Here is a 288,358-nt window from a genome sequence, read left to right on the forward strand (position 1 = left end):
ATGGGAGACTTCATTTTCTATGTCATATATTCCTGTCTGCTTTAAAAGTTTGCAGCAAGCATCTATTATTTCTATAAACAAAAACATATTCGTGTGTATGTGTATAAAGTTCATCAAGCTTTGGGCATAATGAAATTCAAAAAAAAATGATCCACAGTGATGATGATTAATTTCCTATTAATTATATCTGTAGAACAAACTTATACCTTATATCACTTCATAAGAAATACATGAACCTAGAACTAGAAAACTGAGGTCATTCACAGGAAAACAACTTCTTTTTCTTTCTGACTCAAAAGTCCAATTACCCATTGAAACAAATAAGCAAAAATGAAGCCAAAAATGTAAGATAGTATAAATTTAGGTGAAAACTGAAGTCTGTATATAAATATCCTTTTCCCCTTGGGCTCCCTCTTTTCTTAATCTACCCACCACATACTCCTCCAGACAAGCTCAGGCCTCAGCCTGAAAACCACTTTCACCTTCTTGCTTGTTCCTAAGTGATAGTACAAGTACATTATAAATTTCCCCAAAGAACACACTAAGTAAGATTCTACAGTCTGTTGGTCTCAGATTCCCTAAGATGACTAGTTGGAATGCTGTGATGAAAACACACAGACCAGCATATACTCTGGCATTTAGATGTGACTCTCATACCAAAATATGATAAATGACTATAAGAAAGAGAAAGAAAATAAAACTTTTATTGTATCTTTCATAAAAGACCTGAGAAATCACTCTAAAGCTCTCACTAGCTACTCTTTGTTTAGAAAGGACCAAATTACAATGATTTGTCTATAGTTTATTAAAAAACACTTAAAACAAGCTCTCTGAATGATAAATTTAAATGAACATTTCTCTGCTGCCATCTCGTGGATTGTCTAGATAATGCAGTCAAAGCTCAGGAGCAGGCAAATTTTCCCAGATTATACCAGATATGAAAAGACTTATTGGTTATTTAAATTCATATACTTGACAGACCAAACATAACAGTGTATATAAAATACTATTTCTAATTAAACCTCTTTCTAAGAACCAGGTTAATATTAACTTCTTTTAGGTTTTAAATGTTGTTACCTTGTTACAGAAACAAAATACTTTTTGCCACTGCTTAGATCCCATCACTTCATGGGAAATAGATGGGGAAACAGTGGAAACAGTGTCAGACTTTACTTTTGGGGGGCTCCAAAATCACTGCAGATGGTGATTGCAGCCGTGAAATTAAAATACGCTTACTCCTTGGAAGGAAAGTTATGACCAACCTAGGTAGCATATTGAAAAGCAGAGACATTACTTTGCCAACAAAGGTCCATCTAGTCAAGGCTATGGTTTTTCCAGTAGTCATGTATGGATGTGAGAGTTGGACTGTGAAGAAAGCTGAGCGCCAAAGAATTGATGCTTTTGGTGGTGTTGGAGAAGACTCCTGAGAGTTCCTTGGACTGCAAAGAGATCCAACCAGTCCATTCTGAAGGAGATCAGTCCTGGGTGTTCTTTGGAAGGAATGATGCTAAAGCTGAAATTCCAGTACTTTGGCCACCTCATGTGAAGAGTTGACTCATTGGAAAAGACTCTGATGCTGGGAGGGATTGGGGACAGGAGGAGAAAGGGACGACAGAGGATGAGATGGCTGGATGGCATCACCGACTCGACGGATGTGAGTATGAGTGAACTCCGGGAGTTGGTGATGGACAGGGAGGCCTGGCGTGCTGCAATTCATGGGGTCCCAGTCAGACACGACTGAGTGACTGAACTGAACTGAGGCAATCATTGGAGCTTCCCTGGTGGCTAGACGATAAAGAATACACCTGCAATTTGGGAGACCCAGGTTCAATCCCTGGGTCTAGAAGATTCCCTGGAGAAGGGAATGGCTACTATTCCTGTATTCTTGCCTGGTTGCAAAGAATCCGACATGACTGAGTGACTAACACTTTCACAGGCAGTAATTACTATAAAAAATACATTATAAATATCCTCTGTTAAGGCAATGATCCCTTTAAAAATGAGTTATTAATATACACTGTTAGCATTATTTCTACCACCTAATACTAAAATTTAGAGGGGGGAGTAAAATCTACTGTCTAAAAAGATAATATCCATGGCATTTTAGCCTAAGGTCCAGTTCCAGTTCCTCCAAACATACATGCCATTGGGAAATGACTCCAAGACACAGAGCAGGAATTAACCTGAGGGGACCTCCCTGGCGGCCCAGTGGTTAAGACTTTATCTCCAGTGCAGGGGGTGAGGGTTCGATCCCTGGTGAGGGAGCTAAGATCCCACATGCCTCCTGGCCAAGAAACAAAAAAAACCATAAAACAGAGGCAATATTGTAACATATTCAATCCAGATTATTAAAATGGTCCACATAAAAAAAAATCTTAAAAAAAAAAAAAAAAGAATTGTGGTCTTAGACAGTGGGAATTCAGAGCCTGAGCTCTCTGAGCACCTTCCCCCAACATCTGCAAACACCAGCTATCTCAAAGCCAAGGGCTTGAACCTCCGGGAGGACCTGTGAACTTCCTGGTGGTGTGACAATGCCGTAGAGTTAGGAATACCCACCAGAACTGCCCAAAGCCTGATTTCTACTCTGTGAATGAGGAGTAGGATAACTACAGAAATGTTCCCCCTCCATAAAACCTGGAGGAGGGAAACATGAGTGCAGGAAAGGAGGAAACAGTATTGTGATGTGTCCTTTATAATAACAAATATATATTTGGTCTTCATCTCCTTCCTGGCAAAAGGAAGTCAAAGTGTTAGTCGCTCAGTCATGTCTGACTCTTTGCAACCCCATGGATTGTAATCCTTTCCTTCTCCAGGGGATCTTCCCCACTCAGCAATCAAACCTGAGTCTCCTGCATTGCAGGCAGATTCTTTATCTTCTGAGTTACCAGGAAAGCCCCCTTCCTGGTAAAGAGCTCCTAAAACTCTTGGAATTTCCTGAGTGATCAGTGTGACTTTTGTTACATTAATGAGATGACTTTGGGGCTGCACCTAAGGATGGGGGCTGGTTGCCAAGGGAACCAACCGGGTAAGGGACTGGTGGTTGAATCTGTTGCCAATGGCCAGTGATTTCATCAATGACATATTCAATGACCTATATAGTGAAGCTTCCATAAAAACCCAGAAGGACAGGGTTTGGAGAGCTTCCATGTTGGTGAACACGTGGAGATGCTGGGACAGACACATGAAGGTCGCACCCTCTCCCCACACCTGGAGCTGTGCACCTCTGCCATCTGACTGCTCCTGAGCTGTATATTCTTTTTCACTTATTTATTTATTTGTATTTTTGGCCACACTGGGTCTTTGTTGCTGCACGTGAGCTTTTCTCTGGTTGTAGCCAGTGGAGGCTACTCTAGTTGTGGGTCCTAGGCATCTCACTGCAGTGGCTTGTCTTGTTGTGAAGCAGGGGCTCTAGGGCGTGCAGGCTTCAGTAGCTTCGGCTCTGGAACACAGGCTCAGCAATTGTGGTACACAGGCTTAGTTGCCTCACAGCTTGTGGGATCTTCCCAGACCAGGAATCTGTGTCCCCTGCCTTGGCAGGCAGATTCTTAACCACTGGACCACCTGGGAAGCCCCTGTATATTAATTTATATTAATATTAAATATTTGTATTTCTACACTCACTGCCAGAAGAGCACCTTTCAGCAGGTTGGGGCTCTGTGCACAATAACGACAGTAAAAAGAGGGGAAGTAGGATAGTAATATCTGCTCTTAGTTGGGTATCTGTTTACCTTTGGTAGATGGTTGTGTGAGAAGAAAAGGGTGTTGACTGATAGATCATAGCTTCTGAGTCAGGCCCTGGCCTCTGAAATGCTATTTCTCCTTTAGGTTCTCTAGAATCTTCTTTTGGGCCTTCAAGATATAAACTTAGATTGACCAGAAGGAGAGCCTGGGGTTACTAAATTAAGCAGAGAAAAAAAAGACACCCTATTAAATTAAAATTTCAGATTATCAAAACAAGCAATTGGGGATGAAGTAAGTCAGACAAAGAAGGAGAAATATATGACATCCCTTATATGTGGAATCTAAAAAGCAGTGATACAAATGAACTTACTTACAAAACAGAAAGAGATTCACAAACTTAGAAAATGAACTCATGGTTGCCAGGGGGAAGAGGTAGTTAAGGACTTTGGGAAAGTCATGTACACACTGCTGTATTCAAAATGGAGAACCAAGGCCCTATTGCACAACACATGGAACTCTACCCAGTGTTATGTGCCAGCCCAGATGGGAGGGGGCTTTGGGGGAGAATAGACACAGGTATGTGTATGGCTGAGTCCCTTCGCTGTTCACCTGAAACTACCACAACATTGTTAACTGACTATATTCCAATACAAAATAAAAAGTTGGAAGTTGGAAGAAAAAAAAAAAAACAAGCAATTGGGACATACCAGTATTACAAATATATCCATTGTTTATCTGAAATTCAAATTTCTAATGGGCATCAGGAATTGTATACAGCAACCCTAATCTTTCCCTTCCCCAAGGCGAAAAAAATTTGACATCTCCACTAGAGAGAAAGGAAACTGGTAATTCCTTTTCAACATAAAGCTAATATTTCTAAATTATTAATATAAAATAGCATAGGAAATACACTGAGTAACAAGCTTTCCAAATATTATGGGGAGAAAAAGTAAGGCAAATTACATTACGGTTGTAATTACAGAGAAAATTGAACGTCAGGGAGAATGATTCAGTTCAGTAGTCTGGATACTTAGTAAGCACCACTGCATACAGGCACCACGCCTGCCACCAGGAAGACAGAGAACAGGCTCATCGTCTAGGCCTGGGGCCTCCAACCTCCAAAACCTAACGCCTGATTATCTGAGGTGGAGCTGGTGGAATAATAATAACATGCACAATAAATGTAGTGCATTTGAATCATCCTGAAATCATCTCCCCGCCAAGGTCCATGGAAAATTGTCTTCCACAAAGCCAAAAAGATTGGGGACCGCTGGTGTAGAGGGAGGAGGTGGTACACAGGTGATGTAGGCAGGAATCCAGAGGACGCACAGACCTCATGCCTCTCTTCTGCCTCCCACAGAACCTGGTCTCATCCCTCAGCAGGTGTGTGTATCAGGTGAAGAGATTTATTTTAAACAAACAGACCAGAACTGTCTGCACTAGCTCTTGGTTAACTTTAAAACCTACACAATATCTGTTAAATGTGTTAGTTGCTCAGTCATGTCTGACTCTTTGCAACCCCTCGGACTGTAGCCCGCCAGGCTCCTCTGTCCATGGGATTCTCCAGGCAAGAATACTGGAGTGGATTGCCACACCCTCCTCCAGGGGATCTTCCCTACCCAGGAATTGAACCTGAGACTCTTATGTCTTCTGCATTGGCAGGCAGGTTATTTACCGCTAGAGCCACCTGGGAAGCCACAGATAGAGGGTAGAAATTGAAATAAATTACTGAAGCTAGTTATTTACTGCCAAGAATCCTTCTTTCCTTTACTTGTTACTTTAAAAGAATAAGCAGGGAGAGGGAGAGAGAATCAAGCAGAGATTCAGTCTCTGGGAGAAAAGGGTAAAATTACATCAAAGTAATGGAGTACTTGTTCATGTTCCTCTCACTTCCCTTTCTTCAGATTCTCCTTTACTTAGGACATCCTCCTCTCAAGACGTCCTTGATGTCACGTTGGGAAAATCCTGCCTTGTCTCCCCAGTAACCATCCATGTTCCTCTATATACGTAAGTATGGGCTGATCCCATCTAGAAATAGGAAAACTGGACAATTTATGGATTAGGACAGTAGATTAGGACAATTCCACTAAAATGTAAATGATTAATAGTTTTTAATCTTCTGAACCCACCCAGCAACATTTTTCTGTTTTAACAAAATTGATGACATTTTAGGCATCAATACAGAGATATTTTTTGTCATTAAGAACTTCTTTCTCTGCTCCCCGCCATCAGCTCTAATAACAAATTCTTTATTTTATTTTTTTGACCACAGCATGAGGGATCTTAGACCCCCAACCAGGGATCGCACCCATGCCCCCTGCACTGGGAGCAGGAAGTCTTAACTACTGGACCAGCAGGGAAGTTCCAGGATGGACAATTTTTATAATACATACAGGCCAGTCCCTAATTCATTACTCTTTGTTTTTATAAAATACTCATCTGCCTTTTGCCCCTTCGTATTCAAAACTTCCCAACTTTTCTAAACTATATGATTGCAGAAAATATTTATGTTTTATGCCTAAGACTCCTCATCTTTGGCTTAACTTATTTTGTTCTGTTGAGCTGAATCATATAAGCTCCCATATCAAAATAATCTACATCTAAAGTAAGCCTATCACTGAACTTTCTAGTTTTGTGAGCAGTATGTTATTAATACCTCTATCCTTATTCAGTTTAAATCTATCATTTTCAATAAAAGAACGTGATACAATTAGTATACTTAGGAATATCTGAGACAATAACTGAGGCATGATGCTCTGAAAAGGGGACAGAGAACCAGAAGGATTCTTAAAACTCAAAACTATGATTTAAATAAAAATTTTACAGAGACCTAGAAGAGAAAGTTGAAAAAAATTGCAGTGTAAACCAAAAAGGTGAAGCAGTGGAAAATATGAGAAAAAAGTTGGAGAATGCAAACTAAACTAAGTCCGATGGTAGCCAAAGAGGAATTCAGGGAGCAAGGGATAAAGAGCCAACTAAAGTAAGAAAAATTTTAGAGTTAAAAAGACATAAGTCATGGGAATTCCCTGGGATCCAGTGGTTAGGACACTGCATGGCACCCAGGTTCAATTCCCAGTCAGGGAACTAAGACCCCACACATAGCCAAAAAAAAAAAAAAAGAGAGAGAGAGACATAAGTCTTCAGGCTGAAAGCCATGCTATGATAAATAAAAAGAAATTTATACCAGGATATATCCTTATCGAGTTGCAAAATTCTAAGGAAAAAGTGAAGATCCTAAAGATTCTAGTGGGTAAAAACAGGTTCCCTACAAAAGAATAGAATTCAAAGTAATACTAGATTTCTCAACAGGGTACCTGAATAAGGTAAGACAATATCTTAAAAATTGAAAGGAAAAAATTGGTATGGATCTGTATTATTCAGTACTGGGCATCCAGACCAAGGCAGTAAGATTTTTTAAAGATAAGAAGTGGAAGGAAAAAGATAAGGCTGATTATTCACAGGTGATTTAATCTTCAAATCAGTCAACTCTTAAAAATAATAAGAGAATTGAGCACAGCTCTTAGATAAAAGATAAATTTATCAATAGTGTTATTCTACACTCACCGGGTGACTCAGCGGTAAAGAATCCATCTGCAATACAGGGAAGTCGGGCGAGAGACCCAGGTTTGATCCCTGGGTCAGGAAAATTCCCTGGAGAAAGGAAATAGCAACCAATTCCAGTATTCTTGCCTAGAAAATCCCAATCCATGGGATCAAAAAAGAGTCAGACACGACTGAGGGACTCCAGAACAACAACAACACTCACCAATTAGAAAATATAATTGAAAGTAAGATACCATTCAGAGCAGCAGAATCAAGCATAAGAAAAAATTTAAAGTTTTATATAGAGATGCAATGACTCCTTTGACACACACCCTTATGAAAAAAACAAAAACCAAACCATAGAATCTGAAAACAATGAGACTAGCCCAGAGTACAGTGAAAAGAAATTTCAAACAGGGAGGGAGCTCAGCTCAGTGCTCTGGGACCTAGGGAGGTGGGGTGAGAGGGAGGAGATATAGGTATACTTACTGCTGATTCACACTGTTGTACAGCAAAAGCTAACACAACACTGTACAGCAATTATCTTCCAATTAAAATGTTTAGAAATAGCAGCCATGTGGCTAGACCAAGACATTAAAATGTGTTAAGAAGTTGATCACAAAGAGTCAGACACGAGCGATTGAGCACACCCGCAGATGCAACAGAGAAGCAGAAGCCAAAGCAACAAGACAGAAGCTTTCCCAAGATCAGAGTTGTCTGAAGACCAAAAGGGCAACCTAGGAAGAGCTACACTGATGAACACAGAAGCAACTGGGTGACAGAAGGAACTATATTAAAAGAAAAAAAAAAACAACCTTCAACTCTGAGACTGTAATCAATGTAATGTTTCTCTTTTTTTAGTATCTATTTATTTGGCTGTGCCGGGTCTTTAGTTGCAGCACATGGGATCTGAACTCTTGCAGCATGTGGGATCTAGTTCCCTGACCTGGGATGGAACTTGGACCCCCTTCATTGGGAGCTCAGAGTCTTATGCAGTTGACCACCAAGGAAGTCCCTCAATGAGATGTTACACATTGAGAGGATGTTGCCTCCAAAGTTTATGCTGGGAAAGCAGACACTCAGGGGATGTTTTTGATCCAATATTTGACCCACTGTGGACAGTGGATATGATCCAAGCTGCCACATAGTGTCAGACAAAACAGAAGAGGACTGAGTTAGCCTAGTGAGTCTTTCAGGGCCCTCAGATCAACCTGGTGCCAAGGCCCAAATAGAGTTAACCATCTAGAGAATGATGTTTTTACTCCAGCTTCTTTATGGATTGTAAGCCTGTCACATTTCACTTGTTTCATGAGCACCATCTACAAGCCACACTAAAAATTAATTAGTGAAACAGGATGGTCACTGTGATTACAGGACACAGAATCTAGAATCAGGAATGTAATGTTCACCACAGAACTGTCTGGTGAGGCCACAGAGACAAGAGGAGTGCCTGACCATGAGAGGATGATGAATCAGTTTCCTGAGCCACTCTTCCATGGTGAGCCCACAGGAAGAGAGGACTGTGATGCAAGGCCCCATCACAGTCAGCACAGCTCTAGTCCACGTGATCAAACTGTAGAATCAGGGGTGGAGGCCAAGCTGATACATCAATCAGAAATGAAGCAGCTGCAGCTTCCCTGGCAGTCCAGTGATTAGGACTGTCAATGCCAGGGCCCAGGGTTCAATCCCTGCTCGGGGAACTAAGGGATCATCATTATTAGGTTCTGCTCTAAACTGAATCCCACCACAATAAACTGTACTATATGATGATAACACAAAAGAAAGCTGGTCTCAAATTTAAGGGAAAATTCTCAAGAGAAATTTAGAACACACTCCAACATATTAGACAGAAAAGACACCTTCATCAATTGAAAAACAAATATCTTCTTACTAGAAGTATAAAACTACTTTCTGACTCAACAGAGTACTCACAGTTATTTCAGTGCTCAAATCACTTTACTGTATTGTACAGCAGGGCTACCACCACCAAAAACATCTTCTTGGCATAGTTTTAGGTTTCACCTTAAGGATCTAGATCTTTATATATATATAAAATCTTGCCTGGCCCCATCTCTTTGAGAAAGATAAGCTTCATCTAAATTATTTCATCTGATTGATGATTATCATTTATAACTTTAATGCTACTTCTACCTCGGGTATTCCTTTGGAAAAGGTGTATGGATTCATTACATATTCTAATGTATTATCTATAGATTATAAGATCAAGTCAAGCATTTTATCTGCTGATACTTTTTAAGTTGACCTGTCTTTATACTTAGAAATGTCTCTTAATAGTAGGCTTCCCTGGTGGTTCAGATGGTAAAGAATCTGCCTGTAATGCAGGAGACTCAGGTTCAATCCCTGGACTGGGACGATCCCCCTGGAGAAGGAAAATGGCAACCCACTCCAATATTCTTGCCTGAAGAATTCCATGAACAAAGGAGCCTACCAGGCTACATTCCATGGGGTTGCAGAGTCGAACACGACTGAGGGATTATCACTCACTCACATGTACAATTTTATTTATTTTTGGCTGTGCAGGCTTTCTTAGTTGTGGCGAGCGAGGGCTCCTCTCTAGTTGCCGTGCACAGGCTTCTCATTGCAGTGGCGTCTCTTGTTCTCCATTCTCTAGGTGCACAGGCTTCAGCAGTTGTGGTGCATGGGCTTAGTTGCTTCACAGCACGTGGGAGCTTCCCACACCAGGGATCCAACCTGTGTCCCCCAAGCAGATTGTTAACCACTGGACCACCAGGGAGGTCCCAGGAGTCTAGATCTTTAGAGCTGTGATTCTCAAACTTCAGTGTGCATGTGTCAGACCTCTTGGAGAACTGGTTAAAACCCTCATTACTGGACCTCAGCCTTAGCTTCTAACTCAGTAGCTATGACTGAGGGAGGAGGGGGTCTAAGAATTTGCACTGCTAACAGTTTGCACTGATGTCAGGGCTGCTGATATGGGAATCACATATGAGAAACACTGCCTTGGGCATCATTTTCTAGCTCAGAGAATCCAGTGCACCCAATCCAGCCTGTCATTTCTTTGTAAAAATAGTCTTATGGTGACGCAGCCTCATTCATTTTCTTGTGGTCTGTAGCTGCTTTCTTGGTACAACTGCAGGATCAAGTAGTTGCAACAGACTTTAAGGCCTTCAAAGCCTTTTTTGGTCTTTTACAAAAAATTTACTATTCGGTGCTTTATAGAAAAAAAAAAAAAAAGCTCTGGTGTAATGTATCGTCGTCTAACCCTAGTCAACCACCACATCATGTACTGGACCGGACAGAGGACAATCCTATCAAGATGTTGCCGTGACTGGGACTTATTTCACTAAAGATGCAATTTGATAAAATTGTATAATAATCTCAACTTTGTGTGGGTCATTTACAACTCCATATAAACCAAAGAAAGGGCTTTCCCAGGTGGCTCAGTGGTAAAGAATCCACCTGCCAGTACAAAAGACACAGGGGACCCAGGTTTGAACCCTGGGTTGGGTATATCCCTTAGAGGAGGAAATGGCAACTCACCCCAGTATTCTTGCCTGGGAAATCCCATGGACAGAGGAGCCTGGCAGGCTACAGTCCGTGGGGTTGCAAAAGAGTTGGACACAACTGAGCATGCGTGCACACATAAACTAAAGATATTTGCTCAAAACCCTGCTTTATATTCAGGTCATTATTTTAATTCCTTGAATGAAAAGACTTTTTAAAAAGGTCTCCATATACGTTGGAAGATAAAGAACTGTTGCAAATATGTTATCCAGTAACAGGAAAATTGGAAAGATAACAGCATTTATGATGGAGTTGTATCTCGTGCACAGATATATACACAAGAAAAAAAACCTCATGGAGTCAGAATTATGCTTGGAAATCAAAGTCACCTTTAAAAGATACAGTACACAACATTTACAGACCATGTTGGAGGCAGACTCAATGTGTCCAACACAGCCAATTTTCCCTTCAGTGTTCAAACAGATGGCTCATTCTTTGGGTGAGCACCAGATGAAGTAGTTGGCTTGCATATGAGGCCATCTTGTGTAAAAAATACTTATCTTTAAACACTAGAATCACACTCTGCACCGTGAGAAGCTCACACTACAAGACACAAAGAATCTATGACCAATTTAGGGAGTTGTGGATTACTGTCTCCCTTTGAACCCTTAGTCTCGGGAGTATGAAGAGAAATGGTAGGCACAAGCGACTGCATGACTTCAGTTCTCAACCTGTCTCTCTCTCTGGCCCAGTACATACAGTTGGATGTATAAAACTTGAATGTGCCTCTGATGGGACTCCCCTGTGTTCGTGAAGACACTGATGCTATAATAAAGGGCTCAAAGTGGTGCTTCATATCCCATTCTTGGGACCAGTTTCTGGTATTGCTCTGCTCAGATTACAAGTAAGAAATATGCCCAGGTAAACCTAAAGGAAAATGGATTATTTTTAAGCTCTATCAGCATTACTAATGGTACTAGTATGCTGACACATTGTCACCTGTTATGTCAGGGCTTTTTAGCTTTGAATAACCCAAGCTGAAAGCTGACTGGGTCATTTCATCACCATCAACCACCTCTGATCCCTGAAGTTATTGTTGTTGTTCAGTCACTAAGTCGTGTCTGACTCTTCACGACCCCATGGACTGCAACACGCCAGGCTTCCCTTCCTTTACCATCTTCTGGAGTTTGCTCCAACTCAGGTCCATTGAGTTGGTGATACTATCTAACCATCTCATCTTCTGTCACCCTCTCCTCTTCTTGCCCTCAATCTTTCCCAGCATCAGGGTCTTTTCCAATGAGTTGGCTCTTCGCATCAGGTGGCCAAAGTTTTGGAGCTTCAGCTTCAGCATCAGTCCTTCCAGTGAATACTCAGGGTTGCATTGATGGTTCTCACCTCGGGACTTTGCTGAGCAGTGGAAGATGTTTAGCATCCCTGGCTCCAGCACACTAAGTGCCAGCGTGTGCATGCTTAGTCGTGTCTGACTCTGCAAACCCATGGACTGTAGCCCACCAGTCTCCTCTGTCCATAGGATTCTCCAGGCAAGAATACTGGAGTGGGTTGCCAGGTTCTCCTCCAGGGGATCGTCCCAACCCATGGATCAAACGCCCATCTCCTATGTCTCCTTGCATCGGCAAGCAGATTCTTTACCACTGAGCCACCTGGGAAGCCCCTAAGTGGCAACAGTTCATTCCATTACTAAGACCACAACAAAGTGTGGGCATTAATCACGAACATGCCCCCAAGTATTCTGAAAACCCTAAACCACTCTGCTCTTTCCCTCCCAAGAACCACTATGATGGATGTTACAGCAGCCCTGGACCAAGCTGGCAAAGTAGCCAGTTCTTTGGAAGAGGTTTTTAGAAGACTAGATGTATTCAAGGTAAGATATAGCTAAGAAATTTTTCTATAACTCATAATTTGACTTGCTGACTTCTTCACTATTGAACTGGCTTAATTTTGGAGTAATACATCCCTGTGATACTGAATAGGCATAACGAGTATTTTTTATTCCTGTAGATAATTGTGTTCATTTAAGTTAAAGAAGGGTTCTGAGTCAGAACTCAAAATTCAGGAATTATACCTTTCTCTCTTCCTGTGCCCCCCATACCACCCCCAATCACCACACAAGACTTGGACTTCTTCTTAACTTGAAAGAATAAAAATATAATGGAAAATCAGGGTACCTCTATTTATAAACTTCATGTATCATATGAATTTTTTTTTAAAAAAGAAAATCAGATTTACTAAACCGTTAAATTAATTCCTCATAGCTCAGGTGGTAAAGAAACTGCCTGCAATACAGGAAACCCAGGTTCAATTCCTGGGTTGGGAAGATCCCCTAGAGAAGGAAATGGCCACCCACTCCAGTATTCTTGCCTGGAGAGCCTCATGGACAGAGGAGCCTGGCAGGCTACATTCCATGGGGTCACAAGAGTCGGACACGGTTTAGCGACTAAACCACCACCATTGATTTTATAGAGCACATTTATATGTTAGTTTTAGATGCACTTTTGGAAAATTGTTATGCATGCACATCTCACAAATATATTACACTGCAGAGCCCTGGTACAATTATTAAGAACTACAAACCAGAAAATCTTAACTGAATAAGACTACATGGAGGCAACTATTAAAACACAGGTGAATCTGAAACCTAAAAAGTAGGTGGAGAATCAATCTGCTTTCATCCTTTCTCTTGAATAGTTCATCTGCCAAAAAAGAGGGAGGTAAAAGTTTATAAGAAAACTTTCAAATCTTCAGTTGAAACTGAAACCACCCCTTAGCACACAGGCATAGAATCTTTGTTTTATACAAAACTGTATTGAAAATAATCCAGAATATCCATTACATTTGTGTACTTGATAGTTACAAGTTATAATGTACATTATAGACCCCTGAATCTACAATATGCACATAAACTGGCAATATTTACTTTAATAATGAGATTGCTTCTGTAGAGCAAATGACACAATAAATGTTCAACTATTTCGAATGGGGGCTATTTCTATTTTATAGTCTTCATATGTCTTCATTGTTTTGAAAATGTAGACAACTGAAATTAAACAGTCAATACCATTCCTCTGCAGTAAGTACTAATAGATGTTACACATGAACCCACTTATAAAAACACACTATGCTTTCCTTAGGAACAGGTAAAGAAAAATAACAGCCATAGCTTGCTAAAAAGTCATGTAAAATAGCTGCCTTTATATTGATGACATTTTTGCTTCTAGAGTTGTGAATTAATATTTTTAATTTGCAGAATTTATAAATATACAGGAAGTGTGTGACACCCATTAACCAAGACTCACAAACCAATATAATAGAAGTTTGTATAATTATAGAAGCTGTGATTTATAACATGTACCAAATAACAATTCAAGCTCATTACAACTATCAAAAGCTTTTTTCATCCTAAAACATTTATGCTTTTGAATAGGTGCTAGCTCTAAAATGTTTATGTCCATTTTAAATATTCAACTGATTAATTATAAACCTTCTTCCCAGCAGAACCTTGAGAAAATTTTGAATTATATTCTTACCCTTTTAATATCTTTTTACTTGGATCATGCCCTAGATTTTAGCTATCTGGAGAATCCAAACATTTGAGGGTATATGTGTTGTCGAAATACTTCAAAAGAGGTAATGTTATTGGGGGCTCAAATAAAAAAGAATTTTAAGGTTAAAAAACTTGAAGTCTATAAAGAATATTAAAAAAACATTAAAAATAAGCCCACGGGCAAAATGAGTACACTAAAACCATACAAAACTAATTAATAAAACTGCAAAGATACTCAACAATCAAGTTTTGTATTGGGCTGGCCAAAAAGTTCATTCAGGCTTTTCCATTGCATCTTCCGGAGAAACCCAAACAAAGTTTTTGGCCAAGCCTATATATAAGCTTTTGCTCAGAACTTCAATTTAAGCAGTTTCTAAACCAGTTGGTTGGAGGAAAGGGGTTTTCCTGAACTGAGAAGTAACAGTTCTCACAAGACCTTTAGATCTTGAAAGTACAAGAATTAAGTCATGGTCTTCAATCTTGGCTGTATATTATTAGCATCAGCCTAAAGTTGTTAAAAAACACCCACGCCCTTACCCCATCCCCAGAGACTGGTTCAAGTGTCTCAGGTGGGGACAGACAGGGTTGAGACTCACTAAACTAGATGCAAGGATCAAATGAAAGGATCAGAGAAAGCAGATGGTAATCTGGGAGTCTGATGATCTTCCATGGAAATAAACTCATCCATGCTAACATAAGAAACATGAGTGACTAGAAGATTGAGACTGAGCACAGTCTCATTCTGGTTAATTTTTTACTATTGTATTTTTTATTGGTATATGTGTGTGTGCGTGCACTCAGTTGTGTCTGACTCTTTGCAACCCCGTGGACTGTAGTCTGCCAGGCTCCTCTGTCCATGGGATAACTGGCGTGTAACTGCCTTCATTCTGGTTAATCTTAAATATCTTCAATATCCTTAAGATAAAACTAATTCAACTTGCCACCTTAGTCCACTAGGAATTTAAGCATAGGAATGTACGAAATTTCCTAACGGGCCAACCTAGCAAGTCTCTGTTCAGCCTTAGAGACTTTAGTTCATCTCTCAGAGGCCAGTCCTTCCACTCCACTCTGGATTACTACTCACTTCTCATTCTACATTAAATGTCTCTTTTCTATATCTTCTCTCTCAAATCCATCCCACTAACATTTAAACATCTCAGTTTCTCCTATCCTAAAACACATATCCCTAGATCCTTCATCAACATCTTCACTCACAACCCTATTCTTCCAGCATCTCCTTGCTCAGTGTCCGACAAGCCCATCAGTGCAGCTACTAAGGGTGCTGGAAGTCTCCCCTCAAAAGGAATCACCAAGTCCTTCTGTGATAATGCATTAAAGAACCTCTCTGTGTCACCTCTCTCCATGCCCACTGCTACTTACCCGAGTGCAAGCCACCATCTTCCCTCACTGCAACTGTAATAATACCCTTAAAATCTGGTCTCCTTGGAGCCATTCTTCTCCCAGCCCATTCTCCACATTGTGGCCTAGGTAACCTCACCTTAGGCAAATTATCAAACTTGTGCTTCAGTTCTTTTCACATGTAAAGTCCACTTTTAACAGACCTCATAGAATTGTTAAGATTGAATGAATACCAAACAAAAGCAATTATTAATACCAACGGTGAAGCTTAATAAATGGTAGCTATCTTAAATTTGTGTTTAGTCAGTCATGACTCTTTGCGACCCCATGGACTGTAACCCACCAGGCTCCTCTGTCCATGGGATTTTCCAGGCAAGAAGACTGGAGTAGGTTGCCATTTCCGGCTCCAGGGGATCTTCCCGACCCAAGTATCAAACCCGAGACTCTTCTGTCTCCTGCATTGGCAGGTGGATTCTTTACCACTGTACCATGTGGGAAGCCATTTTTAGTTTATTAATGTACAAATACTTAAAAGCAACTAAACTACTTGCATTATGAGAGGAAAGGATACTCAGAAACTAAATCAAAGGGCCTGCAAAGTCTTGTTTTATCTGGCCTCCACCAATAACATTTCAGTCTCAATTTAAGATTCAACATCTCCACTGAGTTTCACCAACCAGAAACACTACACATAAAGAGGAAAGTATCTTTTTGTCCCCCCTAATATTAAGGTTATATTTCTAACATAACTTATGGAGGTGACAAACCATCTGTTTTGCTCTGACAACACTAGGGAATGGTATGTATGCTTAGTCACTCAGTCGTGTCCAACTCTTTGCAACCCCCTGGACTGTAGCCTGCCAGGCTCCTCTGTCCATAGGGATTCTCCAGGCAAGAATACTGGAGTGGGTTGCCATGCCCTCCTCCAGGGGATCTTGCCCAATCCAGGGATCAAAGCCAGGTCTCCTGCATTTCAAGCAGACTCTTTACTGAGTGAGGGAGCAGTATACTGAAGGGAAAAAGCTGGTCTATCTCTTCCTGTATCATAACTTGGTGATCAGATCTTATTTTGTGAATTAAGGTGAAAACACTACTTTCAAGTACACTTGCTACTTACTACCCAATCACAGAGCAAGAAAAAATTCCTGTGTGTGTGTGTGTGTGTGTATACATGCGCGTGCTTAGTTGCTCAGTCATGTCTGACTCTCTGCAACCCCATGGACTGTAGCCCTCCAGGCTCCTATGCCAGTGGGGATTTTCCAGGCAAGAATATTGATTGGAGTGGGTTGCCATGCCCTCCTCCAAGGGATCTTCCCAACCCATGGATCAAACCCAGGTCTCCCACATTGCAGGCAGATTATTTACCATCTGAGCCACCAGGGAAGACCCCTCCTAAGTACATCTTGCTTTAATTCCATGTGTTAAGAGAATCTAATTTGAAAAATAAACAAACCAACCTATGACTAGAGGAACTTGATACATTAAAAAATAGGAAACTTTGTTTTACAAAGCTTTATTTTTCCATACAAATTTCCTTAAAGCAGTACACTTTTCCTCTGAGTTTCTGTACTGCTGCTGCTTCTGTAGTGAGAGGTAATAATTCTTTTTCCCATAAAATGTATCTCCTAAAAATGAATCCTGCCTTCTAGATCAACTCTTTCAGTCTGCCGTAGGGGTTTCACTCTATTTTTTATTCATTGGTGATGTCAGGATGACTGAGTTTCCATGTATCGCCTCTTCTTCCATCTTCTTTCATTTCCTACTGTCATTTTAAATTCATTATATGCCACTTTCTTACCTACCAGTCTTCTATTGTCTTTATCTTAAGCTAAAATTTTCCTTTTTCCACCAATTACAAGATTCCTTTTTCTACTGAAAGTATAACTGGAATATTAGTTTGCAGACTACACATTGAGAATTATTTTTAATGTGCCCTAATAAACTATCGTCCCACCTGGAATATTGAAACATGAGAAAATGGGTACTTATACCACTTACATTTTCACATTGGAAGTCCTTGTCAGAAGAGAATCAATTAGAAAAGAACCTCAGGAAACAGGCTGGCACAGAAGCCAGTGGTAATGAGGAGGCACAGAGCTAAGCGTCAGTGTGGGCTTGGTTTAAGAAGGCGGCAGAGCAAGAGGAAGCATGAGCTTTGACAGTGATCTGTGCTAAGAGACACTCAAGTCACTGGGCTTGAGGCTGGAGAAGGGTATGGATTCGAACAGCGGGAGAAGAGAGGGCTCAGCAGGGCCCCCAATATACAGACTGCCCATGAGAGGCGGAGCCCGGGAGCCAGGCCACCCGGTCTAGTCCCGGCTTCACTGATTACAAGTTCTGTGACCCGGGACTAATGAGTTATTAGTTTACAACTAAAACTAAGACTCAGTTTCTGTCTCATTTTCACCCATCTATAACATGGAGACATAACTACCTGCCTCATACATGTTAAGGATTAAATGAGCAAATATCTGTAAAGCACCGAGTGCAATGTCTGGCACAGGACTAGTTTCTGTGAAACTGACTGCATGCCTACCGTGAACTCAGTTCTAAGAGGGATAAAAATTCTCAGACTGTACATTAGATAGAGACAGCAAAGGAGAGGGGAGTCTCAGGTGATGATAAAGGGAGATTGAGAAGGTATCCACACAAAGGGACACGGAGACAAGAGGTGAGTTCTTCAAGGGACAACATTTAGACAAAAACAGCTGAGGATTTAGCCTCAAAAAAAAAAAAAAAAAGTCACATAAAGTGTGATCAGAAAGGTATAGTGTTGAGAGGAGAATCAAAAGGAAGGGAATATATGTATACTTATAGCTGATTCACTTTGTTGAAACACAACATTGAAAAGCAATTATCCTCCAATTTTTAAAAAGCTAGAAATGTTTAAAAAATTTTTTAAATGTATGATGTTTCACTTGAGAATCAAGGACAAGAAAAGAATCATGTTAACCTGGTGCCTCAGCAATAAAGAATCTGCCTGCAATGCAGGAGACACAGGTTCAATCCCTGGGTTGGGAAGATCCGCTGGGGAAGGAAATAGCTACCCACTCCAGTTTTTTGTCTGAGAAATCCCACAGACAGAGGAGCCTGGTGGGCTATAGTCCATGGGGTAGCAAAGAGTTGGACATGACTTACTGACTAAACAACAAGAATTTCATCTTATACTTGTATCACTATTATATTTAACATTCTTCTAGAATAATTCTGTAAGAATACAAAAATCAAGATACGTTAATTTTAACTTCATTCAACAAAGCATTATACTCCTCTCCCGATTAAAAATTAAAAACCAAATAACAAAATAAAATGAAGAAATGTGCCTAACATTAATCTGTCAGAAGCAACAGCCAGAAAAGAAAAAAAATACAGCCTGACATTTTTCCTGTTTGCCCAATGAGTTAAACAGTACCTTCCATTTAGTTTTACTGATTTGAAAAGTTCTTTGTTCATTCTTAAATGAATATTTGAGCACTAAATACTAGCCAGGTACCGCTATGGACGTTCTTGGTTCTCAAAGGGGAGAGACACTGGTACACACCATTTTAATCTAATGTGACACACGCTACAATGCATATATGACAGGAGCACTGATCCAAATGCAGGAAAAGGCAGGTGTGCTGCTGAAAAGGAGATGAATGGAAGATGCCCGGGAATTAGTCAGGTAACACACCTGCAGAGTGCTAGGAGAAGGTGCCAGGCATTGTGAATACAAACAGGCTTTGGAGTAATCAGTAATGCTTATACCACACAAATGCAACATCCATTCAATTTTAATTGTATCACCTTTTATTATTTTACAATATATTTCCAAAAAATGCCATTACAGTTGCCTTAACTGCTCTATAAGACCTGGAATCAAAGAACACTGGGAATTAGAACACACACATCAAGCTGTAATACCTACTTGTGCTGAACCATTACTACCGAAGGGATGTTATTTCTTAAATAAGCAGATGTGTGGCAATGCAAAATAAAATACAAACTGGTTAGAACAGTAAACTTTGTTTCAATGGCTATAGAAAGGAGGTGGTTTTGTTGTTTTGTTTTGTTTTGAACACATCTGGTCTGGCAGCAAGATGTAATATGCATTTAGAGCAACACATGCCCTGAAAGCTTATATGTTGTGTGCATCACCTGAACTCAGAACCCAGATGAAAAGAGTAATCACTCTCCACACCCTCAGCACCGCTCCCTCCATAAGGTCACAATATCCCTAAACTCAAGATTCTTGTTGGTGAACTCTTTTACAATTTTTTCTCCAGTGACACTGGATGCTTTTAATTTTTTCTCTGAAAGAGAAGCAATGAAAATGCAAGGACACCCTCCAGGGTCCAATTTTCACATCACATTCTCCAAGTAATAAAATAGCAGCTCTATAACGTGGACGAAAAAAAGTTTCAGTTTCCTCCTATTCCTCCTTCAGTTTTTAATCATTTAGCATTAAAATTTATCTGGAGTCAGTGGGTTTTCCCAAAGAAAATTTTTAGTTGCCAAGTATTTTCAGAAATTTATTAAAGCGTTACATATATGTAATTAGCTCTTATCTACCAAAAATATATATATGTATATATATTTGTATTTATTTATCTTATCTTCACTGAAGTGCTGTTTTTTTTTTTTTCCTGGCTGAACATAAGAACCTAGTGGACAGACAAATGCTGGCTTTATTTCTTTATAAGCAGTAACTGGAGTCTTTGCATTCAATAGAAACTGCGTGTTCATAATAAGCTCACAAAAGGCAATATGAGGAAACACCTACTGAACAGGCATCTGCCAAACAAGTTTTAAGGTTGGACTCTACCAAGGAGCACTATGGCATTATAGGCATTCCATTTTTCTTTTTTCAAGTCTGTCAGTTCTTTGCTAATTTTTTCCCCCTAGGAGGGGATAGTGTGTAACCACAAAGTAAGGCCTAGAAACCATTCATAGTCACTCCCAATATTAGGGTGGACATCATTCTCAAGAGCTGATATAAACCAGACTGAACAGGAAGTACTCAACTAGAACCACATTTGGTCCCAAATAGTCTCCACTAACACTTTGCTGATACACATGTTCCCTTCTTGACTGATTTTGTGTTAACCTTTAAAAACTTCTAACAAGTAAGACTGCAAAGTTTTCAGAGTTGTAGTCTTAGGGGGACTGCTACGTTCCAAAGAATACGTTTTGATTCACAAAATGTCATTGGTAACGTCTTGTCCATAAACATGGTTGGCAAAATTAAAAAAAGGCACAAAAGGGGAGTAACGAGAAATGCTTTCCACTTTCAGTGAAGAGTACCAAAGCAAGTATCTTTCAAGAGAAAAGGCAGAGAAAAGTGTTCAGTACTTCATGCACAACTTGAGCTAAAAAGAAAAAAAAATTCTCTTCTAGGTCCTGAAGCTTGAGAAAACGAGTTTTCCTAATCACGTGCTTCGTGTCAAATAAAATGTAAAGCTGCACAAATACATGTTTGGTTTAACAGTGGACCCTTTTTTTTTTTTTTAAAGAAGTGAGGCAATTAAACAAAAGACAATAAAACCAAAATACCTTCATCAACAAAGCAACTCCACCTGTCGCCTCTGTCCCTTTTACCACTTAGTGGGGTAAAATGTCCGGTAGAATGTAAAATGCAGCATTCTCAATCATGGGATCTAGAAACTTTTCATGATAACTTATTGCAAATTGCACTTGACAGTTCACCACGACAATGGAAAACTGGCCCCTTGTTCGCTTATACAGTCCTTGAGCCCCAAAGGGAAGTCACCAGTAGAATGACCTGGATAAAAAGTTTGCAGCTGTGCTCAGCCAGCTAGCTCCACCCTCCGGGTGGGAGCCCACCCGGGACACCGCCTTGTCCTGCTCTTTCGTGGGACTCTCATCCTCAGGCAGGTAGTCAGGCAGCTCCGTGTTCTGTTCTACCTCCACAGGCGTGTCCTGGAATGGGACCAGCATCTGATACAGAGAACACATGAAGAGTTATTACAAAATTGACCTAACTGATGGAAGTGCATGTCACACACTGTAAGTCAACTTTACTTCTTGCTCTCATCACCATATTCTCAGAGGCTACATTCCTTTAAAAAGTATCTTCTTGTTGTCTGAAGGTAAGTCCAGTTAAAGAGCACTATGTAGGCACAGAAGGAAGAACTGCAAATGATAATTCTCACGCTTTTCTCCTGAGGCTCCAGGAATAAATATTCAACTTCTGTGGTGTCTCAGATGGTAAAGAATCTGCCTGCAGTGCAGGAGATGCAGGAGACTCGGGTTCGATCCCTGGGTTGGGAAAATCCCCTGGAAAAGGGAATGCCTACCCACCCCAGTATTCCTTCCTGGAGAATCCCATGGACAGAGGAGCCTGGGGGGCTATACAGTTCATGGGGTTGCAAAGAGTCAGACACGACTGAGTGATTAACACTTCTGTCAATTTCAAGATGACAAAAACAAGTATCTGGCTGCAGTGGGCCCCTAAAGGGTCAATGACCCTCCTTTTTTTGGGAACTCAAGTGAACTAAACAATCTTTTCCCTTATCACAAAGCTAGTGAAAAGTAGCAAGAGGCAAAGATTTTCACTGTATATACTTGCCCAATGATGGGACTGGATCTTAATTGTTTTAGATTGGCAAAATCAATTAAGTTTAGAAAGTATTTAAAAACCAATGCCAAAAAATAAATACAAAATAAAAACCAATGCAAAGAAACCACACATCCTTTCCTTCCACATACAATCATCAAGACACCTCCACTGACATCAAGAATAGTCCGAAATCTACAAAATATTTCTCCATATTTCTAGAAGTATTAACTGTTAACCAAGAAACACCAAGATAATCTGACTCTGCCACATTCCTACATGCTCAGCAGCTATTTGTCTAGAAATACTAGCCATCTTCCAGCCCCAAGGAATAGTCGAGAAAGAGTCAAGCAGAAAGCAAACTAAACAGCGCTTTTACCTCTTCTCCACTTTCACTCTTCACAACTTGCTGAGCCTTCATAACCTTGGTTGATGCTATTGCTGATGCCAAAGCCTAGGCCAGGATAAAAAGACAACACTTTTGAACATGGATGTGTTTACCATAACCTCAAGCATATTTAGCCATTTGAGATACCAACCTCTGCTTTAAGATCTGAACGGATTCGCACCACACATCTCTGAACAGCCATTTGAAAAGTAAAGCTAATAACGCCTTTAATTTTTAACAAGGCCTCTTCACACAGGTTTCTCCGGGACTGAAAAAGTAAAGGCAAACTGTTATTAAAATGTGCAAAATAATGAATGGCAATAAACCAAACAATGAACTATTAACTCTGGGGGGAAAGGAAGGAACAGGGAAAGTAAACATCCCTATTTCAATTCTACAGTCGCATATTTGAAGGCACATATAGGGTGGTATTTTAGTTAAGTTTAGGAAAACTTGAGGGTCTTTGCAGAAGGGGTAGATATGGGCCTTAACAGAAGGAAATTTGAAAAATTCAGAAATATATGGAAATTAAACTCCTAAATAACCAATGGGTCAAACAAGTAATCACCAAATAAATTAGGAAATACTTTCAGATGAATAATATGAAACACCACATACCAAATCTGACGGGATGCAGAGACAGTAGTAGTGCCTAGAGGGAAATTTATAGCTATAATAATGACATTAAAATAAAATAAAATCGCAAACCAATTACTTAATATTCCATTCTAGGAAACAAGAGAAGAGCAAATTAAACCCAAAGCAAACAGAGGAAAGAAATATAAAGATTAGAGTAGGGGAAAAAAGAGAGAATGGGAGGGGAGAGAGAGAAAAATCAATGAAATCACAAGTTGGTTCTTCAGAAAGAGTAACAAAGCTTGATAAAACTTTAGCTAGACTGACCAAGAAAAGAAAGAAGACTCAAATTACTAAAAACAGGAATAAAAGAGGATAAATTATGACCAACTTTACCAAAAAAAGGATATTAAACACTATGAACAACTGTATGCCTAACACATTAGATAACCTCAACAAAACGATAGATTCCTTAAAAATCTAAAAAAAAAACTGTAAAGTGACAAGAAAATATGAATGGACTACAGAACAATTAAAGAGACTGAATTTATAATCAGAACATTTTCCACAAAGAAAAGCCCAGAACCACATGGCTTTACTGGTGAATTCTACCAAATGTTTAAAGATCAACACCAACCCTTCACAACCAGACATTTCCCAACTCATTTTATGAAGCCAGGATAACACTGGTACCAAAACCAGACAAAGACAGCACATAGGAAAAAAAAAAGACTACAAACCAATATCCTCTATGAATACAGATGCAAAATACCTCAACAAAACACCAGCAAACTGATTCTAGAACCATATTAAAGATTTTGCACCATGACCAATTAGGAACTTCATTCAATTAGGAATGAAGAGTGTTGGTCAATATACAAAAATAAACCTGATATAATAATACATGATATTAACAGAACTCAAAAATAGACAAATTTTTTTTAAAAATTGGGCAGAGAATGAACATTTTTCCAAAAGAGAAAATCTATGATAAAGATGCACACAATAAACACTAAACACTACTTAGTGGTATAGTCAACCACTAAAAACAGCGAATAGGCACACGAAAAGATAGCAGCATTGTTATTAGGGAAATGCAAATCAAAAGCACAATAAAATACCACTTCACACCCTTTGGAATAGCTTTTTTTTAACAATGGAAAATAAATGTTGGCAAGGATGTGGAGAAACTGGATTCCTCATACATTGCTGATGAGAGAGTGTAAAATGGAGCAGCCATCGTGGAAAAGTCTGGCAGTTGCTCAAAAAGCTAAACATAAAGCTCCCATATTATCCAGCAATTCTACCCTTAGGAACATACCCAAGAGAATTGAAAACATTTATTGACACAAAAACTCGTACATGAACGTTCACAGCAGAATTATTCACAAAGACAAAAGGTGGAAATAAGCCAAATTTCCATCAATTGATGAATTAATAAACAAAATGCCATATACCCTTACAATGCAATATTATAAAGAGGAATGATGCACTGACACGATACAACAGGGATGAACCCTGACAACATCACGCTAACAGAAAGCGTGACATGAAAGGCCACATCCTGTATCATTCCACTTACATGAAATGTCCAGGAGAGGAAAATCCATAGACACAGAAGTAGATCAGTGGTTACCAGGGGCCAGGAGGAGTGAGTGCTAACGGCAATAATCAGGCTTCCTAGGTGGCACTAGTGGTAAAGAACCTGCCTGCCAATGCAGGAGACCGAAGAGACATCGGTTCAATCCCTGGGTCGGGAAGATCCCCTGGAGGAGGGCATGGCAACTCACTCCAGTATTCTTGTCTGGAGAATCCCACGGACAGAGGAGCTGGCAGGCTACAGTCCAAAGGGGTGCAAACAGTTGGATACGACTGAGGTGACTGAAGCGATTAACACACACACAAACACACATCAATAATCATATGAATGGTGAATGACCCCAGCACTCCTGATCAAAGGTAGAAATTTTTAGAATTAAAATTTAAAAAGCAAGGTCCAACTACAGAGTGCCTGTCCATGTGAAAAATAGACACAAATAGAAGATACACACTACAATTCAACCTTGAGCACCTAATATTAAAAGCCGACAAGGTAGAAAGAGTTGAGAAAAATCAACAGTGTACAACTACTATACAGTACTTTAAAAAAACTGTATAACTAGTATTACTTTTTCCTTAAACGTCTGGTATTAATAGAATTCACCAATGAAGACATTGAGACCAGAATGTCTTTATAGGAAGGTTTTTAACTGCAAAGTCAATTTCTTTGATAGACACAGAGCTATTCATTTAGGTTATCCATCTCTTTTTAAGTGAGCTTTGGCAATCCATCTTTCAAGAAATCTTCCTGTTTCATCTGTATTATCAAATTTATTGACAAAGTTATTCAAAATATTCACTTATTTTCCTTTCAATGTCTATATTAAAGGATCTATAGCAATGTTCCTTCACTTCTGACATTGATAAATTTGTGACCTCTCTTATTCATGATAAGAAATGAGGTTTATCAATTTAATTGATCATGTCTAAGATCAGCTTTTGGTTTCACCAATTTTTCTCTATGGTTTTCCATTTCACTGATTTCTGCTTTTTTTGTTTCTTCTGCTTACTTTGGATTTACTTTGCTCTTTTTCTAGCTTCTTAAGGTAGAAGCTTCAGTCACTGAGGCCTTTTCCTTTTTGTATATAATATTCATCTGGTGCTAATGATTTCCTTTCTAAACTCTGCTTTAGCTGCTTCCCTCAAATTCTGACACTGCATTTCCATTTTTATTTAGTTCAAAATACTTCCAAGTTTCTCCTTTCATTTATTCACTGATCCATGGATTATTTTAGAAACATGTTAAATTTCTAAAATATTTGGGGGATTTTCCAGATATCTTCCTGTGATTGATTTCTAACTTGCTTTTCATTGTGAGCAAGGAATATACTTTGCTTGGTTCTAATTCTTTTAAGACTTGTTTTAGGGGACACAATATGGACTGTTTTCATCATTGTTTCATGTGCACATGAGAAGAAGAAATACTATCTTGCTGCTGAGTAGGGTTTTCTATAAATATCAATTAGGTTAAGTTGGTTGTTAGAGCTGAGTCTTCTATGTTCCTAAATGCATTCATCTCACACACTAGTAAAGTAATGCTCAAAATTCTCCAAGCCAGGCTCCAGCAATACGTGAACTGTGAACTTCCAGATGTTCAAGCTGGTTTTAGAAAAGGCAGAGGAACCAGAGATAAAATTGCCAACATCCACTGGATCATGGAAAAACCAAGAGTTCCAGAAAAACATCTATTTCTGCTTTATTGACTATGCCAAAGACTTTCACTGTGTGGATCACAATAAACTGTAGAAAATTCTGAAAGAGATGGGAATACCAGACCACCTGACCTGCCTCTTGAGAAACCTATATGCAGGTCAGGAAGCAACAGTTAGAACTGGACATGGAACAGACTGGTTCCAAATAGGAAAAGGAGAACATCAAGGCTGTATACTGTCACCCTGCTTATTTAACTTATATGCAGAGTACATCATGAGAAACACTGGGCTGGATGAAGCACAAGCTGGAATCAAGGTTGCCGGGAGAAATATCAATAACCTCAGATATGCAGATGACACCACCCTTATGGCAGAAAGTGAAGAGGAACTCAAAAGCCTCTTGATGAAAGTGAAAGAGGAGACTGAAAAAGTTGGCTTAAAGCTCAACATTCAGAAAACTAAGATCACGGCATCTGGTCCCATCACTTCATGGCAAATAGATGGGGAAACAGGGCAAACAGTGGAAACAGTGTCAGACTTTATTTTTCGGGGCTCCAAAATCACTGCAGATGGTGACTGCAGCCATGAAATTAAAAGACGTTTACTCCTTGGAAGGAAGGTTATGTCCAACCTAGATAGCATATTGAAAAACAGAAACATTACTTTGCCAACAAAGGTCCGTCTAGTCAAGGCTATGGTTTTTCCAGTGGTCATGTATGGATATGAGAGTTGGACTGTGAAGAAAGCTGAGCGCCGAAGAATTGATGCTTTTGAACTGTGGTGTTGGAGAAGACTCTTGAGAGTCCCTTGGACTGCAAGCAGATCCAACCAGTCCATTCTAAAGGAGATCAGCCCTAGGTGTTATTTGGAAGGAAATGATGCTACAGCTGCAACGCCAGCACTTTGGCCACCTCATGCGAAGAGCTGACTCACTGGAAAAGACTCTGATACTGGGAGGGATTGGGGGCAGGAGGAGAAGGGGACGACAGAGGATGAGATGGCTGGATGGCATCACCGACTCGATGGACATGAGTTTGAGTGAACTCTGCGAGTTGGTGATGGACAGGGAGGCCTGGCATGCTGTCACGGGGTCACAAAGAGTCAGACACGACTGAGCAACTGAACTGAATGTTCCTAATGATTCTCTGTATACTTGTTTTATTCATTGGGGGAGTAGTATTCAAATCTCCAGCTCTAGTTGGAGCTTGGTTATTTCTCCTTGCATTTTTGTCAGTTTTTGCTTCACGTATTTTGAAGTCATATTCTTAGGGTATACATATTTGATTAATTGACCCCTTAAGCATAAAATGCCCCTCATTTTCAGAATAAAATACTGGTATTGGGACTTATTCTTGAAGATTGTTAGCAGGTGATACTGAGGTAACCAGTTAACATGAGTTCTCTCTCCCATGTTATGAATCATGTGTTTATACAATTCTTACCGTATCATCAAGACCATCTATATGCAAAACCACTGTTTTGGCACGTTTGTTTGTAGTTCCCAGAAAAAACTGAGCTTTCCTTCGACGTGAATTCATTTCATTGAAACTATCCCCATCTGCCATATTGGAAGATTGAAGAATGTCATAGATTTCAGAGGCTAGCAGTTTTGTTTCCCCTGGAGTTGTAGACCTTGAAAAGAAACATGTAAATTGGCAAAGTAGTCTTGTCACTTCTACTGATTCTGTAATTTTATTCCTTAACTTTGCAAAACCTTGTTTTCTTCATTCTGATGCTTTGTTCAATCTGAAAGAAATACTGGTGAATCCCAGAATAATCAGTAATGCAGAAAAAGCATCTAGTCTATAATAGTCTTCTAGTTTCAATTTAAACCCATGGTTCATCAATATTTAAAACTCATCACTACAGTGGTATAAAAGCACATTTAAAGAAATCATTAATTAAATAGGAAATCAACTAAAAAAAATCAGGATATAACATGTCCCTGGATTAACACTAACATTCAACACTCAGTTTAACTTCCAAAAAAATATAACACATAAAAATCCAAAAGGAAAAAGCAAAATAGGAGAGGATCATTTATATTAGTTATTTCAATACAGGGATTGTGAGTAAAAACAAACACCATTTCTCAATTTACGTTTTTATGTACCTTTTACAAAGCAAGTACGTATCGTTAAACCACAACTCAGGCAATAGTTTTCATAAAATTTTCAATCCTACTATGGTTCCTCACATAAATGCCTAGTGCCGTTCTGTCCAACAAAACTTTTGACATTGATAGAAATGTCCACTCACCACTTGTGGTTACTGAGGACTTGAAATGTGGCAAGCAAAACTAAACAATTTTATTTACTTTTAATTAAATAGCCACACGTTGCAAGTGGTTACCATAACTGGAAGCACAGGTTTAATGGTTCTTATTAGTTTAATTGAATAAACAATAAGTACACATAACTAAGAAAATAATCCTCATTTCACCTATACCTGGGCAATTACGGGGTCTTCCCTTGTGGCTCAGCTGGTGAAGAATCCACCTGTAATGCAGGAGACCTGGGTTCGATCCCTGGGTTGGGAAGATCCCCTGGAGAAGGGAAAGGCTACCCACTTCAGTATTATGGCTTGGAGAATTCCATGGACTATATATAGACCATGGGGTCACAAAGACTCGGACACAACTGAGCAACTTTCATTTCACTTGACTTCAAACCCTGTAACATGCATCCCAAGGATTTTACAATCTGTCCCCTTTCAGCTTTACCAACATCAGCCAGAAAAGCTTCACCTTGACTGTATCCTTGAAGGCTCAGCTCAACCACAGTCTTCTTTGTGAAGCCTCTTCACCCCAACACCCATATTCATTCCTCTGCATTCAAAGTACTATGCATGTACTTAACACTACTGATCAAAATTTTCCATTTCTCTTCAAGAATAGGGATATATTCTCTCCATCCCTTCCACAGAGCCTAACAAAATTCTGCATAATCTATTTGTTTACTGGATGAGTGGGAATACTTCATCCCTGATATTCAGACTGTACACACTCCAGCTACACAGACCATCAACTCCTGGGGTGCTTCTCTGGCAGTTTTCTGGGCCCCCAACTTACCATACCAAGGGTTTTTCTGGGCTACTGTTGACCACAGAGATCAATTACCTTGAATGATTTTGGCTTTGTATTCCAGGAAACTATCAAAAGGACTATTTTTTTAGGACATGTCTCAGGACTATTTTTTTAGGAGATGTCTCAGCACTTTTCTGATAGCTGTTTCACAGGTCACTGCAGTTGTGAGGTATTTTGAATACCAGCCAACCAGAAGTTGTAAAAAGTACAAGGACATGGGTAAGAAGCACCATGAATTAAAAAAATTTTTTTAAAGTCTTTCCTCTCTACTATGAATACTGTTTTTAACACATTTACATCAAATAAAAGAATCATCATGACATGTAATAGATTATCTAATGATGTTTCTCATAAAACTTTTTAAACACACACTATTCTAGAACTTTTTTATGTGCTTCCTAACCAACCAGTAGTGACCAAACCTTTAAAAGACTAATATCAAATTATTATCTTTCTGTTCTGCAGAACAGGAACTAGAACTAGATAGCACTAGTTCTTAAACAAATGGGTCTACTAACCCCTTTGAGAAGCTGATATAAAATAAATACTCCCACCACCACTATTTTTAACTTCCTTTATTTCACAGTTCCAAGTTTCATCATTTTCATACAGTAATAAATTCCTTTCTGGAAGATTTTTCAATTCCTATCTACTTAAAAGCAAAAGATTTTAAAAGAATAATATAGTAAAATCCACATGATGGTCTCACTTTGTTTCAAAGCATGTTAAAAGTATACCTCATAGGACTAATTTTATTGCTGCGCTTCCTATAAAACAGTTATATAGACTGTTTCTTCAGACACAGTCTCAAGAGACACAGTTTAAGAGACACTCTTAAAACAGAGTAAAATTTTGTCTTAGGCAAAATGAACTCTGCAAAAGTATATAAGCAAAAATGAAGTAAAAATTAAGTTACTTCTTGATCTGGGCAGTATATAAAGTATCACAAATATCTATATGTATGTTGCTGTTCAATAAATTATAAATAATTTCCTTTTTTCCCCTTATTTTTAAAAAATGCTTTTAAAACCAGAAAGAAGTCAAGATCATCTACAGATTTGGAAGTAAGTAATTTAGTCTTTAAAAAAAAAATTACTATTCAAATACTATGATTTAAAACATTCAAGTACAAGAAGTCTAGATTTATGTGGTACATTTGGCCATAAATGTAAGAAAGACTGTATAATTAAACAAGTATTAATTGCCATAATCTTTTAGACAAGTGAAAACTGAAAGAGCTGATTAATGCTCTAAGGTTTAGTTCTTCAGTCTTTAAAATCTGACATCCAAGAAAAAGACCATCTTGAAAAACTCTTCAAATAATTGGAATTCTGCTCTCAGTAATCTACTATTCCATAATGAAATACACTGATCCTTCACCACTTTTTCTAAACAGTTATCTATATTGAAAACACTCAAAATGTTACTCATAAAACACTGAAAGGTGAACTCTGATCTTTATTATATATCAAAAATAATGTTCATTTTGGATATATCTCCTTATTGATCATAAACAGCAATTCAGATGATTTGATGCTGCAAATAACATTTTATATTACCTATAAAAGCCAGATAAGACTTTCATACACTTCATGAAAGCAATGAAAATACTATTTCAGTATTAGAAGGCTTGCTATCATCTTTGGAAAAACTTCACAACTTTTCCTTTAGGAGTTGCTTTTACTGTTTTTTTCCTGTGTTGCTCACTAAGAAAAAGTGTTCTTGTAATATTCATGCAACTCAGAAAACCATCCTCTATCTTATTTCGATGCAGAAACAATCCTAAATTAAGGCTTCTAAGAAGAAAGTCAACAGCTCTGTTTATTAACAATGGAGTCCAAAGGCAGGAAAACTACGACCCTAAGGCAACAGCCCATCATTTATGTATCATCTCTGGCTGTTTTGACTCACAAGGGCAGAGGTGAGTACCTCAACACAGACTGTGAGCCCAACGAAGCCTAAAATAACCACTATCTGGTTTGTTTTTCTTTTTTTAGGAAAAATTTGCCAACCTCTGTTCTATACAAGTAACATAAAAATCAAGGCAAAATGCAGTAGCATTTTCAAAAATCACAAGAAAACAAAAAGTGAACCATGAATCTCGTTCAACTGTCCTGTTCAATTTTTTTTAATTGATTTTTTTAATCATATTAAAAAAAGAAAGAAAACAAAAGAAAAAGCATAAAGAAATGAAGCATATATTTTTCATCCAAGATTTTAGCAAGGACAGTCCACCATTACTATGGCACTGTTTCAAAATCTAGAATTTTAGGAAGTTCTCCAGATGAAATGAGATACTATGAAGTTGAAATGCCACATTTTATTAAAGTGACTTACTTATAGCATATTTCATGTGAGATATTCACACATGCTTTTATAAAATGCATCTTCTATCAGAAGAAGTATTACTCCTGAAATACTAATTAACAAATGTTTTAAACGGAATTTAGATGTTCCCCTAAACTGATATTCTGAAAATTTTCTTCACAGAGATTCAGGGTTAAAAATAAAATGTAAAAATGATTTTTTAATTAAAAAAATAAAAATAAAATGTAAACAAGTTCTAACCACTAACAATTGAGCTTTCATTTATGGAGAATTAAAATTAGAACACAATACCAGATTCATTTTGAGTGACAAAGAACTTAAAATTCTCTTCACAACTGAACAACTGAACACAACAATGACTGAAGTCAATCCAACTGCTGATCTCTAAGCACCAAAGTGACCTAAACACAAGTCAAACCTGCTTTTGAGTAACATGTTAAAATCACAAAATTCTGTAGCAAAATATAATTTGGTGATTAAAGGACAGAAATTATAAGATGCATAATTTTCTCTATTTTATAAAACATTCCTCCCTGATTCTCATGGTAAGAACAACCTCTACTCTCCCCACCTTCTTCTGATTTCTGGTTTTTACTTTGATCACTTAAGAGAGGATTCCTCTTCAGTCAATTATGAAGTAGCAGCTTGCCACAAAAGATCTCTATTCTGCAGGGTCTTACTGGGATATGAGGAGATCCTTCTGCCGCTTCCTGAGTTGCACAGATTCACAGAATCACAGCTCAATCTCCTCCTAACTCAGTATTGCTCAACAGAGAGAAACTGATCTGAATTCCACCCTGACTGCCTGGATGTCACAGAGCAGCCACATCACTGAAAACAATTAGGATATCTATATTATATGTGTTCCTGTGCTATGGCTCACCAAGATGATCTATGTAAGAATGGGAGAGTGAGCTTCCCTGGTGGTCCAGTGGTTAAGAATCCACCTGCCAATGTAAGGGACAGAGTTTCAATCCCTGCTCTGAATAGATTCCACATGCCTCGGAGCAACCAGCCCCACAAGCCCATGACTGCAACTACTGAGGCTCCGATGCCTAGAGCTGGTGCTCCACAGTGAGAAGCCTGCACACACCACAACTAGGGAAAGCCTGGGACAGAAATAATTATGTATATATAAAACTTACCCTGCTCTATATGATAAAACCTTTTCATTTTGATTTCTTAAGAATATTTAACATAAGTACCCAAAAGAAAAAAGTAAATGAGAAAATAAAAAGCCAGAGCAATTCAATTTCTTTAAAAAAAGAGAAAATCATGTCCAAGCCATGAGATAGTTTACAACACAGTGAAACATGCTGAACCAAAACCTGATTCTAATACTTCACAGCCTTACATGCTGACAGGCCAAAACACACAGTTTTATCAGCCTTCTGATAACATTCACTGATAAACTTCTAAAATGATTATTTCAGTAAACAGAGGTGACTTTTAAAAAGCTTTAAAGTGAAGTGAAGTCGCTCAGTCGTGTCCGACTCTTTGCGACTCCATGGACTGTAGCCCACCAGGCTCCTCCATCCATGGAATTTTCTAGGCAAGAGTACTAGAGTGGGTTGCCATTTCCTTCTCCAAAAGGCAACCTTCAAATCTGTGATCTCCACTGGCCAAAGGAGCTGAAAAACATATATAAAAATTATTACATTGTATTTCCACTTTTGAGGGGAAGAGGACCAAATTATAATGGAGTATGCAATGAATGTGCGTTCGTTTTACTACTGAAGGAGCCAGCAAGGATCACCACCCTGTCCAAAAAAGTATACTTTATTTGTATTAAAAATAGAAGCTTTTTGAAAGCTTGTAGCAACCATGAAGACACACCTTGGATCTCCCTTTAAGGAACCTGCCCTTCGGCTGTACGAAGCAGAGTGGTAGAGCCGCCAGTAACAGTGGCCCTGAGATCTGGCACACCACACAATCCAAGGCCTGATCCCTCCTGGGGAGACCCAAGCAATGGGCGCACTAGGGCCTGGCCAGTTCTGCCCAGTGCAAGACTCATCTACAGGGTGACCCTGGCTTTGCACCTCCCTCCAGAGTTTTCTGTCAGATCTGCACTGCAGTCTGACACTCTCCTTGTCCCATTCAGTTTCCTCTTCATTTTCCTTTAACAGAGGTCAGGTCTGTGTTGTAGTCTAAAGAAAACAGTCCGATCCTTCTTCATTCCCTTCTATCTTTACAGACCCTATCTCATAGTAAGCTCTTCCAGTTCTAACTCCATCTCAAGATCTCCCTCCCAGATGATTTGTTGTTGTTTAGTCGCTCAATCATATCTGACTCTGCCACCCCATGGACTGCAGCACACTTCCCTGTCCTTCATCAGCTCCCGAAGTTTGCGCAAACTCACATCCATTCAGTTGATGATGCCATCCAACCATCTCATTCTCTGTCGCCCCCTTCTCCTCCCAGAAGATACTGCAAGGTAACGACCTGAGCTGACACAACTCTTCTCCTATAAAGACACTAGTAGGGACCTCCCTGGTGGTCCAGCGGCTAAGACTCAGCACTCCCAGACACTGATCCCCGGCCAGGGAGCTAGATCCCATTTTTCTGCAAGTAAGAGTTCATTAAAGATCCTGCAGGCCACAAACTAAGTCTCGATGAAGCCAAATAAATGTTTATAAAAAATATATACACTAATAGTCTCCCTACTATGTTACAGATGGATCTCTCATTTACATATACACACATACATATATATGTATCACAACCTTAGCCAACCAAGCTAAGAAACTGTTATAGGTTAAATCTATGGTGCCTCTAAAATTTGCTCTAAAATTCAAATTTGAAGTATATTTTAATAAACAGAAATTTTCATTTCTTACATTTTTAAAATTTGTACCATGTATTTTCAGCTTCAATAAACAAACCTGTTAAAAGAATACACAATCTTAAGTTCATTATGTGAATAAAATAATCGTACAGAAGCATTCATATTACACTTAATCCTTTCACTGTTTCACAAAGAGTATGCCAGTTAAAAATAATTAATTATATGGCATTAAAGCCCACTAGGAACAAGAATAATGCAACCTCGTATTTTATATAACACTTTAGAATTTACAGAGCATTTCTACACAGATATCCCACTGAATCCTCAAGCACTCTGACCTCAAATCAAGGGCAATGATTAATAAAATTAATCCCAGTCAATATTTTCTAATATTTATTCCTAACTGATCACCTGGATTAAAAAAAAAAAAACCCTTCAGGTTCTAACTTGTCATTATCAAAGATCAAGGGGCCTATCAGTGTAGCTCGATTAAAAACAAAACTATTAATAAAATAAAATTTATCTACAAGCCAAGAACACTAAGAAAAAAAATAGTTTCTTGGAAGTCAGTTTGGAAGATTCGCCACAGATATAATTTAATAGTGTTTGGGAATTACAGATATTTTGTGAGCATTACAGAAATTTTGTGAACGCTCAAGCCAAAGAAATTGCAAATTTTCAAAGCCAGTAAATTAAATGGTTACCTACTATATCTTAAAGACAATCATGTCTTAGGTAAGATCAAGATACAAAGTAAACTAAGATAAAGCCTCAGAAAACATAGTTTTTTTGCTTTCAGACACAGTAGAAGTATCAAAACACTTCAATTTCTATCCTTTTACAAGGAAATCGGTGAGGCCTGAGAACCGGACATCCCCAGAGGCAACACAGCTGAAGGCCTACAGATAGAAAACTTGACCTCTCTGTAATTTTCTTACCCATAATATTTATCTAACACACTTCAAATAGCAAAATAAGATGATGAATATGAAAATCTTTTTAAGATGAAAGGTATACTTAAAAAAACACCCATTTGCTAAAATTCAAATTAAATGGCTCTGAGAATTCTCTGGAGGTCCAGTGGCTAAGACTCCACACCCCAGTGCAGGGGGCTGGGGTTCAATCCCTAGTCAGGAAACTAGATCTCATATGCTGCAAACAAGAGCGTTCACATTATCACAACTCAAGAGTTTACATGCTACAACTAAGACCTGGTACAGCTAATTAAGTTAAAAAAAAGATTTAATGGTTCTCAATCTCTAAGAGACCTCTCAATGATGCTAAGGAAAATCTCACCTAAAGCCCCTTCAGTCATGATACAGATCAAGGTTCTTTTGAGTAAGACTTAAATGGAGTAACAGAAGAATTATGTACTATAACACTGCATATTTTCAAATATTTTCAAATGTCACTGTGTTGCTCTACTAGCAAATCAATAAATACTTCACAAAACCTCATACAAGGTAGGATTTTCTCTTCTTAGAAGAAATAACATTCATAAGCACAATGTGTTATCAACATTTTAAATAAAATCTAAGCATTTTCATAAGGACTACTGTTAATATCCATGTTTAAGAATAAACAGAACACTGCCCATCAGAACAGTTTTTGACATATAATCCACATAACCTACAAAGCTATGCCTTCATTTTAGAATACCAATTTCAGTAAAATAACACGATCCACTTCTCTACCCCCCTAGGAGACACTACCTACTGTACTTACTTCTGTATAACATTTTGCAAGCTTAACATCATTCCCAGCTCTCCTTTCATCTTTTCTCGGTTGGCACGGCACTCTGCCAAGTATCGAAGAGCCTACAGCAAAAACAGGAATAAGTTAATTCACATGTCCGGACAATTTAAAGTGAAACCCTGTGCTCACTGACTGCAAAAGGAAAGAAAGTGAAAAATAGGTTTCTGTTTTTAGAAGCAATTGGTTTTGAAGTGTTTGGAAACTCTTCTTTAAATGTGATCATCAGAGCAGTCCTCTAGGGGAAAAAAAATAATTCTGAGCTGACGGAGCTGAATCTGCTCTTAGAAACAAAAGTTCCCAACTTATCTTTAAGGTCAAAATCAGGATGTTCCGGTTTTATTTTCACTTCATCCTAACAAAGATACAAGGAACTAAATTCCATTAATTAATTTCAGAAAGCAGTCCCAGTAGCCATCATTTCTCTAGGTGCTTTTTACATATTAATTAAAAGAAACCACCAAGAGGGACAAAACATACAACCCCCTTTATGGAATGGGTGGTTTCTAGCTTTATAATTCACTTTTAAAATGTCTTTTTTTTTTTCCTGCTTTTAACTGAAAAGCCAAACATGAACTCACTCTCACAGATTTCTATTTTGTGAATTTCACTTTTCTAGGATGCTTCTCTCTTAAGATTTGAAGTACATTTTTGCACATTTCCTTCAAGTGCTGATTCTTGGGGGACTGGGCTGTTCTACAGACCTCCTCCTCTCTCATCATGTGCTGCAGAGTTCAGTACCTGAGTCGCAGGGGAATACCTCTGTGGACTACACCATCCAAAAGGGCCCTGTCACTCCACTGACCTTCACATTTCCTACCGGTCCTCTCCACAACATCTCCAAAGTGCCTGGTCATCACCAGGAATGGTACCATCCGTGAAATCACAAGCCCAGCAACCTGGCTCTGACTGCAATCTCCTACCTTTCCTATAACTCCTTTTACCTGGATTTTTACTTGCACTAGGGGAGGGGAGCCCAGTGAAAGCCGGTGGTCTTGCCCAGTTAGGCAGGCAGAGAGCAGAGTTGGGGAGGTTAGGGTAGAACAATATAATTTAAAAATATACCTTTGGTCTTTATCTAGTTCCTGGCACAGAGCTCCTAAAAGCCTTGGAATTTTCCAACAGGAGTTTGAGGAGATCCTTAGACCACACTTGGTTGAGTTTATGTGGAAGAAGTAAGGGAAGCTGGGGCCCCTTGATGGCCTCAGGCTGGGACTAGTCACTAGAAAGACCAAATGACTAGAGGGTGGCAGCTTTCAGCCCCACCCACCAACCTGGGCTTCCCAGGTGGTACTAGTGGTAAAGAACCTGCCTGCCAATGCAGGAGGCATAAGAGACACGGGATTGATCCCTAGATCAGGAAGATCTCCTGGAGAAGGGCATGGCAACCCATTCCAGTATTCTTGCCTGGAGAATCCCATGGACAGAGGAGCCTGGTGGGCTATAGTCTATAGTTGTGTCACACAACTGAGGCGACTTAGCACACACACAATGATCTGGGAGGTAGGGGGAGGATGGAAATTGAGCTCTATAAAAAGTCCTGAAAAAGGAGATTCAGAGTTTCTGATTTGGTAAATACATCCACCTGGCAAGGTGGTGTGCCCGACTCTACAGGGACAGCAGTTCTGGCACTCCCCTCCAGACCCTGCTACTGGAGAGGAGCCCCCACCTGCTGCAACTAGAGAAAGTCCATGCTCAGCAAAGAAAGACCAGTGCAGCCAAAAGCTGATTTTAAAAAATGGGAAAACTTGAAAAAAAAAAAAAAAAGAATGAAGTATTGACACATAGTACAATGTGGATAAACCCTGAAAACATTATGCTCAGTGAAAGAAACAAGTCACAAAGACCACATATTATATGATTCTATTTATATAGAAAATATATACACACTTTTGCCAGAGACATCTGCAAATAGAAAACAACAGAAAGTCGTGGCTGTTTAGGGAAAGGGCGTAGGGGCTGAGGAACAATAGAGAAAGAGTAGAGCTTCTTTCCAACAAGATGAAAACATTCTAGAATTAATTGTGGGGATGGCTGCAACTATGAATACACTAAAACTCACCACACTGTACACTCTAAGTAGGTAAATTGCAAGGTCTGTGATTTAATCTTAAAGTTGTTACAAAACAAAAACAAAACATAAGTGCCTCTTTGAGTGTCTTTCTGTATTGATACAATCCTTAAGATTTCTTCCTCTTCCTTGAAAAAAGGAAGTTGCAGAACATTCCATGCAGGTACTATGCTACCATTTGTGCCCAGAGTAAAACCAATATTGTATCTTACCATTTGTATAAGAGGACTATACACATTCATGTTTGCACATACAGAAATACAGTCACACTAGTATCTGCTCTACACTTTTAACTTCTTACCATGTCATCTGCTATTTTTCCAAATTTTCTTTAACTGCAAAATTATATACTGAGAGTAAAATTACTGTAGGCAACTTACGAGCAAAGCTGAATGGACAACAGGGGGGTTGGGATGGTCCATAAATAAAATAAGGCCGGGCAGACATCCCTGATCCTGGACAATGGCTCGTCGGTTTAAAGGATCTGCGGCTAGGTCTCGGAGCTGGTTAACTACAGAGAGAGCATCAGGTTCCTCATTCATGGTGGAGGACGACGAATTCATCTTCTATGCCATACACGTGGACAAAAATCTTCTGAAGTTCTGTAGAAATGGTTGGAAAAATCATTTCCAGGCTACTGAGCTGTTTTACAGCATTTATTAAACCATCAGAATCACAACACCTTCAGAAAGAAATAGATGTATCTAAACCATACAAAAAACTTACGAACTAGAAATTCCACAGTCTGGGAACAGTCAAATGAACATAAGACAGGCTAACTTTAAAAAAGTTATTTATATGTGCACAATGTTTGAAGAACATATATCATCTTCATGATTCCAATAAATTCTTTTTTAGCAATATATATTTTAACATCAAAGTCACAATAAAATCTTTACAGTTCAAGTTTATAACCCTTGCTAACTTCTCAAGGAGCACCGAAGAACTGATGCTTTCAAACTCTGGTGCTGGAGAAGACTCTTGAGAGTCCCTTGGCCTGCAAGGAGATCAAACCAGTCAACCCTAAAGAAAATCAACCTGAATATTCACTGCAAGGACAGCTGCTGATGCTAAAGCTCCAATACTTTGGCCACCTGATGTGAAGAGCCGATTCATTGGAAAAGACCCTGATGCTGGCAAAGACTGAGAGCAAGAGGAGAAGGGGACAGCAGATGACCCAGTTGGATGGCATCACCAACTCAATGGACATGAATTTCAGCAAACTCAGAGAGATGGTTGCAGACAGAGGAACCTGCTGCTGCTGCTGCTAAGTCACTTCAGTCGTGTCCGACTCTGTGCAACCCCATAGACGGCAGCCCACCAGGCTCCCCCGTCCCTGGGATTCTCCAGGCAAGAACACTGGAGTGGGTTGCCATTTCCTTCTCCAATGCATGAAAGTGAAAAGTGAAAGTCAAGTCGCTAAGTCATGTCCAACTATTCGGGACCCCACGGACTGCAGCCTACAAGGCTCCTCCGCCCATGGGATTTTCCACGCCCTGGCATGCTGCAGTCCATGGGGTCACAAAGAGTCAGACAAAACAGCAACTGAAAACACTTCGCAAAGTGTAACACTGCCAGTGTTTTCTTCCTCTAGGATACTACTGGAGCCTAAGTGTCTCAGGGAAAAGCTGCTAGCTGACAGCTTGTTTTCTAATTCATCTGTGAACAAAATCAAGCTTACTAAGATTACAGCAGATAAAATCCTCTAAGGAAAGAAGAGAGTCAAAGAAGGTCATAAACACAGAAACCAAGAAGGGTACCTTGCCCTGTGCCTCACAACAGTGCCATTTGGGAGATCAGAGTCAAAGTGAAAGTCGCTCAGTCGTGTCCAACTCTTTTCGACCCCATAGACTGTAGCCTGCCAGGCTCCTCCATCCATGGGATTCTCCAGGCAAGAATACTGGAATGGGTTGCCATTTCCTTCTCCAGGGGATCTTCCCAGCCCAAGTTTTGAACCCTGGGCTCCTGCATTGCAGGCAGATTCTTTACCAGCTGAGCCCCAAGGGAAGCCCTGGGAGATTAGGGTGAATCTGAACCAAATCCAAGCACAACTGTCCATCCCTGGGTGGACCATACTAAGAAAAATGAAACAGAATCTGAGGTGAGGTCATTCATTTGATAGATAAGGAAATAGTCTCCGAGAATTTAAATAATTTGCCCCAGGTGACAAAAGCTACTTACAGAACTGAGCTAAAATCTTATCTCGGCTTGATGAAAACCAAGCTGGAATCAGGACTGCCTGGAGAAATATCAATAACCTCAGATATGCAGATGGTACCATATTAATGGCAGACAGCAAAGAGGAACTAAAAGAGCTTCTTGATGAAGGTGAAAGAAGAGAGTGAAAAAGCTGGCTTAAAACATTCAAAAACTAAGATCATGCCATCCAGTCCCAACATTTCATGGCAAACAGATAGGGAAACAATGGAAACAGAGACACACTTTATTTTCTTGGGCTCCAAATTCACTGTGGACAGTGACTGCAGCCATGAAATTAAGACTCTTGCTCCTTGGGAGAAAATCTATAACAAATCAAGACAGTGTATTAAAAAACAGAGACATCACTTGGTCAACAAAGGCACATCTAGTCAAAGCTATCGTTTTTCCAGTAGTCATGTACGGATGTGAAAACTGAACCATAAAGTAGGCTAAGCGCCAAAGAATTGATGCTTTCGAACTATGGCACTAGAGAAGACTCTCAAGAGTCCCTTGGACAACATGGAGATCAAACCAGTCAATCCTAAAGAAAATCAATCCTGAATGTTCAATGGAAGCACTGTTGCTGAAGCTGAAACTCCTATAGTTTGGCCACCAAGAGCCAAATCACTGCAAAAGTCCCTGATGCTGGGAAAGACTGAAGGCAGGAAGAGAATGGGGTGACAGAGGATGAGATGGTTGGATAGTATCACTGACTCAAAGGACACGAGTTTGAGCAAACTCTGGGAGATAGTGAAGGACAGGCAAGCCTGGTGTGCTGCAGTCCATGGGGTCAGAGTCGGACATGACTGAGCAACTGAACAATAACTATCTCCTAAACTGGTCAGGTCTTTCCACTTCCCATACCTTCCTTTGAAACCCAGCATACCTTTTTTTCCCACAAAAGTAAACAAGATTTCTAGGTAACGTAACACGATAAACATACAAGCCAAAATACAATATATCAAGGAATAATCTTCACAGATCCAGAAAGTTAAAAATAGGAACTTCCATTAACCAAATTACACAGTATATTTCTTATTAGGAGGAATATAAAGGTGTAAATACTTACCACAAATTAATGAGTTAGTTTAATGCTAATTCCAAAAACAATGCCAGTGGAGGAGGTGGGCTGGGAACAAAATTATTCTATAACTCCAGAAAGCCTACTAAAGTTATTTGGGGACCGCCGAGGGTGGGAAGAGGGAAAGTAATAAACAGCCATAGCCTTCGAAAGTATTGAAATACACAAAGATATAGAGTAAAGCCATAGCAGGGGCTGGAGGGGCGGTGGTCAAGAGATATTGCTCCCAAGAAAGCTGTTTATACACCCAATTGAAGGTTCTATGTGAGTCAATACCCAGGCTCCACCCATTGTTAAATGTGATTTTAGGCTGATCACTTAAACTCTTTGTCTCAGTTTCTTCATATGTAAAATGAAAATTAATCACAACAGCTCTTAAATGCTATATTGTCCAAGTGAAATAACAGTACACACTAAAAGGCTCAGAGTACTCAAGCACACTCTAAATGCTCAACAAAAATAATGGTTTTAAGTTACAATGAGTCAAAAATCAATTTTAAAAAATACAGTTATTCAAAAAACAGTACTGGCATAACTTCTAAGCAACTTTAAACCAGTGCTAAGGATCTTTAACTCTTAACATATTTTAAAATATCATACCCCAGAAAAAAATTTGAGAAGGTAAATTTCTGAAGCTTGCAAGCAGATGCAAAATATAAGACTCGGAGAAAACAAGGCCTTAAAGGGATAGTACTTGGCAGATAGTTTTCTCAAAATGAAAATACAGTTGCTTCAACAATTTAAAAAATGATTTTTTTTTTTTTTTAAAGCTATAGACTGAATACACATAAGATTAAAGAGTTTGCCTCTTAGGTGCTTCTATTATCAACAGCATGAACATCCCTGTTTACAAATCAGCTTAGGAATGAGCTTTATGTGCTGTCACCAGCACAAACCGCATCCAAAAACCAAAACTGCAGAACCAACCATTGGACCAAAGGTCCAGGAACCACATTTAAGAACCAAATATGCTGGGTGATGGCCTTTGGTGTACAACACTGGCCTTGGAACCTGAACCCTCCATTCTCATCTAAAGAGTACTTAGAGAACCACTCGGTGGGAATGATTCAGTTTCAGTGAGCCTCCCCTGTTCCTTTGAGATGAACAAAAAAATCAGAAGAGTTAAGACTTTCAACCATATCAGTCCACTGATAAAGAGATGGCAAAAATTAGGATCTGCCCAGGAAAAGGTAGGAAATGGCACAAGGCATACCTTTTCCTTTCTCTCATTTTGTTCAATTAGGACAAACAAATCATCATAAGACAATGAATGCACCCCAAACTTTAACAAGCACTCTGATCCCCATGTTTAAAAAAGCCAATTCAGTAGGTGGGGTGAGGCCTGAGATCCGTATTTCTCCCAGATCAGTTCTATCCTTCTAATCAGGGAACCACAAAAAAAAAAAAAAAAAAAAACAGGAATTAGGTGATAATGTGAAGCACCTGTAGCTAGGCAGCTGCCTGAAAGATTGTCTTTTCTTTCAGCCAAGGTGTACCACTCAACTCGACGATGTATTTGACTCTCATATGCAAAGTTAAATATAAATACACAGAACTGTGGAAGAAACACACCCACACCCTAAATCCACATTCAGCTAAGTTGTTTGTTTTTTAATAACCTAGACATTGACATCAGATCTGGCTTTGCCTGTTACCACCTAACTAACTATTCGAGAGGCTGGGTTACTACCTTTGAGCCTCAGCTTCCTCTCATAATAATCCTGAGTGGTCGTCAGGTTCAAAGAGAATAAGAACTTCGCATGGTGATGAGTACCAGCAATTACCAAACAAGAATAATATTTGATTCTGTGGGGATTCTATAAGGTCAAGTGTTAGGGTACACACACGAAAGGAGCTGCTTGTATGCACAAGTGCCCCCAAGAACAGCTTTTAAAATACAGAGAAATGAACACTGGGCTTGCCTGAATGAAGCCGAACACAACCACTTCCTTCTTTCTGCCCCTAATAGACGAGCGTGGGCACAAAACTAATGCAAAGTTCCCAAAGAATTACCTGGAGAGATGAAGTGACGAAGACACCCATTAATGCTGCTACGGTCAAATAGTCATAATAATTAAACTAGGGTTTGTAAAAATTGGCATGCAAACGGAGAGGAACTGAACAAAGCTATCATTTTCACTGGGAAAGTGTCGTGGGAGCACGACACTTTACAGAACCTGAAGGGACGCACTGCTGGGTCCTGACTGACGTGAAGGTGGGCAGAGCACCCCCGCCCCGGAAGATTCGCCGCCTGGGTGCAGGGGCCCGCATTCTGCGGCCTTCCCGGCCCCACCGCTTTGTCTGCCTTCCCCAGACACTACATACCACTCCAGCGCTCTAGGAATCCACGGCCTGCCGCACCATTAGGGCCACATCGACGATGAGGTAGGGGAACCCAGAGGCGCGTGACAGGGTCAGCGACGACAAACGACCAAGCTGACTTCTGAAGCCTAGAAGCGAGGACGCTGGCGGGGAAAGGCTCTACGGGCTCTCCCTCATGACCCAACCACCTCCGCCAGCTCTGCCTTCCCATTGGCTGAGGCCATTCCAAAGCGAGGATAAAATATCCAATCAGAAACTGTCTTCTTAGACTAAAGCGTTCATTGGTGACCAAGGGAAATACCCAAAGTGTTAAACCGGAGGATCCAATGAGAACCCGGAAAGAGTGAATTGGCCCAAACGACTCTCCGTCTATTAAGCGCTAAGCCAAGAAACATTCCCCAGGAGAAACCCTCGCCGTTTCCTGACTACAATCCCCAGAGTTCCGGCGCTTGAGGAACCTCTCCGCCCCTTCCTTCAGCAATTCAAATTGAGCTTTACTTCTCAAACTATTCATTCATTTCCAATAAAGCAGTTTTGTAATACTTCATTCGCTTCTGTGGGTCTTAATTCGAATCTTTTCAAATGTTTTTGTTTTTGCCTAAGAACATTTGCACTATCTGCTTAGCGCGAGGGTTGCAAAGGACAGGGTTTTTTTGTTTTAAATGGAAGCTTCTTTTTGGAACGATTTTTTTTGGGGGGGGGGGGGTGGGCGGTGGCGGTGGTAAGGAAAAAGAGACAAATGATGAGATAATTTTCTCCAATTCTTGAGGAAGTATTTTTCTAAACTTTTTCCTATTTAGTTTATCAAAGTAACGATTTAAATACTTGTTTAATTCATGGCGATCACTGACATTTTTGTCTAGATATAGATTTTATATTTTTAAATATTTCTCTAAGCATAATTTAAATTCCACAGGCCAGTCTGAATATAATGATTGCATTGCACTCAATAACTTCATTGAATAAATTCTGAATTCTCATTCACAGTTTCATTCTGCCACGTACTAAATATATTAAAGTTCAAAGGAATTTGACAGGCTGCTAATGGAGAAAGGATGAGTGAAAATAAATATCCCAAGCTGTAGTCTCTGCTAACGCCTCCAAAATTTAATTCGTGTATACGTAAATTTAAAAGCAAAATAGATACTTCTGCTCAAATTTTTTTGCCTTCTCTTATCTTTGGTTAGGGCCTCCCAGATGGCACTAGTGGTAAAGAACCTGCCTGCCAATGCAGGAGACATAAAAGATGCAAGTTCGATCCCTGGGTGGGAAAGATCTCCTGGAGGAGGGCATGGCAATCCACCCCAGTAGTCCTGCCTGGAGAATCCAATAGACAAAGGAGCCCGGTGGGCTACAGTCCATAGGATTCCAAAGAGTCAGATACAACTGAAGCAACTAACACACATGCACGTGTCCTTGGTTATTCTTTTCTTCCTCCTAATTAATTTGAGCAAAAGGAGCAAGGTTGAGTAGAAAAGGTCTCTTTCACACCATTTTACCTATATCAAAAATACAAAAACATGTTTGGCTGGTTTCTGCTTCCCAAAGTCACAAGAGGGAGTGGTTGCTGCTGCTGCTGCTGCTGCTAAGTCGCTTCAGTCGTGTCCGACTCTGTGCGACCCCATAGACAGCAGCCCACCAAGCTCCCCCGTCCCTGGGATTCTCCAGGCAAGAACACTGGAGTGGCTTGCCATTTCCTTCTGCAATGCATGAAAGTGAAAAGTGAAAGTGAAGTCGCTCAGTCGTGTCCGACTCTTAGCGACCCCATGGACTGCAGCCTACCAGGCTCCTCCGTCCGTGGGATTTTCCAGGCAAGAGTACTGGAGTGGGATGGTAGTAAGTAAATGTTATGTTGTTGTGCTCAGTGGTGTCTGACTCTTTGCGGCCCCATGGACCGTAATCTGCCAGGCATCTCTACCCACAGAATTTTCCAGGCAAGAATATTGGAATGGGTTGCCATTTCCTAGTCCAGGGGATCTTCCCAACCAGGGATTGAACCCAAGTCTCTTATGTCTCCTGCACTGGCAGCAGGCTCTTTACCACTAGCGCCACCTTGGAAGCCCCAGTAAGTGAATACTGAGTCTAAAATTAAAAGGAAACAAAAAATGATGTATAATGTCAGGTGGTGGAAGCACCAGCCTCATTTGTAACAATCAGCCAGACCAATTAACAGCTAGAACGGAAAAAGAAATAGGGGGGAAAGGAATTGTAAATGTAGAAAGATGTGAGAAACATATGTCCAAACAGCAGTCAGATTAAACATAGCCCACTGATGAGTAGATGAAATTTCATTCGGTATTGTTATTAAAAACAATAACCCATGAAAATAAACTTGCTATTTTTGCTAGATTAATTTGCATATTTGAAAGGGAAAAGACATCTGGGGTATTCCCAATTAGTAATTGATAACAGGTGTTTAGCACCATCCAGAATAAAATGTTTAATAGAGTCTTTAACTGAATTTAAATCATACTTCTGATTTCATAGTATCGAAAAGACCAATTCTTCCTAGCAAACTGCCATTACGGAGAGTAGGTGACTGACGTTAAAAGGCAGGGAATGTATTCACAAAAAACGATTACTAGTTTCATAAGCACCTATAATCCTATAAGCCACAGGAATGTCTTTTGAGATTTTAAGAATTTATGTCCCCATGCTAAAAACGAACTCAACACCAGTGAAGTTATAATACCTGCCATTGTGAGTCATAGCTTGTGTTTAACTTCAGATGTCTTGCCACAGGACACAGCCGGAATGTCAGGTTTCTCAATGGCTGTGTTGCCTAAGACATGAATCACACAATGGCAGTTTTATTCATTCGATTCATTAACAACCATTTTGGAACACATACAACATGCCGGAGACAATCTAAGCAATGGATTCAAAGATGAGGACAATCACTCCTCTCAAAGAGCTCAAGGTCGAATGCAGTGGTTTCCAAAACGTTTTGATCAAGCACTATTTTTTTTTTTAGCACATAGCTCTGATATATGTATATGACTTATTTATAAATTCTATATACACACTATCAAACTACTATATAAGACTTAAAAACATGTCAAAATAGAAAAGTTTAAAGGATGATAAATAAATAGAAGCACTGAAATATAAATTGTATGAACATAAAAGAGTTAGCCATATATTATTTACCAAAGAATTAAATTCCAGATGGATTTAAAACTCAAATGTAAAAAATGAAATATTAAAAATCCTTTAGGAAAATCTTGGAGACTACAATGAACAAGTAGGGGGAGACCTTAAACAAGAATGGAAATCAAGAAGTTTACAAGAAGAATAAAAAATGGACATATTTGACTTGTTTTTAAAAACTTTTTTGTATGGAAAAAAGATATATAAGCAAGGTCAATAGGTAAGAGATTTGGGAGTAACTTGGTGAGCAAATAGAGAGTAATATTCAAAAACTGATTACCAATTGTCAAGAAGGGCATTAACAACCCTACTGAAATTGGGTGTCAGGGAAGGATAAATTGGAAGATTGGGACTGACACATAAACACTACTATATATAAAATAGATAATTAATAATGACATAACGTACAGCACAGGAAACCACTCAATACTCTGTAACGACCTACATGGGCAAAGAATCTGAAAAAGAAGGGATTATGTATAACTGATTTGTTCTGCTGCACACCTAAAACCAACACAACATTGTAAATCAACTATCCTCCAATAAAAAAATGTTTTAAATAAACTGGGTAAAGAATGTAAATTAGTATTTAATCAGAAAATCCATGTGGCCAATAAACATAAAAAGTCATTGAAATCCACTTTTAATAAGGGAAAGGAAATTAATTTAACAATGATAATAATCACTTGATGCTGATCAGACTAGCAAAAATCAAAATGACACAAAGTTGCTGATGGAGATAATGGATAAGAAGAGGACTCTCCGATATTGTTGTGAAAATGTAAGTTATCACAGCCTTTTAGAACTCAATCTAGAAAAATCTGTTATAAAAAATAATACATATTTTCAGAATTCCCTGGCAGTCCAGGGGTAAGGACTCTGCACTTACACTGCAGCGGGGCCTGGTCAGGAAACTTGCGTCCCACAAACCGCATGGTACAGCCAAAAATAATAATATAGTTGGCTTAAAGCTCAACATTCAGAAAACGAAGATCATGGCATCCGGTCCCATCACTTCATGGGAAATAGATGGGGAAACAGTGGAAACAGTGTCAGACTTTATTTTTGGGGGCTCCAAAATCACTGCAGATGGTGACTGCAGCCATGAAATTAAAAGACACCTACTCCTTGGAAGGAAAGTTATGACCAACCTAGATAGCATATTCAAAAGCAGAGACATTACTTTGCCAACAAAGGTCCATCTAGTCAAGGCTATGGTTTTTCCTGTGGTCATGTATGGATGTGAGAGTTGGACTGTGAAGAAGGCTGAGCGCCGAAGAATTGATGCTTTTGAACTGTGGTGTTGGAGAAGACTTTTGAGAGTCCCTTGGACTGCAAGGAGATCCAACCAGTCCATTCTGAAGGAGATCAGCCCTGGGATTTCTTTGGAGGGAATGATGCTGAAGCTGAAACTCCAGTACTTTGGCCACCTCATGGGAAGAGTTGACTCATTGGAAAAGACTCTGATACTGGGAGGGATTGGGGGCAGGAGGAGAAGGGGATGACAGAGGATGAGATGGTTGGATGGCATCACTGACTCGATGGACATGGATTTGGGTGAACTCCGGGGGTTGGTGATGGACAGGAAGGCCTGGCGTGCTGCGATTCATGGGGTCGCAAAGAGTCGGACACGACTGAGTGACTGAACTGAACTGAAATGAACTTTACTGGGGGCAGGTGTTAAGTATAGTTTTATATATAACGTGACAAATTTGCAGTAAGTAAAATCATATTGTAATAAAGTGGAGGAGAAGGGAGCAAAAGAGCATGAGATGGTTGAATGGCATCACCAACTCAATGGACATGAGTTTGAGCAAACTTCAGGAGATGGTGAAGGACAGGGAAGCCTGGCATGCTGCAGTCCTTGGGGTCGTAAAGAGTCAGACACGACCGAGCAACTGAACAACCACAAAGAAAAATCTATGTGTTGGACTGCACATGTGAACATAATACAACATTGTAAATCAACTATACTCCAATAAAAATTTTTAAAAACTAAAAATCAGTTTAAGTTCCTAGAAAAAAAATGTATATGTTTTAGGTTAAAAGGCACAGGGGTATTTAGCAGTTCCAAGGAACTACTTTCTTAAGTATGAGAGCAACAAACTGGAGGTCACCAAACTCTCTGAGGACATATAAGAGGCTGGAGGCTGGTGGGGCAACCAGTGAGCCCCACTGAGTGGCTCAGTGTCTGTACAACCTCATTCAAAAAAGCTACAGGATGCTAAGTGGTTCAGACAAATCTGAGTTTGACCACTTGCTGGCTGTATGATTTTGTACTCCTCACCTTGCTGCTGAGAGCCTCAGTCTCTTCTAAAAAACAGAGGTCATGGCACCTGCTTTCCAAAATTGCTATTGTAATCAGATAAAATAGTGTAAGTGAATGCATCAGTGCATCTAGACCAGTATCTAGAAGACATTCCATAAACGTACATTTAGTCCCATGTCTCTCTTAAAAAATATACTATATAGAAAAGATCTAATAAAAGCTAATTTATGGTCAAAAAATTCAGGAGTGCTTGTTTTGAGGGGGAGGTTGGTTTGTTGTTTTTGTTTTGTTTTGGCTATGGCCTGTGGCATGCAGATTCCCCATTGGATCAAGGATCAAATCCACGTCCCCAGCACTGGAAGCACAGAGTAAGCCACTGTACCACCTGAGAAGTCCCAGGAGTACTCGAATACTGGGGGGAAAAAACAAAAAGAAACATCATCAGTCACTTTTGGAGAATTTGAAAAAACCAAATCATTTTTCTGAAAACTACATTATATAGAGAATTAAAACAAGCATTAAATCAAGCCAAGCATTAAACCTGCCTTTCTGAAACGTGCTACACTTCAGGGTAACAAAATAGCTGAAGCGCGATAATTAGTCTGAAAACTGGTAGATATTAAGAAACAAGCATCAATCTGCCTTTCTTTATAAACATGCCTTAAGGTAACCAATTAGTTAATAAATGAAATGGGATAATAACACATCATCATTGTTGTTTAGTCGCTAAGTTGTGTCCAACTCTTTTACAACCCCGTAGACTCTCACCTCGGAGAAGGCAATGGCACCCCACTCCAGTACTCTTGCCTGGAAAATCCCATGGATGGAGGAGCCTGGTAGGCTGCAGTCCAGGGGGTCCCTAAGAGTCGGACACGACTGAGCGACTTCACTTTCACTTTTCACTTTCATGCATTGCAGAAGGAAATGGCAAGCCACTCCAGTGTTCTTGCCTGGAGAATCCCAGGGACAGGGGAGCCTGGTGGGCTGCCGTCTATGGGGTCGAACAGAGTCGGACACAACTGAAGTGACTTAGCAGTAGCAGTAGCAGCAGACTCTCACCTGTCAGGCTTTTCTGTCCACCGGATTTCCCAGGCAAGAATACTGCAGTGAGTTGACATTTTCTTCTCCAGGTGATCTTCACGACCCGGGAATCAAACCCATGGCTCCTAGGCTCCTATATTACAGGTGGATTCTTTACCACTGAGCCATGTGGGAAGCAGTCATCACCCTTTTGCAAAGAATAATGACATCACGGATCCAGGCAGTGATAATCAATAGCTGTTAATGTTTCAAAAAAGAAGCACATGAACATTATGTAGCTTCTGATGCAAGTGTACATGGCCACAAATGAAGTATTCTGGCCAAAAAAATGAACCTGAATCAAATCAAGCCTTTGTATCTAATCAGCAGTTTACAGAAAATAAAAGGAGATAGATGTGTGTGTTAGTCGCCTAGTCATGTCCAACTCTTTTTGACTGCATGGACTGTAGCTGTCCAGACTCCTCTGCCCACAGGATTTTCCAGGCAAGAATACTAGAGTGGGTTGCCATTTCCTTCTCCAGGGCTTCTTCCTGATCCAGTCATTGAACCCATGTCTTCTCCATTGCAGGCAGATTCTTTACCATTGAGCCACTTGGGAAGCCTCGATAATAGTATAGATATGTTTTTAAAAAGACACTTGCTCAGTGCTTTCAATGCCAGGGGCCTGGCTCTATCCCTTTTCGGGGTACTAAGATTCCATAAGCCACATGGTGTGACCAAAAATATAAATAAATAACAAAAATAAATAAAAATAAAATAAAGACTCCTTATCATTTAGTGATATTCACAGAAATATTTATGGTTAAAATGACATGGCTGAGATTAGCTTCAAAAGAATCAAAGAGTTTGCTTGTATCAGGCCTTGTGATTCATTCTCTGGCATCACCTCCAAAAAAGAAAAAAGAATCAAAGAGGCCAGGAAAGAGTATAAATGAAACCAATAGGAGTGGGAAGCTGTGTGGTAAATATTTGAGGATTCATTGTACTATGCTTTTTACTTTTGTGCACGTTCAACATTTTCCATAATTACAATTTTTAAAACAAAGCATGATTTAAATACATAAAAAAAGAGCTCTGTGGGTCAGTGTCTATCCCAAATCTGGTTTAGAGAAAGGAATATCACAATCACAGTCTCTGGAAGGCAGTGACTTTTTGATCTATTTGGATACACATCTTTTAGAACATACCATATATCAGATGGGTTTGTACACTGATCTGAGAAAAATAAAATAGTTTCAAGGCTCAGAACAACCAAATATATCCAAAAATATATGATTAAATCAGAATAGCTCAGTAATTCTTCCTTGGGCACCATGGTAAAATACATTTGTTTGTACTGAGATTTACATGATGGAAGCTGTTTTAAACATTATTCTCCATTAACAATATCTGCCTTTTATGGTAACCAGAGCCTTGAAGCTAAGAGTACTGAACTATCTGGCATTAATCTGCAACTTTCAACTCTTCCCTCTTGTGAGATAATGCTATCCCATCAATTATCCTTAGGCAGCTGTCCTGTAGCTGCACTTCTCCTAAGCACATCCAGCTGCCCTTTATAAGTGTTCCTATCATGGGTACTTCACTGCCTTACCCAGTGGTCTTTTACCAGCTAGGTTTTCTTCGATTCTAAAGTCAGGAACTCTTGAGGCCCATTTCAATGTGATATATTTTTTATAGACAGGCAATCAGAGCTGTCAAAAAGGAAAACTAGAGAAAGGGTCTTGTTTATTTATGTATGTATTTTTGGCTGCACAGGGTCTTCGTTGCTGCATGAAGGCTTGCTCTAATTGCAGTAAGTGAGGGCTACTCTTTAGCTGCAGCACGTGGGCTTCTCATGTCGGTGGCTTATTTAGTCGCAGAGTGAGGGCTCCAGGCATGCAGGCTCTGTAGTTGTGACACATGGGTTTAGTTGCTCCACGGCAAGTGAGATCTTCCCAGATCAGTGATCCAACTGGTGTTTCTGGCATTGCAAGGTGGATTCTTCATCCCTAGACCACCAGAGAAGCCCTGCCCTTAGTATTTTACAAACGTTACACAATTAGTCCTCAGGACTACCCTTTGAAGGTGACTCTTTTCCCCACTGTCAAGAAATTGAGACCCACTGAGGCTGGCTGGCTTGTCCAACGCTGCATAGCTGGTAGTGGCAGGAGCATATTTGAATATAGGTCTGTCTGACTTAGAAGCCCATAGTCTTTCTATCAATACAACAGAATTCTGCCTTACCATCAACCAATATGAATGCATAGGAACCTAACTTGTTGTTAAATCTCTACATGGAAACTGGCCCACAACTGGCCTTGGTCATCTTTTTATTCCCTAACATACACTTAATAAGGATAAATCTCCTTGCCTTAATAATGGCATTATAATCCTTTAATTTCCTGTTAAGAATCTGGAGGCATGTAAAGGTCAAGGTATTTTTTCAAGGCTGCACATTGGGTAAGAATGAACTCTTTTTTTTTTTTCTCCTCTATTCAATAAATATTTCAACTAGCAGATGAAATTTCAGTTATTCTGGATTCTGCCAAGAAAGCAAAGCCATTTGTTTGAGTCAAGAATTCCAGGATTAGATAGACTAAAAAGAGAAGTCTATTTTCTTCTAAAATCCCCAAATGGATTGCCCTGTAACCTTCTACAGTTTTAAACTTAGTTATACAGAGCAATCACATAAGAATCTGGAAAGGAGCTTGGGTATATGCATTTTTAAACAAATTCCTGGGAATTCCCTGGCAGTCCGGTATTATTAACTGTCCAAACTTCCACAGCGGGTGGCATGGGTTTGATCTCTGGTCTGAGAACTAAAATCCCATGCGCCAAAAAAAAAAAAAAAATTCCACAGTGAAATTTAAGAACCACTGATCTTATGGACTGGAAGAAACACAAGCTGGAATCAAGATTGGCGGGAGAAATATCAATAACCTCAGATATGCAGATGATACCACCCTTATGGCAGAAAGTGAAGAGGAACTCAAAAGCCTCTTGATGAAAGTGAAAGTGGAGAGTGAAAAAGTTGGCTTAAAGCTCAACATTCAGAAAACGAAGATCATGGCATCCGGTCCCATCACTTCATGGGAAATAGATGGGGAAACAGTGGAAACAGTGTCAGACTTTATTTTTCTGGGCTCCAAAATCACTGCAGATGGTGACTGCAGCCATGAAATTAAAAGACGCCTACTCCTTGGAAGGAAAGTTATGACCAACCTAGATAGCATATTGAAAAGCAGAGATATTACTTTGCCAACAAAGGTCCATCTAATCAAGGCTATGGTTTTTCCTGTGGTCATGTATGGATGTGAGAGTTGGACTGTGAAGAAGGCTGAGCACCGAAGAATTGATGCTTTTGAACTGTGGTGTTGGAGATGACTCCTGAGAGTCCCTTGGACTGCAAGGAGATCCAACCAATCCATTCTGAAGGAGACCAGCCCTGGGATTTCTTTGGAGGGAATGATGCTGAAGCTGAAACTCCAGTACTTTGGCCACCTCATGGGAAGAGTTGACTCATTGGAAAAGACTCTGATACTGGGAGGGATTGGGGGCAGGAGGAGAAGGGGATGACAGAGGATGAGATGGTTGGATGGCATCACTGACTCGATGGACATGGATTTGGGTGAACTCCGGGGGTTGGTGATGGACAGGAAGGCCTGGCGTGCTGCGATTCATGGGGTCGCAAAGAGTCAGACACGACTGAGCGACTGAACTGAACTGAACTGATCTTATGAAGAGTCAGAAATTGTATTAGTTATCTATTGCTTTCTAACAAATTACTCAAAACATAGCAACTTAACACAATAATCATTTATCTTGTAGTTTCTATGCATGAAGAACCCATGTGTGGCTGAGCTGGATGTTTCTGGCTCAGGGTTTCTCATGAAGCTGCAATCAAGGTGTCAGTGGGGCTGCAGTCATATCAAGGCTCAAGGTGGAGAGGATCTTTTTCCAAGATCTCTCATGTGGCTGTTAGAGGATTCAGTTTCTTACAGGCTGATGTACAGGTGGTCAGAGGCCTTCCTCAGTTACTTGCCACGTGGACCTCTTCATAGAGCAGCTCACATTATGGCAGCTGGTTTCTCAGAGTGACCAAAGGAGAGATCAAGAGAGAGCAAGCAAGTCACAGTCCTTTTGTAACCTAATCTTGGAAGGGATATCATATCACTCTTGCTATAGTCCATTCATTAGAAGGAAGTCACTAGGTCCAACCCCACACTCAAGGAGAGGAAATGACACAACAGCATGAATACCAGACAGGAATCTATGGGGGCCAACTTAGAGGTTGCCTATCACAGAGAGGTAAACAAAGAATTAAAAAATAAGGCAGTAATATATGTCCACTAAGAGAAGCCAGTATCAGTGATACCTCGGGGCAACAAGTACATCCAGTATCTAGATTTTGGTTCCTAAATACCATTCCAGGACTCCTTGAAGAAAGGGAGAAATGGCAACTCTAATGCTGGGGTGGGAAAAATACAAGATCAGCCTGGAGCTTCTTGTAGTTCAAGAAAAAAGATGATGAAAAAAAAAAAAAAGATGATGATCAAAAAACAAAAAGGACATATGAGCCAACCCCAAAGGTTCCAATGGTCAAGATGGAAAAATTTGAACAACAAAATTTGCCGAGGTCCAGCCCTGGCTGATCCAGGGTATTCGAAGCGGGGACGGCGTCAGCGAGGATCAGGATACGATAGCTTCAATTAGATATTAATTAGAGATGTAAAGAGTAATAGAATGAGGATAGCTCAGTAGGAAAATTCAGTGGAGAAAAGAGGCCGAGTAGCCTGGTTTACGCGGGAAACCAATAAAACTTCAAGACAAGAAGCTTGCACCACTTACGTAGGCTGCAGGCGTCCTTCTGTTCTCCCGAAGGAGAGGAGACACTGAGGCCTCCCCGGTCGGATCTTAGAAGCCCAGGCATAATTAGTAAGCATGGCGGGTTCCGCGCTCCAAATGGAGACTCAGCCAGAGTGAGAGAGCGAGCGACACGGGGAGACCAAGTTTCGGTGAACAAGGCCCGCACTTTATTTTCCAAAGTAGTTTTTATACCTTAAGTTGTGCATAGAGGATAATGGGGGAAGGGGTAGAGTCATGCAAGGACAGCAGTTCCTGATCCTAATCGAAGCCAGACTTTCAAACTTATCATATGCAAAAGTTCAGGTGATTTACATCATCTTCTGGCCAGGAGGCCTGTTAACATTTTAAGAAACTTATTTTTCTCTAAAGGTGATTATTCCAAAGTCAGGAGCCACCCTCCAAAAGCATTAGATAAAGTTGCATTCCTATAGGGCAAAGGTGTGGTGGGCTCAATCAAGAAAAGAATTAACTCAAGGGTCCAAGGTTACAAACATTAAAGCTACTACTTACACCAATTATATTAATCAATACACTGCCAGGGACACAGCAGGTAAGGGATATGGAGACTTAGCAGCAAATATTGGCCCAACAAGTGAAAAACCCTTCACCAATACAATTTCTAATCAATCTTTTAACTGCTCAAAGGAATCTGTATTTAGACAGTTTAGAACATCTCATGCCTCTCACAGTTCGGAGGCTCTGAGCAATCACATGTGGCCAGAAGAACCTATTCAGGCAGGCTAGAGGACTTCCAAAGGAGTTTGTAGGTTGAAACACTGTCACACCCAGGAACTTTATTAACTGGAGCTATAAGTTAACTCTTTTTTCAGAGAGAGGTAGTGGGGGACAGGCCCCCCCCCCCCACGTAAAGTCAGAGGTGTAGGTGAGAGCACAAAGCAGAAAGTAGGCAGACTCTGGTTTTGGGGGTAGATGCTTGAGGATTTCCAGGGGGACTCCTGAGGCTCGATCCCGCCTTTGCATATATCAAGCCTCCTTCCTCATGACCTTTGCCACGGGCGGAGTACCTCACTCTGGCCCCCAACAAAAATTAAAATCATAATATAAAATATAAACTGAAGTATAAAATAAATATATATATGCATATTTATAATAAATGATTGGATATAAATAAGTGGGGGAAGGAGGAAGAGATGAATCTTCTTTACAGAAAAATTTCCGATAACATAATTCCCAATAATATTCTACTCCAGGAGGTGGAGCTTAATCTCCTGCTCTCCTTCAGTGTGGGTTGGATTTTGTGACTTACTTCCAGACAATACGGGAAGGTGGCGGGGGTGGGGGGGGGTGTGGAATGCTACTTTACAGTGTTGACACTAGCAAATACTACTGCGGTCTAGGTGGTCAGGGTTAATTTAACATCAGCATAATTAAGTCATCATGGACCCCTCATATGATATGATGTGAAGAGCATCTAATCCATATGATATTTTTCCCAAAGCTTATAATCCCAGTCTAATCACGAGGTTAAAAAAAAAAAAAAGAAACAATCAACAAATTCAAATTGAGGAACATTTTAAAAAATATCTGACCAGATTCCTCAAAACTGTCATGGTCATAGCAAGGTTATGAAAAACAAGGAAAGATTGAGAAACAGACCGGGGAGCCTAAAAAGACATGACGACTAAATGTAATGTGGCACTTTGGATTGAATTCTGGGACAGAAAAAGAGTTAGTAAAATCTGAAATAAGTCTGGAATTTGTACCAGTGTTGGCTCCTCAGTTTTATAAATATTTTATGATAATGTAAGATGTTAGCCTTAGGAAAAACTGGGTGAGGAGCACACAGAAACTTTTTGTACTATCTTTGTAACCTTTCTGTAAATCTAAAGTTATTCCAAAATAAAGTTGATTAAAAACAAAAAATAAAGCACTCTGCTTATAATTTTGAAAATGTGATGACTGCAGCATTTCCCCCTAGAATTAGCTTCTGGCTGAGCACACTTCAAACCCTCTTTGTCTTCCATCAGCTACATACTTCTAATGGCAGGTCCCACTGGACACATCCATTTATGAGACGGAATAAAGAATGGTTAGGAGCTTTCCTGGAAGCCATTCCAACAAAGTGACTCAAATTCATCTTTTCCCCTCACCCAGATTCCCTAAATGCCCAGAGCCACTGCACTGCATCCAGGATGAAGCCAAGTGTGAATGAAAGGAAATTGGAATGGAAAAAAGTCTTAACCAATCCCCGCTGAGGAGGTCTTTAAGACATCTTCCTTTGAAAGAGTTGAAAGTACATATGATCATGTGAACTCAGTGCTAGATGCCCTCCTTGCGCCTTGGAAAGAGCCAAGTCACGGGGTTTTGGCAGAAGCTTCATTTGTCGTCGTTGTTTAGTCGCTAAGTCATGTCCAACTCTTTTGCAACCCCGTGGACTGTATGTAGCCCGTCAGGCTCCTCTGTCTTTAGGATTTTCCAGGTAAGAATACTGGAGTGGGTTCCCATTCCGATCTCCAGGGGAACTTCCCCACTCAGGAATCAAACCCGCATCTCCTGCATTGGCAGGTGGACGCTTTACAACTAGGCCACCAAGGAAACCCTCAAAATTTATTAGCTTAGCACTAAATTCACCCTGGAAAGATCTTAGAGGAAACAGGTGAACGCTGTCTGAAATGGTGCAAAGCTTGCCCCCTGCCCCTTTAGCTCAGGTGCTCCTGCTCTTTCAAGCATTCAGTCCTCTCTGTTGGTCTCCCCGAGAACCCAGGGCAGGTTTAGGTAGGTCTTCCAGGCCCCCTCCATGCCTCCATTATAACATCTGGTTACATAAGTTAAGTGTGTAGTTAGCCTGTAGGTTCACTGAGGGTGTGGTTCAAAGCTTTTAAAAATCTTTGTACTGTCACAGTGGGCCCCCAACAATCCCTTGTTGAGTAAGTGAATTGATGCTCTTGTTGAAGGAGGGAAGCCCTCGCCAGGGAGAGACTCTGGCACCCGTGATAAGAACATCAAAGCTCTGATGACTGACCTCTGGGGTCAATTACAATGGGAGGGTAAGAGAAACAGCTAATCACCAACAGCCTCTTGAAAGCTCACACAGAAATAGACAGCTTTCTCATTCTACAAATGAATCTTTTATCAGTCCTACACAGGTTACCAAGCTTAATATATTGTTAGCTATAAACATAATGCTATTTTCATAACAATGATTTGAAATCCAGTGTCCTAGGATATTCAACTATTGAAAACACACCTGTCCCAATGAATCAGACTAAGATGCTGGAACTGAAGACAGTAAAATCCTCATCCATCAGGCACTTTGTATAACCCCACACCCTCACTTCCCCTAAAGACAAACACACCCAAGATACGAAGGCACAACATAGGCTGGGTGAGGACACGTCCCCACAGCGCGATAAGAAAGAGCTCAACATCTGTTAGCTTAATATGGGCTTAAGATTCACAGCTTCTTTCAAGGTCATCCACATTTGTGGCCACAATCAGAATGTGGGTCTTCCTACACACCTAGAGCTTGAAGTTTACAAAGCACTTCGCAGCGCAAGAAGTGAAGACAAAAAGCCAGGTTCATGAGAAAGCGCACTCACTGGTCGAGCCCCGCGCGTGCGCACACTGAGAAAGGCCGTCCCAGGCGCGTCCCGCCGTCACCTCGCCTTCCGCTCCGGGCTCTCAGTGCCCGCCTTCGGGTTAGGCGCTGATTGGTCAGGCTGGCCGGTGCTCGGGGCGGAGACTGGGTGATTGTCAGCAACGCCCCGGGACAGCCTAGCTTCAAGCCTGAGTTGCCGGAGCAGGCTCCTGGCTTCCGCGCGGCCGAGGTAAGGTGGGGCTGGCGGCTCTGTAGAGCGGTTGGCTTGGGGATCGAGGAGGTGCCCCCGGGCCCGATGGTGGTGGGGAGCCCTGGTGACAGTCAGCGTGGGAGCTGAAGGAGCGCGGTTCGGAGTTGCCGGGATGAGGGCGGGTTCCGCCGGGCGGTTGGGTGCCTGCGCCGCGGCTGATGGGAGAGGTTCTGGGGCCGCCGGGTGGCTGAGGGCTTGGGTGGGGCTGGGGCTTCGGTGGAGCGGAGGGACTTCGGCCGACTAGCCCCGAGGGCTGGGGCTCCCCCACCCGCCCAGTCACCCCCACGGCTACCCCCTGCCTTCATCCGTCTTCGGTCCGGTGTCCGGAAGGCCCTTGGCGGCGGTTCCCGTGGGTGTTGCGCGTCCCCCGGGATCGGCGGGCGCACCTCCCCACCAGGCCTCGGGCGTCCGGAGAGGGCAGCACACCTCCCGAGCGGCTCGGTGGCTTAACCAACTCAGCTGACCGGCTTTTTACTGTTTTCACTTTTCGCCTCCTTGGACTTTCCCACTGTGTGTTCTTGACCAGGACTTACATTAGTCCCAAAGGTAGGGGTGGAAGGGAAAGAATCGACCTTTTAACATTTAAAAGCACGTTATATTATGGAAACCTGGTCGAGAGACTAGCGTAAAGAACTCGGTGTACCCATCACCCAGTTTCAACAAGTATCAATAAATGGCTAGGCTTGTCCCTCTCCACAGATTATTTTGACGTGTATCTGAGACATATCACTGTATCTCTCTTACTTATTTCTTAGGATCAATAGTCATCCTTTTCCAATCATGTGCTTCCCAGAGAGATTGAGTAAAATAAGGCACGCTTTAAGGCGTAGACGGCGCTAATGCATTTTGCGTTAGGAGAATGTGGGCAATTTTCCAACCGTGCTGTCTCATTACCTGGTGCTCAGGCTTTCGAAATCACTGAAAACAAAAGGTGCCAAATAATCTAGTTTTGTCTGTAGCTTTACTGCATTTGAGTGGTAGTAATATTTGATTTTTATTCAATAAATTTTGTTTTAGTATTGATAATTTTATATTTACCGAGTCCTTGATGTGTATGAAGCATTGTGAAAGTGTTTTCAGCTGTTAGTTCATTAACTTTTACAACAGCTGTATGAAGTATTGATGGGTATTATCCCATTTTACAGGTGAGCAGGAAAAGAGGTTTAGAGAGGTTAAGCAGTTTGCCTGAGGTCAGGCTGATGTAAGAAGCTTGTCGTTGATGTTTAGTCCCTAAGTTGTGTCCAACTCTTTTGCGACCCTATGGACTGTATGTAGCCCGCCAGACTCCTCTGTAAGTTTTCACAGGTAAGGATACTGGAGTGGGTTGCCATTTCCTTCTCCAGGGATGGAACCCAGGAGGATTCTTGATTGCTGAGCCACTTGGGAAGCTCTATGTATGAAGCAGGGGGCTGTAATTTAGCTTGCTGATCCAGGTCACTGCAAAATTCTTGCTCTTTTAACCATAATTGAATGTCCCAAGAAATTGTGGAGTAAACCTAACTGCTGTGGAAATTTCTGTTGGGCTACAAATCCATAATGGGAAAAAAACCACACCTGGATATTTTGAATACAATAGTAAGATAGGTATTTTTTGTCCCTTTGAAACAATAAAAGGTTAACACAATTGGTTTTGAGAGTCCCTTGGACTGCAAGGAGATCCAACCAGTCCATTCTAAAGGAGATCAGTCCTGGGTGTTCATTGGAAGGACTGATGCTGAAGCTGAAACTCCAATACTTTGGCCACCTCATGCGAAGAGTTTACTCATTGGAAAAGACTCTGATGCTGGGAGGGATTGGGGGCAGGAGGAGAAAGGGACAACAGAGGATGAGATGGCTGGATGGCATCACCGACCCGATGGACATGAGTTTGAGTGAACTCCGGGAGTTGGTGATGTACAGGGAGGCCTGGCGTGCTGCGGTTCATGGGGTCGCAAAGAGTCGGACATGACTGAGCGACTGAACTGAACAGTTGGTTTTAAAGTTATGAGCAAAGTATGCAAGTGTAGTTCAATAAATAAAATTAAAAATTTTTTCTCTAGATATGGCCAGTTAAAGGGGAAATGAAAAGGGAAAAAAATATATCAAGGAATAGTCTCTATCTCTTTTGGCAGTTAACATATACTTGCTATATATACTGGCTACTTTAATATGTATCCCTCATCTTCTCAGTTTTACACTGTTTCTTATCTTCATCCAAGTATTGAGTTGGCTGAAAACTTTGTTCTGGGTTTTTCTGTAACAGCCTTTGGAAAAACCCAAACGAACTTTTTGGCCAACCCGATAGTTTTAGAGTAAGGACTAGAGACAGAGAGAGACAGCTGGGCTTATTCAGAGGACAGTAGAGAAGACCTGCTGAGTTGGAGTTTAGGATTCCTACTGTAGGGGAGTAATTCAAAAGTCTAAAAGTAAGGTTAAATTCACACATGAAGGAACTTGAGTGCCAAATTTAAGAAACTTGAATTTTGAGCAAAGAAGTGACATGATCACAGTCTCCTAGGAATATAATGAGCTGGCTCTGTCAAAAATGGCTTCACCTGAGACGTGGAAACAATTAGTGATTTGACCTGGTGAATATAAAAGAAATGGACTTTCCAGATCTCCCTAGCGGCAAAGAATCCACCTGACAATGAAAGAGATGTGGGTTCAATGTCTGGGTTGGGAGGATCCCCTGGAGTAGGAAGTGGTAACCCGCTTCAGTATTCTTGCCTGGAAAACTGAAGGACAAAGGAGATTGGTGGGCTACAGATCCTGGGGCTGCAAAGAGTTGGACACGACTTAAAGCAACTCAACAACAAGAAATATCCATGAGCCCTGTTCAATTTGAGGAAGAAGGAACTCAAGGCAATACAAAATGGCACAGGGAAGGCTGATACACATTCTGTCTAGTGCTGTGCAGGGAGGGGGAGTTCATGCTCTAAGTGAGTCTGGCAATGAAGCAAGACTCACAGTGTATTAATTTTCCGGGGCTGCCGTAATATGCTGAATGACTAAGCACACACATATAAAGGAAATAGATTTTGGTTTAACTGGTGAATTTATGGACATAAGGAAAGAAATGGAGGAAAAAAATAGTCTGTAAAATAGTAAGAGACAGTGTGGTGCAGTAGGTTCCAAAGTCCAGGTAAACTTCAGTTTCTACTCCTTTGTTTTCTTGGGTAATCTTGGTGATGAGTATTATTAGTGTATGGCTACTTTTTGAATCGTTGACAACTCAACTGTTCATCTTTTCTTTTATATGTTTATTGTATACTGTTGATACAAATTTCACCACTTAGTTTAAGCAACAAAATGTGGCACTATAATCTCACTATGTAATGATACAGAAGAAAGATGGAGAACTCCATCACCTCACCTCAGACACAGACAATATTAAGCTTTGGTATCTTTTCAGATCTTTTCTTCTGTATATGCGTGTGCATAAAATATTTCACCACCATTTCTATGCTTTATTTTTTAAAACAGAATCACATATATGTTAGTCATTTAGATGTTTATCAGATATCCTTTCTTTTGTTTTAATGGCCATAAACTTAGAATGGGTATGTTGAATTTAACTATTTCCTTATTGATGGACATTTAGTTTGCTTCTAGAGTTTCTCTTCTACAACTAGTACTTCAGTAACTAGGCTTCCCTCATAGCGCAGTGGTAAAGAACCTGTCTGCAAGGCAGGAGACTTGGGTTTAATCCCTAGATTGGGAAGATCCCCTGGAGAAGGGAATGGCAACCCACTCCAATATTCTTGCCTAGAGATTTCCATAGACAGAGGAGCCTGGTGAGCTACAGTCTATGGGGTCGCAACTACCCTTACTAGCTTTTAAAAATGCAGCGTCTTTTTTGAAACTGACACAACATTGTAAATTAACTATATTTCAATAAAAAGTAAAAAATACTGTTAATTTAAAAAAAACAACTAAACACCTTTAATTTAAAAAGTATGATTTATTGATTTTTTCCATAAGGCAGTTTTATATATACATAATATGTAGAGGACAGTAATTATTACACAGCTTATCAAAATCACCTTTATAATGAATTCTCATCAATTTGCTTGGCCCAAGGAAGCAATTTTAATTAGTGAAAAATAGTATTGACTTCCAAGTAATGTGAGTGTTTGTTTCTACTGGTGTCCAGGACCACTTAAGATACTTGGGCAGTCTTTAAAAAGATTGTTTTAAAACTGATGCCAGAATACTTAATTCGTTTGCATGGGAATGCTTAAAATAACACTTTAAGGAAATTCCTGTGTCATTCACAATAGGGTTATATCTCAGAGTTACATGAAAATGACACATCTTTAATTCAAATGGAAACATACAATTAACCTCTTTTATAACATAAGGAGAGAAAGTCATCCTCTAAAAATGTAGTGAAAATGTCCCTCAAAAGTTTAGTTTCTTATCTAAAGCTCTTTTAATTTGAAAGAACTTTCATCGAGTTTTAATTAGGTAATGTTCTTAGGCTTCTTATCTAAATAGATTGTTGTTGAGAGATGTAGTACAGGTCATGAGATTTATTGTGGACTGAAAAAAGTTACACTTATGTCAGATTCTGTGTTGGGTACTGGGAATGTAGCAGTATATTTAATGTTGTATGACTAGTATAGAATATTAGTTCTAAAATACTGCCAGTAAATTCCATATGCATAGGTCGAATACTATGTCATTACTTAATAGTGTGGTAAAGTGTTCTGATTTAAAGTCTCAGCCCAGACTGATGTGAAATCTATAGCTGTGGTCACTAGACTTGAATTTCAAGTTTAATTTCTAGAAAGTAGGGTAGGTTGTTGACATATGGTAGACAACTTTTTATTATGGTAAATAAACATTGTTTTTTTTGGGGGGGTGGGGCTTCCCAGGTGGCTCTAGTGGTAAAGAACCCTCCTGCAAATGCAGGAGACAAAAGATACAGGTTTGATCCCGAGTTGGGAATATCCCCTGGAAGAGGGCATGGTAACCCACTCCAGTGTTCTTGCCTGGAGAATTCGTGGACAGGGGAGCCTGGTGGGCTGCAGTCCATAGGATTGCAAAGAGTCAGATATGACTGAAGTGAATTAACATGCACACACAAGCATTTTATATATTTTTTAATTTAACAATATTTATTTAATTTTGGCTGTGCTGGGTTGCTGGGCGTGCTTTTCTGTCATTGCAGCAAGTGGAAGAGGGCTCCTCTTCATTGTGGTACTCGGGCTTCTCATTGCAGTGGCTTCTGTCCTTGTGGAGCGCAGGCTCTAGGGCACAGAGGCTTCAGTTGTGGCAAGTGGGCTCAGTAGTTGTGGCTCCTGGGCGCCCAAGTGCTGGCTTAGTAGTTGTGGTGCACAGGCTTAGTTGCTCTGCGGTATGTGGGATCTTCCCAAACCAGGGATCGAACCTTTGTCTCCTGCACTGGCAGGTGATTCTTTACCTCTGAGCCACCAGGGAAGCTCAATACGCATTAAAAAAAAAAAAAAAGCAAATAACATTCATCTACTGTCCCCGTGTCCTAAAAGAAAAAACATTTTCACACTAGAAACATAAGGATATGTTCTCAAAGGACAGTAACTTTTTTGGGGGGCGTGGTGCCCTGCATAACTTGCGGGATCCTAGTTCCCCAACCAGGGATTGAACTGAGGGCACGACAGTGAAAACAGAGTTCTAACCTTTGGACTGCAAGGAATTCCCATCAAAATAAAGGACAGTAATTTTAAGTTGATTAAGTTTTTGTTTTTTACTTCATGGCCCTTGTTTTTCTTTTGCATCATTGTTTGTACCCAGAATGTAGATTGCCCTTTGGGGTACACTGATTTGGTTTACCTGACTTCTTAGTAAGTTTTCTGAAAAAAAGGAAACATTATTCCAGTAATTTGGCCAATCCAGTAACTAAGAATGTTCTGTTAATCTTTTTAGACTCCCAGTATAAAGTGGTCACACTCTTCTGTTACATTGTAAAGATAATTAAGTGGCCATTTCTGTGAATAGTTCACAAAGATCTTATAAAAATAAACTCCATGTACTCTTGTAATTTTTAAAGTTTGTAGCATTTTAAATTTACTGACAACTTTGTTATCCCTGCTAGCAGGTTTCTTGTGAAGCTATTGCTAATAACTTTTTAAAACTATCTCAAAAACATACACTGCATTAGTTGAAACAATTTTATTTGATTTGATTGTGGGCTTCCCTAATAGCTTAGTTGGTAAAGAATTCCCCTGTATTGCAGGAGACCCTGGTTCCATTCCTGGGTCGGGAAGATCCGCTAGAGAAGAGATAGGTTACCCACTCCAGTATTCTTGGGCTTCCCTTGTGGCTCAGCTGGTAAAGAATCTGCCTGCAATGTGGGAGACCTGGGTTTGATCCCTGGGTTGGGAAGATCCCCTGGATAAGGGAAAGGCTACCCACTCCAGTATTCTGGCCTGGAGAATTCCATCACTTCATGGGAAATAGATGGGGAAACAGTGGCTGACTTTATTTTTCCGGGCTCCAAAATCACTGCAGATGGTGATTGCAGCCATGAAATTAAAAGATGCTTACTCCTTGGAAGGAAAGTTATGACCAACCTAGGCAGCATATTAAAAAGAAGAGACATTACTTTGACAACAAAGGTCCGTCTAGTCAAGCCTATGGTTTTTCCAGTGGTCATGTATGGATGTGAGAGTTGGACTATAAAGAAAGCTGAGTGCCGAAGAATTGATGTTTTTAAACTGTGGTGTTGGAGAAGACTTGAGAGTCCCTTGGACTGTGAGGAGATCCAACCCATCCTAAAGGAGATCAGTCCTGGGTGTTCATTGGAAGGACTGATGTTGAAGCTGAAACTCCAATACTTTGGCCACCTGATGTGAAGAGCTGACTCTTTTGAAAAGACCCTGATGCTGGGAAAGATTGAGGGCAGGAGGAGAAGGGGATGACAGAGGATGAGATGGTTGGATGGCATCACCGACTCAATGGACATGGGTTTGGGTGAACTCCAGGAGTTGGTGATGGACAGGGAGGCCAGGCATGCTGCGGTTCATGGGGTCGCAAATAGTTGGACACGACTGAGCAACTAAACTGTACAGTCCATGGGAGTTGCAAAGAGTTGGACAAGACTGAGTGATTTTTCACTTTCACTTCACTTTTAATTGGTCTACCTGTGTGCTACTATATATTTTTGTAGTATTTGTGGAGGGAAAAGAAAGCCTGTTTTCAGTGTTTATCTATTTCTCATTCAGTTTTGATTTTCTCTTCTACTAGCTCTCATCCTCCCCCCAACCCCGCTGTAGTACTGCATTGTATTTCTATGTCTAGTCTAGCCAGAGTAGATTCTAAGCCTATACTATCATCATATAATTCTAGAAGTCAAATTTTACCCACACACACAGAACCAAACGAAACAAACCAATCAAAACAAAGTGCAGCCTGATTCTTAGCCATCTTTTTTAAACCTTTTTTATTGTGAAGTGTAACACACCGTGTAACACAGGAAGATGGATAAACATAAATAATACAGCTCAATATATGATCACAAAGCAAACATCCATGCAGTGACCACCCAGCTTAAGAACTAGAAAGTTGCCCACCCTCTGGAAAACTCCTTTTGCTGCCTTGCTCCTGTTACCCATCCCATGCAAAGGTAACCACCATGGTAACACCCTACACTACGGGTTTGTTTTGCCTTTTATGATTTTCTGCATGCCTTTAAGAGCTATAGTGATGTCCCCTTTTTCATTCCTGTTACTAGTAACATGTGCCTTTTCTCTCCTCAGTAAATCTCATTTAGAGGTCAATTCTTTTTACTACTTTTATCAAAGCACCAACTGTTGGCTTGGTGATATTTCTCTGCCTTGATAGTTCTCTAATGCTTTCAAATAGTTAATTTAAAAAAAAATTTTTTTTTTTTTTTTTTTTGTTCCACTAGTTTACTTGTTCTCAGCAGGAGGAGAATTTGTCTGAAATTAGCCTAGTTCACATATAAATAGAAGTAAAATTCCTCTTAAATCTGTTTACAATTGAGACAGTATAGAAGAGGCACCGGCTTGGGGCTTAGATGCCTTTTGTTTAATATTCAAGTATTAACTGAGCAACTGTTGTATTCCATATAGTTTGCTGAGTGCTGGGGTCTTATGATGAGTAAGCTAGTCTTTGCACTTGAGGTGATTAAAGTGCTGTGGAGGAGATAGGCAGTTTAGATACATTGTTTTAATGTGCTGTGTAGGAGAATACACACAGGAGGGCCCTAATACTGGTTGATCAGGAAAACCCTTTTGGAGGAGGTGAGAGCTAAACTGAAACAAAAGATTGGTAGAAGCTAGCAGTAGTCCAGGAAGCATGTTGAATTTCTAAGATTATCTATGAGACTGGATCAAAGATTAGATTATGAAAAATGCAGAGGATAGGGAAACAGCTCAAGTCATAAGTACTTTGTATTGAGAATGGATAGAAAGGGATAGCAGAATCAGGGGAAAGGGTGACGCACGTAATCTTGTTAGATTTTTTACAGTATACAGACTCAGAAGAGCAGGAGGAGCAGCAGAAATGGAATTTGATATATTTAGAAGGGAAATAGAACTGCTTGTAGGAAATGAAACAGAAAGAACAACTGGGGTGCCATTGTCTGAGGCAGGGGACACATTGAGGAGGAAAATTAACATGTTCAGTTTTTGCTTTCTTTGGTTTGAAAGAAAATGGGAGAAACAGGAAGGTAGCATGTGATTGCCGTTAACAGGGAAAAGAATCCACGTAATACAGGGTATAGCTGATGTCATGAGACCTGTGAGTGGAGGGGTGGGTATGATCTTGAGCACTTGGTTGGAAGGAGGGACAGGAGAGAGTGGGCAAACAGGTTTAGGGGGACAGAACAGGTGTGGATACAGAGATGCTGCGCTTGCGGCATGTGGAGTGTGAGGTCATTGAGGGATTTCCTGTCAGATGACTTTTCTTATTTGAATAGTAAGTTTGGTCATCTGAGAAATGACGGAGCTAGAATTAGATTTGGGGAGCATGGAGAATGCTAGAAATAGCTGCCCTGGAGAATGGAGGAGGGGAAGAGCAGGAAAGTAAGACTGCCCTGACTGCGTCCCTGAGTCATGTCCGACTCTTTGTGACCCCGTGAACTGTAGCCCGCCAGGCTCCTCTGTTCATGGAATTCTCCAGGCAAGATTACTGGCATGTGTAGCCATGCCCTCCTCCAGGGGACCTTCCCGACCCAGGGATCGAACCCAGGTCTCCCACATTGCCGGCGAATTCTTTACTGTCTGAGCCACCAGGGAAGCCTGTGAATACTGGAGTGGATAGCCTATCCCTTCTCCAGGGGATCTTCCTCAACCAGGAATTGAACCAGAGTCTCCTGCATTGCAGGCGGATTCTTTACCAGCCAAGCTACCAGGGAAGGCCTAGTTGAAACTAGAGGTAGTACATTTGTAGCAACTTCAAGATGTGAGATTTAGTCATTTTCCTACAGCCCAATTTCGTAAGTGTAGGCTGGTGTACTTACCAAGTTCTGGCTTGCTGAAGAAACAAAACAGTAGAAAAAGGGACTGAAAATACTAGAAAGCAGTGGTTCAGATGTGGGGCTGCATGAGGCGGAAGATAGTGAAGGTGGGAAGGGATTGACTAGGATGACCACAAGTTCAGGGGAGGGAGACTGAAGGTCTCCATATGGTGCAAGGAGTGTCTGAGTGATATTTGGATTTTGTAACTTCTAGATTTTGTTTTTAAATGAAAAGTAAAACATGCTTTGTAGCATTGTTCTAAGCAGCACAAACCATACAAAGAAAAAATTCTCCCTGCTTTAGCCAATTTTAATAGCCTGATGTAAAGCTGGTTGGGTGGTGCTGAATTCTCTTAACATTTGCTTGTGTGTGAAGCTTTTGATTTCTGCGTCAAATCTGAATGAGTCTTGCTGGATAGAGTATTCTTGGTTGTAGTTTCTTCCCTTTCATCATTTTGAATATACTGTGCCATTCCCTTCCGGCTTGTAGAGTTTTTGTTGACAAATCAGCTGATAACCTTAAGGGAGTTCCCTTGTATTAATATGTTATTTGTCATTTTTTCCTTGTTCCTTCTATCTTTGTCTTTAGTTTTTGTCAGTTTAATTACTGTGTCTTGGTGTGTTCCTCCTTGGTGATTATCCTGCCTGGGACTCTCAATAAAACTTGAATCCAATTGTCGGCTGAGAGGCGGGGCTGCACTCCCTCCCTGTTAGTTTGGCCTGAAGCAACCCAGCCCTAGTCTATAGGCTCTGTGATAGGGCTAATGGCGACCACAAGAGGGCTCATGCCAATGGGCACGTCCCAGAACTGCTCCTGCCAGTGCCTCTGTCCCTGCTGTGGGCCGCTGCCACCTCACATTTCTGCAGGAGACCCTTCAGCACAGTAGGTGGGTCTGGTTCGGTCTCCTGTGGGTCACTGCTCCTTTCCCCTGGGTCCTGGTACACACAAGATTTTGTGTGTGCCCTCCAAGAGTGGAGTCTCTGTTTCCCCCAGTCTTGTAGAAGTCCCACAGTCAAATCCTGCTGGCCTTCAAGGTCAGGTACCCCTGGGATTTCCAATCCCTTTGTCAGATCTCCTGGCAGGGAAGCCTGATGTGAGGCTCAGAACCTTCACGTCAGGGGGAGAACTTCTTTGGTGTTATGGTTCCCTCGTTTTGTGAGTCACTCACCTGGTGGGTATGGGATTTGATTTTATCATGATTGTGCCCCTGCTCCTGTCTTGTTGCAGCTTCTCCTTTGTCTTTGAACGTGGGGTATCCTTTTTTTGGTTGGTTCCAGCTCCTCTGTCGATAGTTGTTCAACAGCTATATCTGTGCTCTTGCAGGAGATGAGGGCACGTCCTTCTACTCTGCCATCTCGAATCAATCTCTCTCAATAGTTTGATGTACATCTTTCTATAAATGAAAAGGTTGAAGATTTTTGTCTTTTACAGAAATTAAATCATAGTATATTACTCTCCTGTATCATACTATCAAGTCATTACATAGACTGTAACTCGCTTTTTATAGATGCATAAAGCTTTGTAATATGCATATACTGTAATTAACAGGTGTTTTATTGATGAACATTTAAAATTGATCCTAGTTTTGTGAATAGAAGAAGCACTGCAGAAAATACCTTTATGTTCTCTATGTGTAATGCTTTTATTTCTGCAAAAAATTCCTGAAAGTTAAGTAATTTAATCAAAAGCTATATGTGTTTTTAAAACTTTTATTTGAGGCGTAACTTACATTATGAAAAGTATGTAAGTGTGCAGCATCTTGATAAGCATTCCCAGAGTAAGCACATCCAACTGTCTGTCTGTCGAGAAACACAGCTTGGCCAGCATCCACTGAAATCCTGCAGTCAGGCCTACTATCAGTCACTACCTCTGTCTCCACAACAGTTAGAAAAAAAACTTTGAAAAAGAATTCACAATGTGTGATTAACTTGCTTTTAGTTTTACCTGTCTTAGATCTTTATGTAAATAGACTCAAACAGTGGTGTATTGGATGCATTATTGTAAATATTATAACCACTCAGCAGTGGCAAGAATATGTGTTTATGATGTACTAGTGCTGATGAGTCCAGAGTGCAGAGTTCCATTTAGGGAAGGGCTTGGAGAAGAGAGGACTCAGGACTCATAGTTGAGTGATGGGGAATGCTCGAGCGCCCTTAAGTCAGTCCTCATGAGGAACAGAGGGTGGTCAAGCAGTGCTTCCTAAGGAGAGCTGCTTTTGCTTGTTTCTTAAATGAAGGCACAATTTGCATACAGCAAAATTCACTCCTTTTGGTAGATTTCTTTGAACACAGTCATGTAACCACCACCACAATCAAGATATAGACTATGTGCATTTTTCCAAAGCTTGCCTTGTGCCCTATTGTAGTTGTTACAGTGGAGTTGTTCCTCCACTGACAGTCCCTGGTGACCCCTGATCTGTTCTGTCGTCTCTTTAGTTTTGCCTTTGAGGGAGAGTTTTGAAAAGAACTTAACAGCAGTAATTCAGAGATGGTTGGATAGCATCACCGACTCAATGGACATAAGTTTGAACAAACTCTGGGAGATGGTGAAGGACAGGGAAGCCTGGCGTGCTGCAGTCCTTGGGGTCGCAAAGAGTTGGACATGACTGAGCAACTAAACCACTACCACCACCACCACAAAGAGCAGTGACTGATTGGAAACAGCCTGGATGTAAAGTGAGCGAGAATAAGCAAGTACTGGACCCTTTGACACAGCATGCTACAGGGAGAGCCGAGTTTCAGTTCGGTGAGGGAGGAAACACTTACCTTCATTCAAACAGGCTTCCAGAGAGCACAGTGGAGGGGTCTGGAGTAAACGGTAGCTGGAGGAGGCCCCCAGCTATGTGACCTCTTTTCCATGTTTTCTGATTAACATCCTTGTTGAACATTCCCCTTATTGAAAATTCCTTTTATTTTTTTGGTGACAATATCTCTTACATTTTTCGTTACCTCTTTTGCATATTTTTTCCCACTGACCTTTGCTTGATCTTCAGGTATTTCCTGAGATTTCTATCCTGGCTTCATTTCTTACTCTGTATGAGTTAGCCCATTCACTCTTAGGTTGCATTTTCTAAGCCATGCTTCTTAATCTTCATCTGTAGTGCAGACTCTCTTCCTCACAAGAATAATTTTTTAAAAACTTTTCACTTAAAAAATGAGCAAAAAAACTTCTCAATGGAAGGTATCAAAATATGCCCCCAAACCTGTGAAGAACCCCCTACTAAAATTAAAAAGACTGACAGTACCAAGTATTGACCATTGACAATACGAGGGATTGTTGAACAGCTAGAGCTCGTTTATTTATCTGCTTTGGAGAGTGTAACTGGTATAACAACCTCAGAAAACTTAGTTTCTATTAAAGATTTAGCTATGTATCTGTATATATTATGAACTAGCAATCTTACTCCTGGGTATAAACTCAAGAGAAATTAGTTCTTATGTGTACCTTGCTATGTTATGTGCATGAATTGTTTCAGCAACTTTATTTGTAACAGCTAAAAATGGAAACAACCCAAATGTTCACAAACAGTAAATCATGTAACACAACATTGTAAATTGACTATATACTTCAAAAAAATAAAACAAACAAAAACCCCTAGTAAATTGGGTAAGTAAATTGTGGTAGAGTATCATAGCAAAATACTGCACATCAGTGAAAAAGAGCTGTGATTCCCAAATCATGGGAATGAATCTCACAGGCAACGTTGAGTGAAAGAAGTCAGACCCAAAAAAGTATGTACAGCCTGCAGATGTGATAGACTGCAAAAGTTAGAGTACTATTTAGATGGATGAAGCGTGGATATTGACTGGGTGGAGGCTCACAGGAGCTCTTGGCATTCTTTAAGTGTTTTATATTTTAGTTTGGATGGAGGTTCTACAGGTTTATACCTGGACACACTGAAAATTTGTGCACTTTTCTGTGTAAGGTATAGCTCAGTTTCTAAAAAAGCGGTAAGGGGAATTCCCTGGCCATCCAGTGGTTAGGACTTGGCGCTTTACTGCTGAGGACTCAAGTTCAATCCCTGGTTAGGGAACTAAGATCCCACAAGCCTTGAGGCATGGCCAAAAAAAAAAAAAAACCAGAAAACGGTGATAGGTTTTCAAATCCTACATAAAACCATCCTTTTTCTCTGATCAGTTTTTTTTTTGGCCAGTCATCTCCATTGTTTTTGGCCCTCTGTACTTTTTATTCCCATTACCTCTCAGAGTATTCATTCTTATAAGCAATTATAGATGCTGGTAATATTAAAATATATTAATATCTCACCACTGTTGTAGTTGTGACCGCTCCTTAGTTACCAGTAAATTGTATGTTCCTGTTAGTGCTTTCTCTTTCATTACATACTTTGATCTGTCATCAGAGCTGGTCTCCTTCTAGTTCATGTTTCACCCAGCGTCTGGCATATTTATGGCATCTTTATTCTACCCCACCCCCCTCCATTCTTTATAATTGTTCATCAAGTTCTTCTCAAAGTGTAGGCCACAAACTTTATTTCTGGTCCACAAGAGGATAAACTTCTATCAGAATGTGAATCAAATATATCACAAAGTACAGTTTTTTTGAAGGCTTCCTTGAGAAGAAAGCAGCACATTGCTTTATAGTCTGGTGTACAGTCCTTGTCACTTTGGAGACCAGCCCTTCCAGTAAACTGGTTTATGCCACATAAGTTCATAATTGTGTCAGTTACACAGTATATTGATGAGGAAGGGAGGAGGAGGTGCAGCGGCAGTGCCTGAAGTCCTGCCTTATATTTATGGAATTCTTTATGATTTTGGTGGAAGGTAGAATCTGCTTCTCACTATAGCCAGGTGCGTGCTCAGTCTCTCAGTCATGTCCGACTCTGTGACCTCATGGATTCTAGCCTGCCAGGCTCCTCTGTCCATGGAAGTTCCCAGGCAAGAAAGAATACTGGAGCGGGTTGCCATTTCTGACTCCAGGGGATCTTCCTGACCCAGGGATCAAACCCACGTCTCCTGCCAGGCAGATTCTTTACCACTGCACCACCTGGGAAACCCTGTAGCCAGGTAGATTTGACCAAATGCCACTAGTAGGAGAGCAACTCAGGAGCCAGTGAGACAGAGAAGGGGGACCTGGGAGCTTCTGTTCCGTCAGTAGTCACAGTAGCAACTGCAGAGGTGTCTCCCAAGACACTTTTGCTGTGATTTTGGATGTCTTTGCTGGTTATGTAGCCTCTCAGTTTCTTCTAAGATTGTTATCTACTGGGTGTCTTTCCATAAATATATTTTCTGCTTAAGTCAGCCACAATAGGTTTTCATCACTTTCAACATAGAATCCTGAATGGAAAAGTTAAAAAACAGTTAGAAAAACAATTGTAATACTAGTTTATATAAAGCTGATCTCAAGCAAAAAATTTTTTTAATTACACACACACACACAAAGATTTAAGATGTTGTAGACTAGACTGACTTTGTGAGACATGTTGTAGACAGTAAAGATTCTAAATAATAATAATTTCACTTTAGTATTTTCATTTTCAAATTTCAGCATGCTTTATGGACCATGTGCTGCTATGTATGCCTGAAGTACTTGAAATGCAAATTTGGAGAGATTTTGCCATCTAAATGCTTGGCTGGATTAAACGCCTAATTAGGATGATTTTTCAACAGGTTGGAAGCATGCAATCGGTGAGTGCTCAAAATTCATTTTTAAAATCCGGATGTTGATAATTTTTTTCTGGGAAAAATGAATCTATGTATGGCCAACATATGTACTGTTTAATTTGCTTGCTATATAGATCATGGAAGTGAATCTTTATCCAGCATCCTATGGGATGGGTTACATCGAAAATTTACCCAATATTCATGTAACTGTTAAAAGCAATGAATTTGTTATTAGTGAGGAAAAGGCTTTAATACATATATATATAAAAATCACTGAATAAAATGTTTGACTAATGCTTGACAACTCAGTGTTGTAGAACTGTTAACATTGAAATATTGAATGCTTTTATAATGTGGTTTATCACACAACTGTTTACAATAAAAGTCATGTCTGCTAAAATACAACTACAGATACAAAGAAAAAATTAGTGTAATATGGTTATTCTATGCCAAAGATGCTCTAATCTTAACATTTAAAAAATATATTCTACTGATACATAATTTTTTTTCAGACCCAGTGTAAAATTATTAGAACAATAGTTGTACCAAGCATATTTTGTGGAATACATATCATTTTCAAATGCAGTGTTATTGGTGACATGGAATTAAGCTGTTTTCTTAAAAGATATAGGCAAGTTACATAATTTGAGTATACTTATAATTGCATTGCTTTTATGTTTTGGTTTTATTTTGTGTCTCTTTATGTTGAGAAGGTTGAACTTTTATTCCCCCAAGCTCCCAAAGTTAAATGTTTTCTATGGAGATAAAAAGCAAAGAACCAAATAAAATTACCCTTTTTTATAGTTGCATAATTTTGAGATTATCATCTTGAGGATAAGCAATGGGAAAATGGTTTGTAAAGTTAATACTTTCATCTTTTTCAGTTACATCTTCTCACATTTCCTATTTCACTTAGGGCCGCTATACCACCTTTCTTGTTTGCCGCTTACCACTATTTGGCTACCTGGGGCAGATGAACATTTCAGTACTGACAGCAAGAGAATTTCTTTTCCATTCGAAAAGTCAGGAAGCTTTTGTTGCTAATGAGTCCCCCAACATGAAGCTTTACAGTTTGTGATTCCTTTTCCTTTGCAGTTTTAGTAAGAAGTGTAGTTTAGTGGAAAGATCATATAGGTCTTGGACGCACACACACCTCAGTCTGAAATGTATTTCTGCCAGTTACTTTCTTCATCTGCAGAGTACAGATGGGAAGAACTGCTGCTGCACAGTGAGCCTGTGGGTTAAATGGCAGGGTATGTACAATGCCTGCCAGTGGCTTGTATGGAGCGTAGGTATAGTCAGTGATAGTGAACTTCCTACCATTTTGCTCTGTCATCCTCCTGCCCCCGCCCAAAGTCGGGCAATGTGACCAGGGCTGATTGAGGCCAAAGTGCAGAATTTTGTTTCAGGAACAGATAACATGCTTTACTTGGTTTAATTTGCTTATTTAGCTTTATTCATTTTGAACTCTAAAACGGGTGCCTTTCATCAAAGAATGGACCAGGTAAGAGAGCATTCATTTGCTCCCAATATTGTAATAAAAACTGACAGCCCTTTTTACTAATGGCAGATGGAAATACCATTTTTTTTTTAATGTAACATATGATCATCACTTTTAACCAGTTAACTGAGTCTATATAAAAATAAATTTTCTCCTAACATGAAGCAGTGTGAACCTTTGGAGTTATTTTCTATCTTTGTTTCCTGGATCTCTCAGCCTGCTACCTAGGAGTAGTCTGAAAAGCAAAAAAAAAAAAAAAAAATCAACCAGTTTTTAGTTCCATTTTTCAATGATAAAATATGTATTTCTCACTGGTTAGATATACAAATGAACTCAGTACTGTGTTTGAATGTATTCAAGAACAAAAACTGCTTTCATCCTTTACGTATTTTTATCTGCCTAAAAAAAAGTGCAAGTGAGATCAGGATTTTATTTTTGGTGATGATAACCTATTTGTATTTTATCACACAAATCAGCGCCATCATAATAGCTATCATTCATTGGCTTAGTATACCCAGTTCTTTTAGGCATATTATCTGTGTTCACTAGGACAATGATTTGTTTTTTAAACAGATGAGGAACCTGAAATTCAAGAGTGTTTAACTGAGTTGTCTAAAGTTACCTGACTAATAAGTGGCCGAGCTATAAAATGAATCCAATTCTGATTCCAAAATCCTTTTTTTAGTGTACTTTACTACCTCTTATAATAGGGGAAATGACAGTATTTATTAAATAATACAAATTTAAATCTTTTATCTCATTTAATGCTCATAGGCATGAGGTCCCCATTTTATAGATGAGGAAAGGGAAATATAGAGGGATCAATGACTTGCCAGCTTTAAACAGACAATAAGTGGTAGTGCCTACTTTTATTTTTTTATTTATTTTAATCTTGGCTTTTAAAGCCAGTCCTACATGTTGCTGAGGCCTCTCTGTTTTCTCTTCATTGCCTTCCATTTGGCCTCAACATTTGTTTGACTTTAAAACTATATACAGCTGACCCTTGAACAATGTGTATTTAAACTGCTCACATCCATTGATATGCAGATGTTTTTCAGTAGTCAGTACTACAGTACTCCAGGATCCATGGTTGGTTGAATCCGGGGATGTGAAACTGTGGATATGGGGGCAACTGTAAAGTTACTTGTGGATTTTGTCGGGAAAGTGGGGCAGTGCTTGGTGCCCCCAACCTCAGTGTTGTTCAGGGGTCTGCTGTACTCACATTTGTCCACACTTTCTTCTCAGTGTATTATTACTATATTTTTGCCCTTAAGTAAAAGTGTTTTTAAACTAGAGAAAGCAAGCTATGAATCTAATGTGATTCTGGTTAATCTCAGTATTTTACGTTGAAAAGTTATAGCAAATATCTAATTTGAATTAGTAATGTATTTCCAGTAATACTTGAGAATTGTACCCTTGTTTTCCTCTTGTGCTTTGGAGGAAGCGTGTGAATGTGGCTAGGAGTTTAGATAAGGAGGAAGAGAACTGAGGCAAAGGTTATCTTCAGTTGGGGAGTTCAAAATTGTTACCGAATTTCATCTTCATATCTTTACTTCTTTCTCCCCAACACACACTCTGGTTCCTGTGGAATTAAGAATTTATACCTTGTTGGGTCCTAGACTCCCTAAAAATTTGATTAATAGTATGGCCCTTCTTCCCAGAAAAATGTTGTGTATGCACACAATTTTGCATATAATTTCAGAGATATGGGAACCTCAGAATAAGAACCTTGGGTTAGTATTACATAGTTTTTCTAGAGAAAAAAAAATTTATTTAGAATTAGGTTTATACTTTCTCTTGCTAAGTGGTGACTCTCAAATAGAAATACAGATTAAACTAGTCTATAACAAACGAGTTAACATATAAAGCTTGAGAGCAGTCGTCATAATGAGATAGATGACAGCTTCGGATTCCAGCCTCACGCTTCAGCACTGTGACAATAGCATGGCACACTGAAAAAAGAACAGATAGCTTTCCTGTTGTCATCCTCCTGCCTTGCTGTCATCACTTTCAAACTCTGTTGCTACATGTTATGGACTGTCATTACTAGACTCAGATACGCAAGCACCCCCCTCCCGATTCATTATTACATTATTTATCAGTAGTTCTTATGAATAAAGCAAAACATTTTATTTAATAATTCCATTCATTTAATTATTCCTTAATGGAATTGAATTCTTGTTTCTTAATGAAATGGAATTGTCTAGTAATGACAGTTTTCTCCCTGACCTCTCTCTAACATCTGAAAATATTAACGACAGTTTATCTTTAGAGGAAGCCTTTCCTTCTGCAAACAAGTATCCTGACAAGCCAGTTCAGCAACCGGTTAGGACAGGAGATGCGCTTGGGCCGTGCAGCCTCCCATCATGCACAGATGGTGACTTTCCATACCATCTGTTCATTATTTCTTCACAGCCATTTACGACTTTGCCCCCTCCATGAGGACTGAATAGAAAAAAATAGTCAGACCTAGTTTTAGAGTTCCTGGAAGTTAGCTGCTCCTTCTTCTAACTTTTTCTTCAATCCAGTAAAGTTTACGGCTCCTCCTCTTTCTGAATATCCCAGTCACTAGCTCATTTAGACCCTTGCTTCATATTTTTTGGTGCTAAATGCTATGCAGTTCACAAGTAACTGAAGAACCACATTATGTTAGTCCACTATGTATACTTAAAGAAATAATCATGTAAAGCAGTCTGTTCTTTTACTTTCCTTAACTTTGTACAAAAATCCTAAATAGTCTACTCATTCCTTACAAGTAAATACTGAGTCTTTGGCCACCTTCTTTTGTGGAAGGCACCTGCTAAGTCTTTCCTTCTGATATTAAGCAAATGGGAAGATAGTAGTTGAAACGTAGTCCTGAAGCATGCATACCAAGGAAAGCTAAAAGCTGGCAGAAATCTTAGTTCCTGACCTTGGCAAGTCCTTTCTGAACTTTTCTTTGTGAGCTTTTTTGTCCTCTCCATCTGCAGGTAAGATCTTTGCTTACTGGAGGGACGAAAGGTTTCACATTAGGCTGTGTAACTGTCACATTATGATGCATAAATAGTGTTCTACTTGTACATCATAGAGTTTTCACTTGTGGCTAAATAGAAGACATCAGAAATGGTTGACTGGTGTAGTTACTATTGCCCTATGGATTTTTTTTTTTCTTTAAAGATCTATGTCTATTAACGTGTATAAGGTAAAGAGTTTGCTTGAATACTGTCCATTTTAGAATTACTTGTCCTTATTTTTTCTTGGCCTCTTATTCTTCCCTTTTTCCTCTGGTCAGGTGATCTTCCTGCTGTTAGTTCTCATGTGTTATTAATACTATTCATGTGATGATCCTCTGTATGATCATTGGTGTGGATAATTTCCTTTCCTCAACTCCACGTAATTCTCTTCTAAGCTTCACATAGCTTCCTCTCTTGTATCCTTTGTTTAATGTTCTTATTTCAGTATTGATGTCTTTCCACTGACCAATTTTCCAATCTATATCATCCTTTTCTATTTCTTAAAAAATATTTGTGTCTCTAAAGCAGGAGTTAATATAATTTTTGTTGGTTGAAGTGTTAGGCTATTAGTACTTTCCAGAACTCTCCCAGGTAAAATCATCAGTGTAACGTTGAACATTGTTTTAATGCATTAAAAAAAACAATTGAAGTATAGTTAATCTGCAGTGTTGTGTGAGCTTCACATGTACAGCAGGGTGTTTCAGTTAAACATATATAGGAAAATATCTGTTCTTTTTCAGATTCTTTTTCATTATAGGTTATTGCAAGATGTTGAATATAGTTCCCTGTGCTGCACACAGGGTCCTTGTTATTTTTCTGAAACTTTGAACATATTGATGATGACAGTTACATGGGCTGGGGCAGAGGTATATATACCCCATGATACTCGCATTGACTCATACTGTTAACCTTAAATTGGATTTGATTGCTAAAATATGAGATCAGACTGCTTCTCTGTTTGTTTTACAAGTTATACATGCTTTTAAAATGGTCTAGAGGTCTGGTTAGGATTATGGGCGGAAGCCATAGCTCTTTACACGAACACTGCTTGATCAAACTAATTCCATTCTTCAGATTAGAATGGGCATGGAGTAACTTTAAAAAGGGGTCAATGTTCATGGCCCAGAATACATTATTTATGCTAGGATATAATTGAATATTTAAGTTGAATGAATTAAGTAAATAGTCACATCATTCTCCCTCTTGTCTTTTAAAATTGCTTTTTAATAGCATACTACCTCTCTTTACCTCTTCTGTCCAGGCTTTCAGGTATAGCACTGAAAACAGATGGATAGTTTTTCTCTTTAAGGAAAGAGCATATACTTGGGGCGAAGTTTCAAGGTACATGTTGTAATGATTTAACATTTAACATGCATTTTTTGTTTGCTTTTTGCTTTGGAGGTTTATGTTTGTTTTTGCTTTAAGCATAGCATAATGTCCTCTGTATTATGATTTCATCTGAAAAGTTCTGCTCATTAGGGTTATCACAACCCATTTAGTACCTTTGTATAAATTAGGAAAAGGTACCTTTCCCCCTAGACAGGGCCTCATGAGAAAATGTAGTACAACTGGATTTTGGCCCCCACTCACCCTTGGCCAGGCCTTCTTGTATAAGCGAACAAAATGAAGCATCGTGCATGGTACAAATTCAGATTCTGAACTTTGTACTGATTTGCATTTGTTTTGAAAGCCTATTGTAACAAAAGCAGCTTGTAGTTTTGAGAGACTTATACATATATAAAATTCTAAAAATAAAGCAGAGGAGATAAAATAGCTTCCTTTGCAGAATAGTATGGAAGCGTAATGAAAATAGATGAGTTTTTATTCCAAATATGATATTTTACAATTACTCGTAGTTCTTTTTTTGGGGTGGGGGCATGCCAGCTTGTGGGATCAGATCTCTGACCAGGGGTTGAACCTCTAAGCAACTCCCACTAATTGTTCTTTACATTTTTATATGATGCCTCACATTAAGCTTTACTGCATTAATAATAGCCTGCTATATATATTATTACATTTTTAATTGAAAAATATCAGCTCATTTCCTGTAACATAGAGCATTCTGATTCCATAATTAATGTGTCAGCTTGTCATGCAATTAATTGTCCAATGCTTTTGTATGAACAGTTCTGTAAGTCTTGTCATTGAACTTTTGGTCTTTCCTTCTTCCTTAGGTTCTTTGGTCTGGGAAGCCATATGGGTCATCTCGGAGTATTGTAAGGAAAATTGGTACCAATTTATCTCTGATCCAGTGTCCAAGAGTTCAGTTTCAGGTACTGTATTTTATATATTTCAGATTTTATATTAATATGTTCATTGGTAATATAAATAGGCAAGGCAGCTTTAAAAGTACTTTTTGAACCTCTCCTCCCATTGATGCCACTATCAATAAAATAAGAGGATAAAAACCACAGTAAAGTCTTTCTAATTTTAGTTCCTCTGTGAAGTGATTATTTAAGCTCTTTAAGACATTTATCCTTAAGAATACATATTTGAAGACTTAGAAGCATATAGTAAGCCAAGCAGTTAATTCCCAGGTGACCTTGAACATTGTCTTCTAGCACCAAATCAGGAACCACTCACCTCTTTGCTTGGATATAAAGGTTATATTTTTTTGATCTGGGCTTTTGTTCCTTACTGTTGTTTTAGTGTTAGACATGTATCACATAGCTTTGTTCTTGTTTTTCAGTAATTCTCTACAACAGTAATAAGACAAAACCTTTCAGTTCAACATTTAAGTATAATATAAAGTTCAGCAGATATTTATACCAATTTTAAATAATAGATTAGCATGTGAAATGTGGAAGATATATATTTAATTCATAATTCAGAAGTGCTCTTGTGAGCTTACTAGATATGATGTCTTACTTAAAAATTACTTCTCCTTGTAGAGACAGTTAACAGTCTGTTCCTCAGTAAGTGGTAGAAATTATCATTTGTTCAGATTGACTAGCAAGGTTGGTCATTATTGTGCCCACTAGCAGATTGACTGGCAAAACCTTTGTGCATCAGTCTAGACATTGACAAGTTGGAACTTCCAGAAGTAATTTTTATCAAATGATACAAAATGATAAATTTTAGCAAGTTAAAAAAAATTAAAATGGAGAAACCTATGGTAGTAATTCTGTCAAGCACAATATCTGAGAATTCAGTTCAGTTAGACACCAATTGTTGATTGCTTTATTTGCCAGTTTCCTTCAAATAACTATTGTGTTAACCAAGACTTACTTTCTTCTGATTGCACTATTCATTTAATTCTATTTATCAATCTGCTTAACCTAGTTGCAGGAGAACTTGATTCAGCATTTGTGTTCGCTGCCATCTATGGGGTCGCACAGAGTCGGACACAACTGAAGCGACTTAGCAGTAGCAGCAGCAGCTAGATGTGAATGAAAGCAATGAAGATAATCTAGCATTTTCTGGTAGCAGCCCAAATCTGCCTTGACAGTCAGTGGACTGAGGTACTAGGGCCAAGTTCATTTTCTTGGAAGGAGCCTCTTTCTCAATGTTATTAGTTACTTAGAAGGGTCTGAGCAGAAAAAGAATTTTAGGTTTAGTACAGGAGCTACATTTGAAAAGAGATTAACATAAGGAGAGAGGAATAAGGTATGAGAAATACTGGTGACCTACTTGAGAGTGTAGTAGAAAACAAGACATTTGTTTAAAGTGAGATTTTTGCTTCTAGGCAGCTTTGTAGCGCTGCTGCTTTTCAGATTCAAAGTCAATCTTAAAGTGTTTTATCTGCTAGTTAGATAATTTGTCTGGTATTTTTCCTCTGTATCCTCTGGTATTTTTGTTTTGTTTTTACTAAGTCTATCAGAAATTTTAAAAAATGGAGAATCTTTGAAAAATATAAGGGATGCAGTTCAGAGTAATAACATTGACAACATTTTTGCTATTCTTCTGGCTAAGTGGGGGTTTGATTGATATGGAATATGTTTGGACTGTCTAGGACTCCAACATGACTATAGGAAGTCTGAAACTGGGAAGCCACCATTAGACCCAAGGAGAGCAGACCCCATTATGGGGCCCTGTTTAGGAGACAAAAGTTGAAATAGATTAAACATGAGAATGAAGCATTCATGGGTCAATTCAGGAGGAGTAGTCAAAGCCAGTTCTTTGTTGTCCTGGGTGATTTCAGTGTCTTTGGAAACACAGTTTCATATTTTCTTTACTTCCTCTGCTCTTGTTGGCTTTCACTTCTATTCCTTCCCTTGTACCCACACTCACAGGCAGCACCTCAACCGTGTCACCCTCACAGCAGTTTTCACCTCTGAACTCTTAGGTCTCAGTATGTTCCTTCTAGATCATACCATCTCTTCACTGTTGTCAGATGACCCATTATCTGGACAAGTAAGACTCTCACATAAACGAGGGGCAAGCCAGGAATGTTACTTTGTGATGTGAGGGTTAGGATATCTAACTCTGAGTATCATAACTGGTACATAATTAGTGCACAGTAAAAGTATGCCAGTGGTGGGATTTTATCGTTATTGCCACCTTACAGCAGAATAGCAAATTAAACTTATTTGGCTCACTAAATGAACTCTGTGATTTTACAAATTTGATTTCTGTATATTTATAGGGTCACAGATCAGAACATAGATCAACATGTTTATTTACACCTGAATCCAGTTAATGGTCACAGGGAATATTGTGCTGGTAATAAAAATGAGATAATGAATGTAAAAAAGCATGTAAAAGCACTCAATATATTTTTGCTATATTGTTTGTTGGAATGGGGTTCAGAGGTTTTGGTTTACAGTGGTTCTCAATACTAGGTGCATATTTAAATCACCAGGAGCTTTAAAAAATAAGCATGCTTGGGCTCCACCCTCAAGGCTCCACCCCCACCCCCAACAAAAACACTTAACAGGGCTTATAAAGAATATAGATGTCATCCAAAGCTTACTAAATCTGAATTTCATATATTTGACTTTCATACATTTGTTTTTTAAAAACCTCTTCAGGAGCTTTTGCAGTGGGGTTGAGGACTTCATTTACAGGTTGTGTTTTCATACTTTGCTGAAGAAAGTTTAAAGCAGTAACATGCCTATCTGTTGGCAAATATGAAAGTAATCACTAAAGCACCTTTAGGGTCATTTTTATAAATTTAAAATTTTCTGAGTTTAACACATGGAATTTAAGTGTGGCTTATTGGGGGTAATAAATAAATACTACACTTAAAAAACCTAAGGCAACAAAAAAGTGATCTTGCATGCTCTCAGATAAAGGGATGGGTGGGAACTTGGCCCTGTGCTATAGGAGTTTGAATCCCTGCTCTGCAACCTGCAGACCTCTGGGTAATTTTACCTGGACTACCTCTTTTTTTTCCTGTGGAAACCCTGCCCCAGGCTAGTTTCTGGGATGGCTAAGAGTGATTGTTGGAATTGGTGGAGAAGGGAATGTTCTGTAACTAAACAAGTGTAAGATTCTCACTACAATTCTCACACTAAGTCTGGAAGGAAAACAACCACCTGCCACATGGCGTTTAGCAGATAAACGTGAGATCCATGTATTATGTTAGGTATTGTTGGTCAGTGATGAACCAAACAGTCATGATCTTCACCCTTACTGGGATATAGTTCAGGGGAGAGATATTAAACAAGGAAGTAAGCTGATAAATGTTCCAAGGAATATAATCAATCTGATTTCAGTATTGACTATCTGGTGATGTCCATGTATAGAGTCATCTCCTGTGTTGTTGGAAGAGGGTGTTCGTTATGACCATTGGATTCTCTTGGCAAAACTCTGTTAGCCTATGCCCTGTTTAATTTTGTATCTAAGGCCAAACTTTCCTGTTACTCCAGGTATCTCTTGATTTCCTACTTTTGCATTCCAATCTCCTGTGATGAAAAGGACATCTTTTTTTGGTGTTTGCTCTAGGAAGCTTTGTAGATCTTCATAGAATCATTCAACTTCAACTTCCTCGTCTTTATTGGTTGGGGCATAGACTTGGATTATTGTGATGTTGAATAGTTTGCCTTGGGAAATGAACCAAGATCATTCTGTCATTTTCAGATTGCACCCAAGTACTACATTTTGGACTCTTGTTGACTTTGAGGGCTATTCCATTGCCTCTAAGGGATTCTTGCCCACAGTAGTACATATAATGGTCATCTGTATTAAATTTGCTGATTTCTGTCCATTTTACCTTGATTCATGAACCTAACAGTCCAGGTTCCTATGCAATGTTGTTCTTTACAGCACTGGACTTTACTTTCAGCACCAGACACATCCACAACTGGGCATCATTCTGCTTTGGCTCAGCCTCTTCATTCTTTCTGGAACTATTTCTCTGTTCTTCCCCAGTAGCATATTGGACACCTGCCGACCTGGGGGGCTCATCTTTCAGTGTCCTATCTTTTGCCTTTTCATACTGTTGATGGGGTTCTCAAGGCAAGAATACTAAAGTGGTTTGCCATTCCCTTCTCCAGTGGACCACTTTTTATCAGGCCATGACTAGCAGGGACCTGCCCTTCAGCATTATCCATTACTTTCTGATAATCCGCAGTATGCTAGCATGAAATGTCATACTGTGTGCGATGTCCATTTCTTGATATTAATATTTTTGCTATAAGATGGCCGTTAAGGATAACCAAATCAAGATTACATGTGTTATGTGTATAAATTTGGTAGCCTGGCATAGTAATTTGGAGCCCAGCTCTGTAAATAACATTTATGATATTTTATTCTTTCTCAGTAATTGACTTCTTAGAGACTTGTTTCTCCACTGGGGATACTGTTACTTACCTTCTTGGGTTATTTTGAGAGATACACATTTCTCTCGCTCTTGACTCTCAGGTCTTTTTTCCTTCTCCCTATTTTCCCTCACCTTCCTCCCTCCCCCATTCTAGGTGTGTCATGAATAGAAAGTGTTAATAAATGCTCAGTTGTTTTTTTTTTAAGTGACCACATCATTCAGCAGTATTAGTGCCTACATTTCAGCTAGAGTATTTGTTGTTCTTTACACAGGCATGCCCTGTGACCTATTGGTGTCACTATATTAAAATGTAGAAATTCTGCTTTTAATATTTTAACTATGACAGGAATTGGTAGAAAAAGAGAAATAATTAAATCTACAAATAAAAAAGCTAGATGTTGTTATCAATATTTTACAGTATTGCTTTGAAGAATACATGTTTTGCATTTAGCTATAAACAACTGGTGGTAAAATAGACTGAGTATATTTACTGTTACACCGTTTTTGGCAAGAAACAGAGAATCCTGGTTCCTGGGACCAGTGTGTTTATTTTATGAAAAGTCCCATGAGGACATGCTGAGTTCTTCTAATATTTTAAGCATTTCAATACTTTATATTTTTCTTTTATGTATTTTATTTAATAAATCAGTTTCTTTAGTATAGTTTTACATTATCAGGATGTTTTAAATCACCTAAAGTTACTTTGGTAAAATTCTTGAAATATAATTGAATCTTGGATAATTTAAATTGTATCAAATGTTGATTTGAATTTCTTAAGATTAGTAAAAAATACAGTGCTACTAAATCTTGCTCTGAATGAAATGCTTTTCATACTTTCTGAAAAGACTTTGGATACTGATAACACTAATTTTAAATTGTATAATTCCCTTGATTTTGAAAAAGAACACTTTTCTATCTCTTCACTGTTGTTGTTTTGTTTTTCCCCCTACTAACAATAGCTGTGATAGGACAGGACCTTGCTGGAACCGTCAGTAAGTTGACCTTTACTTTTCAAACTTCCCATCAGTCATCCATGCATGTCAGTAGTGGCGTCTACATCACACTTGCTAGAAGTCCGTGCCCTCAGACCCGGTGCCTATGCAGACCTCACCTGCACTAGCACTTTACTGAGTGAATTGCCCTCGTCATTTCACGCTTATGCTACTGAATGCACATTTCAGCAACAGTGGAAGAGGCCTTTTAAAAAAAGATTAGTATTACTGTTTTTTCAGTTTTATTTTTTAGTATGAGTTTGGTTTCCCCAGGGACTTTGTTAGGCTTTTTTGGTGGCATAAATCACTGTTATAATCTAGATATGTAACTTAAATACTTAAACTGCTTTATTTTGTGGGGCAGGATGTCAACTAGAAATGATACAGATATTAATTCTGGAGTTGGTGCAAGTATTACAGATGTAAAATTGAGAAGTATTGTATAATCTTTACATTATAAAATGACAAGCTGTCACAAAACTTATATTTTTGAGTATTCTTAGAAAAGTATCATTTTGCTTCCTTTTATGAACAAAACTATCTGAGACGAAAACAGCAATTTTTTTAACCTTTATGGGGAGGGAAGAAGTCTTCAGGTCAAAACTCAATTTATCATAAATATACCTTTCTTCCTACCAACTAGTAACTGTATTAGAACAAAATTTATTTTCTAAACAAAGAATTACGTAACCAAACTGATCTTCATAAACTAGCACCTAAAGGTATTTAAAATTTTTAACCATATTAGTATTATGTGTGTGTATGGTATATTTTACAGTTGAGGAAGAAGTATTAATTCAGTGTAGCTTCCAAAAGCTTCATCTGCAATGATAGTAAGAAGGTTCAAACTAAGAATGGGTTACAGTAGAGACTTTCTGATAAACATGTAAATATGTAAATCTCTCTCTCTGGCTTTTTAAGCTTTTTACTTCAATTAAGTCTGCATATTCTTTTTTATTTAAACCCTATAGGAAGTATCATATTAATCTGATAACTATTTTTAAATTATTCATTGGCCTTTTGGCTTTGAGGCATTATTCCATAACAAAAATTAAATTTAATTCTTTTTCCAGTTTTTTCAAGGTAAATTAAAAAGTCTGCATTTTCTTTCTTTAAAGCCTATAGGAAATACTATGTTAATTTGATAACTATTCTAAAATTATTATTCATTGGCCTTCTGGCTTTGAGGCTATTCATATTACAAAACTTTAAGTTCTTTTTCCATGTTTTGAAGGTAAATTTCAGAACTTGCATGCTTTTTCTTTGTTATATTTATTTCAGAATATTCTGTTCCTTCATCTCTGTGTTTAAGGTTCGGTAGGGAAGTCTACTGCTATTTGTATTTTCAGTTCTTTAGTTAATACTTTTATTTAAAAATCAAGAGATTTAATGACATTTAAAAATGTATTTTCATTGTTATAACAGCAATATCAATTAAAAAATATTGCCAGATTTAGCACAAAGCAAGGTCGCTTGTTTATTCTTGTTGCTATACTTTTTACTACATCTCTTCAGAAAAGAATTGATTCTAAAAATTTTCTTAGTGTTTGAAGATGAACAGAGGTATTTTTTTTTAGTTTCATTTGACCTATAAAATAAAAATTGAATAAGTTAAATTCTAATTCAGAGATTGCATATATTATTAAACAACAGTATGACATAAATAAAGGTCCCTTTTGTGGAGACCTTCAGTGGAAATGTGAGAAACTGCCTGTGTGTTTGTAATGCTAGAGCTGAAGCTTTTCCTTTAGGTAATTAAATGTTTCATGCTACCATTTTGGTGCCAGATGAAGAATTTTCCATATTTGTAACTTACAGCTGACCAGCCCTACGACAGAATGGAGCTCTAGCCCCTCGGGAGAGGATGCAGTGGTGTCTTTTGCTGATGTGGGATGGGTAGCTGAAGAAGAAGGAGAGTGTTCAACAAGACAAAGGTTAGTTTGGGTGGCTAATAAGCCTGAGATGCAGTATTCATTATTTTAAGATGATACGTTTGCAGTATTTCCTTATTTTTAAACTTAAAACTTTTTTAAAACTTGTTTTAGTTGCAGCATACGGATCTTTTATTTGTGGTATTTGAACACTTATTTGCGGCATGTGGAGTCTATTCATAGTTCCCTCTTGTTGTTGTTCAGTCCCTAACTCATGTCCAGCTCTTTGTGACAGAGCACGCCAGGCTCCTCTGTCCTTCACTGTCTCCCAGAGTTTGCTCAGATTCATGTCCGCTGAGTCAGTGATGCTGTCTAACCATCTCATTCTCTGCTGCCCCCTTCTCCTTTTGCCTTTAATCTTTACCAGCATCAGGGTCTTTTCCAGTGAGTCCGCTCTTCGCATCAGGGCAAAGTATTGGAGCTTCAACCTCAGCACCAGTCTTCCCAATGAATATTCAGGGTTGATTTCCTTTAGGATTCACTGGTTTAATCTCCTTGATCTCCAAGGGACTCTGATGAGTCTTCTCCAGCACCACAGTTTGAAAGTATCAGTTCTTCAGTGCTCAGCCATCTTTATGGTCCAATTCTCGCATCCATACATGACTACTGGAAAAACCATAGCTTTGACTAAGACAGACCATTGTCCGCAAAGTGATGTCTCTGCTTTTTAGTGTGCTGTCTAGGTTTGTCATAACTGTCCTCCCAAGGAGCAAAAGTCTTCTAATTTCATGGCTGCAGTCACCATCCATAGTGATTTTGGAGCCCAAGAGGATAAAATCTATGACTTCTTCCACTTTTTCCCCTTTTATTTGCCATGAAGTGATAGAACTGGATCCCATGATCTTAGGTTTTTTAATGTTGAATTTCAAGCCAGCTTTTTCACTCTCCTCTTTCACCCTCAAGAGGTTCTTTAGTTCCTCTTTACTTTCTGCCATTAAGAGTGGTATTATCTGCATTCCTTGCCCAGCGATCAAACCCAGGTCCCCTACAGTGGAAGCACAGAGTCCCAGCCACTGGACCACCGGGGAAGTCCCTGCAGTATTTCCTTTTATTAGCCTAATATGATCTCTAGTAATTCAGTTCTCTTTTTGGTCCTTTTTTTTCGGGGGGTGGAGGGGGCGGTGGGTTGTCATCTTTTCTGTTCAAGGACTCAGCTAGTATTTGTAAAGTTCTTAGAGACATAAAACTGTTCTAGGTCCTTAAGAATTAGAGAATTCCTTGCCCTTCAGAAGTTTACATTCTAAAATGAAACCAGAGAGACCTTATCATAAATGTGTTTAGATAAGTAGAGTAAATATAATGGTCTTATTAGAGCAAAGGCATCACTGTGGATCATATTCGGAGAAGGCAATGGTACCCCACTCCAGTGTTCTTGCCTGGAGAATCCCAGGGACGGGGGAGCCTGGTGGGCTGCCGTCTATGGGGTCGCACAGAGTCAGACACGCTGAAGTGACTTAGCAGGTAGCAGGTAGATCATATTAGAAGATTTGTATGTATAGTCAGGATGAGTTTTGATTCAAAGGAGATAGTGTAAGAGAAATGCTTTCATTGATTTCATAGAGCCTGAATCAATTATTGACTTCTGTTCAATCTAATAAACACTTATTCAACTCTTCATTCTTATTAGATATCAAGGATACAGAGATAAAGTAAGACACAGTCGTGGCTTTCCAGGAATACTTGGAAATATCTGCTAGAGGAGATTACAAAAAGAAATCAATAATGGCAATACTGGAAAGACTACTAAATAAATACAGTAGGCCACTGGGGATGGGAGGTTCAGGGGGACTTCTCAGGGAGGGGATGCCAGAGCTGAGTGCTGAGGTGCAATAGGAGCCATCCAACTGGGAAGGCTGTATTACAGGGAAAGGAAACATGAATAAAGGTACTCATCAGGAGCCCACGTGGCATGTTCAGGAAACTCCAAATGGCTCTGTGAGGCTAGAGAGTAGCAGAGAAGGGTAAGCTGTAGGAGATGAATATGGAAAGTAGGTTGAAGTTTAAAGGTCATACATATTAGGGTAAGAAATTTATACTTTTTCTTGAAAGCAGTGTGGAGGCTTGGAAGAAGTTGAAGCACCATTGTAATATTACCAAATTTGTATTTTAGTTAAAATTTCCTGTAAACAGTATAAACAGTGGAGGGGAGCCAGGCCAGGAAATAGGCTAAATAAGAGATGATAAGTTTGACTAAATAAGAAACTGACAGAACACATGAGAGAAAGGACCAAAAGGATGCTCAGAAGAATTTAAAAGACTCAAACTTTTTAGGTATTGGGGTTGAGAAAGGAAGAGTCTAGGAAAAGTCCTAGGTTTCTGAGTAGGATATTATGAGAATGGAGTAACAGTTAATAAGAATATAAGAAAACAGATTTCTTTTTGGTGGACAGGAATAGGAGGTAGTCCAGTGTGGACGACACTGTGCTTGAGTGTCCTGTGGGACACTTGCTCTGGAGGTTGTTGATATAGTTAGATATTGATAAGGACATGTGGATGGAATGGCTGATACCCAGAATACTCAAGGAGCATATATAAGACAAGAAATGCTTGGAAGTAAATAAGGGAAAAAGAAAGAGGGGACTTCCCTACCCCCTAGAGGCAGCTCAAAAGGCAGGAGGAAAACCAACAGAGAGTGTTGTCATGGAAGGAGAGGTAGGAGAGCTTCAGAGAAGTGGAGTAAGCTGCCATCAGTGTCAAATACTTAGAGGCGAGTAAACCAGAACACTAGCAGGTTTCCATTTTGTTTTGTAGTTGAAAGATGACTTTAGCAAGAGTAATTTTATTTGAATGATATTTGCTGAGTAAAATAAGGACCAAATAATCCAATAGCAAAGAAGGAATTTGATTTGAATGATAGGTAGGGGAGGGGCCACAACATTACATGAACAGACCAGGTTATTACAGGATTAGCAGGTAAAGAGGCTTTCTTTTTTAAGATGTTTGTTTTTTGACTAAACTTTTAATTTTGAGATAATTATAGATTCTTCTGGAGAAGGAAATGGCAACCGACTCCAGTATTCTTGCCTAGAGAATCCCATGGACAGAGGGGTCTGGTGGGCTGCTGTCCATAGGGTCGTACAGAGTTGGACACGACTGAAGCGACTTCGCATCCGTGCATGCATTGGAGAAGGAAATGGCAACCCACTCCGGTATTCTTGCCTGGAGAATCCCATGGACAGAAGAGCCTGGTGGGATGCTGTCTATGGGGTCGCACAGAGTCGGGCACGACTGAAGCAACTTAGCAGCAGCAGCAGCACAGATTCTTCACATGCAGTTATAAGAAGTACAGAAGCACAGACGTTATAAGGGTACAGAAGCATTCTCCATACCCGTTAATCTCCAGTGGTAACGTCCTACAAAACATGGTGCATTATCATAGCCAGGATACTGACACTGCTATAGTCAAGATGCAGAATATTTCTGTAATACAAGAATCCCTCATGTTGGCTCCCTGTTATAGCCACAGTCACTTCCCTCACATCTCCAACCCCTCCTTAATTAATGGCAACCATGTACCTATTTTCCATTTTCACAGTTTTGTCATGTCAAGATAATTGTATAAATCAAGTCATACAATATGCAGTCTTTTGGGACTGGCTTTTCTCACTAAGCATAATCTCTAGTGATGCATCCAGATTGCTGTGTGTAACAGCAGTTCTTTTTTTTTTTTTTTTTTAAGTGCTTAATAGCATTCCTTGGTATGGAGGGACCACAGTTTGTTTAACCATGCACTGGCTGATGGACATCTGGATTGATTCCAGTTCTTGGCTTCTCTAAGTAAAGTTAATATAAATGTACAGGATTTTGAACCAGCATGATTTTTCCTTTTTCTGGGATAAATGCCCGTGAGTGGAGTTGTTGCTTCATGTGAGTCACAAGGTGGTTGCGTGTTTATTTTTTTAAGAAACTGGCTGAATCATTACATTCTCACCAGCCAGTTTCTGTGCTTTCTCACCATTTGATGTTTTCACTTTTTTCCTTTTTTATTTTTTGCCATTCTAATAGGTGTATATTGTGCATCTCAGGATTTTAATTTATATTTCCTTAATGGCTAATGATAAACATTTTTCATGTGTTTGCTCTCTTCATATTCTTTTGAATAGAATGTCTCTTCATGTCTTTTTCCCAGTTTCTAATTGGGTTTTCTTTTGAGAGTTCTTTGTATATGCTAGATATGAGTCATTTTTCAGGTATGTGGTTTATAAACATTTTCTCCCAAATGTAGGGCAAGTAGCACAAGTAAAGTGGGACAGGTTAAAGCTTGTCTTTTCCTCTGTTAACAGTCTTTAACAGAGCAAAACTTTAAAATTTTAATTTGTTCCTTTTTCCTTTTATGGATCATACTTTTGGTGTCAGTATAAGAAATCTGTACCTAGTGTTAAGATCCTTCAGATTTTTCTCCTGTTTTTTGTTTTTTCAAGCTTATAGTTTTATGTTTTACAGTTAAGTCTCTGATCCTTTGGTTTTGGTATCAGGATAATAACAAGCTTCAAAAAATGAAGCTTATCTATTTTCTGAAGAGATTGTGTAGAACTGGCATTAATTCTTTAAGCATTTAGAAGAGTTATTCTGTGAGCCATCTGGATCTGGAGATTTCTTTTTGGTGACATTGATTGATTGATTTTTTTCATGGAAAGGCATTTTAGATTGTGCACATAAGCGATATCTGTGATATATGTCTTTCTCTGACTGACTGAGTCTGATAATCTCCAGGTCCATCTGTGTTGCTGCAGATGGCATTATTTCATTCTTTCTGAGTAATATTCCATTTTATATATTTACCATATCTTCTTTATCCATTCATCTGTGGATGGACATTTAGGTTTTCCATGTCTTGGCTTATTGTAAACAGTGGTGCAGTGAACACTGGGTGGATGTATCCTTTCAAACCATGTTTTTCTCCAGATCAAAAGGGGGACTGCTGGATCATATGGTAGTTCCAGTTTTAGGTTTTAAGGAACCTCCATACTGTTCTCTATAGTGACTGTGCCAGTTTACATTCCCACCAACAGTGTAGGAGGGACCCCTTTTCTCCACACTTTCTCTAGCATTTTATGTTTTGTGTATTTTTTGATGAGGACCATTTTGACTGGTGTGAGGTCTTTATTGTAGTTTGATTTGCATTTCTCTAATAATTAGTGGTGTTGATCATCTTTCATATGTTCCTTGGCTATCTGTATGTCTTCTTTGGAGAAATGTCTTCTGTGCATTTTTAAATTTTTTAATATTGAGCTGTATGAGTTGTATGTAAATTTTGGTGACTAATCCCATGTTGGTTGCATCATTTGCAAATATTTTATACCGTTCTGTGGTTTGTTTTTCTCATTTTGTTTATGGTGTACTTTGTTGTGCAAATGCTTTTGAGTTTAATTTGTTTAGGTCCCATTTGTTTATTTTTGTTTTTATTTCCATTACTCTGGGAGACAAATTGAAAAAGATACTGCTGTGATTTATGTCAAAGGGTCTTCTGCCTATCTGGTCTTAAAGTTAGGTTTTTAATCCATTTTGAGTTTATTTCTGTGTGTATGATGTTAAAGAATGTTTGATTTCATTCTTCTACATGTGGCTGTCCGCTTTCCCAGCAGCATTTACTGAAGAGACTTGTCTTTCCTCCATTTTATAGTCTTGCCTCTTTTGACATCGATTAATTGGCCATAGGTGTAGTTAAGTTTTGGTGAGTTTTAAAATTATGAGTTCAAGTTCCTTAATAAAGTTATGTGACTATTTTATGAATTTCATATTGGAAGAGATATAGTAGATTGTATTTTTACCTCTGAGGTCTCTAGAAATCTGTCCCCTGTTTCATTCCTGATATTAGTAATTTATGTCTTCTCTTTTTAAAATATTTGTCCATGTATTAATCTTTTCAAAGAACAAGACTTCACTTTTATTGATTTTTCTTTTTTTTTCAATTTTACTGATTTCTGCTCCTATCTATTATTTTCTTCCTTCTGCTTGCTTTAAGTTTATTTTGCCTTTTTTCCCTAGGTTTTTTAGGTGAGAGTTGATATTATTGAAACTTTCTTTTTTCTAATTAAGCATTTAGTGCTGTAAACTTCTCAACACTGCTTTTATCTGCATCCCACAAGTTTTGGTATGTTGTAATTATATTGTAATCCAGTTCATTGTATTTTTTGATTTCCCTTGAGACAACCTCTTTTAACTGTTGAAGTTAGAAGTTTGTTGTTCAGTTTCCAACTGTTGGAAATTTTGCTATTTTTCAGTTACTGAGTTCTGGTTTGATTCTGTTGTGATCAGAGGACACAACTGTATTCAGTTGTCCCTTGAATAACACAGGTTTGGACTGTGGGGGGCTATTTGTGTACAGATATTTTCCATTGTAAGTAGTATAGTCCTGTACAATCCAAGGGTGGTTGTCTACAGAATCTGAGGCACTGTGTATGCGACTTTGGTGAGGGTTGGAGCCCCTAAATCCTGTGTTGTTCAAGGGTCATTTGTATTTTCATCCCTTTAAAAATTTGTTGAGATTTTTTTAATGGTCCAAGATATAGGTCATTTTGGTTTATGTTGCATGAGTAATAGAAAAGAATGTGTACTGTTGTTAATGGAATGTGCTATAAATGTCAAATAGATCCTGTTGGTTGATAGTGTTGCTAAATTCTTCTGTATGCTTCTTGATTCCCTGTTTATTCTAACAGTTATTGTGGAGGAGGTGTTGAAGTCTCTAACGGTATTTGTGGATTTCTCCTTTCTGTTCTATCAGCTTTTGGTTTCCATATTTTGGAATTTTATTGTTTGGTGCATACATATTTAGGATTGCTGTGTCTTTTATCTTCTTACTCTTATGTAATGTTACTCTCTGCCCCTGGTAATTTTCTTTGCTCTTAAGTCCATGTAATGAAATATAATTGTCACAACTGGCTTTTTTTGGTTGATGTTTGCATAATCTTTTTCTTTTGACTTTCATCCTGCCTATATAATTACCTTTGAAGTGAGTTTCTTATAGACTATTGTTGGGTCATATTTTTAAATTTATTCTGCCAATCTGTCTTTTAATTTTTGTATATAAACTATTTACATTTATGTAATTATTATTTTGGCGCAGTGGCAAAGAATCCACCTGCAATGCAGGAAACTCAAGAAACACAGGGTCAATCCCTGGGTGAGGAAGATACCATAGAGTGGGAAATGGCAACCTGCTCCAGAATTCTTGCCTGGAAAACTCCATGGACAAAGAAGCCGGGAGGGCTACAGTTCATGGGGTAGCATGACAGAGCGACTGAGCACACATAAAATTATTATGTTAGGTCTTATAATTTCTTAAAAAACTTCTCTGCAGACACATTGAATGACATAGGACAATATAATATAATATTTGAAATTAATAGTTTATTTTCTCAAGAGGAGAATTTAAATTATCATTGTGTTTTTCTTTCTGTCTGATGCAGAGTTCTTTTTTTATTGCTTTGTTTCTGTTTAGAGAATTTCTTTGAGCCATTCTTTTTGGATAGATTCTGCTTGCAATAAATTCTTTGAGTTTTTATTAATTTGAGAATTATTGATTGTCCCAGTCTTGAAGTATATGCTTTTGCTGGATATAAGGTTAGAATTTCATAGAATTTTCTTTTAGTACTTGAAAAATGTGCCATTTTCTTCAAGCCTCCATGGTTTCAGTTGAGAAAACCTCTGTCCTTCAAATAGGACCTCTTTCCTATTAGGGAAAAACTTTCTCTAGTTGCTTTACAATTTTCTTTTATTTATCTTGGTTTAAAAAGTTAACACAAATTAAATTAAAAAAAATTTTGTCTTACACTTTTGAGAATACTTTCTGACAAAGGCCTTAAACAATGTCTGAGGGCATGTTCATGAAACAACCTCCTCTAAAATGGACAGTTTTATTTAACTGATAAACTGATTTTTTTCAAGAGCTCCTAATAGCATTTGGGGAGCTGGCAAACCAAACTGTATCCTAATTTAAATAAAGCATGTAAGTTATCAAGACTGAGAAATAGTTCTAATTTATCTGTGTTTAGTGGTGGGGAAATACTATGTAAAGATATCCTTATTCTTTTTACTAAAGTTGCACAATTCAAATTCACGTATAAAATAGTGAGATGTGCCTTACTATAAGGCATGTCACCTCTCTTCCCCTTCTCCAGAAAAGGAATATTAGGTCATTTACAATTCTTTTGCCATTATTACTTTTAATGGGGCTTCCCTGGTAGCTCAGCTGGTAAAGAATCCGCCTGTAACGCAGGAGACCCTGGTTTTATTCCTGGGTCAGGAAGATCCACTGGAGAAGGGACAGGCTACCCACTCCAGTATTCTTGGGCTTCCCTGGTGTTTCAGTTAGTAAAGAATCCCCCTGCAATGTGGGAAACCTGGATTCGATCCCTGGGTTAGGAAGATCCCTTGAAAAAGGGAATGGTTACCCATTATAGTATTCTGGCTTGGAGAATTCCACGGACTCTACAGTCCATGGGGTCACAAAGAGTCAGACACAACTAAGAAACTTTCACTTTCAGTATATACTTTTTGCTGTGCTTTGTGTTCATTGCTTTGTGTGGTCTTTCTCTAGTTGTGGCCGTGGGGGCTACTCTTCATTGTGGTGCATGGGCTCCTCTCATCGCGGTGGTTTCTCTTGTTGCGGCTCTAGAGCACAGGCTCTGTAGCTGTGGTGTGTGGGCTGTAAACATGCAGGCGTCCGTAGCTGCAGCATACAGGCTCGGTAGTTGCGGCTCACGGGCTCGAGTGAGGGCTCAGTGGTTGTGGTGCACAGGCTTTAGTTGCCCTGCAGCATGTGGAGTCTTCCCAGACCAGGGATCAACCCTGTGTCCCCTGCGTTGGCAGGCAGATTCTTTCCCACTGCACCACCAGGGAAGTCCTGCCATTATTTTTTTGAGTACTTTTTCAGCCTTGCCTTTTTACTCCTCTCCTCTTAGGACAGATGACACAAATGTTAGATCTTCTGTTGTTGCAGGTCACTGAGACTGCTCCATGTTTTTTTCCTAGTTGGTTCATTTTTTGTTTTCCTGATTAGATAATTTCTATTGTTCTGTCTCTAAATTCACTGTCAATTCCCTCTGTCGTCGTCATTCTGCTTTTGATCCTATGCATTGTGGTTTTTAGCTTTAAAATTTTTATTTGCCCCCCCCCCCTTTTTTTGCTGAGACTTTTTTTTTTTTCCATTTGTTTCAAGAGTGGTGGTGAACGCTCACTGAAGCATTTTTATTGTAGCTGCTTTAAAATCAGTCAGATAGTTCTCACATCTCCTGTCATCTCAGAGTTGGCATCTGTCATTTGTCTTTTTTCATTCAATTTGTGTTCTTTCTGGTTATTGTCATGAGAAGTGATTTTATTGAAATCCAGGTATTTTGAGTATCTGAGACCTTGGATCATTTAAACTTTTTCTTTTACTAATAGCTTTCACTAATAGCAAGGGAAGCGTGGGTGCCACTTTGTTACTCCCAAGTGGGAGCAGAATCCAGGTTTCCCACTCAGCCTCCATTCACCCCGAGGGCAGTGGTCCTTATTTTCACCCGGCAAGCAGTGGGTGCTCCAGCTCTTCAGGAAGCCATCTGGAACACAATCCTTGCAGATGGGAGGATGCCTCATTACTGCTGGATGAGGTGTAATTCTGGGCTCCCCAAATTGTCTCCACTACCCTACAGGGCTTCCCAGGTGGCGCTCGCAGTGAAGAATCTGCCTGCCAGTGCAGGAGACCTAAGAGACACGGGTTCAGTCCCTGGGTCGGGAAGATCCTCTGGAGAAGGGCATGGCAACCCACTCCAGTGTTCTTGCCTGGAGAATCCCATAGACAGAGAAGCCTGGAAGGTTATAGCTCATAGGGCTGCACAGAGTTGGACGTGACTGAAGCAACTTAGCACACACCCACACATTGCTTGTTCACCCTTGGAGGTAAATGGAAATGGCCCTCTGGATAATGTGTACACAGAAGGATTGTCTGATAGAGGAAATGCCTTTCACTATACAAAAAGGCTTCCCAGGTGGCACTAGTGGTAAAGAACCTGCCTGCTAGTGCAGGAGACATAAGAGACAAGGGTTTGATCCCTGGTCGGGAAGATCCCCTGGAGAAGGGCATGGCAACCCACTCCAGTGTTCTTGCCTGGAGAATCCCATGGACAGAGGGTCCTGGAGGGCTACAGTCCATGGGGTTGCAAAGAGACTGAAGCGACTTAGTACACATGCACCCACAGGGAGGTGGGGTAAGTCCTGGCTTTCTCCAACACTCCCTTGTAGGGATTCAGGCACCTCATTGCAGCCTGAAAAGGAGGGAAGTTAAGTCTTTGTAGCATGGTGGAGGTAGAGCTACAGTGTTTCCTGTGATGTTTGCCTTGAGCAGAGCCACTGTTTTATTTATAAGTTATCTATCATGGGAGGCTGCCCCTTTCTTGGTGCTTTGGCTAAAGAGTAGGCTTTTGTTGGGGCTTTTTTTTCTTCCCTGCATCTCTTGGCATGTCTGGGTTACTCAAGCACCCAGTCTACCATATATAAGGCAGAAGGAAAACTCAGGGAACTCCTATGATTTTTTTTTTCTTGATTTCAGGTCCCACCCCATATGCCTTCTCTCCACCTGAGAGTCATCTTACATTTGTTGTATATATGATATCCAGAGATTTTAGTTGTAGTGAGGATGAAGAATAGTGAAAGGTTCATTTGCTCCATCTTCCTCAAGATAAGTCTCTAAAGGGCTTTTAACACAAATGTCATGTTTGTACTTGATGTGACATTATAGGGTAGCTATTATGGGGATTGTGGTTGTAGAGTAATTGAGTTGGTATAATGGATCTGGATAATGGATTCTGTCTGTGATGTTGAGAGTAACTGGCTAAAGGATCTTTGAAAAGGTGCCTGGCAGTATTCTAGGCAAAGATCATCTGATTGTGAACAAAGTGAGAAGGAAACAGAGAAGATCCAGTTGGATCTGCCTGGAGGAGGAAGTAGACACATAGGTGGGAAGTGGTCCCAGACTTCCAAGGTTAGCGACGTGGCCCACATGAGTAGGAAAAGTGGGTGGACTTTCTTTTGCAGTGTGGTGCTGTATCACTTTTTGCATCAGTTGTGATTAACTATCGTTGTTACTGTTTTCAGTCTCTCAGTCGTGTCCGACTCTTTGCAACCCCATGGACTGTAGCACGCCAAGTTTCCCTGTCCTTCACCATCTCCCAGAGCTTCTTCAAACTCATGTCCTTTGAGTTGGTGATGCCATCCAACCATCTCATCCTCTGTTGTCCCCTTTTCCTGCCTTCAATCTTTCCTAGCATCAGGGTCTTTTCTAGAGTCAGCTCTTTGTATCAGGTGGCCAAAGTATTGGCGCTTCATGTGTATAAATCTGGATGTCTGGGGGAAGGTACTGTTATTTTCCTGTGGCTGAAAAGAAACTCACTCAGTTGTGTCCAGATCTTTGCAACCCCATGGACTATAGAGTCCATGGAATTCTCCAGGCCAGAATACTGGAGTGGGTAGCTTATCCCGTCTCCAGGGGCTCTTCCTGACCCAGTAATCGAACCAGGGTTTCCTGCATTGCAGGTGGATTCTTTACCAACTGAGCTATCAGGAAGCTGATATCCTAATAAATAGGCTGACAAAGTCTCACCATCTTCCCACAGAAGGGAGCTTTGAGGAAGCTCTATTTGGTCAGTTTCATATACCAGATCAAGTGTTTTTTACAGATTGATGAAATAGCAAATTTACCATAGAATGTATTTTAATCAGTAGGATAAAATAGAAGGATGAGAGCTGATGGAATTTTACTTTGTCTTGACAATTACTTAATGCTGATCCTTTTACCAGGCCGTTTGAGTTTTTTTTCATCTGTCACTTTGATATTAACTGCATTTCTATGGGAGCTTTATAGCTTAAACTTATAACTTAACTTAAAAACATGAAATAGAGTACCTCTAAGATTCATATATAGCCATTTGAGTGTTTCTCTGCCTCTCACATTTATATGAAAGTCAAAGCTGTTCAGTATATAATTATTTCTCCCTTGAAATTTATGTTGATGGCATTTCTTTAACAGTTGGTTACAGTGTTAGGGTATTCTCTCTCTGGGAAAATGGCATAAGCGTGAGTTATTGCATAATTGAATTTTTTTTCCTAAATAATTTGAACTTGAGTCTTTCACCTCTAAATTGAAAGTGCTAATACCTACATTGAGAGAATTTTGAAAGACAACATGAGAAAACTTATAGCACAGTGACACGTACTATGCAAATCTTTTTTCTCTCTTTACACATTTTCATTTCCCTTTGAATTAAAAGACTAGCCTCATAATTGAAAAGAAATCTTCATTTTTATAAGAAGCATTGAGATTCTTAGAAAGAGTCAATATAACTGATCATCTTTCTCAGATAATTAAGTTGTTCTCTTTGATACTAATACTTTCTGGAGACTGTGTGGTCTTTGGACATAGACACACAGCATAACATTTGTTCTCTGTGTGATGAAATTAAAGACTATAATCTCTGTGGCTTCTCGCAGACATCATAGGCATTGTTATCAAGTTTCTGATTGCTTTTGGAGTACAGCAGTTGTAAATTTTATTTTTTAATTGTTGTTCATTCAGAGTCATGTTCAACTCTTTGTAATTGCATTGACTGCAGCACACCAGGCTTCCCTGTCGTGCTCAAACTAAGTCCATTGAGTTGGTGATGCTATCTAACCATCTCATCCTCTGCCACCCTCTTCTCCTTTTGCCTTCAGTGTTTCCCAGCATCAGGGTCTTTTCCAGTGAATCAGCTCTTTCCATCAGGTGGCCAAAGTATTGGAGTTTGAACTTCAGCAGTCAGTCCTTCCAGTGAATATTCAGGGTTGATTTCCTTTAGGATTGACTGGTTTGATCTCTTTGCTGTCCAACTTCTGCTATACAGTGAAGTGATTCAGTTATACATATAAATACATTGTTTTTTATATTCTTTTTCATTATGGTTAGTACCAGGATATTGAATACAGTTCCCTGTGGTATACAGTAGGACCTTGTTGTTTATTCATCCTAGGTATGAAGTGAAGTGAAATCACTGTTGTGTCTGACTCTTAGCGACCCCATGGACTGTAGCCTACCAGGCTCCTCCACCCATGGGATTTTTCCAGGCAAGAGTACTGGAGTGGGTTGCCATCTCCTTCTCCAGGGGATCTTCCTGACCCAGGGATCCAACCCGGGTCTCCCACATTGTAGGCAGACGCTTTTACTGTCTGAGCCACCAGGGAAGTCATCCTATAATGTATAATGGTTGCCATCTGCTAATTCCAAATTCTCACTCCATTCATTCCTTAATCCCTCTCCCACCTGACAACTGCAGGTCTGTTCTCTGTTTCTGTTTCATAGATAAGTTCATTTGTGTTATCTTTCAGATTCAGTGTTTAAGTGGTATCATGTATTTGTCTTTCTCTTTCTGACTTACCTCACTTAGTATGATAATCTCCAGGTCCATTCACATCGCTGCAAGTGGCATTATATCATTTTTTTTGATGGCTGAGTAGGATTCCATTGTATATATGTACCATATGTTCTTTATCCATTTGTCTGTTGGCATTTACATTGTTTTCATGTAGCTATTGTAAATAGTGCTGCTATGAACATTGAGGTGCATGTATCTTTTTGGATTATAGTTTTGTCTGGATATATGCCCGTGAGTAGGATTGCTGGATTATATGGTAACTATTTTTAGTTTTTTAAGGAACCTTCCATATCCTTTTCCATAGTAGCTGCACCAATTGACATTTCCAACAACAGTGCAGGAGGGTTCCCTTTTCTCCACACCCTTGCCAGCATTTGTTATTTGTACTTTTTTTAATGATGGCCATTTTGACCCAAGTGAGATGGTATCTCATTGTAGTTTTGGTTTGCATTTCTCCGATGATAATAAGCAATGTTGAACACTTTCCATGTGCCTGTTTGCCATCTGTCTGTCCTCTTTGAAGAAATGTCTATGTAGGTCTTCTGCTCCCCACCCCCCCTTTTTAAAATTTTATATAATAGCCAGGGATTAGTTGCAGCACGTGGGATTTAGTTCCTTGACCAGGGATCAAACCCAGGTCCCCTGAGTTGGGAGCATGGGGTCTTAGCCAGGGACCACCAGGAAGTCCCTTCTGCCTGTTTTTTAATTGCCTTGTGTTTTTGTTGTTGAGTTGTATGAGCTGTTTGCACATTTTGGAAATTAAGCCCTTGTTGGTCCCATCGTTTGCATGTTTTCTCCCTGGGCTAAATGTTTCAAGGTTAATTTCAGTTTGTTCATTCAATAATTTATTAATATGTTAATTTCCAGTTGTATCTGATTGCCCACATTTGTATCAAACTAAGTATGTATTAAACAAAAAAATTATAGATTCACATGATTTGAAAGTATTTGAGGTAGCTCTTCTTAATACATTACCAGAATGTTTTTAATCCAATGACTGAGAGGAACATATTTACAAAAACCTGACATAAAAATAGTGAATAAAGTGAGACTGAAGACTTTGGCTAATGATATCAAGTATAAAATGGAATGTGCTGTTCTTTTTAAAGCAGTATTGGGGAAGAATCCTGACCTCAGAGGACGATAGTGGGGTAACAAGACTCCAAAGGCAGGCAAGCAGGCTGGCTTGCTCTGAAGCTCCATAGTGAGAATGTAGGCCAGGGGACATAATGGTTCAGAGCAAGGTAGTTTCCCACTCACAGCACAACGGACAGCAGATGTTATTCATTCCCATCTTAATCTTAATTATTTGGTTGGTGTTCGGTTGCTAAGCGTGTCCAACTCTTTGTGACCCCATGAGCTGAGGCAGGGCCAGTCTTCCCTGTCCTTCACTATTCCCCAGCGTTTGCTCAAACTCAGGTTCATCGAGTTGGTGATGCCATCCAACCATCTTGTCCTCTGTCGTCCCCTTCTCCTCCTGCCTTCAATCTTTCCCAGCATTAGAGTCTTTTCTAATGAGTTGGCTCTTTGCATCAGGTGACCAGAGTATTGGAGCTTCAGCATCAGTCTTTCCAGTGAATATTCAAGGTTTATTTTCTTTAGGATTGACTGGTTTGATCTGCTTGCTGTTCAACAGACTCTCTAGAGTGCAGCACCATGATTCGAAAGCATCAATTCTTTGGCGCTCCGCCTTTATGGTCCAACTCTCACATCGGTACATGACTACTGGAAAAACCACAGCTTTGACTAGATGGACCTTTGTTGGCAAAGTGATAGCTCTGCTTTTTTAATATGCTGTCTAGGTTTGTCATAGCTTTTCTTTGAAGGAGCAAGCATCTTTTAATTTTGTGGCTGCAGTCACCATCTGCAGTGATTTTGGAGCCCAAGAAAGTAGTCTGTCACTGTTACCACATTTTCCCCATCTATTTGCCATGAAGTGATGAGATTGGATGCCATGATCTTCATTTTTTGAATGTTGAGTTTTAAGCCAACTTTTTCACTCTCCTCTTTCAACTTCATCAAGAAGCTCTTAGTTACTCTTCACTGAAGCTCTTAGTTTCTCTTCGCTTTCTCCCATTAGAGTGGTGTCATCTGCATATCTGAGGTCGTTATATTTCTCCCGGCAATCTCAATTCCAGCTTGTGCTTCATCCAGCACTGCATTTCACATGATGTACTCTGTATATAAGTTTAAAAAGCAGGGTGACAATATACAGCCTTGACATAGTCCTTTCCTAATTTTGAACCAGTCCGTTGTTTCATGTTGGGTTCTAACTGTTGCTTCTAGACATGCATACAGGTTTCTCAGGAGGCAGGAAAGGTGGTCTCGTATTCCCATCTCTTTAAGAATTTTCCTGTTTGTTGTGGTCTACACAGTCAAAGACTTTAGCATAGTCAATGAAACAGTAGTAGGTCTCTTTTTGGAATTCCGTTGCTTTTTCTACGATACAATGGATGTTGGCAATTTGATCTCTGGTTCCTCTGCCTTTTCTAAAACCAGCTTACACATCTGGAAGTTCTAGGTTCACATACTTTTGGAGCCTGACCAGGAAGATTTTGAGCATTACTTTGCTAGCATGTGAAATGAGTACAGTTGTGCAATAGTTTCAACATTCTTTGGCATTGCCTTTCTTTGGGATTAGAATGAAAACTGACCTTTTCCAGTCCTGTGGCCACTGCTGAATTTCCCAAATTTACTGTATTGAGTGCAGCACTTCAACAGCATCGTTTTATAGAATTTTAAATAGCTCAGCTGAAATTCCATCACCTTTACTAGCTTTGTTTTTAGTAATGCTTCCTCAGGCCCACTTGACTTCACATTCCAGGATATTTGGCTCTAGGTGAGTGACCACACCGTTATGGTTATCTGGGTCATTAAGATATTCATTGTATAGTTCTTCTGTGTATTCTTGCCACCTCTTCTTGATATCTTCTGCTTCTGTTCCATCCATCCCATTTCTGTCCTTTATTGTGCCCATCTTTGCATGAAATGTTCCCTTGGTATCTCTAATTTTCTTGAAGAGATCGCTAGTCTTTCCCATTCTATTGTTTTCCTCTATTTCTTTGCATTGTTAAGAAGAAGGCTTTCTTATCTCCCCTTGCTATTCTCTGGAATTCTGCATTCAGTTGGGTGTATCTTTCCCTTTCTCTTTTGGCTTTTGCTTCTTTTCTCAGCTATTTTTAAGGCCCCCTCAGACAACCACTTGGCCTTTGTGCATTTCTTTCTTGGGAATGGTTTTGGCCACCACCTCCTGTAGAGTGTTACAAACATCCGTCCATAGTTCTTCAGGCACTCTATGAGATCTCATCCCTTGAATCTGTATATCTATAATCTCATCCCTTGAATCTGTAATCTGTATAATCTATACACCTCCATTGTATAATCATAAGGGATTTGATTTAGGTCACACCTGAATAGCCTCGTAGTTTTACTTACTTACTTCAATATAAGCCTGAATTTTTCAATAAGGAGCTGATGATCTGAGTCACAGTCAGCTCCACGTCTTGTTTTTGCTAACTGGATAGTGCTTCTCCATCTTCCACTGCAAAAAATATGATCAGATTTTGGTGTTGACTATCCAGTGATGTCTGTATGTAGAATCATCTCTTGTGTTGTTGGAAAAGGGTGTTTGCTATGACCAGTGCATATCTCTTGGCAAAACTGTTAACCTTTGCACTGCTTAAATTTATACTTTAAGACCAAACTTGCCTGTTACTCCAGGTATTCCTTGACTTACTACTTTTGCATTCCAATCCCCTGTGATGAAAAGGACATCTTTTTTGATGTTCTAGACGGTCTTGTACCAGGGCTTCCCTGGTGGCTCAGATGGTAAAGAATCTGCCTGCAAAGTGGGAGACCCAGGTTTCCCTGGGTTGAGAAAATCTACTGAAGAAGGGAATGGCAAACCACTCCACTATACTTGCCTCAAGAATCCCATGGAGGGGAGCCCGGTGGGCTACAGTCATTGGGTCACAAAGAGTTGAACGTGACTGAGTGACCAACACTTCCATTTTTCTAGAAGGTCTTGTAGATCTTCATAGATCTACATACTTCAACTTCTTCAACATTAGTGGTTGGGGCATAGACTTGGATTACTGTGATGTTGGATGATTTGCCTTGGAAACGAACTGAGATCATTCTATTGTTTTTGAGATTGTGCCTAAGTACTGCATTTCAGACTCTCTTGTTGACTTTAGGGGTACTGTGTTTCTTCTAAGGGATTCTTGCCCCCACAGTAGTAGATACAATGGTCATCTGAATTAAATTCACTCATTCCTGTCCATTTTTGTTCACTGATTCCTAAAAGGTCGATGTTCACTCTTGCTATCTCCTGCTTGACCACGTCCAATTTACCTTGATTCGTGGACCTAACATTCCAGATTTCTATGCAGTATTATTCTTTATAGCATAGGACTTGACTTTTATACCACCAGACACATCCACACCTGAGTGTTGTTTCTGCTTTGGGCCTGCCACTTCCTTCTTTCTGGAACTATTTCTCTGCTCTTTCCCAGTAGAATATTGGCCATCTACCTACCTGGAGGGTTCATCTTCTAGTGTCATCTTTTTGTCTTTTCATACTGTTCATGAACAATATGAAATTATTTGGTACTAGTCATTAACAATTAATTAATATATATCAATAAAGTACTGTGGTCAAGGGTAATTTCTGCTAAATATCACTTATAGGAAGATCTAGCTTTTAAAATACAAAACAAGAGGATTTTGTTGAACAGAATCAAGAATAGGTGTTAAATCCCACTAGTCATCTGTCTAGTGAGAAGTCATCTGTCTAGTAAGAACAGAAGCAAAAAGCAAAAGAGAAAAGGAAAGATATACACATCTGAATGCAGACTTCCAAAGAATAGCAAGGAGAGATAAGGCCTTCCTCAGCAATCAATGCAAAGAAATAGAGGAAAACAATAGAATGGGAAAGACTAGCGATCTCTTCAAGAAAATTAGAGATAGCAAGGGAACTTTTCATGCAAAGATGGGCACAATAAAGGACAGAAATGGTATGGACCGAACAGAAGCAGAAGATAACAAGAAGAGGTGGCAAGAATACACAGAAGAACTGTACAAAAAAGATCTTTATGACCCAGATAATCACGATGGTGTGATCACTCACCTAGAGCCAGATATCCTGGAATGTGAAGTCAAGTGGGCCTTAGGAAGCATCACTATGAACAAAGCTAGTGGAGGTGATGGAATTCCAGTTGAGCTATTTTAGATCCTAAAAGATGATGCTGTGAAAGTGCTGCACTCAGTATGTCAGCAAATTTGGAAAACTCAGCAGTGGCCACAGGACTGGAAAAGGTCAGTTTTCATTCCAATCCCAAAAAAGGCAATGCCAAAGAATGCTCAAACTACCGCACAATTGCATGCATCTCACACGCTAGTAAAGTAATGCTCATAATTCTCCAAGCCAGGCTTCAGCAATATGTGAACCATGAACTTCCAGATGTTTAAGCTGGTTTTAGAAAAGGCAGAGGAACCAGAGATCAAATTGCCAACATCTGCTGGATCATGGAAAAAAGGAAAAGAGTTCCAGAAAAACATCTATTTCTGCTTTATTGACTATGCCAGAGCTTTTGACTGTGTGGATCACCACAAACTATGGAAAATTCTGAATGAGATGGGAATACCAGACCACCTGACCTGCCTTTTGAGAAACCTGTATTCAGGTCAGGAAGCAAGTTAGAACTGGACATGGAACAACAGACTGGTTCCAAATAGGAAAAGGAGTACGTCAGGGCTGTATATTGTCACCCTGCTTATTTAACTTATATGCAGAGTACATCATGAGAAACGCTGGGCTGGAAGAAGCACAAGCGGGAATCAAGATTGCTGGGAGAAACAGTAACCTCAGATATGCAGATGGTACCATCCGTATGGCAGAAAGTGAAGAACTAAAGAGCCTCTTGATGAAAGTGAAAGAGGAAAGTGAAAAAGTTGGCTTAAAGCTCAACATTCAGAAAACCAAGATCATGGTATCTGGTCCCATTACTTCATGGCAAACAGATGGGGAAACAGTGGCTGACTTTATTTTTCTGGGCTCCAAAATCACTGCAGATGGTGATTGCGGTCATGAAATTCAAAGACGCTTACTCCTTGGAAGGAAAGTTGTGACCAACCTAGATAGCATATTGAAAAGCAGAGACATTACTTTGCCAACAAAGGTCCGTCTAGTCAAGGCTATGGTTTTTCCAGTAGTCATGTATGAATGTGAGAGCTGGACTATAAAGCAAGCTGAGAGCTGAAGAATTGATGCTTTTGAACTGTGGTGTTGGAGAAGACTCTTGAGAGTCCCTAGGACTGCAAGGAGATCCAACCAGTCCATCCTAGAGGAGATCAGTCCTGGGTGTTCATAGGAAGGACTGATGTTGAAGCTGAAACTCCAATACTTTGGCCACCTGATGCGAAGAGCTGACTTATTGGAAAAGACCCCAATGCTGGGAAAGATTGAGGGCAGGAGGAGATGGGGACGACAGAGGATGAGATGGTTGGGTGCCATCACCAACTCAATGGACATGGGTTTGGGTGAACTCGGGGAGTTGGTGATGAACAGGGAGGCCTGGAGAGCTGTGGTTCACGGTTTCAAAAAGAGTCAGACACGACTGAGTGACTGAACTAAACTGAGTCATCTGTCTGTAGCCCCACAGTAGTCATGCCTGTCCTCCACTGTAAGTCCTTTCATGGATTACTTCCTTTGAAATAATTTCCCTGGTCCAGTTGCTTTTTTTTTAGATAGATCTAGTTGTCTTCCAACTATATGCTCACTTGGAAAATACTGTTTTCTTTCTACCCAACTGTGTGTTTTCAGTGAACTAAAATGTCAGCTTCCCCACCCTACCCCCTGTATCCTGTTGACAGAAGAGTATGTTTTTGTACTTTTCTATACTGTTCTCTCAAAATAGTGAGGGAGGCTCAGTAAAGTCACCTGGGGAATACCACTGGGTTAATTTGAAAAAATCTCAGATTCTGAGCTTTCACTGCTAGATAAGGGGAAAGGATCCTAGAGGTACATTATATTTAATTGAGAATTTTCTTTGATTAGTAGAGCTTAAAAAACCCTTAGTTTCTTAGTTTGAATTACTTTTTCCTCGGTATTTCTTAATAGCCTTCTCCTCTGAAGGATGGCAAAACAGATTGGTTCTGAGAATGAGTTATTTGTCGACTGTCTTATAAAACATATCTGTAGGAAAAAGGTGTGTGTGTTTATAATTTTAAAGTCAGGGACTTGTCAGAATTTTCATAAAACCTAAGGTTTTTCATACACAAGAATATTACAGAGTAACTTTTTATTTTTTATGTCTTTGGTTTTCAGGCTTCTCTGTATGTCGAATCTTCCTGTGTCTTCAAGAGGATATGATCATTTCAGGATTATTTACTTTTTTTAGCGTCTAAAAATCCACACTTAAACTTCCACATTTCCTAGAATTATTTTGTCTGAATCTATAGCTGTTGACAGTATTTCACAATATAAATGTAGAGAGTATACCAAAGTTATAAAAATAGTATAGACACATAAAATATAGATGATCTGACACTGTTACTTAAATATTCTTCCTAAAGGTCCTAAACTTTTTTTCTTTCAGCCTGCCACACTAGTTTTCAAGATTAATAAGTGCTTACCCTTAGTTCTAGTAGATGGAGAAACAGAAGGATTAAATTCATCTGTAGAAATTTTACTGGGAGAGGTAGATGCTTGTTTTTCTTAAACACTGTCCTTTGCTTTTCAGTATTTAATTCTCTCTGATTGTATCTTGCCCAGAAGACATCGTAAAGGAAACTGTTTTGCCTTGTAGTTGCTCTCTTAATCCAAATTGTCATGTTATCTGGTTCCAGTTCTGGGTATTGAAATGTTCGTGGGATTTGACGATTGGCTTACTTGAATGGTAACATTTTCAAACAAACTGAAAAGCATGTAATACTTTTGGGTCCTGTGATCTAGGAGAGTATATTCACTACTAAAGTGACTACTAGTTCCTGAAAAAAGCTATTACAACATTTTTTTGCTTAATGTAGTACTCAAGATTCTGGCATTCAAAATTTATCTCTGTTTGCTATTATGATACAGACTTTATGAAATCTCTGCACTCATACATAATGTGAAAACAAACCATCATCCTCACTTCCACTCCCAATAAAATGTTCATTCATTTAGGTAAGTTTTAATAAACAAAGCAGAATATAACTTTCATGGGAGATGGTCAAGGGTAGACTTGAGTCTTCCCCTGCAGGCGCGCTCTGTCTCCTGTTCACTTTCATCCACTTGCACCCCTTCGGGTATGCCGCCCCGATGCCTGTGGCAGGGCTGGCTGTCCTCTGTTCTGAGAACACTCTGCTTCTGATTTCCTGCTTTAAACTCACAGTCTCTATTCCTACTAGTCTTCCCTATTTCTCCACTGTTGTTTTGAACAAGTATGATACTTTTGTATTTGAGATTTCCATGTTTTACTCACATCTGTTCTGAAGACTAAAATTATATCTTTGCCAATATCCTATCTATCAATGGTTTCCTTAGTTATTTCAAGAAGTAGTATTTTTAAAATAGTATTTTAAAAGTTTTAAAATGTTTTATTAAAAACATTAACGAGTTGTCAAGAATATAGTTGAAGTATATTAGAGTATTTGACATTGTACTGATTAAATGAAATTACTCTAAGTATCCTCCCCCTAAAAAACTTCACTCAGTAGACAGAATAATTTGTATCTTCTTGTAATTTACTGTATAGAGATGGTTAACAAAATCTGACCTTCTTTATGAAAGGTAGGTAGAAATCAGAATTTTCGGGTCAACAAAAAGCCACAATGATTTTTTAAAAATTTAATGTCAAATTATTTTCTTAATGCAGGTTGATTAGAATGCTTGCATCTAATCTCTATAATCTTTCAAAGAACCTATTAATGTATTTAATCAGAGCATTGGTATTGTTTCTTTTAAATTTTTTATGTTTGTTTATGGCACCCCACTCCAGTACTCTTGCCTGGAGAATCCCATGGACAGAGGAGCCTGGTGGGCTGCGGTCCATGGGGTCGCTAGGAGTTGGACACGACTGAGCGACTTCACTTTCACTTTTCGCTTTCATGCATTGGAGAAGGAAATGGCAACCCACTCCAGTTTTCTTGCCTGGAGAGTCCCGGGGACGGCGGAGCCAGGTGGGCTGCGGTCTCTGGGGTTGCACAGAGTCGGACACGACTGAAGTGACTTAGCAATCATTACTTTTTTAAACATTTTATCACCTGTTTCTTCCCAGTGTAGGGCTTAGAAAGGAAATGGTAATTAAAGCTTTTTGCAAGCCAAATATATTTCCCTACCCCAAAAATATGCCAAATGAAAGTGAACAAGGTTAGTATTATTAAAGTTGATTACCAGGTAAGCTAAAGTAGGGCTAGGTAGTAACTAGGACATTTATTCTCCAAATATTTTTAATAATATTGTAAAAAATACTATAAAAAACAATTTGCAACCATCCTGTATATGTGATAGTTTAACAGGGTATAATCAAGATTAGGTATGAAGAAAACCACCTGAATTTAGTGCAAAATACCAAATGCTAAAGGTCCAAGAATTTACTTATTCAAACACAAGGAAGAATGAATTGTTTCATTTCTCAAGCAAAAAATAGCAATATACAGTTAAAGGAACTATTTTAAAATAGGATATAACGTTGGTGAATGTTACAAGAGGATTTTGACTACATTTAACAGAGAAGTCCAAAATAATGGTGATGGAAGTTTATTTTCCTCTCAAGTCAGAAACCCCCGAGTAGACAGTCTGAAGCTGCCAGTGGCTCCACTGTGTGCCCAGGAACCACCCGCCAGGCTCTTGGGCATCCTCAGCTGTGGCTCTCCCATCAGCATTAGCTTCTGGGCTTGGTGACTCACGGCTCTCAGGAGAGGAGGAATAACGGGTGGGGCTAGAGATGAAAGGCCTTCTTTTCTTGTGGAACCAAGTCATTGCCCTCCAAGCAGCTTTCCCAGGTGGCTTACAGTCCGGTTAGCCAAAACTCACAGTCACATGGCCACATGAGACTGTGAGGGAAATTGGGATGTACTTGGGTGTGGCGATTATTTCAGAGTGTATACACATGATCAGATTATCATGCTGTACAGTATTTATATACATACAGTATTTGTCAGTGATTCCTCAGTAAAGCCAGAGGAAGAAAAAAGAGAAAAGGGCTTAGAGGCCAGAAAAACCTAATTGTAGAAAATAGTAGGAAATGGATAAATACACAAATTGACAGTTGAAAAGAAATCTGAATGTTGTTCTCAACCCCAGAAGACTTCCATATGGAGCTTCAGTGCAGTGCATATTAGAATACCTTTAAGTGAAAATCAGACCATCTATATAATTACTGCATGAGTTCAATTATCCCCCCCCCCACCCCCTACCACTCCTTTTTAGTGTCTAATGCTGTAGTTTGGCTCATATTGTTACAGTATGTCTTATAGTTTGGTATATTTTATCACATATGGAAAACACTGACATGGAAATGTGGAAAAAAAAGACCTTGAGGAAGAGTTAATGGACTACTGCTTTGGTTGTCATTTATAACCAATTAGTTTACCATCTTTAAGAGCATTAAAAGTTGCATCATCTTAGTTCAGGCCACCAAAACAAGAGTTAGCAAAGACACTGCTGGAACCTGTGATGCCTCCTGATAGTATGGGCTTGAATATAAAATGTAGAGATAAAAATTAAGAATGATGGCAACAAGAAAGCTGGCCTGGTGTGGATCTGCTTCAGGTTGACAAGTGCTTTGTTGTCTTGAAACTTACAGCAGGGGTTTTATGTAAGGTCAGCCTGAAAAGTGGCTCTCAGATGTTCTCTTCTGCTATGTTCTGATTAACTTTGAAGTGACAATTTTTCATAGCCCTCTCAAAGCCTGTGACAGCCAACTTCTGTCCTTGCAGGATAGAGGTCCGGTCAAGGCCAACCCTTCAGGATGATCTTCCTTTCTTTGAGAAGCCCCACAGCAGGCAGCCATCCTTACCCACCCTGTCTCCAGAAGAGCCTCCGCTGCAGACCTCGACGCTGGCCAATGAGGAAGCGCTGCAGAAGATCTGTGCCCTTGAAAGTGAGCTTGCTGCCCTCAGAGCTCAGATTGCCAAGATCGTGACCCTCCAGGAACAGCAGAACCTCAGTGCAGGTCTGTGAGTCCTCCAGTTGTCAGCCAGCAAATGCGGGCGGGGGGCGGGGGGCATACCACTCACTTGGGAAAAAAATTATATATATATATAATATATATATTTGTGGGCTCTGTCTCTCTAGTCGTGTCCAACTCTCTGCAACCCCATGGACTGTAGCCCTCTAGGTTCCTCTCTGTCCATGGGATTCTCCAGGCAGGAATACTGGAGTGGGTTACCATGTCCTCTTCCAGGGGATCTTCTCAACCCAGGAATCGAACCTGTGTCTCCTGCACTGCAGGCGGATTCTTTACCTACTGAGCCACCTGCAAAGCCCCAGTATGCATACATATATATAACTCAATCAGTATGCTACACACGTGAAACTAACACATTATAAATAAACTATAGTACAATTAAAAATTTAAAAAGAAGTGAATTAATAACAGCTGTTGGGCTTGCTAGAAAACTAGGGGCCTGTCCCCTGCATGGTCCGGTACAGGACCCAGGCAAGTTTAAGAGGTTTTCGTTTGTTTTGAACAATCTTAATACTGTCAGAGGATGATGAGTGTATTTTTGGAAACACAAAATATACATCCACTGATAAAGGTGAACACTGCTCATGTGTCTGCTGTGGGAGCTTCACTGTCTGTGATAATGGCACCATTCACATCAGACTGGAGGAGGTAACTGCAAAACAGCCCGGAGAGAGTTGAGTGTGTTTAGTTACCTATGTGTCCTGAGGCAAGCATAAAGCTCTGTAACTGGGATAGTAGTTACTTATGTTGTGGAGTTACTGTGGGAGTAAATGTGGAAACTATATATAGTATCTTTAGTGCAAAGTAGCTGTTCAATATTCATTTCTCTCCCTCTTGCCCAGAGTGGAAACTGAATTCAGGGCCTCTGACTCTGGTCTAATAGTGTTGCTTTTATTTTTGTTGCGTTGTCACTGGAGAAAAAACCATAGCCTTGAAATCCTAGTTTATTAATCTGCTGGCAAGCAGTGGTGGTTTTCCTAGTGTTCCTGAGTCTTGACGAGATTCAGTATAAGACAGCTCTGAAGGGTAAAGGATAGTTATTCCACCTCTGAGTCACTTAGCTTGTGGTCCTATAGTTTAATGTAACCTACACGGAAACCTCCTCAAACCTGGGTCAGGCCACGATGGGCAGGGTGAATGTACTCCAGGCACCTGGTGTTACTTCAGTGAAATCTACAGGTGACTTTTGAAAACCCAAAGTCCTGCCCTTTTCTGTTTAACCTATAAGTTACTGATAAATTTCTCTTTGGCTTTACCTCCCTCTTCTGGCAGACTAGGAAAGTCTGTTAGATGTTCTATCTACAACCCAACTCCCTTGAATAAACTAATCAATATAGTTCGCACCCAAACAACTCTCTAATCTCTAGTTATTGCAGAAAGATGGATTTTTAGGTCCTTATTTTAGAACCACTGTAACTCTTAGTTACTTATTCTTTTGGGGAATTAACTGTAATTTTTTTTTTCTCTCAATTTTTTTCAATAAATCTAAAACTTCTTTTAACTCATTCTGGTCAGTTTACATTCTCTAGTTCATGCTTTGGAGAAGGCAATGGCACCCCACTCCAGTACTCTTGCCTGGAAAATCCCATGGACGGAGGAGCCTCTTAGGCTGAAGTCCATGGGGTTGCTAAGAGTCGGACATGACTGAGCGACTTCACTTTCACTTTTCACTTTCATGCACTGGAGAAGGAAATGGCAACCCACTCCAGTGTTCTTGCCTGGAGAATCCCAGGGACAGGGGAGCCTGGTGGGCTGCCGTCTAAGGGGTCGCACAGAGTCGGACACGACTGAAGTGACTTAGCATAGCATAGCATAGTTCATGCTTACCTTCTATGTAAATACACTTAAAATGAACCACAGAGGTATCCGACAGCTATTTACTCTAGTACTAAACTGTCAGACTACCTACTGGAGGCAGTTCTGTGTGCAGTCCAGATGCTGTTTCAGCTAGAAGTAGCTGCACAGCGTGAAGCAGTCAGACCTGAACATTTGATATCACAAAAGCACCCTGTTAAATGGAACATTTCCATCTGGAGACGGATTAAATGATACCGTTGACTGAAATTCAGGCATTTAGATTCCAAGCAAGTAACTGAAACTTCCTTTTTACTTGTGACTGAGATTCTTTTTAAGGTTACTGCTTTCAGGTATAAAGTCCTTAACATAACTCTACTTTTAAAATATTTTATTTGCCTCTTACCACCAGGATTAAACTGATTGCCCCTCATTTCTGTAGGTGACGTAGAATCCACCAGGCCTGCCGCCGCAGCAGCACCCTCCGTCCCGCCAGCGCCCCCACTGCCGCCCCCTCCGCCGCCGCCTCCCCTCCCCTCACCGGGGCTCCAGCAGAGCACTTCTGCTATTGATCTGATAAAAGAGCGAAGACGGAGAAACGCCTCTGCTGGGAAGACCCCGGTCAAGAACAGTCCAAAGAAAACAGACCTGCCCAACATGCTGGAGATCCTGAAAGACATGAACAGCGTGAAACTGCGATCGGTAAAAAGGTGAGGAGACATCTGCCTTCTCGCCCACTTCCCTTGGTTTCCTATGCCTTTTATAAGCAACTGCTAAGCTGCTTTGGAGGAGGAAGTGGCAACCCACTCCAGTATTCTTCCCTGGAGAATCCCATGGACAGAGGAGCCTGGCAGGCTACAGACCATAGGGTCACATAGAGTCAATCAGACACGACTGAGCACACACATACACCAAGCTTCTTGAGAACTTTGTTTTATAGCATGACTACTGGAATAGCTCTTGGGTTTTTAATTTAAAAAAGATAAGCCTCCAGGAGCTCTTGTATGCAGTTAACTGAGAGCAGGACAAACACCCGCAGGCCACTCTCATTTCTCCCCCATTGCCTCTGAAGCCTTGTTACTGTGCAGTCATTCTCCCCTCAGGCTGTGCTGTGTGCCTGCTAGGGTAGGGCCCAGGCTTGTGGAGGAGGGAACCCTGACTGCCCTGAAGGAGCCTGCAGTCTCTGCTCCTTACAGGAGCTATTCCCTGGGTACCTCTGTGCTGTTTTGTGAGGCCATAAATCTAGGGCTCCCACCTCACTGCGTCAGTGTCTCTATTGGGTGTCTTTGCTGCTAGAGCCATGCTGTCAGCACCACAATGCCCCCTTGATTTCTCGTCACTTCTCTAAGGTCAGAACAAGACACAAAGCCCAAGCCGGCAGATGCTGCTGACCCTGCTGCCCTCATAGCAGAGGCGCTGAAAAAGAAGTTTGCTTATCGGTATCGAAGCGATAGTCAAGGTGAAGCTGAGAAAGGAATCCAAAAGTCTGAATCAGAGGCCACCTCCGAGAGAGTGTTGGTGAGTACTGGGCAGACCTCTCTCCTTAGTGCAGCCTGTGGTCCAGGCCACTGCTGCACAAGACACTCAGCTGGTCGTCTGCAAGATGCAAAAGGACGCGCTGTAGGAATTAGTCCTTAACGCCAGCTAGACTGCTTCCCTCTTGATGCTCTTCTGTAAGTAAAAGCTAACCCTGGGTATCTCCTATGTTAAATTTCCCATGCTGTTTGTTTATATTGAAGCACAATGAAGTGAAAATCATGACAATAAAATTTACATCTAAGGATAGTGTAAATGTTGTGATGTAGAAAGGAAAGGTCATTCTCTTAGGGCACCTATGAAATTCTTATAAAGGGGAAATAAATCTGACCAGGGCCTTGCAGGCTGTGGGCCCTGCAGCGGTGGAGACTGAGCAGACTTAATGAAAGCTCTTAAATATTAATTTAGACCTTCCCTTTCCTCAGGTAGCTCAGATGGTAAAGCGCCTGACTGCAATGCGGGAGACCCGGGTTCAGTCCCTGGGTTGGGAAGATCCTCTGGAGAAGGAAATGGCAGCCCACTCCAGTATTCTTGCCTGGAAAATTCCATGGAAGTCGCAAAGAGTCGGACACGACTGAGCGACTTCACTTTAACTTTCCTCAGGTTACTGTCACTGGGGAGATGAGTTTATCTATGCCAGAGAAGTAGATATCCTAGAAATTCTAGCATCTTTGAAACCCTAGACACTGAAGAGGAAACTCTGTATCTTCCTTCTTTTATTAAAAGAAGTAAAATTGGACTAAGCTAGGGTCTTGCAATGATGACTACAGTTTGATAGGGAGTAATTTTGCTATCTTTCTCACTGTTGATGTGAATTGACAGGTTGTTATAAACATAATGATTTTAATACTATCGGGCTGCTTGGCTTTTCATGAACATACCTTGTGGTCCATGGTTGGGAGGGGGCTATCATTGCTGTTACATGAACCTGTATCTTTTTTGTTTCTTTTCTAGTTTGGTCCACACATGTTGAAGTCTACTGGAAAAATGAAGGCTTTAATTGAAAATGCTTCAACTTCCTAATAGACAAAGAGCTGAGAAAGACTATCTGAAGTTCAGCTGTTCGTTTATTAGGGCTGTTCAGCTAGTAGATATCAACACTGTTTGTTTGGTAAATACCTGAATTTAGAACTTAGTGGTCTCCTTTTAGGTCTCATTAGAGGATGATGCTGTAACAAAAGCACTCTAGGTTTGTTTGCTTTTAAGAGAAGGTCAGTTCTGAAGTTTCCATAGCGTATGTACATTCCAGCATGTTTTTAATGTGTAGCCAAGATGTTTAGGTTTCCAGTCTGGAAAACAGTACATAGATTTCAGAACAAAGGAAGGACATTTTATAGATGTGAGTTTTTAATGAACACTAATTTATCTGTACACATTTTATGTGCATGTATTTGGATATACAACAGGATATAAGATTTAGCGATGGCAGTGACAAGGCTGCTGATAATCATTCCTACCCAGCAATGGAGCAGCTGGTATATCCAAATTGTTGGAGTAAAATGTTTGCGTTTGGATTTCTTCTTGCCTTGAACAGAACTTTTAGATTTTCTCTCACGTTTTCTTGGAGGTGGGGTTTGAGTAGAAACCAGATGATGTTCGCTGCTGAAATTCCGTAATACTTTCCTTTAAGGGGAAGTCAAGGATCATGAAAACTGTTTCCACCTCAGTGCCGCCCAGTTCTGAGGAAGAAAATGTAGTTTTCAATAGTGAGCAATCAAACTATTGAATTAAATGTCTTTTAAAGTAAAAGTAGAATGTACCATCTTTTTCTTTCAGTTTAATAAAGATGACTTGTTGCTAAGTTAACACTTATGGAAATGTCAGCATAATGGAGTTAAAAAAATTTTTTTAATAAATACTTGTCTATTAAACACTGAATAGGCGACAGAATTTCCTGTAAGTTGCTTATCATGGGTCAGTCAGACCGCTGTTCTGCTGAGTTCCACCATGTAGCAGCATAACCCGTAGGTGCTGTCAGGAAGTGGAGGCCCTCCTTTCTCATCTAGGACTTCAAAGGAAGTCGTCATTTCTAAATGCTTCATGTATCTTCATGATTTTCTATATTATTTCTGTTAAACTCAGCTATAGTTATCCAGAATCTCCTACCATGAGTAAATAGTTGGACTTATTATTTAAATCTAGTCGGGGAAAAAGTTCCACTTCCCAGGGCGATTAGGAGATATGAAGAAGATACATTCACTTTTAAGTTATTGAAATGATGTGCAATGTTCTAAACGATAGCAGCTAATACTAGTTGAGGTAATTTTCATGGTTTGGCTGTTTAGCTTAAATTTGAACTGTGGCTTAATTTTACACATGTTGTTGACATACATTGTTTCTAATTGTTTTCTATGGTTTAAAAATTCTGCCTTTAAAATAAATTCAGGAAATTCACCTGATATACTTATTTTGACCTAAGAAATATTTATATTTGTATCAGTAATTGAATTTTTAGCCAGTGCTCCAAAATCAGGAATTTACTGTTTTGAAATAAAGCAACTTTTCTTTTCCTTGGACCATCATGCCTATATAAATGCTTTTGCTTTTTCTTCCACAGTAGGTAAACTTCTTCTGTGTTGTACATGCAACTTTAAAATAATTTGCTTTCTGCATTTTCCAAGTGGAAATACACTGCTTAAAATGTCACCTTTTTCATTCATCTTCAGCATTAAAACAGAAAGAGGTGTGTGAGTTTCTTCAGGGTTCTCGAGCCTAGAACCCACCTCTGGGACTCTCTCTCCACCTACCCTAGACCATACTGCTATTTCTGCCTCAACAGCAAAAGAACTGACAACTCACCCAAGCGTGGGTAGGAACCTGGAACAGCTGGGAAAGACTCAAGGCTCAAACCTTTAGTTTCTGAGACCACACTTTGTGACCTCTGGTCAAATGCAAGCTTCCCTCCGTACTTAAAATCTATAAATGTAAATACAGGTACTGTGTTAATACTGAAAGAAGTCCACGTATATGTGGACCCGTGTTCAGGAGTCACCTGTATATATAATGTGAGTCAAAGAGCCCTGGACTTGGGAGTTAAAACACGATATGTATATGTGATCCTGGCCCAGGCACATCTGTTTTTAAAATGGGAATAATGCTCAGTTCAGGAAATTATGAGGATTAAAAGCAGCATTCTGAACACATTCTATGAATAGCAGAGTACTAAGTAAGTTCTTACATTATTTTACACAAGGTTCCCAGCAGACAGTTTTCTCCTAGGAGACAAGGTCCGTGTGTGCGGGCCAGGGTGGAGGGGTAGGTCTCAGTCTTCAGTCCTGGTTGTCTGCCCAGTCGCAGGCCCTTCTGCAGAAGCATCCCATCCTCTTGCTGTGTGAATTCCTGCGAGTCTGCATCTTGGTGGGGAAGGAAGGAAACACGAGGTAACAACTACTGGAAACACACAGCTGGAAAAACCATTGTCTAGTAACTCCTCTGAAAACGTAAGTTCTTTCTGTGGGCTAGATCTGGCAGATAAAAGTTTAAACTTTCAGGCGTGAACCCAGCAGCAACAGCTCTGGGATTGCCAGGCAGGAGGAGGCACTTAGTTTTAGCCAGCATTATTGTCACTGCCTGTTACCGTCAGTCTTCCCCACGATCTTCAGCCTCTCCTGAGTCCTGTCTCCTCTTCTCATCCTGGAGTCAGTATTCTGTGCTACTCCACTGAGCCTGTTTCTTAACATTCGTTTTAGTTTTTCCTTATCAATCTTGTAAGCAGGGTAGTTCTTCATTGATACCAGAGCAATCACTTGAGGATAAGAAATAAAAACAGCATACCTAAGGAAGGATCCAGAAATCTTAGATATTTCCCTGAGACTGCTGTCCTTAGTCTGCTTTGTAAGGACTGAACACCTTACTGTTCCTCTGGCTGGAGCTTCTCAGACTTCTTTTCCCTGGGAGGTTCTCCAGCCTCTTTGACAGGTCAGAGAGCTCCTTCCCGCAAAGCTGAGAGAGTAACATGGGTGGAATTTAGACATGATCAAGAAGGTAATTAAGATGATCCATATAGTGCCTCCCATTCCATCCCAAACAGCTGTGGCTGCTACAGGGCAGTCCCGCGCTTCCCAACTGTTCTCTTCCATGCTGGCAAAAGCCTTAATCTGGGGGAGAAAGACACGCTTCACAACAGCGATTTTACTAGAGGTATGAACAGCTTTCCACTCACGTGGCTTAAGAGCCGTCCCTCTTCATTGGCCAGCCACGCCTGCTATCAGAAGACGAGAGACGGTGAGAAGCAGGTGCAGCGGCAAGCTGCTATGTAACCTGGTGTTCAATGAGGGTGGACAGCACGCGAGACCGTCGCATCTCTAACCTCGACCTAGAGCAGACGGCCCTCTGCAAGGGGAGCCCCTGCTAAGGCAGAGGCTGGTCGGGGGCCCAGGATCAGCCTTCCTGAGTTGGTCCAGGTTGTCCCTCGGGAATTTGAACAAGAAACCTGGAGAGAGAGGGGTGCATTCAGTACTCAGAGCTCAAGTAAGCAGGTCACAAGGAACAGCTGTACCCATGAGCAGTTATACAAAATACGATGAGGAAATGAATAAGGACAATGACTCGGCCTGAACTATGTGTCAGTACATTTTTGAGACACATTTTACAGGTTAGAAAGCCACTCAAAAGATGAGGTGACAGAAGACTAAACCTAGTCTGTCTAGCCATAAAGACAATGCTTTAAAAATGTTTACTGCCTTTCCAAGCAGACACTCCAAGGTAGAGAAGAGGCTGCAAGAGAAGCAGGAGTGGCAAGAAGCAGGTGCAGCAAAAAGCTACACTTAAGTGATTAGTCTGTCTCATGAACACGAATCCTCAATATAAAGCTCCAGTTAACTCGCAGTGACCTGAGACCATTCCCTACTGTGGAAAAAGTTAACCCCTGTACTGTGAGGATTCTTAGATGGAAATTTTAAAACTCTGCAAATGTTCAGCTAGTTATTTTATCATATTCCTTTATGATACTTTCTTCAAAAGATAAAAAGCACCTTGGGATATCATGCACCCTCCTGATTCTTTACAGTAGGGGTCCCCAACCTCCGGGGTCTAATACCTGATGATCTGAGGTGGAGCTGATGTAGTAATAATAAAGTGCATGGTAAATGTTATGCACTTGAATCATCCTGAAACCCCACCACCACCAACCTCAGTCCGTGGAAAAACTGTCTTCCATGAAACAGGTTCCTGGTGCCAAAAAGGTTGGGGACCACTGCTTTATGGCTCAACAATAAAGAAACACTTCAAATTTATGCTAAAAAATCTCAAATAATACACGGCTTAAACATAATAGAAGATGCACTTTCTTCACAAGACTATTGATGGGACTGGTAAAACTTGCAATAGCCTAGTAAGTTTGCTGTGCTTCACTTTTAAATTAGAACTAAAAAAGAATCTAATATTAAAAATGGGTGTTCTCTTTCTCGTACAACCTACCAGACTTTAAAATAGGTTCAGGACAATTTAACACCGCTATGAAAGTAAAAAAAAAAAGATACTGTGATAAAAGCTAGAATTCTACTAAAAGTATCATACTGAACATCTAAAACATATTTTAGAATCAAATTTGAAAACTAATTTTACCAGTCATGGATGTTAATAACATTCAGTAATTACTAGAAATGGTATCATTTTCATTATTACCCAATGAAACCATTCATTTTGTACAAGACAGAAACCCACCATGTCATACAACAGATGCTTTCCACACACTGCCACCCAAACATTCTGAGGTTGGGGGCCATGCTCTGTCAATTTGAACACTGTACCAAATCCAGTGCAGCGCCCAGCACACAGCAGGAGCTCGGGTGCTGTAGGCACAGATGCAGCATAGACTAGTATCAACAAAACTGCATAGTGATAGACTGACAGCTAAAAAGGAAACACGATACCAGGTTATTCATAATAATTTGTTCAACATTCACTGATGGCACAGTTTATGCCAGTCTGTCCTATGCTGAGCACATGACTGACTCATCAGAAAAGGCTGATGCTGGGAAAGACTGAGGGCAGGAGGAGAAGGGGATGATAGAGGATGAGGTGGTTGGATGGCATCACCAATGGACATGAGTTTGAGGAAGCTCTGGGAGTTGGTGAAGGACAGGGAAGCCTGGAGTGCTGCAGTCCATGGGGTTGCAGAGCCAGACACGACTGAGCCACTGCACTAATGCTGAGCACAAGAGACAAGAAGGTGGAGGAGACAGCTGTTTGCACCCGTGGCCACTCCCAGTAGTGGCCACCCCCCACTGGAGACCAGGGACCACCGGGGGGCCTTCCAGAAGACACAGGTTGCCTGCAAATCCTCAGCCAACAAGGAATGGCTCAGGCTAAGTCCTGCACGCATCTGGACAACTATGTGTTTCAAATATATGCTGATAGCATGGTGATTAATATCACGTTTATTTAAAAACAGTACTGAATGCGTATTAGCCATCGGTCACTGGCCCAAGAAGGAGACATTAACTGGGAAAAGATTTAAACAAAATATTTACACGTTAAAAAAACAGTACACGTGAAAACACTGTGAACCTCCGATGTGAAAATTAAAGTTGAAACCTTTAAGAGTTAAGAATGCTTTTTGGAAAGAGAGGCCATTACAGGAATCTTCAGAGTTACTAGCACCTCTAACCTGTACCTAAAGTACAAATATATTCCCCAGGCAACATATGGCAAAGACCACTACAGTGCTGTGATTAGCCTCCAATTAAATAAATTTAAAAACACATTTTTTACTTTTATATTAAGAAGATCATTATAAAGCACCGCATTGACAGAATACAAGTACTGACCAGGAACCAGCTTGTTTGGTTTTGTTAAGCTAAGGCTTACCAAAATGTTCTGAGGACCTTGAGCCTATAGCAGAGGTGCTGCCCCCAGCACTAAAGGTTGCCCCAGGGCCCCGGCAATCTGCTACAGTGCTCGACAATTCCTTTGAAGTCTCCCATTTTATCTTAAAAATTCATATGAACTTTGCATTCCCTTCCATAATACTTATTTAAAAATGTGATCTTCTAAATTCCTATTTCCTCAAGTTTTCTGAATTATTGTACTGTTTCCTCAAATTTTTCTAGAAAAATCAATGTTCAAGAATACACAGGTGCTATGAAGCAGGGCTGTCGACGCTCGTCCCACATATATGTAACAACACATATCTTTGCCGTGGGTTTACTTACCCGTAGGCAGGGAACGGGAGCACACTCAGGTGTCTCTCCCTCGAGAATGGAAATAGGATATTCCTCTGAACATCAAACACAAGTCAGATAAGCAGCAGCAAGCATAGCCTGGCAGGCGGAGCCCAGGCCGCCTGCGGCTGAGGGTCTGACATACCTACTAGACATGCCAGTCAAGCGGACGTGCAGATGCAGCTCCTGGGACTCAGTCTCTAGCCTCGTCCAGGGAACCACGGTCCACCCGAGCACGAGCATCAGTCGGCGCCTCCTTATAGGATGCGTGAGGGACCTTGCTTCCCTGGCTCGGAATCCATGCGCAAGTAACCAGCTGATTGTAATTTAGCTTCCCAAGGAGATCTGCCTAAAATGAAAGAATGATTGATAGTTACCTTTCTCATTGTAAATTAAACTACTAACGGGAAAAAAGCAATTAGTTTCTGTGAGTTTGGTTGCAGTTGAGTTTGCTGTGAGACAGTTCTGCTCTCCACATGCTGTCATACTAGGTCTGTGAGTCGCAAGTTTCCTCACCACACAGAGTGTGTCAGATTCGCCTCCATCAGACTTCAGCACCCAGCAGTCCAGCGTGGTGGCCACGAGCCACACGTGGAGACCGGGCACCTGAGACACAGCTGGCCCAAACTGAGATGTGCTGTAAGCGTCAAGGACACACCAGATTGCAGAGACTTGGTAACAGAGAAAAGAATGCAAAACATCTCAATAGTCGCTTTTTAATAATGGCTACCTATTTTTTTTTCTCTTGTTTTGTGGCTACATATCTAAATGATAGAATATTCTAGACATGCTGGAATAAATTTCATCTTTTTTTAAAACATGTGATTACTCCAGAATCGACAATCACCTACTTGGCTCACGCTGTACTTCTACTGGTCCTCACTCTTCTATGCAAATGATGACAGTAGATGACAGTATGTTTGCGTTCAGAGTTTACACTTACCCCTTCCAATGAAACGGGCTTGGGGAGACCGAGGAGAGGCCCAGTGGTGCCTTTCTTACACTGAAACCAGTCAAGCAGAATCAGGTGGCCATTTCCTATTACTTGACTTTAAAAATGCCAACACAAGTGGTGTTCTGGTACCTGCACGAGGGCCTGAGGTTCCCGCCGTGGGAACAAAGGGCTGTGGAGACCAGAGACCGGGCTCGGAGCCGACTTCTCCAGGCTGTGAGGACTCAGCCATCTATGCCCCGGGCCTCGGCATCTCACCTGTGAGGTGCAGGTGACAGGTGAGACCAAAGACTGGGCTCAGAGCTGACTTCTCCGGGCTGTGAGGACTCAGCCATCTATGCCCCGGGCCTCGGCATCTCACCTGTGAAGTGCAGGTGACAGGTGAGCTCACAGGATGATGCCTGCACCCAGCGACACCTGAGCAAGTCCTGTGAGCCAGGGCTAGAATCAAGAAGTGGACGCTTAGTTCTTGGTAACTTTGCCTTATCCTTTCCCACAGACTGACTTATAAGGTAAATATCAAAGATAAAAATGTGAAAAGATAGGTTTTATTCATCAAAAGTGAACAGCAACAGGCACATATTAAAATGAGTCTGGCAAAGCCTTTTACAAATGGCTTTACACTCAAGCTTTCTCCCAAGAAAATGGCTGTTGCGACAAACTGTAAACATAATTAATAAACAGTCTTTTACAGTAACAAGGGAAATACAATTGAACTAAAAGAAAGCACCGGTTTCTCTTAAAACTAGATTACAGTTGTGCTTACTATACATGAAACAATTTAAAACAAATTACAAAAGTGGAATGTTTGTTAAATTTAAAATTAGTCCTTAGATTTTTTTTTTTGTCCTAGAAAACATCTGTTCACATCAAAAGGCCCGTCGAAGGGGAACGTTTCGTCAAAGGGAGGGACGAGAAAACAATGCACTTTTTTTCAAATCAAAACAAGAAGTTTGGTCACTTAGCTTGGTGCATAGTTAAGGCATCTGGCGTCTGGAGCCATCATCTCTCACGGCCGACCTCCCTTCCCCTCCCACGTGTGGCTGCTCACTACGTCACATTCTACAATAATAAATAAAAGCCGACGTCTCCGATCCTTGCCACGTGGATAAATAGAACACATGCACAGTCACACATGCACGAGCGTGCCCCACACACACATCCACACACACACGACATACCTCTCACTCCCTGCAGCGAGAGGGACTTTAGTACCCTTGCTCTGAAGGACACACTGGCCCATCCCACTTTATTTCAGATTGGCAATACCCTGAGCTGATTATGGTGTTTGAAACATTCCACCTTTTTTTGTTTTCTTGCATGTGCAGGTCAAGTGTACAGTAGTGAAGACAACATGCAATGTCTTCACCGCGGAATCATCACACAGCTAGGACACTGGGGTTCTGCCCCGCCCGCCCCAAATTAAAAACCAAAGTTAAAAAAAAATTGCATTGCCAAACAGCACTGGAGTGAAAGCTCGGCGGCACTCTATGATAAATGCTCAGTCTCCAGTGCACGAAATAAACCAGAGCAAATGGGAGGCTTTGGTGGCATCCAAAGGAAAAAAAGGCAAACCGGGGGAGGGGGAGAAAGAGCTGCAGTTCTAGGTTTGATCTTCAGAATTCTTAGTGGTTCCTTCACAATCATGCTCCAAGGCAAATTGAGAACCAATATTTCAAGAGTTGGTTTGTAAACATTGAGTCCTGCCAGAGGTGCAGACACTGGGCACTTCACATTTCCATTTTCTCCGACAGAATCAGTGGAAGGTACCGATACACACTGTTTGCATCATGCTGGTTAAATTCCGAAGATTTCTGCTGAAGGCTTCAGTTCAAGCTTCACGATGATGCTTCGAAGAGCACACGAGCCACTGCAATCCTTCCTGCAAAAACTTCCTCGCTTATTCCCTCCGTTTCGCTCCTGCCAGGCGCTGCGCCTCTTCAAGGTCTCCCACAAAAAGCCAAATGCATATTGCTGTAGGTTCGGGTCTTGTCCTTAACAAGTGGGTTCAAATGATCCAACAGAGGAAATCTTGGAAATAAATAATGCTGGCATCATTCATTTCCCTTGGCAGTCAAGAGTAAGTTCTCTCACCTCAAGACCCCGTTTCACATTTCTAACAACCTCTAGGAGGCATCTGTCCACTGGTTCTGGGGGTTAGGGTAACCGGTTTTCCTGAGGTAATAACTGTGAGCTCAACTCCTCGAATGCAGCATCAGCGTCCTCGCTGCTGGGCTGCTCTCTCTGCAGTCCCTTCCAGCTGGCTTTGTTCAGCCCCACGTGTCCGAGCATCGTCTGGGACAGCCTGGTATTGGAGAACCGGGCCCATTCCGTGAACAGAGGCTCCACAAGATAGGTCATAAAACCTGAGGAAACAAGGAGAAAAGGCCTCTGTGTGTGTTCTGAAACTTTCAAATGTCAATACAGAGTCTACTCTCTTAAGCCCTATTCCAGTACTATCTAGCTCTTATTTTTCTAGACATGTGTGAAAATTTACATACCTTCTCGAAGAATCTATGTAAGCAACGTAATGAAACTTGAAGTGAAGGTGAGCTGACAAACGCAGCACATCTCTGCTGATGATTCCTCTCAGCTGCACCAACCACATCCTTCTATCAATGTTTCAGCAAAACTGCGGTGGCCCTGCAGCAGAGCTCAGTGGGTCCGAGGGCTGGTTCCCGCAAGACTGCTAGAGCTAAGGGGGTCTCCTGGGCTGCGGGTGACGAGACCGGAACCGAGGTGCAGCAGCTCTGCCATCAGTCGGGGGTGATCATCACCCCTCATCATGAGCATAGGGCAGCTTCTATGTACTGATACCTCAGAATTTATAAAGCCAAAACTCACAACACCATGGCTTCCCTGGTGATAAACAATCTGCCTGCCAATGCAGGAGACCTGGGTTGGGAAGATCCCCTGAAGGAAGAAATGGCAACCCGCTCCAGTATCCTTGCCTGGGAAATCCCACGGACAGAGGAGCCTGGCATGTTACAGCCCATGGGGTGACGAAGAGTCAGACACTACTTAGCAACTACACAACAACATGACACCAAGTACAAGTCTAAGAAGAACAAAGATTAAACCATCACTAAAGTGAAGATGGAAGTGTACTAGGCCTACTTTATGGACAGCTCATACCACCGATCTCCCTTAATTCAGTCAGAAAAGGAAAGGCGATTTCAGGACAGCCTGCATCTCTGGGTTACACAGTACTCGAGCCCACACTGTATCTGACTTAATAATACTACACAGTATCTTACACAGGGTGGAAGAAGCCTCCTAGGAAACACCTTAACAAAAGCAAATATAACATCATCTTCCTAAACTTTTGATCAAGGACACGAAAATATACATTCAAATTCTATCACTGTTAACAGTTTAAAATTTTTTTCATCTCTAAAACTTTCTTCTCAGGGAAAGACTCTATGGACCACAAACTACACACGGTCCACTTAGCCAACAAGAAAGTCTCAGTGGTGGGACTTCCCTGCTGGTCTGTGCTCCCAATGCAGGAGGCCTGGCTTCGTGCCCTGGTCAGGGCAGTAGATCCCACACGCCACAATAAAGAGTTTGCATGGTGCAAGTAAAGATCCCACGTGTTGTAACGAAGACTGAAGATCCTACAATTAAGACCTGTGCAGCCAAATAATATATATATTTTTAAATGTCATGGAAGCAAAGCAGTTAGCGCCCACTACTTTTAATCAGAAAAGTCACATATGGTCTGATGGTTGAATTTTAAGTGTACCAATTCTGGTCTCTGAAGTAGCAGTGCCGATACTGGAAACACAGCTTTCTTCCGGGTCTCCCATCTCCTCCACACGAGTTAACTGAGAACCTACTCTATGCCAAGCACTGCTTTGGGTTGGCCAGGGCTCAGCAGTGAATAGTCGAGATGTGCCTGCCACGAGGAATGTTCTGGTGAGGAGAGACAGGACACGAGAAAAACATCACCACTGTGGTGAGAGAGCATTTCAGCCTCTGGCAGCAGCCACCCTCATACCCCCAGTCTGGCTGATCCTGCGCCCAGAGCCCCATCTTTTTCTAGGTGCCGCAGTCAGATCATGAGCAGCTGGGGTCTTGTACCCAAATGTAGGACTTTATTACCACTGGTTTCACAGGATCCATTTTCTTTTTTAAAAATGGAGTATCATTCAGCCTTTAAAAAAAATTTTTTTAAAAAACAAATTTGTGGCTGTGCTGGGTCTTTGTCGCTGCGCAGGCTTTTCTTTAGTTGTGGTTGGGGCTTCTCATTGCAGTGGCTTCTCCTGTTGCATTGGCAGGCAAATTCTTAACCACTGGAAGGCCTGGATCCCTGTTCTTTGATTCTCCCACCATTCCAACCGGCTCAGAGCATCTGCATCCTGTTTCTCCCATCCAACAGACTAGCTGTCTCTCCACGCTCTCTGTTCCCTGGGATTCTTTGAGGTCTTAAGCACCCAGTAACAGTACTCAGGCCGGGGCCACAGACAGAGTCGGGAGGCACCCTGGACTTATGAGCAGTCCAACCACTTGTTGAATCCACTTAATTGTCCCTGTCCACGTGCCCCTCTCTATTCTTGTCCCAGACACCACAGGGTGCCGGGTCACGTGCCTCACTCTCACCCCGCACACGACAGACCCAGGGCTCCTATCACAGAAGAAAACCTATCGACTCAACATGACTTCTGCTTACTGACCACACGCTGGCTCCGGGTAACTGCTGCTTAGCACTGAGTTTATTCTAACAGTTCCCTGACTTACCCTAGAAGGAGAATCTTTCCAAGCCCCACTTTCCCTTAGGATTTGAGGTCACAAAGACCAACACCTGCTAACTGTATAAACTGGGCGAATGAAGAAGAGGAGCCCAGCAGCGCTTGTCTTGGGTGGCTGTGAGTCAGGAGCTGCCCAACCATTTGTGAGTCTACTTAACTGTCCCAGGACAGTCCACGTGCCTGGGACTCCTGCCTTCACACAGGTGTGGCTGTGCAGAGCCCAGTGGGGTCCCAAGTTGCTGAAGGTAAAAGAGAGGGTGGGTGCTGGGGAGACGACTTGAGGCCAGGTTACAGGGGCCTGTGCGCAGTGCTGCAGAGTCAGCTTCAACCAGCAGGTGGAGCAGAAGAGCCTGAGGTTGCAAGTGTTCACTGGCAATCAGGTCTAGTGGTTCCAGAGTGACAGAGTTTCTTTCTTTTTGGGGTCTGGGGGCTGGGGAGGGGAGTGCCGCACTGGATCTTCATTGCTGTACGTGGGCTTTCCTCTAGTTGCAGAGAGCAGGTGCATGGGCTCTGTTGCCCCACAGCATGTGGGATCTTCCTGGTGAGTGAGTGAGTGAGTGAAGTCGCTCAGTTGTGCCCGACTCATTGCGACCCCATGGACTGTAGCCTACCAGGCTTCTCCGTCCATGGGATTCTCCAGGCAAGAATACTGGAGTGGGTTACCATTTCCTTCTCCAGGGGATCTTCCCGACCCAGGGATCGAACCCGGGTCTCCCGCATTGGAAGCAGATGCTTTAACCTCTGAGCCACCAGGGAAGCCTTCCTGGACATTCCTGGACCAGGGATCAAACCTGTGTCCCTTACATTGGCAGGCAGATTCTTAACCACTGAACCATCAGGGAAGTTCCTATTCTTTCCATCTTAGAACAGAAAGTTACTGCAACCTGCTCTGCTTGCCTTTTTTTTTTTTTTCTGCTTGCTTTTTAACTATTTAATTTCTGGCTGTGCGGGGTCTTCTTTGCTGTGCACGGGCTTTCTCTAGTCATGCGCAGGCTTCTTGTTGCAGTGACTGCCTTCTGTTGTTGCAGAGCACGGGCTCTAGGCACATGGGCTTCAGTGGTTGTGGCACACAGGCCTAGCCACCCCAGTGCATGAGATCTTTCCCAACCAGGGATCAAATCTGTGTCCCCTGCAGTGGAAGGCAGATTCTTAACCACTGGACCTGCTCTGCTTTTTACCAACTAAAATCAAGTGAGAGTAAATTATAAGGGTCAAAAAAAAATCCAGGAATAAGATTATTTAAAAATTAGAAATAAGCATTTTAATATTTATATTTCAGATGTACCTCTCTTCCTGACAAAATTAAAGTGAATGGCATTTTAAAAACCAGTTATATCTGAGTATGTATAGTTACCAATCTGGATGTTGGCAATTGATTCAGTCTGACGATCGCAGAGTGGACTCACACCCAAATGATACTTTTTTTCTATATCTCCTAGAAATTTAAAAAAGAGAAAGAGAATTCTTTATGTGGACTATACCTTATTGGTTAAAAATATAATTAAAGTCTTCATCTTACCTGTAAATTCCTTAGGAAAAATGTAACATACTTAATCCTCATGAGAGGACGCCTTCTAAATTAGTTCTTTTTTAAATTTTAAGTTATTCACACATAGAAAAGGTTGCCAAGCTGATAACCTATTTCAAATGGAGAGGGTGGAAAACTTAACTAGATGTTATCCCAGGATTGTAATTCTGTCACAGCATTTTAGTTTAAAACTTAAGATTTCTAAAAGGAAGACGCATGGAATGAAGATCTTTATCTTTCTGGCTTTAATTCACAAAATATGTCCTATGGCCATACCCTTCACACGGGACAAGGATGGAGCAAGGGCGGGACAATCTTTCTGTACAGCAAAACTCCCAACTTGCTCTATGTCTATTCATAAATGCACACACATCAGATCATTTCAAAAGACAACTGCTGATTTTTTCAAAACAGGTCCCCAAATTGTGCATTACTGGTTCTATATCCATCTATTGTGAACCGCCACTAAAACTATCAGGCACCTACTGCTAGACTCTACAGCTGTCTAGCAGTTATTTTGTCTAAGTTACTTTAATTGTCTAAGTTATTTTATTCATATGATGCCAAAAAATGAAATGGACAGGTGATCACTCAACACTCAACACTGTAACTTGCCTTGATGGAAGAATTCCTCTGTTACTTTTTCACTCCACTGCTTGCTTAATTCCCAGGTCCGACACGGGTTACAAATATCGGCACACTTCAAAGCCATCTAGCAAGCAAAATATTGAAACTATCTTAAGAAAAAAAGTAAAATTTCAAATGTACCAAGTTTAAATATACTCTAATAGCGGGGAAAAGAACACCTTAAAAAAGAAAATGTTGCAACAGGACATCTGTTATCCTTTACACTGAGTTTGGGGCTTTCCTGGTGGCTCAGATGGTAAAGAATCTGCCTCCAATGCAGCAGATGCGAGTCTGCAGCAGACTCGATCCCTGGGTCAGGAAGATCCCCTGGAGAAGGAAATGGCAACCACTCCAGTGTTCTTGCCTGGAGAATCCCATGGACAGAGGAAGTCTGATGGGCTCCTCTGTCCATGGGGATGAAAAAAGTTGGGGTACGACTGAGCGACTTTCATTTTCACACTGAGTTTATGATACTGTTAGTTACAGCAATTATTTTATAGAGGTGCTGAAAGCCTGCTAACCAAACTGAACATGCTTGATAATTCCAGACAGCTAACACAGAACTATATTAATCAGAAAGCTACAAACCAATCAGTCATTTCTCATTTTTCATGTGTGAGAACTTGTTAAAATAAAATGCTGTTTGGGACTTCCCTGGCCATCCAGTGGTTAAGACTCTGTGCATCCAATGCAGGGGGCACAGGTTCAATTCCTGGTCAGGGAACTAAGATCCTGTGTGCTATGTGGCACAGCCAAAAAACGAAACAACAAAAAAAAGCTGCTACTGTTGACTGGTACCGCATCTTGTAAACACTGTTTTACTGTTAGAAATCTCAAGTGTGAAAAAGACAAAAGTGATGGCCCTTTCCTGTGTAGCCTTGTGTGACACTTTGCAGACCACAGCTTGCTCTCAAGATTTAACCACTCAGAGAACTACATGAGAACATTTCATTTTTATTCTAACGATCTGCCCTAGAAATAGAATTTTTCCAGGCCACATTTTACCTGTAAGACCAAGTGCCTATGCCTGGCATCTTCCAGATGTAGATCGCCCTTGTCCAGATGGGCCCGAAACAAGGACAAGTATTCATTCTGGCGGCTGATGTCTGTGGCCAGTATCAGAGCGCCTATCTGAGCCTCCATCTGTTGTCTGGAAGTAGAGAAACAGACAGAGAAACACAAGGATTTCAGTTGAATAGCTACTTCTTAATTATTTTTCCCTTAATCTTAATACGCAGAAAGCTTTACTGAGCTCTAAGATATTCTGCCATTCAACTTTTAACCTACTGAAAAATATGGGTTTTAAGGAATGCATTTTTAAAAACCTACTACAATGGTCAATCCAAGACCTAGAGAGCTTGTAGGAAAATACCACTTGGCAAACACTCCGAAAGGAAGGTCTTAAGGTGGAATTATATGCCTTAAAAAAAATAAGTGATGTACAATTGACATGTTGCTTGAGAAAATTTTTTGCTGTGATGTAGGGAAAAACTCTGGATTCTTTGTTGGGTGCCTGAGATGCAGGATGAGGGTCAGATGGAGGAGGAACGGACTATTTGATGACTGACTCCTGCAGACATGAGAAAATATGTCTGAGTAAACGCTAATGAAGCTCCACCAAGCGATGTAATACAGTTTAGATTCAATTATATTTTCAGAGCCAAATTCAAGAATCAATTATCTGTAAGACTGTTCAAATTTTCTGGAAGGGAAAATGTAATATGTTAATACAGATAACAAATATATCATCTAAAAAGCTTTCTCAAGTCAAATAGGAAGAATGTTCAAAAATTCCTTTTGTTTCAATGGGCCATCGCCAATGTTTTCTTTGTATAATGATCAGTAAAGAGCTGATCATTATAGATTAAAAAGCTCACAATATCGAATATTAAATAAAACCCTAAAGAAAGAAGACATAAAAGGACACAATTGTGTAGTATTCCTGATTTTCAGTTTTTATTTGAAATAAATATGAGAATTCAACAGGATTAACATCAAATGCAACACATGATAAAAAGGGAATAATAAAGCAAACAATTTAATCCATCTTATTCAAGAAAAAGAGCATTTATATATACTAACACCAGTTAGTATATGGTGGTTTAAATAGTTTTTATATATTTGTACGACGACAAGAAACAATTTTACTTACCAGAAGTATTGTCAAACTCCAAATGGTAGCCATGAATACAGACTTAAAAATTTTTTTTAAAGTCCACCTTTTTTCTTATGATCATTACCAAAAACTGTTGTTTTATAAAGTTCTTTTAAATTGAGAAAGGGAAAGAAAAAGGAAAGAGCAGTGACGGTAACTTAAACCTTGTCATCCTAACGCATTTTTATGTTCCCCTTTCTCTAGAATTAGGCAGTTGATACCCACTGACATCGTTTCCCCAGGTCACCTTCTCGGGATGAGACACCATTAAAAGCTTTTGCTGGTGGACCAATGACGAGATTCTGTTGACAATACCCCCGTATCGGGCTCCTTTAAGTTAGTGCTCTTTGTTAGCTTTTCAAATGGTGTGTGTGTGCGCGTGTGCGCGCACGCTTAGTTGTTCAGTCATTCAGTCGTGTCCGACTCTTTGAGAGCCTATGGACTATAGCCCCTGAGGCTCCTCTGTCTGTGGAATTCTTCAGGCAAGAATACTAGAGTGGGTTGCCATTTCCTCCTACAGGGGACCTTCCTGACCCAGGGATCAAACCTGTGTCTCCTGCATTGGCAGGTGGGTTCTTTGCCACTGAGCCACCTGGGAAGTCCCACTCAGATGGTCTGCTTGACATCAAATGACACTGATGTCTAAAAAAAAAATACTAGGTTTTCCATTCTTTCTCTTCATTATTTTTCCTAAAACAGATTTTAATGAATCGATTTATTATACAGATTGTTTACTTTCTATCCAATTTACCTTTACATTAAGGTTTTATTCAAGAGTATAAAATGGAAATATGTAATTCTATTTACATAAATAAGTGGTAAACATGACTGAGCCACTGTGTATCCAGAGTGCATTTTGTAGTATCTGTGGATTGATCCTTCATAAAAATTCACTGAAAAAAAAAATGCTACTATTTCAGAATAGGTGTAAATGACTAAAATTTTGATACAAATTTGTAAAATAAGATAACCTACCCCCCAACTGGGGCCTCCTTGGTGGCTCAGATAGTAAAGAATCCACCTGCAATGTGGGATACCTGGGTTCAATCCCTGGATCAGGAAGATCCCCTAGAGAAGGGAATGGCTACCCACTCCAGTATTCTTGCCTGGACAATCCCATGGACAGAGGAGCCTGGTGGGCTACAGTCCATGGGATTGCAAAGAGTTGGACACAGCTAAGCGACTTTCATTTTCACCCCCAAATTGTGGAATACCTGAATATAACAACATAATCTTAAAAACTTTAAATAATTGTTTTTCCAACTTAATATCCACAGTTCATAAATAATTAATTTTGTCTTAACCTACCTGCTTTCTAATGGCATATGTGAGAATAAACCAGATTCTCTCAATAACCCCACTGCAGATCTCCAGTGGTGATTTTCCAGAACTGAGGTATTCTACCAAAAAAACAAAACAAAACAAAACAAAAAGGGCAGATCTGAATCAGCAAAGGGTAAGTCTTTTTCTGAACATAAAGCAATATTTCTAAGTAATATCAAGCTGGTTAAAATTCTAACATTCACTGAGAACCAATTTACTTTTACTCCTTTAAAACGTGACCCATTTTCTAGAATACAAGAATATTAAACTTTGAGGAAGAGCTTGCACTCACCTTGTATAAAGTTGCCAGGTAATGGTTAGTTTTAATGAGGAAAGGTTGATTAACACCTGGATGATCCAGATCATGAGTGGCAGCTGCAATTAAGCTCAGCAAGACGTCCCAAGGAGTTACAGAGTTGGCAAGCTAGACGGTGGCGAGGAATAACTGATTACAGACGTGTCTGCAACGAACTGTACCATGACAACAGCTGTTCTAAATCAGCCTTGAATGAGACTCTCCACGGTCTCCTCCCCTCGTGTTTCTCTGACCGTTCGTCCAGGCCAAGGCGTGCCTGCCACGTGCTGTCCACTCATGCCCCTGGCGGGAGGCGTGGTATGATGCAGTCCCTTGCCCGTGGGGAGGTCGTGGACCCGGCTCACCCTTACACGGCTTCATTTGAAACAAGCGTAACTAAGATGACAGCTAAAGTATAAACCATCTTTTTGAGTATGTTCATGGTGAAAAGTGTTTAAAATAAGGATGATCAGGGCTACACTGGCAAAAAGTGTTTCACGTCACCACTGCCAGACGTGCACGGGTTAAGACGGCCTCTGCATCCGTATTCGCCCGCACACTCTCCCCTCCTGTGCCCGGCATCGCTCCGCAGCCCTGGCTTCCGGCTGGGCGTGGCCAGTGGGAGGGTGAGGCCCCCACAGCCTGTGGACCAGGTTTACCCCCGCACCGGCTCAGGTCCCCTGGAATGCAGCACTTAGTTCCATCGGTCCACTTCCCTGGCTGTGTGGTGGTGAAGTACCAATTTCTCCCACAAGACTGTCAAAGAGAAACTTTAGGCTTGGCCCAGAGGTTTGTTTTTTTTTCCCCCTGAGTATTTTTTTACAGTTTAATTTAAAAATTGGGGCAGCTGGGTGTACATGCATAAAACGTATCCATTTTTATCACTGTATATGAATGATGCCACAATAAAATTGGTTTTTTAATTGGGGTATTTTCACATATTCCACGATCTCTTGAAAAACCAGAAGAGTGGCACCCACGTGGCTGTATTCTTGGAGTTGGCATCAACTGGCACAAACTGGCCCTGTCAGCCTGCTTCCCTCCCAACATCTAGCTGGAACTAAGACCCCAGAGGAGAGGAGTCTAGAAGCAGGCCTAAGGGAGGGCGGATGTAATTTTACCAGCTCTAGAACAGGAAACGTCCATGAGCAAACATGGCTTCCATTACATCTATGGCTGATGACCCCCAACTCTGACTTCTCTGTTTTACTGCAGACTCCTATCCACCTCTTCACTAGATCCCTCCACTTGGATATGGCAGGGACACGCATAACCACACACATCCACAATGGAGCTCACCATCTCCCCGGGCCTCTCCCCTCTTCTACCTTCTCTCCCTCTCAGCAATTCCCTCAGCTGCTCAGGGCGGTATCCACCCATCCCTCTTCCTACTTCACCCCCAACAAAGGCATCCAGACACCACATCCTCCTCATTCTGATTTCCAAAGACCTCACCAACTGCCCACCTCTCTCCTGCCCCACGGCTACAGAAACGGCCCCTCACGGGCAGCAGCTGGGTTGCTGGTCTTGTCTGCTTTGTTCTCCCTCCACAGCCAGGACAGTTCTGTAATTTCTCCCACTTCAGTCTCACAGCTCCCTATTCATCACTGGACATGACACCAATGCCATCCCTGTCCTCATGGAGCTCAGTGTAATCGCCAGATGACTCGCGTGGAGAAGCTGGATGGCTTGGCCCTCGCTTGGGCTTTTGCAGCCTTGCTCTCGACAATCACCTCGATTCTCTAGCTTAAAGTGTGATTAAAAATACAGCCACATTTGCAAACTTGATCCTGCTACATCTCATTCCTGAGAAGGAAGCTTCTGAGTCTGATTAAATCACCAACTTAGGGCTTCCCAGGTGGCTCAGTGGTTAAAAAAAAAAAATCCGCCTGCCAATGCAGGAGAGGTGGGTTCAATCCCTGGGTGGGAAGATCCCCTGGAGGAAGAACTGGCAACCCACTCCAGTATTCCTGCCTGGAGAATTCCATGGACAGAGGAGCCTGGTGGGCTACAGCTCATGGGGTCACAAAGAGGCAGACATGACTGAGAGAGTAAACAACAACAAAATCACTAACTTAAGGAAGTGCTTGAAATTAAATCAAGAGAGTTTGCTCAGGGCTCTGGCTGACTGTAAACGCCGGCACCTTACCTTAGGTTCTTTTAGGTAACAGTGCATGGCCTGAGTAACGTCGGCAGCGTGGACTGCATTGTGGTAAGGGTTCTGACTGTGGTAATCTTCTTGAATCATCACTGCATCAAAGGAAAAAAGACCCCCAATTTAATTGCAAACAGGAGGCACTTACAAGTGCAAAAATTGCAACAATTATGTATTTCCCACTTACCCTACTCACGTGGCTATCAGCTAACTGTTCAATTCAGAGAGATGATAACCACTCCAGAACTCACATGACCACCACTGTGACTAACTCGTTTGAAACTTTTAAAACGAGAAGGTATTCATGTCAAATTTGTAAAATTATTTTTTTTCTTCTTCTCTTTTAAAATGTCAATCTCATTGTGCCAAACTCCTTTGACTGTTGTTTACTTTAAAAAGAATTTTAGTTAAGTAAAAGGAGTACAATTCATTCAATAAATACGTATTGTGCTAGATGCTGTTACAGGAACGATGAATCCGTTAGAGAACAAACATCTCTGATGCAATACGAGTACAGACATTGGGGAATGTGTGTGGATTCCAGGATGCTTTATCAGTGAGGTGAGTTTTGGATCTGGAATTAGTTTTTTAGGAGTGCGGGAAGGATGACCTGTTCATCTGCCTCCTCTGCTCAGCGTCAGTTACGTTAACCATGAAAAAGCAGACGAGACCGAGGGGTCCAGCCAAACCTGCCACCATCAAACCTGCACCACGGCCCCAGCAGCCCTGCACTCGGCCCAGTGGTGCCCGGTACCGTGAGCCAACCCCAAAGTGGTACACTAGGACACACAGGTGAGGGGCGAAGAGCACTGGAACTTTCCACTGACTCTGATTCCATCCTTTAAAATAGCTTTTTAAATACTCTCGTTAATATCTACGTTTGTATGTGCTTGTATAATTTATGTATTAGTACATATTACAGACATACAATTTATAAATAAATATGCATTAGCAGTCTTTCAAAAAGTCCTCGATATCTTCTCTTAGTTAGCTACTTAAGAGGAAAGAAAATATTCTCTTCTTCCTTAAAAAAATAAGAAAGAATCCTTATGCTAATTTTCTTCTAACACATTTATTTAGTGAATGACCCCAATTTGTTTCCTGGCAGAGTGCTCTTAAATATCACTCTGTACATTAAAACATAGTCAAAATAATCCTTGGAGGTTGCTGTCAAGAGATTTCAGGGATCAGGAAAAGAGAAGATCCAAGTGCCACGTACCTAATCATTTAAGGGTTTAATCTTCAAGAAGTGAGGAAAGGACAGAAGTTGTGTTGTCTTTGTGAGAAAGTTGTGGCTGACATGGGAGACTGTGGGTAAAGGGGCTCCAGCTCACCAGGCCCCTGGTGCCCCCACCCATGGCACTGGGCCCTCACAGCTCCCCACCCAGGGGTGCAGTCCCCCCTGTGACCAGCTCCGGCAATAGGGTTGTGGTGGATGGGAAGGTGCCAGCGTCCAGCCTGAGCTCTGGACACACCAGCGGTCTCCTAAAAACTGGCCACCGCACTTTGAACAAGCTCGGCTCATTGTAAAATAATAATTAAAAAAAAAAAAATTATTTTATTTATCTTGCTGCACTGGATCTTAGCTGCAGCATGCGGGATCTAGTTCCCTGACCAGGGATCAAACCCAGGCTTCCTGCATTGGGCACACTGAGTCTTAGCCACTGGACCCCCAGGGAAGTTCCTGTTTTTTGTTTTTAATGTGACTCTGTGACGGTGCCAAACTCCTCTGCCTCCCTTTAATTTAACAGTAGACCACGTAGAGCTGAGCTGGGTCAGGCCCAGTGCCCCTGGGAAGGGCCCAGCCAAGGCCCGTGAAGCTGCCATGCGGCTCATCCAGTGTCCCGGGCAGGGACACGAACAAGCTCAGCCAGACCAGCAGCAGCCCACAGACTCAGGGCTCCGCACACATGTGTTGCTTCAAAACACTAACTTTGGGGCGGTTAGTTTTAAAGCCATAGCTGATATAACTGAGAGAAAAGGTAACAAGTTCCCGTATAAATATTACTCTTAAATGTAAGGTTAGAATCACTTACCTAAAAATCTACGAAGTTTCATCATATCTAAATGGAAGTACTCAATTAATCCATGGAGACTAAATAAATGAAAGGTTAAACTTACTAGACTATTTCCTAAAAAGAAAGGAGAGGAGACATTAGTAGGAATACAAGATATTAATAACATAACTGCACTGTGCTTCCAAATAAGGGTTTGAATATACAACATAAAGAGTACCAAGTCCTACTTGTTGTCCATCTAAAATTTACATCTTATCTTCCCAGTTTTGAATTTTAAATATCACATCTTTTTTTCCATTCTAAGAAAAAACTTTTTTTTGGTTTTATTTTTCAAAAACCAAACAAATGGATGATAAATAATTAGAATTGATAGAAAACTTCGAAAATTATCCACACTGAGTAAGTTTAATTCAATTTCCCAAAGCACTTAAAACCTCCTTGCAACCATCCCCCTAACTGAGCAGGTGTGTCCCAGAGCAAAGCGTCTTGACTACAAATGCTGTATTATTTAACAATTAAATAGACTCTATATTTAAAGGTGTGTAAGCTCATATATTACTGCCAGCGTTCAGACAATAACATAACACATGATTCTGTATTCTCAAAAGAAATCTATGATTCTTACAAACATATAAAGACACAACTAGTTCTAAATGAAAATGTGTAGTAATAATATTTACAAATAATGATAAAGGACTACTGGGCTAACCTAATCCAAGCTGCCTGAATAGCTGTTGAGAAGCCCATGGCTGAGGAAAAAAAGCAAATTAACTGGAACAATGTTTGCATGAGCAACACGGGAAAGGATGTGGCTGCCAAGAGAGCCCTCTTAAACACCACCTCACTTATCGTCTTCAAACAGAAAGAAAAAAAACCCATTTCAAATCTTCTACCTTTAAGAAGTGAAAACTTAAAAAATGTATTCAAATTTTGGTAACACTCTACTGGTGCAAATATGAGCCCATGTGGTCTAGAATCAGGTGAAGAAGTGGGCTATGGTCCTATTTTTACTGCTGTAACAACCAATTTTTCTTGGGACAGATACATTGATGTTTCAGAACATATAATAAAAAAAAAAAAAATCTGAGTTTTAAAAAATGAGCAAAGGATCTGAATTAATGGTTTTCCAAATAAGACATACAAGTGGCCAATAGGTAAATGAAAAGCTGTTCACTGATCACCAGGGAAACGCAAATTAAAACCACAACAAGGGATTACCTCACACTTGTCAGAATGGCTATGATCAAAAAGATAAGCGATAACAAGTGCTGGCAAGGGTGTGAAGAAAAGGGAACCCTTTGGTGAACTGTTGGTGGGGTTCTTAAGCTGGTGTAGTCACTATGGAAAACAATGGAGGTTCCTTAAAAAATTTAAACTAGAACTACCATATGATTGAGCAATTCTACTTTGGGGTAAATATCTGAAGGAAATGGAATCACTATCTCAAAAAGATATCTGTACCCCATCTTCACTAGCTTATTTACAATAGCCAAGACATGGCATCAACCTAAGGGCCCACAGATGCATGACTGGATAAAGAAACTGTGATATGTATGCAATGGGCTATTACTCAGGCATAAGAAGCAGGAAATCTTGCCTCATGTGACAAACGGAGGGAGTTTGAGGAACTGTGCTAAGTGAAAGAGAAAGATAAATGCCGTATGATCTCACCTCTACATGGAATCTAAACCCAAACGACAAAGTCCTGAGCTCACAGATACAGAGAACAGATCGGTGGTTGCCAGAGGTGAGGGTGTGGGGAGATGGACAAAGTGTACTGCATACTTGAATGCTGCTAAGATACCAGATCTTAAAAATTCTCATCATAATACAAAGATGTAACTTCTATATGTGGTGACTAGACCCATGTGGTGATTATTTTTCAGTGTATACGAACAGTAAATCACTACGTTGTATACTTCAAGCTAATATGTCAGTTACACTTCAATTAAAAAAAAAGGATGTATATTCATTCTCTATATTCAGGTAATCATAGGTTCTCCCCAAAACTGTTTCCCAAACCTAATGAAATAAATGACTGATCTCTAGGGTCTAGAGTGAGTTTTAAGGAAGCTGCAATCCAATGGTAAAATACTCTCATCTGGAATTCAGGCAAACGGCAGTAAGAAAGGTATGCTAACGTCTTCCCTCCAAGAACCTCAGAGGAATCTGACAAGAACCAATCTGTCAAAGTGTACCACCCATACTACAATGAAAACCTGCATCCAACATTTTTTTCTTATTTTCAGTTCACAAGATACCAACTGACTTAATACCAGTGAGTAAGAATACAAGTCAATGAAATTTATTATTTCAAAGCAAGTGATGCTTAGTTGATACGTTACAACAAGAAACAGGCACTGAAGAAATTCTTTTATATGAAAATGGAAACAAACGCTTTCTTGGAAAAGAAAATTTGTAACTTAGAGAAAAGTTACCCTATATAAAGACATACCAAAGGACAGGCCTGCCTACGGCGTTATGGCTCTCAACAGGTTTCCGGACGGGACTCTACATGTAAGGACTGGGCTCCGGCGACAACACGGGTCCAGCAACGAGGGCCCTCGTGTGCCAGGTGACCTTCAGGGGTGACAAGCCCTTTCTTGGCATCTCATGTAACTTAACTCCTTCCTGCAAAAAGCAACATCTAATATCTTCCGTGTGTGTGTCTGTGTGTGTATGTTAGTCGCTCAGTCATGTCAGACTCTTTGCGACCCCATGGACTGTAGCTTGCCAGGCTCCTGTGTCCATGGGACTCTGCAGGCAAGAATAATAGAGTGAGTTGGCATTCCCTTCTCCAGCGGATCTTACTGACACAGGGATCCAACCTGGGTCTCTTGTATTGCTGGCAGATTCTTTATCATCTGAGCCACCAGAGAAGCCAAATATATCCTACTACCTTGCAGTGGACAAGCCAGGAGTAGTGGGACTCAGAGCTTCTTCCCTGTCCTCCTCACAGTATCACTTGAAAAATCACCACAGAAGAAACACAGGGCACACCAGCCCAATGAGCAAGAAGCGAAAACTTAGATACCAAGTACATGCATCATCCAGGATTCATTCCAGGCTAAGCAGCTTTGAAAGGAAAGCAGATCCAACTAAATAATGCAAGTTAAAAAGGAACTTTCTTCTGCCCACTTGTTTCCCAATAATATCTCTTCCTATATAAAATTCCTTAACTTTTGGGTGACTGTAGTGAACTGAATATGCATTAATAGGTCACCATCTGTAAAACAAGTGGGCAGCTAACCACAGATGGTTTCTACTAACCCCTAACAACTCTAAGAAGAAATCATTTGGCCACCTTTTCCACAAAAAAGGGGTGAGATGATTAAAGAAGAGCTGGTGTTAGTTGCTCAGTCGTGTCTGACTCTTTGCGACCCCATGAACTAGAACCCACCGGGCTCCTCTGTCCATGGGATTCTCCAGGCAAGAATACTGGAGTGGGTAGCCATTCCCTTCTCCAGGGGATCTTCCCAACCCAGGAGTCAAACCTGGGTCTCCTGCACTGCAGGTAGATTCTTTACTATCTGAGCTGCCAGGGAAGCCCACAGGCAAGCCAAGTGCTACCTAAGTTAACTCACGTGGACCAGTGACTAGAATTCTGCGCATCGTACACTGCCACCCTCAATCCACTTCCACCGCCACGCCCCTTGGCTGGCAAGATACATTCTTTTTAAAAATAAAATCTAGAGAAAAACAATCAACTATTTCTGTGAGTGACAAAGTGTCCAGGGGACTAAGAATAGGCTATGAGCTGTTAAGTGTTACGTGAGGTTAGACCTTGAAGGTGTTAAGGGGGGCATTGTATTATCTATATTTATCCTGAGATAAGGACTAAAGGAATATTTGTGTTGTGGTAGGAAAGGGGAGTTTCCCAGATCTGGAAGAAGCTGAGGCACCTATATTTTCAAAGAGGGAAGGAAGGCTGCATGGAGGGACAGCTGTGTAGACGCGATCAGAGTCCTTTCTAGGAGGACAGGCCTGAGTGGGGGCCTGGGAGGGGAAGAGACACTGGTCACCAGAGGGCAGAGAGAAAGAGAACAGGAAGAGAGAAGAAGAAAAACAGAAGGCGGGGAAGTGGGAGGGAGGCTCCGCCACTGAGGTGGCCTTTACTGTCCTCACACTTGTGCCTGGGATGGTCTAGTTTTTCTGTCGACAGATACAGACAGCTAGAACGTGATCACAGCGGTGTCCTCACTATGCCTGGCCCACACAGCTCAGAGGAATGACGATGTGATACTAAAAAGCTTCTTCGTTATTGTTCAGTCACTAAGTCGTGTCTGACTCTTTGTGACCCCGTGGACTGCAGCACACCAGGCTTCCCTGTCCTTCCCCATCTGTCCATTGTGTGGACCCAAGCTATTCTCAAGATGACTATAGTGTGGTTTCCATATTTGGCTTCCTTGTAAAAAGGAACTTTATTCCAAAGTAAAATTAGGGGGAAAAAAAGGTAGTTTCAAAGTATAGCAGGGAGCCACATACTTATTTCAACAGTGAGAACTTCCTCTCAGTGAACTTCCCACTCTGCTTCATTTATTTAAAAGGCAAAAGGGACAAAGTCTAGTTGGAATATATAGGTACCACCAACTTTTTACGTCAAAAATTTTATACAAAATGAAAAATGATTCCCAAAGGGAATTTGTTCCTGTGCCCAAAGACAATAAAGAAAAATGAACCTTGGCTCAGTTGGTAAAGAATCTGCCTGCAATGCAGGAGACCTGGCTTCAATCCCTGGGTTGGAATGATCCCCTGGAGGAGGGCATAGCTACCCACCATAGTATTCTGGCCTGGAGAATCCCCTGGACAGAGGAGCCTGGCGGGCTATAGTCCATGGGGCCGCAGAGTCGGACACGACTGAGCAGCTAACACTTTTTTCACTTTCAGCCAAAGCAAAACAGAACTCAGAAAGAGGTAAACAAATCAGAATCATCTTTATTTTTTTCCAACGTACTCAAACTTTCCATAGATAGTGATTAGCTCCAAGCTCTCCCCTACCCACCCCGCCAGAGAGAAGCAGTGTCAGAAGGGCCCGCTCTGCTGATCATAACACACCATCTCTCTAAAGTGTGCAGAGAAAGAGAGCCTGAGAACCAGAGTGAGAAGAAAAGCCATCTCTCAAAAGGGCGTCAATCTACCACACATCTCGGGCTATCAAAACTGGAATATAAGATTGGAGGATGTCACTGTACATGGCTACAGCACAAAAAAACCCAAAAAGGAAACATCAAGAACCATGAGATAATAATGTGTACGTTGGGTTATTAATAGCAAGAGAAAAGAAGAATAGAAGTGCATGCTCAATCGTGTCTGACTCTGCGACCCCATGGACTTGCAGCCCGCCAGGCTCCTCTGTCCATGGGATTCTCCAGGCAAGAATACTGGAGTGGGTTGCCATGCCCTCCTCCAGGGGATCTTCCTGATTCAGGGATTGAAACCACGTCTCTTGCCATCGGCAAGTGAATTCTTTACCAACTGAACCAGCTGAGAAGCCTCTTATTAACAGCAGTAGGTTTAATTAGAGATACCCAAGTGACTATGACAGGGATTACTTTTGATTACTACTAAGAGTGATAATCAAAAGTAAAATTTTAGATGGATGCTCTAGGCTTACAGATCAGTCACTGAAGAAGGAACAATATGATGCTCCCTCAGCCAGCAGAGGGCGCCCACACTCAATAAATGAAAGCAGTGGCAATCCCATCAATGCAGCAATCCTGAGAATACATGAGAGTAAGTCAAAGTCTTCACTTACCATTTGTTAGTCTATCAAATAGAAAGATATCAAAATTCCAATTTCCAACTTTTTCCAGCATACACTGAAATGAAAACCAAACATTCCTACTGTAATTTAATCTCAGTAACTTTCTCTGTCTTTTGTAGATAGTCCATAAGGAAGCTAACAAAAACAGAAAGTGGTCGACTTAAGAAATGCTAATGATCACTCTCCTTAGTCATGACCTTTCCAAACAACTCCAAAATATGTCCAAAGGGATAAACTCCATTTGAAAAACAATTAATGTTTTCTCAATTGATAAATGCAGAGGTAAGGCTGGTGTTCCTTTTGACTTATTCTTATGCTCTCATGAACTGTCAAGAATTCCAATACCCATCAGAGAAGTGTAGTTCACACACTGCACCGTCTAGAAACTAGATTTTAAAAATCTAATAAAAGTTGCAATAGTTGAATACTTGCTACATTCCAGATACTATTAAAAATGCTTTATTTTTGACACATTCTTACTATTCACACCAACACTATCATGTAGGCATTGTTTTCAACCCTCATTTACAGATGGGAAAAGAGGGAAAAAGTCATTAACTTGCTCAGTGAGAGTCACAGAGCTGGGTCTTAAGTTAGGTGATCAGACTCTGGAATCCAGGTACCAGACACCTGTAGTATATACTACACTTAAATTATTTGTTATTTTCTTCTTAAAACACATTCCCAATTTATTTATTAATATTCCTTAAATATCCTAATAGAATAGTCCATTGCATTTACTACATAATTTTTAGGTTGATGGTTATTTCAGCCAAGCAAATAAGCCCCACAACAACCCTAAAAATCAAACAGATACTTTTACACCATGTCTTTGTAACCTGAAAATTTCATGGACTTTATTTTCAAGAAAAAATCTGTATTTTGAACCCAAAGTTCACTGTCATATATTCATATATGGCTAAATCAGCATAAGCAATACTAGGTATTACCAGAAGAAGTGATAATAGTCCTAACAACCAATGACACACAGACCAATATTCTCATTTGAAAAAGCAGAACTTGTGAACTTTCTTAAATTTAAAGAAAGTATGAGTGCTTTTCCATTGATTTGTTTTATCAAACAGGGAAGTAAATGTTTTCACTTTAATGTAATCATAGAGTGGGTACCCTGGCCCCATCTACACAAACCTACATCTAACCCGTAGGTATTAAGTCAAAGAATACTTTTACAAATGTTAGAAATGTGAGATTATTAAAAAATCCTCATTTAGTAAAAAACCACCTCAGCCAATTTCCACCTTCATTAAGATATTTCTTTTAAACTATATGAAAAAAACAATGCTCACAATCACCAAATTTAAAAAAACATTTAAATCTTCCAAATATCTCACTTATACAAGAGATCATGAAAAGTGTGACTGAAAGTCATGAGACTTCCTGTGCTGAGTTTACTTTTAAACAACTGGAAGAGAGCAACCGAGTCCCTTCTTAACTATAGTATAGAGAAATTACATCGGGAAAACCATAATATTCTTTCCAGCCTTAGGATCCTTGTGACCTTACAGTTTAATGTTCCACTGATCTACTTGCTATTACAATAAATGTTGTAATGCTATAATACATGAAAACATTTTCATTATTTTAGTTCCTTGCTCTGTAATAACCTAATCATAAGATGAACAGCTGCTCTAAAGGGAAAACCTATAATAAAAATTGAGTTCAACTGATTTCACATACCAAAAAAAGGCTAGATAAAATCAGTATCATATGGGAGAAACAAGGTTTCATTAAACCTATGTAAGAATCAATGTTTTCTTGAAGAAAGCTATACACACCTTGGCTTGTCCATTATAATCATCATCTAAAATGTTCAGAGAATTTGAAACAGTAGTACCACGAAAAAAGCGTGAAGATCTAAGATACCGCTGGAAACTTAGTAACCGTCTGATATTCCTTGCAGACACAGAAACTTCAATTTCGGATTGAGCTGAAATGAAAGGAGTAAAAAGGTGAGTAGAGTAAGTCAAAACTGCACATAACCTATCAAGAGCACCTTCTAGTTACATACCAATATTTCTTAAAATTCATCAACTGTCATGCCACATTTCTAGGAAAGAAGAGGTACTTTATTTGATTTTCAATTAAACAGCTAAGAATGAAGGGGTAAATGACCAATTTTATCAGCATTTGGAAACATAATCAGGAGTGTGGTTGGATTAATCATCAGTTTTTTCTTTTTTTAAACTTCCAAGAATGATCACCTCTCCCTCTATTGCTTCAATACACTATAGAAACACTACGGAGCAGGAGGACAAAACCTAGTTCCAAATCATCCTTCACACTGAGAAACCAGGGCCCCAGTTACATATGTTATGAGACTTAGAACTCAAGCACCTCAAATCCTAACGAGGTGTCATTTCAAATTCCTTTATGATAACTTTAGAGGAAAAGGAGATAGAATGGAGAATAACGCAGTTTGGATACTGACATGTCTTCTTTCCATGAGTCTAACCATCATGTTTCCCTGCAGTGTGAGACAGAACCAAAGTTTCTGGGGCGCCAGACAAAATAACAGACTTTGGTTAAAAGCTATCTTGTAGGGAATGAAGTCTTCAAAGTCTAGAAACTAACTAAATTCAGCGAAATGTTCACAACATAAAACATGAAAATGAAGGCTAAGGATCAACAAGTCAGCATCTCTCATCTTAACTTCCATTAACTCTCCAAAGGTCGAGTGACAGGCAATCAAAGACTCTCTAGTGTGTGTCCCATCACTAACTCTTCTATCAACCGCTATTACCCAGAGTTATCTCAGCTATAAAATAACGGCAATGATATCTAATTCAAACAGTGTTGGATTAAATGAGATACTATATACACAGGTCAGATATATAACAGGTTTCAAAGAAATGGTGCCAGTGAAGATGGTGATAAAATTGATGTTTGATGCCACTGTTTAAGAGGTAGGTATGCCTCTCGGTAATTATTCCAAGTTCCAAACCTGTTCATGTTGCTCTAAATAAAAGTATTCATTGGCCTATCACCATTTCAAACTAAACTCCATCTCCTTATCCTCGATGAAAAGGCCTCATTTTCCAGGCGGTGGCTCTCTCCAGACTCGACTCCGGCGACACCTGCCCTGGGAAGCACACCTGGACAGCTACACGCACACCTGCCGTCTAGGAGAGATGGGGGCACCTCCTCTGGGTTCTCAAGGCCGCCTGGGCAGACCCCAGTCAGACCACTTCTGATATTGTACAAAATTACTTATTTCTCTGTCTACTTCAACAAATGATGACCTCCCATACAGGCACAAACTACTTTTTCATCTTTGTATTTCAGAGCCTAATAATAGTGCCATGTAGGGATGCATAACATACACTGAATGAATGAATGAATAACTGCATGTGTGTGCATATGCTAAGCTGCTTCAATCATGTCCAACTCTTTATGACCCTATGGACTGTAGCCCACCAAGCTCCTCTGTCCATGGGCTTCTCCAGGCAGCAATACCGGAGTGGGCTGCTATGCCCTCCTTGAGTAAGTGCATACTGTTTGTGAAATAACTGATGAGTTCTGAGGTTCCCATATACTCACGTAAGCCAGAAACAACACACAGTTATGTGGTTTTTTCATCTTCCATCTCAGTGAATCTAAAATAAAGAGTATCTAGAACAACTGTGGCGTTACCTTTTGATCTTTAGCAACATGACTTACATAAAAAGGATTGGAACCAAAGTGGAAACACTATTAAATATCAAGTGATTATGTTTGAACTAGAATTAGTATGTTTGAGGAATGAGGTTAGTTTAAGTTCAGAAAATGTTCCATGTGCTTAAAAAAAAGTATCTCATTTAGCCCTCTACAGTGTCAGAAAATGACTATTATTATCTTCCACTTTATACATGAAAACACTGAATCTACACGAGACTATATATAAGGTCACACAGTCAATACAGGGTGACAACTAGATTTTAAAACACAGATCTGCTTACAAATCCTGTGTCCACAGCATTACTCACAAATCTCTTATTTCAAATCTACCATATGGTTTATTGTTTTACCATATGGTTTAGCGACAGTTTATGATAAAATTCTGCATACACCATCATTCAAAATTGTCCTTATTTAGATGGAAGTATCTACAAAAATAAAGACATAGGGGGAAAAGCTAACATACAGAAATACAAGTATTTAATGTGACCCTTCTAACGTTATTCCTAGAAAAGACTGGGCCTGGAAGGGACAGAGTGGAATGACACGAACACACGGGGACCAGATGAGATCTAGTTAATACTAGTACTACCATCTCTGTATTTACAAGGCACTTTACAGTTTTACAAGAGTACATTCACATCTGTGATCCCGTTTAGTAATTACAGCAATCCTGTGAAGATGGCAAAGATTATCGTCTCCATTGTACAAATATAACCCCAGAAACCAATGTAGAAATGCTATATAATTAACGCATTAGAGCCAATACATTTAAGAAAGCTTCTAAAAAATGCTGTGAAAGACACATTCTATTGATTATGCAACAGTAATCTAAAAGAGTTCAAGATCATAAGCATGACTTCATGAGCATTCCCTTCTATTCAGTATCTTAAATTACACAGAGAAGGTAACAGTTTCATCACTGGCAATCACTTTGCATCCAGACACTGATAGAAGGATCACTGCTCCCAAATTACATGTCCAAACTAACCCATCCTTGAAGTAAACTTGAGAGTCTCTTTGGGAGGATAATTACATAAGGTCCAAACATTGAATGAGCCTCCTGTGAAGGGTTCAACCCACACTGTGCTGAGTGCACACAACAACACGCTAGGATCTGCACCATCAATGTAGACAGCGGCACCATCCAGGAGTCAGGGCTCTGAGACCACGGCTGGGCCTTTCCCTGCCTGTACTCCTATTTCCTAGGTGACTTCTCACAAGTCACAACTTCTTGATGTCTCACTTCCCTTAACTGGGGGGGGAAAAAAACCCAGAAAACTATCCATAATTCATGTCCTTATTTTCCCTACAGAGCCCTGAAGTTGGGACTCATTATCAAGAACTCTGTTTTGACCATATTGAGCATGAATATTAGATATTAGCTCAAGGGGAAAAGCTCACTCATCATAGGAGCCCAACGCCTTCCAGCAAGACTAGCCCCAGAAGTAACATTTACAACAGGGTAAGAAATAAGACCTTCACTTAATGACAGAAACAGCTTTAACAATTATGGATTATTTCACATACAATCTAAGAAAGGCCGGAGTAGCTGTCGAAACGAAATGGCAAATCATCCAGTGAAAAGAATTTTCTTTACCTAGTGGGCAAGGAGCCTATACCTAAGATTACATTCTAGAAAGAATAGAAAATTCCAAGAGACTTTGCAGAGATGGCAATGCAAACTACCTCAAAGCTTTGCCTGAGGCTTAATATAGGACCAGATTGGGAGAAGGAGTGGTATCTTTTCTTCATTACGTTTTTTCAAATATACTGCACTCACGTTTTAAAAATAAAAATCAAGGAGGGAAAGAGGGAGGGAGAAAAGAACACAGCGATAAAACCTTACCCCTACCCCATTCCCGATCCAATCAACTGCCAGACTCTCCCCTAAAATGATCATTTTTTACCTGAAAAGTTTTGTGGGTATGCTTCCTGAGTTTTTGGCTCAAACATATGGAAACACTGTTATATACCATGGTTCTACTTCTTTTACATAAATGGTAGCATATCATACTTGTTTTGTACCTTGTCTTTAAATTTTTCTTAAAACTCTTTCCCTATCAGTACACGGAGACCGTCCTCATTTTGAGGCTGTAAAAGTATTCCACCATATGGATGGACCATAATCTATCCAATCCTCTACTGAAGGACGTTGCTACAACTCCACAAATTAAAAAATACCTCTGTTTTACTAAGTATACTTATGTTTCTATGACTTGTGTTGTCTACTACCTTGGATGTCACCTTTTAATGTTATTACATTCTATATCCCCTCTTCTTTCCCTTTTCCTCTTCCAATGTCTGTTAGTTGTCAGTGCTTTCCCCCGTTCCTTTTCAGTCCAACCCCCATTTTCATTTTAGTTCAGCTCTGGAATTAAATATTCAGGTCCTTTTACCATGGCTTCCCCAGTTATCTTTGTCTTTGGGTTTCAACAATTTGCCTTTTTGTTGTGTTTTCTTATTTTTATCAGATTATAGTTGCTTTACAATGTTTAGTTTCTGCTGTACAGCAAAGTGAATCAGTTATATATACACATATATCCCCTCTTTTTCAGATTTCCTTCCCATTTAGGTCACCACAGAATATTGAGTAGAGTTCCCTGACCTATACAATAGGTTTTCATTAGTTACCTATTTTATACACAGTGTGTTAGTCACTCAATTGTGTCCAACTCTTGGCGGCCTCATGGACTGTAGCCCACCAGGCTCCTCTGTCCATGGAATTCTCCAGGCACAAATACTGGAATGGGGTGCCATTCCCTTCTCCAAGGGTTCTTCCCAACCCAGGAAATAAACCCGGGTCTCTCGCACTGCAGGCAGATTCTTTAGTGAGCCACCAGGGAAGCCCTTTTTATACATAGCATCAATAGTGTGTGTGTGTGTGTATATATATCAATCCCAAACTCCCAATTCATCCCCCCACTTCCACTCTTCCATCCATAACTTTGTTCTCTACATCTGTCTCTATTTCTGCCTTGCAAATAAACTCATCTGTACCATTTTTGTAGATTCCACATCTACGTGATATTATACGGCATTTGTTTTTCTCTTTCTGACTTAATTGCATTCCGTACAGCAGTCTCTAGGTGTCTCCATGCATCTGCAGACGGCACCGGTGCGCCACATGTTCACCCTGCTTTGAGTTCACTGAGCTTCTTGGATGTGTATATCCACATCTCCATCAGCTGCAGGAAGTTGCCCACCATTCAAACAGCTTTTTCTGCCCTCCCTCTTCTTTCTCCTGCTGGGCCTGCTATGAGTCACATGTGGTATACATGGGGATTCCTCAATGGGTTTCTTGTGGAAGGAATTTTTCTTCATTCCTTTTCCTTTCTGCTTCTCAGTCTGGATTATTTCAATGTTCTTATCTTCAAGTTTGCTGATCTATTCTTCTGCTCACTCAAATCTGCTGCTGAATCCCTCTAGTGAATTTCTCATTTCAGTTATCATACTTATCAGCTCCAGAACTTGTTGGGTTCTTTTTTATAATTCCTATTTATTGAGATTCAGATTTTGTTCACACAGCGCCTTCCTGATTTCCTCTCATTCTCTCCCTTGGTTTGCTTTAGCTCATTGAGCATTAAAGACAGTTGAGTTAACCTCTTTGATTAGCAGTTCCCATGTGTGGGCATCCTCGGGGTGGCTGCTGTGATGTTCTTTTGTCATATGTATGGGTCATAGTTTCCAATTTCTTTTTATGTTCTATAGTTTTTCACTGAGAACTGGACATTGTGCGAATTATACTTGGGGAACTGGAAATCTAATCTCTCACTCTTCCAGGACTGTTTATTTTTACTTGTTGTGGGCTGAAGCCAACTGTTTTGTGATTTTTCCAAACTGGCCTTTGCATATCTATTTGACTTTGTTTACTCCTTGTAGTGTGTGGTCACTGAAGCTCCTATTACAGTATTGCTGAAGTCAGTTGGTGACCCAACACAGATTTCCCAAATGTCTGGCTCCAAAGGCCAGGGGGTGAGGGCAGTACCGATTCCTTAACTCTTCTGGTAGATGCTGCTGGCCGAAGCCTCTGCAGCTGAAAAGGGATGAAACCCAGGCAAACATCAGTGCCCATGCCTCGGAATCTGCCAGACTGACTTAAAGACGCAACTCCAAATTTCTGGAGGACTAGATCCCCACTGCCCACCCTGGCCTCACCAAGCCATGACTGGACAGCGTTCCCACAGGCTGAGGGCCGAGGGGTGAGTGACGATCACGGGTCTGTGCCCAACACAACGCCCAATCGCCGAAGAGCAGCAGCCCCTCCCTCAGCAAGCAGTCCTCGTCAGTGTCCAGCCAGCGCCCGGAGTCCTGAAATAGTGAATTCTGCCCATCCCCCCTTTAAAGCGGTTGTTTTGATGGAGAGATCAACCCCTGGAGCTTCCTACCCTGTTATTTTGAGGCACACCGTCACTTTCTTTTAAAAGGTATGTTTTTCCTGGTTCTTTCTGGGAGCAGCTGCCCTATGCCTTCTCCTCTCCTCAACATGGGTTTGAGAATGGGGACAAGCTGCACGGGAAGGCTTAGCGGCCCAGGAACAACAGCTATCAATAGTCTGGCCCGCAAAGTAGTTTTCAATCAACTCTTTCCTATATACATGTATACATAAAGTTTCTCTTTCATCCCACACAGTTCACAGTTTTTTTAACTTACAAATTCATGAATATCTCTTCAAGTCAGTAAATGGAATTTACGTGTCCCATCATTTTTACTAGCCAAATATAAAGTATGGAAATCATCATCATTTACTAAATCTTTTTGCTGTTCCTAACTTTCACATTTCTTACCAACAATTCTGCAATAACCATTCCTGTGACGAAATCTTGGCACCCATCCTGAGTCCCTTAGAACAAACCTTCAGAAGCAGAACAAGCACACAGCAGCACAGTTCAATGGAGAACAGGTTTTCTAAAAGAAAATGATACAGAAATTTCCAGAACTGTCCTAGGATAGCTTCCAAAGGATGATGGAAGAAAAGGGAATCAGTAACTGTAAATCAAGGATGAAGCACGATGAGATCATTTTAAGGTGGAAAATTTTAGTTTCTTCAGGTTTGCTTCGTCCACCCTATCCTTCCTCCACACACAGATACACACTGATGCCCTGTAAGAAGTAAGGATAAAGTTTCTATATTGAAACAAGCAAGTAGAGGCCACTATGGCGAAGATACCATAGTTGAATGAGTTGGTATGAGCAGCATCATTTAGGAATGGAAAAAAGAGGACACATGGGGAACTGCAGACAAGAAAGAGTGATCAGGGATTCCCCTGGTGGTCCAGTGACTAAGACTGCACGCTCCCAAAGCAGGGGTCACGGGGTCAATCCCTGGCCAAGGAGCTAAGATCCTGCTTGCCACATGTGCGGCGTGGGCAAAAACAAATGCAGAAGAAAAAAAAAAAATATATATATATACTATTATATATGTTATATATATATTTTTTTTTAAAAGAAGAGTGATCATGAGAACTTAACTAGTACTTCCATTCAGACAATTACTAAAAGAGCTAACCCCAGACCACATTACATAAAATCTGACCCTATTGCCAATATTCTCATGAACTCATTTTGTGACATGAGACATGCCATTATTTATTTCACAGCATAACAGACAACAGATTAAAGGTGTCTTTATTAAAGCCCAGCTTCCACCAGGCTAGGACTATTTAAGTCCTAGGCTTGTTCTAGTTTACATGGTTACCTACATTCCAGTCCAGCTTAGAAAGCCGACAGGGCTCAGTGACTTAATCAAGTTACTATTAAGAACTGTTGGCACTGCTGGTTCTCTTTTAAAATATCACATTACCTCACTGTGTGACCACAAACAAACTAATCAACCTTCACCCAAACTAAATGAGCCTTGTTACTTAATGATCATGGGAGTTACTTCCAGTCACCCACCCTTGGCTTCTCAGAGCCAGCAATGAAATGTGGGATAGCAGTAAATTTAGAAGCCGTGTTTTTCTCTTGCTTTTTTCCTTCAGACTAGAAAGCGGACTGAAAAAAGAAATCTAGGCAATAGGTTAGGGAAACAGACGGGCTGGAAATCGACATACCTTGAGCAGTATCATGCCCAGGGCTCCCACAGACCCTCTTCTCTATCACGGCAGAGACATCACTGGCATTTAGTCAAAAGACGAAAGAGATTTTTCACAGAAAAAGCTTTTGGATTTTGAGACGTGATCACTACCTGCTTTAATCGTCCACGAGAGGGCGCCCTGCAGTCACTATTATCTGCTACCTTTACACCATGACAATCATTTACATGCATGTTAGCATGAGTTCCCCTTGGAGATTGTTTAAAAAAAAATTTTTTTTTTTTAAATCAGTGCTGCAAGGTTTTAACTCTAGACTAAAGCAAGGTCATACTGAATGATAATTGAGTAAAAAAATTAAGATGTTCTATGTTCTGAAGGAGATCAGCCCTGGGATTTCTTTGGAAGGAATGATGCTAAAGCTGAAACTCCAGTACTTTGGCCACCTCATGGGAAGAGTTGACTCATTGGAAAAGACTCTGATGCTGGGAGGGATTGGGGGCAGGAGGAGAAGGGGACGACAGAGGATGAGATGGCTGGATGGCATCACTGACTTGATGGACGTGAGTCTGAGTGAACTCCGGGAGTTGGTGATGGACAGGGAGGCCTGGTGTGCTGCAATTCATGGGGTCTCAAAGAGTTGGACATGACTGAGTGACTGAACTGAACTGATGTTCTAATCTCTCTTTAATTTTCCTTAAAAAAGAATAGGAGCCATATCAGGAAGCCTACTGTTAAATACTGAATAAATACATTTAGTTACATCTAAATTCAAGTTTTCCTGGAAGAATTTTTACATTCAGCATGCATGGATAAAGGGGGAAAAAGCAGCGAGGTGCTGAAAGCGATGGTCTTTAAGGAGTAGCCTGTACTGATACAAAGCGGCAATGCAGCAAGGCAAATAAACACACGAGCTGTGGAGTCATACACCTGGGTTTGAATCCCAGGTCTGCCACTTCTACTAGTAACATCAGGAATGTTATTTAAGTTACCGAACTGAACCTCAGTTTAATTACAAATGATGGAACAGTCATCTTTGCAGGTCAAACAAATACTGGTTAAAAGAAATAGGAGAAACTATATTTGTAATTTCAAATTTCAAATGTAATTTCAAATTTCCTATTTCCTTGTAAATAGGAAAGTAATGACCAGGCAGTACAGTATGAAAGAGAGTAAGAAAAACAATATAACAACAACAAAGTCCTTGTTTAGTCATTAAGTCGTGTCTGACTCTTTGGAACTCCATGGACTGCAGCAAAGCCAGGCTTCCTTGTCATAGCTGAGGGAAACGCCATGCAACGACTTCCGTTCTTAAAGCGAAGAAGCGGTAAGAAGGGTATGAGTTTGCGTGGGAGTTACTGTATACTAAAGACTTAGATAATCCAAGACAATAAAATCAGTATGACATAAACTTTTAAGCTCAAAATAAACACAGAAACACATGTTCTTTCTGTTCATATCACTAAGTATCAAAAAAGTACCCAAGTCTAACAGGGCCCTGTTAGGAAGATAAAAAACAACCCAAATGCACATGAGGCTCTAAGGCAAAATTTAAGGAGAGTTTTGTCTGTTGTCACTGTAGATCACCACAATAAAGACCACATGAGACATCTGATTCAACGTAAGGGCACTGGCCCGCCTGAATTCCGTTTACGGCTAATACAGATCATACTTAGAGAAATACAAATGGGACCTTATAAAGTCTAACTGGTAGAAGATATCCAGTTTAGTCAACTTGATGCAACAAGAATATATTCAGTCTTTATAATGAACCATAAAGAAGACTGAGCACTGAAGAATTGATGCTTTCAAACTGTGGTGCTGGAGAATACTCTTGAGAGTCCCTTGGACTGCAAGGACATCAAACCAGTCAATCCTAAAGGAAATCAACCCTCAATGTTCATTGGAAGGACTGATGCTGAAGCTGGAGCTCTAATACTTTGGCCACCTGATGCAAACAGCTGATTCATTGGAAAAGACCCTGATGCTGGGAAAGACTGAAGGCAGAAGGAGAAGGGGGTGACAGAGGATGAGACGGTTGGATGGCATCATTGACTCAGTGGACATAAGTTTGAGCAAACTCCGTGAGAAAATGAAGGAAAGTCTGGTATGTTGCGGTCAGTGAGGTCGCAGAGATGGACACGACTGAGCCAATGAACAACCAAAAAAGAGCCATAGGCTGCAAAAAACCAGAAACAAAAAGATGAGTAAGGCTAAAAGCCTTTGAGGCTACGATGTAAATACCTCGAAAGGTTCCCTTGGTATGGGGTGGAATAAAGTGCTGAAGTGAACATAAAGGCTCAAGATAATGGGCAAAACACATTTACATAGAATGGAACATTATCATGCGTCAGAAGTTAAAAGAAAATGGAAAACTGCATTTCTGTGGACATGAAAGAAACATACTGCTTATATTACATCTTGTCCAATGTTGGCAGACAGACCAGGGCTTCCACTCTGGATGACGTCAATGAGCTTTGGTGAATTCCATGAAAAGAGGGAACTGTCAAGCTGACAGCTTCGGTTACTATTTAATAATCACATCAGAATCTTTCAAAGGAAGATCTTAGATTTTCTAAGTGTACATGTGGAACAGAATTATAATAATTATTTTATGTTTAAAGAGATTAGAATTTGTTATTATAGAAGCTAAAGAGAATGTATAACTAAAAGAATATTGAATGTAGGGACATTAAAATTAGAACAAACATGAATTTTGAAAAAACTCAATATGGAACCCATTAAGTCCAACAGTTAGACCTGGACATGGAACAACAGACTGGTTCCAAATAGGAAAAGGAGAACATCAAGGCTGTATATTGTCACCCTGCTTATTTAACTCATGAGAAATGCTGGGCTGGAAAAAGCACAAGCTGGAATCAAGATTGCCCGGAGAAATATCAATAACCTCAGATATGCAGATGACACCACCCTTATGGCAGAAAGTGAAGAGGAACTAAAAAGTCTCTTGATGAAAGTGAAAGAGGAGAGTGAAAAAGTTGGCTTAAAGCTCAACATTCAGAAAACTAAGATCATGGCATCTGGTCCCATCACTTCATGGGAACTAGATGGGGAAACAGTGGAAACAGTGTCAGACTTTATTTTTGGGGGGCTCCAAAATCACCAAAGATGGTGACTGCAGCCACGAAATTAAAAGACGCTTACTCCTTTATGACCAACCTAGACAGCATATTCAAAAGCAGAGACATTACTTGGCCAACAAAGGTCCGTCTAGTCAAGGCTACGGTTTTCCCAGTAGTCATGTATGGATGTGAGAGTTGGACTGTCAAGAAAGCTGAGCGCCGAAGAATTGATGCTTTTGAACTGTGGTGTTGGAGAAGACTGGACTCCAAGGAGATCCAACCAGTCCATCCTAAAGGAGGTCAGTCCTGGGTGTTCATTGGAAGGACTGATGCTAAAGCTGAAACTCCAATACTTTGGCCACCTCATGCAGAGAGCTGACTCATTGGAAAAGACCCTGATGCTAGGAGGGATTGGGGGCAGGAGGAGAACGGGACAACAGAGGATGAGATGGCTGAACAGCATCACCAACTCAATGGACATGAGTTTGAGTAGGCTCCGGGAGCTGGTGATGGACAGGAAGGCCTGGCATGCTGTGATTCATGGGGTTGCAAAGAGTTGGACACGACTGAGTGACTGAACTGAAGTCCAACTAATTTAAGAGTCCAAAGTATTATATTTCAAGAGACCAGGTGTATCAATTGGACACAGAAAAATATTTGTAGGAATATTTGGGGCTCTTAATCCAGCCTACAGAAAGCTGGTCACTAAAGCCAACTTACTGAAAAGAAGGAAACTGACAGGAGGGAGGCTCCTTGAAAGCCTGGTGAGGCACTGTGATGCTCAGGAGCAAAGAAGTTGCATTAGGGAGACCCAGCTCAGGGGCCCTTTTCAGTTCACACCACTCAGCCACCAGCCTAACATCTTTGCCACTCTCTTGCTCTCTCTAATCAATCACTTTCTCTCTCCTCAGCCTTCTTTTCTCCCCCCCATTACTTCTTCCTCCCAATTTTTCTTATTGCACATATTGCTCATTATTATCAGGTGCTTCAAAACCGTCAGTCTTCACAACCATAAGGTAAGGAGACTACACAGTTTACAAATTAGTTGCATGAGGGACATCAAGAATCAGTTTATAAATGCCAGACGACCAGAAGTCTGGACCTAAGTGGAAGTAATTCCTAGACAGAGCAGGTCTGAAGGTTGGGGATCCTGTAAGAATGGGATGAATGTTGAAGTTTTTCAGTAGCTGTCAAAGAAGTGTCAATGCTAACACCCAAGTTGAAATGTTTGCCAGAAACTAATCAACTGCCTATTGAGAAAGTGCACCAAGCCTTTTAAAAAAAGGTGTATGTTATAAAATGATCACACGATTACAAGAGTCAACTGCTTTATCTGCTAATAATCCTACAGATTTCAACATCATTACAGGATTCCATGTATAGCTTTGGGGGACAGACAAGGGACAAAGAGGTTAAGTAAGAAGCACCAATGTTAGCTCTTTGCTATCTAAACAAGTAATTAGTGGTTAGCATACTGTGAATACTCATGGGTTGTTATGACACTTTTAAATAGCATCACCAGAAACTGCTCTCAATCAGTAAGCAATCTTACATCTCTTTTTGGGCTGAATAAAAATTTCTGACTAATGTGAGCATCTGAAAATTTCAGCAGTATCTTTAATAAGTTAAGATCTTCCAAATTTCTTGATAAACACAACCCATCATATAATTCCCACTGATATGTAAGTTCTGTCTAAACTGCAAAAATGGAGGGCTTTCCTTGTAGCTCAGCTGGTAAAGAATCTGCCTGTAATGCTGGAGACCTGGGCTTGATTCCTGGGTCAGGAAGATTCCCTAGAGAAGGAGATGGTAACCCACTCCAGTATTCTTGCCATGGACGGAGGAGCCTGGCGGCTACAGTCCATAGGGTCTTAAGAGTCAGACACGACTTGGTGGCTATATCACCAACATCCAGAGAAGAAAATATTAGTACACAACAGTACCCCAAGGAACATTTCTGAGCATCCTAAAATAATGTCAACAATGACTTCTTTACATGAAAAATTCCTTTCTCAAACTATGCAAATACGTATGATACACATTATCTTTTGCACTGTAAGGTAAGCAATAAGAACACAAACAGAGGTAAAAGAAAGCTTCATAAAATTTCTTTACTGAGCGATGATTCCTGGGAAAATTTTTTGTTTTCTTGTCCCACAGAACCAAGATAATAACACCTGATAAGTTCACCAAGAAGCTAGCATGAACCGTCTACTTAAAGCATTAGAGACCAAGACACAAACAACCAAACAAAACCCCCTGAACAACAACAAAACCTAGTTAAGAGTGAAAGCTTCTGTAGGATACATCCATTAGTTGAGGGAAGATTTAAATTTTAAAGCAGAATCTGCAACAAACTAGCAATGGTTATCTTCAAAAGTTATCACAATCTGCAACAGACCTACCCTTTCTCAAGGTTTATCAGAACAGCGAGAATATTCGCAGGAAGATTTAACTTTTAAAGCAGAATCTGCAACAAACAGATCTTCAACAGATCAGAATCTGCAACAGACCAACCCTGACTGCAGGTTTACAACACACCAGGTGTTTGGGAAAATACTTCTAGCAAAGAGGATGCATGGTCATAAAAATCCCTCCACCCTCTGTAATCACGATTAGAGGGTAGTTTCAAAATGTCCTCCCAAAGTCTGAACTCTCTCCCTTCTTTACAAACAACCACAGATCTGATCTAATATTGGTTAATAAATTTGTACTCTGAGTATAAACCCCTGATTCTTAATAAATGCATAATTTAATTACCATACTTTTAAAGCTTTTTGTTTGGAGATCACAAAAAGTTACAAAGCCAAATAGTACAAGGAATACTTTGTATCACATACCTCTTTATTCAGATTTGCCATTGTTAACGTTTTATTTCACCTGCTTTACCATTTTGTACTGTGTGTGTGCGTGTGTGTGTGTGTGTGTGCACACGTGTGCACGTGCATTGTGTGGTATGTGACCTGATTCTATTTTGAATATCTGAGTGTAGGTTTTAAACATTTTGGTGTTTACCCTCAAATACTTCAGTGAGTAACACCACAACCTAATTAATACATGCTCCTATTATAAATAAGACCAACATGAATGTCTTCCCACCTCCATTCACATGTGTATAATATTATTCCCTTTGCACACATTTCTAGTGTTGAAATCAAAGAGGAAAAAACATGTTTAAATTTCCTGATGCATAGTTTGTAATAATGTGAGCTTCTATCACTAGCACCTCAGTGGCTCATTTGCTTAACTTGCTACATCTGATAGGAATTTGTCTTAAGAGTGAGGCTGAAGACTGCTTCTGTATTTGATGTATTTCCATGTTCAGCTAATTTTCTTCTTCTGCCTCCTTATACCCTTTTAGCGGAGAAGGCAATGGCACCCCACTCCAGTACTCTTGCCTGGAAAATCCCACGGACGGAGGAGCCTGTTAGGCTGCAATCCATGGGGTCGCTAAGAGTCGGACACGACTGAGCAACTTCACTTTCACTTTTCACTTTCATGCATTGGAGAAGGAAATGGCAGCCCACTCCAGTGTTCTTGCCTGGAGAATCCCAGGGACGGGGAGCCTGGTGGGCTGCCGTCTATGGGGTCGCACAGAGTCAGACACGACTGAAGCGACTTAGCATAGCATAGCATAGCATAGCATAGCATACCCTTTTAGAAAGATTCAAAGTCAGAACTCACTGCATGATAACGCTCATGGCAAATCCTTTTGTGAAAATCCATTTATAGGCCTCACGAAAGCAAAAATGATGATTTATGACAAAGGATAATCCAAACCACAGAAACTTAAGGCAGATTATGTGATATCTATGTAATAAAATTATTATTGAGGTTCCACTTGTTAACTTGGAGCCTGTAATTGTTCCCTGAAAGGCTAAATAGCTAGAGGAGAATGCACCTTGATATGGTAAACCCAAACACTGTTTCTTATGTACTAAGAAATCTTTTTAAGATCACACTTCACAAAATACGCCAGATTAAAATTTTTTCTTTTCAGAATTCTGAGTGGTGTAATAAATAGAGCCTACTATACCAGCAGGAAAGAATGACTCACTTTTCTCCATCTTAAAAACCCCTCCAAATTAAATGATCATCTTGGCTTAGAGAGACACTCCTGTTTTGCAATAACTACAGGATCAGTTTCACAGTGACAATTTTCAACTGTGGCCCAGAGTCTAGGACATTTGTCACGATGGGGTCGGGAAGAGAATCCGCAATCCTCGGAAGCTGTGTGGACTCCTCTGAGATGCCAAACCACAGAGGTGCCACATCAGGAGGTCAGCGTGCATGCCCAGGTCCCCACACCCGAGGAGCCTCCTCAAGTCTGGGACTGCCTCACATTGCCTCTGACCACTTCTTGTCACTAGGTTTCATGTTTCACCCAATCTGGGCATCTTTATCTCTGAGAAGGAGTATTTATTTCATCCATTTACCTTTATTGCCATCACTGATATCTTTGGTCATATTTTTGTCTTTAGATTTTATATTCTTTGCTCCTGGTTTCATAGTGACTTAGAAGATAAACATCCTATTTTAATTCCATGAAAGATTATTTCCAACAATGTGACCATTTCTAACTTTCCTCTCCCACCAAAAAGCCCCATTATGTCTATTTAAGATTTCCAACATCTTTTAATAATTGTAATATTCAAATCCTCCATTTCCCTAAATTTAGTTAAAGACAAGGGGTAGCCTAGGGACTCACAATGCAACTGCATTTTTCTTTAGGTCAATATGTGGACTTCACCATTGTACTGATATTCTTACTCAGAGCCAATTTTTGAAATATTACAATATTTACAAAGAATTTTATCTAAACGTTTCAATGGGTATATGTTCACATGAACCAAAATTCAAAAGGGTGTACAACAAAAATTTTCTTTCTCATATCCTCAAGCCACCCTCCTGGAGGCAACCAATGTTACCAAGTTCTAATGTATTGTTACAAAGAACAAGTACTCTCCCTTTCCCAAAAAAAACAGCTAAGCTTGGAGTATTCTTTTATGCTATTCATATTCTTTTTACTAATATTTGTTTCCAAAGATTTTTTATAGATATTTACACAGAGTATTATATGTGCCTCTTGAATACTGTATTTGCTCTACACAGAAATAAGTCTGAATGATTCCTTTTTTTAATCTGAAAGAATTTAAAGAGCTGTGAAACTAATTGTTGTTTAGTCCCTAAGTTGTGTCCAACTCTTTGTGACCACATGGACTGTAGCCCACCAGGCTCCTCTGTCCATGGAATTCTCCAGGCAAGAATACTGGAGTGGGTTGTCAGTTCCTTCTCCAGGGGATCTTCCTGACCCAGGGATCTAATCTGTGTCTCCTGCACTGGCAGGTGGATTCTTTACCGTCTGAGCCACCAGGGAAGCCAATAATCAGTCTTGATCCTGAATAATTTGCTGTAAAACCTCAGGACGTCATGTTTTTATGAGCATAACAATGTTTAATGGTGGCTTTTTTAGGTGAATGCTTGAAAGTATTCAACATTAAATTCAATTTACATGTTTGCAAACACATTATTAGCAATTCTTAAATATTTCAACTCAACTAATTCAAAGCACAGAAGGCTTGTTCTCAAGTAACTCTTCTGAGGTGACGTGAAGACTGAAAGAAGCCTGTAACTCGAGTCCAGGTCTCCAACCAACAATCACCATATCACCACTGGTGAACTCATATGAGGGAACTTCAAGGTTGAGAGGTGCAGGCCCCTTCCTGATCCTGCCAGACGCATCATGGTGTGATCCATGGCAAGGGCAGTAATAATCACCAAAATCTCCTGCATTTGCAACGGGTACACAACCAAGATGCGTACAAACACCTATCAAGATAACCCACTCAGGTTTCTTTACTCGTTCTAAATCATGCTGTGGGTCCCTCAACTGGGACACTTCAACTGCAGCTTCCTGGTCAATTTCCTTTTTGGTTCGATGGCACACGAACAGGGGTTTGCCTCTCCATTGAAAGCCATGTTCTTCCCCTCTGGAATATCGGATAACTTGATTTCAATTTTCGACATGGCCAACACATCGGCAGAAGCACGCATGCTGGAAACAAACTGAGAGACGACATTCTTGGCAGCATATGCGACACCCACAGTAGCTGTTGCAGTTATCAAACAGGAAAAACCTTTCCGAGCCTCACTGCTCTCTTTCGAAGACTTTGTACTATCTAACACTTCAGGGCGACGATAGTCAGAGAAGTCAGGCACTTTGATGTCTGTATGGGAATAACGAACAGAAGCAGGGACATTGAGGCCCACGGAAGCGACCAAAGGCCGGCCCGAGGCCTGGCCTCTGAGCGACTCCCGGCACAGGATGGAGCGCTTCAAGTCCAGCACAGGCGACTCCGAGGTGGCCGGCACCGCGGCCTGTACCAGGGGCCACAGCACACCCGCCACCCCATGGGATGTGGCCAATAGGACGGGCGCAAATGGGCCCGAGCGGGCGGCGACCGATAGGAACTAGAAGAGAAATTCAAAATACTTACTCTATAGTTTCATTAAAAAGTAACATTATAGGATTTCTGGTTTCTAGAACTGCATAGAAGGAGCTGAGAACTTGCCATTCTGTCCTAACAACACACAAGAAGCTGAACAGACTGAAAAGTTAACAACTCCTCCAGGATCCACTGAAGAGGTGGGGACACCAGGCGACTCACTGCCCCAAGGTTGGAGAGACAGGCGAACAGAGACTTATTGGCGCAGAGACTCACAAACAGAAACCTCCTTGAGAGCCAGTGCTGGGGCAGAGGAACCTGAACACAGTTGGTGAGCTTCTGGAGGGTTCCCTGAGAGAGAAAAAGCTTCAGGGAAATCTAGGCATGGGCTGAGTACAGGATGAAGCTTGTGAGATTTACCTCCAGGAGCCTGACCAGCTTAATCCCACAGTAAACTTCTGGCAAAACTCACAGAGGAAGAATTGGCCCATCTGAAAAGGCTTATATCTATTAATACTAAAGAATCTGAATCATTAATCAGGAACCTTCCAAAACAGAAAACACGAGGCCTAGATGGGTTTCACTGGTGAATTATTTAAGGAAAAATTTATACCAATTCTTTACAATCCCTTTCAGAGTCTAGAAGCAGAGGCAACACTTCCTAACTCACTCTAAAGAGACATTATATATAAAAAAGAAAACTACAGACCATTATCTCTCATGCACATAAATGCAAAGATTCTCAAAAAAATCACAGATCACCTTAATCTAATCATTGACTGAGATACTTTAAGGCTGGGATTTATTTCTAACACACAGCTCTTGGAATTTCTAACTTAAGCATAGAGAGTTTACACAGACAATCCCCCAGCCCCGGTGAGCTATAAACATCTGTTTTTGTTTTTCTAGCTTCGGGTGTCCAACAAAAAGCTCTGCTCAGCTTCTCACTCACTTTCCCAGCATCAGCAGATGCCACTAAGGGGAAAAGTCAGCTGAAATGCCAGGCTCATCCCTGCCTCAATGGTACTCTCACACACTCAAATACATAGTCTTTTATATTTTGTCCAGTTTTCTTAATGTTTTTAATTGAAGTGTTACTACAAATGATCTATCCAATGTTACCAAAAGTGGAACTCCTCCAAAAACAAACTGTTTTGAAAATGCAGCTTTTAAAAAGAAAAGAATGTACCAAAGTAATTTCACATTTAAATTAGAAAGAAGAAAAACTATTATCAGCTTTCATATTTTTACAATTTCCAACTCTACTTGCCTCTAAACATTTATGAACATTATTTAGGAATAAAGTGTCATTTATCATGACCTAATGTTTTGAAAACATTTTGAACATGTTTTTTCTTGTATTCCTTTCTCCCCTCTTGGAAAATTACATCATTTTATGAAGACCTGAAGTTTACTGGAAGTCTGAGAGAAATAGTGTATCTGCCAACACTTACCATGAAAAATACGAAAATCAATATATGGATGAGAACCTCGTCTTTCTGATTCAAATCCTGCTCGACTCCTTACACGTACATCTCCTAAACAGAACCAGGGATAAAACGAAAGTTGAGACGGCTGTTATTCAGGAAGAAGCTCCCACACGCAATAGAGGTCTCAGTGGTATCATACTTATAAGGAATGGCCTACTAACAATATAAATGGGGTAGGTAGTTAAGAGCTGATTTATTTGAAGGGGTTTACAAATTTTCAGCACTGAGTTGTAAGGCTAGATGAACAGTTTACTTTTTTTTTTTTTAACCTCCCCTACAGTAATTATAATCTCTATTTTAGAGTCACCTTCTGAAAGATGACTCAAGTATATGATAATCCAAACTCATATCTTATTACTCCCATGGAGTTAAAAAAATCCTGAGCAGGAAACTTAAAAAAGCCACAGTGAGAAGCAAATATTTACCAAGTGTCTACTCTGCCTAGCACTATACTATAGGCTATATGGGATATAAAGAAATAGAAAACATATTACCTATTCTTGAGCAGCTTACATTTTTTGAAAGGTATAGAAAATTAAAACATTAAATATTTCGCCTGAGACGTTTAATTTGATCAACCTCTTTTCTCACTGAGAATGGATATAGTCAAGATCTTCGGTTGTAAACTTTGTTGCTGATAAGCTCAGTATGTGACTCTTGTATCCATGTGACTCTTGGACCCACAGCAACATAACCACCGCAGTCTTGTGCCAGGTACTCTTTCTGCGCTTTGAAGACATCCTTTTATTTAATTCTCCAACCAACTCTGAGAGACAGGAATCTTTTTCTTTTTAATATTTATTTATTTGGCTGCAATAGGTCTCAGTTGCAGCATGTGGGATCTATTAATAATTCCCTGACCAGGGATCAAACCCCCTACACTGAGGGTACAGAGTCTTAGCCACTGGACCAGCAGGCAAGTCCCAAGAGACAGGAATCTTAACCCCCATTTTCAGATCCAGTAACTGAGATTTCTAGATGTTAAAGAGCACGCACAGGCCACAAAGCTGGTATAAAGCAGAGTCAAGATTTAAACCTAAGTCTGTGGACTCCAAAGGTAGGAACTTTCCCATTACACTTCCACAGCCTCCAAGTTCATAACCTTTAAGTCTTCAGTGCCTACACCTGCTTACAGTTCCACTTGCCTGGAACGCCTTCCTGCTTATGCTTCATTTCAAGGGGCCTGTCAGCCACTGTGAGTCTACCCTATAATGATTAATCACTTCTCTCATGTGGCAATGCCTTCACTCTGGATCAAATGTTTACTGAGCGCTCGCTGCATATCAGGAAATACAGCAGTGAGCAAAATACACAGAGTCCCTGTCTTCATGAAGTGCGTCCTTTCATGCAGTGAGACCAATAATAAAGCACATCAATAATGTCACTCTATGGAAGACGGTAACAGTAAAATGAAGAAAGGAAAGCAAGGAAAAATCAAAAGGGAGGGAGGTGAGGGTGGCTGATTGGGAAGCTAGTCATGATGCGGTCAGAGACCTCAGTGAAAAGAGAGTATCCGAGCAGGGACCTAAAGGCAAGGAAGCAGTGAGCCTCGTGGCCACCTGGGCAGAGAGGGTTCCAGACGTAAGGAAGAGAAAGCATGAATACCCTTGAGAGGGGAGCTTGCTTGGCATGTTCAGAATCAAGCAGAGAGGCCAGCATGGCTGGAGTGAGATGAGTGGGGTCAGAGAAGCAGTTGGGCTAGATCACGTTGGACCTTCATGGGCCATTATAACAGCTTTGTCTGTTACTCTAAGGTAGAAAACTACTGGAAGATTCAGAACAGAGGAGCGAGACAGATTTAACTTAGGTCTGAAAAGGTTTACTGGTTGTATAGACTAGAGAGTCAAGTAGAGACACACAGGTAGACGCAGGGAGGCCAGTTAAGGAATGAGTGCATTCATCAAGGCAACAGCTATGCCCTGCGGAGAAGTGATTATGGGAAGATGCTAGTCAAGGATAATAAAGTTTCGATTATGCACAGTAAGTTCTGGAGATCTTACGTACAACAATGGGACGACAGCTAACAATAAAAAACTGAGTAACTGTGGTTTAGGCTGGGATAATAACAGCATTGGCGTGGCGAAATTCTGGATGTACTCTGAAGGCATCAGTCAAGAGGATTTGCTGATGAAGTAGACATAGACTAAGTGAGAAACAAGTCAAGAATGATGCCGATTAACCTAGAATCTGTCATACAGAGTGAACTATGTCAGAAAGAAAAAAACAAATACTGAATGTTAACGCATATATATGGAATCTAGAAAAATGGTACTGAATAACATAGTCACAGGGCAGCAATAGAGATGCAGACATAGAGAATGGACTTGTGGACACAGTGCGGGAGGAGAGAGTGAAACACACAGAGAGGAGCACTGACGTATCTACACTACCCTGCGGGAAGCAGACAGCTGGGGGGAAGCTGCCGCACAGCACAGGGATCTCGGCTCGGCTCGGTGACGACCTGGAGGGCTGGGGGTGGGGCTGGGAGGAGGCTCGAGAGGGAGGGGTTATATGTACACTTATGGCTGAATCATGGATTGTACAGCAGAATCCAACACAACACCGTAAAGCAATTATTCTCCAATTAAAAATAAATTTAAAATGAAAAAATGAATGATGCCAAGGTTCCTGATCTGACAATACAAGATTCAAGTTCCTTTTTCCGAGATGGTGAAAGAATATCAAATGCACGGACTTGGGGAACACAAATATTTAAACAGATCTGTTAAATGTGAGGTGCCCATGGCACATCCAAGTGGAGATGTTCTACAGAGTGAAGAAGACAGGAGTCTAACCTATGTTTTAAAAAAAGCAGAATGTGGACATCTCTGCAGAGAGATGGAAATGGTAAGGAAGAAAAGGCTTCACATTCCTGGGGGAAATATGTGCTAGAGTAGAATGGAACTAGGCAGATGTGATACATGAGATAAATTAAGGAGGGGAAAAAAGGGAAGATGACACAAACGGGGCACTGGAGAACACGTGGGCTAATGAGGAGGAGGAGGAATTAGTGAAATGGGGGGGAAAAAAGCCACCCCAGAAGCAGGTGAAGAATAAGGATGACTCAATGTTGTAGAAATTGAGCAAGGAATTCTGAGCATGAGGAGAACAGTCAAGCCAGAAAAGACAGTAAGAAAAGATGAGTAAAGGTGCCCATTGGACTCTTTTTAAAATAGATTATTTACTGAAAAAATTTTGGCCACTCCATGTAGCATGTGGCATTTTAGCTACTGGACCAGGGATTGAACTTACATCCCCCCTGCACTGGCAATTTTAAGATGAATCCTGATGATTCTTAACGGAATCTTAACCACTATACCGCCAGGGAAGTCCCTGGACTCTTAATAGTACATTTTTAATATTATGAACTAAAGTACAAGGTATCAAGGAGTGCGTGGATGAAGGGAAAAAATCTGGCAAAGAGAGGGAGCGAGAAAGAAAACTATATACACACACACACACATCAAATTCATTTACCCTCTGGACTTGAGTAATACATTAAAGATTTAAGAACAGAGACTAGGAGAAGACACATGGCCTTCTCACCAGCCAAGTGAGAACAAACACATCCAGTGACAGGACTCGAGATCAGGTATTTTTCGTGGTCTCGTCTTTTTTCATGTTACCGTGGACATCTGTTTAATACTCAGCAACTCTGCAAATCTAAGACTTTTCATGAAGAATCATCAGGATGCATCTTAAAATTGTGTACTGGTAACCGAGTCTCAGTTATAAAGCTAGAGATTTCTTAATTACCCATAACTCTTAAGATGCCCCTCTTTTTCATATCACATTAATTTTGATTTCTAGATTCAACTTCAAAGTTACAGACATTTATGCTGCAACAGTGATGAAAAGCTTCCTAATGAAAGATATCTCAGTCCTGAATAACAATAGATAACAAAATTAACTTATACTAGTGCAAACTTGATTTTTTGATTTGTGGTGCTAGAGAAGACTCTTGGGAGTCCTTTGGACAGAAAGGACATCAAACCAGTCAATCCTAAAGGAAATCAATCCTGAATTAATATTTACTGGAAGGACTGATGCTGAACCTGAGGCTCCAATACTCTGGCCACCTTATGCAAAGAGCCGACTCACTGGAAAAGACCCTGATGCTGGGAAAGACTGAAGGCAGGAGAAGTGGGTGGGCGACAGAGGATGAGAGGGTTGGATAGCGTCACTGACTCAATGCATATGAATTTGAGAAACTCCAGGAGACAGTGAAGGACAGGGAAGCCTGCCATGCTGCAGTTCATAGGGTCGCAGAGTTGGACACAACTTAGCCACTGGATAACAAAATGCAAAATAAAGAATTCTTACCTAGCATACGAATGTACAGTGCAGTCTGATCCGAGCTGTCATAGGAGATAGCTCCACGCCTCTAGAAGAAAAAACACACATATTTTAATGCAGACAATTTAGTATGTGATATCGAGTTCAACATATATGTATTTGTTATTTTCTGTGATGTACTGTGCAAGAGAAGTTGGGATACACAAAATTAAATATGGCATTTGCCAGTCCTGCTGACACCTTTGTCTCAGACTTCCAGCGTCCAGAACGTCTCAATAAATTCTGACCTTGCCTCCCCACTCTTGAGTTTCTGTTGTTTAAGCCACCCCTCAGTGGCATATGTTAGAGTAGTCCAAGCAGACTAACAAATGTAGGTAAACCAGGGTAGGTAGTTTCAATCCTCTGTGTTCAGGCCAAAAGTGGAGGAAGAGTTTCATTTTTCAAGGTATATATTTTCTTTTTGGTATGTTCCCAATTTTGGCCCACTGTTTACAGTGTCTATTGCATATCTATTCATTGGATTTCATTCTCATGTTAGTAAGACATGAAAGCCACTCAGTCGTGTCTGACTTTTTGCAATCCCATGGACTATACAGTCCGTGGAATTTTCCAGGCCAGGATACTGGAGTGGGTAGCTTTTCCCTTCTCCAGGGGATCTTCCCAACCTAGGGATGGAAACCAGGTCTCCTGCATTGCAGGTGGATTCTTTTCCAGCTGAGCCAAAAGCGAAGCCCAAGAATACTGGAGTGGGTAGCCTATCCCTTCTCTAGCAGATCTTCCCAATCCAGGAATCAAACTGGGGTCTGCCGCATTGCAGGTGGATTCTTTACCAACTGAGCTATCAGGGAAGCCCATTAGTAAGATATACTCACAAGTAATATGTTTCAAAAATCTCTCAGTGAAGTATTCGCTTATCTTAATGCTTATTTTGTGTAAGTGTATATCTTACTTGCATTTGTTGGGTACCGAATACATGTTCCTGGAATGCGAAGTCAAGTGAGCCTTAGGAAGCATCACTACGAACAAAGCTTAGAGGTGACGGAATTCCAGTTGAGCTATTTCAAATCCTAAAAGATGATGCCGTGAAAGTGCTGCACTCAATATGCCAGCACATTTGGAAAACTCAGCAGTGGCCACAGGACTGGAAAAGGTCAATTTTCATTCCAATCTCAAAGAAAGGCAATGCCAAAGAATGCTCAAACTACCACACAATTGCACTCATCTCACACACTAGTAGAGTAATGCTCAAAATTCTCCAAGCCAGGCTTCAACAGTACGTGAACCATGAACTTCCAGATGTTCCAGCTGGTTTTAGAAAAGGCAGAGGAACCAGAGATCAAATTGCCAACATCCACTGGATCATCGAAAAAGCAAGAGAGTTCCAGAAAAACATCTACTTCTGCTTTACTGACTATGCCAATGCCTTTGACTGTGTGGACCACAACAAACTCTGGAAAATTCTGAAAGAGATGGGAATACCAGAACACCTGACCTGCCTCTTGAGAAATTTGTACGCAGGTCAGAAAGCAACAGTTAGAACTGGACATGGAACAACAGACTGGTCCCAAATAGGGAAAGGAGTATATCAAGGCTGTATACTGTCACCCTGCTTATTTAACTTATATGCAGAGTACATCATGAGAAACGCTGGGCTGGGTGAAGCACAAGCTGGAATCAAGACTGCCGGGAGAAAGATCAATAACCTCAGATATGCAGATGACACCACCCTTACGGCAGAAAGAGAAGAACTAAAGAGCCTCTTGATGAAACTGAAAGAGGAAAGTGAAAAAGCTGGCTTAAAACTCAACATTCAGAAAACTAAGATAATGACATCTGGTCCCATCACTTCTCGGCAAATAGATGGGGAGATAGTGGAAACAGTGGCTGACTTTATTTTGGGGGGCTCCAAAATCACTGCAGATGGTGACTGCAGCCATGAAATTAAAAGACGCTTGCTCCTTGGAAGGAAGTTATGACCAACCTAGACAGCATACTAAAAAGCAGAGACATTACTTTGCCAACAAAGGTCTGTCTAGTCAAAGCTATGGTTTTTCCAGTAGTCATGTATGGGTTTGAGAGTTGGACTATAAGGAAAGGTGAGCACTAAAGAATTGATGCTTTTGAACTGTGGTGTTGGAGAAGACTCTTGAGGGTCCCTTGGACTGCAAGGAGATCCAAACAGTCCATCCTAAAGGAAATCAGTCCTGAATATTCACTGGAAGGATTGATGCTGAAGCTTAAACTCCAATACTCTGGCCACCAGATGCAAAGAACTGACTAATTTCAAAAGACCCTGATGCTGGGAAAGATTGAAGGCGGGAGGAGAAGGGAACAACAGAGGATGAGATGGCTGGATGGCATCACTGACTCAATGGACGTGAGTTTGGGTGGACTCCAGGAGTTGGCAGTGGATAGGGAGGCCTGGTGAGCTGCAGTCCATGGGGTGGCAAAGAGTCAGTCATGACTGAGTGACTGAACTGAACTGAAATACATGTTCAACTTTATTTTCCATTCAAAAAAATACGGCATTTGCTCTTGAAATCTATAGCTGTGACACAGACAAACACAATGTGATTAAGCATTACCATCAAAGTGGATAGGCAGATGGAAATTTAATGTCAAGAGATCATACAAGCCCAGCTGAGGACAGAGCTTCTGCAGAGGTAGCCAGAACTGACAGAGAGACATGGTTCAATGACCTCACTATTCTCTTCAACTAAACACGAATGAATAAGAAAATGAGAATCATCAGACATGTGAACCAACCCTTTAGCTAGAAATCAATGAAACAATATGAAAAACCAAATGGCCCAGAAGCTAGCAAGACATAAGAGAATTTAAAAAGTTAATGAGTGTACTCAAAGAAATGTGAGAAGACGCTGCATCTATTACACCAAAAAAATGGAGTGCCATTTAAAGAGCACAGATTTAAAAATACATTTTGAGCTTAAAAATAAACCGATATAAAAAGCAACATTATTCCTAACAGCCCCTGAGTGGAAACAATCCAAATATCCACCAACTGATGAACGTATAAACAAACTGTGGTACAGCCATACAATATATCATTCGGTGTTACTCAGCTGAAGAAATGACTGAAGTTCTGATGCATGCTACATCACAGATGAACCTTGAAAACAATGTCGAGTGAAAGGAGCTCGTCATGAGGGACCGCAGAGCCTATGGCTGCATTTATGTGAAATATCCCAAATAGGCAAATCCACAGAATTAGAAATAGACTGGTGGCTGCCAAGAGTTGGGAGCGGTGATGGGAAATGGAAGTGAATGCTAATGGGTACAGAGCTTCAATCTGCAATGATGAGAACGTTCTCAAAGTAACCATGCTATGCTACACTAAGTCACTTCAGTCGTGTCCGACTCTGTGCGACCCCATAGACGGCAGCCCACCAGGCTCCCCCACCCCTGGGATTCTCCAGGCAAGAATACTGGAGTGGGCTGCCATTTCCTTCTCCAATGCATGAAAGTGAAAACTGAAAGTGAAGTCGCTCAGTCGTGTCCAACTCCTAGCGACCCCATGGACTGCAGCCTACCAGGCTCCTCCGTCCATGGGATTTTCCAGGCAAGAGTACTGGAGTGGGGTGCCAACCATGGTAATGACTAAACAACTCTGTGAAAACACTGAAAATCATGGAAATGGGAATTGTATACTTTAAATGGGTGAATTGGATGGTATGTGAATTATACATCAATAAAGTTATTATAAAAACAGCCAGTATTGCAAATATTTTAAATATAATTACAAAAAGAAAAAAAAAAAAAACCTTTGTAAGTGCTGAAACACCCTCAGCAAGTTCTGCCAACTCCACTTCCACGCCGTCTCCCTTCCTCAAGCTCCTTGTTCTGTCTCAGACAACAGCATTTCTCACCTGGGCTCCTTGATGGGCAGCTGCCTGGCTTTCCTGCTACATCCCTCGACCTTCAGACCCTTCACACACAAGAAGCAAGAGTGAACTTGCTCCCAGCTACTGCTCAAAGTCCTCTAATGGCCCCCGAATACTTGGAATGGAGTCCACAGATCAAGCTCTCCATGACCTGCCAAGCCCTCAGTTCTACCACAACTCTCTCTTTACCAGAGAGACCCAGCCACCCTGGCCTGCCTGCATCCCCCCAAGCACACCAAACACACAGCTGTGCTACGTGCTGTTCTGTACAGGACCACGGCAGCACCATTTCCTTCCTCTCTCTCAGGTTCCAGATGAAACGTCATCTCTTCAGAGAGCCATCCCCAACCCCATCTACCAAACCTAAGGTCACCTGAGAGAACCTCACTACTCCTGAAGGTAGAGGTCCTCCTAACCTTCACCCGCCGTGCAGCTCTTGGCCGACCTATTCTCGTTTACTTGTTCCAAAACAAAAGCGCCACAAGAGCTGGAACCCTGTCTGACTTACTCACCGCTGTCTCCTTGGCCTCTAAAACTACTATTATTTAGTAGAGGCTAAATAAATACCTGGTAAATCGATGACTGAGTGCATTTATTGTAAATAAGTTAGTGAATAATTTTTTACAGATTAAGTTGATGAATAAATTTGATGAGCAAATTGATGAATAACAACTGAGATGAACACAAATTAAACATCTAGAAGATAAAAGTAACCAAGCCTCCTCCTAGAATCTAATGTCTGCGGGGGCAGGGACTTGTATCCCCGGATATAGAATAAACCCCAACATTTAGAATAGTGCCTAGCACACTGAAAGAAATCAATAATATTAGCTGAATAAACAGGCAAGCAAATTCTTAATAGAGAATCTAGAATCAAATCCAATAATATCCAGTAATTTTATTTATGCTAAAGGATTTAAAAATCTGTGGGGAAAATATTAATTATATAATTTGCTATTTGGAAAAACATAAAGCTGTATTATTTCCTATCTACTCCAAAATAAATTACAGATGGAACAAAAATGTTAATGTAAAAAAAAAAGCATGAAAGTATTAAAGGAAAACATGACTGTATTTTAAAAAATTTGAAATAACAAGGACCTATAATGAATCACTTTGCTGTACATCTGAAATAAACACTGTAAATAACTACACGTCAATAAAATTTTTTTTAATTTAAATAATGACATTAAAAAATCTTAAATAGGGAAGACCTAGTTGTTCTATAAAGTCCAGAAGTCATGAAAAATAAATCAATTTGGCCACAAAAAGTTAAATTATGCATGGCAAAACATATCATAAATAGGCAAAAGACAAACCCCACATCACGAAAATTAAGTTGAAGAGTTATGACAAAGGGCTAATTTTTCCCTGCTAATCTAAAAATAAAAGGGAAAAAAAAAAGGCCCACAAATCAGTTAGCAAATAATGAATAACAGTGTATAAAAACAGGTAGGACATAAATATACTACTCAAGGAAGAGAAATAATAAACACAAGAAAAGATGCTTGACTTCAATAATGAAAGAAATACATGTTAAGGAAATGAGATGGTATTTTTACATATTAGATTAATGATATTCTGTCCTCACTAAACTGGCATGAAATTTACAGCTCTTTAACATATACCTAAAAATCTCAAGGAAAAATAACCATGCTTTTTACTATTATTATAAAGAAATTTTATTGCATTTAAAACCCTCATGGATTTAGCATGCAAAGTATTTGTCACTCAGCAGTGTCCGACTTCTTGCGACCCCATAGACACACCGGGCTCCTCTGTCCACGGGATTCTCCAGGCAAGAATAGTGGAGTGGGATTGTCGTCCCTACTCCAGGAGATGTTCTCAACTCAGGTATCGAACCCAGCTCTCCTGCATTGCAGGCAGATTCTTTATCATCTGATCCAAGGAAACAGCTCCCCAAATCATTGTTTTTATCCCCTTAATGCATGCGTACTCAGTTGCTTCAGCTGTGTCCGCCTTTTCTCTACCCCATGGACTGTAGCCTGCCAGGTTCCGCTGTCCACAGAATTCTCCAGGCAATACTGGCATGGGTTGCCATGCCCTTCTCCGGGGGATGTTCCCAACCCAGGGATCAAACCAGCGTCTCTTATGACTCCTGCATTGGCAGGTGGGTTCTTTACCACTAGCGCCACTGGGAAGCCCTACTATTTAAGAGAAAAACATCAATTAAAGTCATGTATGATTTAATGAAGATGTAAACAAACAAGCAAAAACCTCCAACAGTTCATGAAATATAAAAGGAACACAAGTTATAAGCAAAAATAAAATTTTAATTTTCGACACTGGCTGCCTCCAAGGAGGCTGAAGGACACAAAGGTAGGAGGAGAAACTACCAATGAATATCTTTTGAATTTTGTAGCCTGTGGGCTTCTCAGGTGACTCAGTGGTAAAGAATTCACCTGCCAATGCAGGAGATCCGGGTTTGATCCCTGGTTGGGAAGACCTCCGACCTCCTGGAGAAGGAAATGGCAACCCAACTCGTGTTCTTGCCTGGGAAATCCCCTGGACAAAGGAGCCTGGCAGGCTACAGTTCATGGGGTCTCAAAGAGATATGACTGAGCATGTTTGCACATAATTATTATATATTCACAGAATAAATCAAATAAAAAATACAGTAAGAATCTACTACAAAGAAACCCACAAAGAAGTGGAAGATCTCAAATTCTAAGGGACTAAATCATACAGAACACATCCCTGGCAGCATCACGCTTAATAAAGTTAAAGTGTCTTCCACCAACAGAAGACCCTAAGCCTCCTGCAGTGTCTCATCATAAACTACTTATTCGGGAGCAAACAGTCACTGTAGTCACTTGGTATTAAAAGGTACAACTCACAGCTGCTGTTCACATCCCCACCCCAAGATATTTAGCTTATCAGATTTCAAGCCTCCCCTTAATACCACCATAAGAGAGGAAAATCTAGTAGTACGAAGAGCACATAGGTGGAAATAAGTATTCCTACCGGCCAAATCAGATTCATGAAACCACAGGTATGATTGTGTAACAGCCTGTCATGGTCAGTACCTATCAACCCACTTGTATCCAATAAAACTTGAGTAAACAGCTTGTTAAAACAAATTGTAACCTGTTATCTCTAACAGTCCTCTTCAGGAAACCCAGTTGCCTTTTTTTTTTTTTTTTTAAGTGTAGGGAGGGGTATTTACTAAAAGAGCCACTAATTAGAGAGGTAAAATCTCATCACTCTAAGGACTTTGAAAGACTAATACCAGCTGTTAAAACAGTGTAAGCAAAAAACTGACTTGTTTAGTGGCTAAGCCGTGTCCAACTCTTTTGTGTCCCCATGGACTGTAGGCCACCAGGCTCCTCTGTCTAGGGGATTTCCCAGGCAAGCATACTGGAGTGGGTTGCTATTTCCTTCTTCAGAAAAACTGGGTAATGAACATAATCTAGATTATAACTATGACATACTAAACTTATTTTAAGGTATTCACTTTAGACTTATTTATAGAGGCACCAGTTTAGATATTAAAACGGTAGAGTCTTAGTTAATCATTTCTAAAACTTGGCAAAAAGGGTAGAACTTAATTTTAAATATATTCTAACAAATTACTTAAGGATGTCCAAAGTATTCATTTAATTTGATTTATTACTAATTTAAGTAAGTCTGGTCTGTAAATACTTAAAATTCAACCCTAAACCACAAGACATAACTCTTATGAAATAAATCTAAATGAGACAAAAGGAAATTTTTTTAAGAATGGACTTAAAAATGTGAACCATCAATGAATACATTCTGACTGACAATTTACTCATTTACTTGCCTCACAAATGAAGCTTAAAATGAATATCAAATTTGTTTCACTAAGCAATCCAGGAACTCCTTTTGGAAAAATGCACTATAAATTACTAATTATAAAAATGTGATTTCCATGTTAAGTGTTATTTTAAAAAATAATTATAGGAACCTCCCTGGCCATCCAGTGGTTAAGACTCCCAGCTTTCACTGCAGGGCGCATGGCTTTGATCTCTGGGGGGCGGGGGGGTGGGGGGGAACTAAGATCCCACCCCACATGCCACGCAACACGGTCAAAATAAATAAATAAAAATTAATAATTAAAAAAGACCTACATTTACTGAAGGCCCAATTAAAAAAAATAATTATGTGTGCTTTATACACCCAGACTGCTGCTCAGGCTTAACATATACCTTTTTAAAAGATCATCATTTTACAAGCCATATAGTTGTAAAATTCTATTTTTAATAAAGATAGTAAAACAAATTGAACCAAAATCCCAAGTTACGCTGTCAGTCATAAAACACTGTGAGCTATCATCCACATTCCCACTCACCTCACCAGCGAATGGAAATAACTGAGACGCTCCTACTCGTGACTCTTCTAATTTAGCCATCCTGGGAACAGCTTGTAAAGCAAACTAGTATAGGTCAAAACACGGGCGCGGCTGAGCTAATCAGAAACTGACAGCAGCAGCACAAACAAGTTAAACAGTAAGGTTCCAAAGAATCTACAGCCACAAAAGCTGGAGTTCTGAGTGCCCGACTAAGACACTTGCCTTGAATCAGGGTGAACTGCTCTTCCATAAAAGATCTGACTTAGAAGGTAGATGATAAAAGGCGTAAAAGTTGTTCCCAATATTAGTTAAGGTGTAACTTTTAAAGACAGACATGTTGTGTTGTGTGCTTTTTTTTTGGCGGGGGGTGGGGAGGAGGGGAATGCTTCGAGCCTTGTGGGGCTTTAGTTCCCTGACCAGGGATTGAACCCAGGGCCCCAGCAGTGACAGTGAGAAGTCCTAACCACTGAACTTCCAGCGAATTCCCAAGGACAATGTGTTTTAAAGGGACTTTCCAGGTGGCTCAGTGGTAGAGAATTGGCCTGACAATGCAGGAGACGTGTGTTCGATCCCTGAGTTGGGAAGATCCCCTGGAGAAAGGAATGGCAACCCACCCCAGTATTCTTGCCTGGAGAATCCCATGGACAGAAGAGCCTGGCGGGCTACAGTTCATGAGGTTGCAAAGAGTTGGACACAACTGAGGGGCTGAGCACAAGCACGAAAGATATTTTAAGTGCTATGGTTTTTATCTTGTTCAACTTTGCCACTCAAGTAACCTATTGTGCAAAAGCGTGTGTATTTCCCTTTCATGGTAAAGTAATGATACATTAACTCTTTGCTGCGCTCCTACTCTGTGCCAGTAAACGCTCCAGGTGCCTTCAGACAAAATCTCTCTTTACTGAACAAGACCTCTAGAGGTAGGTTTTATACGCTCCATCATTAGACGCTCTGTCACAGGGCCTAAACACAGTAGCACTGAATACATTTCTGGGTCACATTACAAAAAATGGTAACACAGTACAAAAGATGAAGAAGCCCAAAGTTCTGAAAGCTTTCTCTGATGCAGTAAAGTGAGCTTTTTCAGAGTGTTTTCATCTTACATCTGGATGGGAAGAGCCGACTCATTAGAAAAGACCCTGATGATGGGAAAGACTGAGGAAAGGAGAATTGGGTGACAGACGATGAGACGAGATGGTTGGATGGCATCACTGACTCAATGGACATGAATCTGAGCAAACTCTGGGGGCTGGTGAAGGACAGGGAAGCCTGGCGTGCTGAGTTCCATGGGGTTGCAAAGAGTTGGACACAACTTATCGACCAAACAATAGCAATTTATCTTACATAAGCCAGAAAAGCGTTCCTATCTGAGTGCCTATCCAAGACTTGCATCCATCCATTGAACACTAGCCTCCAGTTCTTCTTCGCTATATACTTTTAAAAGTCACACGTTGAAAATAACAGCAGTCTGTTGCTTAAAAACTTTAAAAAATTTTTTTGATTTTTGATTGTTATAACAAAGTAAAAAGTGTCTAAAAAAATCTACAATTCAACTAATCCATTAACTTGACCTTCATTCAGTAACTTGGCAAGCTAATCCTCTAAAAACAATGAGTAAATTGGTGTCTGTGTGACAAAATTAATTTACAAAAGACAAAGATTAAAAAAAATCAAGCCTATTGTTTTTCTTTAAGAGATTTCTTCAATCATGTTCAGTAAGAAAATACGACTGCTTCAAGAAAGACACAACTATGCCTAAAACAGTATGCTTAAACGTGAAAACACTACCTTATCCGGGATCAAAACCTCGCTTGAAAAAGATGTTTAACTTTACAGAAGTTTTTGTGTTGCTTACTAGCAAATGGTATTGGTCTTAAACATTTTTAAGTTTATGTTCACACTTTTCAGTTTTCTTAATAAAGGAAGAAAAAAAGCTGCATGGTGGGTTAAAGATATAATCATTTTTACACAAGTACAGACAAAAGAATTTTACATAGTACAATCTTAAGTATTTCCTACTTTACACTCTCAATCAGATACCAAATGAATAGCAGTCTATCAAGCATTTCTTAAGCCTGGTCTTTGGAATCCAAATTAAAGATCAACAGATACATAATACAATAATCTTACTTTTTTCACTATAATTAAGGCATATATTTCAGTAGCAACAAGACCTTAAGTGAGAACGGGCTAGAAAGTGGTATTTAGTTTTTTTAAAAAGTTTACAATTGCTTAGAAATCCCCAGTAATTATACTTCGTATTTATAAGTTACATAAATTTGGTAACTCCAGAAGAGAATGTTTAAAATATGTACACCAAAAGCCCAAACTGTTCAATAATTTCATAACCTTAGAAGCTGAACTTAAGCATAAAACCTCGATTTTTAATGGCAGTGAAGACCTCAGTCTGTTTGTCAGCCCAGTGGCACTCTAGTTTTTGGATAACTTCATCTTGATCACCCTGGCACAGTAAATAGACATGACATTAACTAGTTTAAAAAAAAAAAAAAAAAGACAGACTTCTTTAAAGGCATGATCCTGAGCAAAGTTACTTCGATACCAAGAAATGATCTGTAAAAAGCCCTTCAGGAGGAATAGGTGGGAGAAAAATGAAAATGACAGATAGTAACATGGTAATAACATGACAATGACAGCTGACAGGTAAAACCGCAGAGCTCTTGTAAGCAGAAACAAAAACTGGAGCAAAAGGAGAAGGAACTCCACTAACCAGTCCATTCCTACCAATGTATAAACGAGAGATTCATGTCACCATCCTAAAAATAAAGATGGCCTACCTTAGAGGCGACCCACTTGATGAGAACCAAGGCCAGACACCAGATCAGTGTAATTCCCATTGGGTCTAGCAAAAGTCCTGCTGCATAACCTCCCTCCGCGCCCAGCGAGCAAAGAGCAAGGGAGACTCGTCAGACCTGACAATAACCAGCTGTCCCGAAGCAGAAGCGAGGGGAATGCCCGCCCTGAACCTCACACAGCTGCCTTCAAACAAGGGTCACGTGACTCTGAGAACGCGCTGCCAGCCGGCCTTCCTACCGGCGCGTGGTTACTGCCAGCGCCCAGGGCTGGGTGGGAGAGTCAGTGACCGGGGAAGAGGAGGGGAAAAACCTTCGTGACAGCCGATCTAACAGTCCCACACAATGTAGGCAAACGAGGTCTCTGGCGGCCCCAAGCTCGTCCACAGCCGACCTAACAGTCCCACACAATATAGGCAAACGAGGTCTCTGGCTGGCTCCAAGCTCGTCCACAACCTTAACATCGGCACTTCTTTCAAATAACTTTCCCCCCAAATGTCTGGCAGCACTAAAAAAGTGCTCATTTCTTCCATAAAGACCAGCTCCACAGGTAGAATTGTCCTGGCGTTTAAAAACATTAACGCATTTTATTCTACATTTTCAACTTTTAGTATTGAACGTGTCCAACTTTTTCTTTCCTTTGGAGCTAGGATTACTTTATGAACGTTAGGGGTTTTGATAGACAATGTTGTGCTATATAAACATTATAATTCACGCATTCTGGATTTATTGACAAAGGCCAGCCTATCTAGGTGTTTTCAAGCAACTATAAATACATTACTTCCAAGCCCTAGCTGTGACCCAGCGTCTATGATAATACCCGTGCTCCACGTCTCACTCTTCCCTCAGCTGTGAGTTGGGGGCTCAGTGACAGCAAAGTGGGCCTCTGTCCATCTCTGTGATCTCTCACAGCAGCCAGCATGACAGGAAAAGCCTTTCATGAAACTTTCATGCAAGTAGTTCTTAAGCAGCAATCAGGGACCAGGCCCTTGGTGAGATGCAGGGGTATTCAAGTGGAAACAGACACTGGCTCCTGCCCTCCTGAGGCTTTCAGTTTAATCAGAATCTACACGAATCAAAGACTGTAAATAAGCACAACGCTGCAACTGAAACAAGTGCAGTGGGGCTGAGGCGGGAATTGCCAACGATGCTTGGGTCTGACCTGGTTAGGAAGTGAGGAGCTTCTTCCCAGGGGCCCTGAAATATCCCCGAGCTGAACTGAAGGGGCAAGAACGCGAAGAGGACGGGAAGATGATCTGTGTGGACGTGACAATGCATGACAAAACCAAGCAGAAGATTCGGGAAGAAGAGTAGATGAGGCTGGAAAGCAGGTCATGCGATGGCCAGAGGGGAGATTCTTTTGTCTTCATCCTAAAAGCTAATCCCAACCTGCTGGACACTTCGGAGGTTTTGGTCAAGTGCAACTCGGTGGGATAAGGCTAGGTGGGCACTCAGGAGACCACAGCAGAGGGGATCACAGCTCTGGCTGGGGCCAGGGAAGGGGAGAGAGGTAGACAGGCTGGGAAACACTCAAGACAGGACTGCTTCAGGGACCACAGCTCACAGTGAGACAGAGTCATCTGCCTGGTGATGGGACCCACATGATGGTTCTAAAATACCTGAAAATAGCCCCAGTAGTTCAAATACCAGTGCTGTTTTCATTATCCAATCCTCAATACAAAGAGGGCATTAAAAAAAAAAAAAAAGTTAATTCTCAACCTGTTAAAACAAGGCATAAATTCAAATTACAGGTCCAAATCAAAATTTTTCTAAATTTAAGCTATACATGAAACACGGCCATGTATTTCTCACTACACCTTATATATATCTCTTCTTTCTTCTGAACAAGCTGTGATGCTAATCCTTGCACACACGGAGACAACTTTTTTAGTCTGTCATGAAACTAGGTGCGACATGAGACTGTCAGGGTCTCAGGTTACTCTTTGGGCAGTAAGGTTCCAGCCAGCAAATTCAAAGGATGCCCAGGACAAGGACAGAGCAGCTGAGTGGAGTCAGCCCTGTTCCCAGGAGAACTGCTGGTAGTCATAATTCATTACCTGCTGGACTGGCCTGGGCAGCATACACCGAATGAGCCTGCTACCTCCATGCTCAGCCCGGAAACACTTCTTATCCTCACATTGCCCTGCCAATCAGCTGCTCAAAAAGCTGAGTTCTAAGAAGCAAACACGATACTGCTATTTTTGACGCAGTACTTAAACATTTTGATGTATGTCTTATAGGTCAACAGTGAGGTCACCAATCTGCACTTGCGTCTTGTGTACAAGGGAAGGATGGAACAATGGAAGATGAAGATCAGAACTGAGACACAGAGGAGAGAAAAAGACAGGCAGTTCTAAAACTTCTCTCATTGAAAGGAACGTCCGTTAAGATTATTGTACCATCTCCAAACTTACTGGGTCTGGAGTCAAGAGCCTGGGTTTGCTTCCCAGCTGTGCTGGCAAGAGTTGAGTGAACCTGGGTAAGTCATCACCTCACTTGCCTCCCTTCACAGGAGTTAAGGGACATCTGTGCAAGACCTTGCTCAGAGCAGGCTTTCAGAAACACTTCAGTTCAGTCGCTCAGTCGTGTCCAACTCTTTGTGACCCCATGAATCGCCGTATGCCAGGCCTCCCTGTCCATCACCAACTCCCAGAGTTCACTCAGACTCACGTCCATCGAGTCAGTGATGCCATCCAACCATCTCATCCTCTGTCATCCCCTTCTCCTCCTGCCCCCAATCCCTCCCAGCATCAGAGTCTTTTCCAATGAGTCAACTCTTCCCATGAGGTGGCCAAAGGACTGGAGTTTCAGCTTTAGCATCATTCCTTCCAAAGAAATCCCAGGGCTAATCTCCTTCAGAATGGACTGGTTGGATCTCCTTGCAGTCCAAGGGACTTGCAAGAGTCTTCTCCAACACCACAGTTCAAAAGCATCAATTCTTCGGCGCTCAGCCTTCTTCACAGTCCAACTCTCACATCCATACATGACCACTGGAAAAACCATAGCCTTGACCAGACGGATTTTTGTTGGCAAAGTAATGTCTCTGCTTTTCAATATGCTATCTAGGTTGGTCATAACTTTCCTTCCAAGAAGTAAGCGTCTTTTAATTTCATGGCTGCAATCACCATCTGCAGTGATTTTGGAGCCCAGAAAAATAAAGTCTGACACTGTTTCCACTGTTTCCCCACCTATTTCCCATGAAGTGTCAAGTCCAAATTAAATCAGTAAGGCCTAACCATGGTAATGACCTGACCTCTCCAGCTACACCCCAATTCTGGGCTTAAAGGAAACCACACGGTCCAGGAGGGAACACGTGTGGTGCCCGCCCAGCACTCAGGGACACTTTGCTGAGTCCTGGGAGGGCCAGGGTAATTTTTCACACCAGTCAACAGGCTGGCTCCCTACAATGGTTCCCCAGCATCCCCTTCATCAATTTCCACTACATATCTGACGCTGAAATACAGAGATAATCAAGACACAATCCTCCAAGGCCAGGAAATTTCCTATTTGAATAGAAATAGCAGGGACTTCCCTGGTGGTCCAGTGGTTAAGGTTCTGTGCCTCCTGTGTAGGGGGTGCAGGTTCGATCACCGGTCAGGAAACTAGCATCCCACATGTCTTGCCACATGGTCAAAAAAAATTTCAATAGAAATAGCTACTGTGTTTATGCCTAAAATCATAGCTCCTTCATTGCTGATGACACATGTACATCATTCAAATCTCACAAAAACCTCAGGCAATACAGTTTTTTCTTAGTATACTTACCTTTCTTTAATGGCATGAATCTAATGGCTTTAAAATTTTTTCTTATTTTGAGATATGAAATACTTACTACTAATGTATCTTGACAAATTATAAAGCTTCTCTTAATAAAGAAATTTCAATAAGATGAAATAGAAACAAAAGCTGTTATCAAATTATATTCATACTCATCTATGATATATTACTTATTAGAAAATTATCTTAAAAATTAATCTCTCCAAATATAATGTATTATCCCCTAAATAAATAGTTGCCTCTTTTACAATAATAACAAATGTATTCTTTTATATTAACATTTCTCACCTGTCTCAAAGCCTAAGTGAAACATGACAGGGTAACAAAAAAGGGTCACTTGACTATACTAGGAAAATTCATGCACAGGATACAGTTAAGCTCTTGAAAACAGAATTTGATACCATAAGAAAAAAAAAGGTATAAAATTCTTTACCTTTCTGGGGCTTATAAAATATCTGAATAGTCAGGGTATTAAAAGCAAATCTCACTATTTTAGGAGCACAGTCAATGGAAGGAAAAGGTACAACTTCAATCACTGTGTCTTAGAGAAGTAATCCAAGTACAAATTTTACCCCTGGGGCTCTTTGCCACTCACAGGACACCTGTCAATCTTGGCAATAGCCTTTAGCTATCCATACAGAGACTCAGCATGTCCTTCTCTTGACCAAATTAGGCTAACCTCATCTGCATTGACATCAGTGTCTATAATTTTGGAATCATGTTGACAGGAATAGTCTATCCCAGAGTTCTTTATACGAATGTAGTGTCTGTTGAAACCATAACCAAATTTATAGTAGAAAAAATGTGAATGCAATAGTCACAATTTCAAACCTTGCCCTTATCATTTTGAATTCCAGCCAATTTTAATAACAAATAATAAATCAGGGTGAGCTTTTTTTTTTTTTACTGATATTTCTTCTGCTAAAAACCTCATATTAGAGGTGATTATTTTTTAAACGTTATGAATTTCAAGATCTATGAAACTGATGAAAAATTCAGCCTTGATAAACAACAAAAACTATTTTAAAACTATGGTGACATGGGACTTTTATCAGTTAAGACCTTTGTTAGTGCTCTGAATTAAGCTATTATATATTTCTGTCGTCTCAGTATTTAATGGCAACAAATACACGATTAGTCCCAGTATGAAGGAAGTAATAAAAACATCCTGACAGTTTACAAACATTCAAGTCTTCCGGTCCAGGAAACTACATCTTATGATAGGAAAAGAACTGAGATTTGCTTACTGAACCATTCTTCAAAATATTTTTAAAATTACGGGAACCCTGCTCCTCACCACATTTTCTCACAAGATTTCCAGGATCAACTGATTCCTGGCCAAAAGACAAAAGCGGAGTAGTCCTATTCCCCAATGGATTCGAACGAAAACTGTACTAAGATCAGGTACAACTGCAAGAGAAGACGCTGCAGGAGAACCAAGCTTGGTCTACAGGAAGCCTCATACAACAGGTGGCACATGTACGGAATCTGAGTCAAGGTCAGCTGCATCTTACACTGAGAACATTGCTACTACCGTAACAGCTGGATGTGTTTTATTGGGAAAATGTTTTTTCTCTTTGTGTCAGTGTTTCTGCACTAATGCTTTGGCTCAGGAATAAATGTGAGAATTTTTGTTGGAAAAAAAATTATAGAAAAGTAGAAATGGCCACAATTACCAGAAGGAAAAAAAAAAAAACAAAACCCAATGGTGTGGCTCCTACAACTGTAGAGTTTGGACTTAAGTTGCTAGCATAAAAGACCAGGAGCATGTCACAGACATTGGCCACCTTAATTTCCACAAGGCTGCACAGTCTCTGGATGCATCCGTAAGAAGAAAGCAGAGCACTGTTAGGCTGACTCCTAGCTGACTGAGCAAACTTAACCAGAGTTCAAGTTCTGGATATGAAACGAGTAGAAGAATTCCAGAGGTACCTAACAGAACTCTACATCCGATTCTTTTTTTTTTTTTTAAGGGCACGGTTTTTCCATACACGCTGTGAGTACATCTCTCTCTCTTTTTAAAATTTCATTTATCTATATATTCATCTGGCTACACTGGGTCTTAGCTGCAGCACGAGGGATCTTCAGTCTTCACTGCAGCATGCGGGATCCAGCTCCCTGAACAGGGATCGAACCTGGGCCCAGTGCATTGGGATCTTGAGGTCTCAGCCACTGAACCCCCAGGGAAGTCCCCTGACGTTTTGTGATTTATTAGGAAGCAGATCAGACTAATGTATATCAAATCTGCATATAAAACAAAGAGTAAACCACATTTAATTACAAAATAACCTGAAGAGAATGGAGTGTGTGTTTTTATGTAAGATAAACTGCATGCATATGTAACAGTGGAAACAGAGTTTAAAACAGTTTCCTTTGAAAAAAAAAGTCAGAATATTTAAACTCTAATAGGAAGCAGTAAGTAAAGGCAACCTTAGGAAGCACTGAGGGTCAGATGTTATGTTCAGTAGCTTTAGTTGTGTCTGACTCTTTGTGATGCTATGGACTGCAGCCCGCCAGGCTCCTCCATCCATGGGATTCTCCAGGAAGAATACTGGAGTGGTATGCCATGCCCTCCTCTAAGAGTCAGATATTAATAATATCCAAATCAAGGATGCTCCTCTCTTCTCAATACAGGCCACATTTATAAGACTGAATTCAGTTCTGAGTATTACACTGGAAGATGCATTCATACATAACATTTTTAAAAGCACATACGGATATGACAAACTTAGTGTATTAAGAAGCAAAGACATCACTTTGCCAAGAAAGGTTCATACAGTAAAAGCTATGGTTTTTCCAGCAGTCATGTACAGATTTGAGAGTTGGACTATAAAGAAAGCTGAGTGCTGAAGAACTGATGCTTTCAAACTGTGGTGCTAGAGAAGACTCTGGAGAGTCCCTTGGACAGCAAGGACATCAAATCAGTCAATCCTAAAGGCAATCAACCCTGAATATTCACTGGAAGAACTGATGTTGAAGCTCTAATACTTTGGCCACTTGATGCAAAGAGCCAACTCACTAGGATAATATATAAGGAATAGTTGCATAAACTGAGATGCTTTAGGGAAAGAAAGAAAAACAGGGTGTAAACACACCAAGACACATCACAATAAAATTACTAAGAAAAACAACTGATGCCCAAACCAGACAAAAACATTCCAAAAGGAAATCATGGACCAAATAGCTCATAAACAAAGACACAAAGATCTGTAAGAAAATAATTGTAAATCAAATCCAATAATATATAGAAAGGAAATGCATTATGATTAAATGGATATTATCATCTCAGGAATCAAATTGGTTTATTGTTAAAAAAACAATAAATGTAATTCAACATATTAGAATTAAAAAATCATATAATATTTCAATTGGTAACAAAATTCAACACTCATTTATGCTAAACACTCTTTACTAGGAATAGCAGGACACTCTCTCATCTGACAAAGGACATCTATAAAAAACCTACAGCCACCTCATATTTGAAAATAAAAAAACTAAATGCTTTTTGCCCTAAGATCATAAACAAGGCAAGGATGTCTGCTCTGTATCTTTAATAGGGTATTTAAAGTCAGAGCCCATGCATTAAGGCAAGAAAAAGAAATATGTGGCATCCAAACTGGAAAGGAAGAAGAAAAACTATCTTTTATTTGCAGACAACATAATTATCTATACAGAAAATCCTAAAGACTTTACAAAAGAACTACTGAAATTCATAAAATATAGCAACATTACAGGACACAGATTTGATATGCAAAAGTCAATTGCATTCCTATATATTAGAAAAAATTATTGAAAAATGGAATTTTAAAAATAGCATTTCCAATAGCACCCAAAAACATGAAATACCTGAAGACAAACTTTACAGAATATGAGCAAGATCTGTACAAGGAAAATTATAAAACCTTTTTGAGAGAAATTAAAGAGAGTTCCAGAAAAACATCTACTTCTGCTTTATTGACTATGCCAAAGCCTTCGACTATGTGGATCACAATAAACTGTGGAAAATTCTGAAAGAGATGGGAATACCAGACCACCTGACCTGCCTCTTGAGAAATCTGTATGCAGGTCAGGAAGCAACAGTTAGAACTGGACATGGAACAACAGACTGGTTCCAAACAGGAAAAGGAGTACGTCAAGGCTGTATATTGTCACCCTGCTTATTTAACTTATATGCAGAGTACATTATGAGAAACGCTGGGCTGGATGAAGCACAAGCTGGAACCAAGACTGCCGGGAGAAATATCAATAATCTCAGATATCCAGAGGACACCACCCTTATGGCGGAAAGTGAAGAAGAACTCAAAAGCCTCTTGATGAAAGTGAAAGTGGAGAGTGAAAAAGTTGGCTTAAAGCTCAACATTCAGAAAACGAAGATCATGGCATCCGGTCCCATCACTTCACGGGAAATAGATGGGGAAACAGTGGAAACCGTGTCAGACTTTATTTTTTTGGGCTCCAAAATCACTGCAGATGGTGACTGCAGCCATGAAATTAAAAGACGCTTACTCCTTGGAAGGAAAGTTATGACCAACTAGACAGCATATTGAAAAGCAGAGACATTACTTTGCCAACAAAGGTCTATCTAGTCAAGGCTATGGTTTTTCCAGTGGTCATGTATGGATGTGAGAGTTGGACTGTGAAGAAGGCTAAGCGCCGAAGAATTGATGCTTTTGAACTGCAGTGTTGGAGAAGACTCTTGAGAGTCCCTTGGACTGCAAGGAGATCCAACCAGTCCATTCTGAAGGAGATGAGCCCTGGGATTTCTTTGGAAGGAATGATGCTAAAGCTGAAACTCCAGTCCTTTGGCCACCTCATGAGAAGAGTTGACTCATTGGAAAAGACTCTGATGCTGGGAGGGATTGGGGGCAGGAGGAGAAAGGGACGACAGAGGATGAGATGGCTGGATGGCATCGCTGACTCGATGGACGTGAGTCTGAGTGAACTCCGGGAGTTGGTGATGGACAGGGAGGCCTGGCATATGGCGATTCATGGGGTCGCCAAGAGTCGGACACAACTGAGCGACTGAACTGAACTGAACTGAAAGACCTAAATAAATGGAGAAATGTATCAAGTTGTTATAAGACTAAACTGTGTTTTCCCCAAGAGATCTGCCAAGGTCGTAACCTGGCACGCATAAGCGTGACTTTACTTGGTTCCTTGCATATGTAATCAAGTTAAAATAACAGTATGTTGGGTTAGAGCAGGCTCTATAGCCAATATAACTCACGTTCTCATAAGAAGAGAGAAATGTAGACGGAGATACAAAAGGAGAAGATCATGTGCACAGGGAGGCAGAGATTATAGAGTACTGGTTCTACAAGCCAAGAAATGCGGAGGATGGCCGGCAACCACCCGAAGCTAGAGGAAGACAAGGAAGGATTCCTCTCCCAGAGCCTTCAGAGAGAGCATGCCCCTGCTGACATCTTAATTTCTGACTATGAGAATAAATTTGTTACTTTCAGTCATACAGTTTATAATAGTTTGTCTTGGCAGTCCTAGGAAAGTAATAACATATGTTTATGGAAGGCTTGACGTCGTTTCCAATTTTTCTCAAGTTAATCTATAAATCCAATTAAAATTCCAGCATGCTTTCTTTAAAAAAGAAATTCTACAATCTATATGGAAACACAAAAGATCTAGGATGGCCAAAATATCTTTGAAAAGAATAAAAAATATTGGAGGACTTACACTACCTGATTTCAAGACTTTTATTTTAAAACTATAGTAAACCAGACAATGTGGCTTTTACATAAAGGCAGATGTAGAGCATCAGAACTGAATAGAGAATTCAGAAACAGACTCACACTTGTGTGATTAATCAATACTCAACAAAGGTGTGGAGAAGGCAATGGCACCCCACTCCAGTACTCTTGCCTGGAAAATCCTATGGGCGGAGGAGCCTGGTAGGCTGCAGTCCGTGGGGTTGCTAAGAGTCGGACATGACTGAGCGACTTCACTTTCACTTTTCACTTTCATGCATTGGAGAAGGAAATGGCAACCCACTCCAGTGTTCTTGCCTGGAGAATCCCAGGGATGGGGGAGCCTGGTGGGCTGCCGTCTATGGGGTCGCACAGAGTTGGACACGATTGAAGCGACTTAGCAGCAGCAGCAGCAGCAACAAAGGTGCCAGAGTAATTCAAGGGCAAGTACCTATCTTTTCAACAGATGGCACTGGAAAAACTATATAAACTTAAGAAAAAAATCCCAACATGCAATCTCTTGCTATACAAAAAAATCAATGCAGATCTTTATATCTAAACATAAAGACTAAAACAAAATTTCTAAGAAAAAGTATGAGAATATATTCAAGATTTGGGGTTAACTAAAGATTTCCAGATACAAAAATACTAGTTACAAAAATTTTAGTTATGCTTAATTACAATTAAAAACTTCCCTTCAAAGGTAGTGTTAAGATATGAAAAAGCAAACCACTCAAATATTTGTAATAAAAAATCTGACCAAGGATTTGATCCAGATTATATTACACTAAAAACTCATCTTAATGAAAACTAATTCAATTTAAAACACAGGCTAATGACTTGAACAGACAAGTTCACAATGGGAAGATATATATAATGTGAAGATACATATCTTCACATTGGGAAGATATATAAATAGCTGATACACACATGAAAAGATGCTCAACATGTTTAATCACTGGAGAAATGAAAACCAAAATCATAAGATACCATTAAACACCCAAAAAAATGGCTAAAATTAAAAAGGTTGACAATATCTAGTGTTCGGATGTGAAGCAATCAGAACTCTCTGTAAATGAACCATATGCCCCCAAAATGATCTGAACATGAATATTCATAGCTTTATTCATAATATAAGCATCCCAAGCAGACAGTAAATGTTCAGTTATAGATCACTGCAATAAAGCAAATGCCACAATAAACCAAGTCAACCCAAAGTCTTTTGTTTCCCAGTATATAAAAAAGTTATGTTTATTTACTGTGGTCTAGTAAGTGTGTAATGGGCTTCCCTGGTGGCTCAGTGGTAAAGAATCCACCTGTCGATGCAGGAGACTCAGGTTCAATCCCTGGGTCAGGAAGAACCCCCTGGAGTAGGAAATGGCAACCCACTCTAGCATTTTTGCCTAGAAAAAATGGGGATCTTCCCAATCCAGAGATCGAACCCATGTATCTTTTGTCTCCTGCACTAGCACTACCCGGGAAGCACTATTAAGAGTATGTGTGTGTTTTAGGAGAGTGATGCATAAAATATATTTTGGGGAAAAAAAAAAAACTTGGGTGCCAGGGGATGGAACACTGGCATTAATACAGTGGAAGACCAGTCTTCAGGAGCTCTGCAAGAAGGCTGCTGCCTTAATCCAGAATAAGACGATGGCCAAGATTAGGGATGATCCATAGGAACGGAGAAAGGTGACATGATTCAGGGGACTAATTTGCTGTGTTTCAGGAGAAGGCTCGGTGCCCCAGGGACAACTGAGTGGAAGTGTCCATCTAGGAGTCTGGCTTGGCTTGAGCTAGAGAAGGGATCTGGGAGTAATCACTCAAGACCATGTGGTGAGTCAGAGAACAAATTTATGGCTGCCAGGAGTAAGGATGAGGGGAAGGAACAGTCAGGGAGCTGGGGACGGACATGTACACACCGCAATTATTTAAAATGGATAAACAACAAGGACCTACGACATAGCACATGGAACGCTGCTCGATGTTTTGTGGCAGCCTGGATGGGAGAGGAGAAATCAGTTCAGTTCAGTTCAGTTGCTCAGTTGTGTCCAATTCTTTGCGACCCCATGAGTCACAGCACGCCAGGCCTCCCTGTCCATCACCAACTCCCAGAGTTCACTCAGACACACGTCCATCAAGTCAGTGATGCCATCCAGCCATCTCATCCTCTGTCGTCCCCTTCTCCTCCTGCCCCCAATCCCTCCCAGCATCAGTCTTTTCCAATGAGTCAACCCTTTGCATGAGGTGGCCGAAGTACTGGAGTTTCAGCCTTAGCATCATTCCTTCCAAAGAAATCCCAAGGCTGATCTCCTTCAGAATGGACTGGTTGGATCTCCTTGCAGTCCAAGGGACTCTCGAGAGTCTTCTCCAACACCACAGTTCAAAAGCATCAATTCTTCAGCACTCAGCCTTCTTCACAGTCCAACTCTCACATCCATACATGACCACTGGAAAAACCATAGCCTTGACCAGACGGATCTTTGTTGGCAAAGTAATGTCTCTGCTTTTCAATATGCTATCTAGGTTGGTCATAACTTTTCTTCCAAGGAGTAAGCGTTAAAAAAAAAAAAAAAAAAAAGGAGTAAGCGTCTTTTAATTTCATGGCTGCAGTCACCATCTGCAGTGATTTTGGAGCCCCCAAAAGTAAAGTCTGACACTGTTTCCACTGTTTCCCCAGAATGGATACATGTATATGTATGGCTGAATCCCTTTGCTGTTCACCTGAAACTATCACAACTTGTTAACTGGCTATACTCCAACGGAAAAGAAAAAGTTAGAAAAATAGTAATAGGTATGATCGCTTCCCCCCAAAAGAAGACCATGTGGTAAGATTGAAAGTCAAAGTCACTCAGTCGTGTCCGACTCTTTGCAACCCCATGGACTATAGGGTCCTTGGAATTCTCCAGGCCAGAAAACTGGAGTGGGTAGCCGTTCCCTTCTCCAGGGATCTTCCCAACCCAAGTCTCCCACATTGCAGGCGGATTCTTTACCATCTGAGCCACAGTGAATCACCAGATTACTCAAGGAGAAAAGATAAGACAGTTAACACCAAAATCTTTAGACTTAGAAACAGGAAAGGCCTGGGAGGGCAAAACTCGCAAATAGTTAACTATTCAAAATAACCAGCAACACCCATGTAGTTGTTTTTTTTTTTTCCTTTCACACATGAATACAAATCACATTCCCTCTTAAACCTATGTCATATTGAAGCCAGTAATAAACATCTTTAAGTGTAATACGAAAAGCAAATGACAAGAAGGCCATCACTCAACAAATTTCTAACTGCATCCCTGGCAGGGCTTATAGCTTCTTCCTAGGCTACCGAAGGAACTTCTGGTTCAGACCCTTCCTCCAATCCAGACTCTCTTAGTTCCTTTATAAAATGAAAGCAAGATACAGTAGATAATATTAAAAATTCTTCCATCCAGTCCTGTAACACACTGATTTGGAACAAGGAGCCAAGAATAAATAAAAGTGAATTAAGACAAAACTTGTGTTCCAATTTCTATTATTATTTACTCAGTGGCAGTAATGAATCGGTTTAAGCCTCTGAGACCACTTCCACCTTCAACAATGGACTGCTTTAGAGAGTGGATCCTATCACTGGACACGATGGAAAATGCTAGAAAATATCTACAGAAATAAATTCATGAGCTGGTAATAAAGAATATCTGGGCAAAAACTAAGTAAAGGCAGGAAGGCACAAAGAGAGGCAGAGTACTGAGTACTGAAGCTGGCTCTAGCATCCAGGCCAAAGTCAAGTGGGTGAGCCTGAACTCTGGGTTTCTCACAACCTCCTGAGTTGTGAACATGGAACAACCACCACAAAAAGCGTTGAAGCCCATGGTCTGCCCAAGTAGAGACAGCACCTCTGAGTAACCACTACTAAGGAATACAATGAGCAGGAGTAAATACATCGTATGTATACCTACGGCTCATTCAGGTTGAGGTTTGACAGAACACAACAAAATTCTGTAAAGCAACTATCCTTCAATAAAAAAAAAATTAATTAATTAAAAATAAAAAACAAAAAAACCCAGCCTGAGTCAAACCACATCAAATCATGGTGTGATTTGACCAGCATCAGCTTGGAGAACAATACAGACATACACAGGCTAGTGAAAAGACTGTCATCTTTTGCATTTGCTACCATTTTGATGAACTTAATTGCAAAGGCAGTTAAGACTAACTGATGCTACCTTAAGTAGTAGGAACTGTGACAATGTATTTTAAAAAAGCAATTTCGTAATAAGGTTCAGAAAAAAGAACTATTTTCTCTTACTATAACACCATTTATTTACATTTAATAAAATGAAAAGAACACCAAGGCTTCTGTACTTAGCACATGTAATTACAATGCTTTGGCTAAAAACAATAGACAAAGAATTAAAATGGCAAAATTAACTCTGAATTTATGGCAAAGTATGTCATATTTCTTGAAGAAATGCATTCATTATCAACAATCTAAAAAGAAACAGAAAACTTAATTTATACTATCTAACATTAAAAAAACTGTCTCACTAAAAAGGAATTTTATCCATAGAGACAAAAAGTAGAATAGAGGTTCCTAGCGGCTGGGAAAGAGGGGACCAGCAATCAGTGTTTAATGGGTACCCAGCTCTGTGTGGCCAATGAGAAAGCTGGGCAGATGGGGAGAGAGGTGATGTTTGCCCCACACTCGTGAATATACTCAACATCACAGAATGGTACATCTAAAAGTGGTTAAAATAATAAGTTTTATCTTAGGTGTATTTTAGCACAATTTCAAAAACACATAGGCAAAAAAAAATTTTTCATCTAATTTCCCTCAAAGTTTGGATTCTCTTAAGTTTGAAATTCGTGCCAACATGTATCTTCTTAAAGCTGGACCAGGAGAGCAGAGACTTTGAATCATGTGATCACAGGTTCAAACCTTAGTGTCCAGTTTTGCTACAAGTCACATTCTAAAAACCTCTGTTTCCATTCTTCCATTTGGTGACGTGCTGTGTCACATTGATTGATTTGAGGATACTGAAAAATCCTTGCATCCCTGGGATAAATCCTATCTGATCACAGTATGTGATCCTTTTAATGTGTCGCTGGATTTGGTTTGCCAGTATTAATACTTTGAGGATTTCTGTGTCTATGTTTACTGATGTAGCCTGCAATTTTCTTTTTTTGTGGTATCTTTGTCTGGCTTTGGTTATCACGGTAATGGTGGCCCCACAGAATGAGCGTGGGTATATTCTTTCCTCTGCAACTTCTGGGATGAGTTTCAGAAAGGTAGGCATTAGGGGACACTGTCTGGCAGTCGGATGCCCATTTGTTTCAGAAAGTCTCACTGTTCTTTCCACGCTCTGTTCCTCTCTTTCCTCCAGAAGGAAGTTGATCCTGGTGATTTCAGCCCATGCATTAAACAGGAAACAATAATAAATGTGTAGAATTCATATTTTTCTAAAGGGAACTTAAAAAACTGCTGCTACATGTTGTGTACAAAACTGGTTTATGCCACATGGACAGAGAATCACAAGTTCGGTTTTGGTACTTCTCGTCCCTCTTTGTATTCAGTTGTATAGTACTTCCAGATTCAAAATGAGAAGAAACACTGTTCTGTATCAAACCATCTACAAGCAATAAATGTTATATTTAAAAAAAAAAAAGAAAGGTAGGCATTAACTCTTCTCTAAAGGCTTGACAGAACTCACCTGTGAAGCCATCTGATCCTGGACTTTTGTTTGTTGGAAGATTTTTAATCACGATTTCAATCTCACTACTTGTGATTGGTCTATTTTTATTTTCTATCTGTTCCTGGTTCAGTCTTGGAAGGCTGTACCTAAGAATTTGCCCATTTCTCCTAGACTGTCCATTTTATTGTCATAGAGTTACCTGTAGTCATCTCTTACGATCCTTTGTATTTCTGTGTTGTCCACTGTAATTTCTCTTTTTTCATTTATAATTTTACTGATTGGAGTCCTGTCCTGTTTTTTCTTGATGAGTTTGGCTAAGGGTTTATCAGTTTGTCTTCTCAAAGAACCAGCTTTTAGTTTCATTATCTTTGCTATTATTTTGTCTCTCTCTTTTTTAAAGCCATGCCATGCAGCATATAGGACATCAGATTCCTGACCAGGGATCAAACTCACACCCTCTGCATAGGAAACACAGACTGTTAGCTTCTAGACTGCCAGGAAAATCCTTTATCATTTCTTTCCTTCTAACTGTGGCTAAAAGGCACATGGAAAGATACTCAACATCACACTAACTATTACAGAATGCAAATCAAAGCTACAGTAAGGTATCACCTCACACCAGTGAGAATGGCTATCATCAAAGAATCTGCAAACAATAAATGCTGGAGAGGGTGCGGGGAAAAGGAACTCCTACCTGTTGGTGGGCATGTAAAATGGTACAGCCACTAAGAAGAACAGTATGGAGGACATAGAAAAAACTAAAAATAGGGCCCCCATACATAGATCCAGCAATCCCCACCTGGGCATATACCTGAAGAAAACAATAATCCAAAAAGACATATGCACCCCAATGTTCACTGCAGCTGTTTAAATGAATTTAATCACAGGTGTATCTACTTGTATTGGCAAAACAATTTATAGCTACGTCGTGACGCTTTTGTGACCCCATGGACTGTATAGCCCACTCCTCTGTGGAGTGGGTTGCCGTTTCCTCCTTCAGGGGATCTTCCTGATCCAGAGATGGAACACGTGTCTCCTGCAGGTGGATTCTTTACCACTGAGCCACTGGGGAAGCCCATATCCCTCTCCAGTATTCTTGCTTGGGAAATCCCATGAACAGAGTCAGACACGACTTAAGAGAGTAAACAAAAACAGCAAATATATGAGCTTTTAAATTTACTATTTCAAACACATGTGGGTTCAAGAACCCCTTGCCAAAACCCCACATTCTCCTGGGATCTGCCACAATCATTTGGGAACTATCTGTCAGAGGACCATGAGGTCAGGTGTGTGTGTACGCATGCCCCTCCCCTCCCCCTACCCCAAAGACACCCACTTCTAAAAGAGGTATGTCCCATTCAATATACCACAGCACTTTAAAAAAAAAAAAAAAAAAAACCTGATAAAACTGAGGAGGTAAAGGTGATATGAGAAAAACTGATAAGAAAAACACACAGGATCAAGGTTAAAAGGGGGACACTCCAACGAACACCAAGTATTTAACCCTCTCACCAAGCTGCATATACAGTACCTTATCATCCTTCCCTACCCTACAGGAGGATATTTTTTATTACCAAGAAGACATAGAAAACCAGTTAATATTTGTCTTTTATGGCACAAATTTAACCTCATTATCTCATTTTCACCCTATACTTGCTCCAAATAATCTGCTCACATTTTCCTGATCAGAGCCTGGACATGGCCACGCCACACCTGTACCAGCTCACTTCCTTCATCTAGAATACACTCCCTCCCACTCGGGAAAGTCACGTCAGTTTTAACACCTCCAGTGTGTGGTTGTGTAAAGAGAAAAGTAAAAGTCAGAAATTTTTGTCAGCCAAATTTCAAGATTTAATGAGGAAGCTTAAAAAAATTTAAAAAGAACTGAAATAGCTAATACAGCTTAAAGATTTATTGTATGAACAATTAAGAGCCAGTTGTATAAAGTTCAGGCAATCTGCAACTGATTAATAAGATGTATTTAGAGAATTTCTTGTTTTGAACTTGGAATAGTTGATTGTACTATATAGTTGCACTGCTAATTTAAGACAATGTTTCAAGTACAACTGATATACAAAATTATGACTCCTGTTCACTGAAAAGTTTCTAAAGTGTTGAGCAGAAAACAATTTTCAAAATTTGACAAGTAAACGGTTAATTGAAAGGCATTAGTATACTTCACAACTTACGTGATTCTTACATTACTTTCTGAGTGTAAATTAATACACACTTTCTGGAGGGTAGTTTGGCAATGTTTATTAGAAGGCTTTAAACCACACCTAACATTTTAACGAGTCATACCACTTCTAGGAAATAATCTTTAAGGAAGCTACCATAATGGACTGATTGGTTAACTATTAAAGAGAAATATGGAATAGCCACAGTCATTTACAGTGAGTGGTATACAATGTAAGTGTTCTATTTTCAAAAAGATTTAATTCCTGGATACTTTTACCTACTTGAAATTTGCAGTAAAAACAATGCATATATTCCATATGTAAATACACACAGACAGAAAGTAGATGACTAGTTGCAGGGGCTGGGGAGGGGAGTAAGAAGTGACTCTGGTTTCTTTTTTAGGTGATAAAAAGTGTTCAGAAATTAGTAGTGGAGGTGTGCAATATTCCACAACTTTGTGGATATATGAAAAAACATGCTGCATATTTCAGAAGAGTGAATTTCATGGTATGTGAGTCATTTCTCAAAAAATACCCATATTCAAACATTCAATATTTTTAACTCTTTGAGCACTCCCACCTCTGGCATCTCTATGTATCTGACTGTTTCATGTATGTACTATTGATTAACAAAGTCTGAGTTAACCTTCTTTTTTCTCATTTGCTCCCGTGTGTGGTTCCTCATGTAAAACTGTGCTAGATCTACAAAAGCAACTAAGCTCTAAAAACAAATGCAAGGCAAAGTTCACATGCATCTGCTCAGCATATACTGTCATTAAAATGAAGCAGGTTTATACTAATAGATGAGCATGCAAGAACACACTGGGGTTGTGTATTGTAATTTTTAATGCTTGGTGTGACTGCGGCATACTTTACTGACTTTATGACCAACAAGATGGACGGGACTTTAGATATCATGACTGACATCTACACTGAAGCAAACATTTCCGAATATTTTTCCTTCAAAATTCCAGATTATTAATTTTAAAATATTCTGAAACTGCAAGGGAAGCTTTAAATAAAACACTGTTAACATTTTTTTTTAACAGCTTTCTTGAGCTACAGCTCACAAATCATGTAATTCCCCCATTTGAATAAACAATGCAATGGCTTTTACAATAGTATAGTGACAAATTCATGCACCCATCACCAGTGTTAATAGTATTTTCATCACCCTAAAGGAATTCCCAGATCTATAAGAAGTTACTCCCCATTCTCCCTCCCCAAGCCCACTGCAACCACCTATCTTTTTATCCTGATTGAAATACATTTCCTGAATAGTTTATATAAATGGAATCATGCCCAATGAGTCTGGCTTATTTTCTGTCTCAGCATGTTTTCAAGATTCACCCAAGATGCACCACAGAGCACAAATTTATCTTTTTTATTATTGAATAATATTTGTCCATTATGGAACTCAGTCCTGAATATTCATTGGAAGGACTGACGCTGAAGCTGAAACTCCAATACTTTGGCCACCTGATGCAAAGAACTGACTCATGGAATAGACCCTGATGCTGGAAAAGATTGAAGGTGGGAGGAGAAGGGAATGGCAGAGGGATGAGATGGTTGGATGGCATCACCGACTCAATGGATATGAGTTTGAGTAAGCTCCGGAAGTTGGTGATGAACAGCCTGGCATGCTGCAGTCCATGGGGTCACAAAGAGTCGGACACGACTGGATATAACACTTCAGTCTATCAGCTAATGAACATTTGGGCTATTATGGCTATCAATTTAATACTGCTGTTATAAACATTCATGTACAGATTTGTGTGTGGCCCTGTTTTCCCTTCTCTTAGGTATATACCTAGAAGTGAAACTGCCAGGTTGTAGCATAACTCTACACTTAGGGTTTGAGGAACTGCCAAACTGCTTTCCAAGTGACTGCACCATTTCACATTCCCACCAGTACTGTATGAGGATTCTGATTTCTCCACATCCTTGCTAAGACTTACCATCTTGACTTTTTAAGTCATGTCCCATTGTGGTCTTGACTTCTATTCCCTGGTGGAAAAGATGTTGGACTATCTTCCATATCCTTACTGGCCATTTGTAAATCTTCTTGGGAGAAATGACTATTCAGACCTTTGATCCATTTTTTAATTGGGCTTTCTTTTTATTATTGAGTTATATGAGGTTCTTTTACATCCTCGATATGACTTCCTTATTAGGTATGTGATTTGCAATTATTTTCTTCCATTATGTGGGTAGTCTTCACTTTCCTGAGAGTGTACTTGAAGTATAAAAGTTCTCAACTTTGATGAAATCCAAGCTATCTATTTTTTTCTTTTCTTGCTCATGTTTTTCACACCAAAGAATCCTCTTCGAATCCAAGGTCATAAAGATTCACCCTATGTTTTCTTTTAATTTTGAAAGTTTCCGTTTCTAGATTAGGTCTCTGATTCTAAGTTATTAGAATCAACTGTCTTTGTGGGGTTCTGGTATCAGGGTAATATTGGCCTCATAGAATGAGCCAAGAAGAATACTATTAATATTCACAATTTTTCTTGATGAATGAAAACTTTTACTACACAATCAAAATAAAATAGAAAAATATATACTGAAGCTGATAATGTGATTGGAAGTGTCATCCACAACCCTGTGTAGACAACACTGTTGGCTGTATATTCAACAGCCACCCCTCCTCCTTTCCTTCCTAAAGCAACATTTTGTTCATCTGTGTAGACAGCCATGAGCATCAGAGGAGTGTGGGCAGCCTCAGACCTGGAGAGTGGGCTCTGACTGGTCCACACCAAATCAGGATGGGCCCATCTCTCTTGCCAGGGACCAAGTCAGAAATGGCCATGTGAAGTTGTCAGGTGTGATGCAAAGTTTGCAGTGGGAGGCTTCACGCGATGGGCTTCTTTGCACTTAACATGATACAAAACGGAAGACAGCCCCTTTCTTCCTCTGAAAGTTGTCCTGTCTGGATACAGAGAACTGTGCAGCCACAGCAGGGATACAGCATCATACCAAAGACAGTAAAACAGAAACACAGAAAAAGCACCTGGGTCAGTAATGGCGATACCGAGCTGGTCCATCAACTAAACCTGGAGCCACTCTTGAGTCTTCCTGCTGAGGCTTTTGTTTGCAGAAACTGGAAATTAGTTTTCGGCTACCTGCAACTAAGAACTAGCTGTATAATGAGTGGTGAGAGGGAGCCTGTGCGCATCAGCTCCAGGCACCAAATTGTGCACTTGTCCCAACAATTCATTCACTGGCCTTATGTCGACAGCATCGTATCAGCCATGGTAAGGGTAAGTACACTGGCAGAAACTGGCAAACGACACAACTCAGGGTTACTTTTTTCCTCAGGGATCTCGTCATTTTAAGCCCTTCCCAACACACCTCTGGATACAACTCGATTTAAGATTTTTCTGTTCATCAAATCAACCTTTTTATTCCCATGATAAAGCTATAAATGAGTATTTACCAAGTTTACCAACAGAATACTGTACATATTTGAGTTTCTAATAAGACTATTCAGAAAAAAATCTCAAGTATCTGAAGTATTACCATAAAATATTCCAAATGAAAAATTATTGATAATATAAATTTTAAAAGATTATAAAACATTATGTACAGTAAAAGCCAGAAAGAAAGAATATATTTGGATAGATAATAGGATTGTTGAGTGAAGCGAAAGTCCCTCAATTGTATCTGATCCTTTGCAATCCCATGGACTACAGTCCATGGAATTCTCCAGGCCAGAATACTGGAGTGGACAGTCTTTCCCTTCTCCAGGGGATCTTCCCAACCCAGGGACTGAACCCAGGTCTCTCGCATTGCAGACAGATTCTTTACCAGGTGAGCCACAAGGGAAGCCCAAGAATACTGGAGTGGGTAGCCTATCCCTTCTCCAGCAAATCTTTCCAACCCAGGAATCAGACCAGGATCTCCTGCATTGCAGGTATATTCTTTACCAACTGAGCTAACAGGAAAGCTCGATACCAATATGTTCATGCTGTCATCTCTGGGTGGTAGAATTACAGATCATTCTTTTATTTTTGCCTGATTATTTTTCCCCTAAAATTTCCATCACGAACATGTATTACCTTAGTAATGACGAAAAATACAACTCATCCTTTTAAAAGGAAGAAATTTAGTGTTTTTTGTTCATGAACACGAGAAGACACTATTTTTTTTATTTCATTTGTATCCAGGTAGAGCCTATATAATCCTCTGCAGGCAGGAAGAGAGTTCCAGGTTTTAAACTGGGTGATTCTGTGCTACCATCTATAGCACAAAGTCATAACCCTGTTCTCTGACACTACCTCAAGAAGATGTTGTAGGCAGAAACTGAATTATAATATGCATTATAAGAAGAGTGGCTGAATTCACATAATCCTTTGAAAATAAAATCTGAATCAAAATCTCTATTTTGAAATATGCATGTGATATGATCCATGAAATTGCATTAATTCTATTCTTAAAGATAATGAAGTAAAAAAGCACAGGTCGAGCGTCAAAAGATTTGGTTGCTAGAGGTCAACCTTATTGTCCCTAGGATCTCTGGCAACCAGCAAAACTCTCTGAACCTAAACCTTTGCATTTGTCAAGTGGGGCTAATACCTTCCCATCTCTCTTCACAGGTTGAGACAAAGGAGAAAGATGGTATTGTATGTCACCACTTCATTACAGACACGTTTTAAGTCTTGTAACAACTGCATTATGTCCCACTCTGATACAAAGGACAGCAGTTACAACTAACAATGTATGATGCTAGTTTCCCTGGTAACAAGCTAACTGCCTCACTGCTTTAAAAAGCTTTGTATTAAAAAATCTCTTTTCTTTGCTGCCTTGCTGTGTTTTACTTGCCTCAAAAAATATAAGAATGCTATCAATAAGGTACTGTTGCTGCTGCTGCTAAGTCGCTTCAGTCATGTCCGACTCTGTGCGACCCATAGACGGCAGCCCACCAGGCTCCCCCGTCCCTGGGATCCCGAAGGAAATGGCAACCCACTCCAGTGTTCTTGCCTGGAGGGTACTGTTACCACAACACAATATTGGATGGGAGAGAAAGCTATAGATCATGTCCTGTACAGCGCTGCAGAAGTCCTAAACAAAATACCAGCAAGTAGGACCATTAGAGGAATAATATACCTTAACCAAGTAAGAATCATTCTAGGAATGTAACAGCTAATTTCAGAACACTTACTAGGATAATTTACCAAATCAGTGGTTCAAAGGTGAAAAACCGTAAGCATCTCAAATAGATGCCCCAAAATGCTTACAAATAAAAGAAACAACCATTCCCAAATAAATACTCCCAATGAAGTAAAGGTAAAAGGGCAAAATTATCATTATTTGCAAACACTGCATTACTTGCAGGTGATTAGGAAATAAACAAGGTACTGAAAAACCATTAGAAAAAATAAGAAAATTCAGTATGCAGCTGATGACAAAATTAATACAAAAATCAATAGTTTGTCTACTCAGACAGCAAGATCAAACCAGTCAATCCCAAAGGAAATCAACTCTGAATGCTCACTGGACGGACTGGTGCTGAAGCTCCAATACTTTGGCCACCTGATGTGAAGAGCCGACTCACTGGAAAAGTCCCTGATGCTGGGAAAGATTGAGGGCAGGAGGAGAAGCAGGTGACAGAGGATAAGATGGTTGGATGACATCACCAACTCAATGGACATGAGTTTGCGCAAACTCTGGGAGACGGTGAAGGACCGGGAAGCCTGGCGTGCTGCAGTCCATGGGGTCACAAAGAGTCGGACACAACTAAGCGACTGAACAACTTACGAACAGAAAACATAACGAGAGAAAAGATTCCCATGACAACTGCAACTGAACAGAAGTAAACCTGGGTATAAACAACAAAAATGATAAAGGACTCTACAAAGAAAATTTTCATCTCTATTTAGGCATCTCAGAAAAGACTGGAATAGAAAGACTCAGTACTGGAACGAAGCTCAGTATTGGAATGAGGGCAGTTTCATCAGTCAGGCTCCAGGCAGGAAACTGATGATACAATTCAAGGAGTAACTGAGAAGAAATTCAGGAAAGAAATATTTACTAAGGTCTGGGTGTGGTGAAGCTCTCAGAAGCCAGCAGTAGCAGGAAGCTGTTACTTCTACATCCTAGTGAGGACTCTCACCATAGGTGAGGAAATACCAGGTAGAAGGTGAACCTTCAGGAGACAAACAGTGCTAAGAAGGTGAGAGGCTGGGAAATACACCCTGAACCTCTCCTTCCGCCACCGCCCATCTGCTGCCAACCCTCCCACGTCCAGCAAGAAGCCAGGGGCAAGAGACAGCCGGCCAAAGAAATCCACAAAGGTCAGCCTCCTGAGTTGGTGCAAAAAGAAGACCCAGCAGCTTGTCTCTTCTGACTCCTTACTCTCTGTTAGGCACTGCTCTAACCATGTTGTTTGGATGAATTCTAAGAAGGGCAGTTTGCCCACACAACAAACTCGAACAATCCCAGCAAAACATACCAATAGGATATTTTATGGGTCTGAGAGGGGAGTTTTTGACTAATGATAAATACTTCTAGAATAATAAACATGCATGCCCAACCAGGTAGGGGAAAAAAGAGGGGACAAGAGTCCTCTCATATATTTTAAAGTATTATTAAGCTATAACACACACAACAGTTTAATCCTGGCACATCAACAGACTGCTCACTCAAAGAGAATAGGGTACAGCAATAAACCAAATAGATACCAGAATTTCACTCATGATAAAGGTGGCATTTCAAATACATGGGGGTAAAGTTGTCTATTTAACAAACGGTTTAGGGGAAACTGGATAGTAAGTAAAGGAAAAAAGCTAGATTTGTGCCTGATTTCTTACACCACAATAAATTTTAGAAGAAGCAAAGATCAAAACATGAAAAACAAACTGTGGAAATAGAATTATCAATGTAAAAGACTGGAAGAATACAAGAAAGCTCTGTTATCTTGAGGCATAGCAGATGAGACTCTAAGTATGACAGAAGCCTTAAAAAGGGGTGAAATGATAGACTTCACTAAATTACCACACACAAAGAATTACCATAAAAAGTCAAAAGAGATTAAATACTAGTAACATTATAAGAAGAATTATTTCCCTAATGTTGGGACACTACTTTTATGATACAACAAGACATTTTACATGTTATTTAAAAATATAAATGCCATTAAAATAAAAATGTGCATAGTATCACTTACAACTAGAGAAGCAAAACATACTTAAGTAGATACCTTTTTAACCCAGCACATTGTTGAGGACTAAAAACATTGATGATAACACCTCAGTGCCAGTGAGGGTGTGGCGATGCCAGAAGAAAGAAACAGCAGGTATTCTGCGTTATTCAAACTCTCATCATCTAACTCAGGAACCAGCGCCCGCCCAATCAGTTTTCAAATGGCCCCCTCACTGTACAGACTGTCCCTACTCTGGCCATCCAAATCTTAGGAACTAAACAGATTTCAGTAACACCACATCTCTCACTATTTGAACTCACTGCACAAACTCTCACTGTGTTAATTTAAGAAAAGATATGAACAAGGAACACACTGTGAAGTATACAGACAGTTTTACAGTAAGAATGTCAATTGATGCAACCCTTTTGGAGCTAAAGGAATTGTAAATGCATGTAGCTTTTGACCCTACTTCTTCTCCTTCTAGAAATGTACACCATGGATATACTTACGTGGGAATGTGAAAACACATGCACAGGATATTCACTGCAGCACTGTTTATAAAAAGACACACAAACAAAAGTACTATTAGCCTAAATATCTTTTTTTTTTTGGCCACACCATGTGGCTTGCAGGATCTTAGTTCCCCAATCAGGGATTGAACCCAGGCCCTGGTAGTGATGCCACTGGCCTGGCAGAGAATCATACATACGTAAATGCTCAGTTGTGTCAACTCTTTGTGGCCCCTACGGACTGTAGCTTGCCAGACTCCGAAGTCTCTGGGATTTCCCAAGCAAGAATACTGGAGCAGGTTGCCATTTTCCACTCCAGGGGATCTTCCTGACCCAGCAAATTTCCTAGCCTAAATATCTTAATCAACAGGAACATACAACTTAAAGAATATTCATGCAATGAATTCATGAGTTTCCAGTTTTCCAGAGATGACTGATACTGGGAAAAGACCACTTAGTGAAACTAAGAACCAAAATGTCATTGTAAATATAAAAAATGATAATTGTTTTCTAAGATGGGCTCAATAAAGGACAGAAATGGTATGGACCTAACAGAAGCAGAAGATATCAAGAAGAGGTGGCAAGAATACACAGAAGAACTGTACAAAAAAGATCTTCATGACCCAGATAATCACGATGGTGTGATCACTGACCTAGAGCCAGACATCCTGGAACGTGAAGTCAAGTGGGCCTTAGAAAGCATCACTACGAACAAAGCTAGTGGAGGTGATGGAATTCCAGTTGAGCTATTTCAAATCCTGAGAGATGATGCTGTGAAAGTGCTGCACTCAATATGCCAGCAAATTTGGAAAACTCAGCAGTGGTCACAGGACTGGAAAAGGTCAGTTTTCATTCCAATCCCAAAGAAAGGCAATGCCAAAGAATGCTCAAACTACCGCACAATTGCACTCATCTCACATGCTAGTAAAATAATGCTCAAAATTCTCCAAGCCAGGCTTCAGCAATATGTGAATCGTGAACTTCCAGATGTTCAAGCTGGTTTTAGAAAAGGCAGAGGAACCAGAGATCAAATTGCCAACATCCACTGGATCATCGAAAAAGCAAGAGAGTTCCAGAAAAACATCTACTTCTGCTTTATTGACTATGCCAAAGCCTTTGACTGTGTGGATCACAATAAACTGTGGGAAATTCTGAAAGAGATGGGAATACCAGACCACCTGACCTGCCTCTTGAGAAATCTGTATGCAGGTCAGGAAGCAACAGTTAGAACTGGACATGGAACAACAGACTGGTTCCAAATAGGAAAAGGAGTACGTCAAGGCTGTATATTGTCATCCTGCTTATTTAACTTATATGCAGAGTACATCATGAGAAACACTGGACTGGAAGAAGCACAAGCTGGAATCAAGACTGCCGGGAGAAATATCAATAATCTCAGATATGCAGATGACACCACCCTTATGGCAGAAAGTGAAGAGGAACTCAAAAGCCTCTTGATGAAAGTGAAGGTGGAGAGTGAAAAAGTTGGCTTAAAGCTCAACATTCAGAAAACAAAGATCATGGCATCCGGTCCCATCACTTCATGGGAAATAGATGGGGAAACAGTGGAAACAGTGTCAGACTTTATTTTTGGGGGCTCCAAAATCACTGCAGATGGTGACTGCAGCCATGAAATTAAAAGACGCTTACTCCTTGGAAGGAAAGTTATGTCCAACCTAGATAGCATATCCAAAAGCAAAGACATTACTTTGCCAACAAAGGTCTGTCTAGTCAAGGCTATGGTTTTTCCTGTGGTCATGTATGGATGTGAGAGTTGGACTGTGAAGAAGGCTGAGCGCCGAAGAATTGATGCTTTTGAACTGTGGTGTTGGAGAAGACTCCTGAGAGTCCCCTGGACTGCAAGGAGATCCAACCAGTCCATTCTGAAGGAGATGAGCCCTGGGATTTCTTTGGAAGGAATGATGCTAAAGCTGAAACTCCAGTCCTTTGGCCACCTCATGCGAAGAGTTGACTCATTGGAAAAGACTCTGATGCTGGGAGGGATTGGGGGCAGGAGGAGAAGGGGACGACAGAGGATGAGATGGCTGGATGGCATCACTGACTCGATGGACGTGAGTCTGTGTCACTGACACAGTTCACTGACTCCTGGACATGAACTCTAGGAGTTGGTGATGGACAGGGAGGCCTGGCGTGCTGCGATTCATGGGGTCGCAAAGAGTCAGACACGACTGAGCGACTGAACTGAAATGAAGATTATGACTTCCCAAATAAAAAATATAAAAACAAGTTTAGGTTATATCTAACAAAATTTAGGTTATAATTCTAACTATGCACAAATTCTAAGAATAAAAAAAGAATCAAGTATTGACTATTGTTGAGTGCAACCTTTTCAACAAAAATGTGTAATATATCCTTCATGTTTTCTTCCTTTTTTTTTTTAATTTTATTTTTAAACTTTACATAATTGTATTAGTTTTGCCAAATATCAAAATGAATCCACCACAGGTATACATGTGTTCCCCATCCTGAACCCTCCTCTCTCCTCCCTCCCCATACCATCCCTCTGGGTCGTCCCAGTGCACTAGCCCCAAGCATCCAGTATCGTGCATCGAACCTGGACTGGCATCTCGTTTCATACATGATATTTTACATGTTTCAATGCTATTCTCCCAAATCTTCCCACCCTCTCCCTCTCCCTCAGAGTCCATAAGACTGTTCTATACATCACTGTCTCTTTTGCTGTCTCGTACACAGGGTTATTGTTACCATCTTTCTAAATTCCATATATATGCGTTAGTATACTGTATTGGTATTTTTCCTTCTGGCTTACTTCACTCTGTATAATAGGCTCCAGTTTCATCCACCTCATTAGAACTGATTCAAATGTATTCTTTTTAATGGCTGAGTAATACTCCATTGTGTATATGTACCACAGCTTTCTTATCCATCATGTTTTCTTCCTCAAATCCTGATGATCATCTTTTCCAAAACTACTCAATGGCTTCATCCATTTTTCCTAAGATTCTCTCTTTAATTATTTGCATCAAAAGTCACTGTAATTGGGTTTCCTTAAAAACATCTATAATAGTATGTTATCATCTTTCACCTTCAGTTGACTGTCAATAGTTTTGAATTCTTTAATGTAACACACATGAATTTCATGAAAACCTGCATACTTTTTGTAAGATTTGCAATTTCAGTTTGCAACTGATTTTACTGTATTTGACCAATAAAAATATTAATAATGGACCAGGAGCAATATTTAAGTGGGAATAAATTTTTAAAGTGGTAAATTTTTTTTTCCAATAATCAATCTAGTAACAGATACTAGATATCTATGCATAGAAAACAGTGATCAAATTGCCAACATCTGTTGGATCATAGAAAAAGCAAGAGAGTTCAAGAAAAATATCTGCTCTATTGACTACGCCAAGCCTTTGACAATGTGGATCACAAGAAACTAGGGAAAATTCTTCAAGAGATGGGAATACCAGACCACCTGACCTGCCTCCTGAGAAATTTGTATGCAGGTCAAGAAGCAACAGTTAGAACTGGACATGAAATAACAGATTGGTCCCAAGTTGGGAAAGGAGTATGTCAAGGCCGTATATTGTCACCCTGTTTATTTAACTTAAATGCAGAATACATCATGTAAAATGCTGGGCTGGATGAAGCACAAGCTAGAATCAAACCTCAGATATGCAGATGACAACACCCTTATGGCAGACAGTGAATAAGAACTAAAGAGCATCTTGATGAAAGGGAAAGAGGAGAGTGAAAAAGTTGGCTCAACATCCAAAACACTAAGATCATGGCATCCAGACCCATCACTTCATGGCAAATAGATGGGGAAACAATGGAAACAGTGACAGACTTTATTTTTGGGGGCTCCAAAATCACTGCAGATGGTAACTGCAGCCATGAAATTAAAAGATGCTTGCTCCTTGGAAGAAAAGTTATGACCAACCTAGACAGCTTATTAAGAAGCAGAGACAACACTTTGCTGACAAAGGTTCATCTAGTCAAAGCTACGGTTTTTCCAGTAGTCATGTATGGATGTGAGAGTTGGACCATAAAGCTGAGCACCGAAGAACTGATGTTTTTGAACTATGGTGTTGGAGAAGACTCTTGAGAGTCCCTTGGACTGCAAGGAAATCAAACCACTGAATCCTAAAGGAAATCAGTCCTGAATATTCACTGGAAGGACTGATGCTGAAGCTGAAACTCCAATACTTTGGCCACCTGATGCAAATAACTGATTCACTGGAAAAGACCCTGATGCTGGGAAAGACTGAAGTCACGAGGAGAAGGGGACAATGAGGATGAGATGACTGGACGGCATCACTGGCTCGATGGACATGAGTTTGAGTAAGCTCCGGAGCTGGTGGTGGACAGGGAAGCCTGGCAGGCTGCAGTCCATGAGGTCACAAAGAGTCGAACACAACTGAGCAACTGAACTGAACACAGACACTAAGGAATCACTAAGAGAATGACATACCGACTATATTCATACAAAGATGCTCAAGATTTATGTATTTATAGAATAATGCTTATTATGATTTCATGTGCTTAAAAAAGATTTCCATATATATACCTATAAAATGTACTCAGATATGTGAACAAAGTTGCAATAAAAAAACCTTTAAGAAACTACAAACACTATTTATCTCTGGGGAACTGGGAAGGAGAGGTTTCCTTAACTGCATTCAATACCCTACTGAATTTTTAAATTTCACCACAAAGTATTACTTTTACAATAATGATGGTGATGAGGACGCTATGGGCATGCTGTGTGGGGGTGCTGAGTCGCTCAGTTGTGTTCGACTCTTTGCGACCCCACGGACTGTAGCCAGCCAGGCTCCTCTGTCCATGGGATTCTCCAGGCAAGAATACAGGAGTGGGTTGCCATGCCCTCCTCCAGGGGATCTTTCAGACCCAGGGATCAAACCCAAGTCTCTTACGTCTCATGCACTGGCAAGAGGGTTCTTTACCACTAGCACCACATGGATAATGCTGTGACTAAGCTATAAATTAAGTACCTAGTAATAATACAGAAAAATCTGTGATTCCAGCTTCCAGGAGTTTAAACTAAGTCCCAACTTACTGAAGCCATTAAATGTAGAAATCTCAAAAGTTGGTTAATGAAAAGCCTTTCAAAAGATATTCTTACACAACACTTGATTACCCTAATAGTTGTTTTTTTTTCCCCCCTAAATATATTACTTCAGACAGCAAACTTTTTATTCCATTATCCTTTAAACAGGAGCAATGAGCTTTGAAGTTTAACAATGAATCAAAAAATTCACCAATACGTTTTACATTCTACATTGCAACTAACTTCTCAGAAACTACCACTTCTTGAGTTCTGGCATCACATCAAAGAAAAATATCCACCATTATAAGGACAGGCAACTATAATACATCTCTTTTCCAACTAGCAGGGCTGGATTTTCTTCATATACTTCAGCCAAAGCAACACACTGAAACAAGTTCCAAGCAGACTGTCTTCCATTAAGCAAAAACTAATGAGATCTGAAAAGTGTAAGTCAATGACACTCATTAATTTTTGTGCTTTGGAAGATACAGAATTTTTTCATTAAAAAACATTTTGTTAACACACAATTGGTATAGTTATTTTTTAAATGAATAGTAGTTGAATTTTTCTACTTTGTAATGCAAAAAATATCAATAGATAAAATCCATATTTAAAAAAAGCTCTTTAGCATCTTCACCAATTTTGTTAGCATGGTCCTAAAGCCAAAAATTTTGAGACCAGTTCATTTCAGTCACTCAGTCGTCTCCGACTCTTTGTGACCCCATGGACTACAGCACGCCAGGCTTCCCTGTCCATCACCAACTCCTAGAGCTTGCTCAAACTCATATCCATCGAGTCAGTGATGCCATCAAACCATCTTATCCTCTGTTGTCCCCTTCTCTTCCTGCCTTCAATCTTTCCCAGGATCAGGGTCTTCTTCCAATGAGTCAGTTCTTCACATCAGGTGGCCAAAGAAATGGAGTTTCAGCTTCAGCATCAGTCCTTCCAATGCATATTCAGGACTGACTTCCTTTAGGATGGACTGGTTGGATCTCCTTGCAGTCCAAGGGACTCTCAAGAGTCTTCTCCAACACCACAGTTCAAAAGCATCAATTCTTGGGTGGTCAGCTTTCTTTATAGTCCAACTCTTACACCCATACCTGACCACTGGAAAAACCATAGCTTTGACCAGATGGACCTTTGTCAGCAAAGTTGAGATGGTAAGGACCAAAAGGCAAACAGCTTGGAACAATCTGTGTACAGCTGGAATCAAGAATGCCAGTAAAAATATCAATAACCTCAGATATGCAGATGACACCACCCTTACGGCAGAAAGTGAAGAGGAACTAAAAAGCGTCTTGATGAAAGTGAAAGAAGAGAGTGAAAAAGTTGGCTTAAAGCTCAACATTCAGAAAACTAAGATCATGGCAGGTCCCATCACCTCATGGGAAATAGATGGGGAAACAGTGTCAGACTTTATTTTGGGGGGCTCCAAAGTCACCGAAGATGGTGACTGCAGCCATGAAATTAAAAGATGCTTATTCCTTGGAAGGAAAGTTATGTCCAACCTAGATAGCATATTCAAAAGCAGAGACATTACTTTGCCAACAAAGGTCTGTCTAGTCAAGGCTATGGTTTTTCCAGTGGTCATGTATGGATGTGAGAGTTGGACTGTGAAGAAAGCTGAGAGCCAAAGAATTGATGCTTTTGAACTGTGATGCTGGAGAAGACTCTTGCAAGTCCCTTGGACTGCAAGGAGATCCAACCAGTCCATCCTAAAGGAGACCAGTCCTGGGTATTCATTGGAAGGACTGATGCTGAGGCTGAAACTCCAATACTTTGGCCACCTCATGTGAAGAGTTGACTCATTGGAAAAGACCCTGATGCTGGGAGGGATTGGGGGCAGGAGGAGAAGGGGAACAGCAGAGGGATGAGATGGTTGGATGGCATCACTGACTCGATGGACATGAGTTTGAGTAAACTCCGGGAGTTGGTGATGGACAGGGAGGCCTGCTGTGCTGCAGTCCATGCGGTCACAGAGTCTGACATGACTGACTGAACTGAACTGAAGATGAATTATAACGTGATGGAGCTAGGGTTGGGGGGTGAAATGTTACAGATACTAAGCTTGTTTTTAGATCTAATCTAATGCCTTCTTTACAAGTCAAGAAATGGGAAAAATGTATTTAAAGTTTTTATATTAACCTTCATATTTAGATTTCCAGTGTCTTCATCTTATCCTGTGGATCTGATTTACCATCTGGTGTCACTTCCTGACAACCTTAAGAGCTTCTCATATTTCTTTTAAGGCCAGTCTGCTTGCTACAAATTTCTCTAAGTCTCTGCATAGGAACATATTTATTTCACCCTCATTTCTGAATGATAGCTTTGCCAAATGTAGAATTGTTCACAGGCAGCTTTTCTTCTTCCAGCCCTTCAGGCATGTCACCCCACTGCCAGAGTTTCTGAGGAGAAGGCAGCCACTGATGGTAACTGAATTCTTTGTCTTGCTGTTCTCACGGTTTCCTTGTCTTTCAACAGATTGTCTATGCTGCATCTAGGCACAGGTCTCTTTGTATTATCTTACCAAGATTCACTGAGCTCCTGGATGTGTAAAGCTCTTCATCAAATTTGGGAAGTTTCCCAAAATGCTGTTTTCTGCATCTTTCTCTCTCTTTCTGAGATTCCCATTACACATATGTTTTATGCTTGAGTCTGAGGCTCTGTACATTTTTCTCTTTTTCAGACTGAATCCTATCTGTTGGTCTGTCTTCGGATACATTGACTGTTTTTACTAGCATCCCAAAACTGCTGCTGAGCCCCTCTGGTGAATTTTTCATTTTGGGTATTGTAGTCTTCAAGTCTAGAATTTCCATTTCAACGTTTCACTTTGGAATACATCTAGATTTATTCGCAAAGAAGCTGCAAAGACAGTACAGAGAGTTCCTGTATATGCTTCACCTTGCTTCTCCTCAAGTTAATACCTTACATAATCATGATACACTTATCAAAAGAAAGTAACATGGATTCAAAACTGTAGACTTTACTCAGATTTCACCAGTTTTCCCTCAAACGTCTTTTTTCTGTTACAGGATCTAATGCTGAATACCATATTGCATTTAGCCATTATGTCTCCTTCAGTTCAGTTCAGTCACTCAGTCGTGTCCGACTCTTTGTGACCCCATGAATCGCAGCATGCCAGGCCTCCCTGTCCATCACCAACTCCCGGAGTTCACCCAGACTCACGTCCATCGAGTCAGTGATGCCATCCAGCCATCTCAACCTCTGTCGTCCCCTTCTCCTCCTGCCCCCAATCCCTCCCAGCATCAGAGTCTTTTCCAATGAATCAACTCTTCACATGAGGTGGCCAGAGTACTGGAGTTTCAGCTTTAGCATCATTCCTTCCAAAGAAATTTCAGAATGGACTGGTTGGATCTCCTTAGTCTCCTCTAATCTGTAATAACTTCTTTGTTTCTCATGACCTTGACAGCTTTCAAGAGTACCAGTCGGGTGCTCATGTAGCATGATCCCAAGTTTCACTCTATTTTCTCATGACTGGACTCAGGTTATAGGTCTTGACATTCTATCAAGGAGAGGCTTCTTTTTGGGTTGTTTGTTTGTTTAAATAATTTTTACACTCCATTTGTTGGAGAATCTCCATTTGTTGATTAACTATTGTCATATTTTCCTTTAATTATTTAAATACAGTTTCCTTTGGTTCTTTTAACATAGTTACAGTAGTTGAAGTCTACTAAATCTAGCATTTGGGAACATTCAGACACAATTTTTGGGGCTGCTATTTTTCCCCCCTATGCACTAGTTACACTTTCTTTCTGTTTTCTTCCATGGCTTGTAATTTTGCTACTGCTAAGCCTTGGGATTTTATATAATGTAGCAACTCTGGACTCTGATTCTTTCAACCTTATAGGTATTGTTGCTGTGTTTGACTTTTCTGTCTGGTATCATGCCTAGGCTAAATACGTGAACTCTGCCTCCCCGAGGTATGTCATCACTCATGTCTCTGCTCAGTCTTGTTTTAAATAGATCTTTTTATTTTCAAGCCTGACTTCCCAGGGCCTGCAGCTTTGCATAACTTCGTGGTCAGCCTGTGACAGGACAGAGGTTATGCTCAACTCCTCAAGCCAGTGAGGTTCCCTTCCCTGCTGGCGGGTACGTGCGTGGGTAGGGGAGCTTCTGTGATGTTCAGCCTCTGTTCCAGTTTGCCCCAGGTTTCCTTTCCTCAGGGCCCTTTCACATCTCCCAGGCGCATGCATGTAACTTCAGGATCTTCTCAGGTCTTTCCCGGGTTTATGCTCCACCTTATCGAGCAACATGTTTACCCCAAACAGCACTGCAGTTCCAGGCTCTTTGAGCTCACCACCGGCCCTTCCCCTACGCATCCACAGAAGACATCACTGCACATCACCCATCACTCCAAAGAGCTGACCCTCTTCAAGCTGAAGTCTGGATGCCCTGCTTCCTACTGGCAGAACCACATGCCAAGCAAGCCAGGACACAGTGGAGTGAAATGGGAGGAGCTCCAATGAAGAATGCCACAGATTTTCATTTTTCTCACTCCAACAAGTTTAACGGCATTACACTTTCCAAAGTTTCATGCAATTGGCCTTTGGTCAGTCTCCAGAGTACTGAAATGGTTGCTTTAGAAAAGCAATGTAGAAGTAAAAATTGTATTCAAGTGTTCACACTCTTTGAACCAGTAATCCCAGTTCTATAAAAACCAACCTAAGGAAACCCCAAATGTGGAGAAAGCTGTGTATAGCACATTCTTTTACTTCTGCACAGAAAAACATGAGATAAAAATGTCTAAAATGTTAACAGCAGTTATCTCTGGATGGGAGACTATGGACAATGCTTATTTTCTTTATAACAAGTGTGTATTAACTTTGGTCCAAAAAAAAATTCAAGTGACTTTTTAGAATTCCTCTTAACAAATATCACCCAACTCTCTCTTTTAATGTGTTTGCTATTCCCAGTCCAAATGGACAGGGCTCCTGTTTTAATTCTGGGTTTTTCCTTCCCACTCACTGAAAAAAACTCAGAGAAGCACAATCAGAAAGGCACTCTCAGAAGGAGATCTAAATCCAAATCCTAGAAACACTGTTTACAGCTTTGCTACTCTGGGTAATTTTTCTAAATCTCAACGCATCCTTAAAAAAGATTACGTAATCTTAGAGATTAAGATAGCTCCAACACCACAGAGGGCAGCTCAGAAAGGGTATAAAAATGAAGTTGGAACTCTGGGGGGCGGGGGAGGGAAAAGTCTCAGACTATAAAATGAAATTGTCAATATAAGAATATGGTTTGGGATTCATCCCAAAGAGAGTTGTGGTGACGTATGACATGACATGATGAGCATGACTCTGACAGAGGAAGTTTGTCTCCCTTCTTCTGTAGTGAACACTTCTATGTGTTGTATAGGAAGGACACAGCAGGGAATAGTGTGAACAAGGTTTGTGCTTCCTGACCACACCTTCTGTGGTGGCAGGGATGGAGAATAAGGTCCGGGTAGAAGTCAGACAGAAATAGACAAATCCAATTAGTGGGTCTGTGCCATAAATAAAACAAGGTAATAAAACAGATGAGGGAGGGGTGCTTTTTAAATAGGGTGGTCAGGGAAGGCTCCTCTGCTAAGGGTGAGCTGAGACTTGAAGGAAGAAGAGGCACAGAAGACCTTGGGTCTGGGGGCAAAGCAGGGGCAAGGTCAAAGATGGGAAGAAACCTGACAATGTTCACAGACAGCAAGAAGACCACTGCATAAGGAAACAAGACTGAGCTTAGGAGGGATTAGATCCCATGGGGCTGTATGATGAAAAGGAGTTTGGATTTTATTTTCATTATGACAAGAACCATGAAACAGGGATTTTTCAGCAGAGTAGCATGATCTGGTTGCATTTTTAAAATTACTTCGAGACATCCCCTGGTGGTCTAGTGGTTAGGATTCGACGCTTTCACTGTGGAGACCTGTGTTTAATCCCTGGTCAGGGAATGGAGATCCTGCAAGCCATATGGAGCAGCCAAAAATAAAAATTTTTTTTTTGACAGATCTGGCCAGAGAGAATTCTAGCAATAGGATACTACATACCTTGAACTAGTAGGAGTGACAGCACTCTCAGAGGCAGAATCGAGCAGAACTCCCACACAGGTGGAATTTCAGCTCTTTCTCTCTAAGCAAGCATAAAGGTCTCTTGTCAAACCTTCCTTGGTTCTCCCAGCTTCACTGTGCCACCACTGAACTTCACACACAATCCTAATCAAGTACTGCAATCATGTCCTTACACAGATGTCTTTCCTGATGGACGAACTCTAAGAATGGAGGCAGGAAGCATGTCTTATTTATTTTTGATAAACCAAGCCAAATGCCTGGCAGAGTAAAAGTGCTCCATAAACTCCTGACTATTGCAAGAAGGAACAAACCCATTTTAAAACGTTCAAAGCTGTGTGTATTAGTAAAGGACCACCAACACGGTGGCTTACAACAACAGATATTTACTCTCCGTCTGCAGGCTAGCAGTCCAAAATCAAGGTGTGGGCAGGGCTGTGCTGCTCTGAATAAACGAAGGCTTGAGGGAGGAGTCCTCCCAGCAGTGTAGTGGTTTCCCACGTGGCTCGGCCAGCACTGGAGCTCCTGGCCCGCAGCTGCCATGAGTCCAGTCTCTGCTCGCTCTTCATGGCTTGCTTTCTTGTGTGTCAGAGGCTCTCTGGGTCCCTGCCTCTTCTTAGCCTCCAGTCTGCCCTAACCCATATGACCTCATCTTGACTGCATTTACAGAGATCTTCATTCCAAATAAGGTCACATTCTGAGTTTCCACATAGACATGAATTTCTGGTGGACTCTATTCAACCCATCACACCTTTCAACACTGCAATGGACTGCCTTAAAAAGCAGTAGTCTTCTCATTCCAAATGTGTTCAAGCAAAAATGGAATAGCCAAAATCAGGGTGTTCAGCTGAAGAGACTTCACATTGCCCAGCATGTGCTTAACCCCCTTGGTTCCAGTTACTCAGCTAGATGCTGGGGGGCTGACTCGCCCAGACTCCTCTCACTTTGATGTTCTATGATTCCAGGTCATAAATATTATAGCAGAAAGCTTACCTTCTCAGCTCTGAAATGGGCAAAATGTTTTTTGTAGACTATCTGCCTCCAAACTCAGTTCATTTTTCCATTAACAATGTAGTGCATTCCTCCATACATCAAACCAGGACTATAATTCCATTTTAATAAACCATTTTGAATACCTACTATATGCCAGTAACTCGTTTCTGACTAACTTATCGATATAGTAAATTATTAGCTTGTGCATCCCTATGGAGAACAATAAAATACAGCAACAAGGTAACGTGAAATACAGTAAACAGTGGCTAACACACTGGGTCAGGCACACGCATCCTGAGGAGCACCTAGGCATGGAGAGTTTCAAGGCCATCGATTTCTAGGTTCTCAGCTTCCAAATGTACAATGTTCTAGAACCATTCTACTGACACTTTCCATTTACCTCCTCTGCCCTTTCATCTTTCCTCTTCTACCAGGGGTAACTCACACTTCCTAAAACTTCCTGTGTAGCTGGGGCCTGACAACAGCTGAGGAGCCCAAAGGAGAGTTTAAAGCATTCATGTTGAAAAAGTTAATTGCTTTCCGGACTGTGTATCAACGTTTTTTTTTTTTTTTCAAGTCAAGGAGTCACCAGCTCCTACTATCATGAAAATGGAAAGAGGATCAAGTCCATTTGCTAAATCTATAAATGAGACTTCTCAATACTTCCACTATTAAAGTAAGAAAGAAGAAAATCAATGGAGAACTTCATCTTTTCTAATAATATTTATAAATAGATAAAAACTATTAATAAAATGATTAAAATAAAATTCATTTCCCATTAAATTTTTACTATTTAATACTTATAAATTTTATAACTCACATGTTATTTTGAATGTCTACTGGCTATCACTATATCAACAACTCAAGCCAAAATAAATTTGACATAGCCTTACAGACACAGAAAATTTCAAATGTTTTAAATTATAATTGTTTTTGCATAGAACTCAGAAGAAATGGTGACACTGCTAAAATATTTTCTATTTCCATCTGTTAAATTAATGAATGGATTTGCTTTTGTTGTACAAAAGTATACTGTGACTGATAATTATTCTTTTATACTTGAAAGCATTTTAAGGATAAGCAGAAACAATCAAATAGAAATGAGGTCAAAGAGAAAAGAAATATACAAATTCTGACTTGAAATTAAGAGCTTGCTCATACCACGGTTTAAGTAATACACCAAAATCTACATCATTTACAAATACTGACAATTGGAAGAAAAGTTCTAGATGAGTAAAAAGGGAGCCAGTCTTTTTTCAAGTTTTTCAAAGGGATGTGAGCAAAAAAATGTTTGAAAACCCTTGTGGTAAAAGTCAAAATATGTTGTTAGTCTTAACCTTTATCCTAAGATACTGCCTATTGGACATCCTCACCTGGATGGCTCCCCAAACACTTGAACTCGACATATTTAATGTGAACATAAAATGCACTCTACCACCCTTGCCCAGGCCTCCACACACATACACAAAAGAGGAAAAGAAGAAAAACAAAATCTGCCTCTTCTTTTGTATTTTTGTTAACTAGCCTCATGATCTAACTACTTGGTCTCCCAAATTTAAAAGGTGCAAAATTTTTGTTGGTTTGTTTTTAACCTCTCAAATCAAATCAGTTCCTAGGATCTAACTCCTCCTTTCTATTCCTTCCACCACTACCACTGCTCAAAATCTCTTCACAGGCTGTCATCAAATAGCTCTTCTTTAAAACAATAACTATACTTAAATGTACTTCCCAACACCTCCCATGGAGAGTGAAACCACTTTATCATTACCAGAGAGCTATATGCCTGCCAATCACACAAATGAGTTACCAAAGAATCACAGAATCATGAAGTCGGCGGGAATCAGAAGAGTGAAACCCCTACACAAGAACTTCATCCAAGTATCTTTTGGGAATTTATAATCTCACGAGGCAGTGTTCATGAGGTGTTCTTCTCTGGACATCTCGATCATAGATCCAGCCCAAATACAACTTATTTAACTTTTTCTAGGATTACTGTAGTTAAAAAAGAGATTTTTGTGATGCAGGGACTTCAAACCTGTGCTCTGTGATGACCTAGATGGGGTGGGACCGGGTAGGAGGTAGAAAGGAGGTTCAAGAGGGAGGGAACATAAACACACCCATGGCTGATACATGTTGATGTATGGCAGAAACCAACACAACATTGTAAAGCAACTATCCTTCAATTAAAAATAAATTTTTAAAAAGGAGATTCATGCTAAAAGAACATGTAAAATTACATAAACTTCTAAACAAGAAGTTAAGTTACTTATAATTTCACCATCCAAAGATAGCCTCAATTAGCATTTTGGGATATATACTGGCTCCACACCCCCCGCCCCCAGCCCTCTTTTGCAAGCATTCGATGTGTGTGAATGTTTATGCTTTGTGATTTATTTTTAAACACAAAATTTTTTTAAAACGCCAAGGTTTTGTTTGCTAGCTTAATGTTGCTATAAACAATTTTTCATGCAATTAAATAATCTTCAAATTCTTCCAAGTTATTTAAGTAGGTACGTAATACAGAAATAACAGGAAATACTAAAACTTATGTAGCCATTTGTAAACCATACAATATATACTTTAAATTCAATGCATTTTAGTAGTCACACAATGTAAAGAATATCATATACTCAGAAGAATACTATAATTTAACCAATTCTTGGAAAAGACTCTGATGCTGGGAGGGATTTGGGGGCAGGAGGAGAAGGGGACGACAGAGGATGAGATGGCTGGATGGCATCACTGACTCGATGGATGTGAGTCTGAGTGAACTCCGGGAGTTGGTAATGGACAGGGAGGCCTGGCGTGCTGCAATTCATGGGGTCGCAAAGAGTCGGACACAACTGAGCGACTGATCTGATCTGATCTGAAATTAGGTTTTTAATTTTTCAGTGATAAATACATGATGAATATCCCTGAAGATTATTAATCTTTATCTAAATTTCTAGTTATTTGCTCAGTACAGATTCCCAAAAGGAAATTATCAGGCAAAAGTATTAATTTTATTCAATTGTCAAATTAATTTTCAGAAAACTTAAAATGACTTAGACTCCTACTAGCAGCTTGCATGAGTACAATCTTCAAGCTATACACTTACTTTTTAAAAAGTTGTCAATGTGAAAACAAAAGTCAGTATCATTCTTTTAACAAGCATCTCTTTTATTACTAGTATGGTTAAATATAAGAACTCCCTTTCTATTTCTATTGTTTCTATCTATTGGTCCTTATCTACCCTCAGGTAACATCTTTTTTTCCCCAGATAGTAAGAGGAAGTAGAAGAGAATGCATGGGCTTTAAGGGTCAGAATGACCCAGAGGTGAATTTATTTTCAATACCTGGCTGTGTTGCCTTGGACAAGAGACAACTTTAAGCTTGGGTCTCCTCCCGTATATTAGCAACTGACCTCACAAAGAAAAAGGCACTGCAATTGAGAACATACAACCAAAGCAAAATCTAAATTAATCCTTTTCTTCTCATTCACATGGCAATCATTCAAATACTAGAAGACAGCAATGCTCCATCACTTCTCAACAGCCACTACCCACCTCCATTACCACCCCTTCCTGAGTCTTTTCTTCTCCAGACTAAATGCCTTCCATTTCCTCCATCACATATCAAACAATACAGTTTCAAATCACCTCACCACCCTAGTCACTGTCTTCACAGTATGACTTGGCTAAATCTTGTCCCCCTAGAACATGGCGTCTAGGACAAAATATTCCAGATATGAAATGAGAAGACCATAGTGAAGGTTATCATTTCAAATAATTGTCTCAAATCATCAAATGTTTTCTTTATCCAGATCTGTGAGTCAACAAAATCTATAACCCATAAACCCAGAAGTCTAACTATATTTCACTCGCCTTCACCAATGAGGCAGACCAGTTTGAAAGTAAGACTCTGGAACATCAAAGGCTCTTCTCCAACATCTTGCCTGATGCTTCAGGCAAGGCAACTGCAAGTACTAAACTCAGTTTATGTACTCCTTAGTAAAAATGGGATCTAACGTCTCTAAGCTCAGTTTTTACTCACTCAGTAAAAATGGGAGTACTGCCTATTACCTCATAAAGTAATCTTTTATAAAGATTGAAAACATCAATTATAGTATCTGGCACATAGGAGGTACTCAATAAGTGAAAACAAATAATTATAATTAATATTAAAGAGAGATTACTGCCTCTTCATTAAGTGCTGTTTGCTGAGTACTTTACATGGTCTTGAGCCCAAGTTTGGTCTACTCAAAACTCTGAGAAAGAGAGTAGGTTTGGCCAAAATTTAGTCACCTAATTAACAATTTTTCTTTCCCAAACTATGCCCTCCCTGCCTTTGTCCCTGCCTTCTCCCTCTAGCCATCTTCTGAAAACGAAGCGCCAATCCCTACCAGCAGGTGGAGGCATGGAGCAAGAATCCTAAATTCCCATTCAAAATTAGAAGCAGGAGAGATTCGTGTCCATCACAAGATCAGTGGCACTGGTCCCTTAAGAAGGCTCTCTGCCAGCAGCCAAAATGAAGCCCTGCATGCTTAGAAGGCTCATCTACAAATATAATTTTTATTCCTTTCCCCATACCCTGATCACATGAACATTTATACCCGAATGCAACCATACAAAGTATCATTCACTCATGAATAATCTTTTGAAAGGTGTATTTGTCAACAACGTAAAAATTTACCTTAATTTCAGGCAAGAACAGACCATTTAAATGTGGAAGAGAATAAACACTCAATTTCTCTCAATTCAAATGATAAAATATGAACAATGTGTAGCAATAATAAAATAGGTTTTGACTTTTTTTTTTAATTAGAAGAATAAAAATCAATTGTTGAAGTTTTCTGGAGTGGTCAAAGGGAATGTAAGAAGGTCCAGAAAACTTTGACTAAAGATACTGAGTGAAAAAAAGATAATGAGTCAAGAGATTTCTAAAAAAATTAGAAAGATTTTACAAAAACACAGCAAATGTGATACACAGTCTATAGTACAGACAAAAAAAATTAAATTCATTAAGAGTATCTGCATGCAGTGAGGGATCTTTATCATGTAAAATTTCCTAAGGTCTCTATAACTATTAATGATTCTAGACAAAAATTGAGTCAAGCTAAACTTTGTCTATTTCCCTTTCTTTAGGTCTCCTCTTCCGAGCTTGTCTCTGTATCCATCCTCAGAAAAGAATTCAATTCTCTAAAACTGCTCTAACCCTTTTTGAAAAGAATGAAGGGAAGGAGGGAAGGAAGAGTTAGCAGAAGTCTTATCAAACTGCTTCAAAAAGAATGGATGGCACACATCCCTCCCTGTTTTCCCCTAAAGTGAGCCCCCTGATCTTCCTAACTCCTGTAAAGGGCTTAATATTTTACCTCTAGCAGGGCTTCCATGTTTAAAAAAGAACTTTTGAGTATCCAGTATATACAACTGACAGAACTCTAGGCAATGCAACAAAGCCACAAAATCTGGACAAAGGGCTAAAACCTCTCAACCTTTCACATCCCACAGACGACACATGCTCCTGATGACAACGTATAAACCAACAATTTCAACACCCTAATCTTCAGTCAAAACTACAGTCCAAATACACTATAAATTTACATTAATATTATGTGGGAGCAGGTATTTGCAGTATAAATACACACACACACGTTTATTTTGAAGTAAAAGCCCAAACATGGGAGCACTGAATTTAAATCAAATTATGAACCCTTTCTGCAAACAGAACAATGAAACCAAGGTTCCTACCAAAGGAGTGCCTAGTGGGCAGGAAGAAAGTCTCAGAAACAGAATCACTCCCTGGTTCACCACTGGCTACACGACCCTCCCCGCCCCCTCCATCATCCTCCCCACTGGCTTCTGAACACAGGCTAGTGAAGAGCCTTGCAGCTATGCTAACATTTGAAACAGTGCACCTTTACCATCTATTAGGTAGATAACAGCAGCCATAAATAAGCACAGGATATGCAAAGGAGGGACTTTATATTTGGGGGCTCCAAAATCACTGCAGACGGTGACTGCAGCCATGAAATTAAAAGATGCTTCCTCCTTGGAAGAAAAGCTATGACCAACATAGACAGCATATTCAAAAGCAGAGACATTACTTTGCCAACAAAGGTCCATCTAATTAAAGCTATGGTTTTCCCAGTAGTCATGTATGAATGTGAGAGTTGGACTGTGAAGAAAGCTGAGCACCAAAGAATTGATGCTTTTGAACTGTGGTGTTGGAGAAGACTCTTGAGAGTCCCTTGGACTGCAAGAAGATCCAACCAGTCCATCCTAAAGGAGATCAATCCTGGGTGTTCATTGGAAGGACTGATGCTGAAGCTGAAACTCCTATACTTTGGCCACCTGATGTGAAGAGCTGACTTATTTGAAAAGACCCTGATGCTGGGAAAGATTGAAGGTGGGAGGAGAAGCGGACAACAGAGGATGAGATGGTTGGATGGCATCACTGACTCGATGAACATGAGTTTGAGCAAGCTCCAGGAGTTGGTGATGGACAGGGAAGCCTGGTGTGCTGCAGTCTACGGGGTCACAAAGAGTTGGACACTACTGAGTGACTGAACTGAACTGAAGCAGAGGAAATGTCACAAAAGAGGAAATGCAAATGTACAAAAACATATCAGAAAGTGTACTCTTGTTTACTGCAAGTGAAAACAAACAGTGTACCACAGCACATCTACGGAAGCAATAAAGCATTTACTTAAGTGTTTATAAAATATTTTAAATGTTTATCTAACATATAGTATCACGACTGCATACTATACAATTGGAAAGAGATATGCTCATTCATCTTTGAACCATAAAAGTGAAGATTCGAGAAAGTCAAAAAGCTTTCCTACCTCCTGACCCAATCAAGTGATTTCACTCTAAAGACCTGATCAAACTTGCATGAAGGTATTAAATGAAGTTTTGCAGATAACAGCAACAGCCCGAAAGGAACTCTTACATTTAGCATCCAAAGAATGAGCTACTGACAGATCAACATCGCATCACCACTAACCACCATCAACTACAACTACGCACCACATCTGCCAATACCTGAGCCAATAGCCACATGCAGCTATTTAAACAGAACTCAACTGAAAATTCAAACCCACAGTCAAAACTAGCCACACTTCAAGTGCTCATCCAGCTATATACATGGCTGTGTGTGTGTGCTCAGCTGCTCAGTCATGTCCAACTCTTTGTGATCCCATGGACTGTAGTCCACCAGGCTCCTCTGTCCATGGCATTTTCCAGGCAAGAATACTGGAGTGGGTTGCCATTTCCTTCTCCAGGGGATATTCCTGACATAGGGATCAAACCCACAACTCCTGCATTGGCAGGTGGATTCTTTACCATTAGCACCAGCTGGGAGGCCCTGATACATGACTGTTGACTATTAGATAATACAGGAAACATTGCCATCATCAGAAAAACTTCTTCTGATAGTCTATTCATCTACTTAGCTGTGTCATGTCTCTCCTTCTCCCTTACATGCACCCATTTACCCAGAAATATCTTCTTAACCTTAGCCTAAGGAACTACCAAGTGAAGCTTACCTTCTTGTAGTCTCATGACACCTTGATAATGCCACTAGACAAGTATATCACATATAACCATACCATTTTCCTCACCAAAATTCTGTAAGCTTCTTCAAGGAGGAATCAACTGTTTTCCAAGGGGCTCTGAACTGTTCCAGCACACACAGGACTCTGATAATCTTTCCTATACTAAGAACACTGCTAAGGATGACAGATGTACACTATGACTACAAGTTAAAAATGTTTATGAATAAGGACGGCAAGGCTTCAAAAAGAAAAACCTGGTTAGGCTGGCAGGCTCACAAATGATTTTTTTTTTTTTAACTAATTCTTTGCATTTTCTCAGTACCTAACACATTCACAGAAGGTGTTCAGTAAATATTTGTGAAATAGTTTCTGTATTAAAAAAAAAAAAGATACCAATAATGAACCCTATGGCAAAGGATGCACCTCTGGGTGATAATGATGTGCAGAGGTAGGTTCAGCAGTTGTAACAAATGTTACAACTGTAACAAATGATAAAATATCTCACAGGTAGGAGATGTTAACAGGGGAGGGGTGCATCTCTCCATGTTCTACTCAATTGTGCCATGAACATAGAACTGCTCTAAAAAAATTAAGTCTATAAAAAAGATATAGATGCTAAATCAGAAATCAAATTTAGCTTATTACAGTACTAAAAACATGTTTGCACATTAGATCCCCAAATTTTGTTCAATAATAATACATACCATAGACTTATGATCATTTTAAAAAAACTGAACACCTCAGATTTCTCACCCAAATTAGATTCGTTTCCAGTGCATACAAAATCTGATTGAAATAATCCCACGTGAATGGCACCCCACTCCAGTATTCTTGCCTGGAGAATCCCATGGACAGAAGAGCCTGGTAGGCTGCAGTCCATGGGGTCGCAGAGTCGGACACGACTGAAGCGACTTAGCAGCAGCAGCAGCAGCAGTGCTGTTTTGGCATGCTACCAATATACTAACTCAACTTCCACACTTAATAAGCACCTACCTATGAAAAGCACTGTGGCCACAGTGGTGAACAAGATAATTTCTGGTCTCACATTTTTGTTTTCCAAATAACAAAGGTATTCTGCGAGAGAAATGTTTAAATTCAGCTAACAAAAATCCCCAAAATGGCCACACACACACACAAAAATCTATTATCCTTATTTTTCAAATAATTCAAAAACCTCATTATCAACCATTCAAGAAAGTAGTACATGACCTGTTTTAAAACAAAAAGTTAATGCCTCATTTACTTGGCATCCTTGGGAGAACTGGTGCTCCACATAAATGAACTTTCCAGATAACTCATGCTTTCCCATTTAAGCACCAACACAAACTGGAGGTTTTGTTTGTTTTAAACAGTATCAATCTTTAAACTTTTAAAAACAGATTCTATTAAATACTATTTTGACTAATGTCAAAAACATGATTGTGCTGTAGACACTTAAGATGCCAAACTTTTTCAAAGATGCTGGTTTTGAAGAGTGTTTCTTGCAGTCTTGAGCTTATGGTGCATCAGTTGTCAACCTTTGCCGCTCTCAGTGTAAACCTGACTCCAGAAGCCTCCAAGCCCCCTGCAAATGTGCCGTTACTTGGAAAAGGAGTTTGTCAGAACTCAGAGGATCTCCAAATCTCCTTTGGCTGCTCAGAGTCTTCTGATTTCCTGAATCTGTTAAAAAGTCTACAGTTACAAACTCCAAAGCAAGTTTTGGATAAATCAGTTACTGCTAGACCTGGATGAAAGTCTTTATGTTGATTTCCTATTTTCAACTGAGGCTCAGTCAGTGATAACTGCATTAGCTATTCACTCATTCAGCCAGTATTTACTAAGTCCCTACTATGAACTGGGCTCCAATATGAAAGTAAAAATTGAAAAATGAAAAGATTGCTAGTTGTGAACATATTTTAAAATAGAAGTACTCTAAAAAAAAAAAAAAATAGAAGTACTCTAAAATGACTTCTACTTAGTACCTAAGGAGGAAAAAAACAAGAACAGGTTTCCTCAAGTCTTTTCAATGAAACTACAAAACCACCTAAACTTTTTATAATTCCTGTAGCTCTAGACTTAGAAACTCAAGATTCAAGGGTAAATGAAGCTTTTGATTTAACCAAATATTTACTTTAGAAGCTCTGATTAAGGTTCCAAGATTTGTCTCTTTTTCAGTCTATTACAAATTCCCATTGGCCTAAAACAAATCACTATGATGTATGTTTTAGTATTAAATGATTATTAAAAAATTTGAAAATGATAAACATACCCACTCAGCACCATGGTAAGTTTAATGTCATTTTAATGTTGGCCATCACTAAGTTGAAAATTCAGGAGAACCAGAAGTTTCTGTACACGTCACTTTGGGGTACAAACAATTTTTTTTTTTTAAGTTTTAAGAGTAAGTATAGTCATCTTCCCAAATGATTCAGAAGGTAAAACAATCTGCATGCAATGCAAGAGACGAAGGTTGGATCCTGGGTTGGGAAGATCCCCTGGAGAAGGAAAATGGCAACCCACTCCAGTATTGTTGCCTGGAGAATCCTACGAACAGAGGAGCCTGGCCAAAGGATGCCAAAGAGTCAGAGACGACTAAGCGACTAAGTATGGCATGGCATTACAGTGTGACTATCCAATATTTGCTTTATCTGCCACAATCAATTTTAAAATTCCATTACCCATTTATATCTAAAGGTAGGAAATGAATTAAGAAGGAATGGGGCTTAAAATTGGTCTCTGAGGATTAATTAAGGCATCAGGTAAAACCCCTGGCATCAGCCTTACTTGTATTAATTCCCTTGGAATCTCCGATATCATTCATTTTCTCCTTGGGGAGCACAACTAACCTTATTCACCTTTTATAATTTTACAAGTGATAACTGATTGCCTTCATTATAACATTTAGACTGAACCGGAAATGAGTATTAGTCATGCGCTACTGATATGAGAAAGGAAAAAGAGTTACTACCATTAAAAACCTTTTTAATCCATTAGTATCAATTTTTTAAAATTTGGAACCTGAAAATGCTTTAAGCAGTACTGTAAGGGCAGATCATGGACCTAACTTTCAAAATAACTACATAACATTATTTTTAAATGTCACTTACAGTAATCTTTACAAGTTGACTCTGACCTCATTAGCATACCACTTTGTCCTGTGAAAGAAGTCTGATTTTAAATAAAAACAATTCAGAGAAACCCAAATATAGGCTTCTGCTCTCTCTCGCCAAACTATTTAGGCAAAGAAGCAAATGACAAATATTTACTGGACACATCTACTCTAAGAAATCTCTATCAGGTGCCAGTAAAAAAAAAGAAATACAGACCGGGTTCAAGTTACTTACAATATACTTGTGTGTGTGTGGGGGGGGAGATATGCTCCCATAAAAGAAGCTAATATTAATCAACAGGAAAAACAAACATATGTGACTTAAAATGTGATCATTAACATGTAACGTTCTGGCAGCAGAAATGGAGGGCAATCAGTTCAAATGTAAACAAAATTCTTCTGTCCTCCCTATTTTAAATCTGGCAATCAAAATCAGCCAGAAATAAGAGGCTGGGCCAACAGCATCACTACGGGGGAAAAAACCAAAAAACCGAAATTCTCAGGAGCAACTGGTACTGGACCATTCAAAACAAAGTCTTCCTGTGAGTGCTCCATCAGTAGTTTTTCTCTTAAAAATCTTATCAAATTAAAAATAAAACTGATTCCTGGCTATCAACCTTCCGGAAACCGAAGCTTTGAGGAGGCACTGTGAATACTTGTTTCTCCGACCTCACTTAGGGTCCATCCACAGAATCGAGTAAGTAGGGAGACGAGCAACCGAGAATCGGCCTATTGTTCGGAGAACTGCAGGACTATCCCAGCACCGCGGGGCGCGCGGGAGGCGCAAATCCAGCACAGGTGTGTAGGGGTGCGGGGTGGCCAGGTGTGCCCAGGACCACAAGTAAGAAAGAGGCCCAACTTCCAGACTGAGAAGTCAAGAAAAGGAAGACGACTTAAGTCATTCCGGACCCTTAAGCCGCTGGGCACAGAGGGGGGCGCGCCTGGGGAGGGTACGAAGAGGTTCCCAGAGCCCACCCGGGTCCAGCATCGAGCAGGCCGGGGTGGGGGGTGGGGTGAGGTTTGAGTCCCGAGGATCAAAGAAAAGCCTCTCGAATCGAGGGGGGTCAGCCTAGACATCCCCAAACAACGGGTAGTGCTGGTCGGGGGGGTGAACGGCGAGGACTGGGGAGTAGGGGTCGCGGAGGTGAAGCCAGGTGGAAGGAGGTAAACAAAAGAGCAGCCCCCAAGTGTGGGGGCCCCGGCGGCGGCGTTTACCTGGGAGAGCTGCCGGGGATTGGGGCAGCCGAAGAGCGCGGAGCTGGAGCTGAAGCTGATGGCTCCTCGGCGGCTGAGGACGTGCTGGGGGACCGGCCTGTCCAGAGGCAGCACCGGCAGCTGGTAACATACTTCCATTGAATACGCCCGCCCTGCCCCCGCGCGGCGCCCGCCCTGCCGCGGCCGCCGGCCCCTGCGCTGGGAAGGGGCCGCGGCTCGGGGGCGCCGGGCCGAGGCGGGGGCAGGGCGAGCGGGCGCCGACCCCGGGCCGGGAAGCCGCGCTCACGCCTCCCCCACCCCAACACTCCGCCGTGGACACCGGCGGGAAGGCGCTGCGGCGGCCGCGGCGACAGTTAACGAAGACCAGCTCGCGCCCGGCTCCCGGGGTGCAAGCGAAGGCAGCACCCGCCAAATCGGAGGGGGAACCCCGGCGTCCCCAGGCTGTTCGGCCCAGAGGAGAGGGTCCGGGGCGGGGGGTGGGAGGGCAGCGGAGCAGGAACGGAGCAAAAACAGAGCAAAGCGGTGCAAGAACACACAGCTGGAGCCAGCAGCGAGACCCTACGCGCGCGGGGCTCGGATGCAGGCACCAGCTCCGGCCGCGGTCCTGCCCCCTCCCCTCCCCTCCCCTCCCCCGGAGCCTGACTTCACTCCGCCGCCGGCGCGAGCCCGGCGTAATTCACACTTTGCAGCCGCGGACCCTGCGCCAACCACGGCCGCCGCCACCGTGACGTCACGACGCCGCGCCGCAGGCCCCGCGCCGCCGCAGCGCCTAGGGAGCCGGGCTAGCGGTGGTGGGGTTGAGCCGCCCTCCCCCGGGGCCGCACCTCGGGGCTCACTCACCATCCCCTCCCGCTGCCCTCCTCCCCGACCCACCCTCGTCCTGCAGCACTCCACCACCCTGGCCAAGGCGCGTGCGCACGAGGCCCCACCGTATGGGGATATTCCCCCTTATCGCTAAACTCTAGCGTTGGGGCGCGCGCTGAGGGTGTGGGGTGGGCTCCGCCTACGCGAGAGGCGCGATTCCGGCCTTTTCGCTTCGGAAACCCCAAGCACGCGGCCCAGTCGCAGCGCTCAGCCCTGACTGCGGGGTCACCGCCGTGTTTCCCTCCTTGAATTCCCATTCTTGGGGCTCGTTGGGGACCGCTGCGGCAGTGACGTCGGCGGGCCGCGCGGCCACCGGACTCCCCTCTACGTCACTGCCAGCACCCCGGGAGGGTCGGGGTCGAGCGCTCCCCTGGCAGGTGCGGGCCCTGGGGCCGTCCCGGGTGGAGGGGCGGAGAGCAGAGCCCAGATAAGCGGGCATGAGGAGGGGGCGATGGGTTGGAGGGAAAACACCCGAGACTGAGAAAGAAGAAGTGAGAGTATGCACTGGAAAAAATGAGAAGAGAAGAATGAAAATGAGAAGACAAAGGGGGAAAAGAGACTGCACGCCCTTTTACCAAACTTGTTTTTGTTTCTTGGCTTCGATTTTTAGAAGGCAGGAGGAAAACTCTTGACCCGAGTTGTAGACTGCAGGTTTATTTTGTCACGTTTTTCCTCAAACCGTGAAAGCTTTTCAGCTGCAACTCTTTGTTTCAAGTGCATTCCAGCCTCTGGGACATCAGCCTAAACCAGCTCTCCCCGGTTGGCAAAATTGCTTGGGCTCTGCTCTCAGGGGACCCACCCTTCCACTTACGTGCTATGACCAGCCACTGGCAAGGTGGCAGGTCTTTGAATGTACTGCATAACCCGTTCGGATGAGATCAGATATCATACGCTCGTGATTCCATAAATCAACAGAAGTCTGCAAAACCTTTTATCTTTCCACGGCATCTGTTTCTTGTGTATCACTTAATACTTTCTACGTCTTTGCGGGTATTTTTCAATTTGTCCGCTTTCTACTATTCAAAAAGACATCACTTCCACTGTGGTTTCATGGATTTTTTTTGTCTTCACTAAGTGGAAGCTTCCCTTAAGCGCAACTTTTACCAACCCATGTCCTTGGACTCTTGGATAGGAGCCAGATGGAAAGTTCAAGTAAGGCTTTATTGGGCCTCATGCTACTGCAGGAGGGAGTGAAAACTAGCAACAGATCCCCTTGCTAGCTCCCTGGGGGAGAGGGGGGAGGGGCATGAGCCTGTCCCTTAAATGGAGTGAGGGTAGGGGTCCTGAGGTCATGCTGGAGAGGTGGCCTAGGTGGTCTACCCAGCCCTTTGATGATGTTGTGTGCAGAAATAATACACAGTACCCTGCTTTTGCTCCCCACATCTCAGAAGTGGCAGTTGGGTTTTTGGTCTTTTTGTAGCTTATTGTTCATAATTTGCCCCAGCTGTGCATGCATACCTGTATTATTTTTAGCCCCTTATTGTTTCTTTGTATTTATTGCTGGAGGAGCCCTCTGTTCAGGTGTAAGGACTGCATCAAAGGGTCCCAGGTCTTTGAAACCCTAATTACTCCCACAACATCTCACACATGTATTGAGCACCCTCTGTATGCTTGTGATTAAGCTGAGTACTCTCTTGCTTACTTCTGATGAAAACCCCATGAGGCAATAGTTTCTAAATTGAAACGAGGCTGAGGGAAACATAACTTGCCTAAGATCTTCCACAGATAAATGGCAGAACTTACCTCCAATAACATCTTAATTCTGTGTTCATCTAAACACCCAGAAGGCAATATTGGTGTGATATCAGACAGTATATGCCAAAATAACTGTCATATTTAGTAACATCTAAGAGACTCAAGTTTGATTAAGTCATTTGAGAAGACTCAAATGATTCAGAGAGGGGAGCTGACATTTCCTATTCACCCACTGCGAACCATGATAGATAGTCTACATACAATGTTTAACTTAACCCTATGCAACAGCCACATAAGTAAAAACTTGATCCCAGTTCTATAGATGGGGAATCAAGTTTGAGACCATAAACAATTTGTGCCACTTAACTCGGTACTGTACTATTTCAGAGCCATGCATTGCCACCACACCATGTGCTTTTTAGAGACCAGAACTTCAGCTGTTTTCAGTGTTCTTGACTATTGGAGAGTGTATTCTTCAGAAAAACAGAACCAATAGGGAAGGGAGAGAGAGAGTGAGTGATTGGCCACACCTGTGTCTGGTCCAGGAGGCAGAGAAGCCAGAGGAGCTGCAGGCTCTGCTGCCAGGGAGAAGAGTTAGCAGGTCATGTGCCAAATCACAGTGGGGTCTGGGACCCCGTGCAGATCTTTCAAGTGTAATGGCTGCTGCTTCACTTCCACTTTGTAATTCTCTCGCAAATTTCTACTGTGGCCAACTATAACCAAAACTATAAAAGGAAGAGAATTCTGGGAAATCCAGTTCCAGCTTAGCTAATTCCTGAGTACAAAACCATTCCACTCCAAATACTCACCAACTTGACATCCATACACACTCTTTTAATCATATTTAATTTTCAAATAAAAATGATAGCAAAATCATGCCTCTGTCCATATAATGTAACTTTCATATAACCCAAAACAACTCCCTACTTCCCTCAAAGAGGACAGAACCTTAGAGTGATTTTAATTCCTCTTCTTGACAAGTTACAGTATACCTTGGCTATTCTGTAACTTATATACTAAGATACAAGTTTACCTACTGTTAACACACTGTAAGGCACTCACCTCACACACTAGTAAAGTAATGCTCAAAATTCTCCAACCCAGGCTTCAGCAGTACATGAACAATGAACTTCCAGATGTTCAAGTTGGTTTTAGAAAAGGCAGAGGAACCAGATATCAAATTGCCAACATCCACTGGATCATCAAAAAAGCAAGAGAGTTCCAGAAAAACATCTATTTCTGCTTTGTTGACTATGCCAAAGCCTTTGACTGTGGATTACAATAAACTGTGGAAAATTCTGAAAGAGATGGAAATACCAGACCACCTGTCTTGCCTCTTGGGAAATCTATATGCAGGTCAGGAAGCAACAGTTAGAACTGGACATGGAACAACAGACTGGTTCCAAATAGGAAAAGGAGTATGTCAAGGCTGTATATGGTCACCCTGCTTATTTTTATGCAGAGTACATTATGAGAAACGCTGGGCTGGATGAAGCACAAGCTGGAACCAAGACTGCCGGGAGAAATATCAATAACCTCAGATATGCAGATGACACCACCCTTATGACAGAAAGTGAAGAAGAACTAAAGAGCCTCTTGATGAAAGTGAAAGAGGAGAGTGAGAAAGTTGGCTTAAAGCTCAACATTCAGAAAACTAAGATCATGGCATCCAGTCCATCACTTCATGGCAAATAAATGGGGAAACAGTGTCAGACTTTATTTTTTGGGCTCCAAAATCACTGCAGATGGTGACTGCAGCCATGAAATAAAGACGCTTACTCCTTGGAAGAAAAGTTATGACCAACCTAGACAGCATATTAAAAAGCAGAGACATTACTTTACCAACAAAGGTCCGTCTAGTCAAGGCTATGGTTTTTCCAGTAGTCATGTATGGATGTGAGAGTTGGACTATAAAGAAAGCTGAGCACAGAATTGATGCTTTTAAACTGTGGTGTTGGAGAAGACTCTTGAGAGTCCCTTGGACTGCAAGGAGATCCAACCAGTCCATCCTAAGGGAAATCAGTCCTGAGTGTTCATTGGAAGGACTGATGTTGAAGCTGAAACCAATATTTCAGCCACCTGATGCAAAAAGCTGACTCATTTGAAAAGACCCTGATGCTGGGAAAGATTGAAGGCAGGAGGAGAAAGGGATGACAGAGGATGAGATGGTTGAATGGCATCACGGACTCAATGGATATTAGTTTGGGTAAACTCCGGGAGTTGGTGATGGACAGGGAGGCCTGGCATGCTGTGGTCCATGGGGTTGCAAAGAGTCGGACATGACTAAGCAACTGAACTGAACTGAAGGGAATGAGAGAAGAGTAAAAGAAAATAATTGGTTAATAAATACACAAATTCATATCAAAATTAGGAAAAAAGCTCAGAACTTTTAAAGTCCTTGTATCTGCAATTGACAACATGATCATAATTACTATGTATAACTATTTTCTCCCATTACTTGTTTCATATCCCCTTTGCCTTCAGCAAGAATCTCAGCTGAAAATGATTCCTGGCCTTCATTCCTCGGAGAAGGCAATGGCACCCCACTCCAGTACTCTTGCCTGGAAAATCCCATGGGCGGAGGAGCCTGGTAGGCTGCAGTCCATGGGGTCGCTAGGAGTCCGACACGACTGAGCGACTTCACTTTCACTTTTCCCTTTCGTGCATTGGAGAAGGAAATGGCAACCCACTCCATTGTTCTTGCCTGGAGAATCCCAAGGACGGGGGAGCCTGGTGGGCTGCTGTCTATGGGGTCACACAGAGTCGGACACGACTGAAGTGACTTAGCAGCAGTAGCAGCAGACCTTCATTCCTAAAGGATCTGGCCACCAGAGGTTCTAATTCTATCTAAAAGTATTCTTGGGTTGTAGTTTTCCCTTGCCATAACACATAGCATTGGAGTACTAAATACTAAGAGACACCCCAAAGAATCTCCTGCATTCCAGCCATATTCCTCCTGTTTTCCATTGTGTAGCAACAACTCAAAATCTGTTTAGTAGTCAGGGTCAGTCACCCCAGGCAGTAGTATGAGGTTTCTTCGCCTGTTGGTTAACTAGCACCAGGATCCTCAAATGGCTAAGAGGCAATCTCAACTTCCAGTTTAATTGAACTCTTGTGGTGTATCCTGATGCAAACATTCTTCCTTGAGAATGAAGACCTCTGGACCAGGAGACCCCAAAGTTGCAGGAATGGAAAGCAAAATTTTGCACTAGGGGTAAACGTAACTTCTTAAAAATAACTTCCCACTCCCAGTCCCACTCTTTGATTCCTGGACCATGGATATACATTTTGATTTAGAACATATGCCAAGACCTGGAGAATATTATCCTAGCCACAGGAAGTGCTGCCACCCAGTCGGAACCATTTTTGAGTCTTCAAAAGGCCATTCCAGCGAACCTTAAAACATGCTAAGTGAAGGAAACCAGGTACGAAATGCTAAATACTGTACGACTTCATTTATATGAGATATCCAGAACAGGCAAACCATGGAGACAGAAAGCTAATTTGTACTTGCCAGGGGCTGGAGAGAGGGAGGAACGGGGAGACTGACTAATGGGTATAGGGTTTCCTTTCCGGGTAATGAAAAAGTTCTGGAGCTAGACAGTGGTGACAGTTGCACAGCATTGTAACTGTACTTAATGCCACTGCATTGTACATTTTAAAATGGCTAAAATTGTAAATTTTTATCACAATAAAGAGAAAGGCCATTTGATCATCCTATTAAGTCAGCTACTTCAGGGTAACATATTAAGACCAGTAAATTCTATGAGCATGAACCCATTGCTTTATTTGCTGTAAAGTGAGTTATCTTGGTTAGAAGTAATACTGTGTGGAATAGCATAATTGTGTTAAGTCCATATGTGGTAGTATTGATAGAAGCATTGCCATCAAGGGAGGAAATTCACTTCCAGAATAAGTATCTATTCAGGGAGAAAAAAAAAAAAAAGACTGCTTCGTCCATAATGAAAATGGCTCAGTGCAATGTACTTGATGGCTAAGTGATACCTCCAGGAAATGAAAGCTTAGTCTTACACTCTGCTGTTGGCAACTGGAGCACTTAGCAGTTGCTGTAGCCAGATTGGCCTTGTTGAGTAGGAATCGATCCTGCTAAACCCCCATCGAACCCTCATCCTGCCACCAAGGTCATGTTGTTCATGAGTCTGTTGGGCAGGAACAGGGTTGGATGAAGCAAAAGGCTGACTGACACACAGAATGTACCATCTCATCCACCTGATTATTATGCTTATCCTCTGATGAGATTCCTCTTTGGAAGCCCATGAGACACAAATATATTCACACCCTGCTCATCCAGTCCATCCACATATGCATACCCCCTTTCCCAGGCCTCCTTGTAATCAATTGTCTAATTATATTCCTAAATTTCAGACCATACAGCCTATTGGTCAGACATTGCCCATCAGCATGATCTGTATATCTAGCTCTCTCTCTCTTCAGGGGGAAAAAAAAAAGAACAACCAGGCACACTGCCCCAAGTTCTCCCACTGGGAGTATTTCTCTTCACCACCTTCAGGACCACCCCCAAAGAGTGATCATAGTGCTGTAGCTATCCACGTTTCTGCACCATAGAATATAGAACTACTTGTAAGTCAATCCCAAGTCAAATACTTTTCTTCTATCACTCAGTAGGAGATAGGGGGCTCCCCGTGATGCCTTATATGAAAGTTGAGAAACAGGAGGCAAAGTATTAATAGTAGTAACGGGACTGATGGCCATCAGCCCACAAGCTTATATTTATGTGCACCTTCCTTGTTTTATGTCCCTGGATATGTCCCAGTGTCTCCTAGTTTACAGTCTATGGAAACTTGAATAGAAATTATATCCTACTGTTGTGTGAAAATTGTATAAATCTTAATTATGTCGAATTGGTTCACAGTGCTTTTCAGGTCTACTATATCCTTCTGTTTCTCTGTATATTCATTCTATTAATTTTTGAGAGCCTGATTTTGAGACTCCAACTAAAAATCTTAATTTATCTACTTATAAAATAATTTCAATATATAGTGGAACTATATGCAACCTGCATTTTGCAAGTCTCCTGTAAATGTGTTATCATACTTTTATAATTTAAAAAAATAAAAATAAAGTCCTATGTCAAGGGGCAACTAAGCCCACACACTGCAACTACTGAAGCCTGTGAGCCCTAGAGCCCATGCTCTGCAACAAGAGAAGTCACTGCACTGAAAAGCCCGTGCACTGCAACTAGAGAGCAGCCCTCACTAGCTGTAGTAGAGAAAGCCCATGTGCAGCCAATAAATGAACAAAAATAAAATCTATGACCCAAATTTTTCTAAAAAAATCCTATAGGAAATGGAAAGTGTAGTTATAAACCATCAGCATGATCTGTATATCATGATCTGTATACAATAATAATAACAGCCAACTATCTCAGCCTTTGTAGATAAATTGAACCAAACAGTCTCTGGACTTGGGTTCATAGGCAGAGCTGAGAGTGGGGTTAGAGTGACACATGAAAAGTGATGGGATAAATGAGACTCTGCCTACTTGTTGACAGCTGAGTTTATATCTTTGAGGCAAGGGGTTGGGAGATTCCTCTTTTAGAAAATTGGACCTATCTGGGACTTCCCTGGTGGTCTAGTGATTCAGAATATGTGTTCCAATGCAGGGGGACTGGGTTTGACTCCTGGTCGGGGAATTAGATCCCACATGCTGCAACTAAGAGTTCGCGTGCCACAGCTAAAGATCCCAAGTGCTGCAACTAAGATCCACTGCAGCCAAAATAAATAAATAAACAAATATTTTTTTTTTTTAAAGAAAAAGAAAAGTGAACCTATCGAAGGCAAAAGTTTTACAGGTCAGTTTGGAGTCTTCCAGTCAAATAAGTAGGTCAGCACATAAATCTAAGATAAATCGTCCTTCCTGTGTACATAGAGTTAGAAATATCATATCAGTGTCTCATTCTTAAATATGAAAGAACAATCAAGCACAATCAGAATTTAAATAAATCCCATAAAATGAGAGACAATGAAATGAAAAATGCAAAAACAAACAAGAGGAAACAAACAATAGAGAGACTCCTTTTTCCAAAAAAAAACCCCAATAATATCACTGGATATCATATACAAAAATATGATATAAAAGAAAAATGAATAATTTTTAAAATTAAAAACTACGATAGGAAAAATTAAATATTTAATGGATGTTTTAGAAACTAAATTTGAAGATATCTTCCCAAAAGTAGCTTCCCTGGTGGCTCAGACGGTAAAGCGTCTGCCTGTAAATCGGGAGACCTGGATTTGATCCCTGAGTCAGGAAGATCCCCTGGAGAAGGAAATGGCAACCCACTCCAGTACTCCTGCCTGGAAAATTCCATGGATGGAGGAGCCTGGTAGACTACAGTCCATGGGGTGGCAAAGAGTTGGACATGACTGAGCAACTTCACAGTTTCACTGGTTCCCAAAAGTAAAACAAAAAATTAAAGATTCAGATAATGGGGCCTTCCTGGTGGTCCAGTGATTAAGAATCTGCCTTGCAATGCAAGGGACACTGATTCGATCCCTGGTCCAGGAGGATCCCACGTGCCATAGGGCAACTGAGCCTGTGTGTCACAACTAATGAACCCCGATTCTAGAGCCCACAAGCCAAAACTACTAAAGCCTGTGTGCCCCTGGAGCCTGTGCTCCACAACAAGGGAAGCCACAGCAAGGACAAGCCCTCAGCAGCACAACTGGAGAGCAGTCCCCACTCACCATAACTAGAGAAAGCCTGAGTGCAGCAACAAAGACCCAGCACAGCCCAAATAAATGCCATTTTTAAAAAAGACCTAGACAGTGTAAGAAAAGATATTAATATGGAAGTCCCAGTCCAGGATATTTAGCATCCAAAATAAAAATGGTCAGGAAGAAATGATTGAGGAAATTACAGGGAAGAAAAAATTCAGGAAAATCTACCTGAACTGAATTTCCAGATGGAAGCAGCCAAATTTGTGCCTAGAAGAACAGATAAAGACCTACACCAAGGTATACCATGTCATTTCGTATAATGGGGACAAAAATAAAATTTTAAAATCTTCCAGGGAATGAAAATAAAAGCAGGTCACATACAAAGGACCATCTCAACAAAGAGAAAGTGTTGAAAGTGAAGTGTTAGTAGCTCAGTCGTGTCCAACTCTTTGTGACCCCATGGACTGTAGACTGCCAGGCTCCTCTGTCCACAGGATTCTCCAGGCAAGAATACTGGAGTGGGTAGTCAAACCCTTCTCCAGGGTATCTCCCTGACCAAGGGATCAAACCTGGGTCTCCCCACATTGCAGGCAGATTCTTTGCCATCTGAGCCACCAGGGAAGCCCAAAGAGAAAGCCGAGAGAGAAACCAGGCCATGTAGGAGCGGGAGTATGGGGGCTCTGAGATAAAAGTGAAACTAAGAGATGACCTGAAGAGGCTGAACACAATGAGAGAAGCTCTGGCAGAGTTCTGGAATAAATTTATTAATACTACATAGAACACTAAGCAAAAGGAAAATACAATTATTAACACCAAGGGAAAAAATGTATGAGAATATAGATTTAATCATCATATACTGTATGGCTCCTCTATAAATAATAGTTACATACTCACAATAATATAGGCCCTGAATACTCACAACAAAAATATGGTGTTATAACTATACTGATGGATAGGAGGGGATGAATTGTGTTTATTTGGGTGGTATTAGAAAGATAAATTTTCATCTTTCATAGTAGAATATTAATAGACAATATCTATATTGTCTAGAGATGTGAGCTAATAACAGGGAGCTAAATATTGTAAGTGCTTGTCAGTCACTCAGTCATGTCTGGCTCTTTGTGACCCCATGAACCCTGCCAGGTTTCTCTGTCCATTGGATTCTCCAGTCAAGAATACTGGAGTGGGTAATCATTTCCTTCTCCAGGGGATCTTCCTGACCCAGAGATGGAACACGGGTCTCCTACATTGCAGGTAGATTCTTTATAGTCTGAGCCACCAGGGAAGCCTATAAGGAGCAATTTAAAATATTAAAATATTTCAATTTTTTTACAATATTTTAATATTTAAGGAGCAATTTAAAACAGTAAACATTCTTGCCTCAGCAGAACAGAAACTGGTAGAATACTGAGATGGAACAATATGCTCCTAGGTTTATTCTAATATAGTAGAACCACTGAACTCTAAAACTATGTGTTATTTTTCTCATTAAAAATTAAAATAATTATAGTGAGTCAACTATGTTCCCCTAAAGAGATGTTGAAGCCCTAACTCAAGCCAGGGCCTTCTGGGGCTACCCAGGTGGCACTAGTGGTAAAGAACGTGCTGGCCAATGTGGGAGATGTAAGAGACACAGGTTTGATCCCTGGGTCGGGAAGATCCCCTGGAGGAGGAAATGGCAGCCCACTCTGTATTCTTGCCTGAGAAAGTTTGTGGACAGAGGAGCCTGGCAGGCTACAGTCCATGGGGTAGCAAAGTGTTAGACACAACTGAAGTAACTTACTGAATACCAGACCACCTGACCTGCCTCTTGAGAAATCTATATGCAGGTCAAGAAGCAACAGTTAGAACTGGACATAGAACAACAGCTGCTGCTGCTGCTAAGTTGCTTCAGTTGTGTCCAACTCTTTGTGACCCCATAGATGGCAGCCTACCAGGCTCCACTGTCCCTGGGATTCTCCAGGCAAGAACACTGGAGTGGGTTGCCATTTCCTTCTCCAATGCATGAAAGTGAAAAGTGAAAGTAAAGTCATTCAGTCGTGTCTGACTCTTCACGACCCCATGGACTGCAGCCTACCAGGCTCCTCCGTCCATGGGATTTTCCAGGCAAGAATACTCAAGTGGTTGCCATTGCCTTCTCCGATAAAACAACAGACTGGTTCCAAATAGGAAAAGGAGTACGTCAAGGCTGTATACTGTCACCCTGCTTATTTAACTTATATGCAGAGTACATCATGAGAAATGCTGGGCTGGATGAAGCACAAGCTGGAATCAAGATTGCCGGGAGAAATATCAATAACCTCAGATATGCAGATGACAACACCCTTATGGCAGAAAGCAAAGAAGAACTAAAGAGCCTTTTGATGAAAGTGAAAGAGAAGAGTGAAAAAGTTGACTTAAAACTCAACATTCAGAAAACTAAGATCATGGCATCCGGTCCCATCACTTCATGGCAAATAGATGGGGAAACAATGGAAACAGTGACAAATTTTATTTTGGGGGCTCCAAAATCACTGCAGATGGTGACTGTAGCCATGAAATTAAAAAGATGCTTGCTCCTTAGCTGAAAAGTTATGATCAACCTAGACAGCATATTAAAAAGCCGAGACATTACTTTGCCAACAAAGGTCTGTCTAGTCAAAGCTGTGGTGTTTTCCAGTAGTCCTGTATGGATGTGAGAGTTGGATTGTAAAGAAAGCTGTGCGCTGAAGAATTGCTTTTGAACTGTGGTGTTGGAGAAGACTCTTGAGAGTCCCTTGGACTGCAAGGAGAACCAACCAGTCCATCCTAAAGGAAATCAGTCCTGAATATTCACTGGAAGGACAGTTGCAGAAGCTGAAACTCTAATTCTTTGGCCACCCGATGCAAAGAAATGACTCATTGGAAAAGACCCCGATGCTGGGAAAGATTGAAGGTGGGAGGAGAAGGGGACAACAGAGGATGAGATGGTTGAATGGCATCACCAACTCAATGGACACGAGTTTGAGTTGGTGACGGACAGGGAAGCCTGGCGTGCTGCAGTCCCTCGGTTCGCAAAGAGTCGGACATGACTGAGCAACTGAACTGAACTGAACTGAAGCAACTTAGCATGCATGACCTTATTTGGAAATAGAGTCTTTGCATATGTAATCAAGTTAAGGTCATACAGAATTAGAGTGGGCCTGATTCCTGACACGGAGAAGGCAATGGCAGCCCACTCCAGTACTCTTGCCTGGAAAATCCCATGGGCGGAGGAGCCTGGTAGGCTGCAGTCCATGGGGTCGCTAAGAGTCGGATACGACTGAGCGACTTCACTTTCACTTTTCACTTTCATGCATTGGAGAAGGAAATGGCAACCCACTCCAGTGTTCTTGCCTGGAGAATCCCAGGGACAGGGGAGCTTGGTGGGCTGCTGTCTATGGGGTCGCACAGAGTCGGACACGACTGAAGTGACTTAGATTCCTGACAACCGGTGTCCTTATAAGAAGAGGAGGATTTGGAGGCCCACGTAAACACAGGCAAAAACGACATGTGAAAACAGAGATGGAGATTGGAGTGTTACGTCTACAAGCCAAGAAACATGGAGGACTGCCAACAACCACCAAAAGCTAAGAGAGAGGAATTAGACAAATTTTCTTCCAGAGACTTCAGAGGGAGCACAGCTTCGCCAATATCTTGATTTTGAACTTCAAGCTCCCAAAACTACGAAAGAATATGTTTCTGTTTTTCTAAGTCACCCAGTTTAAGGTAATTTGTCACACAGTTTATTGCAACCTAAGGAAACTAATACAATTGTGTTCTTCAACTTCTGTGTACCTGAATTGGAGCAGGAGATGTTTCACAGAAGGCCTATTCTTCTAAGTTCATGTCCACATTTGAGATTAAAAAAAAAAAACTAATCAAGTTAGCTGGGGGTTTTTGTATTTTTTGTTTTTTTTTAAGGGCACAGTATAAAACCCATCTGTTCAATTAAGGGACGTGGGAGCACTGGCAAATGTGAAGCACAAATTTTGGTCTCTAGTTACAATATAAATATTTAAGAGTATGCCTCCCTGAGATTAACTTTCTGTTTTTTAAAATATTACCATTCTCTCTTGCTATCTCTGAAGGAGAATAGTTATAAAGAATAGGTCCCTTTCCTTCACACCCCATACAATAATAATGTAAAATGTTGAATGGAGTGACTATTATTCAGAACAGCAAACTCTTTGGGGGCTTCCCAGGTGACTCAAGTGGTAAAGAATCCGCTTGCCAGTAGAGGAGACACAATCCCTGGGTTGGGAAGATCTCCTGGAATAGGAAATGGCAACCCGCTCCTGTATTCTTGCCTGGAGAATCCCAGCAAGCCTCTTCCTGCAGGCTGGCAGGCTGCAGTCCATGGGGTCACAAAAGAGGTGGACACGACTGAGTGACTGGGCACACAAATTTTTAAAGTGGAATTGAAAATTAATTACTAAATGTTTCTCCAACTAAAATGTTTCTCCAGCTCCTCCCTCCTCCTTGCCCCCCTCCCTCAAAAAATACATTGAATCGTAACCTCCAATAACTCAAAAATGTGATCTTATTGGGAAATGAGGTCAATACGTGCTCAGTTGTGTCCATCTCTGTGTGGCCCCAGGGACTGTAGCCCACCAGGCTTCTCTGTCCATGAAATGTTCCAGGCAAGAATACTGGAATGGCTTGCCATTTCTTCCTCCAAGGGATCTTCCCGACCCTGGGATCAAACCTGTGTTTCCTGTGTCTCCTGCACTTGCAGACAGATTTTTACCACTGCACCACCCAGGACGCCCCAAGGTCATCACAGATACTGTTAAATTTAAATTAAAATGAGGTCATAATGAATTAGGATGGGCCCTTAATCCATTTGTTTTTATAAGAAAACGGCCATGTGTTGGGACTTCCCTGGTGAATCCCACATGCCACAAACTGAAGATCTCATATACTGGATCTAAGACTTGGTACAGACAAATATATAAAAATTAAGAAGAAGAAGAAGATAGTCATGTAAAGACACAGGTACAGGGAGAAGGCTGTGTGAAGATGGAGGCAGAGGCTGAACAGATGCCTCTACAAGTCAAGGATGCCGAGGGTCACTGGCTGTCACCATGAGTTCCTAGGTAGATGACATGGAACATCCTAGGACAGAGACATGAAACAGATTCTTCCTCAGAGCACTAGATGGAACCAGCTCTGCAGACACCTTGACTCTGGACTTCTGGTGTCCAGAACTGTGAGAGAATAAATTTCTCCTGTTTTAAGCCACCCAGTGTATACAGCATAACTTAAAATTTACCGTTAGCCACCCAGTCTGTGAGACTTTGAGTGGCAGTTTTAGGAAATAAATATTCAGGGCTTTTATCAAAATTATAATATTTGGGGTGGGATAAAGGGTCCTTGAAAATGTTTTCAGTTCTAGTTTTTTCATTCATTTGTTTATTCACTAAATGGTGGTTGGGTGACTACTTTGTGTTAAGCCCTCCTCTGGTCAATAGAGATAAAATAAGATAGAGAAAGGTCCTGTCTGAATGAAGTGAAAACTCTAATGGAGAAGAGTAATAAATAAATACATAACACAACATAACAAGCTAATTTTAAGTGTGTGAATAAAAATAAAACAGGGAATGTATTAGAAAGTGGTATAAAGAGACTTATGAAAGGCATCTTTGAAAAGATGATATTTGAACTGAGCCTTGAATGAAGTCAGGAAGTAAGCTAGGCAAGGATTAGTGAGTACAGAGAGCTTTCTTGATAGAGGGAACCAGGATAAACACCTAGCATATGAATAAGGCCAATCAATGTAGAGGGAACACAGTGATTGGGAAGCAGGGAAGGGAGATGAGACCAAATCAGTGTAGGCCTGGTTAAGGATTTGGGTATTATTCTAAGTGTGATGGGAAGCCATTGGAATGTTCTATTGTTTTGTTTAATCAGAGAGGTGATATTCTCTGATTTGTGTGTTTTAAAGATCTCTCTGGCTGCTCTGTAGATGATGGTTTCTAAATGAAAAGTGGAAGCAAGGAGATGCATTAAACAGCTTTTTAAAAAGCCCAAAAGAAAGGTGGTGGTGCCTTTGAGCATCTTTGGAGGTGTTGCTATGCAAATTTATGTAAAGCAAATTTATAGATAACCATCTAAGCCTAAAAAATGCCATCCCCTTTTCAAGTTAAATATCATACAATCATGGGGTTCTTTCACATCCCCTGAACTTTTTTTTTTGGCCATGCCATGCAGCTTGTGGGGTCTTAGTTCCTTGACCAGGGATCAAACCTGGGCCCATGGCAGCAAACTTCTAACAACTGGACCACCAGGGAATCCCTCCTCCCCTGAACTTCTTGAGAGCAGATACCAGCCGGAGTTTCTGAATCAACTAGTTAACATCCATTTAGAACATCTTATTCATAGCTCAAATCCTAAAATAGCTCTAAAGTTGAGGAATGAAATTGCTATTGAAAAATCTCAGGGTTAATTTTTTTAGGTAAGCAACTTATATAATTAAGTTGTTATAAGGTATAGCAAAATGTTATGTATGTTAGCAGTATCAGTTTTTAAAATGCGACAAAAATAATTATCCTACTTATAGTATTTAGAAATCTCATGTTATCTAAGAATTAGTAAAACTTCACAATTCTTAGAGTAAAAGGAGTCAGTATTCAAAATTCAGCTAATTTTAAAGAGACATCTGTTCATTTGGGAATAAGTGAATATAATTAGAAATAATGGTCATTGACTCTAGAAAATGAAGTGTATTTGCCAGCAGGCAAAATACTATAATTGCAATGTCCCTACTGGGCTTCTCTGGTAGCTCAATGGTAAAGAATCCACCTACAATACAGGAGATGCGGGTTCAACCCCTGGGTTGGGAAGATTCTCTGGAGAAGGAAATGGCAAGCCACTCCAGTATCCTTGCCTGGGAAATCCTTTGGACAGAAGGAGCCTGGCAGGCTATAGTTGCAAAAGAGTTGGATGCTACTGAGCCGCTGAACGACAACAAAATGTCCCTACTGGCAATTATGATAAAACACACAGTCCACAAGTCAGCACAAGTAGACTGCAGTCGCATACATGTGGGAAGACAAAGGAACCAATTATTTGTAAAGCCAAGCAAAATATTAATAAAAGTTTTAAACCAAAGGAGCACTTTACCAAAAAAAAAAAAAAACAAAAACCCAAAAAACAAAAAAACACCTTCCAAAACAAAAACAAAAGTAAAAACAACAAAAGGTCAAAAAAAAAAAAAACCCTGGAGCAAAGCCACAAGAAACAGGTTGCTCTTAAGTTAAACAAAGTTCAGTCTCATGAAAGTCTTCCGCATGAAGAAAGACTTCCTCTGAGAAAGTCTTCCTCAGTTGGAAGGAATGTTTTCCTTAATCTGTGGAGAGTTTCACTTGCCAAATAAAACTAAGATGCCGCTCCTCATCCATCACGTTTAAATGAAATCACACTCTTCAGGCTTATAATAAATGCAGCAATGATGAAAATTCTAAAAGAAGTAGAAATAAAAAATGTTTTGCACAGGCATGAATAAAAGCTATCAGAAAAGAAAATACCAATTGTTCTGGAAAGTAAGTGACTAGAAATGTCAGTGAGAGGAGAGAATGCTCCAGCTTCTGTGAAACTCACAGGACACAGGACTTTGGAGTGACTGGTACCCTCAGAGACCTCATTCTAGTATTCTAGACTGCTCTTCCCACAAGCACCTTGCCCTTTCTTCTCCACGTCTTTGCTCACAATATTCCCTCTGAACTGAGCACCCATTCCCTCCCACCCAGTGGCTGGAAGTTTGAAGGCTCCCCAAGTACGAATCCTATATATCAGATGATACAGTTTACATGTCCATCTTCAACGAAGCCTTTCCTGAACTTCTCAGCTGGAAGCAATCTCTCTCTTACAAGGTCCTGTACGACCATCCGTCCTTCTCTTACTGCTACTGCTAAGTCACTTCAGTCGTGTCTGACTCTGCGACCCCATAGACGGCAGCCCACCAGGCTCCCCCGTCCCTGGGATTCTCCAGGCAAGAACACTGGAGTGGGTTACCGTTTCTTTCTCCAATGCATGAAAGTGAAGTCGCTCAGTCGTGTCTGACTCTTAGCGATCCCAAGGACTGCAGCCCACCTGGCTCCTCCATCCATGGGATTTTCCAGGCAAGAGTACTGGAGTGGGGTGCCTTTGCCTTCTCTGGTGCTTCTCTTAAGGCACTCCCATTTGTGCATGATGCGATGTTTATTTATGTACATAAGTAATCTCTCTGGATTCCTAAACACAGATGTTCTGCAAAGATCTCTGCTGGACCCTTTTCTCTTGTCAGTCTATATGGTATCCTCACACACTCAGACAACAAGTATCCCTCCACCATGGCCATTTCTCCACTGCTTTGCTGTCTCTTACCTCTATGAACATGACTCCAAAATCTCTACTCCCATCTTCCGTCCTATGGGTCTCTCAAGTTTCAGCCCCTTGTTTCTGACTGCCTCTGAGATTTCTGCATCAAGTTGCCCCTTTTAACCTTAAACTCACTAAATCTACAGTGGAAATGGTCATCTTCCCCACCCAACTTTCTTCCTCTGTTCTCCTTATGGTAAAGACACCACTGTCTTCCTGGTCATTTGGGTGCAAAACCCTCCGCTATCCTCACTGTCTAGATCCAGTCGGTAACAAAGCCTTGCCAATTTCATTTCTGTAATATGATTGTCATTTTAACCCTTTTTTCTCACCCCCTTTCCCTTTCCCTAACCAACTATTAATGTCTCATGTCGTCCACTACTGTATCCACAGTATCTCGAATGATGTCTTACCTAACGTGGAAAATCAGCAAATACACACTGAAAGATTAAACGAGTGAATTTCCCACCCCAACACCTTTGTTCATGCAATTCTCTTCTCTCGAAGTGTCCTTGTACCCCATAGTCAGTATCTTCACTGTACAAGGCAATTGCTATATCAGAGGGCAAAGGTCAGATTTCAGACTTCTGAATCAGTCATGATTCTTTTCAAACAAATTTGACTATTTTAAAGAGGACAACAAAAACAATTTTTCAAATGATGAGATGGAGACGTACAAAATGGAGCGGAGCCTGGAAATGGGCAGGGTAACCTACAGGCTAGACAGAAGCATTTGGCATGGATGCCACCACCTTTATTATCACTATACTCCACTGCCGCTGAACTAACAAGCCAGTACAACCTCTTCATCTTAAGTTACTTGCTCCAGGTCTAAAGTCTCAGGTAGGCATGTACATTTGGCTATTCCCAGATTATATGCAGGGTTCAAGGTCACAGGGTACTTGTTCCTTGACTTTCATAGGAGGTGGCAAGATTGCCTCTCCAAAAGACTCATAAAATGAAAGAATACCTATATTTATAAGAGGATTCAGATGCTGGGCAACAAAATAGAGCAACAAATGTCTACTACCCTGTGTGGTGGCCATGCCCAGTGGCCATCTTTCTTCAAGGAAAACAACAGACAGTGTTTGTTGTCAATGATAAATTTCAAACTTTCAAGTGAGTATTAGAATTTTGAAAAATTTTGTCCACCATCATGAGCTAATCCTGAAAGATTTTTTTTTTCTTTTTCTTTTTGGCCACATTGCACAACTTGTGGGATCTCAGTTCCTTGACCAGGGAGTGAACCCAGGGTCGCAGTAATGAGACCACCAAGTCCTAACCATTGAATCGTCAGGGAATTCCTCTGTAAAAATTTTAAAAATGAGATCCATGGTGATATTAATGGATGTATTTTTATTTTTCAGCAATAAGTATATATATTAAAGTGTAGTTGATGTGCAATATTATATAAGTTGGGGTTTCCCTAGTAGCTCACAGTAAAGAATCTGCCTGCAGTGCAGGAGATGTGAGTTTGACCTCTGGGCAGGAAGATCCCCTGGAGAAAGAAATGGCAACCCACTCCAGCATTCTTGCCTAGGAAATCCCAGGGACAGAGGAGCCTGGCAGGCTACATACAGTCCATGAGGTCGCAAAAGAGTTGAACACGACTGAGCGACTAAACAACACCAACAATTATATGTTACAGGTGAGCAATATTTAAAGGTGCAATTTTTAAAAGTTATAGTTGTTATAAAATATTGGCTGTATTCTCTGCATTATACAATATATCCTTGCGCAATAAAGTGTTTCTAATTAGGGTATGTACTTTGTTTTTTTAGACATAATGCTATTGCACACTTCACACACTACATTACAGTTTAAACATAACTTTTATGTGTGCTGGGAAGCCAAAAATTTGTGTGACTTGCTTTGCTGTGATATTCACTCTATTTCTAAGGTGGTCTGAAACCCTAACCCACGATATCTCTGATATATGTCTATATGTGGGCTTCCCTCTGCCTGCTAATGGAGGAGATGCCAAAGACTTGCTTGGATTCCATCCCCGAATGGGGAAGACCCCCTGGAGTAGGATATGGCAACCCACTCCAGTATCCTTGCCCAGGAAATACCATGGACAGAGGAGCCTGGTGGGCTACAGTCCATGGAGTTGCAAAGAGTGGGACACAGCTGAGCACACACACACACATGCCTGGATTTACATGAATATTTGTCATAAGCTGTTTATTTTTATTTAAGATGTTTACGTTTCCACATAGCAGTAAAACCTTTACGTTTCCTAACTCAAGCTTTTAAAATTTCTCAATACCATATAAACTAATCCTGTTCTGTAGTGTAAATCAAGGGTGATTGTCAGCTTGTTTCATTATGAGACATGAAAGAAAATAACATTTAATCCTAAAGAGATCCACATAAGCATAATGGATGTATTTTTTAAATATTACGTAATGAAATGTTCCACCATTTGGAAAATTTTTTTCCTTTTTTTTCCCCCTTCAATAATTAAAAAAAATTGAGATATAATTGACATGTTACATCATATTAGTTTCACATGTACAACATCCCTTTATCTGCCCCTCACATCTGGTGATCTTGGACTCCAACCAGGTCACATCTCTGAGTAGCATTTATTTCCTAAGGCAAGGCAGGGGTCATGTCCAGCCATGTTTGATCTCCAAGCTTGTATACACAAGCCCACACCACCTACCCACAGTACCTTTGGGTATAGTCTCAAGGTATTCAACTTGGTCAGGGAATTTGGGTTCATTGCAAAACAATCACCACAATTAGTCAAGTTAACTTGAGTAACAATACTCAAGATTTTTTAAGATTGTAGAAAGGGGTCAACATTTGAGAACTGCTAAGTGTTTTGGAATAAGCATGGTCTTTGGAGCCATGTGGAACTGGTTCAATTCTGGCTCTATTTTTTCTATTTTTTCACTTGTTTTCTCTATTACCATGGGTAAGTCACTCAAGTTTTTTCAGTCCAGTCTGCCTGTAGGTAAAATATAATAAAAATAATAACTATCTCATAGGGTCATCTTTAGGGTAAATCTGGTAATATCCGAAATACCTAAAACAGTGTCCAGCACACAGAGAAAACACAACTTACAATACCTATCATTGCTCATATTTTTTTGACCTGATAATTCTATACTGGAGAATAAGCATATTTTTTTGACTTGATAATTCTATACTGGAGAATAAGCTACAAGGAAATAACTTCAAAGGTTGGGGCAATATTTAAACAAAAGTGTTTATATTAGCACTTTCAACTATAGTGGAAAACTGAAAACAATAAGAAACAAGATAAACACATGATGCTCTTACAATACAATAGATTATATAATCACTAAAGTGGAAAAGTATACAGATTAGGTTGATTCATGCAATTCAACACATGAAAAAAATTTAGGGGAAAGATAATATTGTAAACAGTGTGTAAATGCATTATAACCATAACAAATGCATTTTATAAATTGACAAATATTAGGACTTAATTTGAATAAAAAGTGAATTTAAGATTTACTAGCTTTTTTCCCTGTAAACTTGCTTACATTCATATTTTTTTAATTCTAGCAAATTCCTTACTGTTTAGTATTTTGGGGGAGCATCTGATAATTACCCTTAAGTGTTTTGTGTATTTAGTCCTTAAGTCATGTCCAACTCTTTTGCGACCTTATGGAGTGTAGCCCGCCAGACTCCTCTGTCCACGGGATTTCCCAGGCAAGAATACTGGAGAGGGTTGCCATTTCCTTCACCAGGGAATCTTTCTGCCCCAGGGATCGAACCTGTGTCTCCTACTTGGCAGGTGGATTCTTTACCACCAGGGAAGCCATTCAGAAATTTACATAAGTTTATGCACATCATTTACACTGAAGCTATACAGAGTTATCCCTGGAAGTTAATCATATATACCAGGTGTCCATCTTCTCTTGTAAATCTACCAAGTCTCACAAAATCCTTGAGTTTGCAGATGACTCTCTAAAATTTGGAATTAAGGCCCATGTGGCCTCTATCATGAGACACCGGAGTCACAGTTTCGCTCCTTGGGTCCGGACAATCCCCTGGAGGAAAAAATGGCAACCCACTCCAGTATTCTTGCCTGGAGAATCCCATGGACAGAGGAGCCTGGCAGGCTACAGTCCAAAAGGGTCACAAAGAGTTGGACACGACTGAGTGACTAAGCGCAGCACACAGCACAGCCTCTGCCACAGAAAACTGTCACTAGGAGGGGAGAGTGTTCAGAGCTAACAAGTGAAGAGAAACCTCTGGAGCAGGCAGAAGGAGAGGACTCAGCTGCTTATGTCTAGCTCTTCATCTTGAGAGATGTTATGCTAATACAATGATTTCTGTTACTGCTTCCTTCACACTGAAGTATGGAAATAAATTCTCAGATTTAGTCTTTCTTTTGATAGCACTTACTGTCTTTTTGGCCTCCAGCACTGAGAAGTTCCAGCCAGCAGAGCCAGACTATAGACTCTTTTTTACTAACCAACTGATGTGTCCATTATTCTAGTCATCGTTATGGAGATGCTGAGTGAACAATGAAATTTAAAACTTTTTTGAAAAAAAATTACTCTCTCGCACCAGGGATGGTAACTCCTTTCACGATTCGCTGTCTTCATACCATAGAGTTTTCTCCCTATCCTTCCAGTTACCCGACTGACTACTTTGTACCCAGTTAATTATTCACTGGGGCTGCCCAGGTGCCACTAGTGGTAAAGAACTCACTTGCCAAGGCAGGAAAGGTTAAGAAACATGGGTTCGATCCTTGGGTCAGGAAGGTCTCCAGAAGAAGGGCATGGCAACCCACTCCAGTATTCATTATATTAAATTTCCTCTCTTCAAAAAAGAAAAAATTACACTCTCGCCCCTGAAGCATTCCAATTCTTTCCATTTTTACATTACTCTCCAGTCTTGTTGATAGGTAAATATATATTTACCTATACATATACCTATACATACCTATACATATAAATATATATGTAGCTGCAATTTCAGATCCCCTTTATTAAGATAATGGCATTATTTAAAAGCTCATTTCCAAAAGCCACTGTTGCTGTTTGCATCTGTGGCTGACATTTAACTAAGCTGGTGTTCATAAACATCAAGTATGAAGGGCCGGAGAAGAGAGCATTGTCATTACGTAATCTTAGCGCTGATTACTGAAATCTCTAGCATGTTATCTGACCTTCCCAGTTTGGCCTCAATTTTGTCTTCTGCTCATATTTTAAGGTATCCTGCCCCCAATATTTCATTCAATTTTGTGGGAGAATAAATAGATATCATATCTGACATTTTAAGGAAGCATATTAAATTTTTTTAAAGGCAGACAAGAATTTTGTAGCTTATTTACAACAGACTGACAAAGCGTTGCCATGGAAGATGTGACATCATCAGGACAATGAACGTGAGAAAATTGTCAAGAGTGTTACAGTTACAAAGGAGAAATAAAAAGGAAAAAAGCTTGAACTTGCCAGGAGGTCAAATCTCCTAGGAAATGAAAGTATTAGGTACAGTTGAAGTCCCATGATTTTTCTAATTTAGTGTTCTAAGGATCGTTAAAGACGTAATTTTAATTTAGAGAGACTGCTGTGAAAGAAGTGTTGGTTTTCCTAGCTTAATTGTCTCTTATGAATTCAAATGTTATATATTATTAAGCATACTTGGAAAAAATCTGTTAGATTCCTATTCAAATAGAAATGGAAAAATTAATTGAGAAGAACCTAAAGAAAATACATTAGAAGATAAAGTTTTGGTGATTTTTCTATGGTATTTTTAAGGCACATTTAAAACCATCTCACTGCTTCTTTTCTGTTTTCTCAAGTGGGAAAGTTATACTGAAAGGTTAATAATAGCCTATACGATTTATAGAGAACATTAAAAGGATAGTTTTCAAATCTACATGTCTGTCATTCATCTTTCTCTGAGAATAAATTTTCATCCTTCTTTCATATGATGTCATAGATTGATGATGAATGCCCTAAGAAGTCATCTCATCACTCCTGCCTTCGGGTACAAATAAGTCTTGATCTAATCCGGAGAGGAAAATTTTATTGTAGGGAGCTAAAACACTTTTCTAAACGTTGCCTGTTCTCCTTCTGGTGGTGTCAACCTGCTGGGATGGCCTCAGAGTCTGCCTCTGGATTTCTTTTCGGGCGCCAGGTAAACCTGCCCCAGGTATTAACTCCAGAGATATCACAGTTCATCTTTCATATTTCCCATTTTCCCTGTTGGGGCCTCTTTTCTTCCAGGCCCCACCTGGCGCCTTGCCTGTCACACACCTGTAATAACAGCCCTGGGCCAGCGCTGCAGGCAGGATGACTGAGCTGGCACTCAGAAGATTCTCCCTGATTGCACATGGGCTTCGTTTCCATTAATATTTGTTCTTTCTTCTCTCAAGTAGGTAATTTCCCTTTACTGTCCCCAGAAAATTCTGTTGAAAATCCCTGAAGTCTCAGAGGAATATGGCTTCAGTTAGTTGTAAAGTTTATTTACTATGATATAGAAAGGAAATTTTTTTCCTCCAGAGAAGCAGACTGCTGCTGCTGCTGCTAAGTCGCTTCAGTCGTGTCTGACTCTGTGCGACCCCATAGACGGCAGCCCACCAGGCTCCCCCGTCCCTGGGATTCTCCAGGCAAGAACACTGGAGTGGGTTGCCATTTCCTTCTCCAATGTATGAAAGTGAAAGTGAAGTCCCTCAGTCGTGTCCGACTCCTAGCGACCCCATGGACTGCAGCCCACTAGGCCCTTCCGTCCATGGGATTTTCCAGGCAAGAGTACTGCAGTGGGTTGCCATTGCCTTCTCCGAGAGAAGCAGACTAACTTCCTTTAAATCATGATTTACTTCTGAGTGGTGATGTGCCTTTCCATGTGTGGCTCACAGGGTGAGCATTCCATACGTGAGATAAAGTGGACTCAGGAGTAGATGGACTAAAGTAGGGGACGCTGAAGTTTCAGGTCTTCTCTTCGCGTAGCTCTTTCCAAGGCTTTGGGAAAGGATTAAGCAATGTATTCATGTGCCACATGTTTTTGCAAAATTTGTGAAATGAGAGATATTTAAGCTACTCTCAGTTAACAGGACTCTCTTGCTCCTTTGACTTACCCCGTGAAGGTTTGTCCCTGTGTGGTGTGTTAGAGTAGCTACGGACAGTATAGGATCCTGGTAAGCGGAAGTCAAGTTAGTGATACAGTTAAAGTCTCAGAGGGTATCTTTACGTAGTTTGCAGTCATTTTTGTGACAAGTTAAGTTATAGCCAGGTGTCCTGGTGAAGGAACAGCTTCCAGGAAAGCTTGTAACTCCCACTATGTTGACCCACCTGGTGCCATGGCGTAAAGCTGCAAAGCCAAGGTTTATACAACACGAATGGGTCCTATCACACCTCTGACCAAGATTGTGTAAGTAAGTGGTGGAGAAACATGTTTGAAATGTCCTAAGCTAGCGTATGGGAAATTCTTCCAGTCATCAGGTGTACAAATCCGCAAGTGGAAGATTCAGTTTGTCTCCAAGTCTAGGCAAAACCATGGCTTTCCAGTTGGAACATATATGATGAGGTAGCACATACAATTATCAACACATCATACAGGTCTTTCTGTTGCGATGGGAATTGTGTGAAACAGAATTGATCAAGATTCTTTAGATTTTAAGGCACAAACTTGTAGCAGTATCAAAACCAGCAAGTATGTCTGTGTATGAGGTTGTGAAGATTCCCTAGTCTCTAGTCCCTAGCCATTAGTCTCTAGACTAGACATTCCCTAGTCTCAAAATGTGAAACAAATTTTGATCAACTACTGCAAGAAAGACTGAATTACTTTTATATTTTCTTTACAGAAGATGCTATTACAAAATAGCTGTTGCATAAAGAAGATACTGAAGAGCATTAAGCCAAAACAAGTAGAAGAAAAGTACAATAATAGTATGTTATGCAGTTAATTATTAAAAATATCATGTAATTTTTCTGAGTTTTTATTATTTATAGTATTCATCAGCATTAGAATGTTTTTAACTTATTGTAATTTCTATTACCATTCTAACTTTTAACCTACTTTTACAGTCATAATTTTGTATCCTTTTCTTTAAAGAAGGGCCCCCAATTAAGTAAACTTTCATCTGTACAAAACTTGTACCTGCGTCTGAATAAAATGAGATGATCTGAGTCAAGTTGATCCCTGGCATCTGACACAATAGGCTAATCAAATAAAAATGAACTTAGTAAGAAAAGGTAAAAATAGCCAAGGTGCTATAAGCTAGGCAAGGAATAAGATATATCTTTTATAAAAAATAAAAACATATTTTCTGTCAGTGAATATGATGGTTTAGATGAGATTACACATGGGACGGGGTTTCCCTGGTGGCTTAGATGGTTAAGAATCTTCTTGCAATGCAGGAGACGTGGGTTTGATCCCTGGGTCAGGAAGACCCCCTGGAGAAGGAAACGGCAACCTACTCCAGTACTCTAGCCTGGAGAATTTCAAGGACAGAGGAGCCTGGTGGGCTATAGTTCATGGAGTTGCAGAGTCGAACACGACTGAACACAGCACATTGGAGGGATATTAATGTTAAACATTTTTTAAAAGTTACTTTTGAGGGTTTTTTGCCACCAGAATTTTTTTTTAATTCTTCCATTTATATTAGAGGAATTTTCTCTAAATTGACACAAATCCAAAACATATACCTGAGGTATTCAATGGATTATTGAATTGAATTGTCTTTCCTACCCTCATAAGCAGGCTTCTGTCCAGGGGAGCCTACTCTTCATCTCCAATTTATGTACAAATTCAGCTCCTTGGAAAGTGAAACTAGAGTTAGTGACATGTCAAGCCGTAGATTATTACAGTGTCCTGGAACCAGTTTTCTTGGTGCTGCCTCTATAAATTCTTGTTAGGATGATTAGTTAATCCTTACTCTTCGTTCCAAAGGTCTGAATTTCCGGGGCAAGCAAAGGCACATTGTTGGCGGTAGATTCTTGCCTCTGGAATTTACATTCCTTGTTATCCTTCTGAGATCTGGGAGTTTCTGATCCTATCTCCCAAATACCTGCCCAGAGCCCTCAACAGTGCTCTTCACTCTGGGTTTCTGATTGACTGACCTTCATAATGAAGGGTAAAGGTGTTGCGGGAAAGGCTTGAAGAAACTCTCTTCTACTTCCACCGCTGCTTCAATTTTTATCTTTTCATTCCGGAATTAAATCCATTTTTTTCTGGAGTATTTACTATCAGGTTTTCATTCTCCAGTATAAATCTTACAGGTAGGATGTAGTTGATTAATGATAATAACTGGGTTGAGACACTGCTAGAATCCTGCTCTGGCTGCTTCTCTCTCTTTTGCTTGAACTCTGCTTAAAAAACAAAACACAGCTAGACAGTTTTGCTCAAACTGTGACGGAGCACAACGAAGCACTTAGAAAATCCAATGATGGGAATCAGATTGCATCTGTCATGTTTTCTTCATACCCTAATACAACATGGATATATAAAAAATATCAAAAAAGTTTCCAGAGGATATACAGAAGTTACATTAGACTTCATTTAAATTTTTTTTTCACAAATTTTATCCACTTGAGGAGCTATATTTAATCCACATGTTGTTTTTATTGCCATTAAGTATTTGAAATTAATTAAAACTGCTGTGTGCTTCCCTGGTTGCTCAGTGGTAAAGAATCTGCCTGCCAATACAGGAGATGTGTCTTTAATCCCTGCATCAGGAAGGTCCCTTGGAGGAGGAAATGGCAATCAGTATTCTTGCCTGGGAAATCCCATGGACAGAGCAGCCTGCAGGGCTACAGAATTGGACATGACCTAGTGAGTGAACACACATATCGTGTTCTTTGTGTTGGAAGAATGACTCAACAGAAGTTTGTGAACTGCTAAGCCAGTATGAGTGATTTTCTGGAGATTGTTGTACTGGGTCAGAAAGATCAGCCTCCAGAAGGATGGCGGCAACCCGCCAAACAGCACAACCTGGCACTTACTCGAGCTGATCAAGTCATGAGTCTTTTCTGTTTATTAGACTGTGTTCAAGAATTGAGAGGAGAATATGACCCATTGTCTCTCTACTGCATTTTAATCACCCACAAAATACAAATTTCTTTCAGGCAAATGCTCCATAATCTGAAAATACTAACAGTGTAACACTTTTATTCAAATATTCCAGCAAACCATTAGCCACCGTGTTAACACTTGCCACAGAATACTCAGGTTCTACTTGGCCAAGTGTGACCTTGACAGCATTTTAGGTAGGTTTTTATATTAAATGTATTATCTGATATCAATATCATATGATTTATATATGTATATTGTGCACAAAAAGACTTTAACTCAAACCTCCAGAGAATTAAAAGAAGAACTGGAAATCAGAAGTCATGGGTTATCTCATTTTGTTTTCTTATGTTGGTGCTGTTTAGACACTAAGTCGTGTCCAATTCTGAGACCTCATGGACTGCAAGGAAAGCATGCCAGGCTTCCCTGTCCTTCACTATCTCCCAGAGTTTGCTCAAACTCATATCCATTGAGTTGGTGATGCCACCCAACCATCCCATCCTCTGTCACTCCCTTCTCCTTTGCCTTCAATCTTTCCCAGCATGAGGGTCTTTTCCAGTGAGTCAGTTCTTTGCATCAGGTGGCCAAAGTATTGGAGTTTCAGCTTCAGCATCAGTCCTTCCAATGAATATTCAGGGTTGATTTTCTTTAGGATCTCCTTGCAGGTTGATCTCCTTGCAGCCCAAGGGACTCTCAAGATTCTTCTCCAGTGCCACAATTCAAAAGCATCAATTCTTCAGCACTCAGCCTTCTTTACATTCCAACTTTCACATCTGTTCATGACTATGGATGTACAGAAAAACCATAGCTTTGACTATGTTTGTTTTCTTATAGTTTTAATTATTAAAGTAATACTTATACCTAAAATGCTCATTTTAACAATAGATGAACATAAAAACGTTAATAGTCTTTCTATGCTTCTTTTCCTAAATCGCTGCCTTCTAGTAACTAAGACTAACAATTAGCTAGGTGTTTTCTCATACCTTTCTCCAAGACAACACAGCTCTGTAGATCCAATTTTGCCCATGACTAGCTGGGAAACAAAGTATGAGATTCAAGACTTCAGTTTCCTCTTGTAAAAATAAGGATGATTCAAAACTACAATGAGATACTACATTAAACTCACTAGGATTGTTAAAAAAGACAGGCAATAACAAGTGTTGGCAAGAATGTAGAGAAATTGGAAACCTAGTATACTGCTGATGGGAATGTAAAATAGTGCAGCCATTTTGAAAAACAGCAGTTCCTAAAAATATTAAACATAGAGTTAATATATTTAATATATCTTAGGTATAGTTTTTTAATATATCCTTTATATATATTTATGTATATCATACAGCATTTAATATATGTTAGTTTATGACCTGGTAATTCTCCAAGGGTATACATATAAGAGAAATGAAAACCTATGTCTACACCAAAATGAATGTTCTCAGCCACATTGTTAATCATTGCCAAGTAGAAGCAACCTAAATGTCCATCAACTGGATAAATAGAATGTAGCATGTCCACACAATGGAGCATTATTCAACCATAAAAAGAAATAAGATACTGACATGAGCTATAACATGGATGAAACTTAAAAAACATATGATTCCATGTATAAGAAATGTCTAGAAGAGGCATATCAGAGACAGAAAGTAGATTAATGGTGTCAGGGGCTAGAGTATCAGGCTTCTGCCAGCCCACAGAAATGTTTTATAATTACATTCTGGCAATGGTTGCACACCTATGTGACTACACTAAAAACCACTGAGCTATAAACTTTAAATGGGTAAATTTTATGGTACTGATATACAAAGTATATCTCAATAAAGCCATAAAAAAGAAAAGTGTGGAAGTTTAACTTTGTTGCTCTACAACATCTTTAGATAACAGAATTTCTCTCTTGCACAACACGAAGACACTTCCATGTTCTTTCTTATTTGTTGACAAATCAATTTCAATATCAAGTTCTTTACCTGTTTATTGGATTCACTCCATTTCTCCCATTCTCTTAAAATAGTTTTTCATATAGACTTAATGAGCTTTTACTTAGGACAACATAGAATACAAAATATCTCAGTCAACAGGAAAGTAAAAGTGAGTTGCTGTAACTAGTGTTCTTTTGGCTTTGTATACACAGTAGGGTCCTTTATTCATCTTAATAATTGGTCAGAGAGTCAAAATATTGGACTGGTCCTATTGGTAAAGGATATCAATTTTTAGTTTCTAGTATTATATAATTATTTCTAATATAATATAATTATTATATTTTTAAGCCTGAAAATAAACTTAATTTAGTTGTCATTTGGCCAAGGCAAATGTCCAGCACAGGAACCATCTCTATACAGACCTTCAGCGATTGCTCCAGGATATCTCAGAAGGCAGGGGCTTCTGATCTGCACCCTATGGAGGTGAGGGAGGAGACGAGAGACTATGTTTGCAAAAGATTGAGGAGGCTTCAAGTGACCATTTAGGTCCATATACATTACAGAAAGATGTATGAAAATTAGGGCAGATTGGGGAAGGGGGTAAAGCCGTTCCCCCATCCTTTTCTTGGAATAGGCACTGGCTTAGCAATCTTCTTAGTATCAGAAATAACTTTCTCCTTGCCTGTACTTCCAGTGGAGAAAACTCCTCTATTCACACTCAGAGAAGGCAAACCTGAGCATGACCCTGACTCCTATGCAGTAGCCAAATACACCAGTTAGGCTTTTTAAATTTAAAATGAACTTATAGCACTTTCTCTTCTTAGAATTCTGTGAGGTTATACATTTTACTAAAGTAAGTTACAACTTAAGGGAGACAGAGAATAAGTTTGGAAAAGTAAGTTGAGGTCAGATTATAGAAGGCACACAGTCAGATTAAGGAGCGTGGACTGTATTTTAGAGGTGAAAGGAGAAATGAAAGGTTTGGAAAAGGAGATCAACAAAAGTAGAGAAATTGTGCATGGGAGAAGCTGATGGAAGACAGACACTGAAGGTAAGTCTTCGAGGACCTCTTCAAGGAGTAAACTTTTAGGCTAGAATGTTAATGGACAGAGTGAAGAAGGAAGAAGACGTTTCTAAGGCACTGAGGTATAAGAGTCAATGGAAGTTTGTGGCTGATCAGATATGGGAGAACAGAGATGAGGACAAGGAATTATCAAGCATGAGAGGGGTGTTAGGGGCTTCCCCAGCGGCCCAGAGGTAGAGAATTCACTTACAATGAAGGAGACATGGGTTCAATCCCTGGGTTGGGAAGGTCCCCTCGAGGAGGGCAAGACAACCCACTCTAGTATTCTTGCCTGGGAAATCCCATGGACAGAGGAGCCTGGCAGGCTATAGTTCTATAGCGTCTCAAAAGAGCTGGACACAACTGAAGTGACTCAGCATGCATGCACACATGAGGGGGATGTTAAATCTCAGAGCAGTGAGACTGCTGATGCCATAAGATAAATAGGAAGTCTGGAGGGGGAGGCACTTGAGGACCAGGTTCATGATTCAATTAATATCACTGGTGGCCAGATATGTGACATGAAATGTCCAACAGGTCGCTGAAGCCAGGGAACTGGAGCGAGGAGTAGTCCTCGTTACACACTGGGTCATCATAGCGTGACGGCTGAAGCCATGAAGATGGACAAGATTTCAGAGGGACGGTTGGGGCGGGGGATGGAGCAGGTGGCCGACAGCTGCTCCTTGGGGACGCGCCACTGTCTTGGGACTGGAGATGTCCAGGAAGCAGCTGCCAGAGAAGAAGGGGGTACGCCAGAATTTCATTGTTTCTCTTAACACCAGGAAGAAAGGGGTTTTGAGGAAGAAAGTGGGGAGTAAACTATTTCAAAAGCTGCTAAGAGAATGGGAATGGAATTTAGTGAGAGGCTGAGTTTAAGTACGTAGTTGCAGTGGAGTCCTCGGGCCAGAATTCATATAATAAGGGACTAAAAGGAGATCAGTGGAGAAAAATAGGAGCAGAAAGTAGGATTAGTATCTATGAGAATTTGGCAATGAAAGAAAATAGAAAAACAACAAATTATCTGGGGGAAGCAGGAGGGGTTAAATGAAGAGCTGCCTTGTTCCACTTTCTTTCCATGAGAGGAGAGCATGTATGAAGATGTCAGGAGAAAGCAAAAACAGTTAAAAGTACTTAACAAGAAAAAAATGAGAGAGAAAGCAAGGTCCACATATTTTGATGGTTTTCAATTTCTGTTAGAGCTAATTCCTCCAGCCAGTCTCACAGGGAAACCTAATATGTAAAACAAATAGAAGGGGAGTTGCTCTACTGAAGGTTACTCTGTGGTGTGTGAGTTGGGAGGTGTTGCCTTCGGGTTCAGTTTCTTCTATGAAAATCAAAGATATGCGTGATCTCATTTGGCCTCCTTATCAGTGTTGTTGTTTAGTTGTTGTGTCTGACTCTTTTGTGATCCCATGGACTTCAGCCCACCAGGCTCCTCTGTCCATGGGATTTCCCATGCAAGAATACTGGAGTGGATTGCCATTTCCTCCTCCAGAGCATCTTCCCTATCTAGGGGTGGAATCTGTGTCTCCTGCATTGGCAGGCAGATTCTTTACCACTGAGCCACCAGGGAAGCCGTCTACTTCCTGGGGGAGGCATTTTTATTGTTCTAGTTTACATTTGAGGAAACTGGTGTAGAGTGGCTATGTGACATTAAAAAATCACACACGCAGGATGGGGCAGAGTCAGGGCAGAGTCAGGATTAGAACCCACAGTATACAGCCCCAAATCTCTGTTCTTTCTGATACAGCACTGAAAATGCCTTTTTCTTTCTGCTACAGTACACTCTCTTCCTTGTCAAAAGGATATCCTTTGAAGAATTAGGAGCAACAAAAAGAAAATAAAGTTTTGGGGAAAATACGCAGCAAATAATAGCTCAGTAAAATCAGCTCCAATTTTATCAGACACTCTAAAAGGTGGTACATTTTAGGAGGGAGTTATGGTCCCATGGCACCTTTTAAAAAATGATTTCTTATTGAAAAACATGATTTTTCTTCTTTTCAGATATGACAGGCATTCCTGATGGAAAATGGTGCAGCCAATGTGGAAAACAGTATGGTGGTTCCTCAGAAAATTAGACATAGAATTACTATATGACCCAGAAATTCCATTCTGAGTATATACCCATCAGAATTGAAAACTGGACTCAAAAAGATACCTGTACATCAGTGCTCATAGCAACATTATACACAATAGCCAAAAGGTAGAAATAACCCCAAAGTTCATTAGTAGGTGAAAGGAATACACAAAAATGTGGCAAATACATACAGGCAAATGGGATGCTATTCAGCTTTAAAGAGAAATAAAATTCTGATACATGCTACAACATGATGAACCTTAAAGACTTTATGATAAATGAAATAAAGTGAGTCACTCAGTTGTGTCCGATTCTTTGCAACCCCATGGACTGTAGTCCATGGAATTCTCCAGGCCAGAGAATTCAGCTAGCCACTGGAGTGGGTAGCTGTTCCCTTCTCCAGGGGATCTTCCCAACCCAGGTCTCCCGTATTGCTGCTGAACTGCTGCTGCTAAGTCGCTTCAGTCGTGTCCGACTCTGTGCGACCCCATAGACGGCAGCCCACCAGGCTCCGCCTTCCTTGGGATTCTCCAGGCAAGAACACTGGAGTAGGTTGCCATTTCCTTCTCCAATGCATGAAAGTGAAAAGTGAAAGTGAAGTCACTCAGTTGTGTCTGACTCTTCTCGACTCCATGAACTGCAGCCTACCAGGCTCCTCTGCCCATGGGATTTTCCAGGCAGGAGTACTGGAGTGGGTTGCCATTGCCTTCTCCGACCAGCTGAGCTACCAGACACAAAAAGATAAATATAGTATGATTCCACCTGTATGAGGAACCCCAAATAGTCAAATTTATGGAGTCAGAAAGTAGAACTGTGGTTGTCCAGGCTAACAGAGGGAGTGTGGGGAGTTATTATTTGAGTGCAGTTTCTGTTTGGGATGATGAAAAACTTCTGGAAATAAAGAGTGATGATGGCTGCACGGCAAAGTGAATATACTGAATGCCAGGGAAATTCTACTTTAAAATTATTAAAATGGTAAATTTTAGGTTACATATATTTTACCAAAATACAAAAGAAGAGGAATTTTGTCCTTTGTTGCCTTCTCTGCCATATTTAATTTCTTGGCTTCCATAATAGTTGCTAAGTTGTGCCTGACTCTTTTGGGACCTCTTGGGCTGTAGCCCACCAGTCTCCTCTGTCCATGGAATTCTGCAGGCAAGAATACTGGCATGAGTTGCCATTTCCTTCTCCAGGGGATCTTTCTATCCCAGGGATCAAACCTGCATATGCTGCATTGGTAGGTGGGTTCTTTACCATTGGGAAACCACCTGGGAAGCATTCCTGAGAGACTTTCCAAATGAGTGACCAGGAAACTGTATATTAAGAATGATTCTGGGACTCCCTGGTGGACTTGGCCTTCCAACGCAGAGGGTGTGGGTTCAATACCTGGTAGGGGAGCTAAGATCCCACATGCCTCACAACCAGAAAACCAGAACCTAAAACAGCAGCAATATTGTAACAGATTCGATAAAGAGGCTTAATGGTCCACATAAAAAACATTTTTTAAAAAAATAAAAGGGTGATTCTTGCTCGATATTTTTATCTTAGATTTTGTAGGCGTAAGTTTCTTACTTCTGGAGCAAGACATGTAAATGAAATCAAACAATCATCAATTCAGTCGCTCAGTCGAGTCCGATTCTTTGAGACCCCATGGACTGCAGCACGCCAGGCTTCCCTGTCCATCACAATCAAACAATAGGAAGTCCTAAAATGTTACTTTCTTTTTTAGGAAGCATGGAGACCTACCAGGACACATCCCAGTATTAGCTAACGTATTCTGATGGGGATAGCAGTTTGATGATGTTAGTAAACTAGGACAATCATCTAGACTCTTGACATTTACACTGTGGGCTATGCACGAGCTGGGACGGCATCATCTGGGAGCTTGTTATCAATAGAAATGCTTATTCTTGGGTATCACCCTAGATCTACCAAATAAAAGTCTGCATCTTAGAAATTCCCCAAGTGTTTCCTGTGCATGCATGATGTCTGTGAAGCACTAGTCTATCCTGCCTTCTTAAATGCAGCGCAGAAATTTTTTTTCTCCTTGGAGCTAGAAGAAGGGCACAATCATTAACTGCAGATGTGCTATGTAATAGGCACTACACAGAGTCACCAGTGTTATATCATTTAACACATAAAATAACAATAGAGGTATAAAGTACTGCCCCCAATTAGCAGATGAAAAAACTGAGGCTCAGTCTTCACATTGTCACCCAGCTAGAAAGCACCAGGACTGGCATTTGACTTCAGGTGTTCTATTACACCAAGCTGCCTTTGAAGCATTCTAAAACCTTTCAGAATAAAATATTACTTAAGACTTTCACTAAGGAAAACATGGCATAAGTCAGAATCGTAAAGCTATAAACATTGAGCATTTATTTTATCATTGTGAAGTGCTCTCCTTTATTAATCCTCACAATAATGAGGTGAGGGAAACATGGTCTTCATTCTGTAAACAAAAGAGCAGAAGCTCAGAGTAACTAGAGGTTTGTCCACAGTCATAAAGCTGTGAGTCAGAATTGGAATTAAGGTGAGAAAGCTTGACTGTTAACCATCAATACCCTGTCTCCTCTCTGAAGTCATTTAGATACTCAGAGAGCCAAGGTAACTCTTCTACAGCTGTTAGCTGCTGTGGTCTGTAGCCAGCTGGGGTGACATGGGACATTCAGCTTTCCTTAATGTGACTAAATGAAACCACAGGGAACCCACCTGTCATTAGAGCCTGGCTTTGCTCTGCACTATCCGCCAGTTTGTATTAATTTACGAGGTCCTGTGATCAAATTCTCAGGATCTGGTAGTCTTCCAAACTCAGCATGTTGTTAGCACTAGTCTCCGGGTCTGTTCTTGCCTTACGTGACTTGTCTCTGGGGCCTGGATGCCCGGCCACCCTACTGTCCTCTCATCACTTCCTAAGACAGACGGCACCCCTTCCAAACTCGCATGCTTACCCAACTATTTACCTGGCTTCTAGAGCTCATGCTCCTCTTTGCTAACACCAACTCATTCATTCTTCAGGTCTCAACCTTCCTGTTACTTCCTCGGGGAAACTTTCTCCAACCTCCTAGTACAGGTCAGGTTTCCCTGCTGGAGACTCCACCATGGCTAGTACAGGTCAGGTTTCCCTGCTGGAGACTCCACCATGGCACTTGCAAGTGTGAAAGTGTTAGTCACTCAGTTGTGTCCAACTCCTTGCAACCCCATGGACTGCAGCTTGCCAGGCTCCTCTATCCATGGAATTCTCCAAGCAAGAATACTGGTGTGGGCAGCCATTCCCTTCTCCAGGGGATCTTCCTGACCCAGGGATCGGAGCTGGGTGCTCCTGCAGGCAAATTCTTTACTAGGGAAGCCCCATCGTGGCACTTATCACAAGTGGAATTTATTAATTATTTCTTAATAAATTCTCTAATGTATTAACTTCGTCCACTAAATGGTGAATTCTGAGAATATAAGAACCATGTTGCATTTTATACTGTCCTCTCCAGGCACAAATACCTAAACTATAATTTTCAATAAATATTTGTTGATTTAATTAATGGATGTTAATAATGTCTGTGAAAATATTTTTGTACACTGTAAAGTTTTATAAACATGGTGTTATTACAGTCATTATTTGTACTCTACTTAAAATTTATATTCTAGTGTGATTATGATAAATAATAAATTTGTATATGTTAAATTAACTAATATATTTTCTCTTATTTTAATACTTGAGTCTAACTTTGGTCAATCTTATGGTTTTAAATGGGGGCTTCCCAGGTGATTCTGTGGTAAAGAAGGAGCACTGTCAGGAGCCGCAGGAGACTCAGGTTCCATCCCTTGGTTGGGAAGATACCCTGGAGGAGGAAACAGCAACCTGGTCCAGTGTTCTTTTTTTTTTTTAATATTTATTTATTTATTTGCAGAGTCTTAATCACCGGACCATCAGGGAGGTCCCTGCTCCAGTATTCTTGCCTGGGAAATCCCATGGACAGAGGAGCCTGGTGGGCTGCAGGAAGTATGTGTTTGCAGACAAATGTGTTTGGGTTTTTTTGGTCAGAAAATGTAGATCATGTTACACAAGATGCTTCCAACTTCTGTCATAGTTGCCAAGATAGTAAAATGAATCCAGTGCCCAAATTTAACTCTTCAAAGTCTGGCATTCTTTACTTTTCTGCTCTTTTTAAATGACTTCTGTTCTGTATTTATTTCTCATTGTCCTATTTTACATTGTATTAAGAAGTCCAGAGTCCTTTAGGGCTATAGGCATGATAGAAAACCTCTTTAGCATGAGTTATCAGCAGTTCAAAAAGTAAGGGCATTTTAAAGGAGGAGCTGGCAAAAATAAAGCTATTATCTTTACTACAGTAATGGGATATAGACACTGTGCCATTTGCACTGGAGAAATACACTGTGCATTAAGCCTTCTTTAAGCTGAGTGCCAAAGAATTGACGATTTTGAACTGTGGTGTGGAAGAAGACTCTTGAGAGTCTCTTGGACTGCAAGGAGATCCAACCAGTCCATCCTAAAGGAGATCAATCCTGGGTGTTCATTGGAAGGACTGATGCTGAAGCTGAAACTCCAGTACTTTGGCCACCTGATGCGAAGAGTTGACTCATTGGAAAAGACTGTGATGCTGGGAGGGATTGGGGGCAGGAGAAGAAGGGGACGACAGAGGATGAGATGGCTGGATGGCATCACCGACTCGTGGACATGAGTTTGGGTAAACTCCGGGACTTGGTGATAGATAGGAGGCCTGGCGTGCTGCAGTCCATGGGGTCACAAAAAGTCGGACACGACTGAACGACTGCACTGAACTGATGCGTGTGTGTGTTTACTTCAGTCATATCTGACCCTTGGTGACCCCATGGACTATAGCCTACCTGGCTCCTCTGTCCGTGGAATTCTCAAGGCAAGAATACTGGAGCGGGTTGCCATTTCCTCCTCCAGGGATCTTCCCAACTCAGGGATTGAACCTGGGTCTCCGCATTATAGGCAGATTCTTTATCGTTTGAGCCACCAGGGAAGCCCCTCTATAAAACCTAAGATTGACCAGTTAGACTCAGCTATTAAAATAAAAGAAAATGTATTACAGTTAACATATATAAATTTATTATTTATTATCAATCTCACTAAAGCTTTCTTTAGTGTTCCTCAAATTAAAATCATATATAACTCCTCTTCTAAGAGAAGATAATCTTTAACACAGGATATCTAAGTCTAGCCACTATTTTTTAGTTCATGGTATTAATTTAATAATGTGTAAGAAAGCACTTTGTAAACATTATTTAGTAAAGGTTTTGCGCTCTGTCCCTCAGTCATGTCTGACTTTTTGCAACACCATGGACTGTAGCCCTCCAGGCTCTTCCGTCCATGGGATTCTCCAAGCAAACGTACTGGAGTAGTTTGCCATTTCTTCTCTGCTGCTGCTGCTGCTAAGTCACTTCAGTCGTATTCGACTCTGTGCAACCCCATAGACAGCAGCCTACCAGGCTCCCCCGTCCCTGGGATTCTCCAGGCAAGAACACTGGAGTGGGTTGCCATTTCCCTCTCCAATGCATGAAAGTGAAAAGTAAAAGTGAAATTGCTCAGTCGTGTCTGACCCTCAGCAACCCCATGGACTGCAGCCTACCAGGCTCCTCCATCCATGGGATTTTCCAGGCAAGAGTACTGGAGTTGGGTGCCATTGCCTTCTCCGATTTCTTCTCTACCCAAGAGTAATTGTACAGTTATAATTATTCTTACTGTTATTATATAAAAAAATCATTTAACATGTTAAATGTTTTGAATCTTGAATATTGAATCTGGGCATTTTGAGCATCCTAAATAGCTGTGCACTGGCTTCTGTCATTTAAATAAAATAATTTTTTGCTAGCAAAATATTAATAGTTAACATTTTTAAGAGTTTATTGTATGCCAAGCACTGTGTAAGTACCTTATGCAAATAATCTCATATAATCATCACAATCCTAAGAATAGAACCATTATTATTTTCACTCTCCTTTTAAGATGAGAGGAGAAGTTAGTAACTTATTAACATAAACCAGGGTGATTTTCATAGCCTCTAACAGTAGTTATGGCAAGGAGACCTAACAATCAGAATGGACATTGTCTATAGCCCTGCAGGGTCTAGAAGTCCAGTAAATTCCATGTAGCTCTTGCTTTACTGGCTGGACCTGGGGCTGTGGATGTAGGATCAGATAGCCTGGGAATTCAGCTGAACACCAGCTCTGCACATAAAATAAGACACTTGCGTGGTGAGTATTAGACTGAGAATTCATTTCAACAGATAACTAACTCTGTGCCAGACACTGAGTAAGTCCCTCAGTCAACAGGACTGAGGAAGATGTGATATAAAACCAAGGAACTTGGAATTGGAAGACCTGAGGGTTGGTCTTGGACCTGATTTGGGGAGCTGAGTGACTAGCTTCTTGGAGCTAGTTAGAAGATGGATTAATTTTCTAATTAGTACAACTCAGGGTAGGCAGAGGGTGATTGATTTTTGAGGAGCCTAGATCATGAGCGACCATTTCTTAAAGATTTGCAACTTCCTTCACATACATGTCAAGTAACATTTAGCTGATGTTTTCTTATTTGGTGGTACTGTGATAATCTGCATTTGAAACTCTACAAGCCAGCAAAATTGATTGAAATTGTTAAATAATTTAGACCAACTAAACCTTGTACACAGATATGTAATTATGTAAATTGCTGTGACTGATGTTGGAATGTAAGTGTTTACCCAACGAAAGCTAAAGGTGTTCTCTAATTAAAGTCTTTTAAATTCATGCTGATATTTGTACAGTTGAAATGCCATAATTGGGTTCAAATGAATTCTTCAGGGAACATGTGGCTGTAGAAAATAATAATCTTGCCATAATTATTTTCAGTGTATATTTAATGATGTCATGGCTTATGCAATGGTAAGTTCAAACGCAACAGATTGTTAATGATGTGATTAATGAAAAGTTAAATATGTCATCATTTAGAAAATCTGTGACTACCTAATTTTTGTTATGTTATGTTAACGTGATTTTTTTTTCACATGTTGGATGATAAATATCACACATTACTTTCTTACCTAGTATATTTATATAAATATGCTGGGATAGGACTTTACATACACTTACTGTGTACTTAGAACACACAGACTCTGGTATTCATCCATCCTCATGCATGTGTGCTAAGCCATTTCAGTTGTGTCCGACTCTTTGGGACTCTATGAACTATAGCCTGCCAGGCTCCTCTGTCCACGGGGATTCTTCAGGCATGAATACTGGAGTGGGTTGCCATGCCCCACTCCAGAGGATCTTCCTAACCCAGGGATGAAACCTGAGTCTCTTCTGTCTTCTGCATTGGTGGGCAGGTTCTTTATCATTAATACCCCCTGGGAAGCCCATCTATCCTCATAGAAACACATTTCTGAATGTTGTCAGCAACTGACATTCTGGTAAGGGAGGAGATGGGTAAAAAGAAGCAAAAGGTTGACGTGATATTTCATCTTACAGGACCAATTCCTTTCCTGCCTCTAGCACTGATAAAGCATGTTGTGCCTCATATTGGTTTTATTACTCTAAGACCTGAGTGGATTACATTCAGTGAATGTTTCCATAGAACAACTACACTGCTTCAACTAACCATCAAGACTGCATTGTCCAGTTCACCAAGGCATGGGTCACTTTGAGCTGGACATTTGTGTGTTCAGAGTTATGAGATTAAAGAGGGACTTCCCTTCTGGTCCAGTGGCTAAGACTTGGAGCTCCCAGTGCAGGGGGCCGGGGTTCAGTCTCTGGTCGAACTGGATCCCACATGCTGCAACTAAGAGTACAAATGCCTCAACTGAAGATCCCTCATGCCACAGCTAAGTCCAGGCACAGCCAATAAATAAATATCGAAAAAGAGAGAGAGACTAAAGAAGTCCTCTTATCATTGTGTATGAATACATCCATGAAGGGGCCATTCAGCTTTGCTTGTCACAGGACAACTGACGGTATAGTGCTGCACGTGGCAAAGGGGGAAAGTGTGTGAGATTCAAAGTCAGGGGTGGTGCTGGTTGTTCAGTTGCTCAGTGGTGTCTGACTCTGTGATCCCATGGACTGCAGCATGCCAGGTTCCTCTGTCCTTCATTATCTCCCAGAGTTTGCTCAAATTCATGTCTGTTGTGTCAGTGATGCTATCTAACCATCTCAGTGGACCTGGGTTCAGATCATGGCTCTGAATCTTAGCTGTGCTGGCGTGCTGCGATTCATGGGGTCGCAAAGAGTCGGACACGACTGAGCGACTGAACTGAACTGAACTGAAGATACTTATGCTCTCCAAGTCTCCGTTTCTTTCGACCAGGGTTTCTTAACAGTGGTGGCCATTGACATTTTGATAACTCTTTATTGTGGGGGAATATTCCAGGCATTGTAAGATGATTGGCATATCTACCCACTGGAGACCAGTAGAAGTTCCCCCTAATCATGACAATCAAAAATGTCTCCAGACATTGCACATCACCCCTGCTTGGAAATCATTGCTTCAGATGTTAAATTGTGAATTATAGAACCCACCTCATAGGTATGGTAGGCAGAATAATAGCCTCTGAAGATGTCCATATCCTAAGGCTTGGAGCCTATGATGATGTTACCTTACACGGTAAAGGGGAATTACAGTTGCAGATGGAACTATAGTTGCTAATTAGGTGATCTTAAAATTGGGAAATTATTCTGGATTATCCAGGGGAACGCAATATAATCACAAGTGTCCTTGTAAGTGAAAGGATGAAGCAGAAGAGGTCTGAGTGATATGATGTGAGAAGGACTGTGAGTTGGCCTTTGACAGCTTGGAAGACAGGTAGAGGTCTACAAACCGAGGAATATGGGTGGCCTCTAGACGCTCGGGCAAGGCAAAGAAAATGGACCCTACCAAGAGTGTACAGGAAGGAACACAGCCTGGCCTTAAATTTATTCTAGTGTTGCACTTTTGACCTACAAAACTGGAAGATAATAAAGTTGTGTTCTTGTAAGCAATTGAGGTTGTGGTAACTTGTTGCAGCAGCAAAAACTAATACAGGAGACTTCCCTAGTGGTCCAGTAGATAAGAATCCACCTTGCAATGCAGGGACTCAGGTTTGATTCCTGGTCAGGGAACTAAGATCCCACATGACACGGGGCAACTAAGCCCATGTGCTACAAATACTGAGCCCACACACCACAGTGAATGAAGATCCTGTGTGCTGCTACTAAGACCCAGTGGATCCAAATAAATATTTTTTAAAAACCTAATACAATAGGGCCACTGGGAAAATTATGAGAATGCAAGTATGTTACTACTGCCTGACCAACAGTAAGGGCTCAACCAATGTTAATTACTTTTTTATTATTTCAGGGAAAGTTTAGGTCATAATTCAATAATATGCAAGCTTTAATGGTGTCCTAGCCTCTTTAAAAGTATCCATGGATTTCATGCAACATGCAATCTGAGCATGGCACTTGCTCGGCTATAGCAAGAAATCTCTCATGCAACTGCTTGTATCTGTCAACCTACAGGTCTATGCTCTATGTTCCCAGCTCTCTGAGTCTTTGACTTCCTTCTCTAAAGCCTTTCTTCCTGTGGCCACTACTCTAGACATGTACCTTTGGCTCTGGTCCTCGGAGCTCTCTCGAGCGTGGTATCTTTACTTGTCTTCTGGTCCCTGCATGGCAGCTGTGATAAGGCACATAAGACTTTGGCCTAAAGTCACTGTAATTACACAAGTTATTCTAGACCACCATCCAGCCCCTTTCCTGGGGTGGGAACAGGACAACTGGGATAACTTTGTTTTATGTATTTTGATGCCCTGTTTTTGGTGCTGTTACATTTGGAATGATTATGTCTTCCTGGAAGATTGATCCTTTTATCATTATAAAATGTCTCTCTTTGTCTTCAAGCATTTTCTTTTCTCCAAAATCTACCTGATATTGAAGTAGCCACTACTGCTTTTTTTTTTTTTTTTAAAAATAATGCTTATGTGGTATAAGCATCTTCCCCCTCCTTTTACCTCCAACCTATTTATGTACTTGTATTTGAGGTTTTGAGGTGAGTTTCTTGTAGACAGTCTATTGTTAGACCACTTTTTTTTGAGGATGACCTTTATTTTTTACTATTACTATTTTTAATCAATTTTATTGGAGTATAGTTGCTTTACAATGTTGTGTTCGTTTCTGCTGTACAGCAAAGTGAATCAGCCATAAGCAAAGAAATTCTAGGTAAAAGGACAAATCTGAAAACCAGAACTGATCAATTTTTCAATTCAATGTATTAATAATCTCTTCTCTACAAAAGAGCTGCATGTTTCAGGTAGTAACTTCCCAAAAGGAATGATAAGGTTTGAAGTTAAAAGGTGTATTGAATTTCATTCTGGACCCGGAGACAGAAGACTCCACTGAGAACCTTTTCTGTGAGCTGTATGCCTGTACAAGAGAAAAGGTTTCAGGATGCAGACTCAGAGAAATAAAGAATCCTGCTTCACTGAAGGTCAGAACATGCCTTAAAAATGCTCACAGCGTGGACTTCCCTTTTGGTTCAGAGGCAAGGACTCTGCGCTCCCAGTACAGGGGGCCCATTTCTATCCCTAGAGACCTGACTTGGCTTGATTGAAGAGGCTCTTGAGAGTCTGTTGGACTTCAAGGAGATTAAAACAGTCAGTCATCCTAAAAAAACCCTGAACATTCGTTGAAAGGACTGATGCTGAAGCTGAAGCACCAATATTTTGGCCACCTGATACAAAGAGCCAGCTCATTGGAAAGACCCTGATGCTGGGAAAGATTGTAGTCAAAGCTATGGTTTTTCCAGTAGTCATATACAAATGTGAGAGTTGGACCCTAAAGAAGACTGAGCACTAAAAATTGATGCTAATGAACTGTGGTATTGGAGAAGGCTCTTGAGAGTCTGTTGGACTTCAAGGAGATTAAAACAGTCAATCCTAAAGGAAATCAACCCTGAACATTCGTTGAAAGGACTGATGCTGAAGCTGAAGCACCAATATTTTGGCCACCTGATACAAAGAGCCAGCTCATTGGAAAGACCCTGATGCTGGGAAAGATTGAAGGCAGGAGGAGAAGGGGACAACAGAGGACGAGATGGTTGGGTGGCATCACCGACTCAAAGGACAATGAGTTTGAGCAAACTCTGGGAGCTGGTGATGGACAGGGAAGCCTGGGGTGCTGCATGCAGTCCATGAGGTCACAAAGAGTCAAACATAACTTAGTGACTGAACAACAGGGAATTAGATCCCACATGTCAGAACAACAACAACAAAGATCCTGCATACCGCAACAAAGGTCCCATGTGCCGCACCTAAGATCTGATGCAGCCAAATAAATGAATATTTTTTTTTTTAAACGCTCAGCATGGAAGTCTCAGGACTGTACAGAGAAAAACGTGTAGGGCATCAGAAGGTGACAAGAAAGTGAGACACTGGCCTGCCCCTTCCTGTGGGGGGCTCTGATTGGCTGTGTTCTCTGGCAACCCTCTTCAAGTACTGTTTTCTCTGGATTCTGGCAACGCTGCCCTCTGTGACTACAGGTTGCTAGCACCAGGGCTCTTCCCCATCTTTTGTTAGTTTCCCTAAACCCTGCTCACACCTCTAGAAATAGACTAATTATTAATTCTCATTAATTACTTAGTTGAGGGGCCCCACCCAAATCTGAGGGATATATGCCCATTCTCCTGTGAGATTCTCCTCACAGTCTGTGGGGGAAGGAGAGTGAAGATTTATTTACTGCTCACCCGTGCTCTGGGGGATGTAGACTTTTGAAGTCTCAACTTGGCCTGAGAATTCTTTTATCAGCTCATTTGCGTGTATGTTAAGTCACTTTAAGTCACGTCTGACTCTTTGCAACTCTATGGACTGTAGCCCACCAGGCTCCCCTGTCCATGGGATTCTCCAGGCAAGAATACTGGCATGGGTTGACATGACTTTCTCCAGGGGATCTTCCCAACCCAGGGATCAAATCCACATCTCTTGTATCTAATGTTTTGGCAGGCAGGTTTTTTACCTCTAGTGCCACCTGGGATTAAGTCTTTTAAAAAGATGTTTTACCTTTTATCCAGGTAAACTTTTCAGCATACAACCACCGTATCACCACAGACGGAAGTTCTCTGTTACTTCTGTGTGTGTATGTGTGTGGCAGGTGAGAATTTCTATCTTTCTTATACCCTTTTCCTTTCTACCCTCTATCCTCTTGGTTTTGTATAACACAGGAGTTTTGTACAACACGGGTTTTCAGTTTAGTTTCGCATTGTTTTGCTTATATATTCAATGTCTTCCTGCTTTGACTGTAAAATCATTCAATGCTGAATTAGAAAAAGAGACTAAGACTACCTTTCCTTATCTATTTTTCCAGTTGATAATCAACCCAATTTTTTAAAATTCTATGACTAATCTTTCTGTGCCATACCTATCCTAAATATCTTGACTGATAACTTAATTGGATATAAAATCCAGGGATACAAATCATTTACTAAAAGATTTTTAAATGCATTGATCCATTGTCTTCTTATTTTAATGCTGCTATAGAAAAATTGATGTCATTTTGATTCCAAATCTTTTGTATGTCTCTGTTTTTCCTTTCTCTGGAAGGTTTTAGGATTTTCTTTTTTTCCCTTACAATTCAATATAGTGAAGTTCATATGAGTGTTTTCTTAAAATCTACTTTACTAGGCATTTAGCCACCAATATCTGGAAATTCTTGTCCTTCAGGTTTAGACAATTGTCTTAAATTATTTGATAACCTTCCCCCCTTAGTTTTCCTTTTTCTCCTGGAATGCTTATTAGTTAGACGTGGTACCAGTTTTCTATGACTGGTTCACTAATATTCTTATGTTTTATGCTCAATCTTTGTCTTCTTTTATTTTTAGTGAGATTTGTTTAGCTTTTCCTTCTAACATTTCTAATCAATTAAATACATTCTTTAATGATATTTGTATTTTCAAGAGTTCTTTCTGAGAATTCCTTGGCAGTCCAGTGGTTGGGACTTTATGTTTTCACTGCTGAGGACTTGGAGTTCAGTCCCTGGTCAGGGAACTAGGATCCTGCTGGCTCCACAGAGCAGCCAAAAAAAAAAAAACTAACTAACCAAACAAAAGGAATTCTTTCTTATTTGCTGTTCATTCATATAACATATCATTCTTGTTTAAATATGAAACATCTCTTATCTCTCTGGGGATATTAATTACAGTTTATGATTTGTTTTGGGTTTTCCTGGCCAAATGGCTTGGTGGTGAAGAAACCGTCTGCCAAGCAGAAGATGTGAGTTTGATCCCTGGGTTGGGAAGATCCCCTGGAGAAGGACATAGCAGCCTGCTCCAGTACTCTTGCCTGGGTAATCCCATGGACAGAGGAACTTGGTGGGCTACAGTCCGTGGGCTCACAAAGAATTGGACGTTACTGAGTGACTAAACATCAACAAGATGATTTGTTTTGGTCTCTATCTTTTGTGTCAGAGGCTATGCTCAAAGAACTGGAGATACCCTAGCAAGCAGATTCGGATCTCTGTGCAGGGAGTGGCTTGCAGACTGATAAGCCTCACTGTTGGTCAGTAGTTTCTCCACCAGCCTTTCTCCTTGCCCACCCGCCTGACTACCCAGGGACATTTGACAGCAGCCTCCCCTGTTACCTGCCCATACTGCCAACAAAGACTTATCTGGTCCAAAATGTCAACGGTGCTTAAGAAATCCTGGTGTAGGGGCAAGACCAGCATGCTTTCTCATTGTGGACTCCCTATGTCAACAGCTGAAGGATTTTCCTCTGGTGTGTGTGGTCAGTTTCTTCAGGGAAGACTCTTCTAGTCCCCTTTGGTGTTGTTCAGTCACTAAGTTGGGTCTGACTCGTTGTGACCCCATGGGCTGCAGCACTCCAGGCTCCTGTCCTTTACTAGTTCCCTAGGGGAAAGTGAAAGCCTGGATGCTCAGGTTTAGAATGGGCAAATGATGGGGGCAGGAGGAAGGTGCTGGTAGGGTTCTTAAGCTTTGATAGGCAGACTTTTGCTTATAATCCAGGTTTTACTCTTGTTCACCTGACCATTCTCTTTGTTAGTCTCCTTTCTAGTTCAAATTTCTCCAGAGGGATGATCCCCAGGCTGAGACAGGTGGGAATGAAGATGTGAGCATCCAATTTTTCCTTTTACAAACTTCTCAATGACCTTCTTCTTATTAACGCTTCTTATTAATATCCTTGTCTTTCAGGGGGCTGGTGTCTCCACTTTCTGAGCCATACTGGCATATCCTGTGAGTCAAACTGGCTTGCTTCTAACCAGTATCAGCTCTGCAGGCACTTAGGTTTTCGCTCCCTGGGTTCTGCTAAGTTATTTATCATTCCTCCATCTGATTTCCTTCCTAGTATAATGTGGTTTGGGGTTACAGATGTTTCCTAGATCAAAGATGAAATTTGAGTTTCTGCTTCTTGTTCTCTGTGTGAGAAGGCGGCATTGGAAATGTCTTTAAGAAGGAAGTAATTAGGACTTTATACCAAATTGCAGAAAATTCATTCTCCCCATCTGACTTATTAAAATTTCTTTTTGTTTATATACTTGCTTTTTTATATATTTGTTTGGCTGTGTTGGGGCTTAGTTGCAGCATGTGAACTCTTAGTTGTGGCACCTGGGATCTAGTTCCCTGTCCAGGGATCAAACTGGGGCTTCCTGCATTGGGAGCTTGGAGTCTTAGCCACTGGACTTCCAGAGAAGTTCCTCTCTCCATCTTTAGCTGTTTTCAGTTTACTATTTAAGCATAGTGTCTTCCTTTACACTGTGCTGAAAGAAGATCTTTGAGCCTCTCTCTTCTGAGTCCTCATGCCTCCTTCACAGTTGTGCTTGCTAAGTCACTTCAGTCATGTCCGACTCTATGGCCCCATGGACTGCAGCCTGCCAGGCTTCTCTGTTTGTGGGATTCTCCAGGCAAGAATACTGGAGTAGGTTGCCATGCCCTCCTCCAGGGGATCTTTCCATTATAGTTGTACTATAGCTATTTTTTTTTTATGAAAAGAGGACAAAAGTAATAAATAAATGCTTTGGAGGCCCAGAAGAGAAATGAATACTTTGGTAGAATGCAGGAGGATTTGAGAGAGGGGAGTCTTCGGTCAAAATTTAAAGATTGTTGAGCATCTGGCTGTCAAAGAAGGGAAACAAAGAAGAGGGAGCAAAGTGGAGAGAATTCTAGACACAGCAAAGTATGAGTGAAAGAAGAGTGGCAACATGAAAGAATTGTTAGGGAGAGTAACAACCTGCTGACTGTCCATCTCAATCAGAAGATGGAACAAAAATCTAGAGACATTTATAGAAGCAGTGTTTATACACTGGTATTCCTTGGAATGTGGAGCAATTTCTCATTTCATTACCAGAGACTGACATGCAATGGGATCATTAAATAATTAATGGTCATGGATATATTTATATAAGTATGTTACAGTTACAATGAATTATGATATTAAAGTCTCTTTTCATCACAGTGCATTACAATCTTTATGCTGGTAGAAAACTTTGAGCCTATGTGCTATTAAACACTTGATAAAACATCAATAAACATGATTGAGCACCTCCTAAGTGCTATGGGAGATATAAAGAAGTATCAGGTATTGTTCAAGACCTCAAGCAATATGTAATCTAACCAGGTGTCATCTGAGATGGTTTTGTATACATTTTTATTTGTTTCTTATTTTTCTTTCTATATTTCAACTATAAATTGCTGAAGTAAAAAGCTCCTGCTAGATGTTGGTCCTTTTATCAGACATTCATATGTTTTGTGACACTCAGCACAGAGCCTGGGCTATCTGGTGGCTCAGAGGTTAAAGCGTCTGCCTGCAATGTGGGAGACCTGGGTTCGATTCCTGGTCAGGAAGATCCCCTGGAGAAGAAAATGGCAACCCACTCCAGTATTCTTACCTGGAGAATCCCACGGACAGAGGAGCCCGGTGGGCTGCAGTACACCGGGTTGCAAAGAGTCGGACACGACTGAGCGACTTCACTTTCACTTTCTTTTTCAGCACAGAGCCTGGGGCATAGCAAGAACTTAATTATCATGGCTTCCTTTTTCATTTGCTGCTTTGGTATCTTTGAGTGTTCTCTGCATTAATGTAGATTCTTAATTCACATCAATAGTGGAAGACTTTAACATTTCTTATTAGTATCATTTATTCTGGGATATATACTGTATTCAACTAGCTAATTCTTTCCAAGTCCATGTAAATGTAAATAATATAAAGGCTATACTTTCAATTTTCTTCTGTTTTTAAATAAAATATCTATTTATTTGGCTGTGCTGCGTCTTAGTTGTAGCACACAGGGTCTTTCAGTTGTGGCGTGTGGGATCTAGGTCACTGACCCGGGCCCCCTGCACTGGGAGCTCAGAGTCTTAGCCAGGGGACCACCAGGGAGGTCCTTTAGTTTTCTTCTGATTATAAAAATAATACAGTACAGAAAGTAGAGAAAAGTAGAAAAAATAAAAATTACCCATAATTTTCCCACTCAGAGATAAGATTGTTAATATTATAAAATATTTCCTCAGCAGATTTTTATCCTGAGAAAAGCATCAGAAATGATAAGGATCTTTTCATCCTTTAAGCATAAGGGTGCTTATTATAACGTTATTTATCACATTTAAAGTGAAAATAAATATAATTGTTCAAAAGAGGTAATTAATTTTGGGGAAGAGTTCATGAAGAACTGGTATCAGTTTTTCATTGATAGAATTCAGCAGGGAAGTCAGGGTCTGGATCCTTTCTGGGCAATTTTGATTTAATCTTTTACTTGTTAAAGGCCTATTCAGGTTATCTATTACTTTATGAGTTAGTCTTAGTAGTTTGTGTTTTTCTAGAAAATTTTCCATTTCATCTTATTTGATGTTCAGTCATTCATAATATTTTTTTTATAATCCATTTTATCTCTCTATGGTTAGCAGTATTGTCCCGCCTTTCATTTCTGATTCTAGTATTAATCATTTGAGTCTTTACTTTTTTCTTCGTCTATCTTGCTAAAGATTTGTCAATTTTGTAGATATTTTCAAAGAACCAGCCTTTTGCTTCTATTGCTTTTCTATTCTCTATTTCATCATTTCTTTGCTCTAATTTTTATTCTTTAATTAGTTTGTTTTGCATTTAGTTTGTTCTTTTTCCAGAGTCTTAATGTAGAAGTTTAGATAATGACTTGAGATTTTTCTTCATTTTGAATCTAGAATTTATAGCTGTAAATTTCCCTCTAAGCACTCTTTAGCAGCATCCCTTGAGTTATGCTTCACAACTCAAGATACCAAAGAGTACCATTGCTAGATCATATAAGAACAGTTTAGTTTTATAAGAAACCTGATGTTAACTATAAAGAAAGCTGAGCACTGAAGAAATGATGCTTTTGAACTGTGATGTTGGAGAAGACTCTTGAGAGTCCCTTGGACTGCAAGGAGATCCAACCAGTCAGTCCTAAAGGAAATCAGTCCTGAATATTCATTGGAAAGACTGATGCTGAAGCTGGAACACCAATACTTTGGCCACCTGATGCAAAGAACTGACTCATTGGAAAAGGCCCTGATGTTGGGAAAGATTGAAGGCAGGAGGAGAAGGGGACGACAGAGGATAAGATGGTTGGATGGCATCACTGACTCAATGGACATAAGTTTGAGCAAGCTCCAGAAGTTGGTGATGGACAGGGAAGCCTGGTGTGCTGCAGTCCATGGGGTTGCAAAGAGTCGGATACGACTGAACAACTGAACTGAATTGACCAAACTATCTTCCAAAATGGCCATACCATTTTGTATTCCCATGAGTGATATACAAGAATTCCTGTTACTCTACAGGAATTTTCATTCCATAGTTATTCCATAGTTCTTTTTCATTTATCTCATTGAATTTTGTTATTTCCCTGATGAATTTTCTTTGACCCATTGATATATCTTTTTCCAGTCTTTCACTTTCAACACATTTGAATCTAAAGTGTGCTATAGGCAGCAAAAAGTTGGATCTGGTTTTGTAAACCTAGTTTCATAATCTCTGCCATTAGGTTGGATTATATTTAATCCAGTCACATTTAATGTTACCACTGATATGGATGAATTTATGTGTGCCATTTCACTTTTTGTTTTCTTTATGTCTTAAGCCTTTTTTGCCCCTCTATTTTTCCTTTCCTGCTTTCTTTTGCATTAAGTGAATATTTTCTACTGTAAGATTTTAATTTATTTAATTTTTTCACAATTTTTTGAGTTATTTTCTTAGTAGTTGCTCTAGGACTTATCATATGCATCTTATCATAATCTATTACAGATTTACACTAACTATTCCACTGAGATATAGCAATGTTACTCCTATTTAACTGTAGCCCTTCTTTCCCACCCTTTGTGCTATTATTATTTTATATCTATATATATTACAAATTCAATAATACAGCTATTATTATTTTATATAATTTAATACCTTTTTAAAAGGTGGAAGTAGACACCCACAAGAAAAAAAGAATCTAAACACAAATTTTATATTTTTTGCAAAAACTAACTCAAAATGGATCATAGACCTAAATGTAAAATGCAAAACTAGAAAACTCCTAGATGATAATATGGAAGAGAAAACCCAGATAATTTGGAGGTACGTGATGTCTTTTTAAGAAAGAATACCAAAGGCACAATCCATGAAAGAAATAATTGATAAGCTAGACTTCATTAACATTAAAAAATGTTAGGAGAATGAGAAGATAAGACACAGACTGGGAGAAAATACTTACAAAGGACACATCTGATAAAGGACTGCTGCTGCTGCTGCTAAGTCGCTTCAGTCATGTCCGCCTCTGTGTGACCCCATAGACGGCAGCCCACCAAGCTACCCCGTCCCTGGGATTCTCCAGGCAAGAACACTGGAGTGGGTTGCAATTTCCTTCTCCAATGCATGAAAGTGAAAAGTGAAAGGGAAGTCTCTAAGTCGTGTCCAACTCTTAGCAACCCCATGGACTGCAGCCTACCAGGCTCCTCCATCCATGAGATTTTCCAGGCAAGAGTACTGGAGTGGGGTGCCATTGCCTTCTCCGGATAAAAGACTATTATCCAGAATACACTAACTCTTTAAACTCAACAATAAGAAAACAAATAACCCAATTGAAAAAAAATGGGCCAAAGACCATAACAGACACCTTATCAAAGAAGGTATAAAAATGGCTAACAGACATATGAAAAGATGCCTCACAATGAATTATCATCAGGGAAGTGCAAATCAAAACAACAATGATATGTAATTATGCAACTATTACAAAGGCCAAAATCTAGAACACTGACAACATCAAATGCTGGTGAGGATGTGAAGTAATAGGAATTCTCATATATCACTCATGGGAATACAAAATGGTATAGCCACTTTGGAAGACAGTTTGGTGATTTCTTATAAAACTAAAATGTTCTTACCATATGATCTAGCAATGGTGCTCTTTGGTATGTAACCAAAGGAGCTGAAAACTTATATCACACAAAAACCTGCACATGGATATTTTTCATAGCTTTATTCATAGCTTGGAACCAAGAGATCCTTCAGTAGGTGGATGGATAAACTTTTGTACATCCAGAGAATGGAATATTACTTAGAGCGAAAAAGAAATGAGCTATCAAGCCATGAGAAGACAGGGAGAAGGAATCTTAAGTGCATATCACTAGTGAAATAAACCAACCTGAGAAGGCTGCATACTGTATGACTGCAACTATGAGACATTCTAGAGAATGCAAAGCTATGAAGACAGCAAAAAGATCAGTGGTTTCCAGGGTTGGGTGGGTAAGGATGGGGAGGTAAATAGGCAGAGCATACAGGATTTTTGGAGCAGTGAAACTGCTCTGTATGGTATCATAATGATATCCAAGTCATTGTACATTTGTCCAAACTAGTAGAATGTATAACACCAAGAATAAATGTTAAAATAAACTATGATTTTTGAGTGATTATGATGTGTCAATATGGGTTCATCTTTGGCCAAAAAAAAAAAAAAAAAGTACCATTCTGGCTAGTAATAGCAGCAACAACAAAAAACTTCCCCCAGAATATCTTCCTTGTAAATTCCACTTTCTCTTCATTGACAAGAACTGTTTTCATGACCACAGTTATCTTCAAAAGAGTCTGAAAGCAATATCTTAGCCTCTGTAGTTGAAAAAGACAAGGGGAAAGAATACGAATGGCTTTTGGGTCATTAATCTGTTACTGTCCATTATTGTTATTGGACATTCCATGGGGTCGCTAAGGGTCGGACACGACTGAGCGACTTCACTTTCACTTTTCATTTTCAAGCATTGGAGAAGGAAATGGCAACCCACTCCAGTGTTCTTGCCTGGAGAATCCCAGGGACGGGGGAGCCTGGTGGGCTGCCATCTATGGGGTCGCACAGAGTCGGACACGACTGAAGTGACGCAGCAGCAGCAGCAACATTGTTATTAATTATTATTATTATTAACAACATAATAATATTGTTATTGGTCATTAATCTGTTATTGTCCATTAACCCGTGACACATCCCAAGTTCATTTAGCTAGTAAATGGTGTAGATCAACTCTCTTAGCCTAATAGCCTGCCTACAGGTTTTCAGAGATTCTGTTTGGAGTATACAAATGATTTGTGTCACATTTTACCATTTTATGACTTTCAGATTTGTAGCCACAGAGCTAGACAGAGGATTGAGAGAATTCCTGATCCATGAGACGGCATTAAGAGGGCTGGAAATCTGTTGTCTGAGAAAGATCTAAAAGAATGCAGATTCAATCATGCAATAAAGGGGTCAGTTTAATTCAATTAGGTTTAACAAAAGGAGGGTGGAAAATGGTTTGTAGAATTCCATCTACCAAAATCAAGGTATAACAAATAAAAATAGAGGTCTTCCCTGGTGGTTGGGTGACCAAGACTCCATGCTTCCAGTGCAAGGGGCCTGGGTTTGATCTAGTCAGGGAACTAGATCGCACATGCTGCAACTAAGAGTGCTGACACTAAAAACAATCCTGCTTGCCATAACGAAAATCAAAGATCCTCCATGCCTCAACTAAGACCTGGTGCAGCCAAATAAATTAAAAAAAAATTTTTTAACAATGCAAATTAAAAATAATTGTAAAATAATAAAGCTGAAAAAACAAAAAGGCAAAATAAGCCCAGGGAACAAGCTGCTCTCTGCAAGTAAGTATCCTCAAAGTAGTGTCCTGCCTGGAATTCATAAGATAAGCAGCCATCTCAGGTCTAACGATCAGCAGTCACCTCAATTTGCCTGGATGTTCCAACTTCACTTCTGTGCAGCCAAGTGTCCTTCCAACCATGTTGAGTTTTAGTATTAAATTTAAATATAATAAATTTATCCAGCCCACAAATAATACTTTGGTGTAAAGTACAGGAGTAAGTAATCATTGGGATAATCTACTATATTTGTTATTTTAAGTGTAATGCTTAAAGAATCTGACATATCATCCATGTGCTTTCAGATTTACTCAGATTATTGATTTCAGACTTATAATTTTAAATTGATACACACAATAATTTGGCTAATTTTATGAATCGTTCTTAAAATTTTAGGATAACTTGAGATTCACTAAATTAGTATTAAATTAGCTCATGAATTGTTTTGTTTGTAAAGATTATTTAGTTTACCTTGTCAGGCATTTGAAGTCTTAGAAGAGAACAGTCAATATGTGATATTTGAAAATGTAGTTAAAATACTTAAGGAAATGACTAAAGAACTTGGGGAACTGGTAAATGGGAGTGATTATTAAAAGGAATTTAGCTTGTTTAGTTTGAGTTAATCAAATAATAAAAGAATGAATAAAAATATTCTTATCAGAACTATAAATCGAAGAACATGACTCATAAGTTGCACTTAAAATGTAAGGGGATTAGGCTTTAAATTTTGTAATGTTAATAAGTAAATCTTAATTTAAAACTAAAGGAACTGTGAAGAGTCCTTTCTCTGAACAAAGGCCCCTCTTGGACTTTAGAGGCTACATGTTGACACATTTTCACTCTGGATGAATAGAGGCTTTATGTAGCAATTCAGTGTTTACGCAGCCCATAGCACTTGTCTAGACAAGGACAATGAGTTGGTTAATGCCAAATATGAAGGGAGCAGCAGGTTCCAAGAACTCGTGGTGCATTCTGGTTGTTGCAAAGGATCTTGCTCTAAGATCCCAGCCATTCTAGCTCTTGCATAACATTCTATAATACGCAAAAGCCACTTTTTCTAACTATGAAGAGAGACCTGAGCTTGGATGAAGGCAAACCAAAGATGCCCCATTCCACAGGTTTGATGATTCTGGCAATGGAGCTGAAGTTACACTGCTCAGAGAATTCCTGAATACATGGCTTTGGGCTTGTGTTCTCTTGGTGAGAGGCTCCAAGATTCTTCAGAAAAGGGAGAATTTGATATTTTCTGTAGAACAAATGAGTTTAGACTATATCAACATCCTTCCCTATTTAATAGAACTTCAGTTTATTTATCTTGGTGGATGTCAGAAATGCTGGATTGAGAATGATCCCCTGGAGGAGGGCATGGCAACCCATTCCAGTGTTCTTGCCTGGAGAATCCCATGGACAGAAGAGCCTGGTGGGCTACAGCCCATGGAGTCGCAAAGAGTTGGACACAGCTGAGCAACTAAGCACACACCTGTTTTGTCAGGAGGAAGGGAAGGCTTATTGGTTGTTCTTCACGGTGTCTCCCTGTCATGGAGCTGTGGGAGAAGGCATTCACTAATGGGCTTTCGTGAGTTTGAGGTGTTTTGGTAGATGCACCCCTTGAAGTAGGCAGTACGTATCTGTCCTTGATAATGAGTCACCTATTCCTTGATGACAGTCTGCTTCCCAAGTAGTCTAGAACCCTCTAAGGCACTCCTTCCTAAAATCTCTATTACTTCAGCAAAGCTTCCTTCGTCAACGGGCTTTATTTTCATTTCTAAAAGTTCACCTGACACTTTCAAGAGTAACTTCACAAAACCCTATCGTGAGTTTGTTTCTGCTTGTGCTCTGTCTCTAAGTCATGTCCAACTCTTTGTGACCCCATGGACTGTAGCCCACCAGGTTCCTCTGTCCACGGGATTTCCCAGGTAAGAATACTAGAGTGGGTTGCCATTTCCTTCTCCAGGGGATCTTCCTGACCCAGGGATCGAACCCATGTCTTCTGCATTGCAGGCGGATTCTTCACCACTGACCTACCTGGGGCTTCCAGAGGTGATTTGTACCGACACAGAGTCCTCAGGGTGGCAAGGATTTGATTGGTTTCTAGCCACATCCTTGGACACAAGCCACAGGCCCAGGGCCTGTGCCTCTGGGCAGGCCTTCCACATGGCCACAGCGCCTAGTCTGGGCCCTAAGCCTGTGTCATCTCTGAGCTCTGTTGACATCCTTGCCTCCTGAGCCTGACGTCTGGACGGGGCTGTCTCCTCTTCTTCCAGCTGGGGCACCAGGTCCGATTGTGGAGGACAGTGTGGCTGAGACCCTGCCAGACCCCGGAACTCAGCACTGCTCACACTTTACTGTGCTACAGACCACTTGGAGAAACTGATGAAAATGCACATTCTCACCTACCTTCCTTCTCTCTTCTTCCTTCCTTCCTTCTTCCTTCCTCCTGTCCTCCGTCCCTCCCTTCTCCTCTTTCTCTCTCTTTCCCCCTTTCTTCCTTCCTCCCTCCCCATTCCCCCCTCTCTTTTTGTCTCTTCCTTTCTTTCTTTCCCTCTTTTACTAAGAATCTTGTACCTAATTAAGGTTATGTGGTTTTTGTCTCTTATAAACTTGAGTTACACTTCAAAACATCTCTTTCTACACCTATACCAGTATTCAGGGGAAAAGATGTGTGGTGGTAGTGGTGGTGGAGTGCTGAAAACTCATTTTGTCAGTCAAACGATAGCCTTTTAAAAATGTCCTTCAATTCAAAACTGACTGCCTAGATTCACTGTGGATACTTGTTAATGGTGTGCCAAATAAGGCTCTGAAGATAATTTTCTTTCTATCACTTGTCTTTACCTCCTTTTGAAAAATAAGGTTAGTTATTTTTAATTCACTCTTTAGGAAAAAAAATTATATTCCTATTATATTCTGGTAATATTACTGCCATGGAATCTCAGAATCCCCATCAGTAGTTGTCACTGATTAAAAAAACTTATATTTTGAAGTGGCTTGTCCATTATGTAAAAATGGGGAAAACTGTCTTCCATAGTTCATTTAAAAATCCCAAATCAAGAGGTTATTAAGTTTTGTTAAAAAAACAGAACTGAACTGAGTAAGTTTGAAGATCCAATTGGTCTTATTCAGGGATTCATGAATCAGGCAGGCATCATTCCATCTAGTAAATACAGACATACCTTGGAAAGTATTTAGTGGTGGTTCCAGACCACCACAGCAAAGCAAATAAAGTAAATCATGAATGTTTGTTTCCCAGCGCATATAAAATTTTTGTTTCCCAGTGTTCACACTTTACTGTGGTCTATTTTTTTATGTAAATATTTACAATTTTTATTTATTTATTTGGCTGCACTTGGTCTTCGTTGTGGCACATGGAACCTTTGGTGTTCAAACTCTTACTTGTAGCTGTGAACCTTTACCTGTGCCACATGATCTAGTTCCCTGACCAGGGATCGAACTTGGGCCCCCTGCATTGGGAGCATGGAGTCTTAGCCAGTGGACCACCAGGGAAGTCCTACTGTGGTCTACTAAGTGTGCAATAACATTATATCTAAAAAAAAAACAATGCCCGTACCTAAATTAGGGCTTCCCAGGTGGCTCAGTGGTAAAGAATCCCCCTGCCAACACAGGAGACATGGATTTGATCCCTGGGTCGGGGAGATCCCCTGAAGAAGGAAATGGCAACCCATTCTGGTATTCTTGCCTGGGAAATCCCATGGACAGAGGAGCCTGGCAGGCTACAGTCCATGGGGTTGCAAAGAGTAGGACACTACTTAGTGACTAAACAACAACAAATACCTTAATTAAAAAATACTTTATTGCTAAAAATGCTAACCACTATCTTAGCCTTCAGTGAGTCATAAATTTTTTGCAGTACTGACATATAACATCCCTATTCAGTTCAGTTGTGTCTGACTCTTTGCGACCCCATGAACTGCAGCACACCAAGCCCCCCTGTCCATTACCAACTCCTGGAGTTTACCCAAACTCATGTTCATCTAGTCGGTGATGCCATCCAACCATCTCATCCTCTGCCTTCTCCCGCCTTCAATCTTTCGCAGCATCAGGGTTTTTTCAAATAAGTCAGCTCTTCACATCAGGTAGCCAAAGTATTGGAGTTTCAGCTTCAAAATCAGTCCTCCCAATGAACACCCAGGACTGATCTCCTTCAGAATGGACTGGTTGGATCTCCTTGCAGTCCAAGGGATTCTCAAGAGTCTTCTCCAACACCACAGTTCAAAAGCATCAATTCTTCGGTGCTCAGCTTTCTTTATAGTCGAACTCTCATATCCATACATGACCACTGGAAAAACCATAGCCTTGACTAGATGGACCTTTGTTGGCAAAGTAATGTCTCTGCTTTTGAATATACTGTCTAGGTTGGTCATAACTTTCCTTCCAAGGAGTAAGTGTCTTTTAATTTCATGGCTGCAATCACCATCTGCGGTGATTTTGGAGCCCCCAAAAATAAAGTCAGCCACTGTTTCCCCATCTATTTGCCATGAAGTGATGGGACCAGATGCCATGATCTTCGTTTTCTGAATGTTGAGCTTTAAGCCAACTTTTTCACTCTCCTTTTTCACTTTCATCAAGAGGCTCTTTAGTTCTTCACTTTCTGCCATAAGGGTGGTGTCATCTGCATATCTGAGGTTATTGACATTTCTCCCAGC

At 40.5% G+C, this 288,358-nt stretch overlaps 3 protein-coding genes, 1 long non-coding RNA gene and 1 pseudogene across 14 annotated transcripts; 2 read left to right on the forward strand and 3 right to left on the reverse strand.

Annotated features, from left to right (window-relative positions):
- Positions 1 to 19,394: 19,394 nt before the first annotated feature.
- Positions 19,395 to 44,221, reverse strand: ARMC1 (armadillo repeat containing 1). Of its 2 annotated transcripts, XM_061438865.1 has the most exons (7): positions 44,026 to 44,221; positions 38,801 to 39,022; positions 36,323 to 36,414; positions 27,842 to 28,031; positions 22,724 to 22,840; positions 22,564 to 22,638; positions 19,395 to 21,565 (listed from the first exon to the last, which is right to left on the reverse strand). In XM_061438865.1, the coding sequence occupies exons 2-7, from the start codon at positions 38,981 to 38,983 to the stop codon at positions 21,374 to 21,376; spliced, it is 849 nt and encodes a 282-aa protein (XP_061294849.1). In that variant the 5' UTR covers positions 38,984 to 39,022; positions 44,026 to 44,221; the 3' UTR covers positions 19,395 to 21,373. The 2 variants fall into 2 exon arrangements, with proteins under 2 accessions (XP_061294849.1, XP_061294850.1); XM_061438866.1 differs by lacking the exons at positions 27,842 to 28,031; positions 44,026 to 44,221 and having other exon boundaries at positions 38,801 to 38,867.
- Positions 44,222 to 58,244: 14,023 nt separating this feature from the next.
- On the forward strand, positions 58,245 to 118,722 carry MTFR1 (mitochondrial fission regulator 1). 2 transcript variants are annotated; one of them, XM_061438878.1, is made up of 8 exons: positions 58,245 to 58,335; positions 74,085 to 74,224; positions 80,869 to 80,967; positions 88,208 to 88,323; positions 112,626 to 112,861; positions 115,113 to 115,380; positions 116,020 to 116,188; positions 117,161 to 118,722. In XM_061438878.1, exons 2-8 carry the CDS (start codon positions 74,162 to 74,164, stop codon positions 117,227 to 117,229), a joined length of 1,020 nt encoding a protein of 339 aa, XP_061294862.1. In that variant the 5' UTR covers positions 58,245 to 58,335; positions 74,085 to 74,161; the 3' UTR covers positions 117,230 to 118,722. The 2 variants fall into 2 exon arrangements, with proteins under 2 accessions (XP_061294862.1, XP_061294863.1); XM_061438879.1 differs by lacking the exon at positions 58,245 to 58,335 and adding an exon at positions 58,957 to 59,115.
- PDE7A (phosphodiesterase 7A) lies at positions 117,532 to 230,557 on the reverse strand. Of its 7 annotated transcripts, none has more exons than XR_009740831.1 (16): positions 229,918 to 230,557; positions 169,987 to 170,047; positions 165,628 to 165,711; positions 146,734 to 146,885; positions 144,929 to 144,992; positions 139,192 to 139,287; positions 137,150 to 137,250; positions 134,998 to 135,129; positions 134,691 to 134,782; positions 132,233 to 132,377; positions 131,216 to 131,312; positions 130,427 to 130,507; positions 123,515 to 123,718; positions 120,369 to 120,638; positions 119,385 to 120,148; positions 117,532 to 117,885 (listed from the first exon to the last, which is right to left on the reverse strand). XR_009740831.1 is itself a non-coding variant. In XM_061438875.1 (13 exons), exons 1-13 carry the CDS (start codon positions 230,053 to 230,055, stop codon positions 126,479 to 126,481), a joined length of 1,452 nt encoding a protein of 483 aa, XP_061294859.1. In that variant the 5' UTR covers positions 230,056 to 230,555; the 3' UTR covers positions 124,854 to 126,478. The 7 variants fall into 7 exon arrangements, 3 of the variants coding, with proteins under 3 accessions (XP_061294859.1, XP_061294860.1, XP_061294861.1); XR_009740832.1 differs by having other exon boundaries at positions 119,385 to 119,559; positions 119,981 to 120,638; XR_009740830.1 differs by having other exon boundaries at positions 119,385 to 120,638.
- LOC133260245 (cytochrome b-c1 complex subunit Rieske, mitochondrial-like) lies at positions 163,161 to 164,664 on the reverse strand (annotated as a pseudogene).
- A 22,320-nt stretch (positions 230,558 to 252,877) lies between the features above and the next one.
- On the forward strand, positions 252,878 to 255,456 carry LOC133260481 (uncharacterized). 3 transcript variants are annotated; one of them, XR_009740825.1, is made up of 4 exons: positions 252,878 to 253,012; positions 253,467 to 253,664; positions 253,754 to 253,901; positions 255,331 to 255,456. It is a non-coding gene; the product is annotated as an uncharacterized LOC133260481 (long non-coding RNA). The 3 variants fall into 3 exon arrangements; XR_009740827.1 differs by having other exon boundaries at positions 252,879 to 253,012; positions 253,562 to 253,664; XR_009740826.1 differs by lacking the exon at positions 253,467 to 253,664 and having other exon boundaries at positions 252,883 to 253,012.
- Positions 255,457 to 288,358: the final 32,902 nt, after the last annotated feature.

This window comes from Bos javanicus, chromosome 14, assembly GCF_032452875.1.
Source record: "Bos javanicus breed banteng chromosome 14, ARS-OSU_banteng_1.0, whole genome shotgun sequence".
Lineage (NCBI taxonomy): Eukaryota > Metazoa > Chordata > Mammalia > Artiodactyla > Bovidae > Bos > Bos javanicus.

Coding starts and splice junctions, on each gene's coding strand:
- ARMC1 (XM_061438865.1), bottom strand. CDS start 38,983: ATGAATTCGTCGTCCTCCACCATGAATGAGGAACCTGATGCTCTCTCT. Junction 36,415..38,800: donor TTGTCCATTCAGCTTTGCTC/GTAAGTTGCCTA, acceptor TTTTTGCTGTAG/GCTCTTCGATACTTGGCAGA. Junction 21,566..22,563: donor AGAGTGAAAGTGGAGAAGAG/GTAAAAGCGCTG, acceptor TCTCTGTATCAG/ATGCTGGTCCCATTCCAGGA.
- MTFR1 (XM_061438878.1), top strand. CDS start 74,162: ATGCTTGGCTGGATTAAACGCCTAATTAGGATGATTTTTCAACAGGTT. Junction 88,324..112,625: donor GAGTGTTCAACAAGACAAAG/GTTAGTTTGGGT, acceptor CTGTCCTTGCAG/GATAGAGGTCCGGTCAAGGC. Junction 112,862..115,112: donor ACAGCAGAACCTCAGTGCAG/GTCTGTGAGTCC, acceptor TCATTTCTGTAG/GTGACGTAGAATCCACCAGG.
- PDE7A (XM_061438875.1), bottom strand. CDS start 230,055: ATGGAAGTATGTTACCAGCTGCCGGTGCTGCCTCTGGACAGGCCGGTC. Junction 170,048..229,917: donor ATCCCCGGCAGCTCTCCCAG/GTAAACGCCGCC, acceptor TTTTTCTTCTAG/AGGCGTGGAGCTATCTCCTA. Junction 131,313..132,232: donor ATAGGCACTTGGTCTTACAG/GTAAAATGTGGC, acceptor TTTGCTTGCTAG/ATGGCTTTGAAGTGTGCCGA.